Raw genomic sequence first — 282174 nt, 5'->3', positions numbered from 1 at the left:
CTTTGATATTCCCAGATAAGGACTTTACTCAAGACTCTGATGGAATTTATGTTCACAGAGATGGCCTCCAGGGGCGTCTGTCTGACAGTCACGTCCCATGAAGGCTGGAGGCAGGAATCATCTGAGCAAGGCCATTGAGCCCAAAAACAGCCATTAACACAGGCCATGCTCTCAAGCTGAACTGTTTCATTGCCCTGGGCCCTCATTCGGTCTTGGAATTCTTTCCTGCACACAGCACTTACTAATTAACCTGTTTGTTTAATTCCTTCCTATGGCAGATTAGAAGCAATGACCTCAAAGTGTCCTCTTAGAAATAGGCATGATAACAGAAGGGTAAGGGACAGCTGTGTGGAACTCAGGAAAGAGATTTTTAAAAGAAGTAAATCTAATAAAATGAACGCCTATGGTGCTGGCCAGTTTCAAAAAATAGAAGTCTATAGAAAAGAGTTTGGAACTATGTATAATATCCTCTGCTAAATGTAAGGCAAAGTATAATATATTGTGGTAAATGTACTTCACATATATGAAGTATCTCCTCTATTCATCAGATAGTTTTGGTATTACTGAAAGATAGAGAATACATCCATATTACTATTTCGTTAATATTATCATGAAGGACTGATGCTGATGAAGGAGGAAACAGACAGACAGGCTCCATCTTGAAAGCAGGACTCCATCTTGGGCTGGACTGTGGACTTTGAGCTATATGCCCAGGATCTATGGAAACGACATACCAACTGGAAAACCAGACCCCCTGGATGGAAGAACCCCGGGCCTCATACCTGGACTCTCCATTGCCTAAAAAAATACCCTAATTATCTGTGTAACCAAATAGAATCATAAATTCTATTATGCTTATTTGGGTATGACCACAGGCCTATTGATAATTGTCCACTGTTAACTACCTAGGCTTAAGGCATATGAATCACAGGTTAACTTGTATTGTATCTTTCTCTTCCTTTATTCAGACTACTTTCAGAGAATTTTGGGAGGTGGGTTTGGACATGTACTCTTAGGGTATATAAGGTTTTCACAAAAACTAGCTGGGGTCCTTGGCTAAGAGGAGACTCTGCCTTGGGCCCACCAGTGTAATAAACTGCACTCCACTATCTGCATTGTCCTTCTGAGTGAGTTTGTTTCCTGGAAAGTGTGGCTACAACACTGAAGCTGAAGCTCCAATACTTTGGCCACCTGATGCTAAGAGCCGACTCATTGGAAAAGACCCTGATGCTGGGAAAGATTGTGGGCAGGAGAAGAGGGCAACAGAGGATGAGATGGTCGGATGGCATCATCAGCCTTATGGACATGACTTTGAGCAAACTCCAGGAGGTACTGAAGGACAGGGAAGCTTGGTGTGCTGCAGTCCATGGGGTCACAAAGAGTCAGACACCACTTAGCACCGAATGACAAAAATAAATCATGAATCAGTACTAGCTAATATACTTGTATTCGGTTCTAAGAATTACTAGAAGAAACATTGGTCTTCAGAAAAAAAAGAAAACAGCTGCTGAAGACAGAGCTTTTAGTCAGGAACTATTGCTAGATCTATATGCAGGTTAGGAAGCAACAGTTAGAACTGGACATGGAACAACAGACTGGTTCCAAATAGGAAAAGGAGTACATCAAGGCTGTATATTGTCCCTCTGCTTACTTAACTTCTATGCAGAGTACATCATGAGAAATGCTGGGCTGGAAGAAGCACAAGCTGGAATCAAGATTGCCAGGAGAAATATCAATAACCTCAGATATGCAGATGACACCACCCTATGGCAGAAAGTGAAGAGGAACTAAAAAGCCTCTTGATGAAAATGAAAGAGGAGAATGAAAAAGTTGGCTTAAAGCTCAACATTCAGCAAACGAAGATCATGGCATCTGGCCCCATCACTTCATGGGAAATAGATGGGGAAACAGTGGAAACAGTGGCTGACTTTATTTTTCTGGGCTCCAAAATCACTGCAGATGGTGATTGCAGCCATGAAATTAAAAGACGCTTACTCCTTGGAAGAAAAGTTATGACCAACCTAGATAGCATATTGAAAAGCAGAGACGTTACTTTGCCAACAAAGGTCCATCTAGTCAAGGCTATGGTTTTTCCAGTGGTCATGTATGGATGTGAGAGTTGGACTGTGAAGAAGGCTGAGCGCCGAAGAATTGATGCTTTTGAACTGTGGTGTTGGAGAAGACTCTTGAGAGTCCCTTGGACTGCAAGGAGATCCAACCAGTCCATCCTAAAGGAGATCAGCCCTGGGTGTTCATTGGAAAGAATGATGCTAAAGCTGAAACTCCAGTACTTTGGCTACCCCATGCGAAGAGTTGACTCACTCGAAAAGACTTTGATGCTGGGAGGGATTGGGGGCAGGAGGAGAAGGGGACGACAGAGGATGAGATGGCTGGATGGCATCACCGACTCGATGGACGTGAGTCTGAGTGAACTGCGGGAGTTGGTGATGAACAGGGGGGCCTAGCGTGCTGCAGTTCATGGGGTCGCAGAGTCAGACACGACTGAGTGACTGAACTGAACTGAATTGCTAGATCTCAACTATTGATGAGTTGCCTAAGGCCAATGTCCCAGAGCCCCTGCTTTGGGAATTCAAGATGACATCAGGGCTTTTCTTCCCCTAAGCAAGTGCAACTTTGGGCATTCCTAACTGTGCTAAGCTCTTCCCGTGAAAGCAAACTTCATCAAAAATCAGGGGCTATCATTAAGACCATCATGTACATCTCTGCCCCTGTGGCCAAGGCTCATCTGCCTTGTATCCATATGCTGTAGAGCAGCAGCTAGACCGCTGGAAGCTACAGCAGACATCTTCTTAGCCTCTCCCTGACCCTATGGATCCCCTAGGGGTAGAAACCTTACCACTTAAGAACAAAACCCAGCATTTGGCAGCTAGTCACATTGGCTCCTATGAAATTCTTCTAAGAATTTTGTGCTTCACACAAAACTGTTCAATGTTGCTCTAATCTAAATGGTGGTGTCCTACTTCCTCTTCAGAATGACTGAATCTCATGACTGTCTAGAATCCTTTTAAACTCAAAGTCTTCTTCATCCTGATCTGACTAGTGGTCCTTCACAGCACTGCCTCTCAAAGTGTGGTCCCCAGTATCATCCAGCACTATTTACAAATGCAGATTCTTGGACTCCACTCCAGATCTTCTGAATCAGAAACTCTAGGAGTGGCATTAACCAACCCATAGTTTACTAGGTCCTCCACATTATTCTGAGGCAAACTAAAGGTTGAGAACCACTTCCCTAGACAATCCTGATATGATGTTTATTGATGACTCATTTGTTGTTCAAGCACTCAGTTGTGTCCGACTGTTTGCAACCCCAAGGACTGCAGCACGCCAGGCTTCCCTGTCCTTCACCATCTCCTGGAGCTTGCTCAAACTCATGGCCATTGGTGATGACATCCAACCATCTCATCCTGTCTCGTCCCCTTCTCCTCCTGCCTTCAATTTATCCCAGCATCAGGGTCTTTTCTGATGCGTCGGCTCTTCCCATTAGGTAACCAAAGTATTGGAGCTTCAGCATCAGTCCTTCCAATGAATAGTCAGGACTGATTTCCGCTAGAATTGGCTGGTTTGATCTCTGTGCAGTCCAAGGGATTCTCAAGAGTCTTCTCCAAAACCACAGTTCAAAAGCATAAATTCTTTGGCTCTCAGCCTTCTTTATGGCCCAACACTCACATCCATACATGACTACTGGAAAAACCACAGCTTTGACTAGATGGACCTTTGTCAGTAAAATGATGTCTCTGCTTTTTAATACACTGTCTAGGTTTGTCATAGCTTCTCTTCTAAGGAGAAACCATCTTTTAATTGCATGGCTGCAGTCAACATCTACAGTGATTTTGGAGCCCAAGAAAATAAAGTCCGTCACTGTTTCCCTGGTTTCGCCATCTATATGCCATGAAATGATGGGACCAGATGCCATGATCTTAGTTTTATGAATGCTGAGTTTTAAGCCAGCTTTTTTCACTCTCCTCTTTCACCTTCATCAAGAGGCTCTTTGGTTCCTCTTCACTTTCTGCTCTAAGGGTGGTGTCATCTGCATATCTGAGGTTATTGATATTTTTCCTGGCAATCTTGATTCCAGTTTGTGATTCATCCAGCCTGGCATCTCTCATGATGTACTCTGCACAGAAGTTAAATAAGCAGGGTGACAATATACAGCTTGAGGCACTCCTTTCCCAATTTTGAACCAGTCTGTTCCATGTTTGGTTCTAACTGTTGCTTCTTGACCTACATACAGGTTTCTCAAGAGGCAGGTAGGGTGGTCTGGTATTCCCATCTCTTTCAGAACTTTCCACAGTTTGTTGTGATCCACATAGTCAAAGCCTTTCGCATAGTCAGTGAAGCAGAAGTAGATGTTTTTCTGGAATTCTCTTGCTTTCTCTGTGATCCAGCGGATGTTGACAATTTGATCTCTGGTTCCTCTGCCTTTTTTAAATCCAGCTTGAACATCTGGAATTTCTTGGTTCACATACTGTTGAAGCCTAGCTTGGAGGATTTTGAGCATGATGACCTTGCTAGCAGGTGAAATGAGTACAACTGTGCAGAAGTTTGAACATTCTTTGGCATTGCCTTTCTTGGGGATTGGAATGATAACTGACCTTATCCAGTCCTGTGGCCACTACTGAGTTTTCTGAATTTGCTGGCATACTGAGCACAGCACTTTCACAGCATCATCTTTTAGGATTTGAAATAGCTCAGCTAGAATTCCATCACCTCCCCTAGCTTTGTTCATAGTGATGCTTCCTAAGGCCCACTTGACTTCGCACTCCAGGATGTCTGACTCTAGGTGAGTTTTCACACCATCGTGGTTATCTGGGTAGTGAAGATCTTTTCTGTATAGTTCTTCTTTGTATTCTTGCTACCTCTTTTTAATATCTTCTGCTTCTGTTAGGTCCATACCGTTTCTGTCCCTTCTTGTGCCCATCTTTGCATGAAATGTTCCTTTGGTATCTCTAATTTTCTTAAAGAGATCTCTAGTCTTTCCCATTCTATTATTCTCTATTTCTTTGCATTAATCACTTAAGAAGGCTTTCTTATCTCTCCTTGCTGTTCTTTGGAACTCTGCATTCAGATGGGTTTATCTTTCCTATTCTCCTTTGACTTTCACTTGTCTTCTTTTCTCAGGTATTTGTAAGGTCTCCTCGGACAACCATTTTTCCTTTTGCATTTCTTTTTCTTAGGATGATTTTGATCACTGCCTCCTGTACAGTGTTATGAACCTCCATCCATAGTTCTTCAAGATATGGCTCATATCTTGAGGATAATCAGGGCATATTTTGTGCTGGGTATGCTATAACTTCTGAATATTCTGCTATTGAAGTTGGTCCATTACATACAGCTCACTCCACTCAAATAACTGAATGACAGCTACATCACTTGGGCTCGTGCTCAGTCACTTCAGTGCTGTCCGACTCTTTGCAATCCTATGGACCGTAGCCCGCCAGGCTCCTCTGGCCATGGGATTTTCCCAGCAAGAATACTGAAGTGGGTTGCCATGTCCTTCTCCAGGGGATCTTCCCCACCCAAGGATCAAACCCACATCTCCTACATTGCAGGCGGATTCTTTACTGCTGAGCCACTGGAGAGGCCCAAGATTTCACTCCACTCAAATAGCTGAATGACAGCTATATCACAAGCATGTCATTTTGCTAAAGAGTTAAGAGTACACATCTGTACTAATAAATACATCTTTGGAGATGTTCATGATTTTAGTACATTAAACAAAGAGGGAACAAAAAGGTTTTCTAACTTCTTCAGTCTCTGCATATAAAGTAGAAGAAATGTCATAATTTGTTGGAAACAGTACAACATCCAACTGAAGTATCAGTTGTAAACAGAAGTTCCTTTTAAAGATAATACTTACAAAGCAAAAGGGAATTTCCTAGCTGGCTATTATGTTAAACAAGCAGTCCTTTCTGGTTTTGCTACCATAGGTATTCTGAAGACGCTTGCTGAATCTGATTTCATGAATCCTGAAGGGTTCAATCAAATATGAAAATCTGCCCCCTCAGAAGAAAAGAAATGATGGCCATCTCAAAACTGTCAAATATATCATTGGCATCAGCATTGCCAAGATGGCTGCCTAACATCACCGAGGCCATCTTCAGACCCTTACTGCTTTCTCTGTGAAATCATTCACAATCTTAGTAGATCGGGTCAAACATTATAAAAATATTGGTGAGGAAATTTTGCTCAAGACAGGTAGACAAATCTGGTCTTATTTGTTGTTATCATAACCCAGGAAAAGCTATAAAGAACTCCTGCCTCAGAAACCATTTGAACATTTCCAAATGGATTTCTTTCAATTGCACAAATCATAAAATTTTGAATAATACTATAGGGGATTAAGATATGCAAAAATATACCCCTTTAACACAAGGATTATTTGGAACTGAAGGCAACTGAGAATCAACAGATGCAGAAAGAAACCTTCTCAGAGTTTCCCTTATCTATCTAAAAGCAGCAACCTCTGGGAGGCAAGGCTACCATAAATTCCCTCTTCAGGGTGCATCAACTCCCAGGAGAGCGATCAAGAGTAAACCCACCATGAATGCCCTCTCTCAGGAAGTTTCAGTCATGAAGAGAGAAAGACAACTCAAACCTGAGCCTGCGTGAACAAACATCACAAACTTATCTCCCATTTGTTCTCCTAAGAACCCATTTGTCTCTTTCCTAAGGAACTTGTTTGTTCTTCAAATTAGAACCTTTTCTCCCCTTCCCTGTGCCCTTTCCTACTAAAGCATATAAACCCCCAATTCTAACCACCCCTTTGAATGACTTATCACTCAGCATTCCCTCTTGTCTGCACATTGCACATGCAAATAAACTGTTTTTCCTCTTGCTAATCTTTTTGTCAGTTTCATTCACAAGCACCCTGGTACTGAACTAAGAAGATAGAGGAAAAGTTTTCCTCCCCTACAACACTTTAGTCTAGGTTTGTTAGTTTTATGCTCGGGTTGAAGTCTTCCCTTGCAAAAAGGCTAATATCATGCCACAAAAACAAAAAAGAGAATAAACTTTGTTTTTCCCACCTGGATAGTATGTTATTACTCTCTAGTGATAGATAATCTCACTTTACAGGTGAAATTCTTAGGCAGCTGTGTAAAACATAAACTTTCTTGTCTACAATGACTGATAAAATTTTGGCCAAATCTTTTAAAATCAAAAGCATCCCAATTTTCAGAAGAGTTTAATCTCCCTGACTTAAAATCTAACCATTAGCTCTAATGATAATGCACTCTTCACCTCAGACTCCTCAGAGGCTCTCCTCATAGGAAATGATTCCAGGCCCTGCAGGACTGTTGTGACCTCTCCTCTATCAGGCTCCACCTTGTTAATACTTCAGGTTTGTCAATTATTGTCCAGAATGACATCATATGTTCAACAGGTATACAGTGTGACCAAATATACCTTTACATGATTTGCAGTCAGGAGACTAGGCTACTAGGAAGAGACACCAATGAAAGTCTGCTTTAGAACTACACTGGAAAGGACCATTTCAGGTCCTTTTAACTACAAGTACTACATTAAACTTCAGGATGTTGCTGGGTAGGAAGAAATTTCCCTCAACACTTCTAGGTTCTTCTGGCTGGTCTAAGAATTAAATTGACATGAGGCACACTAACAGGAAAAAAAATCAAACAAAAATTTAATAACATATACACAAGGGAAAGATCCAAGAAAACTAACTTATGAAAATGACCAGAACTGTCACCTTAAATACCATCTTCAGCTTTAAAAAATAAAGAGAATGTTAGGGGTAATGGTTTGGGACTTCAAAGGGGAGGAAGGCAATTCATAGGAAGCTAGAAAAGGAAGTGTTTGACAAACAAATGTTTGCCAGACCATATTTGGGCTTCCCTGGTGGCTTAGCTGATAAAGAATCCACCTGCAATAGGGGAGACCTGGGTTCAATCTCTGGGTTGGGAAGATCCCCTGGAAAAGGGAAAGGCTACTCCAGTATTCTGGCCTGGAGAATTCCATGGACTATATAGTCCATTCGAAGAAGTCGATGGCACCCCACTCCAGTACTCTTGCCTGGAAAATCCCATGGATGGAGGAGCCTGGTAGGCTGCAGTCCATGGGATCTCGAAGAGTTGGACACGACTGAGCGACTTCACTTTCACTTTTCACTCTCATGCATTGGAGAAGGAAATGGCAACCCACTCCAGTGTTCTTGCCTGGAGAATCCCAGGGATGGGGGAGCCTGGTGGGCTGCCGTCTATGGGGTTACACAGAGTCGGACACGACTGAAGCAACTTAGCAGCAGCAGCAGCATATAGTCCATGGGGTCGCAGAGTCGGACACGACTGAGTGACTTTCACTTTCACAGAGATAGTGGAACACAGAGAGGACTCATCTCTAGGCCCTGCCTTGAGTCTACCCCTACACACACACACCCGGCTGGTATTCATTACAGGCATGTTTGTTGTTACTGTGTCCGACTCTTTGAAACCCCATGGACTGCAGCATGCCAGGCTCCTCTGTCCTCCACCGTCTCCTGCGGTTTGCTCAAATTCATGTCCATTGAGTTGGTGATGCTTTATTCCGGAAAACAGGCCCTTTATTTAAATTCTTTAAGCAGCTAAGGGAGAGGTAAAAATAAAGACTTCCTAAATCTATTTCTTAAAAACAATCAGCCTAAATTAATCCTCATGCCAAAGAGACACTTGGGGATGGATGGCAGATTTTGCTGCCCTATAGTATGCATCCAGGGGTACATGCAAGCTGGTGTCAATGACACCATAAACAACACAACTGTGCCTGTTCCATGTACATTCCTGGGATTTTCTTTGGTATAACAGATGGATCCCCTACACTTGTCACATTAAAACATGCAGTACACTTTGGTTACACTGATTCAGCCTTTCCAAGCATTCTAAATAGTACTTCCCAGTGCTTTCATTTTATTAACATTTTGACATTTTATCTTATCAGGAGATATCCAAGACACTATCTCACTGATTTGTACAGGGATTTATACTCTGGTTGAAAGTGAAAGTGAAGTTGCTCAGTCGTGTCCGACTCTTTGCGACCCCATGGACTGTAGCCTATCAGGCTCCTCTGTCCATGGTATTTTCCAGGCAAGAGTGCTGGAGTGGATTGCCATTTCCTTCTCCAGGGGATCTTCCCGACCCAGGAATCGAACCCGGGTCTCCCACATTGCAGGCAGACGCTTTACCTCTGAGCCACTAGGGAAGCCCCACTGGTTATACTCTGGTTAGGAGTTGCTGAACTAGATCATGTTATCCATGTTACCAGACTCTGGCTCAAATAGCAAAAGGAACAGCTCAAGCATAAATTTATCCAAAGTTTTGTTTGCTCACCAGCCAAGGTAGAGTCTGAGAGATTGGTAACACATCTTTTTGTACTTGAATAAATACCTTAGGAGACATGGAAAAATCAGTCAGTTAATTCAAAAGCCACTTCCTTACCTAATATTAACCAAATTAATCCTTGTGAATAGCATTCTTGGTTGGACTTAGGCAAACTAAGTCATTGGACATAAAGTAGATCGAAATATTTGTTCTTCTTATCATCCTTAGGCTTTTTGCCCCCCACCCTCCACTATCTAACATCTAGGTTCTTAAAATGTTCTTTCACAACCATGATCCCAAAACAACAGTTAACTCACAATCAGCATCAGAAGGAACCTGCTATCCCCATGGTCAACCTACCCTGGTTGCTGAGTGACTTAGAGGGCTCGTTGAGAAATCCTGGGAAAGTTGCAGCTGAGATGGGGGTGCTAAGTGAAGACAGTGAAAGATTTAGTATACATTGCTTAGAGTTAAATTCCCAAGGTCTTCTGGGGAATCCATAAACAACCAAATTGCTTTTTTTGAGGACCCAGTCTGCTGCCCATGGGCAGAACATTCCATGTGGCCCTTTGCTGGTGGCCAGCTCACTCAACAAGAGGAAAACAAAGTTGACTATTTCAAAATATATTTGTGGTTTTCCTTCTTTCCTCTCTCATTTTTCTTGTAGATAAATCCTTTGTTAGATCAAATCAATCTTAGTTTTTTTGTAGTCAAGTCAATCAGTGTGATAATAATAAACGATGTCTTTGGATTCTTCTTTGACATACGTTACCTATTTTCTATGAGCCTCGGTTTCCTCATCTTGTAAAATATACAGTACACACCTAGAGGAAATTAAGTGAAATCACCAAAGTGCCAGTGCCTTCCTTCCCAGATACACTTGATGATGAAGGCATTTACTCAGGCAGTCAACAAACATGACAGGTAGAAAAGTGCTTATTAAGCAAAATGCTTGGTAGATTCCTAATCAATTAATGAACCTTCATGTGTGTTAAGCTACCTGTTCTGGGGAAGGTACAAGAGGACAGACAAAATCCCTTCCTTCAAAGAGACAGAAGATGAGCTGGGGAGATAAAATACACACACAAATCAATAGTTTGAGAATGTGGCCATAGTGGAATTTAACAATTTGAATAAGCTGTGGAAAGACAAAGGAACATGAGGGTACTTACTCCAAGACTGCATGAAAAGTTTCAGTTATATAAGTTCGCTGTGCCTCAGTTCCCTCAACTGTATAATAGGAATAGCAATGTCTACTTCAGAGAGTTCTGTGCTTTAAATGTGAGAATAGGTGAAAAGCACTTAGCAAAGTGCCAGTATAAACCAGGCAATATATAGTAGTTGTTGGCACTGTGATTTCAGTTATCTATTGTTAACCTTTATGTGCTTCATTCTCTCACATTCCCCTCCTGCAACCATGCTGCATAATACCTCTATGCCCCATTTCAAAAACACTCCCTGCATTTTCTGGCTTCTACCTTGTTTTTTCTGAATATGCCATCACTCCCTCCCCAGACTCAGATCCCTCCCAAATATATGCAGAACTCATCTACCTATCACAGCCCTTCTGAGCTTTCAATATTAAATCAGTTTTTTATGAATTTCATGTAACCGTTAGAACATCTGTATTAGTAATACCTACCATGCACTGTGAAACAATAGTTATTCACTTAGCCAAAGCAACAATAAAAAATTTCAAAGGCACTTCAATATCTTAAGAAAACTTATATCATGTACAAAATTCTTTTCTCGGGTTTCACTTTCCATAGGCCTTGGTTTTGTTTTTTTTTTACTTTCCGTATCCATCACCTTTCCCATTCAGAAACAGTCACCTGTAAGCCAAACCTACTTTCTTTTTCTTAATAAAATGTAATTTCATTCCTCTATCTTCTTTACTGAAAACACACACCCTACTTTTCTTAAGTAACCAAGAACTGACCTTTATATTAGCATTTTATAGATCGGTGGGCATTAACTATTAACCCAAAGCTGAAGTTTCAGGCAAGGTGGGCTGTGTATCTCAAGGACATAAGAGTTAACTTCAAGTCTCTTTTTAGGCTTTTTTTTTTAATGAGCTAGCTGTTTTTAATTGCATATGCAAAAAGAACCAGTTTTGCAATTTTAAAAGAAATTTTGTCTTAGCCAATTTTCTCCAGAACCTAAAGAATATTGTGGCCACGTTGTCTCTCTTTCTGTGGTCTTACTTTTGATATTACTTCTTAGAAGTAGAGATATGTCATATATAATGTGTACACAGACATAGATAGGCAGACTAGAGATGTCATGGCTTCATTTAAAAGCTTAGTTATGAATCAGGTATTACAATATTAACTTACTAGTTTATAAGCAGTTGTTATACACTGAGGTTGCTTGTTCAGATGCCCAAGGCCTGTTGTCTGTAAGTTTCAATTAGGAAACTTTCTAAGTGTCACCTTTTTTTCCCTTGCCTGCAGGTCCTTGAAGCCTGTATTTACATTTTGGTTCAGATATTTGCAAAACAAAGACAGCTGCTTAGTTTTTCAAAGAAAGTTCTGTTACCGAAAGTTACTAAAATCAGTGACAAGATTTTTTAGTCAAACTGAAATTTACTTTATGAAGTTCTGTGTTCTATACCTTTAGAGTTAAATTATTATACCTTCAGAGCTTTGTATAAAGCATTCAGCAAAGTCCATTTGAATTTATAAATTGAGCCAAAGTAAAATTACTATTTTTATATAAAAGGCTCTGAGATCCCTGGAGTTGGATAGAGCCTAGGAAGTCAAGCCTTTTTTACTTGTCTTAAAATAATTGCTGGACAGATATCTCAGTGTAAATTTTTCTAGGCCCTTAAATATATGTAACTTAAAACTGAGGTAAGTAGAACAGACTTGTTTGACTATGAATGTTAGGGCCCAGTCTAGAGATCTCTTTCAGAAAATTAGAGACCAAGGGAACATTCCATGCAAGTTCAGTTCAGTCAATCAGTCGTGTCTGACTCTGCAACCCCATGGACTGCAGCACGCCAGGCTTCCCTGTCCATCACCAACATCCGGAGCTTGCTCAAACTCACGTCCATCGAGCCGGTGATACCATCCAAGCATCTCATCCTCTGTCATCTCATTCTTCTCCTGCCTTCAGTCTCTCCCAGCATCAGGGTCTTTTCCAATAAGTCAGTTCTTCTTCACATCAGGCGGCCAAAGTATTGGAGCTTCAGCTTCAGCATCAGTCTTTCCAATGAATATTCAGGACCAGTTTTCTTTAGGATTGACTAGTTTGATCTCCTTACATTCTAAGGGACTCTCAAGAGTCTTCTCCAACACCACAGTTCAAAAGCATTAATTCTTCGGCACTCAGATTTCTTTATAGTCCAACTCTCACATTCATACATGACTACTGGACAAACCATACCTTAGACCAGACAGACCTTTGTCAGCAAAGTAATGTCTCTGCTTTTTACTATGATGTCTAGGTTTGTCATAGTTTTTCTTCCAAGGAGCAAGCATCTTGTTAATTTCATGGCTGCAGTCACCATGTGCAGTGCTTCTGGAGCCCCCAAAAATAAAGTCTATCACTGTTTCCATTGTTTCCCCATCTATTTGCCATGAAGTGATCAGACCAAATGCCATGATCTTTGTTTTTTGAATATTGAGTTTTAAGCCAGCTTTTTCACTCTCCTCTTTCACTTTCATCAAGAGGCTTTTTAGTTCCTCTTAGCTTTCTGCCATAAGGGTGGTATCATCTGCACATCAAACTTATTGATATTTCTCCTGGCAATCTTGATTCCAGCTTGCGCTTCATCCAGCCAGGCATTTCTCATGATGTACTCTGCGTATAAGTTAAATAAACAGGATGACAACATTCAGCCTTGACATACTCCTTTCCCAATTTGGAAACAGTCCTTTGTTCCATGTCTGGTTATAGCTGCTGCCTCTTGGCCTGCATAAAGATTTCTCAGGAGGCAGGTAGGGTGGTCTGGTATTCCCATCTCTAAGAATTGTCCAGTTTGTTGTGATCTACATAGTCAAAGGCTTTGGCGTAGTCAATAAAGCAGAAGTAGATGTTTTTCTGGAACTGTCTTGCTTTTTCTATGATCCAACAGATGTTGACAATTTGATCTCTGGTTCCTCTGCCTTTTCTAAATCCACTTTGAACATCTGGAAGTTCTTGGCTTACATACTATTGAGGCCTCGTTTGGAGAATTTTGAGCATTACTTTGCTAGCATGTGAGATGAGTACAATTATGTGGTAGCTTGAACATTCTTTGGCATTACCTTTCTTTGGGATTGGAATGACAACTGATATTTTCCAGTCCTATGACCATGCTGCGTTTTCCGAATTTGCTGGCATATTGAGTGCAGCACTTTCACAGTATCATGTTTTAGGATTTGAAATAGCTCAGCTAGAATCCCATTACCTCCACTAGCTTTGTTCATAACCGATGCTTCCTAAGGCCTACCTGACTTTGCATTCCAGGATGTCTGGCTCTAGGTGAGTGATCGCGCCATCAAGGTTATCTGGGTCATTAAGATCTTTTTTTGTATATTTCTTCTTTGTATGTATTCTTGCCAGCTCTTCTTAATATCTTCTGCTTCTGTTAGGTCCATACCATTTCTGTCCTTTATTGTGCCCATCTTTACATGAAATGTACCCTTTGTATCTTTAATCTTCTTGAAGAGATTTCTAGTCTTTCCCATTCTATTTATTCCCTCTATTTCTTTGCATTGATAACTGAAGAAGGCTTTCTTATCTCTCCTTGCTATACTTTGGAACTCGACATTCAGATGTGTATATATTTCCTATTCTCCTTGCCTTCCACTTCTCTTCTTTTCTCAGCTACCTGTAAGGCCTTCTCAAACAACCATTTTGCCTTTTTGCATTTGTTTTTCTTGGGGATGGTCTTGATTCCTGTTTCCTGTACAATGTTATGAACCTCTGTCCATAGTTCTTCAGGCACTCTGTCTATCAGATCTAATCCCTTGAATCTAATTGTCACTTCCACTGTATAATTGTAAGGGATTTGATTTAGGTCATACCTGAATGGCCTAGTGGTTTTCCCTACTTTGTTCAATTTAAGTCTGGCAATAAGGAGTTCATGATCTGAGCCATAGTCAGCTCCCAGTCTGGTTTTTGCTGACTATATAGAGCTTCTCCATTTTCATCTGTGTTGACTGAAAAAGAGGTACAACTTGAAAGTTGTGAGTTAAATTTATTTGGGGCAAAATGAGGACTGCAGCCCAGGAGGCAGCATCTCAGATAGCTCTGAGAGACTGCTCCAAAGCGGCAGTGGGGGAAAGTCAATATATGAGGTTTTGGTGAAGAGGGCATTCAATGCCATGAAGCACTCATTTCACAAAAGGTTTTTGTTAGTCATGAGGATCTGATGTCACCATGAAGGGATTTTAGTGCTTCTCTAGATATGAGGAGATACAAGCATTGAAATCATAAAATCTGTTCCTAAAAACATCCAAATATCTAAAGACCTGTCCCAACAGATTCCCTGGAGCACAGAGTGCCTCACTCCACCTTGAACTCCCTCAGGGATTGTTGAAGGTCAACCCTAAGCTATAGCAGCATGGGGTTCAATCTCCGAAGAGGCAAATGGCAAATGGCTTTGTTGTTCAGTCATTGGCAATGCTCTTGGTAAGTGCCAGTTTGTAGTTGACAGCTGCAAAGAATATAATCAATCTGATTTTGGAGTATTCCATGCAAAGATGAGCACAATAAAGGACAGAAATGGAATGGGCCCAGCATTAGCAGAAGATATTAAGAAGAGGTGGCAAGGATACATAGAATAACTGTATCAAAAAAAAGATCTTAATGACCCAGATAACCCCAATGGTGTGATCACTCACCTAGAGCCAGACATCCTGGAGTGTGAAGTCAAGTGGGTCTTAGGAGGTATTACAAGAACAAGCTAGTGGAGGTATGGAATTTTAGCTGTTTCAAATCCTAAAAGATGATGTTGTTAGTGTTGTACAAACTATGCCAGCAAATCTGGAAAACTCAACAGTGGCCACAAGACTGGAAAAGGTCAGTTTTCATTCCAATCCCAAGGAAGGGCAATGCCAAAAAATGTTTAAACTACTGTACAATTGCACTCATTTCATATGGTACCAAGGTAATGCTCAAAATCCTTCAAGCTAGGCTTCAACAATATGTGAACTGAGAACTTCCAGATGTACAAAACAGATTTAGAAAAGGCAGAGGGACCAGAGATCAAATTGCCAACATTTGTTGGATCACTGAAAAAAAGAGGTTTCCAGAAAGACATCTACTTTTGCTTCATTGACTATGCTAAAGCCTTTGACTGTGCGGATCACAGCAAACTGTGGAACATTCTTAAACAGATGGAACATTCTTACATTTTCTTAAACAGGCAGGCAGACCACCCTACCTGCCTCCTGAGAAACCTATATGCAGGTCAAGAAGCAACAGTTAGAACCAGACATGGAACAACAGACTGGTTCAAAATTGAGAAAGCAGTACCTCAAGGCTATATATTGTTATCTTGCTTTCTTGCAAGGCTGAATGAAGCCCAAGTTGAAATCAAGATTGCTGGGAGAAAAATCAATAACCTCAGATATGCAGATGATACCACCCTAATGGCAGAAAGCAAAGAGGAACTAAAGAGCCTCTTGATGAAAGTGAAAGAGGAGAGTGAAAAAGCTGGCTTAAAACTCAACATTCAAAAAACTAAGATTATGGCATCTGGTCCCATCACTTCATGGCAAATAGATGGGGGAAAAAATGGAAACAGTGAGATACTTTATTTTCTTGGGCTCCAAAATCACTATGGAAGGCAGCTACAGCCATTGAGATTAAAAGACATTTGCTCCTTGGAAGAAAAGCTATGAAGAACCTAGACAGCGTATTGAAAAGAAGAGATATCACTTTGCTGACAAAAGTCCAAAGCAAGTAAAGCAAACCAGTCAATCCTAAAGGAAATCAACCCTGAATGTTCATTGGAAGGACTGATGCTGAAGCTGAAGCTTCAATACTTTGGCCACCTGATGTGAAGGGCCAGCTCATTGGGAAAGACCCTGATGCTGGGAAAGATTGAGGGTAGGAGGAGAAGGGGATGACAGAGGATGAAATGGTTGAATGGCATCACTGATTCAATGTACCTGAGTTTGAGCAAGCTCGCAGAGATAGTGAAGGACAGGGAAGCCTGGAGTGCTGCAGTCGGTGGGGTTGGAAAGAGTTGGACACAGCCACTGAAAACAAAGGGAATCCCTCTTGGCTCATTAACTTGTCAAATCTGATTTTAATCATGTAAATATCCATTCTGTTTACTCCATTTTAAATAATAATCCCCAATTTTTTTTATTTGAGGCAAATCCTTTTTTAAAAAAAATAATTACCTCCTTGAAATAACAGCTAGAATTCTTCCAAGTTTTTTTCTGTTGATATTTTTAATTGTTCTTAGACATTGAGGGGAAGGTCACAATGAGGCTTCCAAAACCAGTTTTTCTCATTCTCAGGCTAATTTGACTTTTGTTTTATAGGTACCCAGAAAACAGTTGCTTACAGTGAGAGCACTCTACATTTAAAAATTTGTTAGTTTCTCTGATTTTAGAAGGATCCATCATTTGGCCACCAATAAATTATAAAAAGACCTCTTATAAGCCTAACACAAACAAACACACAATAGAAAAACTTAGGAAGATCAGATAGAATATTTACATATGAAAAACACATAGAAATGTAAGTTTCCCCCAGGATGCCTTTTCTTTTAAGTTACAAGCCAGCTTTTTTTCCTTCTCATCACCTTAATTAATCAATTACATATGCAACAAAATGCAAAGAAACAGAGGAAAACAATAGAATGGGAAAAACTAGAGATCACTTCAAGAAAATTCGAGATACAAAGGGAACATTTCATGCAAAGATGGGCACAAGAAAGGACAGAAACAGTATGGACCTAACAGAAGTTGCAGATATTAAGAAAAGGTGGAAAGAATACAAAGAAGAACTATACAAAAAGATCTTCATGACCCAGATAATCACAATGGTGTGATCACTCACCTAAAGCCAGACGTCCTGGAGTGTGAAGTCAAGTGGGCCTTAGGAAGCATTACTATGAACAAAGCTAGTGGAGGTGATAGAGTTCCAGCTGAGCTTTTTCAAGTCCTAAAAATGATGCTGTGAAAGTGCTCCACTCAACATGCCAGCAAATTTGGAAAATTCAGCAGTGGCCACAGGACTGGAAAATGTCAGTTGTCATTCCAATCCCAAAGAAGGGCAGTGCCAAAAATGTTCAAACTATTGCACACTTGAGCTCATTTCACATCCTAGCAAGGTAATGCTCAAAATCCTTCAAGCTAGGCTTCAATAGTACGTGAACTGAGAACTTCCAGATGTTCAAGCTGGATTTAGAAAAGGCAGAAGAACCAGAGATCAAATTGCCAACATCTGTTGGATCATAGAAAAAGGAAAAGAATTCCAGAAAAACATCTATTTCTGCTTCATTGACACACCAAAGCCTTTGACTGTGTGAATCACAACAAATGGAAAATTCTTAAAGATGTGGGAATATTAGACCATCTTACCTGCCTCCTGAGAAACCTGTGTGCAGGTCAAGAAGCAACAGTTAGAATTGGATGTGAAACAACTGACTGGTTCCAAATTGGGAAAGGAGTGTGTCAAGGCTGAATGTTGTCACCTTGCTTATTTAACTTATATGCAGAGTAAGGTAAGGTAAAGTGAAGTCGCTCAGTCATGTCCAACTCTTTGCGACCCCATGGACTGTAACCTACTAGGCTTCTCCGTCCATGGGATTCTCCAGGCAAGAATACTGGAGTGGATTGCCATTTCCTTCTCCAGGGGATCTTCCCGACCCAGGGATCCAACCCAGGTCTCCCGCATTGGAGGCAGACGCTTTAACCTCTGAGCCACCATATGCAGAGTACATCATGTGAAATGCCGGGCTGGATGAAGCACAAGCTGGAATCAAGATTGCCGGGAGAAATATCAATAACCTCAGATATGCAGATGACACCACCCTTATGGCAGATAGTAAAGATGAACTAAAGAGCCTCTTGATGAAGGTGAAAGAGGAGAATGAAAAAGCTGGCTTAATACTCAATATTCAAAAAGCAAAGATCATGGCATCCAGTCTCATCACTTCATGGCAAAAAGATGGGGGGGAAAATGGAAACAGTGGCAGACTTTGTTTTCTTGGGCTCCCAAATCACTGCAGATGGTGACTGCAGCCATGAAATTAAAAGATGCTTGCTCCTTGGAAGAAAAGCTATGACAAACCTAGATAGCATATTAAAAACCTGAGACATCACTTTGCCGACAAAGGTCCATCTAGTCAAAGCTATAGTTTCTCCAGTAGTCATGGATGGATGTGAGAGTTGGACCACAAAGAAGGCTGAGTGCTGAAGAATTGATGCTTTTGAGCTATGGTGTTGGAGAAGACTCTTGAGAGTCCCTTGGACAGCAAGGAGATCAAACCAGTCATTTCTAAAGGAAAGCAGTCCTAAATATTCATTGGTGGGATTGATGCTGAAGCTGAAGCTCCAATACTTTGACCACCTGGTGGGAAGAGATGACTCATTCGAAAAGACCCTGATGCCGGGAAAGTTGGAAGTCAGGAAAAGGGGATGACAGAGAATGAGATGGTTGGATGGCATCACCAACTTGATGGACATGAATTTGAACAAGCTCTGGATGTTGGCAATGGACAGGGAAGCCTGGCATGCTGCAGTCCATGGGGTCGCAAAGAGTCAGACATAACTGAGCGACTGAACAACAAGGCCAAAGGGGCCTTGACAGCTGTGAAGGGCAACCTCTCTCCGGTTCTCCACCACAGTTCCAGAGTTCCCCATCCAAGTCGGCAGGTGAGTCGGGTGTGATTCTGGGCAGGGCCCTGTGGCAGGAGTCCCTGGCTGTCCATTAGCCAAGGGCCCTATGGGGCCGCCTGCCCGTGACCAGATCCCAGACGAACCACCCAAGTTGTTGGAGGCCAAAATCTTGGCTTTCTCTGGCCACAGAAGCCAAATGAAAAATATGGGGACAGAGTTTGGGAGGGACTAGAAAGATGGCTTTTATTCTCACTCAGTGGAGAGGGGAACACAGTCGACTCATGCTGCAAGAACTGTGCTCCCTCCCCATGAGCAGCCTAGGGGCTCATACAAGGCAAGGACTCACAGTCAGGAGTCAGTGATGAGGAACAAAGGTGATAGGATCTTGATTTATTCCTCTTGCATTGTTTCAAAGATAGTCATAAACTGGCATCAGTAACCCAGTAATTGAGTTTGGCAGTTCGGTGGCTCTGAGGCCTTCTTTCTGATGTGTAACTAAAAGGGGAAGGGTATTGTAAGAGTAAACACCAGATGGGAGATGTATTTAGCATAGAGTCTAAGGAAAATAGGTACTAAGTGTAGTTTCCGCAGAGTTAGGGGGCAGAAAAGCAAACTTAGTTACACACATTCAGAGTTAGGAGCAGTTAAAGTAAAAAGCTGGGAATGTTCAGGCCTGCTCACTGTTCTCTTTATATTCTTTGTTCCCAGGAAAGGGAAAGAGGAAAACTCATTCCTCCTTTTTCCTTTTCACTGCAACAGGAAGAGCTGGGATATATAGGAGTTTTTGCAACAAAGACCAGGTATTAATAATTGGAACTTTAAAAGATTACTGTTAATTAAAACCAGATATCTCAAGTTCAGAAATTTAGTGTTTTTCTGTGTAAGGGATGTAAGAGTCCAGGCTCACTGAACTCACTCCTTTGATATGCACTTCAGCTATCTGGGGCCCAAAAGTACCCTGTGCTTTCTCATCCTGAGTCTCTTTAGGGTGCATCCTTGGGTGGTGGCTGCAGGAACTGAGGGCTTGGCAGCAGGCAGGGAAGCCAGTGTGTCTCCATCCTGAATTCCCTCTGGGCTCAGTATCTGGGGTACCTGTAGTGGCTTGATGGCAGCAACATCCTTTGTTTACTGATAAGGCAGGCACCATTATTCATAGGCTAGCTTGACCCCAGAAGTCAGAAATTTTTGATTTGGCTTCTCCAAGATAAAAGACAAGTAACTCCCCCTGCTTTTAGAGGCCATTTGGATTCTGCATTGCAAGGGTAGGCCATCAGAGGAACTAATCTAGGAATGAGAACCAACAATCTAACAATCTTCATTAATCTGGCCTTCCCAGGTGGAGCTAGTGGTAAAGAACCTACTTGCCAATTCAGGAAACGTAAGAGACACAGGTTCAATCCCTGGGTTAGGAAGATCCCCTGGAGAAGGAAATGGCAATTCACTCTAGTATTCTTACCTGGAGAATCCCATGTAGCCTGGCAGACTACAGTCCCTGGGATCACAAAGAGTCAGACACAACTGAAGCGACTTAGCACACAAGGCATTTTGAACAATAAACCTTTCTGGTGAATGAAACCAGTGACAATGGTAACTCATAATTCCTGGTTGTATGTGTTCTGGTGCACATGTCAAAAACCAAGTGCTGCAGATCTGTGCTGGGTGACTTCCTGCATGTTCTTCAAGGTTTCAAAACCTACAGGCACCAGAGCACATTAAGCTCTAGCCTAGGCTAAGATAAGAGATTTCATTGTATAGGAACATGTGAGGATTCTTTTTAAACAAAAGCTAAGTGTTCCCTTTGGATGAATTGAATTCCTCAGTCTCACAGTGAAATACTGCATTTGTCAGTTTTGATTTATTATTTCTTTAAACATCACATCTTTGTGTGTTTATTAGTTTTATTAGAGATATTCTGCTTATATTTTTGAAAGACAAAGAAGGGCTCAGGGAGGGATTTTGGAGCCCCCTTAAGGGTACCCTTTCTCTCTGGTGAGTCCTTCCAGCTGTTTCTCTTCCCCTGGCTGCATCAAAAAACAAACCGGCAATCTTCTTCCAGCTTTTGCTATGGAGTTTATGAAAAGATATAGTAAATCTAATAACTTTGGTTGTGGTGTTCAAGCAGCAGTGGTGGTGAATGACATCTTGCTGACAAATGTGCTTCATGAAGACCAACTCTTACCTAGGGCTTTGGGGAAAATAAACAGGATAATCCAAAAAGACTTCTATGCAGTCATAGAAACCTGGAGCCATCTGGACAGGACAAAAATAAATCAGCAATGAAGCCTGCATGTATCTCCAAAAATTTGGGTGAGTGAATTAACTTTACTCAGATTGAAGAGCAGAAGAAACTGGCAGCAGGGACCATTGAAACGACTGTAATTAACACTCAGGGAGCAAAATGCTTTTAGAATAAAATGCTGTATATTGTCTGGGGCTAAAACCCAGATAATAAGTTGAAAGTTCCCCAGCTTGATAAAAGGCAAATCAAAGCATGCATTGATTGGAGGACAAACTCTTTTCTGGTACAGAAACACAACACAACAAAACAGAAAACAGAAATGTCATTTAATTGGTACTAAAAAAAAACCAGAGGGCTCAGCTGAGCAGAGTTATTCAGCTGCCTTATATTCAGAAAGCCAGTATCTGCTACCGCTCTCTGAGTCACTATGGACTTACATTTTTACATATGCTTAGGACTCTAGATTTAGAATGGGTGAATTTAACTCAGATGACCATTATATCTACTACTGTGGGCAAGAATCCCTTAGAAGAAATGGAGTAGCCATCATAGGCAACAAAAGAGTCCGACATGTAGTACTTGAATGCAGTCTCAAAGTCGACAGAATGATCTGTGTTCGTTTCCAAGGCAAACTATTCAATATCATGGCAGTCCAAGTCTATGCCCCGACCAGTAATGCTGAAGAAGCTGAAGTTGAACAGTTCTATGAAGACCTACAAGAGAGAGAAGGGAAGAAGGGGAAATGACTGCTAATGGGCACTGAGTTTCTTTGGAGGATGAAAATGTTCTAGATGATAGTACAACTTTGTGACTACACTAAAAAAACCCCACTAAATTGTACAGTTTCAAAAAATAATATAATTCACTTTAGGAGTGCATTTTCTAGTTACCTCCTAAGATGAGTAATGTATGTCTTTTAACTTTTGCAGGCTTCCTGAATGCACATCCTTCTGGATACCTGTACAAAATGAACCTTCTGGTTCCTTGTCAACGTCCCATGTTCTTCTGCAGACACAGCTTCAATGTCTTCTATCTTGGTACCTGAGCCATTAGTTATCACCCTACTAAATGCTAATAGAGGCCCAAATAGAGGAGTTGAGATTGTATCACAGGCCATTTTGTATATAACCTATTTCAGGTCATACTGTAAGGACTACAAAATACCCTAAATTTAGGAATTATGTTTTCTTCTTTCCTCCTCTTCTGCTTTCCTCTATGAACCAGGAAACCAGTTGTCATGCTATGCTATGTCGCTTCAGTCATGTCCGACTATTTGTGACCCTATGGACTGTAGCTCTTTGTTCAAGGGATTCTCCAGGTAAGAATACTGGAGTGGGTTGCCAGGTGCTCCTCCAGGGGATCTTCCTGACCCAGGAATCGAACCCACATCTCTTTACATCTTTACCACTAGCACCACCTGGGAAGCCTCCGGTTAGTTTTAATCACATAAAGTAAACCCAGAAGGCCCAAGATTGCAGTTCTAATGCCCTTTAGCTCTCTCTGCTTCACTTTCTACAAATATCTAGCTTGTGTTTAGGGCTTCCCCGGTGGCCCAGTCAGTAAAGAATCTACCTGCAGTACAGGAGACCCAGGTTCGATCTCTGGTATGAGAAGATCCCCTGGAGAAGGGAATGGCAACCCCCTCCAGTATTCTTGCCTGGAAAATCCCCATGGACAAAGGAACCTACAGTCTGTGGGATGGCAAGAGTTGGACACAACTTATGACTAAACCTCCACAGCTTGTGTTTAATTTCTCTCAAGTAAGGCTTCCCCAAAATGTCTGATGTACCAGTACCCAATAAACGGGCTGACCTGAAGATGGTAAAAGCCTCATGTTTTACCTTTCTCACTGCCATTAGCATTTTACCAAAGGTATACAGGTAATATATGTTCTAAATCAGCCCTCTTCAACCCTAGATATGCATTTAAATAAATTGGGAAATGATTTTTGACTACTGATGTCTGAACTCCAGGTGCAATTAATTGGTATTGGGTAGGGCCTGAAATTGATTTTTTTTTTTTAAAGTTCCCCTAGGCAGGACCTCTCTTATATGTATACATGTATGTATGTGTACTTTTCTAAGTTCTAGTATTAAATACATTAAAATGAAGGAAAAATAAAGCTCCCCTAGGCAACTCCAACAGGCAGCCAGAGTTGATGAAAACTGACTAAAAAAGGCTTGATTATTTTTAAAATTTAAATTTACTAATTGCATTTGGGTTTCCCTGGTGGCTCAGTAGTAAAGAACCCGCCTGCCAATACTCCTGGAGAAGGAAAATGGCAACCCACTCCAGTATTCTTGCCTGGAGAATCCTGTGGACAGAGGAGCCTGGTGGGCTACTGTCCATGGGGTCACAAAAAGTCAGACACAACAGCGACTAAACAACAATTACATTTTTTTTACTGACATGAATAGCCACGGGTGTACGTGTGTCCACCATCCCGAACCCCTCTCCCACCTCCCTCCCCATCCCATCCCTCAGTGGTCCCAGTGCACCAGCGTTAAGTACCCTGTTTCATGCATCTAACCTGGATTGGTCATCTATTTCACATATGATAATATACATGTTTCAATGCTATTCTCTCAAATCATCCCACCCTTGGCTTCTCCCACAGAGTTCAAAAGCCTGTTCTTTATATCTGTGTCTCTTTTGTTGTCTCACATATAAGGTCGTTATTACCATCTTTCTAAATTCCATATATATGTGTTAATATACTGTATTGGTGTTTTTCTTTCTGACTTCACTCTGTATAACAGGCTTCAGTTTCATCCACCTCATTAGAACTGATTCAAATGTGTTTTTTTCAGTAGCTGAGTAATATTCCATTGTGTATATGTACCACAATTTTCTTATCCATTCGTCTGCCAACGGACATCTAGGTTGCTTCCATGTCCTATCTCTTGTAAATAGTAACAGTTACATTTTTATCAAGCAATATAGATATAAAGTTTTAAAAGTCAAATGGTACTTACTACAAAGCTTTTTATAAAAGTAATTTCGGGACTTCCCTGGCAGTCCAGTGGTCAAGAATTCCCCTCTGAATGCAGCGGGTGCAGGTTTGATTCCTGGTTGTGGGGCTAAGGTCCCACATGCCTCACTGCCAAGAAGCCAAAACACAAAAAACAAAAGCAATATTGTAACAAATTCAATCAAGACTTTAAAAAAAAAAAAGGACCTGGGCTTAAAAATTCGTTTTGAAAAAGCACACTCTTGCTCTATCCCTCCCCATCCCTGATTCTCATTTCCCAGAAGTAATCACATTCAACCCTTTGAACTATTCCCTTAAATTACCTACATCTTTTATCAGTGATATTACTATACTGATATTTTTTATTTTCAATTTTGTTTATTCTGAGTTGACTTCCTACTATGGAAGATGACAGTCTACCTCTCTTCTTCTAGCATTATGCATGCAAAAGTTTCTCTTTCATCTTCCCAGCATACTTATATCATAGCTTGGGATTAAAGCAGTATTCAGTGTTAACATATTTATGACTATGTAAATATAGTAAGATGGTAGACTTAAGCCCTAATGGATCAATAATTACCTTAAATATAAATAGTTTAAATTCATTGAATAAAAGGTTAGCAAAGTAGGTTTTAAATAATTAATCAAACCATATTCTGTCTCTAAGAAAGTCACTTCAAACACAACCACATAGGTAGGTGGAAAGTAAAGGAATAGAAAAACATATACAATATATAGCCTGTTTTTCAAAAGCAGAAGTGACTGTATTAAATTAAAGTAGATTCCAGAGCGAACAAAATTACTAGAAATGAGAAAGAACATTCAATTCAGTTCAGTCGCTCAGTCATGTCCAACTCTGCGACCCCATGAACTACAGCACGCCAGGCCTCCCTGTCCATCACCAACTCCCGGAGTCTACCCAAACCCGTGTCCATTGAGTCGGTGATGACATCCAACCATCTCATCCTCTGTCATCCCCTTCTCCTCCTGCCCTCAATCTTTCCCAGCATCAGGGTCTTTTCAAATGAGTCAACTCTTTGCATCAGGTGGCCAAAGTACTGGAGTTTCAGGTTCAACATCAGTCCTTCCAATAAACACCCAGGACTGATCTCCTTTAGGATGGACTGGTTGGATCTCCTTGCAGTCCAAGGGACTCTCAAGAGTCTTCTCCAGCACCACAGTTCAAAAGCATCAATTCTTCGGCGCTCAGCCGTCTTCACAGTCCAACTCTCACATCCATACATGACCACAGGAAAAACCATAGCCTTGACTAGACAGACCTTTCTTGACAGTAATGTCTCTGCTTTTTAATATGCTGTCTAGGTTGGTCATAACTTTCCTTCCAAGGAGTAAGTGTGTTTTAATTTCATGGCTGCAATCACCATCTGCAGTGATTTTGGAGCCCCCAAAAATAAAGTCTGACACTGTTTCCACTGTTTCCACTGTTTCCCCATCTATTTCCCATGAAGTGAAGGGACCAGATGCCATGATCTTCGTTTTCTGAATGTTGAGCTTTAAGCCAACTTTTTCACTCTCCTCTTTCACTTTCATCAAGAGGCTTTTTAGTTCCTCTTCACTTTCTGCCATAAGGGTGGTGTCATCTGCATATCTGAGGTTATTGATATTTCTCCCGGCAATCTTGATTCCAGCCTGTGCTTCATCCCACCCAGTATTTCTCATGATGTACTCTGCATATAAGTTAAATATGCAGGGTGACAATATACAGCCTTGACGGACTCTTTTTCCTATTTGGAACCAGTCTGTTGTTCCATGTCCAGTTCTAACTGTTGCTTCCTGACCTGCATACAGAATTCTCAAGAGGCAGGTCAGGTGGTCTGGTATTCCCATCTCTTTCAGAACTTTCCACAGTTTATTGTGATCCACACATTCAAGGCTTTGGCATAGTCAATAAAGTAGAAATAGATGTTTTTCTGGAACTCTCTTGCTTTTTGTATGATCCAGCAGATGTTGGCAATTTGATCTCTGATTCCTCTGCCTTTTCTAAATCCAGCTTGAACATCTGGAAGTTCACGGTTCATGTATTGTTGAAGCCTGGCTTGGAGAATTTTGAGCATTACTTTGCTAGCGTGTGAGATGAGTGCAATTGTGTGGCAGTTTGAGCATTCTTTGGCATTGCCTTTCTTTGGGACTGGAATGAAAACTGACCTTTTCCAGTCCTGTGGCAACTACTGAGTTTTCCAAATTTGCTGGCATATTGAGTGTAGCACTTTCACAGCATCATCTTTCAGGATTTGAAATAGCTCAACTGGAATTCCATCACCTCCACTAGCTTTGTTTGTAGTGACGCTTTCTAAGGCCCACTTGAATTCACATTCCAGGATGTCTGGCTCTGGATGAGTGATCACATCATTGTGATTGTCTGGGTCGTGAAGATCTTTTCTGTACGGTACTTCTGTGTATTCTTGCCATCTCTTCTTACTATCTTCTGCCTCTGTTAGGTCCATGTCATTTCTGTCCTTTATTGAGCCCATCTTTGCATGAAATGTTCCCTTGGTATCTCTAATTTTCTTGAAGAGATCTCTAGTCTTTCCCATTCTATTGTTTTCCTCTATTTCTTTGCACTGATCACTGAGGAAGGCTTTCTTATCTCTCCTTGCTATTCTTTGGAACTCTGCATTCAGATGCTTATGTCTTTCCTTTTCTCCTTTGCTTTTCACTTCCCTTCTTTTCACACCCATTTGTAAGGCCTCCTCAGACAGCCATTTTGCTTTTTTGCATTTCTTTTTCTTGGGGATGGTCTTGCTCCCTGTCTCCTCTACAGTGTCATGAACCTCCGTCCATAGTTTATCAGGCACTCTATCTATCAGATCTAGTCCCTTAAATCTATTTCTCACGTCCACTGTGTAATCATAAGGGATTTGATTTAGGTCATACCTGAATGGTCTAGTGGTTTTCCTTACTTTCTTCAATTTAAATCTGAATTTGGCAATAAGAAGTTCATGATCTGAGCCACAGTCAGCTCCTGGTCTTGTTTTTGCTGACTATATTGAGCTTCTCCATCTTTGGCTGCAAAGAATATAATCAATCTGATTTTGGTGTTGGCCATCTGGTGATGTCCATGTGTAGAGTCTTCTCTTGTGTTGTTGGAAGAGCATGTTTGCTATGACCAGTGTGTTCTCTTGTCAGAACTCTATTAGCCATTGCCCTGCTTCATTCCATACTCCAAGGCCAAATTTGCTTGTTATTCCAGGTGTTTCTTGACTTCCTACTTTTGCATTCCATTTCCCTATAATGAAAAGGACATCTTTTTTGGGTGTTAGTTCTAGAAGGTCTTGTAGATCTTCATAGAACTGTTCAACTTCAGCTTCTTCAGCGTTACTGGTCGGGGCATAGACTTATATAGCTGTGATACTGAATGCTTTGCTTTGGAAACGAACAAAGATCATTCTGTCCGTTTTGAGATTGCATCCAAGTAGTGCATGTCGGACTCTTTTGTTGACTATGATGGCTACTCCATTTCTTCTAAGGGATTCCTGCCCACAGTAGTAGATATAATGGTCGTCTGAGTTAAATTCACCTGTTCCAGTCCATCTTAGTTCACTGATTCCTAGAACGTCGATGTTCACTCTTGCCATCTCCTGTTTGACCACTTCCAATTTGCCTTGATTCTTGGACCTAATATTCCAGGTTCCTATGCAATATTGCTCTTTACAGCATTGAACCTTGCTTCTATCACCAATCCCATCCACAACTGGGTGTTGGTTTTGCTTTGGCTCCATCCCTTCATTCTTTCTGGAGTTATTTCTCCACTGATCTCCAGTAGCGTATAGTGCTCCTACCGACCTGGGGAATTCATCTTTCAGTGTCCTATCTTTTTGCCTTTTCATATTGTTCACAGAGTTCTCAAGGCAAGAATACTGAAGTGGTTTGCCATTCCCTTCTTCAGTGGACCATTACATAATAATAAAAGGATCAGTTCACCAAGAAGAGACATTCAGGCTGAAGAAGCATATGTAGTCCAACACTAATTCACGATTAAAAAAAAAAAAAAAAAAAACCTCTCAGAAAACTAGAAATAGAGGGAAATTTCCTCAACTTGATAAAGAGTATTTACAAAAATTTACAGTTAATATCATACTTAATTGTGAAAGACCAAAATCTATTTGCTCAGTCGTGTCCAGCTCTTTGCAACCCCATGGACTGTAGCCTGCCAGGCTCCTCTGTCCATGGAAATTTCCAGGCAAGAATACTGGAACGGGTTGCCATTTTCTTCTCCAGGAGATCTTCCTGACCCAGGGATTGAACCCACATCTCACGCATCTCCTGTATTGGCAGGCGAATTCTGTACCAGCTGAGCCAACAAGGAAGCCCCACATAGCTACAGTAACCTAGGTAATTATTGTCTTAGCAGAGAGATGGACATAGATTAATGAAGCAGAATTAAAAACTCATACAGACTCACACAAATACACCCAACTGATTTTTGCCAAAGATGTAAAGGCAATCCAACAGAGGAAGGATAGCCTTTTTAACAAATTGTGCTGGAACAATTGGATATTCATAAGCAAAAATATGAACCTTGGAACTTCCCTGGTGGTCCAATGGCTAAGACTCCATGCTTCCACTGCAGGGGGTTCAGGTTTTATCCCCAATCAGGAAACTAAGATCTCATGTGCCACGTTGCCAAGAAATAAATAATAAACCTTGACCCAAACTTCAGACCTTACAAAAATTAACTCAAAATGGATCTTGGAGTTAATGTAAAACTCTAAAACTTTTAGAAACAAAATATAGGAAAAAAATCTTTGGGACCTCAGAGGACAAGATGAAAAGTTCTTAGACTTGACACCAAAAGCACAATCCTTTAAAAAATGATGAATTGGACTTTATCAAAATTAAGCACATTTGTTTCATTGAAAGATCCTGTTGAGAAGATGAAATGACAAATTACAGACAGAGAAAATATTTGCCAACCACATACCCAGTAAAGGCCTTATATCTAGAATATATAAAGAATTCTCAGAACTCAACAATAAAAAAAGCAAACAATCCAACTAGAAACTGGGCAAAAGACATGACCATTCATTTCACCAAAGTGGAAATATGGATGGCAAATAAGTATCTGAAAAGATACTCAACATCACTAGCCTTTAAGAAAATGTAAATTAGGGTCACAATGAGATCTCAGTAGGCACCTATTTTAAAATTTTTTTTGAAATTTTTAAAAAATAGTGATAAATATCAAATTCTGGTGAGAACACAGAGAAATTGGATCTCTATATGTTGCTGGTGGGAATACAAAATGGTGCAGCCACGCTGGAGAAGAGTTGGGGGTAGAGTGGATATGTACAAAGAAGTAATATGAAAGGATTATTTTGTGGTGATGGGAATCAGTTCTGTAACTTGATTGTGGTAGTGGCTTAGAATACACATATACAAAGAGAGAGAGAGAGATGCAGGGTGGTTTTAATAGTAAAAACTGAATGTAGCCTGTAGTCTAAGAATAATGGGCCAATGTCAGTTTCCTAGTTTTGATGTTATACTACAGCTATATAAGATGTCAACCACTGGGAGAAGCTGGGTGAAGGATGAATTTACTGTTTTTGCAGTTTTCTCTAAGTATGTAATCATTTAAAAATAATTTTTTTAACTTTAAGAAATATATCCCCCCAAAGTCTTTTTGATCTTCTAGAGTCTACTGTTAAAATGCAAATATCCCTGAGTAGGAAAAATCCTTAAGCAATTGCTTTCCAGCAGGTCAGGAAGCAACGGTTAAAACTGGACATGGAACAACAGACTGGTTCCAAACAGGAAAAGGAGTATGTCAAGGCTGTATGTTGTCACCCTGCTTATTTAACTTATATGCAGAATACATCATGAGAAACGCCGGGCTGGAAGAAGCACAAGCTGGAATCAAGATTGCCAGGAGAAATATCAATAACCTCAGATATGCAGATGACACCACCCTTATGGCAGAAAGTGAAGAGGAACTAAAGAGCCTCTTGATGAAAATGAAAGAGGAGAGTGAAAAAGTTGGCTTCAAGCTCAACATTCAGAAAACTGAAATCATGGCATCTGGCCCCATCACTTCATGGGAAATAGATGGGGAAACAGTGGAAACAGTGGCTGACTTTATTTTTCTGGGCTCCAAAATCACGGCAGATGGTGATTGCAGCCATGAAATTAAAACATGCTTACTCCTTGGAAGGAAAGTTATGACCAACCTAGACAGCATATTAAAAAGTAGAGATATTACTTTGCCCACAAAGGTCTGTCTAGTCAAGGCCATGGTTTTCCCAGTGGTCATGTATGGATGTGAGAGTTGGACTGTGAAGAAAGCTGAGCACCGAAGAATTGATGCTTTTGAACTGTGGTGCTAGAGAAGACTCTTTGGACTGCAAGGAGATCCAACCAGTCCATCCTAAAGGAGATCAGTCCTGGGTGTTCATTGGAAGGACTGATGCTAAAGCTGAAACTCCAGTACTTTGGCCACCTCATGCGAAGAGTTGACTCACTGGAAAAGACCCTGATACTGGGAGGGATTGGGGGCAGGAGGAGAAGGGGATGACAGAGGATGAGATGGCTGGATGGCATCACCGACTCAATGGACGTGAGTTAGAGTGAACTCCGAGAGTTGGTGATGGACAGGGAGGCCTCAGTTCAGTTCAGTTCAGTTCAGTCGCTCAGTTGTATCCGACTCTTTGCGACCCCATGAATTGCAGCACACCAGGCCTCCCTGTCCATCACCAACTCCCGGAGTTCACTCAGACTCACGTCCATTGAGTCAATGATGCCATCCAGCCATCTCATCCTCTGTCGTCCCCTTCTTCTCCTGCCCCCAATCCCTCCCAGCATCAGAGTCTTTCCCAATGAGTCAACTCTTCACATGAGGAGGCCTGGCGTGGTGCAATTCATGGGGTCGCAGAGAGTCGGACACGACTGAGCGACTGAACTGAACTGAACTGATAGCTTTATCCAGCTCAGCTTGTTAGGTCATTTCCTGCCCCGAGGGCATGTTGGGTTGTATCGGGGTACTTCAGGAGACAGAAGGAGGGAGCCCCAGGAGAATGGGGAAGGACCTCACAAGGAGGGTTGCATGTGCCAACCACCACAATGTTTGTCCAACATTAGCCAGCCCTGTCTCAGTATCTCTGCCAAAGCCCATTGGCCTCATCTATGCACAGAAGCAGCAAGACAGAAGTTAGCCTGCACCTGGATGGGAGGGGAGTTGGGAAAGAATGGATACATGTATATGTATGGCTGTGTCCCTTTGGTGTTCACCTGAACCTCTCACAACATTCTTAATTAGGCTATACCCCAGTACAAAATAAAAAGTTTTTTAAAAATAAAAAAAGTTAGCCTGCAACTTAAAGTTTGCTTTGCTCTCACATCTGCCTTATGCTTGCTGTGTGCCTAGATTTCTCCTGTGAAGAATAGGAGTCATGCCATTGTGCTGTGGTAGCTTGAAATAAATGACTAAAGAAGAATTTGGGGCTCCCCAGATGGTGCTTGTGGTAAAGAACCTGCCTGCCAGTGCAGGAAATATAAGAGACTCAGGTTCGATCCCTGGATTGGAAAGATCCTCTGGAGAAGGGAATGGCAACCCATTCTACTATTCTTCCCTGGAGAATCCCATGGACAGAGGAGCCTGGTGGTCTACAGTCCATGGGGTCGCAAGGAGTCAGACACAGCTGACTCCTTGCAAGCGACTTAGCATAGCACAGCACAGGAAAGAATTTTAAAGTACCATAATTGTAGTGATGCCAAAAGAATATTTTCTCACTGTGTGTGTCCCCCTGTCCTAACCTTTCCAGGTTCAGTTCCTAGGAGACTCACAATTTTAGCAAGTACTTTGCATAGTTATTAATACTTGAATTGCAACTGTTGTTGTTCAGTTGCAGTCATGTTCGACTCTTTAAGATCCCGTGGACTGCAGTACACCAGGCTTTCCTGTCCTTTACTATCTCCCAGAGTTTGCTCAAGTTCATGTCCATTGAGTTGGTGATGCCATCCAACCATCTCATTCTCTGCTGCCCTCTTCTTTTGCCCTCAGTCTTTCCCAGCATCAGGGCCTTTTCCAATGAGTTGGCTCTTCACATCAGGTGACCAAAGTCTAGGAGTTTCAGCTTCAGCATCAGTCCTTCCAATGACTATTCAGGGTTGATTTCCTAATACCTGAATTGTAACTATACCAAAACATTAAATAAAATGCTTCATGCATAATATAATATTCCTTATTCACAGTTGGAGGAAGATATGATAGTTGGCATATGGAGGCTTGAAACACAGATCATTTTTATTGCCAGAATTTATTTTTGTTATACTATCCCATGGAGCCTAAAAATAAAAGTATGGTTGTAAAATTATAATAAACTAGAATTAAGAGGATAAAATACTATTTGTGAGTCCTTGTTTTGCAAATATTCATCAGTGTTTAATTTGTACAATGAATTCACAAAAACAAAAAATAAAAGTATCATAATTACAACTTGGATAATTAGAGCAGCTTGGGATTTCTGACAAGTTTAGGGTCTGAGCTTCTTTTTCAATTTTTATTGAAGTATAATTGATTTGCTATGTTGTGTGAATTTCTGCTGTACAACATAGCAATTCAGTTATACATATATATATATATATTGTTTTTCGTGTTCTTTTTCATTATGGGTTATCACAGGATATTGAATATCATTCCCTGTGCTATACAATCGAACCTTGTTGTTTATCCAACTTGCATCTGCTAATCCCAAACTCCCAATCCTTCCCTCCCCTATCACTCTCCTCCTTGGCAACCACAAATATGTTCTCTAAGTTCATGAGTCTGTTTCTGTCTCATAGATAAGTTCATTTGTGTCATATTTTAGATTGCATGTATAAGCGATATCATATGGTATTTGTCTTTCTCTTTCTGACTTACTTCAGTAAGTATGATAAATGCTTGTTGCATCCATGTCGCTGCAAATAGCATTATTTATTCTTTTTTTATGGCTGAGTAATATTCCCTTGGGGTCTGAACTTCTGACAGAAAAGCATCTGAAGTGGAGACAGGATCTCCAAATTCTTCAGCACTCAACAGGCTCCTCCTATCAGTCTAGATTTTTGCTCCAAAAACACCAGGCTTTAGGAGTCACTGAAAAGCCGTCCCCTTGCCAAACAGACAGAAACACATAGGCAACATCATCCCATTTTCCTTGAGAGGTTCATGTGAATGGCCCAACATCAAGGGAGAAGAAACCGCACTGTTCAGAGGAATTCTGGTTCTGACAATAGCAGGCCATTAATTTGGAGACAGAGATCACTGTTACAACTGAATGCCAGATGGGGAAATGTCAGTCTAACTGCTGACACAGTCTCAGCTGCTGGTATCTAAAACCAGGCCACACAGAGTTTGAGGAGGGAACAAGAGCTTGTCCGGGAAGATCGAGGGTGACAGGCTGAGGAAAGGAAATATGTGCTTTGTGACCAGAAAAAACTTTCTGGTGAGCAGTATTTCTTACATCAAACTGCTCTGTGTTATGGAGCCTGGCCATGGATGGAACTAGTGCATGAAAAAGCAGAGAAGCACCTGTAAAAGCAAGAAGATCCAGAATCTAGAAAAATGGTACTGAGGAACCTATTTGCAGGATAGGAATAGAGATGCAGGCACAGAGAACGGACTTATGGACACCATGGGGGAAGGAGAGAGTGGGATGAATTGAGAAAGTAACATTGACATACATACACCACCATGTGTAAAATAGATAGCTAGTGGGAAGCTGCTATATAACACAGGGAGCGCAGCCTGATGCTCTGTGATGACCTATAAGGGTGGGAAAGAGGTTCTAGAAGGAGGGGATATGTGCATACTTAACAACTGATTCACATTGCTGTAGAGCAGAAACCAACACAACACTGTAAGGCAATTATCCTCCAATTAAAATGCTTTTAAATAAATTTAAAAGAGAAAAAAAAAATCAGTTCTGAGAGACCAGAGATAAATTCATGCACCTCTTGTTGTTGTTTAGTCACTCAGTCCTGTCCAATTATTTGCAGCCCCATGGACTGCAGCAAACCAGGCTTCCCTGTCCTTCACTATCTCCTGGAGTTTGCTCCAACTTATGTCCATTGAGTCAGTGATGCCATCCAACCATCTCATCCTCTGTCACCCCCTTCTCCTATTGCCCTCCATCTTTCCCGGTGTCAGGGTCTTTTCCATTGAGTCAGCTTTTCCCATGAGGTGGCCAAAGTATTGGAGCTTCAGCTTCAGCATCAGTCCGTCCAATGAATATTCAGGGTTGATTTCCTTTAGGATTGACTGGTTTGATTTTATTGCTGTCCAAGGGACTCTCAAGAGTCTTCTCCAACGCGACAGCTCAAAAGCACCAGTTCTTCAGGGCTCAGCCTTCTTTGTGGTCCAACTCTCACATCCATACATGACTACTGGAAAAACCACAGCTTTGACTATATGGACTTTTGTTGGTAAAGTAATATCTCTGCTTTTCAATAAGCTGTCTAGTTTTGTCATAGCTCTTCTTCCAAGGAGCAAGCATCTTTTAATTTCATGGCTGCAGTCACTGTTACCATTGATTTTGGAGCCCAAGAAAATGAAGTCTTCCACTGTTTCCATTTTTCCCCCATCCGTTTGCCATGAAGTGATGGGACTAGATGCCATGATCATAGTTTTTGAATGTTGCATTTTAAGCCAGCTTTTTCACTCTCCTCTTTCACCTTCATCAAGAGGCTCATTAGTTCCTCTTTGCTTTCCTTCATTAGGGTGGTATCATCTGCATATCCAAGTTGTTGCTATTTCTCCCAGAAATTTTCAGTCCAGCTTCATCCAGCCTGGCATTTCACATAATGTATTCTGCATAGACGTTAAATAAGCAGGGTGACAATATACAGCTTTGTCGTACTCCTTTCCCAATTTGGAACCAGTCTGTTGTTCCACCTCTGGTTCTAACTGTTGCTTCTTGACCTGAATACAGGTTTCTCAGGAGGCAGGTAAGGTGGTCTGGTATTCCCATCCCTTTAAGAATTTTCCACAGTTTGTTGTGGTCCACACAGTAAAAGGCTTTGGCATAATCAATAAAGAAGAAGTAGATGTTTTTCTGGAATTTTCTTGTTTTCTCTATGATCCAACAGATGTTGGCAATTTGATCTCTGGTTCCTCTGCCTTTTCTAAATCCAGTTTATACATCTGGAATTTCTTGGTTCACATACTGTTGAAGCCTAGCTTGAAGGATTTTGAGTGCTTCCTTGCTAGCATGTGAAATGAGAGCAATTGTGCAGTAGTTTGAACATTCTTTATCACTGCCCTTCTTTGGGATTGGAATGCGATCCACTCCTGTGGCCACCACTGAATTTTCCAAATTTGCTGGCATACTGAGTGCAGCACTTTAACAGTATCATCTTTTAGGATTTGAAATAGCTCAGCTGGAATTCCATCACGTCCACTAGCTGTGTTTGTAGTAATATTTCCTAAGACCCACTTGACTTCACACTCCAGGATGTCTGGCTCTAGGTGAATGACTACACCATCATGATTATCTGAGTCATTAAGACCTTTTTTGTATAGTTCTTCTGTGTATTCTTGCCACTTCTTCTTAATCTCTTAATATAGCCCCTTTATTCACCTAATCTCTACAATGGACATCTGACTGTGATTGTTGTAGCTCCGACCCTCTTTTCCCTGCTCTGATAAGAGAACTCCCTTATCCTGCAGGGAACTCATCATCCTTGCTATTTGGTTGGAGCTGAAACCATCTGCTCCTCCTGGTCATAGGGCTGGGGCCTCCTATGTCCTAAGCAGGTCAGCATCCACCTTCCTCTGAGACATAGTGCTTGGATGAAGCGAGGGCAAAAGAGGAGCAAGACCATGGATACTGAACTAGTTATGGAAGCCAAAACTTGGCCCTGTGGGTAATCAGATTAGGGAAAGATGTTAGGATATACTAGAAAGAGACAAACATGGAGTTCTAATCTGAGAGCTTCCAGAGGAGAAGACTTATTACCATGGCAGGTATCCAGGCTGATGAAACAAGACACAATTTTACTTTTGTGAAATGGACTAGAGAGACCCAGAACCAATTTAGAAGCAAGCAGAGTCCAATACTAAGCCCAGAATGTTAAAGCAGGGCTCCAGAAGTTTTCACTGCAAACAGACAGTGTTTGTTACAGAGAATGAGGCAAGATTTAACCTTGAGATGGGAACTGAGGGGTCTTTTCAGGAGAAAAGACTAACAGTGACTAGAAATCCAGCTGGAAATGGCACTGCTACCATCTTGAAACCTCCTTCAGTTTATGTATGCCACTATTAGAACTGGATTTTGTTTTTAGCAAAGGGCTATTTCATTCCTTGTAAGAAAAATTCCTATTTGTATTGGGCCATCATTTAAATGGTTATTAGCCATTTATACCTTAGTATAAATTTGTTTACATATTTCCTTCTTGAGAGCAGGTTTTGACAGAAGTTGGAAGAAATTATTCATATAGCATGAGAGGCTAAGGGCTAGGCACTGTGCTATGCCCCAGAGGTAAAAAGATTAAACAAAGCACATGTGCTTCATCCCTGAAGAATGTGCAACCTTCTAGATTCAAGATGGAAAGGAAGCCACTAAAAGGAAAAAGATGTGCAACAGGGAACCTGGATAGATTATAGAGAAATATTTTCTTATTTTCTAGTGTTTCCAAATGACTCATTTCTCCATGGAAATGTCCTCACTTCTTTCCTTAGCCATTAGCCTTAACTCTTCAAATAACATCAGGGCTTCTCGACCCATGCTTGCAGTCAGAAATAGAGATGCTAGGAAGATCATTTTGTCCAAGGAAAATGGTCTCACAAGGAAAACCAAGAATAGAGAGATAAAGCAACTGGAAGAAAACATGATGGGAGTTCATGACAGAAGTTCATGGGTTCCTCCAAACTTCTCAACAAAACCTTTTCACTCTACCACAGCATATCCTAACAATAGGCAGGGGGTGGGGCTACAATAACTGAGAAACCCCAGGGCACTTGTTCTTCAATGTGCACAACATGAAATTCAAACCCATCTGTCTGGCTCTCAAAGCCTTCCATTCTCTTTGGTCTTTGTAACTGTACTACTTGATTTTGCATTGCTCATCTACTTCAATTATTTGACTCATGATTCCCAGGATAGAATCTGTACTTTCCTATTTCCATGCCCTCGCTCATGCCATCCTCTCTACTAGATATCCCGTTGGCACCATCTCTATATAAAGTATTTCTATCAATTCTGTAGCACTGACTCATTTACTATTTCATCCCCAATTTCACCCTCCAGGAAAGATCACTAGCTATTTTTGTGCTTCTACCATTCCAATGGTTTTTACCACATACCACCTTCTCAGATGGGTGTTTTGTAACTGTCTTATCTATCCTAATGAAAGACAGGGACTCTAATGTGTATTAGAGAACTCTTCCAGCACTCCTAGCACAGTACATTCTGAACATCATAATATCTGATGAGGGACTAACCTGTTGGTTCAGTGGCTAAGACTCCATCTCCCAGTACAAGGGGCTTGGATTTGATCCCTGGTCAGGGAACGAGTCCCACATGCCACAACTAAGACCTACCACAGTTAAATAACATTTTTTAAAAATCTGATGAATGAATTAATTTGAATTTATGTCGTTGGCAGAAAGGTGAAGACCAAATCAAAGCAATTCCAAAGCTTAGCCTGGCAGAGGCGGGCAAATAGGCCAGAGAAGGAGAAACTGGAAGAAGGCAACAAAGGAGCCAAATAAGTAACTTGTAAGTATCATGGAGTGAGGAGACAAAAGTAGAGATCCACACAGTAGAACTGGACCTGAATAGGAAAGAACAAACTAGAAAGGCATTTCAAGCCAAGATGTGGGGCATGTAGGAGATGAAGGATAGGGTTTCATCTTGAGTGATTAAACATGGAGGTACGCTGGACATAATAAGCAGAGAACAATTGCCAAACTGTCTGTGCCTTTTTTCCTTCTTGATTCAAAGTCTAAACTTTGTTGATAATCACTCATTTTAAAAAAAAAAAATTTGTTGAAAGGTCTTGGAAACCTTTAAGGCACAGATATGGAAGCTATGTTCCTGGTAACTCTGCTCCCTACATCCTCTCTTCCCATCTATGCTCTGTGTAGACATCTCTAGGCCACTGGGCTGTCAAGTGTCAGTACAGGCAGGGTTCTGGAACTCCACATAACCTCACTTGGTACTAAATGCTGATTTATCTTCCATTTTGGGGGTTCCCATAAAATGTTTCTTGAAAAGAAGATCTGCTATTTAAAAAGTGTTTCATAATACCCAGAAATTCCATTCCTTTTACAAGGAAATGAAAATATATGTCCATGTCTTGTATGTGAATGTTCATAGCAGCACTGTCAATAATAGCCGAAGAGTAGATGCAAGCCCAATGCCCATCAACAGATGAATAGATAAACAAAATGTAATCTATCCATACAATGGAATATTATTCAGCCTTAAAAAGTAATGAACTACTGAGAATTCCCTGGACTGGGAGTCCAGTGATTAGGACTCAGCACTTTCACTGCAGTAGCCCAGGTTCAATCACTGGTCAGGGAACTAAGATCCTGCAAGGTGCATGGCAAGGTGAAAAAAAGGTGGGGCAGGGGGGAATGAAAAACTGGTCCCTGCTAAAAATGAGTGAACTTTGAAAACATTATGCTACATGAGAGAATTCAGTCACAAAAGGCGCATATTGTAAAATTCCATTCACATAAAATGTCCAGAATAGGCAAATCCACAGAAATAGTTGATCAGTTACCTTGGTGCAGTGGAGATGGTGAGGTGGGGGGTGGGAACAGAGACTGACTTCTAACAGGCATAAAGTTTCTTTGGGGGAGGACAAAATTGTTCTAAACTTGGATTGTGATGATGTTTGGTTGACCTTATAAATATATTTTAAAAACCACTTTTAAAGATGAATTGTAGAGGATTGGTTCAAGATGGCAGAGTAGAAGAACATGTGCTCATCTCCTCCTGTGAGAGCACTGAAATCACAACTAGCTGTTGCACAACCATTGACAGGAGGACACTGGAACCCACCAAAATCAGATCTGCATCCTGTCCTGATTTGCTAAGTAAGGTTGTGCAAATGATCAAATTGGTACTCAAGGAGGAAGAATGAGAAAAAGTGTCCTCTCTCCTCCAAACTATAGGACAAATTATAATAAGTAACAATAATAAAAGAATTCTGTTTCCTAGGGAAAAAAGATACCCCATGTTTAATGATAAAGGAGAAGCCACAGTGAGATGGTAGAAGGGGCACAATCATGATAAAATCAAATCTCATACCCACCAGGTAGATGACCCAAAAACTGGAGAACAATAATACCAGAGAAGTTATCTACTATTGTGAAGGTTCTGAAACTCACATCAGGCTTCCCAGCCTGGGGATCCAGCAAACAGACTAGGAATTCCCAGGGAATCTGACTTTGAAAACCAATGGAATTTGACTGCAGGACTTCCACAGGACTGGGGAAAACAGACTCCACTCTTGAAGGGCACAGACAAAATCTTGTGTGCACCAGGACCCAGGGGAAAGGCAGAGTGACCCCGCAGGAGACTGAACCAGACCTGCTAGTGTGGGAGGGTCTCCTGCAGAGGTGTGTGTTCACAGTGGCTCATCGCAGGGGTGGTGGCACTGTCAGCAGCAGTCCTGGGAGTTGCCCTTTGGTGTGTGCCCTCTTGAAGGTCACCATTAGCCCTACCATAGAGCCTGTAGATTCCAGGGCTGGGTCACCTTGGGCCAAACAACTAACAGGAGGGAAGCACAGCTCCACCCATTAGCAGACAATTGGATTAAAGTGTTACTGAGCACAGCTCTGCCCACCAGAGCAAGACCCAGTTTTTCCCATCACCAGCCCCTCCCATCAGGAAGCTTACACAGCCTCTTAGCCTCATCCACCAGAGGGCAGACAGAAGAAGCAAGGACAACTATAGTCCTGCAACCTCCAGAACAAAAATCACAATCACAGAAAGTTAATTAATATGAAAATGCAAAGGGTCATGTCTCAGATGAAGGCAAAAGATAAAACCCCAGAAAAACAACTAAATGAAGTGGAGATAGACAACCTTCCAGAAAAAGGATTCAAGATAATGATAGTGAAGGTGATCCAGAATTTTGGAAAAAGAATGGAGAAGATGCAAGAAATGTTTACCAAAGACCTAGAAGAACTAAAGAACAAAAAGAGATGAACAAAACACTAGAAGGAATCAATAGCAGAATAACTGAGGCAGAGGAATGGGTAAGTGACCAGGAAGACAAAAGGTGGAAATCATTGCCACAAAACAGAATATAGAAAAAAGAATGAAAAAAAAAATGAAGACAACCTAAGAGACCTCTGGGACAACATTAAATGCACCAACATTCACATTATAGGGGTCCCAGAAGGAGAAGAAAGGACCCGAGAAAATATTTGATGAGATAATAGCTGTAAACTTCCCTAACATGGGAAAGGAAATAGTAAACCAAGTCCCAGGCGGGATAAACCCAAGGAGAAACATACTGAGACACATAGTAATCAAACTGACAAAAATTAAATACAAAGATAAAATATTAAAAGCAAAAAAGGAAAAATGATAAATAACATACGAGGAAACTTCCATAAAGATATCAGGTGGCTTCTCAACAGAAACACTTCAAGAGGGGATTGGCACCATATGTTTAAAGTGATGAAAAGGAAGAACCTACAACCAAGAATATTCTGCCCGGTAAGACTCTTGTTCAGATTTAATGGAGATATCAAAAGCTTTACAAACAAGCAGAAGTTAAGAGAATTCAGCACCACCAAACCAGCTTCACAAAAAATGCTAAAGGAAATTCTCTAGGCAAGAAATACAAGAGAAGGAAAAGAACCCAAAACAATTAAGAAATGATAAGATCATACATATTGATAAATATCTTAAATGTAAATGAATTAAATGCACCAACTAAAAGACATAGACTGGCTGGGTGGATACAAAAACAAGACCCATATATATTGCTGTCTACAAGAGACCCACTTCAGACCTACAGACACTTACAGACTGAAAATAAAGGAACAGGAAAAGGTATTCTGCACAAATTGAAATCAAAAGAAAGCTGGAGTAGCCGTACTCATATCAGACAAAATAGACTTTAAAACAAAGACTGTTATAAGAGGCAAAGAAGGATGCTACATAATGATCAAGGGTTCAGTCCAAGAAGATATAACAATTATAAATATATATGCACATATATATGCACCCAACACCCTCAGTACCTAAGGCAACTACTAACAGCCATAAAGGGAGAAATCAACAGTAACACAATAAGAGTGGGGTACTTTAACACCCCCACTTTCACCAGTGGACAGATCAGCTAGACAAAAAATTAATAAGGAAATGCAGGCCTTAAATGACACTTTAGATCAGATAGTCTTGACTGATTTATAGAGTATTCCATCCAAAAGCAGCAGACTACACATTCTTCTCAACTGCATATGGAACATTCTCCAGGATTGACCATATGCTGGGCCACAAGGTGAGCCTTGGCAAATTTAAGAAAATTGAAATCATATCAAGCATCTTGTCTGATCACAATGTTATGAGATTAGAAAGAAACTACAAAAAATACAAACTCGTGGGGACAAAGCAATATGCTACTAAACAACCAACTGATCACTGAAGAAATAAAAAAAAGAAAATCAAAAACTACCTAGAGACAAACGAAAATGAAAGTACAATGGTCTAAAACCTATGCGATGCAGCAAAAGCAGTTCCCAGAAGCTTATAGGATTACTGTCTTACCTCAAGAAACAAGAAAAATCTCAAATAAAAAGCCTAACCTTATGCCTAAAACAACTAGAGAAATAAGAGCAAACAAAACCTAGAGTTAGTAGAAGGAAAGAAATCAGAAAGACCAGAGCAGAAGTAAAATAGAGACAAAGAAAACAATTGCAAAGATCAATGAAACTAAAGCTGGTTATTTAAAAAGATTTTTTTAAAAATTGACAAACTTTTAGTTAGACTCATCAAGACAAAAAAAGGGAGAGGACTACTCAAACCAATAAAATTAGAAATGAGAAAGGAGAAGTTATGACTAACTCCACAGAAATACAAAGGATCACAAGAGACTACTATGAGCAACTGTGCCAATAAAATGGACAACCTGGAAGAAATGGACAAATTCTTAGAAAGGTACAATCTCCCAAGACTGAACCAGGAATGAATAGAAAATATGAACAAACACATCATAAGCACTGAAATTGAAACTGAGATTTTAAAAAACTCCCAGTAAACAAAAGTCTAGGACCTGATGACTTCACAGGAAAATTCTATCAAACACTTAGATAGATAAGAGTTAACACCTAAGTGAATCACCTTTCTGTGCACCTGAAACACTGTAAGTCAACTATACTTCAATAAAATATATATATTGAGGAAAGAAAATACTTAACACCTATTCTTCTGAAACTGTTCCCAAAAAATTGCAGAGGAAAGAAAACTTCCAAACACATTCTATGAGGCCACCAATCACCCTGATACCAAAACCAGACAAAGATACCATCAAAAAAAGAAATTTACAGGGCAGTATCACTGATGAACATGAATGCAAAAATCCTCAACAAAATACTAGCAATCTGAACCCAACAATACATTAAAAAGATCATACACCATGATCAAGTGGGATTCACCCCAGAGATGCAAGAATTTTTCAATATCCACAAATCAATCAATGTGATACACCACATCAACCAATTGAAGAATAAAAACTATATGATCATCTCAAAAGATGCAAGAAAAGCTTTTGACAAAATTCAGCACCCATTTATGATAAAAACTTTCCAGAAAGTAGGCATAAAAGGAACATACCTCAATATAATAAAGCCTATACATGACAAATCTACAGCTAAAATCATACTCAGTGGTGAAAAGCTAAAAGCATTTCCTCTAAGATCAGGAACAAGACAAGTATGTCCACTCTCGCCATTTTTATTCAACATAGATTTGGAAGTCCTAGCTATAGCAGTCAGCGAAGAAAAAGAAGTAAAGGGAATTCAAATTGGAAAAGAAGTTAAATTGTCACTGTTGCAGATGGTATGATACCATACATAGAAGGTCCTAAAGATAATACCAGAAAACTACTATAATTCATCAATGAACTTGGTAAAGTTTCAGGTTACAAAATTAATAGTCAGAAATCTGTTGCATTTCTATACATTAACAATGAAAGATCAGGAAGAGAAATTCAAGAAATAATTCCATTTACCATCACATCAAAAAGAATGAAATAACTAGAAATAAACGACCTAAGGAAACAAAAGACCTGTACTTCAAAAACTATAAGATGCTGATGAAAGAAACCAAAGAAAACACAAATGGAACTACATACCATGTTTGTGAATTGGAAGAATCAATATTGTTAAAATGACTATACTATCCAAGACAATCTACAGATTCAATCCAATCCCTATCAAATTACCAATGGCATTTTTTCCCAGAACCAGAACAACAAAATCTTAACATTTCTATGGAGACACAAAAGACCCCAAGTAGCCAAAGCAATCTTGAGAAAGAAAAATGGAGCTGGAGAAATCAGGCTCCCTGACTTCAGATTATACTATAAAGCTACAGTCATTAAAACAGTATGGTACTGGCACAAAAATAGAAATATAAATCAATGGAACAGGATAGAAAACCCAGGAATAAACCTACGCACCTATGGTCAATTAATCTATGGCCATAGGCAAGGAGGCAAGCCTACACAATGTTGCAAAGACAGTCTCTTCAACAAATGGTGTTGGGAAAACTGGACAACTACAATGTAAAAAATGAAATTAGATCATTCTTTCTTTAATACCACACACAAAAATTAGCTCAAAATGGATTAAATACCTTAATGTAAGACCAGACACTATAAAACTCCTAGAGACAGAACACTCTCTGCCATGAATCACAGCAGTATCTTCTTCAATCTGTCTCCCAGAATAATGGAAATAAAAACGAAAATAAATGGTATCTACTTAAACTCAAAAGCCTTTGCACAGCAAAGGAAATTATGAACAAAACAAAAAGACAACCCACAAATTGGAAAATATCTGCAAATGATGTGACCAACAAAGGATTAGTCTCCAAAATATACCAACAGATAATGTTGCTTAACAGCATCAAAACAAACAACCCACACAAAAAATTGGGAAGAAAACCTAAAAAAGATGTTTCTCCAAAGACAAACAGATGGCCAAGATGTTCAACATCACTAATTATTAGAGAAATGCAAATCAAAACTACAATGAGATATCACCACACTAGCCAAAATCGCTATCATCAAAAAATCCACCAACAATAAATGCTGGAGCAGGTATGGAGAGAAGGGGACCCTCCCACACTGTTGGTGAGAACATATATTGTTACAGCCACTATGGAGAGCAGTATGGAGGTTCCTTAGAAAACTAAAAATAGAGCTACCATATGTCTCTTCAACCCCATTCCTGGGCATATATCTGGAGAAAAGCATGATCCCAAAGGATACATGCACCCCAGTGTTCATTGCAGCATTGTTTACAATAGCCAAGACATGGAAACAACCTAAGTGCAACAGAGGAATGGGTAAAGATATGGTACATATATTTGTTGTTGTTACTGTTTAGTCACCAAGTTGTGTCCGACTCTGATTCAGCCTTTAAAAAGAATGAAATAATGTCCTTTGAGGTAACATGGATGGACCTAGAGACTGTCATACTGAGTGAAGTCAGAGAAGGAGAAATGCCGTATTACATCCCTCATATGTGGAATCTAAAAAGAAATTATATAAATGAACCTACAAAATAGAAGAGACTCATAGACTTCAAGAATGAACTTATGGTTGCCGGGATGAAGTATGGGGGAAAGGATAGTTAGGGAGTTTGAGATGGACATATAAGCACTGTTATATTTAAATAGATAACCAACAAGGACCTGCTGTGTAGCACAGGGAACTCTACTCAATGTTTTTGTGGCAGCCTGGATGGGAGGGGAGTTTGGGGGAGAATAGGTATCTGTATATGTATGGCTGAGTCCCTTTGCTGTTCACCTGAAACTATCACAACATTGTTTGCTAATCGACTATACCCCAAAACAAAATAAAAAGTTTTTTAAAAGATATATAAAGTGTTTTTTTTTTTTACTTAAAAATTTTAGAACCTTTTACTCTAGGGCAGTGGGCAGCAAGGAGATGATTTTGCCCCCCAGGAGACACTTGGCAATATCTAGATAAAAATTTTAATTGTCACAAGCAGGGAGGTGCCTCTGGCATCTAGTAGGTAGAGGCCAGTGATGCTGCTAAACATCCTACAATGCACAGAACAGCCCCCACAACAAAGAATTATCTGGTCCAAAATGTCAGTAGACCTGAAGCTGAGAGACCCCGATCTAGGGTATAAGGGCTTTAAAAATAAAGATGATTGTCCCTAATACTCTCATCAGAGTTTGTTGTTGTTGCTCTTTTATGACATTTGCACCTGCACCGCCTATACACCCATCAGACTCTGGAGTTGTTTCACATCTTTTGTAACTAACCTCTCAGGCTAAAGTGGACACTGAGATGCATAAATTCCTGTGTTTATAGCAGTGATCAGCTCCTCTCTTTTCACAATGGTTAGAAAATACTTTAGGATTACAGTCAGAGATACTGAAAATATTTATGCAACAAACAATTTTTTAAGATAGCTATGGCTCTACAAAATGGGCAGGGGCTATCTTAGCATTCTAAATAAAGCATTATATTATAGAAAGTAAAGGAGAAGGCAGTGGCAACCTACTCCAGTACTCTTGCCTGGAAAATCCCGTGGATGGAGGAACCTGGGTGGCTGCAGTCCATGAGGTTGCACAGAGTCGGACACGACTAAAGTGACTTAGCAGCAGCAGCATAGAAAGTAAAGAAACATCCCTATTTTATAATCTATAAAATGCAAATTTATGCTTAAAAAGAGACCTTATATGAAGTGCATACACAAGCTAGTAAGTTTATTTATCAGTATACAGTTGACCCTTGGACAATGTGGAGGATTAGAGGCTCTGACCACCCCAAGCATAGTTGAAAATCTGCATATAACTTTAACTCCACTCTCCCCTACACCCTCAGTTCCAGCAGTACTGTAGTGTATAGTTATTTGTCCCCCAAAATTGCATAAATGTAATGGTGGACCCAGGCAGTTCTAACTCCTGTTGTTCAAGGATCAGTGGACTATTTATACAAAAGATGTATTGTGAAGCTAGGTAATCTGGTGAGACTATAGACCAGCTCCAAAAGAAGGCAAATGGGTGTGTGCTCAGTTGTGTCAGGCTCTTTGTGACCCCATGGACTGTAGCCCACCAGGCTCCTCTGTCCATGAGATTTCCCAGGCAAGAATACTGGAGTGAGTTGCCATTTCCTACTCCAGGGGATCTTCCCAACCCAGGAATCAAACCTGCATCCCCTGCATCACAGGTGGATTCTTTACCGCTGAGCTATGGGGGCAGCCCTTATGAAGGCAAATGCCTGTGGAAAAATTTTGCGACAGGCAAGTTGAACTTCATGGAGATAAACTCTGTACAGGGGCAACTCTATAACACTGAGAAACCAGAAATACCTGTCTTCATTTGTCAGAGCCTCCCTTGCCTGCTTTAATGGTTTCCCTCAGGAACAGCTCTCACATGTTAGAAGCCTTATTCTTTCTACCTTAGCCCCATCACACTTCTAACAAAATCAATTCCAAGAAAAAAATTCTGACAAGGTCTTCACCTGGAAGTGTACATCCTATTGTGAATATGAGCTGGGGGGGTGCACACTTCTGTGGGATTTGTCAGCAAGAGCAATATTTGACCAGCAATCTGCAACACTGTAGGTCTTGTTCTACTTCATATAAGCAGAATCATGCAGTATTTGTCTTTTTGTGACTGCTTTATTTCACTTAGTTTACTGTCCTCGAGCTTTATTCATGTTGTATTGGTAGCATGTGTCAGGATTTCCAGGATCTGTATTTTTTTAAGGTATAAGTCTCCACTGAATATGTCACAGACTTGCTCCAGAACACTTGGAGTCTGAATTGGGATTCTCCCACTGGGGCTTGCTATAAACTCTGCACCATCTTTTCCCATCACTGGATATTTGCAACATCCTAATGTCACTCATCTCACTCATTCTAGTATCACTCATCCAAATGTCACTCATCTCACATGCTAGTAGAGTAATGCTCAAAATTCTCCAAGCCAGGCTTCAACAATATGTGAACCGTGAACTTCCAGATGTTCAAGCTGGTTTTAGAAAAGACAGAGGAACCAGAGATCAAATTGCCAACATCTGCTGGATCATACAAAAAGCAAGAGAGTTCCAGAAAACATCTATTTCTACTTTATTGACTATGCCAAAGCCTTTGACTGCATAGATCACAATAAACTGTGGAAAATTCTGAAAGCGATGGGAATACCAGACCACCTGACCTGCCTCTTGAGAATTCTGTATGCAGGTCAGGAAGCAACAGTTAGAACTGGACATGGAACAACAGACTGGTTCCAAATAGGAAAAGGAGTACGTCAAGGCTGTATATTGTCACCCTGCTTATTTAACTTATATGCAGAGTACATCATAAGAAATACTGGGTGGGATGAAGCACAGGCTGGAATCAAGATTGCCAGGAGAAATATCAATAACCTCAGATATACAGATGACACCACCCTTATGGCAGAAAGTGAAGAGGAACTAAAAAGCCTCTTGATGAAAGTGAAAGTGGAGAGTGAGAAAGTTGGCTTAAAGCTCAGCATTCAGAAAACTATGATCATGGCATCCGGTCCCATTACTTCATGGCAAATAGATGGGAAAACAGTGGCTGACTTTATTTTGGGGGCCTCCAAAATCACTGCAGGTGGTAACTGCACCCATGAAATTGAAAGACATTCCTTGGAAGGAAAGTTATGACCAACCTAGACAGCATATTAAAAAGCAGAGACATTACTTTGTCAACAAAGGTTCATCTAGTCAAGGCTATGGTTTTTCCAGTGGTCATGTATGGATGTGAGAGTTGGACTATAAAGAAAGCTGAGCACCAAAGAATTGATGCTTTTGAACTGTGGTGTTGAAGAAGACTCTTTTTTTTTAATTTTTATTTTTACTTTATTTTGCTTTACAATACTGTATTGGTTTTGCCACCCATTGACATGAATCCACCACGAGTGTACATGAGTTCTCAATCCTGAGCCCCCCTCCCACCTCCCACCCCATATCATCTCTCTGGATCTTCCCCGTGCACCAGCCCCAAGCATCCTGTATCCTGTATTGAACATAGACTGGCAATTAGTTTCTTATGTGATGGTATACATGTTTCACTGCCATTCTCCCAAATCATCCCACCCTTGGGAGAAGACTCTTGAGAGTCCCTTGGACTGCAAGGAAATCCAACCAGTCCATCCTAAAGGAGATCAGTCCTGAGTATTCATTGGAAGGACTGATGTTGAAGCTGAAACTCCAATACTTTGGCCATCTGATGCAAAGAGCTGACTCATTGGAAAAGACCTTGATGCTGGGAAAAATCGACAGCAGGAGGAGAAAGGGGCAACAGAGGATAAGATGCTTGGATGGCATCACGGACTTGATGGACATGAGTTTGAGCAAGCTCCAGGAGTTGGTGAGGGACAGGGAAGCCTGGTGTGCTGCAGTCCATAGGGTTGCAAAGAGTCGGACACAACTGAGTGACTGAACTGACTGACAATGAGGATCACCATTTCTACATCCTTTAGATGCTTAGAGGTGGCACTAATCTCAGCTATACCCCCAGGATGTAATATTTCTTCAGATTTAGTATCTTTGATTAGTGAAGGGAAGTGTTATGAGTTGACCTAAGTCCACTTGAAGTTCATATGTTGAAGTCCTAACCCTCAATACCTCAGAATGTGACCTTATCTGGAAATAGGGTTGTTGCAGATGTAATTGGGTAAGATGATGTCATACTGGAGCAAGATGGGCCCCTAATATAAAATAATTGGTGCCCTTATGAAAGGGGAAATTTGGAGATACACACACAAAGGGAAAATGAGATATAAAGATAAAAGCAGAGATTAGGATGATGCTGCAGAAGCCAAAGGGCACCAAAGATTGCCAGCAAACCACCAGAAGCTAGGAAGAGGCACAAACAGATTCTCTCTCACAACGTTAGAAGGAACCTACCCTGCCAACACCTTGATTTTGGAATTCTGGCTTTCAGAACTGTGAGCTGATAAATTCCTATTATTTAAACCAGCCAGTTTGTGGTACAGGCTAACAGGTTTCCAGTTAGCCTTCCACACTATCACAGCTCTTACCCTACAGCCCAAGGGACCAATATAGGAGTTGCACCAACTGCCTATGTCAGTCTCAATTATACATTCAAAGTCTGGCAAAATGACCACAGGTTGGGACCATGGACTCAGTGTCCCCACTGTAAACTAGACAAAGTCTCACTGGACTTGGGTCAGAACTCTGTTTATTACCTGGTCCTTATACACCCCCACTCTGACAGTGAGGCCATGATGACACGAAGTTTCCAGGTATCAATGTCAACTCAGACCGTATGTCCAACAGTCCTTAAGAAATATGGATATTTCCCTTCCCCAGTGTAGCTGTCCAAGACCAGTTGCAGTTGCAGGGGTTCTAGTTCATCCCACTAATCTCCTTCTTCTAAGTTACCCCTCAGGAACATAGGTCCACCAGAACTTTGGAGGAGTGGCACCTGATCATATGTGCAGAAGTAGATCCATGTGACACAAGGGGTGGTCTGTGCAGACACAAGCATGAGCCTCCCAGGCCTACTTCCAGCTCCTTCAAGCTTCAGAAAACCACTTGGGGTACAGCCCTCCCAGGACTGTGCACAAGCAGTGACGGAGGGAGGCAGGAGGGATAAAGGCCCGGCCAGCTCTGCCCACCACAGGACACTCTGATGAGCAATGTTTACTGCAATGGATTGAATGTTTGTGTCCCCTCCCCCGCCCGCGCCCGCCACACACAAATTCATGTATTGAAACATCCCAATGTGATAGTATTTGGAAGTGAGCCTAGGGGAGGTAAATAGTCATGAAGGTGGAACCCTCAAGTGGAATTAGTGCTTTTGTAAAAGAGACCAGATACCTATTGGTTCTTTTTCTTCCAGGTAAGGATACAATGAGAAGTCAGCATCATGTGACCCAGAGGAGGGTTTTCACGAGAACCTGATCATTCTGGCACCCTGATCTCAGACTTTAAGCCTCCAGAACTGTGAGATACAAACATCATTGCTGAAGCCCCCTGGCCTATGGTAATTTGTTGTAGCAGCCCAAATAGATAAAGATGCTTACTCTAGGGTTCCCTCCCAGATTGGCTGGCCAAGGCTTTGTCAGGCTCTCAGTCATATTTCTACTTCTCCCTCTGCCCATTTCCATTTCTATCTCTCTTTTACAGGTGTTGGTCCTTAATAAATGTCTTGCTCCCAACTGTCTGGGGAGAACACAACATGTGACATCTGTGTTCATTCTATATTTGTATCAGAGTCATGTTTGTAAGTTTTTGAAAATTGTACTTTAACAGAGATTTCACAGGCAGTATACTGTGGTGTTGGAGAAGACTCTTGAGAGTCCCTTGGACTGCAAGGAGATCCAATCAGTCCATTCTGAAGGAGATCAGCCCTGGGATTTCTTTGGAAGGAATGATGCTAAAGCTGAAACTCCAGTACTTTGGCCACCTCATGCGAAGAGTTGACTCATTGGAAAAGACTCTGATGCTGGGAGGGATTGGGGGCAGGAGGAGAAGGGGACGATAGAGGATGAGATGGCTGGATGGCATCACTGACGCGATGGACGTGAGTCTGAGTGAACTCCGGGAGATGGTGATGGACAGGGAGGCCTGGCGTGCTGTGATTCATGGGGTCGCAAAGAGTCAGACATGACTGAGCGACTGAACTGAACTGAACTAAACTGATAGGAGTGTTACAAGTGCAAACTCCTGGATGGAGCAAAGAAGTAGTTCTTTATTAAGAGCTGTGTGAGGTCAATTAATGTTTTTAATATCATCTCAAGCAAAACTTATTTGCTGGGTTCCTCTCCTTGCGAACACATGGAGACCGGTGTAGAGAGGGAGCTACACTAAAGAAAATAAAGGGAAGGACTTCCCTGGTGGCCCAGTGGCTAAGACTCCATGCTCCTAATGTAGGGAACCCGGGTTCAATCCCTGGTCAGGGAACTAGATACCACATGCTGTAATTAAGTGTATGCATGCCACAACTAAGACCCAGAACAGACAAATTAATTAATTAATTAAGATAAATTCTTTTAAAACAGGAAAGGGAAAGGAACACTTCTCGTAACATTGTAAAACATGTTATGTTCCTTCGTGGTCTTCACTTTTCTCTTTGAGAACCCTCTATGCACCCCTCATTCTCCCCTGAACGCTCACTGTGACCTGGGTTCCAAGCAAACCTCCAGGAACTTGTCCTTCATCAAACTCTTCTGCCCACTTCTGCCCACTGTGATGATGATTTCATCATCTTTGTGGGAAAGTGAAAGGCAAAGGAGAGAAGAAAAGATATATCCATCTGAATGCAAAGTTTCAGAGAATAGCAAGGAGAGATCAGAAAGTCTAAGTGAACAATGCAAAGAAATAGAGGAAAACAATAGAATGGGAAAGACTAGCAAGAAAATTAGAGATACCAAGGGAACATTTCATGCAAAGATGGGCTCAATAAAGGACAGAAATGGCATGGACCTAACAATAGCAGAAGATATTAAGAAGAGGTGGCAAGAATACGCAGAAGAACTATACAAAAAAGGATCTTAATGACCCAGATAACCACGATGGTGTGATCACTCACCTAGAGCTAAACATCCTAGAGTGTGAAGTCAAGTGGGCCTTAAGAAGTATCACTATGAACAAAGCTAGTGGGGGTGATGGAATTTCAGCTGAGCTGTTTCAAATCCTAAAAGATGATCCTGTGAAAGTGCTGCACTCAATATGTCAGCAAATTTGGAAAACTCAGCAGTGGCCACAGGACTGGAAAAGGTCAGTTTTCATTCCAATCCCAAAGAAAGGCAATGCCAAAGAATGTTCAAACTACCACACAATTGCACTCATTTCGCATGCTAGCAAAGTAATGCTCAAAATTCTCCAAGCCAGGCTTCAACAGTACGTGAACCAAGAACTTCCAGATGTTCAAAGTGGATTTAGAAAAGGCAGAAGAATCAGAGATCAAATTGCCAATGTCCATTGGATCATAGAAAAAGCAAGAGAATTCCAGAAAAAAAAAAATCTGCTTCATTGATTACACTAAAGCCTTTGACTATGTAGATCACAACAAACTGTGGAAAATTCTTAAAGAGATGGGAATATCAGACCACCTTACCTGCCTCCTGAGAAATCTGTATGCAGGTCAAGAAGCAACAGTTAGAACGGGACATGGAACAACAAACTGGTTCCAAATTGGGAAAGGAGTGCATCGAGGCTGTGTATTGTCACCCTGCTTATTTAACTTATATGCAGAGAACATCATGTGAAATGCCAGGCAGGAAAGCACAAGCTGGAGTCAAGATTGCTGGGAGAAATATCAATAACCTCTGATATGCAGATGAAAATACCCTAATGGAAGAAAGCTAAAAGGAACTAAAGAGCTTCTTGATGAAGGTGAAAGAGGAGAGCCAAAACGCTGGCTTAAAACTCTACATTCAAAAACCTAGGATCATGGCATCTGGTCCCGTCATGTCATGGCAAATAGATGGGAAACAATAGAAACAGTGACAGACTTTATTTTGGGGGACTCCAAAATCACTGTAGATGGTGACTGCAGCCATGAAATTAAAAGACGCTTGTTCCTTGGAAGAAAAACTATGACAAACCTAGGGACAGCGTATTAAAAAGCAAAGACATTACTTTGCCTGCAAAGGTCCATCTAGTCAAAGCTATGGTTTTTCCAGTAGTCATGTATGGATGTGAGAGTTGGACCATAAAGAAAGCTGAGCACCGAGGAATTGATGCCTTCAAACTGTGTTGGAGAAGACCCTTGAGAGCCCTTGCACAGCACAGAGATCAAACCATTTGATTCTAAAGGAAATCAGCCCTGAATATTCATTGGAAGGACTGATGCTGAAGCTGAAACTCCAGTCACTTTGGCCACCTGATGCGAAGAACTGACTCATTGGAAAAGACCCTGATGCTGGGAAAGATTGAAGGCAGGAGGAGAAGGGGACGATAGAGACAAGATGGTTGGATGGCATCACCAAGTCCTGGACATGAGCTTGAGTAAGCTCCGGGAGATGGTGAAGGACAGGGAGGCCTGGCGTGCTACAGTCCTTGGGGTCACAAAGAGTCAGACATGACTAAGTGACTGAACAACAACAACATCCCCATATACAAGTGCGAAGTAAATAAGTCATTAATCTGGATAAACAGTCCCCTCCTTGCTTTTTCCAGAAGAGGAGTATAATGCAGGGATTTTAAAGCCATATTTGGCCCAGTAATGCAGACTGTCATAAGTAGAGGCAACCACCAATTGTGGCTTCTCAGCAGCTGCTTTGACATGGAAAGACAGAGAAAGATCAGAGTGGGATTCTAAGAAAGGGTTAATAATAAGCACCATGCTGGGTTATGGCCCTTGGCAGCTAGAGTGACCTGGGATACTCCAGGGGCTGGAGAAATGGTGAAGGGATCAAGGAGGAAAGTGAGACTACTCAAGTCACCTGCTTACCCAGTCTGAATCTTGTATTCCTAGGCAATTCCAGACAAGTAACTGATTTAAACAGGCTGTTGGGACTTCCCTAGTGGTCTAGTGGTTAACAATCTGCCTGCCAATGTGCAGGACATAGGTTCAATCCCTGGTCCAGAAAGATCCCCATGCCGTGCAGCAACTAAGCCCACGCACCACAACTACTGAAGCCCTGTGCTCCAAAACAAGAGAGAAACCACTGCAATGAGAAGACCACGCATCACAACAAAGAGGAGCCCCTGCTCACTGCAACTAGAGAAAGCCCACGCTCAGAAACAAAGACCCAACATAACTGAAAAATAAATAAATAAATATTTTTTAAACAGGCTGTTTATCCAGTCTGCCTTTGTCTTGGAGAAACTGGCTTCAGACAAATGACACCATTCTGATTAAAACAAATAGAAATCATTCAGAAATCTTGACAAAGGTTGAAAAGACAATCAACTGAATACTGAAGACGGTATTGAATTGAATACTAGAGCCCTACTGACACAGTCAGTGAGAGTTATCTGGAAGACTACTTTTCTCTATGTGTTATCAATCAGATCAAGTGTGAAGTTCATTTATCCTCCTACAGTGTTGGTGGGAATGTAAATTGGTGCAGCCACTATGGAAAACAGTATGGAGGCTTCTCAACAAACTAAAAATAGAACTACCACATGATCCATTAATCCCACTCTTGGGCATATATCTGGAGGAAACTATAATTCAAAAAAATACATAGACCTCTATGTTCACAGCAGCACAATTCACAATAGCCAAGATATGGAAACAACCTAAATGTCCATTGACAGAAGAATGGATAAAGAAGATGTGGTATGTATATACAGTGAAATACTACTCAGCCATAAAAACCAACAAAATAATGCCATTTGCAATAACATGGATGCAACTAGAAGTCAGTCAGAAAGAGAAAGACAAATACCATATGATATCACTTATATATAAAATCTTTTTAAAATATGACACTAATGAACCAATCTACAAAACAGAAACAGACTCACAAACACAGAGAACATACTTGTGGTTGCCAAGACAGAGGGGGTTGGGGGAAGAATGGAGTGAGATTGGAGTTAGGTGTAAGCTATTATATATAAAATGAATCAACAACAAGGTCCCACTGCATAGCCCAGGGAACTATATTCAATGGTGGTGGTGGTTTAGTTGCTAAGTCGTCTGACTCTTTGTAAGCCCAGGGATTGTAACCCATCACACTCCCCCATTCATGGGATTTCCCAGGCAAGAATACTGAAGTGGGTGCCATTTCCTTCTCCAGGGGATCTTTTCAAACTAGGGATCAAACCCGCATCTCCTGCTTGGCAGGCAGATACTTTACCAATGAGCCACCTTGGAAGTCCCAATACAAAATAAGAGTTAAAAAAATAGCTGTTTTTTTTTTAAGAGTGAGGTTCATTTCTGTATGCTTGTATTCATTTTTAGAGCTTGTTTTTCCTCCCATACTATCACAGTTCTACTTTTTGACTATGTAGCTTTCCCCACTTTAATATGCATCAGAAGAGAAAATCTTGGGAATATATGCAGCAAACACAAATGTGTGTTGTTGCCTTTAGATAAAGATTTCTGTTGTGTTTTAAAATTAAGTTGCAGTACGGTTTCAAGATAAACCTGGTTCGAGGCTTACTGTATTTCTTGAATTAACAGCAAAAACAAAACCCACATGGGAAAACATTTCACTGCCAAAGCACCAACTGCTGGAAAGTGCGTTCTCTAAGCAGCCCTGCTCTGTGGTCCTGGGCTCATGGACCCTCCACCAGGGCAGGATTTTGTGAAATTTCCCTAAATCTCAAATCCGACGATGCAATTTTAGCAATGGAGAGAATGAATGATGAGTGCAAGGAGGTAAAATAAAGGTGCCCGCTGGACTTGTGACTGGCTTAGGGGCAAACGGGGAATAAGAGACTGCAGTTGTTCACTCGAGGTCAACCCCCATCACCCTGCACTCAAAGATACAGTTTTAAATTGTGCTACAGGAGAAGCTTCACCACCTTTGACAAGTGAAGAAACTGGCAAGCAGACAAGATTTGAACGCGCCCGCTATCCGGAAAGCCCCGCCTCCACAGCCCAGAACTCTGCCCAAGCAACCACCGCGCCTGCGCCAAATCAGCAACCAATTGGAGTTTGGCGCTCGCCGCGGGGCGGGGGCCCTATGCGCTCAGAAAAAGCTCCGGATTGGTAAAAACCCGCATTGACCAATCAGATCCCAAAAAGAGCTTTGAAACCCGCCCCGCGCCCCCCTCAGTTCACTTTAATCGCTCAGTCGTGCCCGGCTCTTGCGCCCCGGTGGACTGCAGCATGCCAGGCCTCCCTGTCCATCACCAACTCCTGGAGTTTACTCAAACTCATGTCCATTGAGTCGGTGATGCCATCCAACCATCTCATCCTCTGTCTTCCCCTTCTCCTCCCGCCTTCAATCTTTCCCAGCATCAGGGTCTTTTCAAATGCCTCTCCGTAGATCCAGTCTCTCTCCATCATGTTCAAACCACTGATTCAAAGGTAAAACACTTGAAGGGCGGAGACCGAGAAGCTGCGAGGGAAGCCTCGGCAATGTGAAAGTCTCGGTCCAATAGAGGGTGTCTGCCAGGGACTCGGATAGGAATAGGGAAGATGGGTACGGTGTGCGGACGGTCAAGGTACATTCCTGCCTCCATCCGGAGCTTCTGTGGAAACCCCCTACCTGGGGGTGGTAGCGGCCCTTAGTGTCCTTCGCAGTGGTTTGTTCCAAAATAGATGCCACCTACCCAGTGATACCTCTCAGAACTGACTATTCCGTCTGTGCCTCACGCAGTGGTATAACCTGAGTGCGTGCGTGTGTGCTCAGTCGTGTCTGACTCATTGCGATCCCATGTACTGCAGCCCGCCAGGCTCCTCTGCCCATGGAATTTCCCAGGCAAGAATACTGGAGTGGGTTGTCATTTCCTCCTCCAGGGAATCTTCCTAACTCTGGGATGGAACCCGCATCTCTTGTGTCTCCTGCATTAGCAGGCAAATGCCTCACCTGAGGCTCACTTCCCTCATAGCTCAGTTGGTAAGGAATCCGCCTGCAATGTAGGAGACCCTGGTTCGATCCTTGGGTTGAGAAGATCCTCTGGAGAAGGGAAAGGCTACCCACTTCACTATTCTGGTACTGGCCTGGAGAATTCCATGGACTGTATAGAGTCGGACACGACTGAGCGACTTTCACTTTAACTTACCTGAGGGTACTGGTCTCTTACCAACTTCTCATCCCTGTGTCCCTTACGCCCTCTAGTGGTGTGATGAAGGAGGTTTCCACACAGATGCCCTGTGAACTGTTCCTTCCTTAGCCTCCTTCCACCCACTCCCTGGACCCTTCCATCCCTGTCTCTAACCCATGTCCCCAAATGGACCGTCCCAGGCCCTGACCCTAAAGGCCTTGCAGAAAGCGAAGGCAAAGGAGTACACCCATCCTCCTTAAAGCTGCTGCCCTGGAAGTAGGCTGAGGATGTCAGTAATTTGGATAGCAGTGTGGCAGCATCTATTTTAAAATAAAAACTGGAAATATCCTCCACTGTAATGTCAACTCCACGAAAGTAAGAACATGTGGCTTTCTAGTTCCTCGAGTCTCCCCAACACCTTGAGCACTATCTGGCACAAAGTAGGCACTCAGGTTGTTGACTGACTGACCCCTTTGACTAAGTAGTTCACTTCTAAGACTGCTGAAGAAACACACACATGTGCACATAGCTGTGTGCACAAGGCTGATAAAGGGAACTAAGGGAGAGGGTGGGGTAGACCCTAAATAACCATTTATAGCCAATAGCTTACAGAGTAAAATTAATGACTAGGGTTCATGTTATACCACACAGCACCTGCTGGGTATGATACAAAATGAGTGGGACCTGTGTGTGCCTACAGGAACAAGGGGTAGTGCCTTCTCCAGAACATGCAGTTAACAAAGAACAGCAAGTGGAATACATGTGTTGCAGAGAAAAGTGTCTGACCCCATGAGGCTAGTGTGCCCGATCGCTGGAGGAGGAACAGGGACCAGGCTTTGTTCACCACAGGGCTTTCTCAGAAGCAGGGCTTGGGGAGGGCTGGCTTAGGAGCCTGGGAGTGAGCCATTCTGAATGTCATTTGTTTATTCACAAATGCAGTGGGCTGCCAGTAATCTTTAGGACTTGGATGAAGCAAGAAGCTTGTCCAGACTGACAATGGAAGGACAGGAATCCCCAGATCCTAACTGTCTCTGGGTAGTCAGGCCCCTGGAGTGACCTTCAACAGGGCCCAGAATAAGGCCCTAACACCCAATTGAGCCCTTGCATTGCAGCGAAAGGGGGTTCCATGTTGCTTTGGGAAGGGACCTTTGGGAGCCACCCGGAAATCTTGGAGCCACTGTAACAGGAGTGTGGTCCATCCAGCTAAGGAATGGAGACTTAGCCCTAGGACTAAGGCTAGGGCTTTCTTAAAGTGACATGAACGCTTTAAGAAAGATGTAACAAAATAGGCACAATAAACTTGGGAGAATAGTGCTGTTATCACCTCCACTTTACATGTGAGAAGACCTTTATGCCTTCTTCCTCTGTGTCCCTTCTTGAACTTCCATGGGCTGCACTTCTAATTCAATGTTTTAAAAGGGTTTCATTAGCAAGCACTTATGAAATAGTTACTGTATACCAGAAAGTCTTTGAAATTCTTCTGAAATATTAACTCACATAATACTTCTCACAACAACCTAATGAGGTCGGAAGTTTTGTTTTCCCCTTTTTTACAAATGAAGCACCTGGGAAACAGGTTTAGAAACCTGCCAGAGGTCACACAGCTGGGAAATCAAGGAGCCAGAATTTGAACCAAGGCCACTGGATCTAGAGTTCCATCCTTGTAACCACATACCGCAGTGCCTTATCATTTTCTTTTTGTGCTTGTGTGTGTGAGAAAGAGAGAGAGAGAGCACGTGTGAGCCTGCTTCACCAGACTATGTGACTCCTGAGGGTTTGCATGATGCCTATGGGGCTGCCGGCTTCCCAGCAGCCAGGATGTACTTGACATTGTGTGGGCATCCCTCAGCAGATGCTGACTTAATGGGTTAACCCCTCCCCCTTCCATCCTGGAGCAGGCAGCTGGAGTGCCCTCAGTGTGGGCATCTAGCGGAGTGAGCTTCTGTGCACCTCACCCCAGGAAGATCCTTCTGGGCAGCTGGGAGTGGCCGAAGGGCCATGAGCCCATTCTGACTAGTACAGTTGTCTCAAATTTTCTGTAAGATTGAATCATTTTTTTGTTTTAAATGAAATGGAAAAGGCTATATCACTACACAAAATGAGAAGCAATGTATTACCACAGAAGGTAACTGTAAAAATAAACAACAAAAAACACCATATCTTATTATTCTAAATGCCTTTTTAAAAATATTTCAACATATCAGAAATCAAGAATGCATCTTACCGTCACTGGGATGAGAAGGCTGTGGGGCATAGTTTAATTCACCACACACTTTCTTTCTCGTGTGTTAGTCTGTGTTGGTCGCTCAGTCATGTCCGACTCTTTGCAACCCCATGGAAGTCCACCAGATTCCTCTATCCATGGAATTCTCCAGGCAAGAATACTGGTTATTTAAAATAATGATGTAACACACTGTCTATAGCATCTGAGATTTAATGAGCTATGGTTAAAAAACATTCCAAAACTTTAAATTTTAAATTTAAATAATAATTTTGTTTTCAGTAATCATTGATCTGTCTGATTTGTAGTGTTCTAAGCACTTCTTTTTCCCAACTTTAGTGAGATACAATTGTTATATTCCATTGTATAAGTTTCAGGTGTGTAATATAATGATTTGATATGTGCATATATGATCACCACAATCAGTTTAGTTAACATCCATCACTTCACATAGTTACAATTTGTTTTCTTGTGATCATAACTTTTAAGATCTATTCTCTTAGTGACTTTCAAATACACAGTACAGTATTGTTAGCTATAGATAGTCACCATGCTGTACACTGGATCCCCAGGGTTTATTTATCTTATAACTGGTAGTTTGTACCTTCTGACTCAGCCATTCCCCAGCCCCCACCCCACCCACTCTACCCTCACCCTTACCTCTGACAACCACCAATCTGTGTCTGTTTCTATTAATTTGTTTTTTTAGATTCCACCTATTTAAAAATGAGATTATTCAGTCTTTGCCTTTCTCTGTCTGACTTATTTCACTTAGCATAATGCACTCCAAGGTCATCCATGTTGTTGCAAATGGCAAAATTTCATTCTTTTTTATGGCTGATCCCAAGAATCTGTTAAGTGCCACCTCACTTCATCCTCACTAGGGCCCTTGAAGAAAACCCTGTCTCCCCTGTCAGTGAAGACATTCAGGCCCAGAGAAGGCACTTAACAGACTCTGTTGTCCAGCTCCAGTGGCACAGAGCCTGGACGGGTGCCAAAGCCCATGAGGACAGCAGTTGGGGCCATCCTCACATTCGCACTGCCCCAGGTCCTCCCAGGGCTGTTCCCTGTCCTCATAGACCCAGCCCTGCCCTGTGTCATCCCACCTCCCACGGGACACTGAGCCCAGCTCCTCTCAGAGACCCCCTCCCTTTCCCCCCAGCCCTGAGGGAAGTGCCTTGGACGCCTGGTCTGGGTCTGGATTTTCTCTGGATCCTGGAGAGATTTTCAGTTCAGCCCTCACCAGGACTTTATGACAGACCCCTGTGTGTGGGCAGGAGAGAGGTGGCCTGCAGAATGTAGGGAGTAGGCAGGGTCCTGAGGGGATCCTCTGAGGCAGCACGGGTGCTGGGTGAGAGGCCACAAACGGGCTGAGAGTGTAATTGAGGCCTGGGAGTAGGGCTGGGGGAGGGGCTAAAGAGGCCCCTGGGTGGGATGGGAGGCCTGGTGGCAGGCAAAGGGAGGTTTAGGAACAGATGTGTTGAAGTGTCCTTAAGTCCTGGTCTAGATCGCTGTACCGACCTCCCTCCAGGTGCCCACAGGAGACGGTCATTCTCCCTGGCTGCCTCCCCCTCATTCTCAACAACGAAGCCATTTTAATGGGGGACGGGGCTGCAGAGCTTTGTGTAAGGCATGCCCCATGTGTGCTGAGGATCATCATCCCCTGAGTTTTATAGATACATAACTGCATAATTCTGTAGATTAAGCCACAAGTATAGCATACCATGCTCTCTGTGTGCATGTGTAAGAGACAGACAGAGACATAGAGAATCAGAGAGTCAGAGACACAGAGAAAGGTGGAACCAAATAGCTTCTCTGTAGATTCATAAAAGGTAGTGATTTAGCCACTGCCTGCAGGCATGCTAAGTCGCTTCAGTCACAGCCGACTCTTTTGCACCCTCATGGACTGTAGCCTGCCAGGCTTCTTTGTCCAAGGGATTCTCCAAGCAAGAATACTGGAATGGGTTGTCATGCCCTCCTCTAGAGGGTCTTCCGGACCTAGAGACTGAACCCACATCTCTTAGTCTCCTGCATTGGCAGGTGGGTTCTTTACCACTAGTGCTACCTGGGAAGCCCTGATCTGGCCACTAGCAAACCCTAAAATTCATCCTAAAATTCTAGGTCCATTAACGATCCATTCTAAGGAGGCCTCCCCTGACCTCTGGTGGTCATAGTCATAACTTGAGGCAGTGGCTAAGGGCACAGGCTGTGGAGAAAGCTGGTGTTCTAACCCTGGCTCCTCCACTATTCCTGTCTGCATGACACTGGGCAGATCATAGAACTTTGCTGGACCTCAGACTCTCACTTGTAAAATGGAGACAGTGGCAGGTATTATTCATGGAAAGCACTGGCACATGGCAAGCCCAGTGCAAACAATGACTCTTAAGATCAACATTGTCACTATTATTATTCCTAGGGCCATCTACTGTTGCTGTATTTTTCTCCTTTGTGGGATGGGGACCTGGCTACTCTCAGAGGTAAGCCCCATCTCTCTACCTCTACGGACCCATCTGGAGACAGTGACAGTCACCATAAGGGCTTGGGGATGGGAAAGGAGGGTGTGATACACAGAATAATGGCCCCCCGAAAAGGTGTCCACATTCTAATTCCCAGAACCTATGAATGTGTCACCTTACATGACAAAAGGGACTTGGCAGGTGTGATTAAGTTAAGAATCTTAAACTGGGGAAGATTATCCTGGATTATCTGGGTGGCCCCTACGTAATCACACAGATCCTTATAAATGAAAGAAGGAGGCAGGAGAATCAATGTCCATATGACCAAATGCTGACTCATAACAAAATCTTAACAAATTTAAAAGAACTGAAACAATGCACAGTATGTTCTTTGGCTGTGAAAGTGAAGTGAAAGTGAAGTCGCTCAGTCGTGTCTGACTCTTTGCGACCTCATGGACTGTAGCCTATCAGGCTCCTCTGTTCATGGGATTTTCCAGGCAAGAGTGCTGGAGTGGATTGCCATTTCCTTCTCCAGGGGCTCTTCCCGACCCAGGAATCGAACCTGGGTCTCCCGCATTGCAGGCAGATGCCTTACCGTCTGAGCCACCAGGGAAGCTAAACTAGAAATCAATGACAAAAATATCTGGTAAATTTCCAAAGGTTTGAAAATTAAAGACATATAAATAATCCATGGGTACCTCAAAGCAAATTAGAAAATATTAATTAAATGACAATGAAAACACAACATAATAGAATTTGTGGTATGCACCTAAAGCAATGCTTAGAGGAAAAATTATGACATTAAATGCTTATGTTAGAAAAGACAGTTATAGGAGAGGAAAAAGTTTCTCTTGACCCTCTTAGGGGGAAGATTAGCTCATTGATGGGAGGCTTTGATGAGGTTCCAGACATGCTACTTCCAAATACGGCACCTTGGATTTTGAATACTTTAAGCTGAAGGACTCTGAGAAAACAGCAGAAGTAAGGAAGTAACTCTGACCTTCCCCTAACCCTTCTCAGACTCCCCTGGCTGGGTCTGAAAATTAAAATGACAAAGACATTCACAGGAGAAAAGTATGCAAATTTATTTAATATGAATTTTACATGACATGGGAGCCTTCATAAGGAAATGAAGACCTGAGGAAACAGACCTGAGTAGTTTTATTCTAGGTCTGATGAAGCGAAGACAGAAATATGATAGGATCAGAGAGCATGTGATACGTGTAGTAAACTGGGGAAAGTTAGCAAGACCTGTTTGTTCAGATGCTCCCTTCTTGTGGGTATAGGGAAGGAACTTCTTATATGAGGGTATATGATCTGTTTCAGGGAAGAAGGGCAGTGGGGAGGTCAGGGTTATTTCCATACTTCTGCTGTTTTCTCAAAGTCCTTCAGCTTAAAGTATTCAATATGGCAAGATGCCATATTTGGAAGTAGCATGTCGTGAACCTCATTAAAGCCTCCCATCAATGATCTAAGCTTCCACCTCATGAAATTAGAAATAGGCAAACTTAAGCCAAGGTGACGTAAGGCAATAATACAGGAAATGAATCAAGAAAACAGAATAATAAGAGGGAAAAAATCAATGAGGGACTTCCCTGGTGGCACAGTGGATAGGAATCTACCTGCCAATGAAGGAGACACGAGTTCCATCCCTGGTCCAAAATTCCACAAGCTGAGGAGCAACTAAGCCCATGCACCACAACTACTGAGCCCTCGCCTGAGCCCTCGCCCCACAACTACCAAGCCCACAGGCTGCAGCTACTAAAGCCCACGCACCCAGAGCCTGTGCTCTGCAACGAGAAGCCACCGCAACCAGACGGCGCACTGCCACAAAGAGCAGCCCTGATGGCCGCAGCTAGAGAGAGCCCTCCCAAAGCAATGAAGACCCAGCACATCCAAAAATAAATAAATAAAAGAAATGCAGATTCCTGGCCTCTTCCCATCCTAGACCTGTGAATCAGAGATTCAAAAGAAAAAAGAAAAAGAAAAAAACTGCCTGCCAACGCCAGGGAAACATAGTCTTCAATCCCTGGTCTGGGAAGATTCCACAAGCAACTAAGCCCATGAGCCACAACTACCGTGAGCCCTTGTGCTGTAACTCCTGAACCCCATGCACCCTAGAGCCTGTGCTCCATAAGAAAAGCCACCGCAATGAGAAGCCCTCACACTGCAACAAAGAGTAGACCTCGCTCACCACAGCTAGAGAAAGTCTGTGCACAGCAATGAAGACCCAGCACAGCCAAAAATAAATAAATAAATAATCTTTAAAAAACTGGTTCCTTGGAAAGATCAATGAAATTGATAGAATTCTAGCCAGACTGACCTAAAACACAAACAAACAAAAATCAAAGAGAAGACAAATTACCAGTATCAGGAGTGAAAGAGAGACAGAGGGGGAAATAGGAAGTTCATGTGTAATGGGTACAGGGTTTCAGTTTTGTGAAATGAAGACTTCTGGAGATGGATGATAGTGATTGTTCACAGTAATGTAAATGTACTTAATGCCACGGAACTGTACACTTAAAAGTGGTCTAAAGGGCAAAATTTGTGTTACTGTATCTTTAAATGCAGTTTTAAAATAAATAATTGTTTAAATGAAGCAATGGCTGTTACCAGGACCCCAAAGCAGAATGTTGCGTGCAGGAGGGGGAAGCTGCTTATCCACAACTGCTACAAATGCTTGTCCTGCAGCTATTGGAATTCCAGGTGCCCATGACCCTGACCGACCTGAACTGAGCATCCTGGAGGGGCTGATGCCTCTTAGGGGGAATTCATCCCGTGATCCTCAGCCTCACGATGCCCAGCAGACATACCCGGTGATCTCCGGTCATCCTAAAGCCTTTGTTCCTGTGACATAGACAAGTCTGTGCAACTCTAAGCCTTACCCGGGACCTAGATAAGTATCTCTTCTCCAAGGTGCCCTGGCTGAGGGGGGTTGACACCAGTCTTCAGCAAGGCTTCTGACCCAGATACACAGCTCCTGACAAATGTCTGTGATCCAAAGCCAGAGCAATAAAAAGAGATTTCCAAACACTTTTAATGGGTAGACTTGAGTCAAAACAGACCAGATGTCAAGGATTTATCTTCTTCCATAAAAATAAAACCTCCCTACATCCCCTCATACCCTGCATCTTCTGTCCTTTGAGTGCCTCTTCACCTATATTTCTGAATCAGAGTTATTGGGTGACTTGGGGGGAAGAGCAAGCATCAGCCAGTTTTCCCTGGCTTTTGGCTCATTGAAAATACTCCAAAGTTGATACAGCTTAAGAACTTCTGCTCCCATGGGCCATCTTTTGTCCTTTACAAAAGGTTGTCAAGGCTAGGGAATGTCAGGGTTTGTAAATCTATGGACAACACACAACTCCAGTGCTCTGTAAACTCTTCCACTGGGGAGGGAAAAAATAAATTTTCAAGATTTTGTAGGAATTTGCCATAATATTGGTATCAGAACTCAACAAAGAGATCTTAATTGGATTAGGTGTATGTTTATATTTTAAGCATCCATTCATTAAGAAAAAGTAGAGAAATAGATCTTTTTATTATTTTTTTTATTTTTATTTTTGGCCACACCTCAAGGCTTGTAGAATCTTAGTTCCCCAACCAGGGATTGAACCCATGCCCCCTGCAGTGGTATCTCAGAATCCTAACTAGTGGACTTCCAAGGGATTTCCAAAAAGTAGATTTTTCTTTTTGCTCTTTGTATGTTTAAATTTTTTATTGGAGTGAAAAAACAGACTTCAAAAAGATCTCTTGGAAATCAGGTAGCTAATATAAAGCATGTAATGGAAGACTTGAAAAAACAAGTTGAGCAAATCTTCCAGAAAGTTGAATAAACAGATAAAAGGAGTGAAACAATTTTTAAATCTTAGTAAAGGTGATCTAGAACTAGATTTTTTTAACTTTTCAGATACCGAAAACAGAGGAAAAGGCAGAGGAAATTCTCAAAGAAATAATCCAAGAATGCTCCTTAGAAATGAAGGTCATGTGTATCTAACACAAATGAATAAAGACTTAAACAAAGAGATGTTACTTAAAATTTCAAAATACTAAGTAAAAATAAATAGTAAATCCTTAAGAAAAAGAGAACAACCCAATAAAATATGTACAAGAAATGTGAACAAACAAGAATACATATGGACAGACTTCCCTGGTAGTCCAGTGACTAAGAATCTGTCTGCCTGCCAATGCAGGGGACATGGGTTTGATCCCTGGTCTGGAAAGATTCCACATGGTGTGGGACAACTTAGCCCATGCACCACAACTACTGAAGCCTGTGCACCACAAGTAGAGAAATCCCACATGCAGAAACAAACAGAGACCCAGTGCAGCCAAAAATAAAAGAATACATCTGGATGAAAAGTTAGCACACGAAAATAGGTGCAACATACTAAAATGCAAATTCAAACCCCAAGGAGATGCCACTCTAACCCTGCTTTTGTTGTTGTTTAGTCACTAAGTTGTATAGACTCTTTTGCGACCCCATGGACTGTAGCCCATCTTCTGTCCATGGGATTTCTCAGGCAAGAATACTGGAGTGGGTTGTCATTTCCTCCTCCAAGGGATTTTCCTGACCCAGGGATCTAATCTGTGTCTCCTACTTGGCAAGTGGATTCTTTACCACTGAGGCACCAAGGAAGCCCCACCCCTTTTAGAATGGCTAAAATAAAAAAGACTGGCCATCCCAAGAATTAGTGAGGATATGAAGCAACCCTCATATATTATTACTGATGAGAATGCAAAATTGTATAGCCACTTTGAAAAATATTTCAGCAGTTTGGCACTAAAGCTGTAATTTATAAATAAACTCCAGACGAATTAAAGAGAAAGAGTTTATGGCATAAGCAGAAAAAAGAAACATGTGTGATGAGTGCAAATTAAGACTGAAGACAATATTTAAAACAAACAGATGGCTATAATGAGAAGTACACGGGCTTCCACGGTGGCTCAGTGATAAAGAATCCACCTGTCAATGCAGGTTTGATCTCTGGGTTGGAAAGATTCCCTGGAGGAAGAAATGCAACCCAATCCAGTAATCTTGCTTGGAAAATCCCATGGATACAAGAGCCTGGTGCGCTACAATCCATGGGGTTGCAAAGAGTCAGACACGACTGAACACACACAATGAGAAGTACACAGGGGTTCTAAGAGTCCTGGGTTCAAAACTAGCTGCACTGGGACTAGTGATTTGACTCTGAATAAGATATTTCTCTTATCCTCATTTATTTGACCTATAAAATGAGGATAATAGAACAGTGAGATTTTTTTAATGAAAGAGGGATAGTAACAGAGAGATGGAAATGTACTTACAGTCAAACAGTACCTAAAGCACACACATCATCCCCTGGGAGAACCCATTCCTGACCACCTGGGCTACAGAGCTCTCCTCTGTGTTCTGAGCCTTCCCTGGCTCTCCCCTGCCCTGGCTCTCACCATACTTGTTCTATCACAATCTTCTGGATGGTTCTCTACTCATTAACTCTGAACTCTTTTAGAATTTATATCCTGCATTAATCAATCGTTCCTATGTCCCCAGAACCTGCTTCGCCTAAAGCAAGGAGCTTGATTCCCAGCAGGTGCTCAAACAAGATTGTTTTTGGCTTTGGGTTTGGTTTGGTTCGGTTGGTTGGTTTTGTTTGTTGTATGGGTTTTTGTCTGAGTGATGACGACACTAGATACCCAATCAAGTATATTGGATGATGGGGTTCAGGACACACTACCCCAAAATATGGCATCTTGGCATATTGAATATTTCAAGTGGAAGGAATTTAAGAAACAGCAGGTACAGGCAGGATTTTCTGAACTTTCTCTGAAACAGGTCATAAATTGTCATGTGAGAGGTGCCCTCCCTCTACCCAGAGGAAAGGAGCATCCTTATCTCCAAAGACACAGAGACACTGACAAGAATCTGAACAGACAGGCCTTGATGTTTCCCCTAGTTTATTACACTCGGCTCACATTCTTTTTTATCTTATCACATTTTCCCAGGACTCTTCATCAAATCTAGCATAAAACGCTCAGGTTTATCCACTTGAGACCTTGTAAAACTTATTAAATGAATTAATATGTTTTTCTCTTGTTATCTTTTGTTACAGCAGCCCCAGCCAAGAATTTTTAAGGGTAGAGAAAAAAGATATTTTCCCTCCCTACACCATTATTAAACCAGCATTTGGTTACTGGAAATAACATATTATATCCAAGATATTGTAGGAAATATCTCTGTAAATTTCTGTTCTTTTAAAGGGGGGTGTGGGGGAAAAGGTGACCTCAGCAGGCCTGGGTTGCTCAATTCCTACACATACCAAAGAAAAGCCTGCCTCTGGGATTGGCACATGGATGGCTCCTAAGAGATAACTTCTGAGCCCCTGAAATATTTTGCCTGATAAGACTTTTTGTGTGTTTAAGATCTCAGCCCATGCTCTACCAGCAGGATCAAATAAGTTTATCCTAACAATGTGATTTATGGTAAATGTCTGGTTTTGCTCTGGGGAAATATGGTCTGAGTAGCCCAAGATCAGCCACATAAACTCTTGTGTTCTATGTGACTGACTCCCAAGAAAAAAACATGGACACCAAGGCTCAGAGAGTGCCTTGATTGGCAAAACTTCACATGTATTGTCCCACATCTTTGCTAGGAGAATATATAAGGAATATGTCCCCATGCAACTCCTCTAGGAAGGGACCCCTGGGAATCTCACATCTGGTTTCTCCTGGATTAAATCCCATACACCTTTTCCCTTTGCTGATTCTGATCTGTATCCTTTCACTGTAATAAACCAAACCATGTGTATAACAGCTTCTGAGTCCTGTGTGTCCTTCTAGCAGATCATCAAGCCTGAGTGGTCTTGCACAGGGAGCTTGTGCTCTTTACCCCACACTTTTGACAGAAGTATGTAGTACCTGTGTATTGCCCACTTTTATATTTATAATGAATCTTTGTCACTGCTATTTTCTCAGATCAGCCCTAAGTTAGGCACTGCATCAGCTAATTCACTAGTCTTTCTATATAAAAAGAGGCCAAGGAACAGACTAGGCTCTCAATGAACACTTCTTGGATAAACACAACACTGCCAATCTTATTAATTTGGCTCTGCCAGGTCTTAGTTGTGGCATGAAGACTCCAGCATGTGGGATCTAGTTCCCTGACCAGGAATTGAACCCTGCATTGGGAGTGCAGGCCCCCTGCACTGAGACTGCAGTGTCTTAAGTCACTGGACCACCAGGGAAGTCCTTGGTTATTTTAATTCTAAATGTAAGGCATAGATGTCACTCAGCCTTGTATCAACAGAATCAAGTACGTGAACCCATACTCGAAGTGTGAGAAGCCCAGTTGACCTTTTTCACCCTTATGAGTCTTCTCTCCTTGTTTTCCTCTTGCTTCGTGACCACCCTACTTATCACTTTTTTTCTAGGTCCTTCCCCTGTGTTCCTCCTTTGCACTTCAACTACTCCTGTGTCTGTCTGCCCCATCAGTGTCATATCCCCTATGGCAAACACCATATCTATCCATCCTCACTTACTTCACCATAGCAATCATTTAGTGTCAATATTTTAATTCCTATTTTAGAAATGGAGAGACCCAAAGATATAAATACCTTTCCTACCATCACACAGTGCGTGCCAGAGCCAGGGTCAAAACCAATGGCTAGTTCATGTCACAGCCTATAAGGAGACAGAGTAGGTAGGACCGAAGTCCTTTGGCCTCAGCAAGATGCCCTGCTCCCTTTCCCTCTCCCCCCTGTTCTAATCCTTTCATCCAACTCTACAGCCTGGGGACTTGTCACATTGTGCAGCAAATTTGGATACCCTACATTTAGTCTTTTTATTTAAACCATAGATTTTCAGTCTTTTGGGGTCAGGAAGTATCTTTAACTCTGTATTAAGAGGGAGAAATAATTACTTTTCTCACTCCTTAAGCAGGGTGGATTCTCCTTAAGCAGAATCTTTAAAAAAAAGCAGTAGTGTCTTTTTCAGAACTGTTTTTGGGGGTGTGAAAATACAAATGGAAGCTTGGAGATGTAACCTGCTCTTCTTGTATATAGTTGGGGGTTTCTGAGTGAGATCTGTGACTGGTTAAGGCAATGGAGAATTTCGCAGAGACTCGTGGCTGCTCCCACCCTACCTCTGAATAACTGAAGAATACACACGTTTACAGGAGATGCTATGGCATTTTGCCAGGAGGCTTGTGGCATAAGTTTTTTCTGTCTCCCCATAAATTGTCCCCAAGAGGTTTACTGTTCTATTTTATGTAGCACTGTAAGATAAGCATATTATTTTTAAAGGTTTTTATATCAATGATTTCATCTACACCACCATCTGGGTCAACATTTCATCTGTAATAGGTAGTCTGTGCTCCACATATTGGGAAATCCTTCAAGAGAACAAAGCCTTTTAACTATTTTATATAATTTTTAAATTTTATAAAAAACATCAGATTATAACTGAAGTAGCTCAGATGGTAAAGCGTCTGCCTGCAATGCGGGAGACCCAAGTTTGATCCCCAGGTCAGGAAGATCCCCTGGAGAAGAAAATGGCAACCCACTCCAGTACTCTTGCCTGGAGAATCCCATTGGATGGAGGAGCCTGGTGGGCTACAGTCCACGGGGTCGCAGAGTCGGACATGACTGAGCGACTTCACTCACTCACTCACATCAAATTATACCTGACACCATCAGTTCTGTACTCAACACTTTCAGAGCTACTCTGAGAAAAGAGCAAGGGTTTCGAACTTCGAACTTGAACCTCCAAATCTGCCTGTTACTGCAGTCAAGATAACTGTTTTGTGAAAAACTCTTTGTGAGGCTGAGGTCATACATGTAGAGAACTTAACACACATACACACTCTGTAAATGTGAGTTTTTATAGTAATTCCTATTATCATTAAATAAGAACAACTCAATAAATGAAGCTGTGGTCATAATTGTTCCCAGCTCCAGGGCAGCTCAGCTGGTAAAGAATCCACCTGGAATGTAGGAAACCCTGGATCAATTCCTGGGTTGGAAAGATCCGCTGCAGAAGGGATAGGCTACCCACTCTAGTTTTCTTGGGCTTCCCTGGTGGCTCAGCTGGTAAAGAATCTGCTCGCAGTTCAGGAGACCTGGGATCAATCCCTGGGTTGGGAAGATCTCTTGGAGAAAGAAATCGCTACCCACTCCAGTATTCTGACCTGCAGAATTCCATGGACTGTATAGTCCATGGGGTCGCATTAGAGTCGGACATGACTGAGCCAACTTTCACTTTCCAGGGTTGGTCAGCCATTTGTGACCAGACAGCACAAATCAAAATCAAGAACAGTGACTTTTAATTTTCTGTGTACTGAAGATTGATATCAGCATAGAAACAGGAGCAGGTAGTTTTCAGAGCAACATCATTCAAGGTATTTGGCAGGGAAGATGGGCACCTCACAAAATTTGAAGGGATGGGTTACTCAGTCTTGCAGCTCTAGAGAATTTCGAGGTTTTACATCCCAACTCATTGTATGAAGCTAGCGTAACTTTGATATCAAAGTCTAAGAAAAATACATGAAATAAAAGCATATGCTAGGTCACTCATGAGGACACACATAATCCTAAACAAATTATTAGGACATAGATTACTCATGACAAAATTGGTTTATCTTAGGAATATAAAATTGGCTTAAACATAGAAACCTATCAATGTAATTCAACCTATTAATAGAGGGAAGTGATCATCTCAATAGATGCACTTTAAGTGTTTGATGAAATTCAACAGATAATCAAGATGACTACTCTAAGCAAAATAATTATAAAATAGAATGATAATGATAAAGTATCTACCCAAAAAAAGCAGTTATACATCATGGGGAAATACTGAAAAATTTCCATTTCTCATCAGAGATAAAACAAGGATGTACACTATCACCAGTTCTATACAACATCATTTTACTAGGCGAGTCTACCTAATGCCATGAGAAATGGAAATAAAAGCTATAATCCTTAAAATGACAGGAACAAAATTATTATTATTCAAAGATGATATGATTGTGTATGTTGAAAATTGAAAATGACCTAAAGGTAAACTTTCGAACTTAATAAGCATATTCAGCAAGGTTGCTGGGTAGAAAAAAATGACACATAAAAATTATGTCTCTATATACCAGATCAAACAAAATACAAAATTTCTCAAAAAGGGGTAATTTTCAGTAGCATCAAATACCTAGAAATAAATTTAACAAAAGATGTATAAGACTTCTTTGGACAAAACTGCAAGGCTTTATTGAATTTTTTGTTTCAAACTTTGTCAATGTTATAGTCATTTCAGATGCAATATTGAGAGAGTTTTAACAGCCACGTTTCCAACACAAGAACAGCCTGCATGGTTACAGTTTGTCTTCATTCAAATCTGCGGTTGCCCTTCACCTGTAAGTTAATAAACATTTGGGATTATTAGTTCGAACTTTATTGAGATGACACTAAAGGGATACAGAGAACAGTACAGTTTTAGTTTTATAAAATGGACTAAAACCAGAACCCTAAGGATGACCAACCCTTGGCTTATCTACAGGTAAACCTCTGTAGAGACTTTGAAGGTAGACTTTCAGGCACATTAAGAGCATTTGCTAAACACATCACTCTTTCTGGCAGTACAGAGAAACAAAGAGACTATTCAAGTTCAGAAGTGATTAAACCCAATGCTTCTATTCAGAAGTAGTTTTAAGTAGAAAGTACAATTTTTTATATTTTTAGTAAAAATCCAACCAAACAACAACAAAAAAAAACCCAAGAAACAAAAGGAACTTTTTAAAAGTTCATTTAAATGTTTTGACTTGAAAAAATATTCTTAATATAGGGTATCTAAAACAATAATGTCACACTTAGAACTGCTTAAATGAAAAACAGAAAGGTTGGTACTGCATTTGTTTTGGCTATAATGTAGAAAAGTACAAAACTCTCTATGAGCCAGTTTAGCCCTTACCTAGTAGTAGGTTAACCATTTGTCCCTGTTTGCATCCATACTCCTGCTGTAACTATGAGTAGTGACTCTTTATACACACTCAAAAGCATTCCAGTTTGCATAATAAATTATGTGGTTACGCTAGTTTTAAGCCATTACCATCAAAGGTAACATCACATTGTGAAGGAAAACAGTACCATTTCTCAGTCTAGAAGGAGAAAAAAACCTGGAAAGCCAAATATCTAGATAGATAATATAGTCAATATTTGTCTTTTTCATAATCCTTATTATGGACACTTGGCATTTTGTATTTTCATTTAAATTAGTGGGTCTTCTACTCACAAATATTTTTTTAAAGAGCAATCTTGATTTATTGGTTTTATTACTTTTCCTTCTCCTAATGATTCATACCTGTCTTAAGAATCCCCTTCCTTTCCCCTTAGGTTTATTTTGTTACCTTTTATTATTATTTTTTATATTGAATGTTCATGTAGTTTATTACCTTTTCTTTTTTTAATAGCATATGTATTTAAGGCTATGATCTTCCTATGAGTACATCTTAGCCATGTTCAACAGGTTCCTGAAAGTAGTCTGAAAACTGTCTTGTAATGCAGAATGTCTTGTAATGTAAAATGGACCAGGACTGCAGGGTAACTTCTTCCCTAAACAAGTGCTTCACTTCAGTTATGATCTTTGAATCTTACCAGTTTGATGCCTCAAGGCACAAAATTTTCATGCCACATGTGACATGGTTAGAGATGGTTATATCAGTGTCCACATTTTATTAGGAACAATAGCTTAGTAAGACTGATAGTGGAGACAGCATACTCAGTTATGTTACCAACACTAACCTTGAGCATACCTGACTACATGCACTCTCTCTCTTGATATTTTATTAGTCATTTGAGGCTTCCTTCAAGAAAGGATTTAAAATGCAACTGTTTATAATTTTGTCAATTATACATAAATAGAACTGGAAAAAAATGCAATTGTCATTAAGAGCCAGAGAATTCAGAATTCAACAGAATCTGAGAGGCATCAGAACTTGAACAGAAAAACAAACATCAAGCAAAGTGTTTTTGTTCATTTTCTTAGTAGTGATGAAACTTCAAATGTAATTTGACTCAGGTCAGGATTTGATGATTTATAATAAAAAATCTCATAAATCAGCTTATCTTTGTATTATATGCAACAGAACCAGAATAAGCAAAAATGAGAACTAAAAATAATTTTTCAATATCTGATCTGAAGTCACTATTTTTAGAAGAGCAAAGATGAGTTTAGAAGTTAAGGGGTTTGCCCAAGAGTCATACAAATTATGTTAAGAGTTGGTACTAGAACCTACTTCAGGATTTCAGTTTATTTCATACAAATTGATGTGTGTTACAAATGCATTACATATTTGTTAAATGCAGAGCTCTATAAAAATATCTGAAAATTATTAACTGTTAGTTGAAAGGCTTATGCTTAAAATGCTTTTATTTTATAATTCAGTATGGCTTTGACCCAATTTGTTTCTATATCTGATGTTCCATAAGTCAGGCATTTAAGCTCTTAACTACATTTCAAATCATCTATATTTATGTGAACTGTTATTAAAATAACAGTGTTATCTCTATATTATTAGAAATATAATATTGTGGAAAACAAACACTCTGTAATTCACATGCTTAATAAGATAACATACCTGCTTCCAGCATTTTCATGGGCTCTGGATTTGGCAGTCCCTTCCCCTCGATATCAGGACCATCTCCATGCTCAGGACCATCTCCATGCTCAGGATCATCTCCATGCTCAGGACCATCTCCATGCTCAGGACCATCTCCATGCTCAGGACCAGTCTTTGGCTCAGCCAGTTCCTGTTGAGCAGCTTCCAGGGAAGGCCCTTGCAAATAAATAGTTTATCAATTAAAGAAATAAAACATGAGATATGAATAAGGGAATGGTAATATGCATTCCTTCAGGGTTATGAAATAAAAGCCTTAGGCTACTGCAGTAATAAATGTGATGCATGAGAATCACAAGAGCATTATTTCAGGAGTCTGTTACCAAACACCAGGAAAACAGGGTTTTATTACCCCTCTTCCTTTTGCAAGACTGCCCTCAAACAAATTAGGTACTCCTTTTGTACTTATGCATACTGTAATTGTGACTGTACTTACCAATGATCTGTTGGATCTCTCTGACTAGACTGTGAGCTCTCTTACATGGCATGAGCAGATAACAATAAATATTGAGTCGGGGGAAGAAGTCTTTAGAAAATACCTCAAATTGATCAACGTTCTGCAAACTGTTACATTCCTCTTCAAAAATGTAGTGTTATGAATGACAGAAAACCAAAAGAACTATTCCAGATTAAAGATGATTAAATAGACATGACAACTAAAATACATTACATGATCCTGGACTGGACTCTGGATCAAAACAAATTCTATAAAGGGAATTAGCAGGACAACTGGAGATACTTGAATATACACTGTGTATTTGATGACTGCATATTCTCATTAATTTCTTGATTTTGATAACCATACAGTAATCAGCCAAAGAATGACTTTTTCTTTGTTCTTGGGCTATATATACATCACTGTACTTACAGTAAAAGGTCATAATATGTGAACCTTTATCTAAATGACTCAGTATTAAAAAGAGCCAACACATCAGTAAGTGTGTATATGTGTGTGTGTACATATATACAGGGGAAGGGAAGAGGATATGAAACCAATGTGGTAAAAACTATTAACAATTGGTAAATCTAGATGAAAAGTATCAGTTAATTGTTCTAGGCTTGCAAATTCTATGTAAATTTTATGTTTTAGAAATATAAAGTAAAAATTAAAGAGAAGATATGACATCTACATTGTACTTCAGGAAGACAAGAATTATGTTTAATTGTGGTTTAAAAACATATTAACAGGAAATTCCCTGGAGGTCCAGTGGTTAGGACTCCGCACTTTCATTGACAAGTGCCCAGGTTCAATCTATGGTCAGGGAATTAAGATCCCACTAAGTCATGTGGCATGCTCAAAAAAATTTTTTTTAGACAACAACAACAACAAAATTACCACCTTAACCATTTTTTAAGTGTATAGTTCAGTAATGCATCATGAACAGAAACTAGGAATAGACTTTACATACTTGTTTTCCTGTATTTTGAAACATTTCAAATGTCAGTCTAAGAATAATTATTTCTGTATTTTGCTGTAGTGTACTAACAACAGTGAGCCTCAGCTATCTACAAAGCCTGAAGTCTACACCACACACAGGATTTCAATTACAATTAAAATGTAATTTTCTGAAGGGTTATCCGAGTGGATTTGTGGGTCCATAACAAATCTTACAGTTGTGATGCCCACCCTCTATTGTGGTAACCAGAAACTTACTTCATTAAAATAAATAATATTTAAGTCCAAAGGTCCAGTATGTAACTCTCCATAAATGAATCCCATTTTTGGTACCAAAAGTAACAGTGAAATTATGAATAACAGTCATTATATACAGTGAGAATAAAGGAAGTATGATAGAAGGAAATGAATGGGCATAGTTGCCCATCAAATTCTAGAAACTTTTAATAGTGGCCTGAGTTATGTAAATGCTTTGCTTCAAAATACTGTATATATGCAGGAGAAATAATTTGTCTTTATGTTAATCTTAGAATAAGATCAACAGTCCTCCTTCTGAGGACTTTCCTGGTGGCACAGTAGAAAGGAATTCACCTGCTTTGCATAGGATATGGGTTCAATCCCTGGTCTGGGACGATTCCACATGCTGCGCAGCAGCTAAATCCATGTGCCACAACTACTAAGCCCCCTCGAGGCACAATTACTGAGTCTGTATACCACAACTACTGAGCACACATACTACAACTATTGAAGCCTGTGCCCTCTAGGGCCCATGAATCACAATTACTAAGCCTGTATGCCACAACTACTGAAGCCCGTGGGGCTAGAGCCTGTCCTCCACAAATAAAAGCCACCACAATGAGAAGCCTGCACACTGCAACAAAGAGTAGCCCCTGCTCACTGAAACAAGAGAGCGCCCACGTGCTGCAATGAAGACAGAACAAAACCAAAACTATTTTTAAAAAATCATACTAAACCAGTATGCCAGTACCCTGAAGTATTCAGCTTTTATCAAACTTTCATGTAAAAATATCAATTACATAAACAATGGCCATCATTCATGACTAATTTCTCGAGTCTCTGTCTTATTACATTGAACTGGGCCAATTCTGAGAAACATTACAGTACAGACATTTGAGTTTTAAGCAAAATCATTCACCTTTTTTACAGCCACATTCACAATAAGGAGACTCAAACTTAGGAGTGAAATACAGATTTTGTATTCAATAGTCAAATGCTCTTTGACAATCCTTGAGCCTCAATTTTCTCATTTAAAAAATGGAGGAAATTGATTATAGTGAGGAATTACTAAGCTGCGAACTATACTCTCTTCACTTTTCCAGCCAATTTTCAGGCCATGTTTGAGATCCCTTTCTACTGCTTTCTTTCCATTACTAGTATATGATAATACAAGGGACATAAAAGTGCATGCATGCATGCGTGTACACACACACACACACAGAGGCATATCCTCTTCCCTTTCCCTTCACCTGGAAATGCAGATGCTCCTTCATCCTTTCTCTCTTGACCAGGTGTAACGTTCTTTCTTTCAATTGATGGCCCCTCTTTAGGCTCCTCAACCTCGATCTACAGATGTGTGTGGCACAAATGAAAAGCTGTGTTACTAATACATGTCAACAATATAAATATACAAAATATAAACATTTGATCATAAATAAATCTAAAGACATTTTTCCAATACTACTCACACTTACTCTTAATAAACTTACTCTTCCCACAGTGAGGCTATTCTAAGAACCATTACCCACAGACTTCAGAAGCTATTTAAATCAACGTTGGGATGGATGTGTGCAGTTTTGTTGTTAATAAGCTTGAGAAGAATGTCATCAGTCACATTCCCCAGGAACATAACAGCATACATCCAGGCAACATCAAAATGTAATCCTCCTGGATCAATGTTCCTTATTACATGGAATACCGTTGTCATTATATTGTTCAACAATACTTACAGGAATTAATGTCTAATAATAAAAAACAAACATCAAATGTTAAAATACTTAAAGCCACACTTACAAGTGCCTGGGGATATGCACGACCAAAACCTCTTCCTTTAGGCCTGTACGTTGACTTTATTCTCCGACTCATATTTCCCACTGAAAACAGAATATTGTCATTTGGAAAATGCACTTAAGAGAAAAATTATATTTGAACACTTCCCTGGCCAAATCATGATGTATACTGTTTTTGTAAAATTGAAAATATTTTCAAAGTAACTCTGAAGGTAATTTAATTATGTGTGTGCTTTCCAGTTACAGCAAATCTGGCAACTTGCAAAAGCAACTGTTTATGTTATGGCTAAGCAGACAGAAAAATCATCTTAAAACACACAGTAAAAGAACATATATATATACACATATTTAATCACGCCACGTGGCTTTTGGGATCTTAGTTCCCAGACCACGGTTTGAACCCAGGCCCACCACAGTAAAGCATGGAGTCCTAACCACGGGACGATCAGATAATTACCAAGAATACATTTCTGATGAGTTTTGATTTCACAACTTGATTCACCATCATGGAGACATTTAGTGAAACACTGCTGGAAATTTAAAACTTGAGTGACTATTGATAAAGAGTGTCACGCTCTCATTTGCCCAGCCCTTTCTCCTCCCTCCCCCACCATAAAATTTTATTGGAACACAAAACCACACTCACTCGTTTCCATTTTGTCTATAGCTATTTTTGCATTAAAATGGCAGAGGCGAGCTATGGAAATGAAGATTCTACGAGACACTCGCCTTCCTTCGCACCCCTTTCGAGACACTCGCCTTCCTTCGCACCCTTTTCGAGGCATTACAAATCTCGCAATGCAGTCACAATCCCCACAGTGGTCAGTTTCTAGACCTTTCCGTTACCTCCTGCCCCGCCCCCAGGTCCCGAGGCCCGCAACAGCCTCAGGATTCTGTGCTGTGGTCAGTTCCAGAACCTCCAAAACCCAGACACAGCAAATAACCTACCCATGACGCGCCCCACCTTCATCTGACTCCCTGACCTCCTCCGCTCACCACCCTCCCTCTCCACCACCAGGACAAGAGCTATGGCGACCGCGACACCTGTGAGGAGAAAGACAATTCGAGGACCTTTCCCCTCAGGGGCTAAAGACCGCACTGCCCGACTCGCCAGAAACCCGCTGGCTCACCCTCACACGCACGCACACTTAAACTCCAGGCAAGGAAGATCTGTGGCCCTACCGGGGGAATCTCAGCCAGGTATAAAGAACCCAGACCTTAAGACGCAACCGGAACAGCTCGGCACCCAGAGCACGTTACACACGCTGCGTGCCAACGGCCGGCGGGAAGGCACGCAACCCCGGGCATGCGCACTATGTCTCTCGCGTGCCACGTGGGCCGGTTTCTCCGCCCCTCCCCCCTCTCCGTACGGATCACTCCCCCCCGCCCCCTCCCCTCAATGGGTAACTCCCGTTTCTGTGCTCTGTCGGCAGTTCTAGGGCCTCCAGGACCGATACCTCCAATAGCACAACAAGACTCTCTCCACCTTCACCTGACTCCCTGACCTCCGCCGCCCACTGCCCTAACTCTCCCGCCACCACAACAAGAGCTATGGCGGCTGACCTCGAGGGCCTTCCTCTTCAAAAGTTAAAGATGGCACCGCCTGACCCGCCCAAAGCCTACTGGCTCACCCTGACACACATGCACACTTAAACTCCAGACAGGAAATATCGGTGGACCTACCTGGTTAGTCTTAGCCAGATAGAAAGCAAAAGCTAAGATGCGATCTGCACAGCTCGGCACCGAAACCACGTTACACACGCTGCACCGCAAGGGCCAACGGGAAAGTGCGCAACCCTGCGCATGCGCAGTATGTCTCTCATGCGCTGCGTGGGCTGGTTTCCCCGCCCCACCCCCTTCTCCTCACACATGACTCTCCCCCCGCCCCCTCCCCTCAATGGGTAACTCCCGTTTCTGTGCTCTGTCGGCAGTTCTAAGGCCACCAGGACCCAGATACCTCCAATAGCACCCCAAGACTCCACCTTCATCTGACTCCCTGACCTCCGCCGCCCACTGCCCTAACTCTCCCGCCACCACAACAAGAGCTATGGCGGCTGACCTCGAGGGCCTTCCTCTTCAAAAGTTAAAGATGGCACCGCCTGACCCGCCCAAAGCCTACTGGCTCACCCTGACACACATGCACACTTAAAACTCCAGACAGGAAATATCTGTGGCCCTACCTGGTGAATCTCAGCCAGGTAGAAAGAACCCAGACCTTAAGACGCAACCGGAACAGCTCGCACCCAGAGCACGTTACACACGCTGCGTGCCAACGGCCGGCGGGAAGGCACGCAACCCCGGGCATGCGCACTATGTCTCTCGCGTGCCACGTGGGCCGGTTTCTCCGCCCCTCCCCCCTCTCCGAAGGGATCACTCCCCCGCGGCCCGGCCCCTCCCCTCAATGGGTAACTCCCGTTTCTGTGCTCTGTCCTATCAGTTCCAGGGCCTCCAGGACCGATACCTCCAATAGCACAAGACTCTCCAACTTCACCTGACTCCCTGACCTCCGCCGCCCACTGCCCTAACTCTCCCGCCACCACAACAAGAGCTATGGCGGCTGACCTCGAGGGCCTTCCTCTTCAAAAGTTAAAGATGGCACCGCCTGACCCGCCCAAAGCCTACTGGCCCACCCTGACACACATGCACACTTAAACTCCAGACAGGAAATATCGGTGGACCTACCTGGTTAGTCTTAGCCAGATAGAAGCAAACGCTAAGATGCGATCTGCACAGCTCGGCACCGAAACCACGTTACACACGCTGCACCGCAAGGGCCAACGGGAAAGTGCGCAACCCTGCGCATGCGCAGTATGTCTCTCATGCGCTGCGTGGGCTGGTTTCCCCGCCCCACCCCCTTCTCCTCACACATGACTCTCCCCCCGCCCCCTCCCCTCAATGGGTAACTCCCGTTTCTGTGCTCTGTCGGCAGTTCTAAGGCCACCAGGACCCAGATACCTCCAATAGCACCCCAAGACTGCACCTTCATCTGACTCCCTGACCTCCGCCGCCCACTGCCCTAACTCTCCCGCCACCACAACAAGAGCTATGGCGGCTGACCTCGAGGGCCTTCCTCTTCAAAAGTTAAAGATGGCACCACCTGACCTGCCCAAAGCCTACTGGCTCACCCTGACACACATGCACACTTAAAACTCCAGACAGGAAATATCTGTGGCCCTACCTGGTGAATCTCAGCCAGGTAGAAAGAACCCAGACCTTAAGACGCAACCGGAACAGCTCGGCACCCAGAGCACGTTACACACGCTGCGTGCCAATGGCCGGCGGGAAGGCACGCAACCCCGGGCATGCGCACTATGTCTCTCGCGTGCCACGTGGGCCGGTTCCTCGCCCCTCCCCCCTCTCCGCATGGATCACTCCCCCCCCCGCCCTCTCCCCTCAATGGGTAACTCCCGTTTCTGTGCTCTGTCGGCAGTTCTAGGGCCTCCAGGACCGATACCTCCAATAGCACAACAAGACTCTCTCCACCTTCACCTGACTCCCTGACCTCCGCCGCCCACTGCCCTAACTCTCCCGCCACCACAACAAGAGCTATGGCGGCTGACCTCGAGGGCCTTCCTCTTCAAAAGTTAAAGATGGCACCGCCTGACCCGCCCAAAGCCTACTGGCCCACCCTGACACACATGCACACTTAAAACTCCAGACAGGAAATATCTGTGGCCCTACCTGGTGAATCTCAGCCAGGTATAAAGAACCCAGACCTTAAGACGCAACCGGAACAGCTCGGCACCCAGAGCACGTTACACACGCTGCGTGCCAACGGCCGGCGGGAAGGCACGCAACCCCGGGCATGCGCACTATGTCTCTCGCGTGCCACGTGGGCCGGTTTCTCCGCCCCTCCCCCCTCTCCGTACGGATCACTCACCCCCGCCCCCTCCCCTCAATGGGTAACTCCCGTTTCTGTGCTCTGTCGGCAGTTCTAGGGCCTCCAGGACCGATACCTCCAATAGCACAACAAGACTCTCTCCACCTTCACCTGACTCCCTGACCTCCGCCGCCCACTGCCCTAACTCTCCCGCCACCACAACAAGAGCTATGGCGGCTGACCTCGAGGGCCTTCCTCTTCAAAAGTTAAAGATGGCACCGCCTGACCCGCCCAAAGCCTACTGGCTCACCCTGACACACATGCACACTTAAACTCCAGACAGGAAATATCGGTGGACCCACCTGGTTAGTCTTAGCCAGATAGAAAGAAGCAAAAGCTAAGATGCGATCTGCACAGCTCGGCACCGAAACCACGTTACACACGCTGCACCGCAAGGGCCAACGGGAAAGTGCGCAACCCTGCGCATGCGCAGTATGTCTCTCATGCGCTGCGTGGGCTGGTTTCCCCGCCCCACCCCCTTCTCCTCACACATGACTCTCCCCCCGCCCCCTCCCCTCAATGGGTAACTCCCGTTTCTGTGCTCTGTCGGCAGTTCTAGGGCCTCCAGGACCGATACCTCCAATAGCACAACAAGACTCTCTCCACCTTCATCTGACTCCCTGACCTCCGCCGCCCACTGCCCTAACTCTCCCGCCACCACAACAAGAGCTATGGCGGCTGACCTCGAGGGCCTTCCTCTTCAAAAGTTAAAGATGGCACCGCCTGACCCGCCCAAAGCCTACTGGCCCACCCTGACACACATGCACACTTAAACTCCAGACAGGAAATATCGGTGGCCCTACCTGGTGAATCTCAGCCAGGTAGAAAGAACCCAGACCTTAAGACGCAACCGGAACAGCTCGGCACCCAGAGCACGTTACACACGCTGCGTGCCAACGGCCGGCGGGAAGGCACGCAACCCCGGGCATGCGCACTATGTCTCTCGCGTGCCACGTGGGCCGGTTTCTCCGCCCCTCCCCCCTCTCCGCATGGATCACTACCCCCCCCCCCCGGCCCGGCCCCTCCCCTCAATGGGTAACTCCCGTTTCTGTGCTCTGTCGGCAGTTCTAGGGCCTCCAGGACCGATACCTCCAATAGCACAAGACTCTCTCCACCTTCACCTGACTCCCTGACCTCCGCCGCCCACTGCCCTAACTCTCCCGCCACCACAACAAGAGCTATGGCGGCTGACCTCGAGGGCCTTCCTCTTCAAAAGTTAAAGATGGCACCGCCTGACCCGCCCAAAGCCTACTGGCTCACCCTGACACACATGCACACTTAAACTCCAGACAGGAAATATCGGTGGACCTACCTGGTTAGTCTTAGCCAGATAGAAAGAAGCAAACGCTAAGATGCGATCTGCACAGCTCGGCACCGAAACCACGTTACACACGCTGCACCGCAAGGGCCAACGGGAAGGTGGGCAACCCTGCGCATGCGCAGTATGTCTCTCATGCGCTGCGTGGGCTGGTTTCCCCGCCCCACCCCCTTCTCCTCACACATGACTCCCCCCCCGCCCCCTCCCCTCAATGGGTAACTCCCGTTTCTGTTCTCTGTCGGCAGTTCTAAGGCCACCAGGACCCAGATACCTCCAATAGCACCCCAAGACTCCACCTTCATCTGACTCCCTGACCTCCGCCGCCCACTGCCCTAACTCTCCCGCCACCACAACAAGAGCTATGGCGGCTGACCTCGAGGGCCTTCCTCTTCAAAAGTTAAAGATGGCACCGCCTGACCCGCCCAAACCCTACTGGCTCACCCTGACACACATGCACACTTAAAACTCCAGACAGGAAATATCTGTGGCCCTACCTGGTGAATCTCAGCCAGGTAGAAAGAACCCAGACCTTAAGACGCAACCGGAACAGCTCGGCACCCAGAGCACGTTACACACGCTGCGTGCCAACGGCCGGCGGGAAGGCACGCAACCCCGGGCATGCGCACTATGTCTCTCGCGTGCCACGTGGGCCGGTTTCTCCGCCCCTCCCCCCTCTCCGCATGGATCACTACCCCCCCCCCCCCCCGGCCCGGCCCCTCCCCTCAATGGGTAACTCCCGTTTCTGTGCTCTGTCGGCAGTTCTAGGGCCTCCAGGACCGATACCTCCAATAGCACAACAAGACTCTCTCCACCTTCACCTGACTCCCTGACCTCCGCCGCCCACTGCCCTAACTCTCCCGCCACCACAACAAGAGCTATGGCGGCTGACCTCGAGGGCCTTCCTCTTCAAAAGTTAAAGATGGCACCGCCTGACCCGCCCAAAGCCTACTGGCTTACCCTGACACACATGCACACTTAAACTCCAGACAGGAAATATCGGTGGACCTACCTGGTTAGTCTTAGCCAGATAGAAAGAAGCAAAAGCTAAGATGCGATCTGCACAGCTCGGCACCGAAACCACGTTACACACGCTGCACTGCAAGGGCCAACGGGAAAGTGCGCAACCCTGGGCATGCGCAGTATGTCTCTCGAGCCCCACGTGGGCTAGTTTCCTCGCCCAACTCCCCCAACCGATTACCACCCCCCTGCAACCACGGATGACTTCCATATCTGTGCTCTGTCAGCAGCTCCAGTTCTTCCAGGGCACAGGTGCCTCAAGTAACACCTCCAAGACTCGCCCTACTCTCTACTGTCCCTTTCCACTCTGGTGTACTGTTTTCCATTATCCCAGCCCTGCCACTAGGACGAAGGCTGTGGTGGCTGCCTGCGAAGTGAGATATAATGCCTGCTAAAACCAAAGTACAATATACTCCATAGAATTTACACATTCCCTGGTAGCTCAGCTGGCAAACAATCCACCTGCAGTGCAGGAGACCCGGGCTGTATTCCTGGGTCAGGAAGATTCCCTGGAGAAGGGTTAGGCTACCCACTCCAGTATTCTTGGGCTTCCCTGGTGGCTCAGACAGTGAAGAATCCACCTGCAATGCAGGAGACCTGGGTTCCATCTCTGAGTTGGGAAGATTTCCTGGAGGAGGGCATGGCAACCCACTCCAGTGTTCTTGTCTGGAGAATCCCCATAGACAGGAGCCAGGCAGGCTACAGTCCATGGGATTGCAAAGAATCAGACGTGGCTAAGCACAAGCCTCAGAACCTAATATTCAAAATGTCCAACGTATGATTCAAAATTGATCAGAAATACTCAAGAAATAAAAATAGAACTACCATGTGACCCAGCAATCCCACTCCTGGGTATATATATCCAAAAGAAACAAAAACACTAATTGGGAAAGATGCATGTGCCCCAATGTTCATAGCAGCATTATGTATAGTTGTGAAGATATTGGAAACAGCCAAAGTGTACCTGAAGAGATGAATGGATAAAGATGCGTGATAGATACATACAAGGGAATAATACTCAACCATAAAAAAGAATGAAGCAACCTGGAGGGATTTGGAGGGCATTATGCTAAGTGAAATGTCAGAGAAAGACAAATATTGTATGATATCACTTAGATGTAGAATCTAAAAAATACAACAAACTAGTGAATAAAACAAAAAAGCAGACTCACATATATAGAGAACAAACTACTGCATACCAGTGGGGGGAGGGGCAATATAGGGGTAGAGGCATTGAAAGTACACACTATAGGGTGCAAGATAGGCTTAATGTATTATACAACAGAGGGAATATAACCAATATTCTATAATAACTGTAAATGGAAAGTAACTTCTAAAATTGTATTAAATTTTTAAAGTGGAAAAAAAATTGCTCAAAATGTGAGAAACCAGGAAAGTCTGAGCTTCCATGGGAAAGACAATCAACTGACACCAATGTAGAAAAGACTAAGATGCCAAGTATTATCTGACATTGTCTTATTTTAAACATATTTATTTATGGCTGTGCTGGGTCTTTATTGCTGCTCATGGGCGTTCTCTAGTTGCAGAGATCGGGGGCTACTCTCTAGTTGTGGTGCACAGGTTTCTCACTGAAGTGGTTTCTCTTGTGGAGCACCGGCTCTAGGCGCCTGCTCAGTAGTCACAGCTCACTGGCCCTAGAGCGCTGACTCAGTAGTTTTTGACCCAGGCTTAGTTGTCCCTTGGCATGTGGGATCTTCCTGAACCAGGGATCAAACCTGTGTCCCCTGCCTTGGCAGTCGGATTCTTTACCACTAAGCCACCAGGGAAACCCTGATATCATCCTGAAAGTTTCTTTTTGTGCTTTGGCTGTGCTGGGTCTTGGTTGTGGCACACAGGCTTTCTCTAGTTGTGGGGTGTGGGCTTAGTTGGCCCCGAGGCATGTGGGATCTTAGTTCCTGGACCAGGAACCAAACCTGCCTCTGCTGCTTTGAAAATTGGTTTATGAACCACTGGTCCACCAGGGGCACCTATTTTTTTAATGCTTCAACAGATTAATCATGAGCATTTTTGAAACAAATGGAGAAACAGGAAATCTTGGCACAGAGAGAGAATAGTTCAAGAAATAAATGGAAATTTTAGAAGTGAAAAATATGATAGCCAAATAAAAATCTCAGTGCATGGGTTCAGTGGCAGAATGGGGGTGAGAAAATAGTGTTCAACACACAAAAACTAAGCTTATTTCTATATACTATCAAGACACAAAACCAAAACTTAAACAGACACACACAATACTCTTACAACAGCTCCTCGAAAAATCTAACAAAACATGTACAGGATCTGTGGATGTTGAAAACTACAAGAAGCTGATGAAAGAAATAGAAGGCCTAAGCAAACGAATGTAGTGTTTATGGACTGACAGATTCGATGTAGTTAGGATGTCAATTTTCCCTGAATTGATCTTTAGATTTAATGCAATTCCATTCAAAATCTCAGCAGGAATTTTTTTTAATACAGAATAATTGGTTCTAAAATGTATGTGGAGGACGTTCCCTGGCTTTCCAGTGGTTAGGACTCTCTGCTTTCACTGCCAAGGGCCTGGGGTTCAATCCCTGTTTGGGGAACTAAGATTGCATAAGCTGTGTGGCATAGCCAAAAAACTTTTTTAATTAAAAAAAAAAGAATAAAATATATGTGAAAAAACAAAGAACTACAACTGTCAAAATAATTTTGAAAAGGAGGAACAAAATTGGAGGACTAATATGGTTTTTCGGGCAAAGTTGCTTCAGTTGTGTCCAACTCTATGGGACCCTGTGGACTGTAGCCTGCCAGGCTCCTCAACCCGTGGGATTTCCCAGGCAAGAATACTGGAGTGGATTGCCACGCTCTCCTTCGGGGGATCTTCCCAACCCGGGGATCAAGCCCATGTCTTTTACTGTCTCCCGGATTGGCAGGCAGATTCTTTACCATAGTGTCACTTGGGAAGCCCCAACATGGCTTTTAAGAATTACTATAAAGTTACAATAATCAAGACAGTGTAGTATTGGCAAAGAGTTATAGACACACCTTTGTAAAATATCAGTTAGTCATATTTGTGTGTGAAGGTGTGGCTATGAAGGGACAGCACAAGGAAGTTCTTTAGGGTGATAGGACAGTCATGTATCCTGAATGTGGTGGTAGTTGCATGAATCCACACATGTTAAAACTCACAGAACTCCCAAGGTCAATTTTACTGTATTATTTTTTTCATTTTTAATTTTTTTTGTATTTATTTATTTGGCTGTGCCAGATCTAAGTTGCAGCATGCTTGATTTCCTATCTTCGTTGCAGCACGTGAGATCTAGTTACTTGACAGGGAATCAAATCCATGCTGCCCCCTCCAAATTTGGATGGCTATCTGCAAAAGACCCTGACCTTAGACCAGAGTCTTCCAGGGTCCCCCAGTAGCAAGAGGCAGAGCTGACCTTAGGCTGCCCCCAGCTGTCCACTCACAGAGAAGGAGGCTCCAAGGGACACCCAGGCCTGGGGCTCACACACCCAGAGGCCTGTGACCTTCTCAGGTGTGAATGTTTCTGCCTCTGTCCCTCCTCTGTGTTCTCAGACACTTTCCCAGTATTGGAGATGAGACACCCCTGCTGGCAAAGGCAGGTATCGATGTAATGTGGACAGTTGGTGGCTGAGCTGTGCCTGGTGATGCCAAGACCTCCTGTGGGGCCAAGGCTTCAGGAAGGCTTCTATGGATGAAAACAAAAGGCTGATTTAACTTAGCAGCATCCTCGGGTTTGGACCTGGACTCACCCTGCATCACAGACATCCAGAATGGGAAGTGGGGAGGTTATAGGAGGTGGTCCAGTAACAGCCAGGCTGAGGGCTGAGAGCTCAGGACAGAGAGAGAGGCCACTGTGAGATCAAGATACTGAGCCTAGTAATGAGGAGAAAGAGGGAGATCAGGAAGGCAAAGAACTGTACTCAGGGCTGATGAGAACATGGAAGGCACTCAGAGCCTCAGTTTGCCCATCTGTATAGTGGTGATAAAAGTTGAATTTACATCATGCAGTTGGTGTGAGAAAAGCATGATTCATGTAATGTGATCCACTAACGTCTGGTACAGAGTAACTGTGAGATTAATGGTGATGGTATTGTTATTTTTATTATTACAAGAATCAATCAGTCTTAAATAATTGTTGACATGCTCTTCTCCCCCACGGGGTGGGCACCTTGTCTCCTTCAGTGGTAAACCCCATTGGTCCACCTCTGTGGCTCCAGTGTGGGGACACTGGCGGTCACCAGAGAGGTCTGGTGAAGGAGGGGGTATTTGATAAGGCAGAATAATGCCCCCTCAAAAGATGTCCATGTCCCAAACCACAGGACCTGGAATATGTCACCTTACATGGCAACAGAGACTTTGTGGATGTGATTAAATTTAAGTATTTTGAGATGCGGAGATCATCCTGGATTATCTGGGTGAGCCCAGTGTAATCATGAGGGTCCTTATAAGTGAAAGAAGAAGGCAAAAAAGAGAGTGATTTGATGTGAGAAAGACTCAACTGGTTATTGCTGGCTTTGAAGATGGAAGAAAGGGGCCAAGGACTGCAGGCCACCTCTAGAAATTTGAAAAGGCAGGGGAATGGTTTCTCCCCGAGAGCCCCCAGAAGGCCCAGAAGGAATGCAGCCCTGAGGACACCTTGTGAGGCTTCTGACCTCCAGAACTAAAAGATAATACATTTGTGTTGTTTTAAGCCACTGAGTTTGTTGTAAATTTACTAATAGGAAACCACTAGATGGGGGAAACACATATCCTCTCCACTCCCTTCCTTCCTCCTTCTCAGGCCCCCACTCTATCAGAAATGTCCAGTCCTGTGGCCCCCGGCCCTCGGATGAGATGGTGGCTCTGTCCCTTCCATCAGTCTCTGAGACAGGGGGAGACAGGAGGGTGCAGGTCCCCTGAGGAGGGTATATTGGGACCCAGTGCTTCTCAAGGAGGCAGAGAGCGAAGGGGCCTGGGATACAAAGGAGGCCCCCAACCTGCCCATTATCCACAACTATAATAATACACATACTTGAGGGCAGACACAAAGTGTCATGAGCCAGTGATTGTGAGATCTAGAAGGGGCTGATAACGACTGATGTTTACTTGCTCAGGCCAAACACTGCCCCAGGTGAATGTGTTATCTCATTTAACCTTCACCACAACCCTGTGAGGAGGGAAAGTTATCACTCCTGATGACAGAGGAGCAAAGGGAGGCACAGAGAGATTGTGTAACTTGCCCATCATGTGACATTGTGGAAATTTAGTCCTGGACTGTGTCATTCCAGAGGCCCACCTCTTGCTCACCCTACTCCACTGCCTGGATTACTAGATTAATCAAATATGGTCATAGGAAATCCCCTAAAGGTCCAGTGGTTAGGACTTGGTGCTTTCACTATCAAGGGCCCAGGTTCAATCCCTTATTGGGGAACTAAGATCCCACAAGCTGTACGGTGCTATGAAAAAAAAAATGTGGTCATAAATAAGGCCATTACACATGTTTTCTCCAAAGCCCAGTGGGCACTAACCCCCTTTTATGAATGAGAAACAAAGGCCAGGAGAGGACAGATGATTTGCCCGAGGTCACACAACCAGGACTTGAGGTTCTGGCCTTTATAGCAGATTTACCAGACTCTAAAACCACATTTCCTCAGTTATTATGAAAGTGAATGAGGTCCAAGGGAAGATGGATTCCAGAGTCTGAGGACGAAATTAGCAGATTCTATCCATCCCCTCAAACCTGTCAGTCCTAAAGGAAATCAGTCCTGGGTGTTCATTGGAAGGACTGATGCTGAAGCTGAAGCTCCAATACTTTGGCCACCTGATGCGAAGAACTAACTCATTGAAAAAGACCCTGATTCTGGGAAAGATTGAGGGCAGGAGGAGAAGGAGATGACAGACGATGAGATGGTTGGATGGCATCACCAACTCCCATGGACATGAGTTTGAGCAAACTCCAGGAGATGGTGAAGTACGGGGAAACCCGGTGTGCTGCAATCCTTGGGGTCGCAAAGAGTCGGACACAACTGGGCGAATAAAGTGAACTGAACTGATCCATCCCCTCAGAGAGGTATCCCCACATCACCACTGGTGTCAGGAGATAAAGAATAAACAATTCCCGCAAATATGACTTCCACAGACAGGGCTGAGGGAACGTCAGTAACTTCCAGGACTGAAGGTAAGAGGACTCTGATTCCAGAGGAGGTTCTGACGGAAGTAGTCTACACTTCGTGGTCTAGACAAGGAGATTGGGGTGGCTCAGAGCCTGTGTGGAGGAGTCCCAGAGAGTCATATTACTCCTGCTTCTCACTGCATTTTTAGTTGTTTCTTTGGTGTTTTTTTTTTACTTGAGAAATGTACATCTTAGTGAATATTAATGAATTTCATATCCATGAACAACCACCCAGATCGCAGTAGACCATTATCCACATTCCAGAAGTCCCCTGGATCCCTTCCCAATCATATTCTTCCCTCCTCCAGAAGTAAACACTATTATGACTTGATTATTATTCCCTTGATTCTCTTTATAATTTTACCAGTAGTAATGGATTCGCTTTACCTGTTTTCGAATTTTGTGTAAGTGGGTCATACAGTGTGTAAGCATTTATTGTTTGACTTCTTTTGCTCAACAGCATATCTGTGCAGTTCATCCAGGCTGTTCCATGTATTCATAGATCTTTCATTCTCATTGCACAATATTCCATTCTACAAATAAACTATTTACACACTTCATGGCACTTTTGGTTTTTCTACTTGTAGTTTTTAATGTATTCTACATTTGAGTCTTTCATCAGTTAAATGTGTTTCAGTTATCTTCTCCCAATTTGTGGTTTTCATTCTCTTTATGGTAGTTTTGATTAATAGGCAGTCTTAATGTAATTGAATGTTTTATACTTGTCATTTATGGTTAGTGTGTTTTCTGTCTCTATACTATATTAAAGTCTTCAAGCTCTTTTGTCTTTCACATTTAGGTCTTCAATCCATCTAGCATTATTTTTATTTGTGTTGTGAGGTAGGGATCCAATTTCATTTTTTTCAATATGGAAAACAGATTGTTCCATCTATTAGAAATCTAACCATGTTGGAAGTCTGATCCCACAGGACTTCCTTGGCCACATATAGCCTGTCAACACACAAGTGGGTCTGTTTCTGAGACTACTGTCTGTCATTGGTCTATTTGTCTACCCTTAAAGCAGTACCACACCATCTCAACCGCTATACCTTAGAATAAGTATAGGTGCCCCGGCTTGTTGGAACTTCCACATAAATTTAAGAATTATCTTGTTATGATACACAGACAAAAATCTATTGAAATCATGACTTTATTTGTATTGAACCTATAAAACAGTTTAGAGGGAACTGAGAGCTTTATGACATTGAGTCTTCCATTCGATAAATACGTATATCTATTCAGTATTTTAAAATTTCTTTCTATAAAGTTTTATATTTTTTCCAAAAATGTTGGATTCTTTTAATTCCTAAGAAGTTCATAAATGGTATCTTTATTAAAATTTTCTTTGTTGTTAGCATATAAAAGCAGTAGATTTTTAAATATGGATTTTGTATCAGAAATCTTGAAATTCTTTTTCTTTTGGCCTCACTATACAGCATGCTGGATCTTAGTTCCCCCACCAGGGATCAAATCCGTGGCCCCTGCAGTGGAAGCACAGAGTCTTAACCACTGGACCACTGAGGAAGTCCCAGAAATCTTAAACTCTTAATAATTCTTATAATTTATCCATGGACTATTTTGAATTTTCTAAATATACAGTGGTATCATCTACAAATGGGGCTTCCCTGGTGGCTCAGTGATAAAGAATCCGCCTATAATGCGGAAGACCCAGGTTCCACCCCTGGGTCAAGAAGATCCCCTGGAGGAGGGCATGACAACCCACTCCAGTATCCTTACCTGGGGAATCCCATGGACTGAGGAGCCTAGTGGGCTACAGAGTCCATGGGGTCTCAGAGTTGGACACGACTGAAGCAACTGTGCATGCACGCACGCATCATCTACAAATAACGGCAATTCTGTACTTCTCTTCCTTGTCTTACTGTGCTTGCTAGGCCCTCCAGCATGATGCTGAGCAGAAATGGTGATAGCAGGCATCCTGTGTGTGTGTGTTAGTCGTTCAGTATAACTATAGACTGTGTTTGTGTCCCCTCAAAATTCAGAAGTTGAAACCTAATCCTCAATGCGAGGGTATTAGGAGGTCTTGTCTTTGGAAGGTGACTAGGTCATGAAAGTGGAACCCTCCTGAATGGGATTGAAAAAGAGAGAATGAAAGTCGCTCAGTCATGTCTGACTCTTTGAGACCCCATGGACTATAACAGTCCATGGAATTCTCCAGGCCAGAATACTGGAGTGGGTAGCTGTTCCCTTCTCCAGGGGATCTTCCCAACCTAGGGATTGAATCCAGGTGTTTCGCATTGCAGGCGGATTCTTTACCAGCTGATCCACCAGGGAAGCCCGTGATGAATGGGATTAGTACTTTAATAAAAGACCCCAGAGAGTATCCTTATCCCATCACTGTGTGGGGACACAGCAAGAAGAGAGCCGCCCATGAACCAGGAAGTTGGCCCTCACCAGACACCAAACCTGCCAGCACCTTGATCTTGGATTTCCCAGCCTCCATAACTGTGAGATATAAATGTTTTTGTCTATTAGCCACCTAGTCTACACTATTTTGTTATAGTAGCCTGAACAAAGACAGGAAGTTTTCATTTAGTTTAAAACATTTACATCTACTTTCTTTTTAAATATTTATTTATTTGTCTGCTTCAGGTCTTAGTTGCGGCATGTGGGATCCAGTTACTTGGGGCCCTGCATTGGGAGTGCAGAGTCTTAGCCACTGAACCACCAGGGAAGTCCCACATCTATTTTCTAATTAATATCTCATTAATATTTCTTTCACTCAGAAGGTTTTAGTATCAAGGTTATATAAGTCTCATAAAGTGAATTAGAAATGCTCCCTCTTTTTCTACAATCTAGAATTGCTTTTATAAAATTGGAATTATTATAATTATTATACATTATTATTATTCCTCAGAGTGTTTCACCACTGAAGCCATCTGAGACAGTGTTGGCAAGTTATATGTTTGCAAGTGATTTGTCCATTTTACCTAATTTTTCAACCCAATTGGCATAAAGTTTCTTTTTTGGACACTGAGCAAATTATCACATCAGTGGAAGGCCAAGGGCACACATCTAAACTTTGATACTTAACAAAGTCAGAGTATCCTCATTAAAAGGTGAAATATGGGTGTGTTGAAAGAATCCTCCTGCCAACACAAGAGACACAGGTTTGATCCCTGGGTCGGGAAGATCCCCTGGTGAAGGAAATGGCAACCCACTGCAGTTTTCTTGCCTGGAAAATCTCATAGACAGAGGAGCCTGGCAGGCTACAGTCAATGGGGTCACAAAGAGTCAGACATGACTGAAGTGACTTAGCACACACAGCTGTTTTCTTGACAGAGAAACTTGGGTAAACTCCGAGAGATGGTGAGGGACAGGTAATCCTGGTGTGCTGCTGTCCATGGGGTCACAGAGTCGGACACAACTTACCAACTGAACAACAACAACAAGCTGTTTTCTACTTCTAGACCTCAGCAATGCTATTCCCTCTGACGGGACGACACTCTCTTCCCTTCATCACCTGGTGGATTCCTTCTTGTTTTGTAGGGGAGAAGGAGGGTTGTTAGTTTTGCTTGTTTTTTTGTGCGCCAAGTGGGTTACAGGATCTTAGTTCCCTGACCAGGGATGGAACCTGGGCTGTGGCAGTGAAAGCACCAAACCACTGAACTGGCAGGGACTTCCCATTTCTTGTTTTTCAAAATGCAGCTCAGGCACCACATCCTCCAAGAAGGCTTTCAGAGTCCCCACACTGGACTGAGCACCTGTCCTAGGGCCCCACAGCTCACTGGATCCATTGCTGCTAATGCTCTAACCACACTGTGGTACTAACCCCCTCTGTGTCTGTCTCCCCCAGTAGACCATGGGCCCATTCCTCTATGCCCTAGAGCAGAGCACACATCAACACTTGTGGAGCTGAAATGAGCTGTAAACACTGAATCATCAGCTAAGTTCTCTAGTCACGTCTCTGTATTTCCCCACACACATTTGTTTGTTCACTTATTTCTCTCAAAAGGTATTTATTGAACACTTACTATGTGCCAGGTACTGTTCTGGAAGAGCGGCCAGTGGGGAAAGAGGAAAACTTACAAGAGTGTGGTATCCTGGAAACCAAGTGAAGAAAGGATTTCAAGGTTGAGTTGATGGTCCACTGTGTCAAATACTGCCAATCAATCAAGTAAGATTGGGTCTGAGATGACTGTCAATAGCATAATGTGAGTATCATCAGTGTCTTCAGCACTTTTGCTGAAGTGGCTAGGCAAAAAAATCCAATTGGGGCTGTTTCAGAAAAGCATTGGAGCCCTGGAGGAGAAGGACTGAAGAAAGATGACGAAGTTTTGCTGTGAAGGCAAGTAAATAAATATATGGTGTTCTATTTTGCTATATAGTTTTTCATTTGCATGCAGTGTATACATCTATCTTTTCTTTCAAAGGTTCTGGGTTTCCAGTTTTGAGTTAGAATGCAATGTCTTGGACAGCAACTCAACTATGACACATTAAGTCCTCTGTCCTTTCTGAGGTCATCCCAATCTTGAGGGCAGAGGGCTCTCCCTGTGTGTCAAAGGCTGTTTTTGTTTTTCACTAACCTCAAAACCTTGTGGCTGATTCACAACCAATTTCCCCTCATCCACAGCTGGCCACATGTCATAGAGTCATATGTGTGACATTAAACACTCATGTGGCCACCATTCTTCCTCCACCCCTTGCAGAAGGTGGAAAAGACCAAAGGATCCGCCCCCACTCCCGCAAGACCACCAGACTACATATTAGTACCACAGGTGAGATGACAAAGATCCTCAAGGACATATTGAAGCAGCAGCAGCAGGTATGACCACATCCCACCCCACCCATCCACCCCCACCCACTCTCCACCGTGGTCCTTCCACAGAACGTGGCCACCCTGCACATTTAGGCCCAAAGAGGAAAACACTGCACAAGACACATTGTTTCTCATAGAGTTCTATTGTGGCATATAATAATAGGTACTCTATATAAATTAAATTAAAAATAAAGCTCCAGCAGGTTGCACAGGTTGGCTGTTAATAAATACATCTCTGGGTAATTGTGCCCCAAGACCAGCTCATGACCACTCTCCCTCAACCAGAGAATTATACAAAAATAAATACAGGCTTGAGGGTGGGGTGGGAGGGGAGGACATGCCCAATTCCATTCTGCAAGTTCTTACACCATCCCCCCGTGCCACTTTTCTCCACTGGTATTGCCACAGGGAACCCCATGCTCACTGGAGAGCTGAGGGACAGAGAGGCCTCTCTCTAGTCGAGCATTCTCAGAAGCAAAGGACTGTTCACTGAACAGACCACACATCCCATCTGAACCCTCTGGGGAGGGGGGCGGGTGATGCAGGGGCTGCCCCTCCCCAGAGAGGGGAAACCTGTTATTGCTCATCTCACAAGCAGCTCCTACAAGAACCAGACCAGAGAGAGGCACAGTGCAAGCACCAGGAGGGACATACCATTGTTCAGAGCCACAGGGACCACCACCAGCACAGCTAGGACCCCCAGAGTCTGGGTCAGGGGTCCCCAGAGCTGAGGAGGCAATACACACACGCTCTCTGCAGGGTCTGCTAGGGTAGGAGACCTCTTCGGGGGCTCAAGGCTTGGGCCTGAACCCCCTTCATCCTGGGGGCTTACAGGGGGCCTGGCCAGGCTGGATGGACAGACTTCAGTCCCTAAGGGACCAAGGAGGGAGAGATCTTGCCCCTGTGGGACCAGAGTGGTTGGCTCCTGGCCAGATATAGAAATCCACCTGTCTGCCAACTCAGTGGTAAACTCCATCTGGGCTTCTGTGGCCCCTGAGGACCCAGTCACCCCAGATATCATCCTACTCACATGCAAAGAGTCAGAGTCCTTGCTTGTCCCCTTCTCTGGAGCCCCACTGAATTGACCCTCTATACCCAGAGCCACAGGGCTGTTACATCCAGAACCCTCTGCCCATGGGAGCCACACATCTCCCATAGTGGCTACCACAGAAGGGGCCCCTGAGAGGATTTCTGGAGGTGATTCCTTAGGGGTGTCCCCTTCTGGGCTGGAGGGTATGATGGAGAGCCCCTCTTCCCCCTCCCCCTCCTCATCAGGGTCCTCGGTGTCCTTGATGAGCTCCACACCGCGCCCCAGCCGGGCATAGTGCAGCGTGATCTCCTCAGCCAGGGCACTGTTCAGGGCCCGCTCAGGGCCAGGCCATTTCAAGATCAGGTCGCGGTCTGTGAGTATGCCCAGGGGATGGCTGGGGGACACCCCTCCATCTATGGAACCCTCCCCACCACCTCCTGCCCCACCAGCAGCCACAGCAGCCCGCAGGCGGCTCAGGTGGGACAGGTAGAGCTGCTCCAGCTCCTGGTCGATGGTGTCCTCTCCAAGCAGCTCCTCCAACCCACTCACGACCTCCAGCCCCCCAGGAGGCTTGTCCATGATAGCTCCCACTATGGGCTCCTTTCGGCCCCTTCCATTCTCGCTGGATACTTCCCACGTGGCCTCCATCTGTCGCTGGCTCGGTTCCAGGAGAGACCCAGCTGCCCCCTCACTTGCATCAGGCCCCGAGGCCTGGTCCCGGGGAGAGCGACCCAGGCCACAGAGAGAAGAAGAGAGGGGAATCCTGATGGCCGGTGCCTGGGGAACCTCTGTGAAAGTCACAGGCAGGCTGCTTCTGGTGACATCACCTTCCTCTGGGGGTCTGCCAGTCATTGTAACTTCAGAAACCTGGAAACCATGTGGGGAGGAGGTGGGAGGGGAGAGAAAGAGAAGGGAAGAGGCAGGGAAAAAAGCAGAGGCAGTAAGAACTGGTGACAGCCTGCATCCAGCCCCACAAGTGTTTCCAGATGAAATCTCCTTAAAGAACTATAATTTCCTTAACTCCAAAGACCATGCCTATATTAAAATAGATGGAATAAAAGAGGACTTCCTGCAGATCATAAAGCTGAGGAATTCAGTGGGCACCAGTATCTGGTGAACAACTATCAGTAAAAACTATTGGTTGACCTCCAAAACATATCCAGGACATCCATATGAATTCATGTTATTTTCTCTTTAAAAAAATTGTATTTCCTAGCATTGTCTTTTGACAAGGCCTAGGAACAATGACCAGTCTAGTAGCAACAAGCATTCCTAGCTCCCAGATCTTGGTTTCTAAATACCATTCTCCACTAAAAGGAATCAGGGATCCTGAAATAAATGACTGTTTTTCAAGTCTGGGGCAGGAAAAGTACAAGATGAGGTTGTGACATAATGACATACCAGAATGTGAGAAAGTGCTCAAAGAATGTCGGGGATGTGTCAAAACAAGTCTGGAGCCAATGAAAATAAACTCCCACTGGCCAGAGACAGTTCAAGTTAAGCAGTTAAATTTATTATCAAAATAAATAGGTGCAATGGTTGAAACTCATCAAATATGTTTAAAATTCATGAGTTAATAATTGGTCACCTTTGGTGTTCATTTCTTCTGAAAACTGGTAAATGAAAGGGAAAATTTTAAATATTTATCCAGCTTTTTCTATACAAACTATATATATCCTCAGTGTATATATGCTCAAGGTAGCCAAATAGTTGATATGAGAAAGCTTTTCTTTAGAGAAGAATTCCAGCTAATAAATAAAATGGAAATAGAAGTAAACAGAATTGATTCTATTTAAATTACTTTAATAACAGATTTAATAAATTTATTTAATAAAAATTAAGTTTAATAAATTAATTAAATCTAATATTAGATCAAATAAAATAGAATAAATTAATAAAAATTAAGTAGAAATGTGTTTCCACGTGGATGCAATCAGCCAAATCCAGTCTGTGGGAAACTCTATAGGACAAACAAGTCTTCATCAACAAACAAATTGTAAAATAGATTTAAAATTCTAAAAAGACTCATCAACCAAATACAATGTGTTAACCTTGTTTGGACCCTAAAACACTTACAATATAAGGAAATTTGAACACTGACAAAATATTTGGTAATACTAAGGAATTACCATTAATCTTCTGAGGGGGAATGATGCATTGTGGGGTTTTTTTTTTGAGTGCTTAATTTTCTGAAATATAAACTGAAGTATTCGTGGATGACATAATGTCTAAATCTTCTCAAAAATAATTTCATAGGGAAGGCGAGAAGAAAGGGTGGGTGGAGTATAGAAAAAGTAGGAATGGATGTGCTAAAATTTGTTGAAGCTGGGTGATAAGTATATGTGGGTTCCTTATACTAGTTTCCTTATTATTATTATTATTTTGGCTGCTCCTATGGCATGCAGAATCTTAATTTCCCTGACCAGGGATCAAACCTATACCCTGTGCAGTGGAAGCATGGAATCTTAACCACTGGACTGCCAGGGAATTCCTGGTTTCTTTACTTTGATATGTTTGAAAATCTTTGCAATAAAAAGTTAACACACACACACACACACTTACATCTCTAGAATCTCTCTCTCTCCCTGCCAGCACCAGCATCATTCACCTGGACCACTGCAGTAACCTCCTCTTCCTAAGGGTCCCCCAGCTTCTGCCCTCAACCCCACGGTCTATTTTCCTCAAAGCAGCCAGAGGGAACCTGCTAAACCCTGTCAGATCACAGCCCTACTCTGTTCCCCTGACATATAGAGTAAAAGCCAGAGTCCTCTCCTCAGCCCATGAGGTCCCACACAATCTGTCCTCCCCAACCTCTCCCACCTCCCTCCTGCCGCTCCCCTGCACTCACTCTGCCCCTCTGCACTGACCTCCTCGCTGCTCCTCACACATATTAGCCACAGCCCCGGTGGGGGACTTTGCACTAGCCTGGGATGTTCTTCCCTTAGTTATCCACATGCCTCACTATTTCACTTTCTTCAGCTCTTCACTCAAATCTCACTGACCACTAAGGCCTTCCCTGGCCACCCAGTCTGAAGTTGCAAACATCTCCCCTCCTCTAAACCCCCCTCCCACACACACATCCACATACTCTCTCCTTATCTCTTTATTTCCTTCCCTTAGCACTATCATCTAAAATACCATATTTTTAAAATTTGTTTTTTAATTGGTAAAATACCATATATTTTAACTACTACTTTGTTTTATTATGTCTCACTCCACTAAAATTTAAGTAAGCCCCATGAAGACAGTATTTTTGGTCATTACTGTGTTACCAGTGTCCATAACAGTGCTTGGCACAGAGCAAGCACTCAATAAATATTTGCTAAACAAATGACATTTCTATAAGCCCAGGCAAATAACTGCATTCTACCCTTCTGCCACCAAGTTCTGACTTGGGGTCTCCCTCGACTCAGTGGACATGAGTTTGAGCAAACTCCGAGAGATAGTGAAGGACAGGGAAGCCCGGTGTGCTGCAGTCCATGGGGTCACAAAGAGTCGGACACAACTTAGCGACTAAACAGCAACAAACTTCTACCTAGGGTTGACCCAGAGCAAGTCAGTCCCCACCACCCAGCCTCTCATCGGGCCACACATCCAGAGGCTGCCAGGTCTGCTTACCTGAAGTGTCATCTGGGGCCACGGACGGAGAGGTGTAGGGGCCACCAAGGGACCCACTGTCTCCTGGACATCAGGACGCTCTGCTGGAAAGAGGAGGACAGCGTTGGGGCCAGGCAAGTATATGAACTGGCCTGGTTTGATTAAGAAAATATATGCTTCTAGCCAGTAGTCAGATTTGCCTCTGAAGCTTTCTGTGACAATCTAAGGCAGAGGGTGCCTCTTAATTTATGGAGAAAGAAGAGGAAGATAGAAATGGTAAATATAAGCTAAAACTCCCACAGCCTGCCAATTGCTTACCCACAGCAGGGGTATTATCGTCCGCACTCTTCATCTTCAGCTCTTCGTTAGGCCTGTGGGGCGGAGGAGAGAATGCATGGATCTGATGCCCTGAAAGGCCAGTTCTGCCACCTACCGGCACTTTCTGAGCCTCTCTGCTGGCCCACCCTCACCTGATAGCTGCAGTTTCTCTTCTGCTGCCTCTCTCTATCCTCTGGTCATAAAGTCTACACACTCACTGTAGAAAACTGACGAAATACAGGAACGTGTAAAGAAGCAGGAGAAAAGTCATGCATCAGCCAGAGGCAACCACCATTACTGTTCTGGAAAATTTCATTCCACACATTCTACGAATCATTTAGATTCTACAGGCATAATTTTGCAGCTGGTTTTGTCCATTTAACAGTAAGAAGCAGAATTATATACTTTTGTAACCATCTGAAATGGCTGCTTACTGCTCCTATCACATGGGCTGACCTTAATGTACATAGCCATTCCCTTCCTACTGGGCAGCTAGGTTATTTCTTTCATCTTGCTCTGGCAAAGCAGACTTCAGCAGACATCACTGGACATAGCTTAATGAACATTTTGGATTATTTCTCTAGGGTATATTTCTGGCTGTGGAGGAAACCATCTTTTCCAAGAAATGGTAAGTGAGGACTGTGGGACACAGGAAACAGCAACAGGAAGGAAAGAAGCAAATGGAAAATGGGAAGGTCAGAAGAAAAGGCAGTTATTTGAGGTCACAGAAGCCTAGGTCCCTCCGCCAACCCTCCACCCATTGCTGTATCAGCCTGGCAGGATACTTAACCTTCCTGAACCTCACCCTCCTCATCTTAAAAAGGAGCACAGAGGAGCCAGGATGTGTACACCAAGCACAGGGCAGTCGTGGGAAATGAGGACTTCAAGCCAGACACCAGGGCCTGGCACAGAGCAGGGGCTGAAGAGATATTTGTTGGTCTTTTCCTCCTTTGCCAGGCAAGTCTGACCCCAAGGTCTGAGTAGCAGAAACCAAGTGTACTTCACCCAGTCCCTACCACAGGTGAGGGCATGAGGATCATGCGGAAATCATTGTTCTCATGAGTATCAGCTGTTTCCAATGAGGGAACCATTAACTAAAATCATGTGGAGATCTGAGAAGAGCTGAGGCAATAGCTCAGAGCTTTTCTCTTTCTAAGAAGTAACAGTATGATATTGGTACTTCCGGAAGTGGTTGCAACTTTTTTGAAAACATATAATCAATTATCTTCACAATTACCTATAGAAACAGAATTATCACTAGCTGACCTGAATATAGTGCTTACTATGGTACTTCGTAGCATAGCTTCACATAGCTTCACATGTATTCACTTAATTCTCATGAGAACCCTATGAGATACTTTTATTCCTTTGAAGTAGACAGTATTATCCTTATCTTGCAGATGATGAAACAGAACCCAAGTAAACAGCTCAGTCATGCAGTGAAGATAGAAATGTAGGCCTTTCAGCTCCTAAGTCTGTGCTCTCAACCAACAAACTGATGAGGGAGGCTGGGATCTTACCATAGCCCCATCTCCAATCCTTTCCAGAGTAGACAGGAAGCAGCAATAATGGACAAGATCCCTCCCTCCATCTTCGTTCAAGCTTTGCTTTCGATCTGCCTTTTGCCCACACTGTCATTCCCAGTTTCCCTGCCTGTGTGGGACATGTGGCTAGGAGACCACCAGACACAGAAATGGCTGAAAGAACTGCTTTTTATTAGCACCCTTGGGGAGGAAGCTTGAACAATGCACATGGATCTAGAGTCTGGAAGATCCAGAAAGGACCATCTGTCCTTCTCCACAGACTGGGGCTCACATCTCCCAGAATCAGAGACTACAGGGCATGGAGTGGGTGACTTTAGGAGCTCAGCCATCATCTCCTGCACTTCATGGATGAGAAAGGGAGATTTGGAGCAAACTGGCTTGGTCCTGCACCAGTCCCCTGAGTAGGTTGAAAATCCAGGTCTTTGGATTGTGGCCCAACACAATTCCCGCTGACTTCTTTGGCTAATGTAGTCCTTCATTAAAGAAAATGTCATCTTCCTAGGGTTTTCTCAAGCATCCTTAAGAAGACCCACAAACAGAGAGGCAACTCTCCTTCCAGGGCAGGACTAAGCCAGCCTTCCCCTGCCATCTGGCCCAGTGCATGTACACATCAGACTTCTAAAAGCCACTCCAGAGCCCTGGGTGTACATGAGATAAGAGGGGAAACTCAGGATGCAGCAACCAGCAGGGAAAGAACTCCATGGTCCATTTGAAGGAAGAGAGAGAAGAAAAACAAAGACATAACAATCCTTCTGCCCCTAGAACATCTCTTCCACAGCCGGAGAGGGTGAGAAGAGGCGGAACATCCAAAAACTGGGTCAAGCAATTCAGCCAATCCCAAGATCCACGAAGTCAGCAGAAGTACACAGGTCACTCTCCCTTCCTCCGACGTCAGAGAAATGAAAGCAGGAGGCACAAATATCTATCGTTCTCCTCCTCCACCGTGGACCCTTTTCACTGATACACCTAAGTCATCTGAAAGCCTTCATATCTATCCTTCAAAGCAATACCCTTCCTTTTGCAGAAACTGTTCACAAATGCAGAAACTGAGGCTAAAAGAACTGTCTATACACACTAACTACACACCTCTCTGGTAACATCCAAACAGAGTTCCATTTTGAAGACAGTTTGAAACTTTAGGCCTTAAAAAAAAACAAAACAAAACAAAAACCCACTAACTATCCTTGGACTGTCATGCACAGTAAATATTTGGAGGCAGCTAGGATTTTAATCAAAAGGAGGATAGTAAAAGAAATGGGAGTACAAATGTATACTGACTCACTAATCGGTAACAGAGCAGAGGGGTTCTTAGAAAACTGGGGAGGGAGATTAAGAACAAAACTGTACCTCCAGTGCGCTTGCTAATTTTTGAGAAGGAAACCTGCCCTTTTGGCACCAACCCCACACATGCCACATGGTATCACCTTAAGGGTTATGAGCAGTCACAAGCTGGAGCACACAGATCAGGGGGCATCTTGGGCATGCATCTTCTGGGTGCTCTCCTGACAGCTAGTCAAGACAGTGTGGCCTAGAAGGGGCCATGTCAGGCCTGCACGCCTGTCTTGTGGGCCTGAGAAGTCTTCCTGCCATCAGGAGACTCAGTGGCCTCTGACCTGATGGCAGCTGAGACTGGGGGTGGGGTTTCTGAAAGAGCTGCTGGGGCCCCCAGCCTAGGCCAGCCAAGACAGAACAAAAAAGTGCATCATCACACAGTGAGTGAGCAAGTGATGGCTGACAACCCCCGTGAAGAGCAAAGCAGACTTTTAGGGATGTCACATCACTGCTACCACCACCCAAGTCCTCTGAGAGCACCCCCAACACTCGTGTTTTCAAAGAACCTGGCCAGCCCAAAGTGGGTCATGCACTGAAACCCAAAGGGAAACTCAGCAGACCCTACCTCCCATGTAGTCAGCCCAAAGATAATGCTGACTCTCCAAGGGGACAGGTGGCTTTGCAAACTTGCCCAAGATACTTGGAATCCCAGTTTCCCTGAGCCATATGCTTTCTGAAAAGAATGGGGTTTGAAGGAGGCTGTGAAAGCCAAGTTATGTGGGGCACTGCTTTGCTTTCCCCAGCTGTGTGTGTCAGTTCTGGAACTTACACGACAACCCAGTAGGGTGGAGGGAGGAAGCCGAGCAGTTTATTGTGCTAAGAGTTTCTGTTAAAGCAATGCCTCTGTTCACTTCACAGTGACCCACAGTAAGAGATACATTTTACATCATAACCCAGCACACGCTCATACATGTGTAAATATATAGACATATATCTGAAAACCAGTTGTTCTTTGAACAACACTTACCTTTACTACATGTTGTGATGCACTCATTATTTTCTATGCTGTTTTTTAATGTTTGTTGGAATCGAGTAAACTGATCTCACATCTCAATAAAGGGTCATGACATGTAGTTTTGAATAACCCCAGCTCTGCCACCTACCAGCTGTGTGACCTAGAGCAAGTTACTTAACCTCTCTGTGCCTCAGTTTCCTCATTGTGAAGAGGGTGTAATAGTAATACCTACGTCAGAGAGCTGTTTGGTAGATTGAGGAAATATTTGGAAATTGCCTTTAAAGTGCTTAACCAACAGTTGCTGCTGCTGCTAAGTCGCTTCAGTCATGTCCAACTCTGTGCGACCCCATAAACGGCAGCCAACCAGGCTCCGCCGTCCCTGGGATTCTCCAGGCAAGAACACTGGAGTGGGTTGCCATTTTCTTCTCCAATGCATGAAAGTGAAAAGTGAAAGTGAAGTCACTGAGTCACAGTGACTCCCCTCCAAATTCCCACTGAAAGAAACTGAGGCTCTGAGGAGGAAGGAAACTTGCCCAGCTGGTAAGACCCATCACCCAGCCTGGCACAGCAGTTGAGAACTGGGGTGCCAGAACAAGAGCTCCCAGCTCAGATCCCAGCTGTACCATTTTCATAAAATGTGGCCTCAGGCCCACATTCTCGACCATGATGCCCTACTAGTTTCCATGGAATAAAAGAGGATCACTTTCCCACTAAAATCCTCACTCTCCAGACAACTAAGATGACCCCTGGCCTGTCCTGTTTCAACTTTGATTGTTCTGATGTCCCAACTGCTAACTCGGATAGCAAGTCAGGTCCCCATTCATTCGCCTACAGATACACCTAAAAATCATGGAGGCCTTACTGTGCATCAGCCCAGGGACAGATCCTGGAGACAAAATGGTGAGTAAATCCAACTAGGAGGCTTACAATTCAGTGTGCAGGAAGATATCAAAAAAAGATACTCACACTCATTCTTTCAACAAACATTTATTGAGCACCTGTTAAGTGCCAGGCACCGTGACAGGCCCTGTGGGAATACAGTGGTGAACAAAAGCAGACCATGTCCCTACCCCTCACGGAGCTTACAGTCTAGCAGGGCAGAAAGGGTCATCCAATAATCCCCTAATGAACGTCTCACTACAAACTGAGGCCAGGGCCTTCAGAAAAGGAAAGAATGTCCTAGAACAAGGGGCCTTGGCCCAGACTACAGGGTCAGAGAGGGCTTAGGATGCTTAGAAGAAAAATGAGCAATGGAAGGGTTAGGGAGTGAGGGGCTGCTCAGGACTCTATGGAAGAGGTGATGGAGTCAATCTTGAATGAGAAGGATTTGAGGCATCTTTGGGACATCAGCCAAGTAGAGGTTAATACATATGAGGCTGAAGAAAAAAGCAGAGAGAAAGAGAAGGGCCAGAGAGTTCAGAGGAAATGCAGCAGAGGGTGGTCCCAAGGCAAGGAAAGAAAGTATTTTAAATAGGAGTGCTCAACCACTTCAAGAAAACAAAAATACCCCTATGGAATCTGGTAGATGCAGAGGCAGAAGTGAGTGGAGAGGTGTAGGTACCTCTTCAGAGAGGGGTCAACAGTGAAGGGGAGAAGAGTGATTGGGTGCTAGCCAGGAGCAGCATGGACAGAGGTGAGGTCAAATGACATATTGTTAAGACAGGAGAGACGCTGGCATATATAAAGGCCAACAGAGAGGCTCAGCCAAGGAGGGCAGTGAAAAGCTGCCAGAAGAGAGAGTGTAACTGATTATGTCAGGTTCTGGAGCAAGGTGCAGAAAAATGGAACCCAGAGTGTAAGTAGGGGACTGGCCTAAGGGAGGAAACACAACGGCGGGAAATCAGTTTGCAAGCTTGGGGGCTACAAGTCGTAGGGAGTTCCATTCTTATGGTTTTTACTTGTTTTTTTGAAGCAGGAAGTCTGAAGGTAAAGAACATTCAAAAGAGTCACTTTAGGGACAAGACAAGAGTGGCTCAGAATAAAGTAGGACTGCCAGGCAGGGTGGAAAGTGATCCTGGATCTGTGGAAATGCTCATCTGCTCTGCTATATGACAGTCTCTATCAGGGCTTGCCTGCTTGGCTGATCAGTGCTATAAAAAGACCTGGGCCTGAGGTCATTGGGACGGACAGGCTTCCAGGAGGGGAACTGAAGGATCAAAATGAGGAGCTGCACGGGGCACAGGACCAACATTCTTGGTGAGGGAAACAGCAGGGACAAAGGCTCTGAGGCAGGAGAGGGCAAAGCACCTTGGAAAGACCCCAGTGACAGAAGCTCAGAAGGCAAAGGATGGCGTGAGGTGACACAAGTAGACCTGGAGGCCAGACTGGGGGAGAAGGCAGGAGGTGCTCAAAGGACATGCTGAGGCCTTCCTGGTCTTTATTTTTAAGAGGAATAGGACAATTCCCAAGGGTGTAAGCCGAGGCAGACCTGGAAGACTCTCCTCCCCACACCGGCCCTGGGATTCTGGACTCTGGGAGCCTCAGTTCGCTCATCCAGAAAAGAAGGATCAAAACAGTCTTTCTCATAGAGAACGTTGAAAGGGTTAGATAAGATTGTGCACACAAATACTCCGCAGGGTCTCTGCCAGGTCTTGTTCAACAAGCCCTCCATCCCTGCCCCTCCCACCCAGTTCCACCACCAACTCTTTGACAACTTAGCACCAGTGTGCAGTTTTTGCCCTATTTGAACCTAGCACTGTGCCCAGCACACGGCAGGCCTTCAATAAATGCTTGTTGATGGGTCATCTCTAAGCCTGAGGGTTATCAAAAGCTTAGTCCAGCAACTTGAGGAATGCAGCCATTTCAGTTTCTGAGCTGTATCCTAAGGGCTAGCACAGACTTCTCCCATGCCCCAACACGATGTGGCTGTGCTGGTGCACAACAGGCCTGCAGCCAACACTTTCTGAATGGGAAGCCTTCTATGACAGGGCTCCCGCAGAAGGCTAGCCCCTAAGATCCTCTACCATCTCCTAAGAGGGCTGGGTCGCAGGGAGTGGCTGTTCTTCAACAGCGCTCCATGTCACCGGCAGCACCCAGCTTTTCAAACAATAATAAGTTGAAATGTACTCGCCAAGAAAGCCACCGACCTACAAAGAAAATCTTATCACTGATCATCGCTGATCTTGCAGTGAGCACCAACCTCCCCTTTGCAAGAGCTGAGATCAAGATAAAGAAGCTATCAAAAGCCATCTGCCCACTTAAAATAATATCACAAGTCATGTTAGGAACCACAGACCTGGGGCCAGATACCAAAACAATTGTCTGAACGGGCCGCTTCAATTTCTCCTTAAAACCACCCATGTATTTTAAAAGAAAAACACCCTCTCCACCCACCTTGGCCCTGCAAGCTTTTGATTTCTCTGTTCCCTTCCTTTCACACTCTAAAATGACCAAACTCTGCTACCCAAACTGTTGCGTCTTAGACAGAGCTCCCACAACAGCTGCCTGGGATGACGACTTGGGAAAACTGACAGAAATGAGGGTGATTCTGGGGCACTGGAACAACTCAATTATCTTGACCTAGGTGATGGTTTCACAAAGGCGTACATATGTAAAAATCTACTGAGCTTTACACTTAAGATCAATAAAGAAAAAAAAAAAGATAAAAGGAAAGCAAGACATGCTGGAAACATAGAAACACCAGGAGTAAAATGTAGAATTTGCCCTGAATCCTATCAGGCCTTCAAGAGGAACAGTAGTCTTTTTAAAAAAGTCCCTACCTCTCTTCCCTGGTCCTGTCACTCACTAGCTGAGTATACCTGAACAAGTTGGCTCACTTCTCTGAGCTACCTCAGTTTTCCTCTCTATTAAATGGCCATTATCATAGCGTCTACAGCATACAGCATGCACAGCAGGACTCAAGAGAGAACAAACTCGAAGCTCTCACAGAGATCAGTAAATGTTGGCCACTGTCAATCTTTCGAAGCTGCCACTATGCTTCAGTTGCCTTGCCCATGCTTGCTGCATCCAATCCAAGCACCAAAGTGACTGTCACATCCCTTTAGCAGATGGGAAAACTGAGGCTCACAGATGAAGAAACTGACGCAAGGCTACACAGCTGATGACGGGCAGAGAGGAGATGGGGAACAGAATCCAAGAAACCATCTGTGATTCCCTAAGTATTAGTATTGACATCTATATGGCCCCACTAAAAGCCAGGCTCAGTTCCAAATGCTCTTGTCTCCTGTGAAGCAGGTGCAATAATTATGTTTTACAGATGAGAGTACTGAGGCACAGTGCAGTGAGATGAGTTGCCCAAGGTCATGAGGCTAATAGACAGGACCAGGATTTGAACTCAGGCACTGATGTCAGAATCCACTCACCGCTGCAAGGACAGCCTTGCTGCCTGCCCCGTTCAGGTTACTGTGGGGCTCACTGGTTGCTAAGTGGGTACTTGTCTGCTTGCTCACTTACCCAGGCACATCTGCACACCAGACCCAAGCTAGACCTTTTGAACCACTCACAGCCTAAGACTTTGCCAGAATCACATCTTGCTGCAGCCAGAATCACATCTTGCTGCAGCCAGAGGCTTCTGATCAAGCATATACAAGATCCAAAAAGCATTTCCCATTCCAATTTCCAGTTCTCCAAAGAGCGGGGAAATGTATGCATTTCCCTCAAGTGCACAAAGAATCTACTTATCCCAGGTTAGACTTAGGTGGTTCCCCTCAAAATCAGGCCTAGCTGCTACTCTTGAAGAACTCGTGACTTGATAGGAGAATCTTATATCAAGACCTTCTGGGATTAACGGGTTCATTCTCCCAGGACCTGAATGGTCCGTCATAGGTGGTACAGCAAAAACAAAGATCAAGAGCTTCCAGTCCAGGCCCATCTGGTTCTGCCTCTGCCAGAGGCACTGCTTGCCTGTGAAAGCAGGGGCTCAGCCCAACTCCACAGAAGATATCAGACTATATTAGAGCAAAGCAGGAAAGAGTACACAGGCTTCAAGGTCAGACATGGCTGAACTGGAAAAGCCAGGTGCCATCACTTCCTCAACCAGTTAATCCCTCTGTAACCCTGGCCTCCTGCTCCATCAAATGGGGATCAGATTCCCCGCCTCCCACTGGCAACGCCCTTGGTCCACACTACCATATCACTGCAGTTCTCTTCACTCCAGCACATTATTCTTCATTCACACCAGATTCATTCCCACCTCAGGACCTTTGCACTTGCTGTTCTCGCTCCCTAGAACACCCTTGCTCCCATATGTGCATAGCTATTCTTCTTTATCATTTAGGGCCCAGTTTAAACAGCACCTCCTCAGAAAGTCCTCCCTGTTCCCTTTTCTACAACCCCCCATATCTGTACATAACTCTTTATCAGCATCCAGGATTCCCTCCCTCAAAGGCCCTCCCCAAACATCCTGCCTAAAGCAGCTATTCCCTCCCAAACTATCCCCTTACTCTATTTTACTTTTCTCTCAGCAGTTAATCTTATCCTAAGTATCTTATATACCTGTGGGCTTTTTCAAACCACGCTTATAAAAGCTTGCATGAACCTTGAGGGCAGGGAAGATGTCTGTCTTGTTCAGGGCTTTACAGTGGACCTCAATAAATCAATGAAACCCCAGTAATTAAAACACAGCCTAGCACATGTTTGGTCTCCATTACTCTTTGACTAACTGACTGAACATGCCCTCCTCCCTGTTCTGGACAGCAGGCCTGAGGGTTGTTGGAATGCTTGTCCTCCATCCTAAACACAGCCCTGCGTTGGCGGAGGTGGCGCTGGCAGACATTACCTGCGCCTCATCGGCTTCATGCAGCTCTTCAGCTGCCTGGCCTCAGCCTCCACGGGGCCCTGGCACTCGGGCTGTGGCTCCAGCTGCTGCTGCTGGAGCAGCCCTTCAGCATCAGTGGGTATGGGAGCGGGTGCAATCCGGAGCAGAACTGTGTAGTTGCGGCCGTGGTTGTTGGCCCAGAAAGTGCCCTCGGGGGTCTCATAGCGCACCACGAAGTCCAGGCGCGCCCCATCGCCCGCGCCCTCAGCAAAGGGCAGCTGGAAGGCAAAGCGGTCGGTGCGGCCACCGTCGTCGGGGGAGGAGGCGGACACCTGGCCAGGGCCCAGGCCAAGGCCCAGATCCAAGATGGGATCTCCTGCTCCTGGTCCTCCCACTCCTGCCCCCGGCGGGCTGCGCGGGACGTAGCGTGCTGGGTGGTCGCAGAAGGAAGCCCAGCCGTCGTGTGAGGCCCGCACGTGCACCACCTTCTCGAAAGAGCGGTTCAGCACGCGGACCAACCCTCGCAGCACTGGCGGGCGCCCCCCAGGCACCCACACCCCGGCACCCCCGGGGACCGCTCCGGGAGGCGGCAGCAGCGCCTCCAGCTCCACCATGACGCGCCCCAAGCGCTCCAGACGGCCCGGCGCGGGCGGCAGCGAAAATGTGGGCACCAGGTAAAACCCCCCGCCAGCGGGAACGGGGCACAACGGCGAGGGCTCGGGGCAAGCCTCCTCTTCCTCCTCCCCTTCATCCCCATCCTCGCCATCGTCGTCCTCAGCCCCGCCGCCGTCACCATCTTGCCCGGCCGCCGCCGCCATCTTGCCCGCCCCGGGCCCGCCCCACGGCCGGTAGCGGCGCAGCTGCGCCAGCGGCAGCCCCAGGGCCTCGTCGGCGAACAGCACCCTCCGCGGGGCCACCGCTGCCTCTACTGAGGTGCGGGGCTCGCCCGAGGCCAGCGAGGGGGGCGCGGGATGCCGCAGCGGGGGCTCCACAGGGGCCGTGCGCGCCATATTGGCGGCGGCGGCGGCACCGACGGCACCGGCGGCGGGACCGGCGGGGGCAGGGCCTGAAGGGGCGGGCAGCCAATGGGAAGGCCAGCGCGGGGGCGGGTTACGACTCACGGGGGACGTAGGCGGTGAGACGAAGACAGGTATAGCAGAGAACCAATAGGGATCCGCGCATGCGTGACGTAGGCGATGAAGCGCGTGCAGGGTAAGCACACAACCAATGGGGATGCCCGAAAGTGGGCGGTGTAGGAGGCGGGATGATCGAGGAATCAATGGAGAGGCCTGGATGCTTCGGGGGTGCGGGCCCGGGATGAAGAGAGCAGACGTAGGATAGCTAATGGGGAAGTGTGAGCGGGGGTGGCGGGGAAAATGGAATGGCTACAGAAGATGGGAGCAGCAGGGAGCGAACAGAAAGGCCAGAAAAGTAGGAGATCCGTAGGTTGCGTAGGTAGTGGGACGGAAGAGAGAGACAGCAAGGAGCCAATGGGGAGCCGCGCGCCCGTGATGTAAGGAAGGATGACGCTAATAGCTTCAGTGAGCCAATGGAGAGTCTTGTAAGTGTGCACTACGCCTTTAAGGGGCGGTGCCAGGGCAGACGTAACCAATAAGGAGGCTAAAAAAGATGAACAGGAAGTGGTGTCAGCAGCTTCAGCGGGGAGGGGAGAGGACGAGCCAATGGGGTGGGCGATGAAGTAGCAAGGAAGAGCTGCCGGGTAGCCAATGGGGGAGCCAGAGTGAAAGCAGTTGAGACCGCAAAGGGCAGTGCTAGAACTGGGTGAACCAGTGCCGAAGCCAGAAAGTGTAGAAGGACCCGGAGGCGGGACTGCAAAGAGCAGAACCAACTGGGATGTTTTAGGTGTTGTGAAGGAGATGAACAGCCAATAAGGAGGCCAGAGAAGAGGACAGTGCGTAGGCCGCCTGAGCTGTAGGGTGATCAGGCCACTGATCTGTAGAATGTAGGCAGCCTTTAGGAAGAGTACACCTCTGACGGATGAATTTACGTTCTCCTTAATCCTCTGTGACTCCCTGTTACCCCAGGAGTGTGAATGCCCAGAGCCCCTGAAGACCTAGATTGCATCCTCGTGTGAAACCTAAGAAGGCAAAACGGACCTCTCCTGTCGCAGTTAGTGGCCTGCCCGACCCAGCTCCAAGCCTTGAGCGGTACCACTCACTAACCAAGAATGCCCCTGATTATCATCTTCAGTATTCTCCAGACTTGGCATCATTCTTGAGTGAATGGCCAAATGAAAGTCAGAGCTTTGTGGGAAAGATTAGCTTTTTCTAACTCCAGCTCAGAAACACTGATGACTGTGTGCATTCAGGAGTTGGTTGGGCATGTTGGCAGACATTGACTAATGTAATCACAAATCAGAGCCCTGTCTTTCTTGCCTGACTCCACACCCCACAGTGGCCTCACCTCCCTTCTTTCTGTCTTGGGTCTCTACTCCTACTGTTCCCTTCAAGAGTAACGCTCCTTCTTGTCATCTAATGAACTCCTCTCACTCCCCTTCCACTCTTATTTTGAAACCCTGCCTCCTGTGGGAACGGAATTGTAGCTTATGTCCATTGAACATGACCATTCATACATTCTCCCTCCATCCTGGGAGGATTTTTCTGAACACCCACTGTATGGAAGGTTCTGACTCACAACATCCCTAGGAGAAAGGCAGTTCTCCTGGCGGGCTCCCCTCCTCAGGTCTGTGTCCAGGATAGGGTCGTGGGCCAGGAACTAATATGTTTAGTTGCAAATAACAGGGAAACCCACACAAAATAATACGGGCTTAAACAAGATAGAACTTTTTTTTCTCACCTAAAATTTCAAGATGTTAAGTAGTCCAGGAACTCCTTCGTCTGTGTCCTGGTCTGGTCTAAGACTGCCATCCTTCAACAAATCCTGTCAGCTCTCCATTTGCTATATTTCCCAAATATGCCCTCTCCCATTCCCTCCACTGCCAGCACCATCATCAGTCACATGGATTACTGCAGTAGCCTTCCTCTCACCGATGCCTCTGCTTCCACCCTCACTCCTACAGTCCATTCTACATTCAGCAATCAAAGGGATCCTGTTAAATCCTATGACAGTTCACATCTGTCCCCTGCTCACAACCCTCCCATGGCCTTCTGCTCATTCAGTAAAAGCCAAAGTCCTTACCATGGGCTATAAGGTCCTGTATGGTTCAGTGCCCCTCCCCCTGTCCCCTCTCTTACCTCACCTCCTACCCGTTTCTCTCACTTGCACCACTCTAACCACACGGACCTCCTTGGTATATTTGGAGCAGATCAGGCATATTCCCACATCAGGATCTTAGCACTGGCTATTTCCTCTGGAATTGCTCAGATATCATCTACATGACTCCCCCCTCACTTCCTTCAAATCTTTGTCAAAGGCCCACTTTGCAGACTTTCACCAACCTCTCTATTTAATCCTGTCCCCTCTCCCACCGAAGCCTCCTCTGCAAGAGGATGTAGTCCAGTGTAGAGAGGCGGTGACCCCGGCCTCTGCCCACTTGACTCCTTGGTCCTCGCTGTGCACGAGTCCTGGCCCCCAACAGCAGCAGCATCACCCCTCACTCAGCCTTCTCCCTCCTTTTCTGGTGCTCCTCTCACGGAGTGAGAGGATGGGTAGGGGCCCTGTGGGGAGGATGCAACCCACACCTTGGACTCTGAAAGGGAAAAAAGAGCCCCCTCTCTCAGGAGGGAGGCAAAGGTACTGGGGCAGGGAATGGGGCCTCAGCTTCTAGAACTGACCTGGTTTATAGTTATATAGTTCAGAACCCCCAAGTCCACAAGGAGCAAGGGGACATCCGTAAAGTCAGACTCCTTCCTTACAAGCACATTCCTCACCCCATCACTTGCTCTTAACCACATGCCACATCTTTTAAGCTCCTGCTGTATGCAGGATCCCTGACGGCCTCCAGCCTGAGACCTTACCCCACTTGGTGCCTCCCCTGGCTGCTCAGCACACATGGGCCATCTTTGGGTCTCAGACATATCCTACCACCTCAAACGCCTCAACCAGTGAAATTGTTTTGAACTAATGGTAGGGAGAGTTGGTTTTTTTTTTTTCTTTATTGTTGTTGTTGGCTGGTTTTTTTTTTTTTTTAGGTCTTTTTTCTCTATTCACTTTTTTTTTCTTGTCTTACAAAGCCAGGCCACCAGGCCCCTCTGCGCTTTTCCAGAAAGGTAAGTCTGAGTGGAGGAAAGACACTCTCCTTCTTTTGAAAACTTGGGAGGTGATGGGGAGAAAAAGAAGTAAAGGGGTGGGTCTTAGACAGGAGGCTTATACCATGTGAATAAGCTCTTCCCAATTTCTTTTCCCCAGGCCTGAAGCCGGTCTTGCAGATGGGTTGGAGTAGACGTTGGATGGCAGAACCCTAGGCTCTGCAGGGCACTGGAGTGCCAAGGGCAGAGTCTCAGCCATGGCTTATCTGGAGAAGCCCCTGGGAGGCTGCTCACGGCTGTTGACCATTGATTGGAGGAAATGCTCACTGAGGTGAGGAAATGCAGCCACCAAGTCTTGGACAACCTGAAACCTTCAAGCCCACCGAAGAATCTCCAAATCTCAGAACCTCCCTGTCATTGCAGCCTAGAATTTAAAATGTGAGACCATTGTGCTCAAGGAAACATGGGGGTTTCAAACTCCACCACCAATGGGACACAGGGCCCCTATTCACCAGCTCTGTTGTCCCAGGCACATTGCCGGACTACCTCATGTCTCTGTTTTCCGGATATGTGTAACAGCAGTGATGACAGATGGATCTCCAAGGGCTGTGGTGAGGATTGAACATGATCAGTTGTGAGAAGTGTTCAGTGCTGTGCCTAGCACATGGAAAATCTGAGATAACTGTTAGCTATGGGGATGATGGTGGATATTTGGAATTCTAAATCCTTAGAAACTGGGATTTGTCAGAGTAGAAAATTACAAAGGCTGAGGGCCTCAGAAGCATCAGAACATGATGTACCTGACCATGAGAAGTTTGGTGTCCCAACGGGCCTCTCCAGGCTTTGCGAGGATGGATATATTAATACTGGGGCCTGGTTGGGACCTTCCTGGTAGGGTAGCCTCTGGGTCAGAGTTCTCAGGCCCTGAGATATAATGAGGCAAGACTTTTCTCCCTTTCCTCATTCAGTGATGTTCAGTAGATTCTGGGAGTGATTCCCAGACTCTTGGATTCTGTGACTTGTGAGGGGGTAGGGAGGGACTCCCTGCATTTTTTCTCGGTGAATTAACTGCTATGACCCTCACCCTCGGTGAGAAGATGGGTTGCAAGAACGTCCAGATCTCCTCATCCTTGGGCAGTAAAAGCGTGATGACCATGTCAGTTCCACTTAAGGGTAAACAGGCCTGAGAGCAAGGCCTCTGGAAATGCAACCCTATTTCATTTCTTTCCCTGGCATTTACCATCCACACATAGTCTGTAGTTCGTCTCTCCCTTTCCTCGGAGACCCTCACATATGCCTTCACTCACAGAGTGGCATCTCTACTTGCCTGAGAAGCCCCTGTGATTTATTTGAGTTCTTTCCCCTTTTTTTTTCTAACTCTACACAATTGTTTTAAAAACTGTGGTTTCTCATGAGCCTTGTTATCTCATTGATACCTCTCACCTCTGTAGTGAGGGGAAGAAATCATATTTTCAGATGACTCGTAAAGGGCAAAGAAAAAACCCAAAATTTCAAAATTTCCGTTTAAGTCTCATAATCAAGAAGAGAAGAAACAGCAAGCGAGTGAGAGAGAGAGAGAGGAGAAAAAAACTATGAGAACCCCCCCCACCCCGTGATTATCAGCGTACACACTCATCAAAAAAAATTGGATTATTAGAAGAGAGAGGTCTGTGGCTTCCACACCGTGGTTTTTCTTCTCGGTATAAAAGCAAAGTTGTTTTTGATATGTGACAGTTTCCCACAAGCCAAGCTGATCCTTTTCTGTCAGTCCAGTTCACCAAGGTGAGTGTCCCCACTCTCCCCCACCAGATGTGGGTACAACGGAAGAGACGACAGTGAGGTAGGCATTGAGGGGATCAGGGGCCCTTGGGGACTGTCAAGACGCACACAGCTCCTGTGGTCCTGGTCAGGTAAGGTATTATTTACAGTAATAATAGTAATAACAAACGCCAGAAGACTGATCGATCAAGCACCTAATCAGTGCTGAGGCAGAGGCAAAGATAAATAAATGGATCAATGTGTGGATGGGTAAGATATTTTAAATATATCAACTGCCAATCTTTATGAATTGCAGAGCTTTGAACAACTTGAAATATTATCCGGGTAAAACTGGAAATTTTAACTACGTCTGTGGCATCTCTTCAGCTCTTCTCTCTTGATACCTCCCATCCCTCTCTGTCTCATGCTTTTTATGTTTCTCTGCCCGACTCTTTTTCTGTCTTTCCCTGGAATACACAATCTCCATCCCTCTGTCTCGCTCTGGCTCTGACCATCTCCCCTGTTGCTGTCTCCTCCATCTTGACCACACTCCGTCTGTCTCCTTTCCTCCATCTCTCCCACCACCTTTCCTATTCACTTGTCTTGCCTTCTCCCTGCCTGCCTCCCCACACCCCAACATCTAGCACATAACTTTGTACAGTTGGCGGTTAATAACAGTGTGTTAAGTAATGTTGAGAAGGACATGTACATTTTACAAGAATGAGCTTCAATTCTGTTTGCCCCGATCAAAAGAGGAGTTGGGTTGGGCTGCGCCCTTAACATGAACTTGTGCTTGCACCGCATGATGAGAGCCTCCTGGGGGGCACTTCACACCATTGTCAACCATGGTTTAGCTGTGGGGTCATACCCTTAGGACCTGGTGTGTGTGTGTGTGGCCAGGATCCATGTCCAGTAACAGTAGATCATTCAGGGTCAGTGTGATTTCGTCTCTGCAGGCTAACAAGTGCCCACTGAGTGTTAACTGTTAGTATTTTTTTTAACCAAATTAGAATCATGCTATCTGGCTACCTGTTAATTTTGTTTCTGCTTTATTCAATTAATAGGAGCATTTTTTTAGGTCACTGAAAAATGTTTCAACATAAAATGATCTTTTATAACTGTCCAGACTATCCTCACATTGGTGTGAACCACAGCTGATTTGACCAAGTGCTGATTTTTGGACATTCGGGTTGTTTCTAGTTTTTTTCCATAAGCATCCCTGATTAATCCCTCGGATTCCTACAAGTCGAGTGGCTAGGGCAAAGGGTTTGTGCATTTTTAAGGTTTCTGACCCTTTCTACAAATTGTTCTCCCAAAAGGTTGTCCTGTTTTATGTTCCCTCTACTTGAGCTAACCATGGGTGGGTATTATCATTTTTTTAGTCTTTTCTCAACATAACAGGTAAGAAAAATATTACCATGTTGTTGAAATTTGCACCTTTTGATATAGTGTTTGTTGACCATTCGTGCTTTTCCCCCCCCAGTTGTCTGGTCATGTCCTTACTCCTAATAGGGTGTTCATTATTTTAATTTATTGATGTGTCACAGCTCTTTTATATAAAAGAATATTAACCTTTCCTCAGCCATACATATACAGCAAATATTCTCTCTCAATCATATGCTGAAGTTGTTTTTCTATTTCTGCTGTTTTGTGATGCTTATGATGTTTTTATATTGTCAACGAGGTTAGTCTTTTCTTCTGTGGTTACTGTCTCTGGTTTTATGCTTAGAAAGTCCTTTCCCACTTGAAAATGAGATAAATGTTCACCTGTGTTGGCTTCTATTCTCTTTTATGGCTTCATTTTTTCCATTTACTTTAGAGGTTAAGAGTGTGGGTATTGGAGCCAAACTGTCTGGGACAAACCCAACCTCAGCCCAAGCAATCTGTGTGATTTTTAGCCAGGCATCTAACTTCTCTATACCTTCATTTCCTCATTGGTACTGTGATGGTACCAACCTCAAAGGGTGATTGCAAGGATTAAATCTCTCATCCTTCTTAAATGCTTAGCATAGGGCCTGGCATACAATAAACCTAAGATCAATATAAGATATTATTATTTATCCCTTTAATGAATCTGGAATTTATTTTAGGGTAGATGATGAGGGTGACATTTCACACTGGGCAGGGAGGGGTTGGTGGGAAAATGGACTGGTCAGTCATTAACTTTATTGTCCCCTTAATTATCCCAGAAACATTTGTTAAACAGTCTCTTTCAAATGTCTCCTGATTTGAAATGCCACATGCCACATTCATCACAACTCCATTCCTTGTAGATGTTGGTCTGTATTTGAGCTTTTCCCCTTCTGTTCTGTTCCTCAGTGTCTCTTCTGGTGCCAGGGCCACAGCATTTTGTGATTGTTGCTCTTCGCTACAATGTAGCACCCACTGAAAGCCCTGGCACCTTGCCCTTTGTTATTCCTTTGTTATTGTGGAATAACAAAGGATCAGTTCCTCCAGCCAGAGACCAACAACTGTTCTTACTTGGAGCATCTCTTTCTCTGTCTCTCTTATCTGTCTCTTTGTCTCTCCCCATCTCTGTGTTGTTTCTGTCTCTCTTGTTCTCTGTCTTTGACGTTCTGCTCCTGTGGGTTCCTTGCTTGTCCTCACTGTCTCTCCTTTCTCATTATCTTTCTCATTCTCTTTGTTTCTCTTTCCGAGTGTCTCTGTCCCACCCCATGTCTCTCGCATCTCTCTCTGTAGCTCTTGTCCTCTGGGTCTCTCTTTGTCTCTCTCTATCCTTGTCTCCAGCCATTCCCCTGGATAGAAGGGCAGTTATCAAATCAAAGGCCTGCAGACACTTAGCCGCTCACCCACAGAGCACAAGGCCACTGGCCCTCATCCACTCCACACCCCTCCCCTTCGCAGCATACAGAGGGGTCAGACTGAGGCCGGGACATGGGCAGGACGACTCCATGAAGCCCTCACAGAGACATAGTGGCAGAGTTGAGACCCGAGCTCAGATTCCGAGACTCTTAGAGGGGCCGTGGCTCTGTCTCTTTCCCCAACTGTAGGCCTCAGACTACTCCTCAGCACCCATCACAGGCACAGGGGGACCCTGGGCTGCCTCCCATCTGCTGCCGTTCCCCCTTCAGCCCTCTCACGAGTTGGACCCTTAGGGTCACAGTGTGGGGCCAGCCTCACAAGAGCTAGGCTGGGTGGGGTCCCAGGGCCCCATGAGTCAGGAAGCCTCATGGCCAGAGGGTGGTGATACTAGAGGGACATCAGTTGGTCTGTCTGTGAGTCTGGCTGTGGACAGGGCTCAGCCACGTCCCCAGAGTTGGCATTGGTCCCTGGGACTCTATCCCGGAGCCCCTCCAGAGAGCCTGATGGTGCACTCTCTACTGGCAAAAACCAGGGCCTTTCCTGCTCCCATGAGGTCCTAGCCAAAGGTGTGCTGGCCTCAACGTCCCCTTTCTTCCCTCCCCCATCTCTGGCAGAGTGGCTGTGAGTCTGGGAGCTTTGTCCCAGAATGGACCAGAAGACAGACCCTTCACGGGTCCATCTACTGATCACTGACATTTCATTAAGCATTTAGCAGGCATTAAATTTGGAAGATGGGTACTATTACTGTTTCAATTTACATATGAGCCTGAAGACAGTTACAGCTGGTTAGTGTCAGAGCCTGGTTCCAGGCTGGGGGAAGCAGAGAGGATGATTCTGACCTTCCTGCTTTCCCAGAACTTAGGAGGGAGGCCGAGGGGAGGCTTGCTGCAATTCCAGGCCTGGTAGGCAGGAGGCACTGTGAACTTCAGGAAGTTCCAGTGAATTTGGGCACCAGGGACGTTGGCCTTCACATACTGAGAAGTTGAGCCCATGGACTCCACAGAGTCTGTGGGTTCGAGATTCTGGGATCCTTTGAATCTAAGAAATAACGTTCTATGATTCTAAGGTTCTGGCATAGCACCATTTGAAGACTCCGAGGGCCCCAGTCTCTGTGGGGTCTGCATGGCACTCCCCAAGCGTCAAACCTTGGGCCTCTCCATGGCCCAAGAAGGGCCAGGTCTACAGGGCCCAGGGTTCGTCATGGTGGCCAGATGGATGTCACTCACCACATCCGCCAGCACCCACATCACCCCACCTGGGCCAAACCAGCTGCAGGACGGGATGGCCAATTCTCGGAATGAAACCCGTGGGGTGGGGTACCTGCCCCCTTCTTTTCCTCCTTGGTACTGATGAAGCCCAGTGCATCCGGCCGCCATGACGTCAATGGCAGAAATATCTGGGGAAGTCGGGGGCCGTGACAGCAGGGCTCAGATGCAGACCCCGATACGAAAATACAATCTGTGTCCCAGAAACATCCTCCATGTGGCTTCTGAGAAATAGTCAGAAAGGGACGCCCCAACAGACAGTGCAGGAAGCCGGCTGCCCAGTCTGGCCCTCCAGGTACCCCACCACCAGACAGACCATATCCACGGCCCCTTTCTGAGAATGTATCTATGCTGCCCTGACTCAGGTGGTTCCAGATATATCTGGGGAAGTGGTTTCTTATATGCTCTGGACAAGGGTCCAGGCGACTGGAGAACCGACCACAAGCTAGCCTTGTGGAGTAGGCCAGAGTGCTGGGAAACATTCATGCATCCACCAAAATCGGTACTGGTTTGCTCAGGTCTTCTGTGACAAAGTACTACAAACTAGGTGGCTTACAACAATAGAAATGGTTTGTCGCACAGTTCTGAAGGCCGAAGTCCAAGATCAAGGTGTTAGCAGGGGTGGTTCCTCGTAGGGGTATGAGAATCTGTTCATGCATCTTTCATAGCTTTGGATGGTTTGCTGGCAGCCTGATGTCCCTTGGCTCGTTCAAGCCTCACCGTGATCTCTGCCTGCCTTCATCCACTCATTCATTCACTCACGTCTTCAGGGTCTTCAACACTCTCTGGCCCTTGTTCTGAGCCTCCATAGACCCAGGCTCTTAATTCTCAGGCAGTAATGTCCAAGCCCCTGAAAGACTAGGGGTTTAAATACCTGGATTCTTACCCCTACTTCCTTCAGCACCATAGCTCTGACACCCACTGTGAGCTGACAGCAAAGGAAAAAAGGGGTTACTGCCCCCTCAGAACCCTCCCTTCTACTCCTCAGGTCTGCTCTCAGCAGCTCTGTGCCCATCCCAGTGCTGTGGGGTGGGATTGGGACATGAACACACACACATACGCACACACTTTCTGGAGAAAGTAGAGTTCTCAAGTCACCATGGGGCTGTGGGACACTGTACCTGGTTAGCCACTTTCACAGCATGGAAGTTGGACTTGGCAGTCCCTTCCAGTTCTGGCTTCCTCTCAGACTGGGATTACATGAATCTGAGAAACCAAGGCCCTGCCCATCAAAGAGTGTAAGGTTCTGGAGCCATTTAGGAGGACTTTCTGGACAGGGCTTGCATACAGGAAGAGGAGCAAGCATTCTGGGTAGGTCGAATAGCATGAGCAATGGCTGGGAGGCAGGCCTGCAAAGCAGAGATTGGGGTAAACTCTGGTGGGAGCCAAGTCAAAGAGCTTATACCAGCCCTGGCTCAAGAGAATCTGTATTTCCTCCTCTCTGGTGCCTGCCCTGCCAGCTCCGTGCAGGGTGGGAGTGTGGAGATGATCTTAGAGATGCCCGCCTAAGCTCCAGACTTCACTCAGCTCCTACCCGGCCTTGCCACTTGCACATCTAATGCCAGACTTTCCATGTCCCTCCACGCCTGGATCATGACCCCCAACCCTGCTCCCCTATGTCTCTCCCATCTCAGGTCATGTCAGCTCTGTCCTTCCAGCTGCCCAGCTAACACCCATAAGTCACCATGACCCGCCCTCTCTCACTTCCCACATCCAAGCTGCCATCCAGTTCTCCTGACTCCACCTTCAAAACATAACTAGAATCCACCCACTTCTCACCATCTCCACTGCCATCAGCCTGGTCTGGATTGTTGCTTGCCCTGGACTATTGTAGTAGCCTCCTCACTATTCCCCCTACTTCTGCCCTCACCTCCCTGGAGCATCCCCCTCTTACAGCAGCCAGAGGGATTTTTTGAGTCCATGCCCCCCTCTTACTCCCAAATATGCCCAAGTCACTGGGGTAACAATGCTCCCAGGAGAAAATCAGATCCCAGTCCTAGCAGGGTCAGCAAAGGTTGTGTGGCTTGTACCCAGTTCTGGGAGGACAGGAGGGCAGAGGCTTGAAGTCCACTACTCAAGTGCTGATATCTACCCTGACTGAAGCCCCCAAAACCAGCCTGAAATCCCCAGCAGGGTTGTGCCAGTGTGTGCGGGCAAGCTGTGTACTCGGTCTATGTATGTCTGCATGGGGGGGTGTGCTTGGAGACACAGTAGGCACACCTGTGTCCCTGACACCAAGTATGTGCGTGCACATGCACACACATGTGACCAGAGCTGGGGTCCCTTTGGGACAGTCCCTGGCCAATGCCTGCTCTGACCAGAGGGGGTGTCCGCATGGTTCAAACAGTTAAGTATTTCGTACACGCACAGCCCAGCACACATGTAACTTCCTTCTTCTTGTGTCCCTGCAGCCTGCCCTTGAACAAGGACCCAATGCCCAACCCCAGGCCAGCCAAGCCCTTGGCCCCTTCCTTGGTACTCAGCCCATCCCCAGGAGCCTCACCCAGCTGGAGGGCTGCACCCAAGGCCTCAGACCAGCTGGGCACCAAGAGCCCGGGGACAATTTTCCAAGGCCGGGATCTCCGAAGCGGGGCCCACACCTCCTCTTCCTCCTTGAACCCCATGCCACCATCACAGCTGCAGGTAAGGCCTAGGGTCCAGGATAGGGCAGGCAGGGTGGGGCACCTGGGCCTACAGGTGCCGACCTTTACTGTGGCACTGGGAGGGGGGGCCCAGCCGGGGCACAGGAAGTGGTTTTCTGGGTCCCAGGCAAGTCTGTGACTTATGCAGATGTCATGGGGCCAAGAAAGTCCCCACATAGCAGGTCTCAGAGATTCGAGGCTCTCGCCGACCTCCCAACCCATGTCTCAGGAGAGGAGACCCCATCATCATCCCACAGGCATAGCTGTGTGTGTCTCCACCCCCATGTAACAAAGGGCTGGGGGCCCACAGAGGTAAGGTGACAGGATGGAAGCCAGCTCCGAAACTTACTAGCTGGCTTGACCTTGAAATAGTCACCCAATCTCCCTGAGCTTCAGTTTCCACATATGTGAAATGGGGATGGTCATAGTACCTAGTAGGCAGGGTTGCAGTGAGGAGTATAGGGATTAGACGTGTAGAACGAGCATAAGGATAGCATGTCACCCACCTGCCTTCCCCCAGATGCCCACAGTACCCCTTGTCATGGTGGCACCCTCTGGAGCTCGGCTGGGTCCCTCGCCCCATTTGCAGGCGCTCCTCCAGGACAGGCCACACTTCGTGCACCAGGTACCAGCTCAGCACGGGTAGGGAGGGTGGAGCAGGCGGGAGAACTGGGGAGGGGACCAGGCTGAACCACAGCCCTCATGTGCCCCCAGCTCTCAACGGTGGATGCCCATGCCCGGACCCCTGTGCTGCAGGTGCGCCCACTGGACAGCCCAGCTATGATCAGCCTCCCGCCACCCACTGCTGCTACGGGGCTCTTCTCTCTCAAGGCCCGGCCCGGCCTGCCACCTGGTAACACTGTACCCCGCAGCTCCACAGAACCCCAGAGCCCCCAATCCTTGAACTAAAGCAGTGTGGGCTGCTGAATCACGGCCCTCGGGGGGCCAGAGGGGTCAGGTCTTATCATCTTGGAAACTCCAACCTCTCAAAAATGTCAGAATCTTAAAGATGTAGAATGTCAAAATCCCAGAACCACAGATCTTTTGCAAAGTTAGTCGAAATGTCAGCACAGTCTTTGAGCTGCTCTACAGAAGCTTTGGAGGTTAGGGACCACAGAGCCCCCGGGAGTCTGGGCCTGCTAAACTCAGAGGGGGTCGGAAGCTCAAAACGAGAGGCCTGGTCGGGGCAAAGCTTCAGAGCCTGGCACCCAGAGGTGCCCTGTCCCCCCTGCAGGAATCAACGTGGCCAGCCTGGAGTGGGTGTCCAGGGAGCCAGCACTGCTCTGCACCTTCCCAAGCCCTGGCATGCCTAGGAAAGACAGGTCAGTGTGCAGGGCTGGGAAAGCTCCCTGCCCTGCCACCCCCGCCCCTGACACTCTTTGTCCCCCCAGCACCCTTTTGACTGTGCCCCAGGGCTCCTACTCACTGCTGGCAAATGGTGTCTGCAAGTGGCCCGGATGTGAGAAGGTCTTCAAGGAGCCAGAAGACTTCCTCAAGTGAGTGAGCCAGGCCCACTAGGCCCATTCTGGTCCGGGGGTAGGGGGCAGTTTGTGGGAGAAGGTCTGGGGGTGCTGGTTTCAGCTCAGGCCTTATCCTGATAGGGAGTAACATGAAAGAGGCAAAAGCTGAGACTGTGGGTTCACAGCCTGACTCCATCACTCACGGGCTCTGATCTTGGGCAAATTACTTAGTTTCTCTGAGCCTATTTCCTCATCTGTATAATGGGGCATCACAATAGACGTGTGTGCTATGATTGCCTCCATTTTACAAAGAAATTGAGGCCAGCGACGTTAAGTGTCTTGATCAAGATCACCCAGCTTCTGAGCAATAGCCAGGCCCCAGAATCCACACTCCTAACTGCTTTGCCCTGCTACCCTGTCATGCCAACACACCAGCCTGATTTTATTGATCCCCAAAGTCCCAGATCCTCACAGTGGCTGTTGCTGCCTCCTCTCAGCCCCATCACACACACACACACATACACATACACATTCTGTTTCTATCTCACACCCACCCCCTTCTCCAACCATACCCAACTATCAGTGGCAACTCAGTGCATCCTGTCTTCATGACCAGGCCTTTGCACAGGCTGTCCTCTCCATCTGGAATGCCTTTCCCACTCTCACTTACCTGACCCGCTCTCAGCTCACTACCCATCCATCATCATCTCCGGCACCCTGGCCATAGATGCCAAGTGGCATGCGTTGAAGGAATGACAGGGAGACTGAGGTCAACAGAGGGGAGGGAGGCTGAGACTCTGAAGAGACCTTCCTCCCAGAGTCTGAGCCCTTTCCCCTCAGAATGTTGAGCCAGAAGGCTGGGCCCACCATGGTCACCCGCGTGGACTCTTCCCCCTACCCAGGCACTGCCAGGCAGACCATCTCCTGGATGAGAAGGGCAGGGCGCAGTGTCTGCTCCAGAGGGAGGTGGTGCAATCTCTGGAGCAACAGGTGATGTGGGGGCGTGGTAAATGGTCAGTCCACCCCATGCCAGGAGCCAAGCTCACCCAGGAAGGGGCCTGGCCTAAAGGAAGGGGGCAGGGCACTCCCAGGGAAGACCACAGCCCGGGCAAAGAAGTGGAGGAGAAAGAGCGGGTCGAGGCCTCACTCTGTGCCTGTCCTCACAGCTGGTGCTGGAGAAGGAGAAGCTGGGTGCTATGCAGGCCCATCTGGCTGGGAAGATGGCCCAAACCAAGGCTCCATCTGCGGTGAGCCACCCCAGACCCACAGGTGGCATGGATGGCTGGGCAGTGGGAGAGGCTCCTGCAGGGGGCAGGGGACCTATCCTTGCACCCAGGTCCTGGGATCTCTGGGCCCCTGTCCTCAGCTCCAAACATACCCAGACCTGGGAATCTGTCGCTTTCTGCTTACAAATTCTCTGATCTTAAGATCCCTAGACATCATGATCTTGAGTTAGCAAAGCAACAGCAAATCACCCAACACTGAACACAGACCACGTGCTGCTGGCAGAACCACCTATATAACTCACAGGGCCTGGTGCAAAATGAAATCACAGGGCTCAGATTTCAAAATAATGATTGCAGAACATTAAACAAAGTGCCAGGCCCTGGGCACCTGCAGCGATCATATAGAAGCCAGCCCTCGGCATTAGGCATTGTTTCTGAGCACTTTGGTGATGTTACCTTATTTAATTCCTCATGATGCCTGTGTGAGGTAGGTATTGCTATCATCCCCACTTCACAGATGAGGAAAACTGAGGCCAGGGAGGCTTGGGTGACTTCCCCAAGGTCCCAGTTGGGTGGCAGAAGAGCCCAATTCAACCCTAGCTTGTGGCCCCATCACTGGTGCTCTACACCCATTTGTCCACCTCCACTCTAATAAATATGATTTGTGCTGCTTCGTCGGATTCTACATCAGAGTGGAACTGAGGACACTCTTGCCTTTGTTAATAAAAACACTTATTTAAAACTAAAGTGCAAAGTTTAAGCTTCTGGGTCACCAGCCCCTCCCTCTTCCCCCAGGCATCATCTGACAAGGGTTCCTGCTGTATCGTAGCCACTGGCTCCCCAGGCACCACCGTCCCGGCCTGGCCAGGACCCCAGGAGGCCCCCGATGGCCTGTTTGCCGTGCGGAGGCACCTCTGGGGCAGCCATGGAAACAGCACATTCCCAGGTAAGGGTGGTGCGTGTCCTACACTGTGCCCCCGACCCCTCATCTCCCTAACTGGTACAAGGTAGGGGACCACTCTTCCCTACCACTGCCACCCAGCCTTTAGGAAATGGCAACTGCTTGCAAAAGCTTCCTTTCTGGAATTCCATGGCCTCTAAGCCCCCGTTGTGGTCTCAGATGTCTAGCCCTGTCTTCCCTGGAGGTTGGGACTCACTCACTCTGAGCTTCAGCTACTCACTGCATTTGGTCATCAGGAGGGAGAGAGCTAGCTTAGTAATTCCCAGGGACTCTGTCTCCCCACCACCAAGAAAGCAGGGTGACTTGCCGAGCTCACCTTGCCCTGCCATCCACAAGGTCTGGGCTATGGGTTTAACAGGGATCAGGACCTTTGAGTGCCCTCCTGGCCCCGCCACTTAACCAGTTACATCCCTTTGGTGTGGAAGTTACTACTTTTAAACCTTGGGAAGAATAAGCCCTATAGTGGTGGGAGCAGTGTAAAGAGGAAATGGTATCATTTACGTAGAGTGCTTAGCCAACAGTGGTTGTGATCCTGGAAAGCGGTGTACACGGTGGGATTTCAGGCATGCAGACTCGACAGCTGGTGGAGAGCAGAGGGTGGGAGAGGGAGTGAGGAGTTCCCAGATGGCACCTGATCCCTCCCCACCTCTTGACAGAGTTCTTCCACAACATGGACTACTTCAAGTTCCACAACATGCGGCCCCCTTTCACCTATGCCACCCTCATCCGCTGGGTAAGCCGGGTGCCAGGCGGAGGAGAAGGAAGAGAGGGCTGGGGTGGAGGACCTTCCCCTCACCGAACACCCCCAGGGGGGCTCCTGTGTGAATAAACCCATGCCTTAGATGTGATCCCCCATCTACACCCCAAACCCACACCTCAACTGCTATCCAAGCCATGGCAAGCCAAGAGCCGGCCTTAAATCCACCCCTTTCCTAACGACCACCTCAACCCCATGCCTAACTGCCTCCTGGGCCCCCAAACTAATCTGATCTCTGCCCCTTCCCCTATGCCCACCTCAGGTTCACCCTAACTCCTTCCTCAGCCCTGACGTACCCCAGTCTGTCAAGACATCCCCCTGCTAGACCCCATCCCTAACCCCTTCCTTGTAATACCTGACCCTTCACCTCACCCCATCCCAACCCCTTCATCTTAATCTCCCTAATGCTTTCCCCAAGGCTTCACCAGATCCCACCTGGACCTTCATCCCAGGCCCACACCTAACCCTACACAACGCCACTCGTTCACCTGCTTCACCCCATCCAAACCCGGAGGCTCACTGCAGCCATGATCACCGACCCCTGATGCAATTCCATTCCTAAATCCAAGCGGATCAAATTCCCAGACCCTCAGCCTCACTCCACACCCAATCCCATCCCTGATCCGTAGATGACCACACACAGTCAAGACCTAAGTACAATCTAGACACAAAATAACGAGGCCCATCTCTGCCTCCTGACCTAATGCTACACGTCACCCCACCCCTCACCTTGACTCACCCCAGCTCATCCCCAGCCTGACCCTTAACCAGTCACTTCTCTGACCTCTAACTCTGCCGGGCCCTTTACTCCTTCCAAACCCCTACCTGTACCCCACCCCTGGCCCTTAAACTTCCTAAACCCTGAAATCTCATCCCACCCCCATCCCGAGAGCTCCACCGGGAAACTCCACCCCAGAAATTTAACTTCACTCCAGCCCTGACCCTGAACCTGACGCCACTCCAACCCCAGCCCTGATCCTTCACCTAACCCCATCCCAGCCCCACCCCCACCCCACTTCTAACCCTGTCTCTGACCCGTCTCCCCTCACCATCTCCCTCCCTTCCCCTGTCCCCACAATTCCACTCAGGTCAGAGGCCAGCCCAAGGTGGGCCAGTGCCCCTGTCAGGCTGCATTTGGGGGAGCAGCTCCCCTCACCCACACACCCCCTAACCTCCAGGCCATCCTGGAGGCTCCTGAGAAGCAGCGGACACTCAACGAGATCTACCACTGGTTTACACGCATGTTTGCCTTCTTCAGAAACCACCCGGCCACCTGGAAGGTGAGTTCCTCTGGATGGGGCAGTGGCTGGGAGGGCCTCAAATGCCACCACAGGTGGGCCTGGGAGGGGGCTTGGAGGCGTGTTGTGAAAGGGCAGGAGGTCAGTTTGGGGTGGGCACTGTTGGCATCAGTGCATGACTGCCTGATCCCCCCACCCCCCTGGCCCTGGCCCGGCTGGCTGGCTGGTCCTCCTTGCACAGAATGCCATCCGCCACAACCTGAGCCTGCACAAGTGCTTTGTACGCGTGGAGAGCGAGAAGGGGGCTGTGTGGACCGTGGATGAGTTTGAGTTCCGCAAGAAGAGGAGCCAGAGGCCCAGCAGGTGTTCCAACCCCACACCTGGCCCCTGATCTCAGAGCCAAGAAGAGGAAGGAGGACAGGGGAGGGGATCAAAGTGGCTGGGGGCAGGGGTGACCAGCCCTGGACGTGCCCGCAGGGACCAAGAAGTAAGGTGTGCACTGTCCTGCCAGTCAGGGACCCCACTCCCCAGCTGACCACCCTCTTGGATCACATGCTCTGCACCAAGGATGCTCAGAGGGACCCCAGGCCCAGCCCTGCACCCACTCCCCAGCCCCCTGTGACGGGCTCCTCAGCCAAACTGAGACTTCACAACCAGTCACACACAGAGCCTGCCTCAGTCACTCACAGTTGACCTTGGAACTGGAAAAGGACACATAAGAGTCATAATCCTGTCCCCTGGACTCCATACAAACCCCCAAAACATGAAGAGCCTGCCTCAGTACACTCACACCACCTCAAGTTTGCAGTCACACAGTCACACCCACACAGAGTCAACCCACGTCCCCCAAAGCACATACCCACAGCCGGCTTCCAGGCCCACAGGTGCAGTGTCACATGAGGCAGGCCCTGACAACAGCACAGAAGCAGCCTCAGGACCTTCAGGAAGTCAGGCTCCAGAAAGCCACCCAGACGCATGCACGCAGGTCACACACGGTAATGCATGGCTCCCGACAAACATGCTTGGTCACACAGACTCTGAACTCACCAGCATATCTCATGTGCACATGCACACCCACACAGCACCCTGAGGGGCCTCCGGAGTCCCAGGCAGATGCCCAGGGCTACACACACCAACTCACCAAATGTATCCAGTGTCTCACCTGCCACCCACCCCTCCCCCACCCTGAGCCCTGCACCCTGTTCCATGCCTCAGCTTTGACTGCAGACAGAGCCCCTCATTTATTTGAGATCCAAGACCCCAACCCCCGCCCCATGCCCTCCACAATAAACTGAAGCCAAGCTCCCACACTCTGGATGATTGCCCCAGATAAGGGTCAGGGTGAGGTGGGCGAGGGTCTGGGGCCAAGGCTGCAGCAGGAGGAACTGGATGGTAATCAGAGGGCATAGCGAGGGCCAGTGCCACCAGCACTCCATATCCCTGCCTGAGGCCGGGGGCAGACCTCTGGTGGGGCTGCTCAGGCCTCGCGGACCTGGCCCAGGAGCCCAGCGTTCTCCTGGCGAAGGGCTCGGTAGTCCTCGCGGATCTTGTCCAAGTTGCTGAGGGTCTTCTTGCCCATCTCCGTCTCAATCTAAGGCAATGTGAACCGCAGCCCTTCAGCACGCAGGGCCCCCTTCCCAGTTCCTGCTTGCTGCCAACACCCCACTGCAGCCACTCAGGGCCCCACTGTGCTCCTCCCACCCCCTGCCCCAATAACAGCCTACTCTGTTCCACCACCGGTCCTTAGCAGATGTCACCCATCCACCTGAAGCATCCTTGGCTGTGTGGCAGGATCACCCAGCCCATACTTAAGCTGAAGCCTCTGCCGATGGCCCTGGAGGCAGGTATGAGGACCCTCAGGACGGAAGGCGGGGGTCAGAGCAGGCCACTGGGTGGTTCCAGGTCACACAACCAGTTACTAACAGGCAGGGCTAAGACCCAAGCCATTGGCTAGGTCTGGTCCCACAGCTTCTCTGTCCCCTGGCCTGCCTTGCTGAGCCCTCCCACCCCCTGGCCTTACCTGCTCCTCCAGGTCTCGAACTTCCCGCATGATCGTGCCTGTGTCCTCGATGGTCTGGATAAGCTGGCTGCAGTTCTGGGGACAGCAGGAGTGGAAGGCTTATACCCAAATTTGTCTCCTCCCCAGCCAGCCCCCAGGCACTTTTCCCCTCACCTCGTGCAAGGCAGCTAGATACTTGTAGGCCTTCCGAACAGCATCGTCCTTTTTGGCATCCTGATGAAACGGGATCTTGAAGGTGTCAGTGGGCTGTTCCTGCCCCGCTCCCACCCCACCCCCACCTTCTCCCCACAAGGCCACCCCTTCCCACTCCTCTGACTTCACCTTCCATGGGGCGAAGCCAGGCGCAAACGTCAGTGTAACTACAAGACTCACACCTGGCCCAAGCCCACCCACCCCACCCCTGCACCCAGCCCAGCCTGCCCCAAACCTTGAACACAAGTTCATCAGTCACTGCAAACGTCCGGTCCAGCTTCCCAGACAGAGAGTTGATTTCCTTCTGAAGCTCCTTTGTGTCAGACAAGATCTGGCAGAGACCAGGGTACCCGTGAGCCCATGTCTGGGACAGGCAGCCAGCCAGCTGAGGCCATATTCATGCTGTCACATCTAGACAGGCTCAGGGGTGGCTGGAATGGACTATGTGGGGCTGTGCTGTGCCAAGTATGGCCAGATAGCTCTGGCTTCCATAGGGTGTGAGGTCCCTGTGTCACCCTCAACACACATCCTGCCCTTGGGCATGTCTGCCTGCGTGACCCACCTTCCACAGCCACAGTGGTGTACCTTAGTGATCTCTTCCTTCTGCTTCCGGATGTTGCCCACAATCTCCAGGATGCGCTGGGTATAGGCCAACCGGGACACATCTTTGGGCAAGGTCTCAAGCTCTGACACCTACACAGAGACAGCGGGTGCTCCTCTTGGACCCACACCTCCCCCACTCCGAGCCACCCAAGGCCCCCACACAGGTCTTTGGTTGTTGGTTGGTCAGTTGCTTCAGTCATGTCTGACTCTGCGACCCCATGGACTGTAACCCGCCAGGCTACTCTGTCCATGGGGAGTCTCCAGGCAAGAATACTGGAGTGGGTTGCCATTTCCTCCTCCAGGGGATCTTCCCAGATCAGGGATCAAACCCATGTCTCCTGCATTGGTGGGTGGATTCTTTACTGTCTGAGCCATCAGGGAAGCTCCACGGGTCTTACCAGCTGCTTGTAGACCTCCTCCTTCCGGCGGGCTTCTTCGGCAGCTGCCCGAACACTCTGGTGCAGCTCCTGGATCTCTGCCAGCCGTCGAGAAGATTCCAGCTGCCAGGGTCCCACAGAGAGAGGGTAGTGAGGCAGAGCACAGGACTAGCCCCCTAGGGAGGGACTGAACCTGCCCCACCCGTGGTCTGGGACCCCACCACCTACCTCTCTGCAGTCCTGGAGCTTTCGGAGGTGGCGGTACTCAGCAAGGAGCGGGACCCGGTGCTTTTCCCACTGACCCGCCAAGTGGATGACCCGCTGGGCACTGCTCTCTACCACAAGCTAGAGGGTGATGGTGGGAGGGGGCTGCAGATAACAGAGGCTGGGCCCGCTCAACTCCAACCCTCCCAGTCCAGCCTCAGCACCAGCCCCACCTGCAGCTTGGCGAGGTTGGCAGCCCCATCGGGCAGCAGCTCCACCGCCTGGCTCTTCAGACGCAGGGCTTGCTCACGCTCCACGATGCTGAGCTCACTCTGCCGACACTCGGTCTCCACCTGGCACCCCAGAAACCCTTACTCCCAGTCAGTGGGGGAGCCCAGCAGTGGGCCTAGAAAGCCCTGGCCCAACCCCCACAGATGATAATACATCCCTCTAACCCTTATGGCTTCCCAGGTGGCGCTTGTGGTAAAGAGCCCGCCTGCTAATGCAGGAGATGCAAGAGATGGGGGTTCGATCCCTCGGTCAGGAAGATCCTCTGGAGGAGGGCATGGCAACCCACTCCAGTATTTCTGCCTGGAAAATCCCATGGACAGAGGAGCTATGGTCCATGGGGTTACGAAGATTCAGATACAACTGAAGTGACTTAGCATGCCCCTATAGGCCCCTCAGACCCCTCCCAATAGCAACAGAGACATACAAGCAGAGACAGGCACCCACAGAAGAGCCCTCTGACTCCTTGACCTCAACACTGACTCCCCTGGAAGCCCCGAGGAGGCCCACAGGCCCCTCCAGCGCCCATGGACAGTCACACCCCTCCCGACTCTCACAGACAGCAAGGCACCTCTAACTCCTACAGGTTCCGCACCCCGCTCCCACTCCCCGCAATTCTCCTGAACCCTCAAGAGTCCCACAGGTCCCCAATGGCTTCCATGAACCTTTCTGACATCTGCAGACCTCTACAGAGTACCCTCAGCCCCCACAAGTCGCTCTAAGCACCCTAGGCCCGACCTCAGTGGGCAGCCCCTCCCCCACCCTCACCTGCACAAGGTTGATTCCCAGCGTCTTCATGTTAGCTTCAGCCTCTTCAATGTTGTGGTTCACCCCCTCCAGCTGCTCCCGAAGAGACTCCAGCTCCTGCTCCTGGGCTGCCCACGTGTCCTGGTAGACAAAGGCCAGGCAGGGTGGGGGTGTCAGGCCCAGTAGACAGCCAAGGGCCCAGGATACCGCCCCACCCACCATTACTCTGCTCACCTGTTCAGGCCGCTGGGAGGTGGCTGGCACATCTGACACCTGGGCTGCCTGGGCCTCAGGCTCCTGGGGAGGGAGGAAGGAGCATCTTGGCTGTGGGAAGGCCCGGGCCCTTAGCCAACCTCAACCTCCTGTCGGTGCCCTCCCAGCAGTACTCATGTACAGTGCACTGATGGCTGTCAGAATACGTGTGAGGATCAAGGCACTCTCTGTGACCCTAGACTGGAGTGTTTGCTTATAAAAAATCTCCATGACCCTGACACAGCTCCTGCCCACCTGCCCATGAGAGGGGTGAGGGCCCCTCCGGGTGACCATCCAAGAAGAGATGTCCAGAATAAACTCTCCAGAGAAAGCTGAGCTTTGCACAAAGAGCAGTCCTACACATTTACACGGCTCCCACCCCTGGACCCTTTCTCCACAGAAGTTCCCAAGAAGCCAGGGGACTCCTCTGGGTACCCACCCCAGAGGGGAGCAGGCAGGTCTGGTGGGAACAGGGGCCTCGTGTGGAGAGTGTGGTGTGTATACCTACAGCAACCCTGGTGCCAGCAGCATGCCCTAGCCCCACCTACCAGATGGAAGGTAAACTTCTTGGAATGTGTGAAGCGGGAGCCTTTGGGAGCACCAGGCCTGGTCCCAGCACCCCAAGCCTGCAGCAGTTCTCCCAGGTCTCGGGTTTGTTGGGGGGGCCCTGGCCGGCCCCAGGTCTGGCGCAGATGCTCAGCCAGGTGCTTCTGTAGCCGCTGCCGCTGAGCCCGTGTGTCCTCCTGGAAACAGTGGAAGGGGGTGGAGGTCTGCTGGGTACCCAAGGCCATGCCTCCACCAGGGAGCTGCCTGACAAAGGGCCACCCCCAAGTCGCACCCACCCTCCAGCCTCTCCAACAAGAGGACCCGGCCCCACTGTCTGGGCCCACCAGCCTGGGAGCTCCCTGAGGACAGCCCCATTTTTCTCCACCCACTCGGCTCTCCACGCTGGAGGAGGCTATGGGAAGGGAGAGAAGCCTGCAGCCCCCAAATTAGAGACCAACACTGAAAGGACATGTGGGGACAGAGTGGAGACTAAGTCAGATGAGCTGGGAAAAGAAGGGGGCGGAGGCAGAGTGGAGCAGAGATATGAGAACAGAGGCAGTTTTGAGACAACTGGAGAAATCTGATTATGAACTCAATGTTGGGTAGTATTAAGAGGTCACTGTTCATTTTCTTAACTGTGAAGATGGCCTGCTGGTTGCATTAAAAAGTGAACGTCCTGGGGCTTCTCTGGTGGCTCAGTGGTAAAGAATCCGCCTGCCAATGCAGGAGACACAGGTTTGGTCCCTGATCTGGGACACTCCCACGTGCTATGGAGCAACTAAGCCTGTGAGCCACAACTGCTGAAGCCCACATGCCTAGAGCCTATTCTCTGCAATAAGAGAAGGCACCTCAATTAGAAGCTTGCGTACTACAACTATAAAGTAGCCCTTGCTTGCCACAACTAGAGAAAAGCCCACGCAACAACAAAGACCCAGCATAGCCAAAAATAAACAAACTTTAAAAATTTATTTTTAAAAAGTGAATGCCCTTTTGAATTACAAGATGTCTACCTAAGTATTCAGAGTTAAAATGACATGATATGTCCCCCCATCCTGAACGCCCCTCCCACCTCCCTCCCCACCCCATCCCTCTGAGTTGTCCCAGAGCACCAGCTGGGACACATGTACACCCGTGGCTGACTCAAGTCAATGTATGGCAAAAACCACTAAAATATTGTAAAGTAATTAGCCTCCAATTAAAATAAATTAATTTTTTAAAATGACATGATATCTTGGATTTGCTTTAAAATAATACACACAAAAAATAAAGAAGAGATGAGGAAAGATTGGAAAAATGCTTGGATTTTTTTCTCTTTTTTTGGTTGCACCACACAGCTTGCAGGATCTTAATTCCCTGACCAGGGATTGAACCCGGGCCTGGCAGTGAAAGCATGGAGTCCTAACCACTAGGCTGCCAGGGAAGTCCTGCAAAATGCTGTAATTGAAGGTGAATGACAGGGCCATAGGGCTCATGAAACTACTCTCTCTAGTTCTGTGTTTGAAGTGCCTGTAAGTTTTAAAATGAGAGAAAAAGATAAAGACAAAACAAATGGCAGTGGGGGAGGCAGAAGGGGACAGTTATAGAGGTAGACAAAGTGGGGAGGGGATGGAGACAGACACTGAGGTGGACAGAGGGGATATAGGGACAGATAGAGGTAGACAGAGGTGGGGGGACAGTACAGAAATGAGACAGTGGGGGGGGCGGTGCAGCAAAACCACAGAACGAGAAGGTCAGTGGTGGGAAGAGATGGTCAGAGATCTGGAGGCTGTAACTGGTGATGACGACAGAGAGAAAGAGGAAGCGAATTGGGGGCAGGAGGGAGGTAACAGAAGCAGGGAGAAAGGGAGGAGATCCTGATGGCTCTGGCTGCCCGTGCACAACCTTCGGTGGAACATCACCCTCGGAGGAGAGCAGCATTACCACTCATGTCTCAGGGCAGGACACCGAAGCTCCGAGGGGCCATGCTGACTTGTGTGAAGACTGACTCTCTGGCTCCAGTGTTCTTTCAGGCAGGGAACCAGGTAGTTGTACACAGAGAGGAAACAATGGAAGAAAGGGACAAAGTGGGGAAAGGAGAGGGCAGAGGACTAAAGGGAAATGAAATGGGAGCTGCGGGGAGGAGTGGTCTCATCAGCAGGGGCCAAGCACCAAGCAGTACCTGGGCGGGGAGGCGGGATGTCCGGTGGCCCCAGGCCTCGTCCCCAGCACGGTCCCGGCCTGTGTGCTGGCAAAGCTGGATGGCATGGTGTTCGAGGAGCGAGGCCGCCCTGGCAGCCAGCTGGGGCACCTGGGTGGGAACTGGTAGCAGCAGGGGACCTGCCTGGAACTCCCGGGACTCTAGAGGAGCAACAGAGTCAGCCAGCCCTCCAGCCTCACCACACGGGCAGGCCACCTCTGCCCCCTCCCTTCAGCCCCTCTCCACAGCCTCCTGCTCACCTCCTCTGGAGCTCAACTCAGGCATGACCAGCCTGCTGGCATGGAAAGGCTTCTGGTGGGCTGAGCCCTGGTGGGAGAGCAGAATCAGAGAGCCTCTAGGGTGAATTGTGTTTCGGTTGCGGGGGGCAGAGGGAAGGGGCCAAAAACCTGAGCAAACAACTGGGGACATGGCAGGCAAGGCAGTGACAAGCAATATTAACATGAGTTGAGGGGTCCCACCTGGAGGTACTGTAGTTTAGGAGTGCGAAGGAGGGGTGGGACCCAGGGCAGGGCCAGGTGGTCCCGGATTCGGCTCCCGATGGCCCGGAGGATAGCAGATTCACCTAGGGGAGAGGGGAGGGGATGTCAATCAGGTGACAATGCCACAACTCCAAAAATGCATATACCCTGGGAGAGCAGCCTGACCCCTCACAGAGATACATATCTATGTAGCTATCATTTTCACAATCATTCAAGGAACACTTATTAAACGCCTACTCTGTACCAGTCCCCATTCTAGACCCTTAGGCTACCTCAGGGAACAAACTGATAAACATCCTCCTGCCCTCCCAGGGCAGCAGGCTGATAGAGGCATGACCGAGGTCATAGGTACAATGTAGAAAACTGGCAGGTGGTTGTCAGGAAAGGAGGCTAAGGACCAGGGAGAGGAAGATATCGTTTGGAACAAGGCAATCCAGGGAAAGCCTCCCTGAGGTGACACATGAACAGGAAACTCCAAGGGGTAAGGGAGTGAACCATGAGGTTACCTGGGACAGTAAGCCAGCAGATGCAAAGGCCCTAAGGCTGGAGTGGCCTGATGTGTCTGAGGAGCATCACTGAGGCCAGTGTGGTTAGAGTGGGGGCAGGCAAGGCAGGAGCTAAGGCCACAGGACCGTTCCAGCACCAACTCCCCACCTGGGTCAGCCCAAGCCCCAGTTCCCTCCCCCTGACCTGTATCCCCCTCCCCACCCTAGTCCTCCCGCTTAGCTTTCCCTAAGACACATACTCCACCCCCACCAGTCAAACTTTTCACCCCTTCCTCTTCTCTCAAGCCCCACAACACTCTCTCCCTCACTTCCACCACACCCCAGGCACCCCATACCAGCAGACTGGTCTGCATCCTCAGAGGCATCAGTGGGCAGACGCTCAGCCAAGAACAGAAGCAGGTCTCGGAGGTCAGGCTCACTGGGGTAGAGGAAGTTCTGATAGCCAAGCTCCAAGGGGTAGCCCAGGTCCTGGGGGTTGGAAAGGGTGACACCTGTGAGTCTGGCAGGCAGGATCGTCCTGACCTGAGAGCCGAGGGCAGAGACTGCAAAGGCTACCGTGCTTTCACCAGCCACCACCCCCTGAACTTTCCCTTGGCTCCCCACGGCCTCCAGAACTTTAAAGTTAAAGCTCTGGCCTTGCTAAGTATGATCAAAATCCAGAGGCCATAAAAGAGAAGATGAGTGTTTCTGAATACACAAAAAAAATTTTAAAGAAAAAATATAATGAGCAAAGTCAAAAGCATAATAACAAGATGGGAAAAATAGTATTTGGAGTTGATTTTTTTTTTTTAAATTTAAGATGTTGCAACTGGCTGTCACATATCCAGCCTCTTGTCTGCATTCTTTTTTAAAACATTTATTTATGTTTAATTGAAGGATAACTGCTTTACCATATTGTGTTGGTTTCTCCCATACATCAACATATCAAAGGCAAAGAGTGAATCTACCTAGTATATAGCATACATGCTAAGTTGCTTCAGTCGTATCCGACTCTTTGTGACCCTATGGACTGTAGCCCACCAGGCTACTCTGTCCATGAGATTCTCCAGGCAAGAATACTGGGTGGGTTACCATTTCTTTCTCCAGGGGATCTTCCCATCCCAGAGATCAAACCTCCGACTCTTGTCTTCTGCACTGGCTTTACCACTGGTGCTAGGTTCTTTACCACTAGTGCCACTTGGGAAGCCCACCTAGTATATAAAGAGTGCCTAAAACCACACAAGCCGAAAGACCAGTAGTGCAACAGCAAAGGAGGCAAAAGATAGGAACAGATAGACAATTCCCAGAAAAAGAATGAAAAAATGGTCCTTAAACATACGCAAACATGTCCAACCTCACTTACAAGGGAGACTTGAATTGAAAGCACACTGAGCCCCAATGTGAGTATCACTGATCTGGGACAAACTGACATTATGTTCTCCTGAAGTTCCACTTGGGTAGAGAGATACTATCACTGGCACAGAGGTACTGCCCCAGTCCTGAATCTCGTCATGAACAAACAATCAGATCAGATTGTGCGCATTCCATCAAACGACCAGCCTCCTCGCTTCAAAGACATGGGTCATCGCAAAAAGAAATAAAGAAAAACTAAGAAGGACTGCTGCTGGATACAGAAGATTAGAGATATAACAGTGAAATAAAATGTATGATCCTTGATTGGATTCTGTAATTGGAAAAAACCAGCTGTAAAGGATATCTTTGTAACTACTGAGGAAATCTGACCATGTACTAAATATTAGATACTATTATTCTATCAATATTCAATTTCATGGGTGTGATCATGGTACTACGGTTATACTGGTGATTGTCCTTTTATCAATACTTAGGAGAGGTGCACTGAAAGTTTTAGGTATGAAGTATCACAATGTCTGCTGCTTTCAAATGGTTTAGAAAAGAAATGTGTGTGTGTGTACCCAGATAGAAAAGAATGAAGTAAAATGTTAACAGTACAGAAAGTAGGAGAAAGATGTTATGTTTCTATTTTCATTTTTCCTTAAATTCAAAAGTTTTTCAAAGTGCAAAACTAGCAGGAAAACTATATGGAGACACTATTCCTCACCTATTGAACAGGCATCACTCTGACACTACACTTACTCAGTGCAAGACGCTGTGGGGAAACAGATACTCTCTCATACACTACTGTCAGGAATACAGAAATTAAACAATCCCAATGAAGGTGATTTGGCAAAACTTAACAAAATGACACATGCATTTACTCTTTCACCTAGCAATCCTACTTCTAGGAGTTTACCATGAAGATATGCCTCCAACAATTGATGAATATAGATGTGCAAGATTATTCATTATAGCATTATTTGCAAAATATTGGAAACTCCCTAAATGTTCAAGCATAGGAGAGTAGTTGAATAAACTACAGTGCATACATATAATGAACTACTCTGCCACTGCAAAAAGGAAAAAATGAGGAAGAGCTCTATTGTCTGATATGAAATGATTTCCAGGATATGCTGCAAGAGGGGAGAAAGGATAAGAATTTAGGTATATGTTCTCTTTTATGTAAGAAAGGGGGGAAATAATATATATTTATATTTGCTTATATCTTCATTTTTTCTGAAAAACTGGAAAGATACACAAGAAACTAATCAAAGTAATCCCCCTCTCAGCAGCCAGGTAAGGGTAACCAGGTGAATGGTTTGGAGTGCACATGAGACTTCTCAAGGTATCGCATCACTTCTGTCACACCTTGGAGATTTCTTTTACTCTTTCAGTAATTAACCATCTTTCACCTAGTTAACAATTCTTGTTCTTTTTTAAGAAACTGTTTATTTTCTCTCAACTGAATTTCCATTTTAAGAGTTTGTAGAACACCTTAAGACCCCTCGGTAGTTGTCCCTCCCCGTTCAGCAGGCTGGGCAGTGAGAGCTGCAGACAAGTCTTCAGTGGCAGGCTGCTGAATAAGCACAGAAGGCACATGGGCACCTTCAGACCAGTCCACCACCTCAGGCTGAGCTGCAGCTGGAGTGGTCCATTCACCCTGAAATTCCTCCTTGGTCACAGCTTCTCAGTTGCCACCTGCTCTTCCTTTTCAATCTCTTCAAGATTTCTGTAGAAGTAGAGATCAGGCTACACCTCTCATGGGTATTCACGTGAGGTCGTGCCACACAGGCACAGAGCATCCACCACATCTGACCCACTGAGTGAGCTCCCCTGTTATTGCATGGGATAGCACTGTCCACATCCTGCCGAGAAGAGTCTGTGTTGCATCGAGCAACAGTAGGCAGGTTAACGTAAGAGGCTTCTGTGAGAGGCTTGTGGTCAGCCCTGGGATCAGTAACCACCAGGAGTCTTGGCTCCTAGAAGGCTGCCTGGATCTGGTTAGTAAAGTTTCCAGGAGTGAAGTGGCCAGCAACAGGAGTGGCTCCAGGGGCAGCAGCAGCAAACTTTAGCCCAGCTCACTGGCCAGTATTCCTGGAGAATGTGACACTGACATCAGCTGGGTTTTCAATGGCAACAATGGCATGAGCTGCCAACAGAAGCTTCTCCTAGGTTCTCTTCAGATTTATGATGTAGCTGTCATCACTTTTCCTTCTGTAGATATAGTGTTCCATCTGGAAGTCAAGGTTGGTGCCACCTAAGTGGGTTCCTGCTGCAAGGAATTCAAGGACCTCCTCCTTCATCTGTAGGGTATCAAGGGCTCCGGACACTGTGAAAGTTCCCCTTTAAGTTACGATGGGAACCCAGAGCAATGCCATATGGACCCGTGTCTAGGTAGTGTCAAAAGGCAACAGTTCTTCATATTAAATTTTCCCTATTCAAATTACTGCTAGGGTTTCTGTGTCTGGACTGGACTCTGATAAAAAGTGACCTCCATAAAACAGTAAATAATTGTTTTAAAACAGACTATGGGCTTTGGAGTCAAAAAGGTTGCAGCTGAAATCTAGCCTGTGCTACTTGACTCGCTATAAAGCTTTGAACTCGTTACTTAACCACCCAGTTCAGTTTCTAGCTGTAAAACGGGGCTGACAGTACTGTTTCTATGTGGATGCTTTAAGGGGTTAAAAGAAAAAAAAAGGCTTCCCTAGTGGCTCAGATGGTAAATAATCTACCTGCAATGTGGGAGACCTGGGTTTGATCCCTGGATTAGGATCCCCTGGAGGAGGAAATGACAACTCACTCCAGTGAGTTGTCTCCAGCCTGGAGAATCCCCTGGACAGAGGAGCCTGGCAGCCTATAGCCCATGGGGTCAAACACGACTGAGTGACTAACACTTTCATTTTCACTTAAGTGGTAAAAAGGCCCATCAAGATTCTGGTCTGGAGCTGCATGGATTCTGAAAGCAGACTTTCTGGATTCAAATCTAAGCTTTGCTTCTTACCAACTGTGTGACCACAGGCAAATCACTTAACCTCTCTGAGCTTTACTATCCTCACCTGAGTAAAAGGATACCAACAGTGCCTACTTCAGAAAGCTGTCTCAAGAATTCAATGGCTTAATGCCAAGTTGCCACAACAGCCAGCACAGAGCAACACTCAGAAAACATCATGATTATATATAACATCGTTATTATACAGACATATGTGTATTTGGTCACAATGTAGGACATATTTATTTCAGAGGGTCACAGACAAAAAGTGTGAAAACCACTGTCTTTTAAGCTACTTTACTTTGGGTTTTTCCCGACACCTGCAATCAAAGAGTTGTGACTGATACAGAAACTCATTCCAGGAGTGGGGTGTGTGAAATGAAAGACACCAAAATATGGAGGTGGCTGAGTTGCAGAAAGCGGTGTCAGCAGTAGGGCACATGATAAGGCAGACACCAGAAGGTGGCAGTGCTAAGCCAAGGTGGGCTACAGAAGCAGCACCCAGCTGAGTTAAGAAACTTTCTCTACTTGCTTTTGCATCCCCTGAAGAAGGAAATGGCAACCCACCCCAGTATTCTTGCCCAGAAAATCCCATGGACAGAGGAGCCTGGCGGGCTACAGTCCATGGCGTCACAAAGAGTCAGTCACAAAGAGTCGGACACATGGCAGGCTTTCTAGCTGCTCAAGCCAAAGCAAGACTTTGGGGCCAGACAATTATGTGAACTTCTCCATCATTGAAAAAGCCACTCTCTCTTCCCCACACTAAAGGTAGTGTGCAGAAAAGTAGATCACCATCAAATCCAGTGGGAAACAACACTGAGAGAAGCGGGTAACAGAAAACTGGGGGAAGCCTAAGCCCCAGCCCCTCCTCAACATGTCCCACTGTGCCCCCATCTAGACAAACAGAGGACCCACGTTCCCCCTTATAAAGTGCCATTCTCAAGAAGACAGCCCCAGGCCAGAGGACAGACTGCTTGTCTCGAAAGCCACCAAAAGCCCCAGACAGAAGAACCCAAGAACACCTAAGAGCTAGGTGAACCTGAGAGCCGAAGGCTGGGTAGAGGCCTATTTCTAAGAGACAGAAACTGCACAAGCAAGGCACAAATTCAAGAAACCTGACCACCCTGTCCCTTGGGGCTAGGTGGAAAGTTTCACTGTAGTTAACACTATTGGCCCTCTACCACCAAATACTGGGTATGTTGGGTATGCTGACATTCACTACATAGCCACAGGCTGTTGGAATGCAAGAAGCCAGATCAAGCCTATCTGGCTAACAGGGCAGAGAGAAGTTTTAGTGCAGACACTGTTTAAATTAACCAGCATATCTTCCTTTGGATAACCCTCCCTCCCCCAACTCCATGTGATTCTGAAAGAGCAGCTAATTACAGTGCCCTATACGGATGACCATAGGATCCAGGCTGGGCCAATCAGAGTAAAGGTGGTTAATTTCAGCCTGAGCATTTAATCAAACAGGGCTGTTTCAGAACTGGTAAATGGATATTATAGGGTTTAGAAAAGCACTTGGTGCTAAGCTCAAAATATGGAAGCCAGGAGTCACCCAGGTGCAAACTGGATCAACTCATTTGATGATCCTAACAACCCTACTTTTATCATCCCAATTTCACAGAGAAGAAAACTGAGGGCTACAGGGTTTAGGGTCACACACAGCAAGTGCTGTAGCCAGGGTCTCATTACTTAGGCAGTTTGACCACAGAGCCAGCAGCCTTAACCACTAAGTCACAAGGGGAGGTAGCAGAGAGGAAAGTCAAGAGTTTCAAAGGAGTCTGGCGACTGTAAAGGAGGAAGGAAGAGGCTGTGTATATCGGGAGGAAGGCACTCACCATGCAGGCCTGAGCAAGGCTCATGGCCAAACGGAAACGGGCAGACATGGCAAGAGGCAGCAGGGGGCTGAGGCCAGAGCCCACAGCGGGGTTGATCACACGCAGGCAGCGGACCACAGCTTCTACCACCAGCTCAGTGGTGAAGGCTCGCAGGGTCTGCACATCTGGAGGAACTGCCCTGAAGAAGAAGGGGGCAGGCTCAATGAGGGGGATGGGAGCAGTCAGGAAACAGGGATGAGGCATAGCCATGCAGTCTCCTGGAAGCCCTAATACTGGGATGGGGTGGTGAGGATGGACACAGTTCAGAAAGGTCCTCAGTGTTGCTGGCTGGCTTCCATTTGTAAAACTAAAAATGGTGGTGGTAGTGGGAGGTAGTCCTCAGGTCCTAAGACCTCAGTGTAGAATGGTGGATGGAAGAGATCCAAATTCAAAAAATCTCAAATTTCCCTATGCCTAAAAGTCCCAAATGCCTGGGGTCTGGGAAGGCCTAAGAGATGGAATGGTCTCCAGGTTTCTGCGTCCCCAGATATCATGTTCCCTGCATGTCAGGGGCTCCAGATATTGAACTGCTAGGGTTTTGAGACTTGACGTCAGGAAGCTGGGATTTTCAGGAGTTCCAAATGTCAGAGTCCCTGGATATCAAGAACACCTAGTCTCAAGCAATCTGGAAGTCAAGCTCCCTACATGTTGTCATCCTGGGTTTTTAGGACCCTCAAATGCAGGAGTCCCAGTGTGTCAGGGTCACCAGGCATTAAGAACACCAGATTTTAAAGTCCTGGAATTTTAAAAGCCTTAGGTGTTGGGAAAAGAGGTTTGAAGGTTCCCAAGCATCTAGTCCCAGAGGGCTTTGGAGTGCCAGGACCCCAGGGTTTTAAGTTCCTTGGTTCTCAGGACACAGGTGTTTTAGAATCTCCAGATATCAGGGTTCCAGGGTACTGATGTTAAGATCCACAGATTTTAGGAGCCCAGGCCTTGAGATTGCAAGGTTTTAAGGTCTCGAGGTGCCTAGGTCCTGGAGTTTGGGGTTTACCAAGTGTAGGGGTCAAAGGTTTGGGAGTGTGTGTGTGTGTGTGTGTGTGTGTGTGTGTGTGTCTGTGTCTGTGTGTGTGTCTGTGTGTGTCTGTGTGTGTGTGTGTGTGTGTGTGTGTGTGTGTGTGTGTATGGAGGAGGGAGGGTCTTAGGGTCCTGGAGGTTGGATCCCTAGATGTTAAGGTCTGGGGTTTTAAGGTTCCCGGGTGACTGGATCCGGAGTTTTGGAGTCCCGGATGTGGGCATTCCGAGGTAGGCGGGGGCTGTGTCCTTACGTGCCGGCCTGGCGCAGGGAATGGATGAGGATTCGGTCCGCCTCCTCCATGGTGGAGCCGTTTTGGAGTCCGAGGTTGGGTCCAGGGCCGGGTCCGAGGAAGAGAGGCGCAGCTGAGGAAAGCCCGCTCCCCGCTCGCGGTCCAAGGAGTGTCACGGGCTCCGCGAGGAGAGTCGGGAAGTGTAGTCCCGAGAGCGCGTTTGACGCAAGCCGGATGCCTGTCGTACTGGTGTGAATGAGCGCGTGCACGCTTGAGCGCGCAATGGCTTCTGGGAGTTGTAGGTTTTGTTTTGTTTTGCCTACAGCCCAGTGCGTTCTTCCAAGTGCGCAAGGGATTGTGCTGAGCACGCGAGAGAGGGAGAGGCTTCTTGACCCATTCCTTTTAAGGCATTCAACTTCTAGATTGTAAAAGTGTACAAGTTAATTAGGCAGGGGCTTTCGCACAAAGCAACCAGGTTTGAGTCTCAGTTCCGCAGCCTGCTAAATGTGCAACAGTGGGCAAGTTACATAGCTTCCTTTGTCTTAGTTTCCTCATCTGTAAAATGGGACTATTAATAGTACCTGTTTCCTAGGATTAAAGCAGAATTAATTCATGCAAAGCAGCTGTTAAACTGTGTGTGATACATAATACAGTAAGAAAGCACCATGTAAGCTACAGTCACTAGTATTCATGCATTCAATAACTGCTTTATTTTAATGCCTGGAGAATCCCAGGGACGGAGGAGCCTGTTGGGTGCCGTCTATGGGGTCGCACAGAGTCGGATACGACTTACGCGACTTGGCAGCAGCAATGTTATACATATGTGTACACTCCAGAGAATAATTACCTAGTAAACATTCATATAACCACCAGTCATTGAAAAGACCACCCTGTCTTCACTGATCAGTAGTGCCACGTTTGTCATTAAATCATGTGGGACAAAATAGAGTTTGTCCTTAATTACTCTAGCTCTATTACAAGTTTTGATATCTAATATGGCAAGTCCTTCCATCTTGTTATTTTTCAAAGATTTTGCTTTTCTAGGTCTTTTGTATATCAACATACATTTTAGAATTAGTTTGTCAAATGTCAAGGAAAAATCTTTAGAAATTTATTTGGGGCTGCATTAAATCTCTGGATCACTTTGGGAGGAATTGATATCTTCATACTATTGACTATTTCAATTAGTAAATTTAATCTCTCTCTCTATTTATTTAGATCCCTTTTAATCATTTGATAATATTTGATAATTTTTTCCCATGGAGATCTTGCACATATGTTATCTTACGTCTATTCCTGCATACTTCAAATTTCAGATACTTTTGGCAAACGATTATCATTTTTCTTATTTTAGTTTCTGCCTCTGGTGCTGGTATATATTTTGTAAAATAAATATACGTATATGTATATATATATTTTTTTAATCAGTGCCTTTTCTGTTGCCAGGCTCTGGCCCACAAGTGTCCCATCTTCACCCCTCCTCACCCTCCCATCCGACCCTGTTATGGCCCCGCCCTGTGACCTTAATCCCTCCAAAGCTGGGGGAAGAGACGGGGGCTGTGTGCAGATGGCTCTTCAATCTCGAAAGGAGGATGTCGGCATCTGAAGGCGGGAAAGGTGAGAGCAACCTTCCACCCCTACAGACCCTTGGAGCAAGCCTGGGCTCTGCTCTATCCTCTGCCCCTCTGACCCACCCACTGCCCACCAGGATCCTACCCCTGGAGAGCCTTTTGGGGACTGGAATCATATTACCCTGTTCCCATCCCAGACAGCCCCAACACAGCCCACAGCCTTAGATCCCAATTTGAAACCCAGCCCCAAACCTGGCCCTGATCTCTATCCTAGCACCCACCCCAACTTCAACTCCAATGTCAGCCCCAAGCTTAATCCTAACACAAACTTTACCAACCAGAGGGCAATCCACTGTTAGAGTCCAAATCCCAACATGGATACAGACCTTACCATGAGCTCTAAAGTCACCTAAACTCAACCCCAACCCCTGGATATCAGCACTGTTGGTGAATGGGTCTCTGACTTTCCAGAAAGAGCACAGACCCATTTTTAAGGATCAGAGAGAAAGACAGAATGCATACTTGATGGTGGTAATAAGTCGTGAAGGTTTAGAGTCAGAGACTCCCTGGGTTTAACTCCCAATTCAGCCGCTTCTTCAAATAACTTAACCTCTCTTTTTGCATCAATTTCTCCACCTGAAAAATGGGAATAATACTATGTGTCAGACATTCTTCTGAATGCTGAACTCATTTAATCCTCACAACAACCCTATGTTGTAGGTACTCTTATTGTCATCTCATTATACAAATAAGAAAATTGAGGCTCAGAGAGATTACATAATTTGCTCAAGGCCACAGAAAGCTACCAAGTGGTAGAATCAGGATTTAAATTCAAATAGCTTTTTTCCTCCAAAGCTGATGGTATCTTAACCAGGCCAACCCACTGCCCCTTAGAGGCTGAAATAAGGTCGTGGGAATTGGGAATGGATTTAGCTGAAAACCCCAATGTAAAACTCAGATCCCACCTGAACTCAAACTCAACTTTAACACTAACCTTGATGCTGATTCAAATCCCAACTCATTCAATTGTCTAGGCCTAACCCTAAATCATATTTCAAGCACACTTTACTCCCACCTGAATTTAAACCCAACCCAAAATCTACCACTCAAGTTTAACCCTAAATTTGCTTCCAGCTATAAACTCAGTCCTATCCCATGCAAATTTAAGCTCCCCACCCCCTGCAAATCTAACACAAACTCTGCTTCAGTTAGAAATATAATCTCACCCTCACTCACCTATAAACTTGCACTTTACCCTCAGTCAATTCTAATACCAACTCATCCCCAAATCCTTAACTCAGGTACCCTCAGTTCAGTTCAGTTCAGTTTAATCGCTCAGTCGTGTCCGACTCTCTGCGACCCCATGAATCACAGCACACCAGGCCTCCCTGTCCACCACCAACTCCCAGGTACCCTCAACTCCCCCTAATTTTACATGCTTTTCTCTCCTTCCCTCAGATAGAAGAATAGCATCAGGTAGGAGGCAACCAATACCTTGTCCTCACCCTGACTTGGTTTCTTCACACAGACACCACCCCAGAGCCCGGTCCAGCCAATGGGACAGGCCCTGGGCCCGAATGGGGGCTGTGCCCTGGGCCCCCAGCATCAGATGGTGAAATCAGCGGGGCATCGGGCCTAGAGACCCCTAAGCGAAAGACTCAGCACAGTAAGCACAAGACAGTGGCAGTAGCCAGTGCCCAGCGGTCACCCCGGGCACTCTTCTGCCTCACCCTGGCAAACCCCCTGCGGCGGTCCTGCATCAGCATTGTGGAATGGAAGCATCCTTGAAGGCCAGGGGCAGGGCTCAGGGGTGAAGGTCATCAGGGTACCAAGAGTCAAGGATCAAGCCAGGGCTGGAATGAAAGAGGGCTGAGATCACCAGGGATCAAGGGTTAAGACTGAATTCAAAGGAGAGTTGAGAAAGGTGAAGGTCTGGAGGAGGGAGTGGTGTCAAGAGTCAAAGACTAAATCGCAGCCAGACTTGAGGATGCTAAGGTTTCCCGGGGAGTCAGAGTCAAGGCCTTGGTCAGAGCAGGGGCCGGGAATGTCAAGGTTGGTCATCTTCGGGTCGAGTCAGCACTGGGTGGGGAGGGCCCCAAGGGAATGTCATATTCTGAGGCCACTCTGCCTGGGTCCTTAACTGTGTCCACCTGAGGCCCTTCGACATCCTCATCTTGCTGACCATCTTTGCCAATTGCGTGGCCCTGGGAGTCTACATCCCCTTCCCAGAGGACGACTCCAACACTGCCAACCACAACCTGGTGAGGCTTGCCCTCCCCGCCTCCAGCTAGATACAGCTCCAGCAGAACCACACTTCAAGCCTTCCAGCCAGGCCCCGCCCCTGCTGACCCAGATGACCCTCTCCTGCCCAGCCCCACCCTCTGTCCTGCTTTGCTGGCCTCCCCCTGAAGTGAAAGTTGCTCAGTTGTGTTGGATTCTTTGCAATCCCATGGACTGTAGCCCGCCAGGCTCCTCTGTCCATGTAATTCTCCAGGCCAGAATACTGGAGTGGGTAGCTGTTCCCTTCTCCAGGGGTTCTTCCCAATCCAGGGATCGAACTCAGGTCTCCCACATTGCAGGCGGATTCTTTATCTTCTGAGCCACCAGGGAAGACCCGCCTCCCCCTACCCCCTATCAAACAAACCCCACTCCCAAATAACTTCCCAATCTCCCGCCTCGCCCCCGGCTCTGCCCCCAGGAGCAGGTGGAATACGTATTTTTGGTGATTTTCACTGTGGAGACGGTGCTCAAGATCGTGGCCTATGGGCTGGTGCTTCACCCCAGCGCCTACATCCGCAACGGCTGGAACCTGCTCGACTTCATCATTGTCGTGGTCGGGTGCGCATCTGCAGGGGACACACCCCACCCTAGTTCAACTTCCCACCACAGACCTGTTAAATTCGGGGCTCAGGGAAGTGACTGCTTCAGACTGCCCCCATTTGGCAGCCAGAATCAGGAATATTAACATATTTAAACCTATTTGCATTTCCAGTTACAGGGATTTGTACTTCTCAGAGGAGAAGGAAAAGAAGGGAAGGGGGGATCCCAAGGCCTGACCCCATACTTCCTTTTCCCATGCTCCCCCATCAGGCTGTTCAGCGTGCTGCTGGAGCAGGGTCCCGGACGCCCAGGGGACACCCCGCATATGGGAGGGAAGCCAGGGGGCTTCGATGTGAAGGCATTGCGGGCATTTCGGGTGCTGCGGCCACTGAGGCTGGTGTCTGGGGTCCCAAGTGAGTGGCACATCCCCCAGGCTTGGAGGTGATGGACGGGAGTGGGAGGGGTGGGGGCCTGAGCTGACCCCGCCCCTACTTTGACCACCCCTCGCTCCCTACAGGCCTGCACATAGTGCTTAATTCCATCATGAAGGCTCTGGTGCCACTGTTGCATATCGCACTTCTTGTGCTCTTTGTCATCATCATTTACGCCATCATCGGACTGGAGCTGTTCCTCGGACGCATGCACAAAACATGCTACTTCCTGGGATCTGGTCAGCAAGCCCACCTGTCCTGGGACAGGACTTGCCCCCTCCATTGGCTCCTAAGCCCCACCCTGTTCCCAAGGAAACACACTCAAATACACGAGATTCTGCTCCCCGGTTCAGGCTCTGCCACCAGATCAACAAGCCCTACCCCAATATATTTGGGCTTCCCAGTGGTGCTAGTGGTAAAGAACCCACCTGCTAATGCAGGACACATAAGAGACGGGTTCAGTCCCTGGGTTGGGAAGATCCCCTGGAGGAGGAAATGGCAATGCACTCCAGTAATCTTGCCTGGAGAACCCCATGGACAGAGGGGCCTGGCGGGCTATAGTCCATGAAGCCACTTAGCACACACACACAGCACACCCCATGTATTCAAGACTCTACCCTTAATCTCAGACCTTTCTGTGACCCCATGGACTGTAGCCCACCAGGCTCCTCTGTCCTTGGGATTTCCCAGGCAAGAATACTGGAGTGGGTTTCCATTTCCTTCTCCAGTGGATCTTCCAAACCAGGGATCCAACCGATGTTTACCGCATCTCCTGCATTAGCATTCTTTACCACTGAGCCACCAGAGAAGTGAAGACTCCTAGGCAGGCCTTTTTTATCCAGACCCAAACCCAAGGCTTGCCCCCACCCTTCTTTCAAATGACCCTCTGAAATTCACAAGACTCTGCTCCTAGGCTCATGGCTCACTGTTACTCACAAGACTCTGCCTCAAAATTTACAGTCCCACTCCCCAGATCTCTGTGGTTGGGCTTCACAGCTTCCCAGCGGTTCAGAGTCCTGACCCAGCAGTCAGAGGCTAAGGGTTGTCTATTTTTTAAATTTCGTATATTTATTTATGGCTGTACTGGGTCTTTATTGCAGTGTGCAGGCTTCTCTTGTTGTGGCTCAAAGGCTCTAGAGTGTGGACTTCAGTAGTTGTAGTTCATGGGCTCAGTAGTTGTGGTTCTCAGTCTCTAGAGCACAGGCTCAATAGTTGCTCTGAAGTTTGTGGGATCTTTCTGGACCAGGGATCAAACCCTGGTCTCCTGCATTGGCAGGCATATTCTTTATCACTGAGCCACCAGGGAAGCCCTAAGGGTTGTCTGATTTAGAAAAATCTAGAACCCTGAGGCAAACTTCCCAGGTAGGCGGGCTTCCAAGGTGCCCATGACTGTGGCTGGGTGCACTTCGGATTCCAGAGCTCCAGTGTTCCCACAGACATAGAGGCGGAGGAGGACCCGTCACCCTGTGCGTCCTCAGGATCAGGGCGTGCTTGCACACTGAACCAGACGGAGTGCCGTGGGCGCTGGGCAGGGCCCAACGGAGGCATCACCAACTTTGACAACTTTTTCTTCGCCATGCTGACAGTCTTCCAGTGCATCACCATGGAAGGCTGGACCGACGTCCTCTACTGGGTGAGATGGAATGACAGACACTCAGTGCAGAAGCTGAACCTGCCTTTCCTCCCCGAGCTCAGGCAGGAGGGTCTGCATACACTGAGAGATGCATGTCCTCCTCCCTCCCTAGATGCAGGATGCCATGGGGTATGAGCTGCCCTGGGTGTATTTCGTGAGTCTCGTCATCTTTGGATCCTTCTTCGTCCTCAACCTTGTACTTGGTGTCCTGAGTGGGTGAGGAGCCTAGACACTTACCCAACCCCTCAGCCCCTGTCCCTTTTCTTTGTTCCTAGCAAACTTCTAGGCATCCTTCAAAACCCATCTAAAATACCCCTTCATTCATTCAGTCAACACTGAGCATCTACTGTGTGTGAGGCACTCTTTTAGGAATGGAACAAAAGACAAAAGTCTCTGCCTTATTGGATATTACATACATACATACACACATATGTGTTTTGTCTCATATGAACTATGTACTATGGAAAGAAAGGAATGGGGAGATATTGTAATTACAAACAAGGACAAGCAGGGACAGGCCTCCCTGAGAAGGTGTTATCTGAGTAAAAATGGGAAAGATACTGAGCCATGTGAATATCTGAGGAAAGAGTGTTCCAAGCAAAGTCTCCAAAGCTAAAATGTTCCTAGAATATTCAAAGAACAGCAAGGAGGTCAGTGTGGCTGGGATAGTGATGGCAGGGGGCCCAGGGTGGTTCCTCTGTCTAGCCCTCTATTCTCCTTCCTCAGGGAGTTCTCCAAAGAGAGGGAGAAGGCAAAAGCACGAGGGGATTTCCAGAAGCTTCGGGAGAAGCAGCAGCTGGAGGAGGACCTCCAGGGCTACCTGGACTGGATCACACAGGCGGAGGAGCTGGACGGGGAGGACCCCTCAGCTGCTGGCAAATTTGGTTCCGTGGCTGAAGAGGGCCTGGGCGGCCACCGTAGGCAATCTCAACCCAGCCCACTCCCTGCCTCACGCATCCCTCAGATGTGGGCTGCCCTCCGATCTAGCCCCAGCCCTCAGCAACTCTAGGCCCAGCTTCTGGTTATGGTCTATGACACAGAACCCAGGCTCAGATACCCTTCCCAGACTGTACCCAGAACAAAGACTCCAAATAACACCCCTCACCCCAGAGCCCTAACCTCACTCTAGACCCTGTTCCCCAAATGCCCTCCCTGTGCTTACAGGGCCACAACTGGCAGAGCTGACCAATAGGAGACGAGGACGTCTGCGCTGGTTCAGTCACTCCACCCACTCCACCAGCAGCCATGGTGAGGATCCAACCAGGTTGAGGAGGGGGTGGGATGAGTAGGCAGAGGGGAAGGCCAAGAGCAGAACCCTGGCATCTTCATGTGCTGACTTCTTCTCCCACCCTGCCCACAGCCAGCCTCCCAGCCAGTGACACCGGTTCAATGGCAGAGACCCAAGGAGACGAGGAAGAGGAAGAGGGCACTCTAGCCAGCTGTACACGCTGCCTGTGAGGCCCCCAGAACCTTGACCCCTGACCCAGCCCAGAACCCGGAACAGATCCTGGCCCCAGTCCTGACTTAAGCCTCCAACTTCCTAGCCCTGACCTCCAACCCCTGCTGGTGAGTGCCCCTCAGCCCCCAATGATGCCTACCTCCCATCTTCCCCTTTTCCAGAAATAAGATCATGAAAACCAGCGTTTGGTGAGTTGGGAAAGCTGTGTGACTCCCAGACCCTATGACTTTGTGAACCCCACCTCCAAGCCCCCCATGACCAACAGGCTCCCCTACCTGAGCCCCCAGGACAGGTTCAGGTAAGTGATCTCTGTCAGTGGGCTCCCTGTCCCCACAGCCGCTGTCTCCGCCGAGCCAACCGGGGCCTTCGGGCGCGCTGCCGGAGGGCTGTGAAGTCCAATGCCTGCTACTGGGCTGTGTTGCTGCTTGTCTTCCTCAACACTCTGACAATCGCCTCGGAGCACCATGGGCAGCCCTTCTGGCTCACCCAGATCCAGGGTGCACCCTCCCAGCCTGCCAGCCTTCTCCCCAGCCCCTAATTCCTTCCACCCCAGAAGCTCAGATGCAGGATCTCTTGGGTGCCCCAGATCCCCAGATACGGCCCTCCCACCCAAGTAAATGCAGAAAGCCTGTCCCGTCCTACCTTGCAGCTTACACTTATGTAGTGCTTGCTGTGTATGTCAGGCTCTGTTCTCGGCGGTTTACATGCACTCACTCAATTTCTCTTCACTACAACTTTATCTGAATTAAGTACTAAGGCACAGAGGCCTAGCACCAAGGTCCTGAAGAGTTAAATGACTAACCCCAGGATTCAGCTACTGAGTGGCAAACCCAGGCAGCCTGGCTCTAGAGTTCAGGCTCTTAACACCCCACTGTCTGGACAAGTTAAACTCTCTGTGCCTCAATTTCCCCATCTACAAAATGGAGGTAGTGATAGTATCCACTTCATGGGATGCTAAAAGCAAAAATGAAACTATTAGTTGCTCAGTTCTGTCTGATTCTTTGAGACCCCATGAACTGTAGCTTGCCAGGCTCCTCTGTCCATGGAATTCTCCAGACAAGAATAGTGGAGTGGGTAGCCATTCCCCATCTTCCCAACCCAAGGATTGAGCCCACGTCTTGTGCATTGCAGACAGATTCTTTACCATCTGAGCCACCAGGGATGGCGGGGAGGATTAAATGAGTTAAAGTGAAAAATGCTTAGAACGTTGCCTGACCCACATGGAGTTAATACTGTATAAGTGTTATTAATAGCCCTTACTATTATTCATTTTAATCACAGCCCCAACCTGAATACTGAGCAAACTTCTAACCCCAGCCCTCAAACCGGCCCCAGTCCCAGCTAAACTCTAGGCTCTAAGTCTACCCATGAATCAGAGTTTTTCTGTATTCACAGAGGCTAACCCAGGCCCACACCCCAGGTCTGCCCTTGCCCCGGCTCCAAAACTCTCAAAAACTCATGCACCCTGACCTACAAACTCACCCTATCCTCAATCCTAACCACATCACCAGCTTGTGCCTGGTCCGATACCAGCTGCCCCAGATCGCTCCATGGCCCCTACCTCCCCACATGTCACCACAAAACCTGGCTAGCCCACTCACCCCTGCCTCTCTCTCCACAGAGTATGCCAACAAAGTGTTGCTCTGTCTATTCACGGTGGAGATGCTTCTCAAGTTGTATGGTCTGGGGCCCTCTGTCTACGTGTCCTCCTTCTTCAACCGCTTTGACTGCTTCGTGGTCTGTGGGGGCATCCTGGAGACTACCCTGGTGGAGGTGGGTGCCATGCAGCCCCTGGGCATCTCGGTACTCCGCTGTGTGCGCCTCCTCAGGATCTTTAAGGTCACCAGGTATGTGGGGGGTGAGGGGTAGAGGGGGGTGTGTTTGTATGTGGCGAAGGGTGAAGACTGAGACCCCAAACACAGCTGCAACAGCCACCACCCAAGCTCCAATGATGACTATATTTGCATCACCATTCATTTATCAAATATCCATTGAGTGCCTACTGCATACAAGGTGTCCTTCCAGGCCCTAGGGAAACACCAGGAATCAAAGCAGACAATAGCTCCTGCCTTCCTAGAGATTAAAGTCAGTTGGGGAGGGTGTCTACTCCACTTCCCTCCCCTTCCTCAGCCTCAACTTCAGCTAGAATATGATTCTCAACCCCATCTCTAAATTCAACCCTGTACTCATCACCAACCCAAACCCCATCCCTCACCCCCAACCATAACACTATCTCTAACTCCAACCACCAGCCACTCATCATCCACAAGGTCATTTACAGCCCCAATATCCAAGCCCAAGCCTAGCCGCACCTCCAACCTCATTTCTAACTTCCAGATACATCCCCATCACTAACCACAACCCCCACATCCCAAACTCATAACCATTAGCCTATCTCCAACTGCAAACTCGTCCCCAGTCCCAGCCCTAATCTCATCCCCATCCATCCGCTCCTCTATCCCAACCCTCAACCACAACCTTATCCCCAATTCAGTCATCTACAACTCCAAATATTCCCTAAGCCCATCCCCAGCTACCATCCCTTACCCCAACCCCAGTCCCAGGCCCAACCTGAAACCCAATTCTAGCTTCACCAACTTCCATATACCCACCACACTAATCTCATCTTCCCTAACGCCACCCTAACCTCAAAAAACCCCTTCCCCTTCCTTATTATTCTCACCTCACTCTAACTCCAAAATCACATCCAACATTGACATCAAAGTTCACCTTAACCCAGTCCGCCCCAGTACATCCCAAGCTGAAGCCCTGCCCTGGCTCCTGACTCACCACTGGACATGTCAACCCTTCTCCCTCCATCTCTGCTGCAGGCACTGGGCATCTCTGAGCAATTTAGTGGCGTCTCTGCTCAATTCAATGAAATCCATTGCATCCTTGCTGCTTCTCCTCTTCCTCTTTATCATCATCTTCTCCCTGCTTGGCATGCAGCTGTTTGGGGGCAAGTTCAACTTTGACCAGACCCACACCAAGCGAAGCACCTTTGACACCTTTCCCCAGGCCCTCCTCACTGTCTTTCAGGTGGGACCTGGAGATCATGGGATGGGTGGGCAAGTGGGGAGGGACCCAACGTTGGGGAGAGGGTCCCAAGGACTTCATGGTGACTTCCCACCCCTAGATACTGACGGGTGAGGACTGGAATGTGGTCATGTATGATGGTATCATGGCCTATGGCGGCCCCTTCTTCCCAGGGATGCTGGTGTGCGTGTATTTCATCATCCTCTTCATCTGCGGCAATTGTATCCTCAGAGCCTTGGGAGGCTGGGTCATGGCAGGGTTGGGGGAGGATGATGAGGACCTGGGCACTCTGTAGGCAGTCTGCTTCTCCATCCTCTCTAGCCTGAGCTCACCCCAGACATCCTATTGAATGTGTTTCTTGCCATCGCTGTGGACAACCTGGCCAGTGGAGACGCAGGCACTGACAAAGATAAGGGCAGGTGAGGTCTGACTCTGCCTCCAAGACACTCTTTCCCTGGAATCCCTGACTGGGACCCTCATACACACATCCCATACCACCAAAGATGCCTTGGTCTCCCTGTAAATCTCTATCTGCAGATCCAACTTGCCAGTCCTCATTCATTTGGCATGCATTTACTGAGCACCTACTTTTAACCTGGTGGCTCAGGGCTTCCCTGGTGGCTCAGATGGTAAAGAATCTTCCTGCAACGCAGGAGACTCATTGTTACCCAGTTCAATCCCTGGGTAAGGAAGGTCCCCTGGAGAAGGGAATGGGGAGGAATACCCACTCCCGTATTCTTGCCTGGGGAAATCCCATAGAGGAGCCTGGCAGGCTATAGTCTATGGGGTCCCAAAGAGTCGAACACAACTGAGTGACTAATACATACGTGCACACTTTTTGCCAGGCCCTGTTCTATATGCTAAGGAGACAGCAGTGGTCAAAGTAAACAGAGTTCTTGCTTTCATGGAGCTGACATTCTAGCTGGGAAAGGCAAGCAAAACACAAACAAATGAATATATAATAATATAATTTAATTAAATATATGTTTACAATATGTAATGAAGGAAAAGAAAGCAGAATAAGAGAATAGAGAGATATGATGCTTGCTGTTTTGGTTAGAGTAATCAAGGAAGGTGACTATTGAACAGAGGCCTGAAAGAAGTAGGGGAGTGAGCCCTGCCGATATCTGGAGTAAGAGTGTTCAAGGCAAGGCGACAGCAAATGCAGAGGTCTTGAGGTGATAATATTCTTAGCACATTTTAAAAACACCATGGAGGGGTTTCCCTGGTGATCCAGGGATTAGACCCCATGCTTCCACCGCAGAGGGGCAGGGGGCACGAGTTCAGTCCTTAGTCAGAGAACTAAGATGCCACATGCTGCTGGGAGTGGCAAAAAAAAAAAAACAAAACAATACCATGGAGACACCATGGATGCCATGGAGTGGCATGAACAAGGAGAGTGATAGGGCATGAGCTCAAATAGGGGGAAATAGAGAAGCCAGATCAAGGGTATCCTGGGCCATGGTGAGGACTTTCTGTTTTGCTCTGAGTAAGGGAGGAGCCATGGGAGGGGTGTGAGCAAAGGAGGAATGTCCCAGACTTAGAACTTAATAGGATCTCTTCTGCTGCTGTGAGAATAGACCAAGGAGATGAGAAAGGAAGCAGGGAGGTTCTATGGGACCTAAGAAAGGTCTGTTCTGACTACAGTGACCCCCTCCTCCACCAGCCTTGCCTATGTGCTTCAATCTTTAACAGTCACCGCCCACCCCACCCCCCATATTTCTTTGCCCAGGGAGAAGATCACTGAGGAAACTCCACAGGAGAATGGAGCACTGGTGAGTTAAAAGCCTGGGCACTGTCTACACCTCCCACTACCACCAGTATCTGTCTGTGTGCGTGTCTTTAACCCCCATCCTCTGCCTATTCATTCCTTCTTTATTGCATCCCTTCTGTGCCTCCCCCGTGTCCATCCTCTGGTGAATCCCCCATCATCGATGACCCCCATCTTCCTGTCCCCAGGTGTCTGGTGGGGAGAATGAGGAAGAGGAATCTGCAAAAAATGAAGGAGCAGGCAAGTGGGCAGGGTCAGGTGGAAGAGGCGTGGGACCTTGGGGAAACCACCCAGGCAGACCTTGTGACCCCTGAGACCCTCTTCTCTGGGGAGCAGCCTTCTCTGAGATGGTCTTGAAAAAAATGGACTTGGTGTGTGGCCAGGAAGTTTCAAGACACTGAGATTAAAGATGTACTTAGTCGCTCAGTCGTGTCCAACTCTTTGCGACCCCATGGACTGCAGCCCGCCAAGCTCCTCTTTCCATGAAGATTCTCCAGGCAAGAATACTGGAGTGGGTTGCCATGCCCTCCTCCAGGGGATCTTCCCAACCCAGGGATCAAACCCAGGTCTCCCACATTGCAGACGGATTCTTTACTGACTGAACCATCAGGGAAGCCCAAGAAGAGAAACCAATATTTTGCTTTATTACAGAACATCTCAGAGCCTTTATTATAAAATAGTGTGTAAATGCCTGAAGAGGGGCTTCCCCAGTGGTTCTGATGGTAGAGAATCTAACTGTAGTGCGGGAGACCTAGATTCAATCCCTGGGTACAGAAGATCTCCTGAAGAAGGGAATGGCAACCTGCACCAGTATTCTTGGCTGGGAAATCCCATGGGCAGAAGAGCCTGGTGGGCTACAGTCCCGAAAATGGCGATGTTCACTCAGCACACATTTACTGAGCCCCTACTGTGTCCCAGGGCTTCCCTTGTGGCTCAGCTGGTAAAGAATCTGCCTGCAATGTAGGAGACCTGGGTTCAATCCTGTGTTCTAAGTGCTGAGGACACAGAAGTAAACAAAATGAGCTGAAATCCCTTCTCTGAGGAGCTGCCATTCTAGCAGGGAGATGAGAATTTTACCATGGGAAAGCACTGTTCTAGGTGCTCTACATACATCTTCTAAATTCATTCTCTCTCTTTTGATATTCTTCTGGTGCCAGGCATGGAGGAAGAGGAGGAGGAGGAAGAAGAGGAGGAAGAGGAAGAGGGGGCTGGGCATGTGGAGCTCCTGCAAGAAGTTGTACCCAAGGAGAAGGTGGTACCCATCCCTGAGGGCAGCGCTTTCTTCTGCCTCAGCCAAACCAACCAGTGAGTGCTGCGAATGTGCAGGTGGTGGGGGCTGGGGTGGGGGGGCAAAGGAGGGGAGGGAAACAGGAGGGCCTGGGATAGGGAGAGAGGGAGGACCAGGGAGCAGCCAAGGCTCAGGTGGGGTGCACAGCCTGATGCAACAGGGCCCAGGCTGTCTCTCTTGGGCTCCCTCAGTCACTTCTGTGGTCCTGGGTTCTGACCACGGCCATTTCTCCACTCCCCAGGCTGAGGAAGGCCTGCCACACCCTCATCCACCATCACATCTTCACCAATCTCATCCTGGTGTTTATCATCCTCAGCAGCGTGTCCCTGGCCGCTGAGGATCCCATCCGAGCCCACTCCTTCCGCAACCACGTGAGCCTTGGGCTGGGGGCTCAAGGGGACACTCCCGGGACTGTCCTACTGGATACAAGCTATGGCCAGGGTGCAGACAGGGACAAGACCCCCTAGTTAGGCAGAGAGAGACGAGAAATAATGGTAGGTGCGGCAGTACTAGCCTTTATTACGTGTGCAACACCCTTGGGGAAGCGCCGGGGAGGTGATCAGTATTTGGAAGAGGAGGAAGCTGTACTCAGAGGCTGAGCAGACCAAGGGTGCCCATGAAGCTGGGTAGCAGGAGAGGAGGCTAGATCCGAAGCCTTGTCTCTCTGATGGCCAAGGTTTTTGCCTTGTAGAGAAGTCTTTGATGGTGATGAGAGAGGGGAAGGAGAGGGAGGGAAGGAAGAAAAAGAGTGAGGAAGAGAGGGAAGGAAGGAAGAGGAACAGCAAAACCTACAGAGAGGGACACACAGCTAGGAGCCCCCTCAGCCATGACTTGGTGCCCCCATCTTTCTCGCCCCCCCAGATTCTGGGGTACTTCGATTATGCCTTCACCTCCATTTTCACTGTGGAGATTCTACTAAAGGTATGAATGGGCCTCTGAAGTTCATGGGGTCACAAAGAGTCAGCGAACATGACTCGGCAACTGAGCAACAGTTGATATGCCCCCATCATGCCCCCAGTTGCCCCAATCTACTCCCCACCCACCCTTGTAGCCCACCACTCCTGTTTCCATCCCCAACTGTCCTCCCTATCTCCAGATCTGTGGTCTAACTAGCCTTATATCCCCCTACTCCCAAGATGACAGTGTTTGGGGCTTTCCTGCACCGCGGCTCCTTCTGCCGTAGCTGGTTCAATCTGCTGGATCTGCTAGTGGTCAGCGTGTCCCTCATCTCCTTTGGTATCCAGTGAGTGACACCTTGCCCACTCCATCCCTCCAAGAGCCAAGGCCAGGCCCCGGCCATGGTCTGAGGACTGCCCTCTCCTCAGCTCCAGCGCCATCTCAGTGGTGAAGATTCTGCGTGTGCTCCGAGTACTGCGGCCCCTTCGAGCCATCAACAGGGCCAAAGGACTCAAGGTATCCACATCCCACCCAAATTCATGGGACCCAGACTCTGTCCCACCCCTGGGGCCAAAGATCATGGTCAGAGTGGCCATTTGCAGTAATGCCTGACCCTCGTAGTTCAGTCGGTAAAGAATCTGCCTTCAATTCAGGGACTCAGGTTCATTTCCTGGGTGGGGAAGATATCCTGGAGAAGGAAATGGCAACCCATTCCAGTATTCTTGTCTGGATAATCCCATGGACAGAGGAGCCTGGCAGGCTACAGTCCATGGGGTCACAAGAGCCAGACACGACTTAGCGACTACAACCACAATCTGACCACATAGCCTGGACCTGATGTTGTAACCACCCATCCCTGAACACTGGGCACAGTTACAAGTAACTGTCCATTCCTTACCAAAGGCCACATTTCTATGACCCAAGTTTCTGATGTGCGGACTCATACCCATCTGGCAAACACTTATTTCCAGTTGGTGCCCACATGTCCTTCACCCAAGACCGCATGTTCTCAACCCAAGTCCCTGAGCTCCACACATACCAAGAGTTTGTGCCCCCTGGCTGTCATGGCCTGTGGTGTCCATGAGCCATATTTGTGGGTGCCTGCAGCACGTGGTGCAATGTGTGTTCGTGGCCATCCGGACCATCGGAAATATCATGATCGTGACCACGCTCCTGCAGTTCATGTTCGCCTGCATTGGTGTGCAGCTCTTCAAGGTGAGAGGAAACACTGGAAAGGCTCAGATGTGAGTCAGGGTGGGAAGGGGGGGATGAAGGGTGGATCTGTTTGACAAATATCATCCCTGCAGGGGAAATTCTACAGTTGCACTGATGAGGCCAAACACACACCCCAAGAATGCAAGTGAGTGCCCAAATCCTGCCCTCCATGCAGCCCAGGACCCCTCCGAGTCCAAAGAGGTCCCTGGATCTTACCCAGGCCTCTGAAACCCCTAGATCTTCCTCCAAAGAACTGTAGAGACCCCTAGAGTTTTAAAAATATTTATTTGGCTGGGCTTCCCGATAGCTCAGTGGATAAAGAAGCCACGTGCCAATGCAGGAGACACAGGAGATGCTGGTTCGTTTCCTGGGTTGGGAAGATCCCCTGGAGGAGGGCATGGCAACCCACTCCAGTATTCTTGCCTGGAGAATCCCATGGACAGAGGAGCCTAGCGGGCTACAGTCCATGGGGTCACAAAGAGTTGGACTTGACTGAGCGACTACACACACACACACACACACACATTTATTTGGCTAAGTCGGGTCCTAGTTGCAGCACACAGATCTTTGTTGCATCACGCAGGATCTTCTGCTGCAGCTGCAGTGCACAAACTCTCTTGTTATGGCACATAGGCTCAATAGTTATAGCCCATTGGCTCCAGAGCACATGGGCTTAGTTGCTCTGTGGCATGTGGGATCTTAGTTTCCCAACCAGAAATCAAATCCACATCCCCTGCATCGCAAAGCAGATTCTTAACCATTGGACCACAAGGTAAGTGCCACCCCCAGATTTTATAAAGGCCCCCAAGACCCCAGAATTCCTCAAGGCCCTGATATACCCTGAGAATTCTAAGAACTGCAAAGACTCTCAGAACTCACTAATCCTTAAGATACCCCCAGTAACTGCCCCAAACCCCTCTTCACATTCCCCACAGTTACCTCCACTCCACTCCAACCCCCCCAGCAATTCCCAAACACCCACCACTGCCACCACCAAGTCCCCAGCTTCCACCTTCAGTCTCCTATAGAGGGTAGTTGATGTTTAGCCACTAAGCCATGTCTGACTCTTTTGCACCACCATGACACTAGCCTGTCAGGCTCCTCTGTCCATGGGGTTTCCCAGGCAAGAATACTGGAGTGGGTCCCCCTACTTCAGGGGATCTTCCCAATCCAGGGATCAAATCTGCATCTCCTACGTCTCCTGCATCGCAGGCAAATTCTTCACCACTAGGGCACCTGGGAAGCCTGTAGAGGGTAGTAGTTAACTGAAATTAGACATTCCTGCTTCAAATTCATCTCATGAGACTTGAGTATGTTTCTTAACCTCAATGAGTCCCATTTTCCTTAACTGAAAAATGAGGATCAAAAGAGTATGGATTTCACAAGGTTGTTGTGAAGAATAAATGAGTTACTACATGGAGCGTGTACTACAATGTAAAAGTAGTACATGTAAAGCCTGGCACAAAGCCTGGCATATACTTAGTGCTGATAAATGTTGGTTATTATCAGTATTGCTTTTTCCTGGATGACAATGATGATGATAATAATGGTGATGATAGCTAACGTATATGGTCCCAACAATGCACCAGACACTGTTCTCACTGATTGACAAAATTAATCCTTGTAACAAGCCAAGAAATATGTTCTGTCATTATCCTTATTCATAAATGGGGAAAACTGAAGCACAGAGAGGCTAACTGCCCAAGGTCACCCAGTCAGTAAATGGAAGTTCAGGATTTGAACCCAGGCTATTCACCCCCACCACTATGCCCTGCTGCCTCCATGCTGGAGACACCAGTCACCTTCCCATAGCTCCCCACCCCTCCTCACCCATCCAGCATGTCTGCAACATCCACAGGGGCTCCTTCCTGGTCTACCCCGATGGAGATGTGTCAAGGCCTCTGGTCCGGGAGCGGCTCTGGGTCAACAGTGATTTCAACTTTGACAATGTCCTTTCAGCCATGATGGCCCTGTTCACTGTCTCCACCTTCGAAGGCTGGCCTGCGTGAGGGACGGGCCCTAGGGATGGGCAGGGGACTGGGCGAGAGTCTCTAGTGGACTGGCTTGGGATATTCTGGGGATGAGTGGAAGGGTATCTTGAGATGTGATGAAGGTCTCTGGAGAATGGATAGAGTTTTCTGGGGACTGGTGGGTGTATCAGATGACTAAGTGGGGATCTCCTAGAAGTTGGTTGAGGGTGCTTTGGGGACCTGGGTGAGGGGGCTTCTAGGAATTGAGTAGACGTCTCTGAGGCACTAGGTGGAAGTCTAGAGAGGACTGGAAACAATTTAGAGGGTACCTGGGTAGGGGTCTGGGGGACTGGGTGGAGGTCTTGGAGGAGATGGAGCTGGAGATTCAGTGGTTTCCAGATACCTGCACAAGTCTTCAGGGGTATTAGTCAAAGATGTTTGGGGGAGATGGAACAAGGAATTCAAGCTGATGGGACAGAGGACTTAGAGGTCTTTGGGGGCTTGTGGGGGAGTTCTGGGGAGCTGCATAGGGACCCCAAGATGACTGGAAGAGAATTGGGCATCTGTGGGAACTTAAGGGATTTGAGGGTCTCAGAGAGCCTGATTGGGGAATTTTCTGGAGGGTTGGATGGGGATCTCTGGGTCTCTGGAGGGCTGGGCTTTGGGAGTCTTTGATGACCTGATATGGAGGTCTCAGGTGATTAGGTTGGGGGGGTGGATATTTGAGAAGGATATTCTGGGGTATCTAAGGTGTCTATGGGTAGGTTGGAGGAGTCTGGGATATCCCCCCACTTGCCCCCACTGGCTCCCCAGGCTGCTATACAAGGCCATTGATGCAAACGCAGAGGACAAGGGCCCCATCTACAATTACCACGTGGAGATCTCAGTGTTCTTCATTGTCTACATCATCATCATTGCATTCTTCATGATGAACATCTTTGTGGGCTTTGTCATCATCACCTTCCGAGCCCAGGGCGAGCAGGAGTACCAAGACTGTGAGCTGGATAAGAACCAGGTGACCTCTAACCCCTGATTCACCAACTCCCCTCCCCAACTCCTTGCCTTGGGACACCACCGCTCACTCATGCTTTGCACCCATATGCAGCGCCAGTGTGTAGAATACGCCCTCAAGGCCCAACCACTCCGTCGCTATATCCCCAAGAACCCACATCAGTATCGTGTGTGGGCCACTGTGAACTCTGCTGCCTTCGAGTATCTCATGTTCCTGCTCATCCTGCTCAACACAGTTGCTCTAGCCATGCAGGTCTGAACTCCCCACCCTGACCCCCACCAGACACCTGACCCTATTCTGTCCATACAAATCCTTGAGAACCATCAGAAATGCTTTAGGCTGCAAGTAAACAAAACCCCCAACTGAGAGAAACTTAAGCTTTGAAGATATGTGTCACATTTTTTTCAAATTACAGACCTATTCACCCTAATTTCAGGAATGTGAGAATGTGAAAAAATATGGCAGATGGCAAATATAAGTTGCCATTGACTGTGAAATGCACCCAAATTTCAGAGATTCTAAAATGTGAAAAGATGTATATCCTGGAATCAATAAAATGTGAGTTAGCTCACATAGCAAGCAGAGGTAGGCTATTTGCTTATTGCCCACCAGGGACCCAGGCTCTTTCTGTTCCACTATTCTCAGCAAATTGGTTTTCATTCTCATGATTGTTGCTTCATGGTCACAAAATGGCTGCCATAGCTCCAGGCATCAAAACCACATTCAAAGCAGGAAAAAGGAAGGAAGGTTGCAGTAAAGGACTTTCCTCATTAGTTGTTTAGTCTCTGAGTCATGTTCAATTCTTTGTGACCCCATGGACTGTAGCCTGCCAGGCTCCTCTGTCCATGGGATTTTTCCAGACAAGAATACTGGAGTGGGTTGCCATTTCCTTCTTTGATCCTTTTATTGGAAATCAAAAATATTCTTCACAGAAGCTGTCCAAGCAGCAGCAAGCTTATGTTTCAGTCTCATTAGTCAGAACTAGCTGCAAGGAAAGCTAAGAAATCAAGAGCTGGGCTTTCCAATATCCATAATGGGAAGTGGACAGTGTGAGAGTTTTGGCCAACTCATCATGCTTCCACATCCCCAGACTCACCTCAGTCCAAGCCAGAAAATATTTGACTGTTATGGGAGTTTTCTGCCTCATGCTATATCCCCACATCTGATTTTCTCCCACAGCACTATGAGCAGACTGCTCCCTTCAACTATGCCATGGACATCCTCAACATGGTCTTCACTGGCCTCTTCACTGTCGAGATGGTGCTCAAAATCATTGCCTTCAAACCCAAGGTATCCCCCTCCCAGACCTAATCCATTCCTTAGGGTAGAGCTCATTGCATACCTCTCAGGGGGTACTTCCCTCATAGCTCAGCCGGTAAAGAATCTGCCTGCAACGCAGAAGATCTGGGTTTGATTCCTGGGTTGGGAAGATCCCCTGGAGAAGGAAATGGCAATCCACTCCAGTATTCTTGCCTGGAAAATCCCATGGACAGAGGAGCCTGGTGGACTACAGTCCCTGGGGTCACAAGAGTTGGACACAACTTAGCAACTAAATCACCACCACCAGGGGGCAGCAACCAATGAGTCATGAGACTAAGGAGGAAGAGGGATCTAGATGCAGCCCTATCATGGCCCAACCCAGGCCCTGCCTCCCCAATGTCCCCAACCACTGCTAGCCCCATACCCTAGCTTGCTAGCTCTGAGAAGACAGGACACTGCTTTCCTCTTGTCTACAGCATTACTTTACTGATGCCTGGAACACATTTGATGCTCTTATTGTGGTGGGCAGCGTAGTGGACATTGCCGTCACTGAAGTCAACGTGAGGACTGGCCTCTCTACTAACCCACTCTACTCCTACCAACCTTCTCTCACCTCAATCCCAGGGCTTTCTCTCATGGGGAGGTGGTTCCCACTCACATCCTACTCACTCCCAGAGACTCAGAACTCCTTCCTCTAGCACTATCTCTCTGAGTCTGTGTTGGGTTCAGCCAAAGCCCTCTTCTCCCAGCCCTCCCCCCTCCCATTTATTTGCAAGTTATGTCCTGTCTCCAGCAGCTCCTAAAATAACTCTCTTGTTTTTACCATTATTTTCTTCATTGCCTCTACATCCCCCTCCGTTGGCCCCATCATCTCCACCAACTCCTGCTTTGACTGCATCATCTCTTCTGATTCCTTTATTGGCTCCATTTCCTCCACCAATACCATCGTCTCTGACACTGGGTCTTTCACGGCTCTGTTATCACCACTGATTGCACCGTTGGCTCCATCATCATCTTCATTGGGTACTGCGTGGTCCTCCGTTGACAATGCTGCTGGATCCATATCTCCATCACTGGCTTCTCCATTGGATCTTCCATCGGATCTCTCATGTCCATGAAACCACTGGCTCCACCGTTTCCTCCATTGGCTGCAATATCTCTCCTCCATCACCTTCTGTACCTTCTCCCTTCCCTTTCACCCTTATTACCAACTTTTCCTTCAACCATCCTGATCCATCACTTCATAACCTTCCTCATCATCCCTGGATAATAACTCTGCCATCTTCTATCCCTCATATCTGCTCCATCATTTCTCCTCTTGTTCACTGGCCCTGTGATCTCATCACCTCTGTTTCGGTAATATCTCCATCCAGAATGGTGGCCACCTGGGCGAGGTAAACCCCCACCTCACAGCAGGGACTCTCTACCTTTCTCTTCACCTACCATCCTTTCCTTTCTGCCTGAAAGTCCTTAGAAATGTTCCCTAACCACTCTGGGGCCTGGGTTCTGAGGGATTTGATGGCTTCGGGAGGTCAAAGTATGAGACTGGGAGGTGGCTGAAGCAAATGTGAACTGAGCATACTCACCACACACTCAATCCCAGAGCTCTGAGGACAGTTCCCGCATTTCGATCACCTTCTTTCGCCTCTTCCGAGTCATGAGATTGGTCAAGCTTCTTAGTAAGGGTGAGGGGATTCGCACATTACTTTGGACATTCATCAAGTCTTTTCAGGTAACTCCCCCACTGCTTTGTCCACTCCTCATCCCTACCTCACACCTCTCAGCTTGTCCTTTTACCATTCCCAGAACTACCCCTTCCAGCATGTCATACCCATCAGCAGCTTACTATTTCCAGTTTTCTGTCTTCTGTGGGCTTCCAATTCCCAACGTGTCTTGGCCTCACACACCTTACTCTATTGTACTTAATACTGTGTTGTAGGCACCTTGGGGATGGACCACATCTCTCATATGTCCCAGGCTTGAGGGAGCAGTGCATTCTGGGGCTTACAGTTCTCTGCCTGGACCTGAGTATCTATCGTCCTCTCTCCCCCACAGGCCTTACCCTATGTGGCTCTTCTCATTGCAATGATATTCTTCATTTATGCAGTCATTGGGATGCAGGTACGTGGAAACACTAGGGAGCATCCCTCAGGCACTCTTCTGTTGACAGGGGTTAGACAGGAATGAGCCCAAAGTGGGGGTATAAAGACAGACAAGCCGCATAACCCTGAGTCAGTCCACACATCTGTGTAATGGGGTCAGCAGTGCCTGCTTGTCAGCATGGTGAGGATCCTTCAGGTATTAGGTGTTGTGAAATGGGTGGGATCCTGTAAAGAGCACAGAGTCACCCCTCTGACACAGCCCTTGTGTGCCCACAGATGTTCGGCAAGGTGGCTCTTCAGGATGGCACACAGATCAACCGAAACAACAACTTCCAGACCTTTCCACAGGCTGTACTGCTTTTGTTCAGGTGACACAAACACCCCTTCCCTGCTGCTTTGATCTCCAGCATGCTTTTGGGGGGTGGCCACATAGCCTCTCTGGGCCCCAGACTGCCTGAGTTATGGAAATAACAGGGCAGCATGGGACTCCACGGGGTGTCCTTGGTGGCTCAGATGGTAAAGAATCTGCCGGCAATGCAGAAGACCCAGATTCGATCCCTGGGTTGGGAAGATCTCCTGCAGAAGGAAATGGCTACCCGCTCCAGTATTCTTACCTGGAGAATCCCATGGACAGAGGAGCCTGGCAGGCTACAGTCCATGGGTTTGCAAAGAGTCACACATGACTGAGCAACTAACACTAATGCTGGTGCTGTGAGACTCCATATTCCTGAAGACCTTTTCTGGTTGTGTTCTAAAGAATCTTTTAGAATAGTCTACCCTCAGCCATCCTTTTCCTGGCTGCAAGACATATACCTTTCATAGACCTTGCATCTATAAAATGAAAACATGACTGTCATCAACATAGCCACACCAGCTTTTAAAATATTGAAATGCTATCTTTACCAGATGTTGCGCCTGGCAAGAAGTAGGTCATCTCCTTACCCCTCTGGCCCCTACAGCCCCTTGTCATGATGTCACAGCCTCCCCTCCAAGATGGCATCCCTGTGTGACCCCCCCAGGTGTGCTACTGGTGAGGCATGGCAGGAGATAATGCTTGCCAGCCTTCCCGGAAGCCGGTGTGACCCTGAGTCTGACTTCGGCCCTGGTGAGGAGTTTAGCTGTGGTAGCAATTTTGCCATCGCCTATTTTATCAGCTTCTTCATGCTCTGTGCATTCCTGGTAAGGACCATTTCCCCACCACTATTACCACTGTCTCAGGGGCTGGCTCTGAGGAAGTCTGGGGATGAGGTGGGGAGCCCAGATCTTCAGAGCAGATGAAAGGGCTGGCCTGACAAGATCAAACCAAGGACTCCTGAGTCAGTGACCATATAAGCTTACCTCAGCCTCCCACCAAACCCACATACCCTGCTCTGCCCTTCACCTAACTTCTCCTACTCACTGGCCCACAGATCATAAATCTCTTTGTGGCTGTGATCATGGACAACTTTGATTATCTAACCAGAGATTGGTCCATCCTGGGCCCCCATCACCTCGATGAATTCAAGAGGATTTGGTCTGAATATGACCCTGGGGCCAAGTATGCCCTCTAACCCCATACCTGGGATCCCAGAGGACAGTGTACTGCCCCACACAGTCCTCCAACCCCAGAACCACTCACCTGTGCTTCCCATTACCCAGGCAGTAGATGCTGCAAGGTTCCCACTGCTGCTGTCCTCTGCCTCTTCCTCTCCCAACTCTTCCCTGGCAGGCAATGGGGTGTTGGTGCCGGGAGGGAGTGATGAGCTGGTAGGCCCTTGAGTAAGGACTAGAGGGGTTATCTCCAACCCAGTAGTGCTTCCTATCCACCCCTACCTTGCCCAGAGGCCGCATCAAGCACCTGGATGTGGTTGCCCTGCTGAGACGCATCCAGCCCCCCCTGGGATTCGGGAAGCTGTGCCCGCACCGAGTGGCCTGCAAGGTCTGTGCACCTGCCCACCATTGCCTCGGAGAGGATTGTCCACCATATGACCGGGGTGGCCAAGGACCCTGCCTTGGGTGGGGAAGGGGTGTTTGGTGGCATCCTCAAAGGCTTCTGCCCTTGAGCATCACATGCCTGCATCCCTGGCATTTGCCCAAAGTGGCTTCCATATCCCTGCTGTGCACAGAGACTTGTGGCGATGAACATGCCCCTCAACTCAGATGGGACAGTGACATTCAATGCCACACTCTTTGCCCTGGTCCGGACATCCCTGAAGATCAAGACAGAAGGTGTGTGGGGAAGAGGGGGAGGGGCAGGAGGGAGAGGGTTCCTGGGGAAGGTGCCAGGAGCAAACTAATTGGAGAATGGGCCCCACTCCTAGCTCTGAACCTCAAAATAGGTGAGTTTGTCTTCTCCAAGTCTGTTTTCCCACCTGTCCAACCAGAGCAGTGTGTGGCTGCAGTAGAAGCTTGTGACGCCCCCTCCAACAGTGAGGGAGCAGCTGTGAAGTGTTCTTCCCATTGGCTTATGCCCATATCCTCTCCCGATGCAGGGAACCTGGAGCAAGCCAATCAGGAGCTGCGGATTGTCATCAAAAAGATCTGGAAGCGGATGAAGCAGAAGCTGCTAGATGAGGTCATCCCGCCCGCTGACGGTGAGCTGGCTCCACCCCAATTTCTTAAGCCCGCCTCTGAATGTCGAGGATTTGCTCACTACCACCAAACCATCCCTGGCTACAGATGGAGGGTTGCAGGGAAAGAGTCCAAGCCTTGGTGGGAGAAGCGGGGAGAGCAGAGGACTTCTGTGTGACCTTGCTTCTTCTCCCTTGCTCCCAGAGGAAGAAGTTACCGTGGGCAAATTCTACGCCACATTTCTGATCCAGGACTATTTTCGCAAATTCCGGCGGAGGAAAGAAAAGGGGCTACTAGGCACTGAGGCGCCCCCAAGCACCTCCTCTGCCCTTCAGGTCTTGAGAGCAGGGGCTGAGCTGGGTGGGGATATGTGGAAGCATTGTAGCTGAGGCTGACTGCCTTCCTGATCTCACGGAAGCCATGTCACAGATGAAGAAACTGAGGCCCCAGGACCCATAGAGGGTCAGGGGTGGCTGTGGGGCTCCTTTCCCACGCCACACTCGTACCCAAGGGCAGGGAAGTTTAGACCCTGAGCTGCCTGCTTCCCTACTCTTCTACCCCCACAGGCTGGCCTGAGGAGCCTGCAAGACTTGGGTCCAGAGATGCGGCAGGCCCTCACTTGTGACACAGAGGAAGAGGAAGGGGAAGAGGGGCAGGAGGGAGAGGAGGAGGAACACGAGGACCTGGAAACGTACACAGTAAGGACAATAAGCTTTCACTCCCCCAGACACTCTTGAGCGTAAAATATTGGGTTGGCCAAAAAGTTCGTTTGGGTTTTTCAGTACCCTGTTATGGAAAAACCTGAACGAACTTTTTGGCCAACTGCATCATCGACTCAATGGACATGAGTTTGAGTAAACTCTGGGAGTTGGTGATGGACAGGGAGGCCTGGTGTGCTGCAATCCATGGGGTCACAAAGAGTCGGACATGACTGAGTGACTGAACTGAACTGAACTGAATACTCCCTCAACCCTTTGAGTGACTTCCATACTGCCTCTGGGAGGAAGCCCCCCAGAGAAGACACCCTACAGTAGACAAACGTTTATTTGGTACCTACCACCCACTGTTGGGCTGGGGGCAAGACTCAGTTTCAGCCCCCGGGGTAGTTCCTGGATACACACTATTTGACCAAGTGACTTGGTTATAACCTGGATGCAATCCTCAATCCTGTGATTTCCATAGGCCCTAATGGGCTCCCAGCCCACATCTCGCCGGAGCTCTGTGATTTCTGTGTCTCTGCCTGTTGGAGACAAACCTCCGGATTCACTTTCCCCTGGACCCAGTGATGACGATGGGGGGGCTCCCAACTCCAGACAGTCCAATGTTCCCCAGTCTGGGTCCCATGCCCACAGGTATGGCCAAAGCTCTGTGGGAGGCTTGTGAGGGAAGACAGGGACTAGGCACTATATGGGGACTTCAGGGCGCAGAGGTGGTTAGTATAAGAGGGCCTTCAAATGGAAATGTGGGGAGAATTGGAGGGGATTCAAGAGCTCTGGTGGGAACAGAGGGTAATAAGAGATTCATATGAGAGAGGCAATAGAGGTTTAATATACAAAAACACATGATGTGGAGCAAAATGGGTTTAAGTTCAAATCCTGGCTCTGCCATTTGCTAAGTGACCTTGAGCTAGTCACTTAGTTTCTTGGTCCTCAATTTCCTCACTTGTGAATGAGGAGTGATGGTAGCACTTACCTCATGGGAATGATGGATGAAATGAGGTCACACCTAGCTTTTACAGCCTCCCTCTCACCACCTCCCCAACACACCCCCAGTTCTTGTGTTGAAGCTCTCTCTTCAACAGGCCAAAGAGAGAGCCTGCTTTGATTTTTTGGAAACTTCGGGTGCTTCCAATGAGACAGACAACTGTTAAAGAAAGCCTGTGTTTGCCTTAAAATGATGACATGTTAACTATGTTTTGTGAATTTTCTCAATTAGGAAAAAATTAAAAGTCCAGTGTTTCTGTAGAAGGTAGGGCATGGAATGAGAGGGAATCAGGGGCTCAGGACCACATTGAGAGGATCTGGTCTGCCTAACTTGCCTCACTTTCGCCAGGAGAAGCTCTGGGGTTCTCATTTTCACCATTCCAGAAGAAGGAAGTTCTCAGACCAAGGCAACCAAAGGGCAAGAGAAGCAGGATGAGCAAGAGGAAGTCCTGAGCCAGCACTCTGGCCACGACACGTAGGATGAGCCCATGAGCCCATGTGTGGGAGGAATGGTAACCCACTGCACATGCCCAGGCCTGAGCTCACCCCAGCCATTCCTCATGAACAGGCTCTCCTACCTAGATGAACAGGCAGGGACTCCCCCACGCCCCATCCTTTTGCCGTCTCACAGACCCCAGAGATACGTGGATGGCCACCAAGCACCACGCCGCCGTCTGTTGCCCCCAACACCTGCAGGTGAGAGTGGACATGGGCCTGGGCCCCCTCCCTGGGCCATCAGGGCAGAGGGCTGGGGAGGCACTGACATTCCTCTTTGCCCATGGTGCCCCCCACACTCCCAGGTCGGAAGCCATCCTTCACCATCCAGTGTCTGCGGCGCCAGGGCAGCTGTGAAGATTTACCCATCCCAGGCACCTATCATCGTGGACGCAACTCAGGGCCCAGTAGGGCACAGGTGAGGTGGGGGAGGGAGGCTGAGGTCTGGAGGGGCGGGGGCAGCCGAGGCTGAATTTATCAAATACACTACATATTAGGTTCTTCTGAAGAAGGGGGCACATGTGAATTCACACAATCCTCACTGTGCCTATAAGGTGGGTACTATTAGCCTCAGTTTACAGATGAAGAGACTGAGGCCCAGAGAGGCTTACCCAAGATCACATAGCTAGTAGGTGGCAAACCCAGGCCTCTGTGCTCTTAAATAAACTCAAGTCTGATTTATACCCTTTAAGTTTGACCTCAGTTGTGGTTTGGGATAAGAGGTAGGCACGGGAGTGATTCCTAGATCTTCATACCCCATCCATCCATCACTATGCCCCTGATGTTCATTCTGGTCCAGGGTTCCTGGGCAACCCCTCCTCAACGGGGCCGACTCTTATATGCCCCACTGCTATTGGTGGAGGAGGGTGCAGCAGGGGAGGGATACCTCGGCAAATCCAGCAGTCCACTGCGCACCTTCACCTGTCTGCATGTGCCTGGAACCCACTCGGACCCCAGCCATGGCAAAAGGGGCAGTGCTGACAGCCTGGTGGAAGCTGTGAGTCCCAAAGGGGAGGGGGCAGGAGGGACGGGAGAGAAGGGGAGGAGGTGGGAGCTTGGGAAGGAGGGGAAAGGGGTCCCCAGTCTCTGTGTTGTGCATGTAGCTCTCTCTTTGCTCTGCAACTTCTGCTCAGCAAGATGTGTGCCCCACTGTCCCCCACAGACATCCCCGTGTGCCTTCATGGGTTCATCACTAATTCACAGCAGCCCTTCTGTGCATACTGCCTTGTTTCCATGCTGCACCCACTGTCAACACAGATCCCATCTGTGCCCCCAGGTGCTCATCTCTGAGGGCCTGGGCCTCTTTGCTCGAGACCCACGCTTCGTGGCCCTGGCCAAGCAGGAGATTGCAGATGCATGTCGCCTGACCCTGGACGAGATGGACAGTGCTGCCAGTGACCTGCTGGCACAGGGGACCAGCTCACTGTATAGTGACGAAGAGTCCATCCTCTCCCGTTTTGATGAGGAGGACCTAGGAGATGAGATGGCCTGCGTCCATGCCCTCTGAAGTCCTGCCCTTCCCCCACTGCTCAATAAACTTCTCTCCCTCCCTTCCTCAGAAAGAGACAGCCGTGGACCACACTCCTGGATTTTGGTGTCTTTGCACTGGAGGCCTGGGGCTGCCCAGCAGCTCCCATCTATCCATCCCCTGTATCAGGCCTGAGCCACTGCCCACACATGGGTATTTCCAGAAACCAGGACAACCAGGCCTGATTATTCAGCGTCAGGGAAGGAGGGAGGAGGAGGAGGAAGAGACAGCAGCCAAAAAAAGCTGGAGACAAAGTGGAGGTGCTGGGGGAGGGAGGGTACTAGACAGATGGAGGGAAGTGGAGAGAGAGAGAGGATATGTGGGGGTTTGGATGAGGGGTGGGGGAAAGTCAGAGATTCCACAAGGGGTCAGGCAGATCAGACTGAGGCAGGACAGATGGGTGGAAAGATACAGAAACCTCTAGGCGAGGCCTGCCAGTAGTCAGGCCTGGAGATTAGAATTAGCCTGGCATGTGATGTGTCTTAGGCAGAGGGGCTCTCTGACAGTGTCAGAGAGGGAGACTAAATTGGGATCACCCTGTCTCCTACTTTGCCTTTTCTGCTGGAACAAAAGGAAATCTAGGACTTCCCTGGTGGTATGGTGGTTAAGATTGCACTTCCACTGCATGGGCATGGGGTCCGATCCTCGGTGGGGAAATAAGATCCTGCATGCTACACAGCATGGCCAGAAAGAGAGAGAGACAATCTAACTCCATTTGTAAAAGACATGGGTGACAGCTTAGGGTGAGGTTTCTAGCCTGGGAGAACCCACTCAGGGCCAACCTGGCTTTCCTGAGACCAACTTAGAGTACCTGATTCCCAGATCTCACAGATACTCTTTCTGCCTCTTTTCCTATCTTGAGTCGTTGCCCAAACTTTGGGGTCTCATTCATTCAGTGAAGGTTTAACAGGCATTTGTTTTGTGCCAGGCACTGTTCTGGGTTTCCCTTAGCACAAACTGAACTGGCTTAGACATGTGTCAAGACTTGTCCAAAGTGTTAGTCATCCCCATGCCGAAGGAATTGAAGTAGTGTTGGAAGTGGCACAGGATGGGGCCACCTGCGGGGAGAGTCTGACCTAAGGTCTCCCCCCAGCTCTCAGAGCAGGGGTGTCTCATTTGTATAATTTGTGTCAATTGAACCAAGACTGAAATTTGAGAGAAACCAAAATTGGAGATCTGGGACTCAGAATATAGAGTTGCACTAGGTCTGGAAACAAAGGCTTAGGGTGGTTGGGCTTGTGTATGGTGGGAAAGTAAGTTATGGGTAGGGTAAAGAGAGGGATGGGAGTTGTTGAGGGATGAGGTGGGACAAGCCACCTGAGGCCAGATGATGCAGACCCTTGAATGCCAGGCCCCAACCCCTGGGGATTTTCCTGAACGCAGTGGGGAGCCATGAGAGGAATTTGAGCAGGGTAGTGATATAGTTAACTTTGCATTTTAAATAGATGCTCTGACGTTTGTGCTGAAAACAGAAGGGAGGGGGAAGAGACTGGAGATGCTAAATTTGGCAGGAATGATGGTTGCCTTAGCCAGGGGAGGTGGCAGAGGAAATGGAGAGAAGGGAGTAGGTTCCAGAGATGTGTAGAGGTAAAATGAACCATTTACTGGGCCCCAAACTAGGTGTGTTACAGTGATTATCTTGTTTAACAGTGCAGCTATCCTGTAAGTACCATTTTAAATTATCTTACCTGTCCAAAGTCATACAGGAACAGGTATTAGAGGTGGGATGCAAATTCCAGCAATTGGATGCCAAAGCCCAAGCTCTTCATACATACATTTGAACTATACATTCAGGTAGTTCAAAATTCAAAAGCACAGAGAAGTATAAAGTGAAACTTTCCCTTCCCTCTGGAGGCAACCAGTGTTATCAGATATCCTTTATACAGTTACAGAATGCTGTACTGATATGTTAGCACAATGGCTAACAGTAACAGGCGCTGGAGCCAAACTTCCTAGGTTCAAATCCTAGCTCCATCACTTACCAGCTGTTCAAAGTTCTACCACTTACCAGCTGTTCAAATCCTAGTTCTATCACTTTCCAACTGTATTACTTTAGAAAATTCCTTCAGCTTAGTTTGGGATAATAGTAGTACCTGACTCATAGACTTGTGAGGATTTAAATGAGTGATATATGAGAAGCTCACAGAATCACCATAATTTAAAATGTTAGTTATACTATTATTATGATGCAATCCCTTCATTCTGTTTGTACACAATTCCCACATAGTTTGGCCTCTTGCACTTCTTAAGTATCTTGGATATCATTACACAGCTCCATATCATTAGTAATGACAGCTACATCATACTCCATTTTGTGGCTCTAGCTGAGTTTTTTGTTAAACTGGCCACCAGTAATGAGCACTTGGGAAGTGTCCACACTTCCTTATTTTTATAATAAAAAATAAAGAGCACTGCAGTGTATCATCTTATACATACCTCCTTTAGCACATGTATGAATCTCCCTGCAAGACAAATTCCTACAAGTGTAAGTGCTGAGCCACATATGTAGACTTGCTAGTTTGCTATGTCCTGCAAAATTATTCTCTACAGAAGTTATACCAATTTAACTTCCATGGGCAATTTATGAGAATGCCTGTTTCTGGCCAACCTGCTAATATAGAGCATTATCAAACTGTTTTATATTCCCCACCCTCAAAGGTGAAAAACAATGTTTTGGTAGCTTTTATAGGCATTTCTTTTAGTATGAGTGAGGCTTAGCATTTTAAATTCCAACTGTATTTATCCATTGGCTTCTGCAAGGTGGCAATTGCCATTGACCTCGGTGAGCCTAGTTTTGGCAGCGGGAAGGAGGTGTAATCCAATTAAGAGAGGACTGAGGAATAAACAGGTTGTAACAAGTGTAGAAAGGGGAGAGTGAAAAAGTTGGCTTAAAGCTCAACATTCAGAAAACTAAGATCATGGCATCTGGTCCCATCACTTCATGGGAAATAGATGGGGAAACAGTGGAAACAGTGTCAGACTTTATTTTGGGGGGTTCCCAAATCACTGCAGATGGTGACTGCAGCCATGAAATTAAAAGACACTTACTCCTTGGAAGGAAAGTTATGACCAACCTAGACAGCATATTGAAAAGCAGAGATATTACTTTGCCAACAAAGGTCCATCTAGTCAAGGCTATGGTTTTTCCAGTGGTCATGTATGGATGTGAGAATTGGACTGTAAAGAAAGCTGAGTGCCGAAAAATTGATGCTTTTGAACTGTGGTGTTGGAGAAGACTCTTGAGAGACCCTTGGACTGCAAGCAGATCCACCCAATCCATCCTAAAGGAGATCAGTCCTGGGTGTTCATTAGAAAGACTGATACTAAAGCTGAAACTCCAAAACTTTGGCCACCTCATGCGAAGAGTTGACTCATTGGAAAAGACCCTGATGCTGGGAGGGATTGGGGGCAGGAGAGGAAGGGGATGACAGAGGATGAGATGGCTGGATGGCATCACCGACTCAATGGACATGAGTTTGAGTGAACTACAGGAGTTGGTGATGGACAGGGAGGCCTGGCATGTTGTGATTCACGGGGTCGCAAAGAGTTGGACACGACTGAGCGACTGAACTGAACTGAACTGAACAAGTGTAGAGTTGGAGTAGGGAGTTGACTAAGTTATTCCTTAGTCAAAGCAACACTTTGACTAAGGAAGAGAGAAACAAGGGAGATAGTTGGAGTGGGAGGGTGGTGGTTTTTTTTTTTAATGTGTTGAAAATGCAGAAAAGAAGAAACTCTCAAGAAATTGCAGGGACTTTGGGCACTGTCAGTAACTAGCTGGGTAACCTTATACAAGTCGCTTAACCTCTCTGGGGACTAATTTTCCTCACCTGTAAAAATGGGGACAATGGTCCCTACCACACAGGGATGTTCTAAGGATTAAATAAATGAACACATTCAACAAATTCAGTAAAGGGCTGGCAAACTGTCCTACTGTAGGACGGAACGGTCCACCTCCCCAAATCTCTAGCCGTGTTTTCAGAGATCACGACCTTCCCAGAGAATTCTCACGGTTCCAACCTCCCGGCTGGAATGGCGACCAGTGAGATTTAGACACGGCCGCTGTGCGCAGGCTCCCTTGGCGAGTGAGGCGGGGGTGCGAGGGGCGGAGCTGCGGCCGCCTGGGCTGTTCCGACGATCGCGCGCCGCCCCCGCCGCGCCCTGCGCCCGCCCTTGCCAGCAGGCGCCTCCCGCCCCCCGCATTGCTGATGCCGCTGCTGGCCGACATGGACGTGGTGAATCAGGTACGCGTTCCAGCACCGCGGACAGAGCCCGCCGCTGCCCGGCCTCCTAGCCCGGGTCGCAGTGAATCTGCCTACTCTTAGAGGTGGTGGCCAGAATTCTAGCAGCGGACGCCTGGTCCCCGGCTCTGGGGCTGGGGTCTGCGGCAGACGAGGGGAGGGAAGGGGAGGTGGAGAAAAGGAGTGCGCCCTTTGCCGCAGCGAGGGCTGTCCTCACTGCCGCAGCGGGAGCCGCCAGAAGCCATTTCTTTACAGGCGAGAGAGGAAGAAGAGGGGTCTTAGAGCTAGGGTATAGGCAAGGAGGGATGGGAAGGGAGAATGGAAGGAAGATTGGGGGGTGCTGCGGATGAGCTAGGAAATAGAGCGACAGAAGGAGTGGGGGCGGGGGTGCAAGGGAGGGCTGACACCTGCCCCTCCCAGACCCTTCCAGATGGTACCCTGGTAGACGACCACCTCTTCCCCCAGAGCAGACCAAGGGGGACGATCGGTTTCGCTTCTTCCAAACCCCTAGTCTCCCTTCCCCCAGCACATATACAGTGAAGCCATGTCCCAGCTCTCCTCCACCTTAATCAGTCCAGACCTTCTGCCATCGCACTCTTCTTCACCACCTCAGAACCTCGCCCACCTCTAACCAGGACTAACCTTTCCCCATCCTCATCATCTCAGACACCCCACCACCATCATCTGACTCACCTTTACCGCTGCAGACCCCTCCCCCACCCTAGCCAACCCAACTCCCTCCCTGTTGACTCACCTTCACCATCCAAGACCATTTCCCCCACCTTAATGAACCCCAACTCCTTCCTCACTCTCTCCACCTGATCCCCTTTGCCATCTGACTCATCTTTACGATTTCAAACCTTCTCTCCTTCCTTAATTAGTCCTGACTCCATCCCCACCTTCCTCATCCTTGAACCCCTCTACCATCTCTCTCCCCATCTCCCTGAACCCCAGGGATCTTCTTCAGAGACCCTGAACTCACACCTTCCTGAAAGTGTCACTTTCTCCTTTTCACCTTCTCTCCAAACATTACTCTCTCCCTGAGATCACATGCCTTATCCCCAGGGGTTATTGCCTGGTGGCCTTGTCCCTCACCTCCCTCTCCATCCCCAACAACCCCACCCTTCCCCACTACTTCTCTCCTCAGCTGGTGGCTGGGGGTCAGTTCCGGGTGGTCAAGGAGCCCCTCGGCTTCGTGAAGGTGCTGCAATGGGTGAGTGTGGTCTGAGCTGTGGGGAGAAAGAGGGAGGTACTGGGATTCGGAAGAGCAGAGGTGGAGTATGGATGGGGAGGGAGGAATAGATGGGTGGGTGGGGGGCAAAGGGTATGGGGAAATTGGGCTCCAGGGTGAAGTCCCAGGGCATTGGGGCCAGAGAATGGATGGGCCGTGATGTAACATCACATAAGGTCAAGGGTACCCACATCATGAAGTGGAATATTGTGATGTGCTACTTCCTCTCCTGAGGTGAGAGAGGGGCAAGGGGGGTGAAGCCTGAAGCTGGTTCTCCAGGGAGAGACACAAAGCCAGAGAAACCCAGAGACAGTGAAGGAGACAGAGAGAATGGGAGATCAGGAATGATGGAGACAGAGATGGAACTACCCAGAAAAAAGATAGAGATACACACAAAGAAATGGGAGACAGAGAAAGATGAACAGAGATGCAAAGAGAAACAGACACAGGAAGAGAGGAAGAAAAGTGGGGTGGGGAGAGAAAGAGATAGAAGAAGAAGAGACCCACTGCAAAAAGAGAAAGAGATAAATTGATAAACAGAAAGGCAGGAGGGAGACAGAAAGAGCACCACAGAGACAATGAGTCAGAGACAAAGCGGGGAGTTAGAGACAAACCAAGAAAGAGAAAGGCACACACACAGAGAGACATACATTCAGAGAGAGAAAGAGAGAAGAGGCAGAAAGAGCCTTACATAGATACTAAAGAAGTAGAGAGAGAAACAGACAGAGATATTTGAGAAAGACAAAGACAGAGAGAGAGAGACAGAGAGAGAAATAGAGACTGAGACAGAACAAGGGGAATCAGAGCATTGTTGAGATGTAGAGCCCAAGAGAGACAGTGGAAGACTGGAAGAGATAGTCACACCCCTCTAATCAGCTTGTCCTTGGGCCCCATGAGCCCTGATTAGGGGGTGGGGGTGGGGACTAGTCCATCTGCTGCTGCCTATACTGGGTCCTGATCTGTCCAGAGGAGGGCAGCCCCATCCCACGTGCACACAGGCTCACTGTGGCCATCCCCACCCCTACTGCCCAAGGTCTTTGCCATCTTCGCCTTTGCCACATGCGGCAGTTACAGTGGGGAGTTCCAGCTGAGTGTGGACTGTGCCAACAAGACCAAGAGTGACCTCAACATCGAGGTCGAATTCGAGTACCCCTTCAGGTGTGCCCCCACTCTAGCCCACCCCTGGGATCCTGACAGGCCTGGGATGGGGGTGGGGGGTTGGGACTGGCCAACACCTCCACCCCAGAGGCTCCTGCCCAGCCTCCACCTCGGGAGACCACACCCACTCAGGTCACTGTGCATGCACTGAGCACCTACCTTGTGCCTGGCACTGCTCTGGACATCCAGGACACGTGGTGACCAAGACAGGCATAGGCTGTTGCCCTCTGGCTATGTTCTAGTGAAGGGGAGGGACAGGAGACTAGCAATAAATAAGATTCAAAATTATATATATATATATACACACACACACACACACACACACACACACACACATATGTATCCTTAATGCCATAGGATAATAATGTTAGCCAATATTATTATTTAATTCCCATTCATTCATTCCATATAAATACCTTGAGGACCTGTTGTATGTCAGGTACTGCTCAAAGTGCTGGGGATAAAACAGACCAAGCTCCCTACCCTCGTGGAGCCAACATTATAACAAATAAACAAATTAATAAAGATAATTGCAGATTTGGAGAAATCCGAGGAGAGATCCTTCTTCAGGGTCTTATGATAGAGAATAATGAGGGGGTGCTGCTTAGCCATAGAGAAGGATTAAACCCAATTAAGTAGTTCTGAGAATTATTGAGCTCTTACCATATGCTGGGTGCTAGGTACATGAGAGTGAGCACAAGCAGGCAAAGTGGCTGCCCTAATGGAGAGGCTTCCCTCCTAGCCATGGAAAGACAGAGACTTACAGGAACAATTTCAATGGAGGCTCCTGAGGCTTTTCCACTCCTAGGACAAGTCACATACCTGCTCCATGTCTCCATTTCTTCACCCATAAAAGGGGGTAATAATACTCATCCTACAGGGTTATGATACATACTAAGTGAATTAATACTTGTAAAATGCTTAGCACAGTGCCAGACACACAATAAGCACTCCATAAGTGTTTGTTAAAATAAGGGAAATAAAGAAGTTTAAAGGACTCAGGAAAGAGGTCAGGGATTGAGTTGGAAATTAGGGATTTTTGAGCATTAAGGGTAAATGTAGGCTCAGGAGATCATCCAAGGTGAGAGGGAAGACTGAAGAGAGGATAGTCCAGCAGTGGCCCTGAGCAATAATCAAAAGAAAAGCGCCAGGGAGGCACGGTCTGAGAGGCTGGGGAGGGGGCATGGGAACCAGGGATCCACCAGCTCACAGAAGCTAAGGGAGTTTGGGGAACGAGTAGGGGTTGCAGCATGAGATATTTTGGAATCTGCTGCTGCTAAGTCGCTTCAGTCGTGTCCGACTCTGTGCGACCCCATAGACGGCAGCCCACCAGGCTCCCCTGTCCCTGGGATTCTCCAGGCAAGAACACTGGAGTGGGTTGCCATTTCCTTCTCCAATGCGTGAAAGTGAAGTTGCTCAGTCGTGTCCGACTCTTAGCAACTTCATGGACCGAAGCCTACCAGGTTCCTCCGTCCATGGGATTTTCCAGGCAAGAGTACTGGAGTGGGGGTTGCCATTGCCTTCTCCACTTTGGAATCTAGAAGGTCACAAAAATGTATGGCCCCCAACACCTACCATGCCTAGAGCCTCAGGTCCTGAGGATCTGCCCTTTACCCACAAGTCTGCCAGGGAAAAAATCTTTAGCCTATGTTCCCCTTGACCATCCCTGCCACTGCCCCAATAACCCCCCTTAAGGACTCCACATTCCCCCTAGAAACCCAAAAACTCAAACCAGACCCAACTCCTAGCTCCATCATTTAGCAGCCTTGCAGCCCCAGATAAGTAACTTAGTCTTGCAGAGCCTTGGTTTGTTCTTCTGTAAAACAGGTATAATAATGCCTCCTTTAGAGAATTGTTGGGGAGAGTCCTTAAAAGAGGCAATTATGTAAAATGCTTAGAGCTGATCAATACGTTTAAGCCCTTCCCTTAGGGCCTTTGCTATACAAGGGCACCGACACCATTTGCTTATCTCAGGATCCTGCCCCCCTGCCCCCCAACCTGAGGTCGGAGCTCAGGGACGTCACTCCAGTCTTTCTCCCCACACACATTCTTCCTTATGACCCCTCTTCCCTCACACCACATGTCTTCTCAGTCTGCCCCTACCCGCCCTACCCACACCTCACATACACCCATCCTGTTCTTGCATCCCTTCTACCCTCCTGTCTTTCTGTCCGTCTCCTCCTGTCTTGTAGTCTCTGGGCTCTCCTCTGCTATGTACACATTTGTTTTTCTTTTGAGGACCTGAAGTGAGGTGGAAAGAAGAGTCAACATGACATAGGGAAAAAACACAGGATTCAGATCCCAATTCTGTCATTCCCATGCCAGCTGTGTGACTTTAGGCAAGTCAGTGCGTTTCTTGGAGCCTCTGTTTCTGCCTCCACATATTTCATTTAATACTTACTGAGCACCTACTATGTGGTAGCACTGTTCTGGGACTTAAGGGCACAACAATGAACAAAACCAAGGAAAAAGCCCTGCCCTCTTGTACTTACAGCAAAAATCAAGGAAAAAAGTAACATACATGGTATGTCCAGGGGTATCACAGTTACAGAGAAAATGGAGTAAAGAAGGGGCTAAGGAGTGCTGGGAGGGAATGGTTAGATTTAATTTTAAATAGATCAGGGAAGACCTCACTGAGAAGATGACCAGTGTAGCAAAGCTTGAAGGAGATGGAGTGGGTAAGATATGAGATATCTAGGAGAGCATTCTAGTGCAAATATCCTAGGGTGGGAGGGTGCCTGGTGTGTTCTATGAATAACCAAGGGGCTGAATAACACCTATTTCACCAGGATGTTCTCAGCAATCACTGAAATGTGACTGCAGGACTTTCCTGGTGGTCTAGTGGTTAGGACTCTAGCTTTCACTGCTGAAGGCACGGATTCAATCCCTGGTCAGGGAACTAGGATCCCACAAGCCCTGTAGTGCAACCATAAAAGCCAAACAACAACAAATAATGAAATGTGACTGGTACACAGTAGGTGCTCATGAATGGTTATCTCCTCCTCTTCCTGGGACCCTGTCAGAATCTGGGAGGCCCCATGACTGGGGAGGGGGGAGGGGAAGGGAGTTCTTAGGGCCTAGGCCACACCTACCCACCTCTCTCCACAGGCTGCACGAAGTGTACTTTGAGGCACCCACCTGCCAAGGGGACCCTAAAAAAATCTTCCTGGTGGGGAACTACTCCTCATCAGCTGAATTCTTTGTCACCGTGGCTGTGTTTGCCTTCCTCTACTCCATGGGGGCTCTGGCTACCTACATCTTCCTGCAGAACAAGTACCGAGAGAACAACAAAGGGCCCATGCTGGTGAGCTCCCACGGCCACTCACATGCATGCAGGGGCCAGGGGACATGGAGCCTTGGGGACACAGCCATTTTCAGAGGCCACACCAAATTCCAGACAGGCTCACACGCAAGCACTGCTGCTACGAGCATCAGAGACACTGACTCATAGAGTGACAGGGACACTCTACAGCCCACACGGAATCCCAGACACCTGGAAACTTACCACCTCTCACCAAACCCCACAGTCTAGATGAAAGAAAGGAGCACACAGAGGTTCATTACATCAGTCATGCTTGTCATCCATCACACCACACAGACACACTGGTTCCTATACAGCGGTACTCATACACCCTCATTCCAGATACAAAATGACACAAATCTCCACATTCAGACAAACGTGGAAAGACACACTACTTGCCACAGATTAGACAACCAACTCACAGAACCCTCCTCATACACACACACACCTCAGATACCACAATCACACTCTCACACCCTCTGTGTCATACATACACACACACACACATACACGTCCAAGCAAGAAGGGCCACCTTCAAGTGAGTGTTGGGGGCTTCAAGAGCTGGAAAGGCAAGGGAGAGACAAGCCTCTTCTGGGGGACCTGCCCTCCCAAGAAAGCCTGTGATCTGAGGAGGCTCCAACAGCCCAGCATGAAGCAGCCCACTCATGGTGCTGTATCCCTCTCCCCTGCCTGTCCTAGGACTTTCTGGCCACGGCAGTGTTTGCCTTCATGTGGCTGGTTAGCTCATCGGCCTGGGCCAAGGGGCTGTCAGACGTGAAGATGGCCACAGACCCAGAGAACATTATTAAGGGGATGCATGTCTGCCACCAGCCAGGGAATACATGCAAGGAGCTGAGGGACCCTGTGACCTCTGGCCTCAACACCTCAGTGGTAAGTCCTGGGAAGCTGGCTGAGACAGCTGGGGAGGGTGGCTGAGAAACTTAATCTGGCATGGGGAGGAAGAGTGTTGGAAAGAAAAAAATGAGAGGAGAATTCCAAAGAAATCTGAGAGGGCTCCTTGGAGGAGGCATGCAAGCAACAGAGCCTTGAAGGATGAGATAGTAATTGTAATCACTGTGACACCACAAACTGTTCCCAAAAGGGGGGCATGAAATTTTCTGTCCAGTTAGGTCCTGGATCCCAGGCTCAGCCTAGTCATGTAGAATCTCTGGCAACTCAGTGAGTACCCTCTAGGGACCTGTTTCCCTACAAGCAGAATGAAAGAATAACTTGAAATGTTTCTCATCTGGACGCCCCCTACTGGCCAGACTCAGGCTGAGCTAAAATCCCGGTTCTGCCACTTGCAAGTTTTATAACCTGTAACTATCAATAGATAGCCTCTCAGACCTCAGTTTGAGCATATAAATGGAAAACAAGAGTTGATTAGTGGAATAATAACATACAAAATGCTTAGAAAAGGACCTGGCACATGGTAAGTCGTATACAAGTGTTACAGATGCTAAGGTTCCAATTTTTTTCTGTCAATTGCTGGCTATCAGACCTCCAGCCACTTAGTTTCTCTGGGCCTCAGTTTCCTCAACTGTAAAGTAGAAATATTACTTTCTGGCCCCAAACTGAATTACATTTACATATTTATACAAATTCCATGTCTTTGTTTTAGTATAAATCATATATTTATATACTTTACACATATGTGTTTATAATAAGCCCCTGGTGACTTAGTGGTAAAGAAACTGCCTGCAATGCAGGAGACACAGGAGACGCGGGTTTGATCCCTGGGTCAAGAAGATCTCCTGGAGAAGGAAATGGCAACCCACTCCAGTATTCTTGCCTGGAAAATCCCATTTATGTACTTTATACATATATGTATATACATATGTGTGTATATGTGTTTATTAGTGTTATGCCCACATATTTAATAAAAATTTATGCTTAACATTTTACTATATCTTACAAAATTAGATTCATTTACTATATTCTGTACATGTACAAATGTGTATATATGCAAATACATAAGCATGTACATCCCTGGGAATGTGAATTCTAATCACCCCACCAAGGTGATTTTTTTGCACATAGACATTCATGTGCTGGGACTCGGAGGGTCAGGGTCTCAGAAACCACCACCCTCTGGGCGCCTGGGAATCCAAGCTCGATGCAAACAGTCTCAATGTTCCCCGGGACCACTAGGGCAATGGGCGCTAGATGACAGCAGAGCTTTGTCTCCCCGCAGGTGTTTGGCTTCCTGAACCTAGTGCTCTGGGTCGGCAACCTGTGGTTCGTGTTCAAGGAGACAGGCTGGGCCGCCCCATTCCTGCGCGCTCCTCCTGGTGCCCCCGAGAAGCAACCAGCGCCCGGGGACGCCTATGGCGAGGCAGGCTACGGGCAGGGCCCCGGCGGGTACGGGCCCCAGGACTCCTACGGGCCCCAGGGCGGCTATCAGCCAGACTACGGGCAGCCGGCCAGCAGCGGCGGCGGTGGCTATGGGCCTCAGGGCGACTACGGGCAGCAAGGCTACGGCCCTCAGGGTGCACCCACATCCTTCTCCAATCAGATGTAGTCTGGTGAGTGACAGATGGGTGAGATAGCCAATGAGGGCTCATGAAAGGAGATGGGCGGGTCAATGAACCAATAAGAGGCAGGAATATATGGTCCATAGGACGCTAGCCGGACAAGTAAGGACGGCCGTTCGAAGGCCCCAATAGAGAGGCGGAGCTACATGTTAAGGGCGACTAACTAGCCAATGGTGGAGAGGAGAAGAGTGGCTTTTGAAAATAGGCAGAATGAAGAGCCAATGGGAGAGAGGTGGAAGTGCTGCTCTGATAGAAGGGAGGGGAGAGAAACGGACAGAGCAACCAATGAAAGGAGTAATAACAGGAGGATTTGCGTATTGGAAAGTCGGCTGGGCGCAGGCGCCGAGGAGGGAAGAGGAGGTGGGTCTTAGCCAATGTGTTATGATAAGGCCGGTGGATGATGAGGGTAAATGGGCTTGAATTATGAAGGTCAGCGATTACTAATCTGGAAGGAGGTGACAGATCAGCCACCTCTCCGCAACCGTGGAGATGAGGGGGATGGTGTGGAATCTCCAAGAGGGAAAGGGGCGGGGCGGAGCGAAGCAGAGGGCATTGGAAAGTCTTGCTTGCCTTGTTGGTACCCTAAAGAGAAGCGAGATGTCCCTCGCATATGAGAGGGGAAGATGGGAAATAGAGGCAGGCTGATGGCGTTAGAGGGAAAGGCAAGGAAATGGCAACACAGGTGGAGGTAGCTTCTGGCACTTGGCCAGGATGGAAAGGGCAGGGAGGAGTTTATTAGGTATCTCATACACAATTCATTAAAAATTCCTGTTGGCTCTACCTTCAAAATATATCTATAATCTTCATACTGTCCCCCTGGACCTCTTCACTGATTTCCACTCCCATTCCCATTATATTCTGCTCACAGCTTGGGGAACGACCCTGTTAAATCCTAAGTCAAGCCACAGCCTTCCTGTGCTCAGAACTCAGATCTCTGCTGGGGTTCACTCAGATTAAAAGCCAAAACCTTCATTATGGCCCACGAGGCCCTACACAATCTAGCCCCACCGCTCACTTCTCTGACCTCTCATCCCCAACCACTCCCCCTGACTCTGTTCCAGCCGCACTGGCCATCTCGATGTGTCAGGCCCAGTCCAACTTCATGGTCTTGGTACTTGCTTTCTCCTTGGAGTTTCAAACCCACACACACTGATAACCTTACCTGGCCAACTCCTTAGAAGTCCCTTTTCTTACCTTTCCCTATGTTTTCTTTATCACAGTCTGTAATTATTTATATATTTATTTACTATCTCTTCTACTAGATTAGGGGACGTCCCCATGACTAATTCATGCCGTAGATAAATCAGAGCATTACTAATGTTAAGAAACATTTACTGAAACAACATAGCATGAAACATTTTACTATCATTTTAAAATATCCAGGGTCAAAGCTGAAGTCCTCACAACTTTGACCACAAGGTCCTATGTGACCCCATTACCTATCTCTCTGACATCACCTTCTATCACTCTCCCTTGCTCACTCCACTGAAGCCCCATGGATCTCCTTGCTGTTCCTCAAACACACTAGATGTGGTCTCACCCCAGGGCCCTTGCACTGGCGGCTGTGCTCCCTGCCCAGAATGTCATTCTCCTTGGTTATCTGCATGGTTCATTCCCTCACCTCCTTAAGTCTTTATTCCAATGTCACTTCTTCAATGAGGTCTTCTCTGACTACCTACTTACTAGAGCAACCTTTCTTTCCCTACTGGCACTCCTAATCCCCCTCATTCCAGTCTAATTTTGTTTTTCCATTTCACTTATTATCACCCTATGTCATACTAGATAACTTATTTACACATCATGGTCATTGTTTGAAGTCTCTCTGTCTCCCCTGCTACAATGTAAGCTCCACAAAGATATGGATCTTCACTCTACTCAATGTAGTTTATCAGCAATGAGGAGAACAGTACCTGTTAACAGATATTTTTGGATTAGGGGAAACCAGTCCAAAAGGAAACCATAATTTCTTTGGTACCTAATCTAGTGGAGGTAAGGTATATCTTCCCGACAGGAGCAGCTGGGATGAAGCTGATCCCAAGACTATAAGTGAAGGAAGAAGGGCGTGGCAGATAGAGGGTAAAGCCTGGGCAGAGGCATAGCAGCCCAGCCCTTCCCTAAAGGCACTACCTGTGTCTAGACCACCTCTCCTTTTTATATCTTTTGTCTCCACAGGTCAGTGCAGCCTGGGAGGACCCCATGGGTAGGCAAGAGCTCAGGAGAAGGCCTGCCCCCACTTACCACCCCTACACCCCAGGTCTCCACCCCTCAAGCCAGGAGACCCTTAACTGTCTTTGCTGTTTATATATATATATTATATATAAATATCTATTTATCTGTCTAAGCCCTGCCCCCGCTCCACTCCCCTTGTGCATTAAGGACCTGATCTTGAGTGGGCCCTTCTCTTACCCCTACCCATTCCCCTTCATCCTTTGGCCCCTCTCTGTTCCCTGGCCCTGTGTGCCCTGAGGTTGGGGGGACTCTTTAAGGGGCACAGGGAGGAGACAGAAGGCTGCATGGGGAGGGTGGGTGTGAGTTCAGACTATCTCTCCTTTCTCTCTCTCCTCCTCCTGACTCTGGCCTTGATTTCCTCCAGTAATTCCTGAACAGGGGCCATTAGGGAAAATCCAACACTGAAGAGGGGAGAAAGGCAGAGACTGGGTGAGCCTGGGACCCAAGGTGGTCTTGGAGAGGAGTTCTAGAGTAGAGGAGACTAATAAGCAGATAGGTTGGGTTCCAGACATACTGGATTTGGAGTCTCAAGAAGAAGGGTGCCCTACAGCATTCTAGAATGGGGCTTGGAAGGAAGATGAGGGTGGGGGTCTAGAAGGGGTGGAGCTTTGAGTGAGGCAGTGGTAGGGCCTACAGTGAGCAGGGGTTAGAGTAGGACAGAGTTCTAAGGAAGGCGTGTGACTTGAGACCTAGGAACCAGGTAGAGAAAAACGCTGAGGACTGGTTTTAGAGAGGGTGGGGCTTGAACTAGACAGTGGGTGAGGCTCCAGAGTGGGCGGGTCTCGGATTGGGACCAGAATCTATGAAAGGGGTGTGACTTGGAACATTCCATAGACTGAGTTTGATTCTAAAGGGGGCAGACCTTGGGCAAGCCTAGAAGTGGGGTTCAGGAATGAGCCAAACTTGGAGTGAGGTCATGGTCGGGATTCTAGACAGTTGGGGGCCCATAGTGGGGCCTACCTGGTGGTTTCAAAAAGGGCAGCCCTGCCCCCGCAATGGAGCAGTGAAGAAAATATATTTTAAAGTGGATGGGCTTGGCAGTGGGGAGGGTAGGATGAGAGGCTTGGCTGGGGCTGAGGGATGGGTTTTGTTAGGGGTGGGGGGAATATCTTTGGCCAAGGCTGGGGACTGAGGTGGCCCAGGAAGAGCTGAGAAATAAGACTTGGAGGTTAAGGGGTGGGATCCAGAGAGAGGCATCCCACACACACCTTTGCCCACCCTGAGATGGGCCAGCTAGGCAATCAGTGGACAGAGCCAAAGGGTCTGTGGGGCCAACCCACCCTCTCTCCCCCCTTCCCTTGCCTCCTCCCTCCCTCCACACCCGCTTCCTTCCCGGGGTGGTTGGAGGCCCGGTCTGGAGCCCCTATCCTGCGCCCTCTGCTGTGTCTGTGGCGTCTGTAGTGCCTGTGATCGTGTGTTGCCATTTTGTCTGGCTGTTGCCCCTCCCCCACCCCTCCAGACCTTCTCCCTTTCCCGTGCCCTCGGATATTGTTTGAAGACTCCCTCCCCGAGGAAAAACAAATATGATTAATTCTCCCCTAAATAAATTCCTCAACCACCTCCACACGGCTCTGACTTCTCAGTGTCTTTTGCTGGGGGGGGGGGGGGGGGGTTGCAGAGGCGGGGGGAAAAAGGGAAAAGAAGGTGAGAGAAAGCTCCACCTCTGACCTGCTGGACACCGTTCAAGAAACCCCATTTTCAGCCCCTCCAACAGTGTTTTGCTGAGCTGCATCCTCTGTGAAGCCTCGCTTGCCGATTGTTCTAAGTCACACTCAGAGTAGCCCTGCCCACTGCCCTACTACTGGCCACTGAATGCCCAGTCGCATCCGACTCTTTGCAGTCTCATGGACAGTAGCCCACCAGGCTCCTCTGTCCATAGAATTTTCCAGGCAAGAATACTGGAGTGGGTTGCCATTTCCTCCTCCAGGGTATCTTCCTGACCCAGGGATCGAACCCAAGCTTCCTGTGTCTCCAGCATTGCAGGCGGATTCTTTACCACTGAATCTCTCTACAGTTCGGTTCTAATTTGGGTTCCTTAGACAGGCCCTTTCCCAGACTCTGGGGAGCCCTGTCCTTGAATCCCCAAAGGATTCAAATAGGATCCCCATGCTTCACAAGGAGACTTCTCTCTAGTCACCTGCCTCGCATTCTTCAGACCCTGCTGTCTCTCCGTTTCCTTGTCTGCGCTCCTGCTGGAGAACCGGGAGACCGACTAGGCAGCAAGGCGAGGGCGGGGCGCCAAGGAGACTAGTTAGTTCCTTCATTCATTTCATAACCTTTCCTGGCTCCTCCCTGGGGCAGGGAGGGGCGGGAAATGACCGGGTTTGCGTAATGGGCCCTGGGCGGGGTGGGGTAGGGTCGGGTAGGGTAGGGGGGTGGGGGGTGAGGGATGGGGTCCCCAGCACCCACCGTGAAGGGCCGGTGGACCGCTGCCCGTTGCGGTGCCTACCTTGGCCGATCATCAGAGTTCTGACTGTGTGCCAGGGACCCCCTCCTCCCACCCTGAGGCATAGCGAAGCCTGAAAGGGCGAAGGAGAGACTCCTAGCTCAGGGAAAGAATACCTGGAGAGAGAAAAGTGGGAGCAGGGGAGAGAAGCCTTTAAAATATATTTCTAAGGACTTACAGGGCCTCGCAGTTGGAACTATAAGGATGGGAAGAGGGCCGCGGAACCTGGCCAGTCAGTTTAAGCCCTTTCCCATAAATCTTTAACCCTGGCTTTCTCTGAAAGAGGCTGTGAGCAAGGACGTGGGGAGCGGGGGTGTACAAGGTCTAGCTTTCAGACGGGCCTGCAATCGGGTTGGAGACCGTTCGTGCAGCATTAATCGGAGGGAAAGAGACCCTCAGATCATCACCAGTGAGGGGAGGACCAAGAGGTGGCTTTAACCCATCCCCCAAATAAACATCCAAGATAAACTGACACAAAGTGCCAATACAAGTACTGCAGCGCACACTCCTTGCAGTCCTGTCACCACTTCCAAGTTCCCCTCCTCCACAATGGAGCCCTCCAGCCCTAGAACATCTAGTGAGTGATCATATGGAACCTGGGGCTCTGGGGGCTGTGATTTCTGAGGCCCAGCTCCCGCCCAAGCAGGAGTGCCGGGAAGCTGTGGCGCACGGCGCTCCTGGGCTGCGCGCCCCTCACCTCTAGGCAGGGGGCGCCTTGGCCCGGGAGAGACAACAGACCCAGGGGCGGAACCCGCTGGGCGCGCTCCTCCTACGCCGGTGTCAGGTTTACGGAACCGAGAGCTCCCCTGCCGGACGCACGGTGGCCAGACGGCCACAAGGATTCAGTTCGCCTGACCTGGCCCGGCTGGACCCTGCCTGGGCGCGCCATGTTCGCGCGTGGGTCCCGGAGGCGCCGCTCCGGGCGTGCGGTGAGCGAGACTCGGGGCAGTGATGGGGGTCGGGGTAAACTGAGACCCAGGAGAGGAAGCAAGGGATAGAGAGGAGGTGTTCCACAGAGGATCTGGGAATCCCCATCCCCAGGATTCCCAGACCGGAGGGCTGCTGGAAGCATGTGGATGAAGGAACGTAGAAATCTGGTGGCCCTTGCTCCCTAATCACCTTTCCGCACACCTTTATCAGTACGCAGGGGACTTGGTGCACTCCCCTCTTGGGTGAATTATGGGAGGGGACTCTGAGAGCCAAAAGATTGGGTCCTGAAGTCCTAGATTGAGCAGAGGCCTCCTGAACTTCTGAAGAAAGGGACCTCCCCCTGTACCTGGGTGGAAGGTGAACTGAGGGGTGAGGCCTTACACTCCTGGGGTGCCCGAATATTGAGAGTCAAGTGGTTGGGATATGGGGGTAAGAGAGCTTCCAGGCTTCCACTTAAGTCACGAAGCTTTTGACTTCCTAGATAGGAAGGTCTCTGTCTTCCTTTGGAGGGGCTGTCTGGGTGGGGTCTGGTCCAGAAGAGTGAATAGCCCTAGGATATGAGGGATAAGGGCCAAGGCTTCTTGGGGTGTGAGTTTCTGAATGGCTCAAGGGCCTCCTGAGATCCCAGAGAAGGCTCTCATTTCCTTGGGTTTGAAAAGGTGAAGCCAGGGTTTGGGGAAGAGCTCTTGCTGCTGCTGCTGCTAAGTCGCTTCAGTCCTGTCCGACTCTGCGACCCCATAGACGGCAGCCCACCAGACTCTGCCATCCCTGGGATTCTCCAGGCAAGAACACTGGAGTGGGTTGCCATTTCCTTCTCCAATGCATGAAAGTGAAAAGTGAAAGTGAAGTCGCTCAGTCATGTCCGGCTCCCGACCCCATGGACTGTAGCCTACCAGGCTGCTCCGTCCATGGGATTTTCCAGGCAAGAGTACTGGAGTGGGGTGCCATTGCCTTCTCCAGAAGAGCTCTTGAGCTTCTGAAAATAGGAACAGGGTTCACATGGGGATACCAAGTAAGGATGGGGTCTCAGACTCCCAACCTGTGGAACTGGAGTGCTGCTGGTTCCTGAGTGGAGAAGGGGCCCAGTGAGATGAGGCCTGGGAAGAGACACCCAGATTAGGGTCTCTGCTCTGGTGGGGAGAGTACTCTGAGTTCAGGCGTTTTGAGGCCTGAAGGATTCGGAGGCTGGTGGGAGGTGTCCAGGCTGGGTGAGGGGAGTCCGAGGCTGGCCCAGGGAGGGGAAACTCCCCTGAAAGGGGGACATGTAGGGAGGTATCCTCAGCTGCCCCGCCTCTACCTCGGTGGTGTCCCCCTCTGCTCTGGGCTCTGTCCCAGCCTGCCTGGCTTTGCCCTGGTGGGACAGGCCCTGGCCTGTGGTTGCTGTCCTTGGAATGGAGAGGCGGGCGTTGATTTCTCTCTCCCTCCCCGCCCTCGCGCACCTCGCCCGGTCCCGCGACTGTCCCCGCCCACTACAGCCTCCAGAGGCAGAGGACCCAGACCGCGGCCAGCCCTGCAACTCCTGCAGGGAGCAGTGCCCCGGCTTCCTGCTACACGGCTGGAGGTAGGTGACCTTGCCTTCGTCAGGGTCCTGCCCTTAGGGGAACCCACCGAGACTTAGGCCACTCCCCTTGCCTGGAGCCCGGTCTTCGAGAAAGCTCAGGTCCAGAGCCCCTCCCTCGCCAGACTCGGTCCTAATTGTTGCGTTCCCAGGAGATCTCCGCCTACTACATGTCCCCGCCCCCAAAAGTATCCTCCTAGTTTCCGAGCCTTGTCTCTAGGGTGAGCCTGGGTCCCGGGTTCTGAGCACCGCCCACTGACCTCCAGCCCCCTTCTTGGGCTCTGAACTCCTCTCGCACACCCAGGTGCTATCTTCCTAGTGAACCTTCCTGTACCCAAAACCTCCTATAGAATACAACAGACAGAGCCCTACTCACGGGCTCAGACCCCGACCTCCTCACGAGTTCAGAGCCTCAGCACAAGCTAGAGCCCGCCTCTAGGAAAAGTTCCCCCAACAACTTCCAAAGTCCTGAGGGGAAACCCCTAGATTTATAACTCCAGTCTCAGATTCAGCCCCGCCCCTACTCAGGTCCGCTGCCAGGAGAGTGTGACCCAAGTCCCAGTGCTGAAAGTCAGGGCCTTGAGACCTCCCACAGCCCCACCACTCGCTTCACATCCTCTGGCCAGGCCCACAGCCCCGCTCGCAGCTCCCAGCCCAGGTGGCCGCTCCGCCCTTCACAGCCGCCGCCCATTCCCCCACAGTGGTTTGGCTCACAGCCTCACGTCCGCTCTGCACCGCCTCCAAGCCCAGAGCCTTCTCAGGCTCCAAGTCTTTTGCTGGCGATAATCTGCGTATCTCTGGCCCTCCGGTTAGACTTCCTTGGGCCGCCAAGGGGGGGTCCCAGTGGGCTATCCCTTAGGAACTGACCCCCATCCCTGCCCCCTCAGAAAGATCTGCCAGCACTGCAAATGCCCGCGGGAGGAGCACGCCGTGCACGCAGTGCCTGTGGACCTGGAACGCATCATGTGTCGGCTAATCTCAGACTTTCAGCGCCACTCTATCTCCGATGATGACTCAGGCTGTGCCTCAGAGGAGTATGCCTGGGTGCCCCCTGGTCTCAAGCCTGAGCAGGTGACCAAACACCACCACCCACTCTTAATCACCAGTGGGCACGCACACACACATACTCACACACACACTCAGGTGGGAACCTATTTCCAAAGAAACACTAGAATATGTGGTCAGACTGTGCATGTCCTTCTGACCCCTCTGTGATCTAGCAGGGAACCCTGATTGATGGCTGGGCCAGTTCCTCAGGACCTGATCACCCCACTCTTGTTCTCGCCTTACCTCAGGCCTTATCCCAGCACTTTTCATTCACCATATTTCCATTGATTCATATGTCAAATGGTAGCAGAGCTATGGAATAAATAGAGCAGGGAAGTGGGGGAGAGACAGAGATGTTGGAATTGTAAATAAGGTGCCCAGGTCAGCCTCTGTGACAGTATGATGTTTGAGCTTCCTGAATAAGGTGAGGATGTGAGCTATGCAGATATCAGAGATTAGAACAATCCAGGCAAAGGGAAAAGCTGATGCAAAGGCCCTGATGCAGGAGTGTGCTTGGCATGTGTGAGAAACAGTGAGGATGCCAGTGTATGTGGAGCACAGTGAGCAATGGGGCCAGTGGTTGGAGATGAGGTCAGAGATGGTGGGGGCCTGGACACAACTTTGACTTCCACTTTGAATGAACGAGAGGACACCAGAGGCTTGTGAGCAGAGAAGGGATGTGATTTGTCTTAGATTTAACAGGATCCCTCTGGCTGCTGAGTGGAGAATGGACTGTGAGAGTGAGAATGGAAGCGGGGGATTAGCGAAGAGGAGGCAACTGCAGTGGTCCAGGTGACTGATCCTGATCATGACATTGGCAGTGGAAGTAGTGAGAGGTAGTCAAGAGTCTAGTTATATTTTGAAACTAGAGCTTAGAAGATTTTCTTGTGGGTATGAGAGAGGAGTCAAAGATGACACAAAGGATGGATGGACTGACTGATATGGGGCAGGCCAAGGCAGGAGCAAGTTTGAAGGCTAAGAGCATACATTTGGTTTTGGCTGTCTGGAGTTTGAGATGCCTGTTGGACATCTGAGTGGTCACATGAAAATGGAACTCAACAAGAAGTCACAGGGCTAGAGATATGCATTTGTGAGGCATTAGCCAGGAGATGGTATTTATAGCCATGAAGTTGGATGTGATTCCCAAAGAACTGAAGGTAGACAGAGGGAAGAGGACCAAGGACTGAGACTAAGGACCCTTCCACATTTAGGGATCAACTAGCTGAGGAGGAACCAAAAGAGGGACAGAGAAGGAGCAGTCAATAAGGTAGGAGGAAGCAAACCCAGGGCTGCGTGGTCTTGTGGAAGCTAACAGAACAGAGTGTTTTCAGGAACAGGGAGTGACTGGCTGTGTCCAGTGTTGCTGATGGGTCAAACTGGATGAAGACTGAGACCTGAGAAATGAGTTTAGCAATCTGGATATCATCGATGACTATGACAGGAATAGCTTTGGAGGAGGGACAGAGACAGAGGATGCGGAGAAGCCCGACTGGAGTGGGGTCTAGAGAGAATGGGAGGAGACAAAATGGAAATAGCAAACGCATATATTTTTGAGGAAATTTGCTATAAATGGGGAAAGAAAAGTGAAGCATCAGATGAAGGGTCAAGACATTAAGGAACTCTCAGTATGTTTGAGAGATGGCAGGAAGGATCTGGCCTCTAGGAATGAGAAATGGAGAGGGGTCAGTAGAAGTTCCCTCCTGATGACTTTAATTTTCTCAGAAAAGTAGGGATCCACCAACACTGACTCAATGGACATGAGTTTGAGCAAAGTCTGGGAGATAGTGAAGGACAGGGGAGCCTGGTGTGCTGCAGTCTATGGGGTCACAAAGAGTCAGACACAACTGAGCCACTGAACAACAACCACCCCAGTGCATCGCCTCTATTCTCAATTATTTTCAGCCATCCCCTGTGTCCCTCCAGGTATACCAATTTTTCAGCTGCCTCCCAGAAGACAAGGTCCCCTATGTCAACAGTCCTGGGGAGAAATACAGGATCAAGCAGCTGCTGCACCAGCTGCCCCCACATGACAGTGAGGTGAGGAGGCAGAAGACAGGAAGGGCATGCCGGGTAGGGGGCATGGCCTGAACAAATGCTGGGAGCTGGAAAGCAGTGGGCAGGCTCAGAGGAGGAAAGGTGAACTGATGTGAGGGGATAGGCCTAGACAGGCAGGGGCGATCAGGGGACATTCCTTGGTAAAAACCGCAGCTGGGCCTTGGGAGAAGAAGTAAGGGGTGGGTGTTTGAGGTACCTATACAAAAGCCTAGAAGTAAACTTTCTGAGCAAGGATGAAATCTGGGGGAAGGTCGGGGTGGGGCAGGCCTCAGGGGAAGAGCCTGGAAGACCCCTGCTACTCCAGGCACAGTACTGTACGGCACTGGAAGAGGAGGAGAAGAAAGAGCTCAGAGCCTTCAGCCAGCAGCGGAAGCGGGAGAATCTGGGGCGTGGCACCGTGCGCATCTTCCCCGTGACCATCACTGGTGCCATCTGCGAGGAGGTAAGCCATGGAGGGTCTCAGTGAGTAAGCAGTGCCTTTGCTCCAAGCCTGTGGGTGCAGACCCATCTCCCAGGCCCTGGGAAGATGAGGCTGGCCACCTAAGCCCTAGTGGTCTGTCTAGTGTCCCCTCTGGTGGGTGGGGTCTTTTCCTCACATTCTGCTGTTGGGCAGGGACCATATCTAAGGCCTCCCTGACCAGCCAGGTCTGTCTGTAGGGCCCCCTGGTGGACTGGGGCCTGTTTCTCAGATCCCATGTCAGGTATGGTCTGCCTCTAAGGAGAGCCTAGTAGACCTCTATTCATTTTCTCCCTTCCATGCTGTGGACATGGGATGTGGGCTATCTCTTTGGCCCTCTTATGATCGAGACTTGTTCTTAAGAACCAACCCACAGTGGCAGGGCAACCCACAGAGCTGGGCGATGGGTGGAATTTGTCTCTGAGGCCCCCCCTGGTGGGTGGACTCTAACCTTAGGTCTTATTGTTAGGTGAGGTCTGTTGCCCAGAGGTCCCCCAACTGGGCTTGACCTGTCTCTTTGGTTTTCCCAACCCCCTAAAAGCGAGACTTGCCTTTGAGGCCACCCACAAGAGATAGGGCCTGTCTCTGTGGTTTTCCCCAGGAGCAGGGTTGTTCTCTAAAGGCTCCTGCTCCCACCTTCACCCCCAGCCATGTAGGCAGGGCCTATGTTGAAGTTACCCCCTGGATGGGGCTGGTCACATAGGCCATGGAGAAGGCCCAGGTGTGACACACCTTGGCTAACCCCCATGCATCTGACCATCTTAGTGATGGTGACAGTGTTCACCTGTCATTTCACAGTGTGGGAAGCAGATTGGAGGTGGGGACATTGCCGTGTTTGCCAGCCGTGCAGGCCTAGGTGCATGCTGGCACCCACAGTGCTTTGTGTGTTCCACGTGCCGGGAGCTGCTGGTGGACCTCATCTACTTCTACCATGCTGGCAAGGTCTACTGTGGTCGCCACCATGCCGAACGCCTGCGCCCACGCTGCCAAGCCTGTGATGAGGTTTGTGCCTTTCTGCCCAATGGTGGGAATGGAGGGTGGGCAGGGCCAGGGGCAGACCCTTCTGATGGCCACAGATGGCCTTTGCCCGCCAGATCATCTTCTCCCCTGAATGCACGGAAGCCGAGGGCCGGCACTGGCACATGGGTCACTTCTGCTGCTTTGAGTGTGAAGCATCGCTCGGGGGGCAGCGCTATGTCATGCGTCAGAGTCGCCCCCACTGCTGTGCCTGCTATGAGGCCCGCCACGCGGAGTACTGTGATGGCTGCGGGGAGCACATTGGTGGGTGAACATGGGACTGGCTGGGTGATGGATGGACAGCTGGGTCATAGCCCCACCCCCAGGATTCCTCTGTCTTCCAGGCCCCATCTCCCATTATACCCCATACTTTAATTCTAGCCCCAGCACTGTAGCCCTATACCCTTCACTGCAATTCCATTACTGATGTCCCCCATCATGCCATCTTTTCTAAACTCAGCTACCCTAGGCACCACTACATATCTAGGCCCACCTCCAGAGTGCCCTCTAATTTCTAGCACCCCCCTCCAAGTTACTCTCCTACCCTCTCAACCTAGCCCCTACCCTAAGCTATGCCCTGTTCTCTCACACTCTCCTCCATCAGCCTAGATAAACCCTACCTTCTAAGCCAGACCCAGCCTTCTAAGATCTACTCCCTTCCCACCAAAGCCACGCCCTACCTTTTCTGTCCTGCTGCCACCACCCAAGTCTCTTCAGGTCTACCTTCCATTCTCCTTCCACCTGAAGCCACCTCTTATTGTCTAAGCCTGACCCACATCTTAGAGTCTAATACCCACCTCTACTCTGGGAGGGGCTACCTGGGGAAAGAAAGGGAGGCAAAGGAGACATTTATCAACCAGTTTCCAGGAGAGGAGGGTGAGGAAGGGCCCCAATCTGGAGAGGTAGGGGAAAAGGGTATCTTCAGGAACCCTGCCCCAGATTCCCAAGAAGGGCTCCCATTCAGTAGGGATAGGGATATGCCTGAGGGCTCTGCCTCAGTTTTCCCCCTCCTGTCCATCCCTGCAGGCCTGGACCAAGGCCAGATGGCTTATGAGGGCCAGCACTGGCACGCCTCAGAGCGCTGCTTCTGTTGTAGTCGCTGCGGGCGAGCTCTCCTGGGTCGCCCCTTCCTGCCACGCCGTGGCCTAATCTTCTGCTCAAGAGCCTGCAGCCTGGGGTCTGAGCCCATGGCTCCAGGACACAGCCGCCGCAGCTGGAGTGCAAGCACGGTCTCCACACCTCTCACAGCCTCTACAGCCTCCTTTTCTGCTGTGGAGGGGGCATCTGAGACTACCACCAAAGGCACCAACACCGAGGCAGCGCCTGGTGAGCCACCCCACCTCCCCCAACCCTGTCCCGTCCCCTTGACCAGCCCGGGCCCTTCATCCTGGCATCTCTGGCCCTACCCCCATCTCAGTCCTGGCTCCATCCCCAAACCATTCCAGGCCTAATCTCCAGCCCAAACCACACCCCGGGTGAATCCTGGTTCCGCCCCACTTTTGTGCAGGGCTCTTCTCCTACCTCAACTTGTCCCAGCTTGAGCCCAAGTTCCTCCTCCAAACCCTCGACCCCTCACCCTCTGCTCCCTTACCCCCTCACCCTCTGCTCCCTTACCCTGCCCGGATTCTGCTCCATCCAAACCACGCCCCTTCCACCAGAGGCCACACCCCCACCCCTGGCCACACCCCATACGCCAATCCAGTCCTGTTACTCCTGCTTTCACCTCCACCCAGAACCTGCCTAAGGCCTCATATTTCCTGGACTCCCCACCTTTCTGCCTCACCCCGATGCCTGCCCCCATTTTCCCAGTCTTGATCGGGGAGAGAGAAGGTCCTTCCCAGTGGCCTCTCCTGGGTGGGGTGGGAGTGGGGCAGGAGGTATAGAGCGACTCCATCTTTTTTCAGCTGCAGGCCCTGAGGAGCCCACCCACTTTCTGAGAGGGGCTCCCCACCGCCACTCCATGCCTGAGCTGGGGCTCCGCAGTGTCCCCGAACCACCCCTGGGGCCTCCCAGCCAGCCGGATCCACGACCAGAAGATGGTGCCTTTGGTCGCCAGAGCGCTCCTCGTGTCAGCTTCCGTGACCCTCTGGTGTCTGAGGGAGGCCCTCGGCGGACCCTGAGTGCGCCCCCAGCCCAGCGCCGCAGACCACGCAGCCCCCCGCCCAGGGGCCCCTCGCGTCGCCGCCACCGCCACCACCACCATCATCACCACCACCATCACCACCACCGCTGCCACTTTGGCAGACGTCGCCACCATCAGTGTGACTTGGGATCAGGGTCAGACTCAGGATCTTGCTCCAGCTCACCCTCCAGTTCCAGTTCCGAGTCCTCAGAGGAGGACGGCTACTTCCTAGGGGAACGCATCCCGCTGTCCCCGCACCTGTGCAGGCCAGTGCTTGCTCAAGACACTGTAGCTGAGACCACCAACTCCCCATCTCCACAGCTCCCTGGGAACTCTCGCCCAGGAATGTCTCGACAGGCCAGAGATAAGAACTGCATCGTGGCTTGAAGGAGTGACAGTTCTGGGGGGGCTTCATTCTCAAGCCAGTGTAGATGAAGACCTACACCCCAACTTAAGTCATTGATCCCCTTCCTTCCTCCCTCCTTGTCTGTTTGTATTACTAATTTAATATTTGTTGTAAAACAGGCTTGTCTTCTTTACCTCCTTGCTCCAGCATCCCCCCTCCCCAATTTTCCCCCTACTGATGTTTGAGATTTATCTACATTTAATCAAAGGATTAATTTATTCAGTATCATACGTTCTAATAATCTGCATAGTATTTATTTATTGCTCCACAGAACACCACCACCCCCTACACATACTGAAGAGGTTATTTAGAGTGGGTTACAACATGGGGCCTGGAGTCTGAAATCTGAGGTACCCTCTTTCGTCATTTTGTGACTTAGGTGGGGCACTGTCCAGGCAGAACTGATGTCTCTGTTTGGATACTGCAGAAGGGGGCCCTAGGCACACGCATAAAGGCAACCATACCCAGGAGGGTTGATTGGCAGGCTGGAAGACAAATTCCATGACAAAGGCACTTTTACCTCAATAGGGAGCTGGGAGTTGACTGGGAGTGTTGTAGGGGTGGGGAGGAGTTATTTCAATAGAGGTGTTATTTGCAGATTGCTGAGAGAAATGAAGAGAGTTCACCTACACCGGGCCATCTGCAGGGTCTGCAAGAGGAAAAGAGAGAAAACATTGGCTGGATCCATATGCCTGTTTTACAGATAAGAATACTGAAGCTTATGGTACTTATTGGCACTAAAGCCTTAAGTACCAACAAGAGACAGAGTTGGCATTCATGCCCCTTGGGAAGCCCATCTTCTTCTCAGCCCCCTTAGCAACACCCCCAGCACACACACACACTTACCAGTAGGGGCTGCTGTATGTCTCTGCTGCCGCAAGGGGAAGGTAATGTAGGCATCATAGCCAAAGAGGCCTGCAGCACATAGGCCCAGTACCTGGGGATGGGAGTGAGGGCGGGTAGATTAGACTGGTCAGCCTACCCAGCCTCCTATCTCCTTGTATCCACCACCTCCAGTGACTAGCCCGTGCAGGGATGATGGTTAAAGCCGCAGGTGGGGATCCCAGAGAGCCCTGGGGAAAGACCAGAGACTGGATTCTACCCCACCCTCCTCCTTCCTAGTACATCTCAACACAGTACAGCGACACAGTGGCCCAATATACATTGTTATTGTTTAGTCCCTCAGTCATGTCCGACTCTATCCATGGGATTTTCCAGGCAAGAATAACTGGAGTGGGTTGCCATTCCCTTCTCCAGGGGATCTTCCCGACCCAGTGATTGAACATAGGTCTTCTGCATTGCAGGCAGATTCTTTACTACTGAGCCACCAGGGAAGCCAGGCCCCACATATAGGGGATGCCATTCATACTGTGCATTGAAACAAAGGTCTAGCAGATGGTTTAGTCTAATGTATTGACACTGATAGTGTTTTGTGCTTCCACCTCTATGTGCTTCGCACAAAAGTCCTTGTGTCAGACAAGGGATGGCTCTTTACAGCAAATGATGATTTGGGGAGGAAAACCAGGGCCTCAGTTTGACTTCCCTGCAGGCCCTGAGGACAAGTGTGACCTACTGTGAGTCACACACTTTCTGGCAGAAGCAGGGGCAGAAATGGCCCCAGGATCCTCAAACCCTTCTCTCTGTGCTTAGAAGCTGACTCCACAGCCTTTACCCCCGCAGCGATTTTGGAGTTGTTTCCTCTCTCAACGAGCACCACAATGGAGGTGATCAGGTAGAGAATGACCGCTACAAGGGTTCGGAAGAAATCCTGTGAGGTGTAGGGAGAAGAGGGAAGTCAGCATTCAGAATTGCCCCCCACAATCACAACTTCCGGTATCCCTCCCTAGCCCTGCCATTGTGGCCCCTTTCTCACACTCCAAGGCCAGTTGATGATCTGTATCTTGGTGTGCAGGTCACACATGTAGACAACAAAGAAGACGGCGGCAAAGATCATCTCTATCACCGACAAGAAGGAGTACCCTGATGTCGAGGTGCTAAAGCAGATCAGAATCACCAGGCATAGTATCTGGAAGGACATGTGAAAGGGGGCCTCAGTCAACTCCCAGGGCTGAGGGGAATGGTTTCAATTGGTGCAGGCGATCATCTCAAACTCAGGACTGGGAAAATGACAAATAGCAATAGCTAAACTCTTAGTGTGTGCACACTGTGTTCCAAATGTTGTTCTAAGAGCTGCACAAGTATTAATTCACTCAGTCATCACAATAACCTAGTGAACTGGGTACTATTATTAGTACCTTTATTTTTTATATCTGAGGAAAGTGAGGCACAGAGATGTGAAGTGACTTATCCACAAACACCCAGCTAATAGGTAAAGTCGGGTGCTTCGGTTTCCCATCTTTTTCCTTCTAGGATGCCCTGTGGAGAGTATTGCCTCCAGCACTCGGGGCACCAGCTTCAGGGCTTTGACAGGGCACGACATGCAGTTCCCCCAGCAACCTCTCTGAGAATCGGTGAGAGTAACACCCGAGGGGCAGGGCTCCGTTAAAGGCGCTGCACCTTTTACAAAGGACTCAAAGGAGGCGCCCACTTTGAGAAGTACGGGAAACCGAGGCTCCTGAGCGGCCCAGATAGCTAAAGACCTTGCCCCACCACAGAGGGGCTAGGAAGAACTGGGGGAGAGCTAGTCACCCTACCCTGCGGGACTAGCGCGCGGGGCCCCACCCCAACAGGTCCCGCCCCTGGGCGCTCTGCCAGCCCGCCCGCCTGTGCCCAGGCCGCGCCACGCCCTGCCACAGGATGTCCCCCCAACACCCAGGACCTGGGGACACCTTCCAGGAGTCCACCGATGAGTCTACTGGGTCTCTCTCCACCGAGCCCACCATACGCCCTGTGGGCCTCTTGCCTGACCGCGTGGGCCAGCAGCTCCTGACCACCTTCTCTAAGACCTCACTGATTTGGCCCTCCGTGCGCCCCTGGTTTCGGGCCTCTGCCATCAACCCACCCATTTGGCGCCCCACTGCCGAGAGCCCCCGGCCGCGCGCCTGCCTCCCTCGGAGCTGCCCCGCTCCGCGTGCTGCTGCCACCACACCCCGCCTTTGCCCACCCGCCAGTCCCGGGACGCTCACAATCTCAGCAAACAGAAGAAATCCCTTTCGGGTGCGCGAGAAGCTGGTGCAGGCGGCCCAGCAGCCGGGGGCGGTGAGGCGCTCGGAATCCGCCATGGTGTGGACCCGAGTCCCAAGAGGCGCAGAAGACCTGCTCGCTGGCTAGTGTTTACGAGGACGCTGCACACCCAGCCGTCTTGCCAGCCGTCTGGCCGGGAAGGGGGCCCCCGGGGCGAAGGAGGGAGTGAATCACCGCGCAGAGCAGAAGCGGGCGGGGCTTAAGCGAGTCGGGCCAGGTGGCCACCGCCCCGGAAGCCCCCTCGCCCCGCCCGCCAAGGATTCTCCCCGCTGGGCTCTCACCCCCAAGGCGCCCAGTTTTCAGGGGCGCCAGTTTGGCAGTTCTGCGAACCAGAACTGTGTTATAATGGAGAGACTCTTCACGCTTTTAGAATACCAATGCGCCTGGGACTGCCTCAGAACCGTGGAGATCTGGCTTTGGGAGGGAATGCCTCAGTTTCCTTAGCTGTAAAAACTGCCCAGGCCAAGGTTAAACTCAAGTATGTTTACAGAATTCAGAATAATTCAGAGTTTGGAAAATTTTCCCAATGCATACAAGGTATTATTGAACACTCTCAGGGGGATCTGAGACTGCCTCGTTTAAAAAAAAACAAAAAACAAAAAACAACACACACATGTTAATATTTCCTCAAGGAATGATGTGGACCTTCACAGTAAGTGGGATAAGACAGGACCAAAAAATTGTTCCTGGTTAAGTCAGGTCAAGTTTTGTAACCAAATGGTGCCCAACTTGTGGGAAATCCGTTGGTTTCCAAAGCTTTTTGGATTTCAGGATTGTGGATAAAATGTGGTGGATCGTGGAATAAACTTCTTAGATGGGGATGAGACCTTGCCAGGCTGAGAGAGAACAAAGCCTGCTGAGCATCACGCTGCTCCCTAAATGAAGAGTGGACGTTATTAACAGTGTCAGAGCCCAGGGTCTGTTTCTCTGTTCTGCAATTCTAGGGAAGTCCTGGCCCCAAGTGTTGGGCTTCTGTTTCCTGGTTCTAAGTAGAGGGTCTGTCAGCCCGGTCTTAGATGAAGAATGCGGAAGGAGCACAGTTTTGTTTATTGCCGTCAGCTTGGCACAAGGAGGGGAAGGCTCCTGGGTGTCAGACTGGGTGAAAAGGCTGATGACATTTGAAGAGTGAGTTATCCTGAGCAAGTAATTTCTCCTGACTCAGCCTCAATTTCTGCGTCTGAGACCTGCACCTGATAATGGAATCAGGATCTCCCCCAAGGTGTGCTCCTCTGGCACACTCTCTCCAGAGTGGGTGTTGGTTTCATTCTCATTTGAGGTGAGGAGAGCCATGGCTGGAAGGCCAGGATGGTTCAACTCAAGGGCCTGCCTGCTTTCCCCCCTGAACCTTGGGTCCCACAAAACCAAGTAAGGGGCTGTCCTCAGTCCAGGTGGCTGAAAGAGATTGGATAGTGGAAGGCATGAAGCATACCCTTCCCAGGGCTGAGTGTGTGCTTTCCAACTATGTGAGGCCATGCCTGAGTTTCTAGAACAGAACAAACTCTCTTCCACATCAGAGCCTTTGAATTTGTTTCTCCCACTGCTGTCAATGCCCTTCTCCCCACCCCCACTCCCACCCCACCCCTTCAGACATCTAGCTTCCAGTCACTCAGGTCCCAGATGAAACACTATGTCTTCAAAGAGGTCAGCAGCCCACCATCATTACCTCCCCCACCATAACCTTTTGCTATCTTCATAACTCTCACTTCTCTCTGAAATTATTTTATTCATCTTCTTTTGTCTTTTTTGACATCAGTCTACCCCCCTCTACTACATCAGCTACACAAGGATAGAAATCTATATTTCATCTCTCCAACATTTCATCAGTGCCTATCACAGTGCAAGGTAAACAGTTGGGGTTCAGTTAATACTTGTCAAATGCAGGTGAGATTAAGAGGACAGGCTTGGGAATTGGGCAAGATTAAATCTTGCTTCAATCCTCAATTTCGTCAAGCTATTTATACTCACTGGGCTTCATTTCTCTGCTCTGTGAAATGGACACATCAGGATTGTTGAGTCAATGTGTAACTAGGTGGAAATAGCGCCAGTAAAGCCGGTAGCCAGGATAAGACCAAGTAAATGTTGGTTGGGGTTACTATTGTTAGACTCCTGGGTGTGACTAAGGCTCTGAAGTCCTTCCCTGACTTCCCTAGAGCCACACCTTCTATCAAGCTGAGTAAGGGTCAGCTAGAAGCCCCAGTGCACTCTCCCACAGTTGCTACAGCGCTAATCATTCAAGGGTTCACCTCTTCACCTCTTTATACCCCAACTCCCAGCCTAGTTTTACAGTCCCTCTCTCCTCTACAGAGCCTCCCTGGACACTCCCATGAGGGTCCTTTACTTTCTCCCACCTCTCCAGCCCCTCCCCATAGAGGTGAGAGTTGCTCATTCCTTCCAGACCACAGCTTCCTTCGTTGGGGGGATAGGGCCAAGTGTCGTTGAGTGTGGCGACCACGGAGGTGACTGGACATTGCTGACCTCAGTCAGCGCCGGCACTGGGGCTACACCGGAGCCCAGCTCGCCATATAAGACCGGGCTTTGGGGCTCTGTTCCCAGGACAGAGGAAACTCTGGCCTCTCCCAGGACTGGGAACGCCCAGCTAGTAGCGTGTGCACACAAGCCCGGTTGCAGTTCGTCACCATCTGTGGAAGAGGGGGGCGCGGCCCAAAGGTTCTAACAGCCGTTTTTAGCCCAGCCTGCTGACTCACACCTTCCTGGCTCCGCCCCGAAGAGGGGCTCCGGGGCCCCAGCCAGTGCCTTGAGGGTGGCAGTCTACAGCCAGCGAAAGCTGGCCGACCAGGCCGGAAGTGAGTGACCGCAGGCTCTCGGCGAAGGAAGCCGCCAAGCTCTAACTTTGCTATCCAGTTCACTTGAGGGTCTGGACGATTCCCGGCCGGCCGGGGTTGTGGGTAAACTGGTGCACTCTCCCCACAACAGGCCCACCTCTGCATCCCCCACGCCATGCGCAATAATTAGCTGCGAGCCCTGTAGACCTCCAAAAAAAGTGAAATGAATGAATGGGGAAAGAAGCAGGAGTTGGCAAAGTGGGAACGGAGTGGGTCCAAAGCGCGCCGGCAGAAGAAAAGAGCTCTTTAGAGTCATGAAAGAAACAGCGCGCGCGAAGTAAAAAGGTTGCTTGAAGAGGCCCTCCTCGAAACCAGATCGACCCTCCCCCTCCTTCACGTGTGGGACTCGGGATCCCCACCTGGCCTGCAGCACCTGGCAAGTCAAGACTGGATTGAACCATTTTATTACCTCCCCGGCCCCGAAACAAGAAGCGCCGGGCTGGCCGGTTGGGAAGGGCCATACCACTGACGCCGCGAGGGGAGCGCGGGCGGGTCGACTGCGAAGCAGGATGGCGGGGGGGCGGGAACAAGACCAAGGAAGTTCTCCCAGTGATGCTAAGTGAGCGGCAGGGGGAGCACGCCAGATGTAGGTTGGGAAATGCCAAGTGAGCCTTCCGCTGCAAGCTCAGTGCCTCCGCCTTCCGGCTGCCATCTCCAGGGCGAGCTGCTCGGCCCCCGGGACCCCTAGGGCCCGCGAGAGCCGTTCCTCGCTGGGCGTCAGCCAGGGTCCGGGAGAATCCGGAGTTTGGTCGTTGGGGTCCTCCGTGCGGCGCTCTGCAGCAGGAACCGCGGGGCCGTCGGCCGCCCCTTCTGGGCGAGGCTCCTGGCTGCCCCGGTTTGGGGGGGTCATACGGGGTCGTGGGTGCTGAAGTGGGGAAGAAGTGCTGGCGCTGCGAGTCTTCGTCATCTCTGGTTCCCCAGGATCTGGAATGCGATCTGGGGATGGCAGGACTGCGGATAAAATTGGGCGATAAGGTTGGGCAATGGGGATGGAGCTCTTTGGCCGAGGGTGGCCTGCAGACTCTAAGGGATGCAAAAGACAAAGACCCTGATACTTAGACAAAGGCATGGACACGCACTCCGGGAATTGGGGCCACACCTCAAGACCCGATGCTTCCTTTCCCCTCCTTTCCTGGATCCAGAACACTCCTCTCAGAAATCAATTCCAACAACCCCTAAATGCAGTCAAACCCTCCCATCTAGGATCCCAGACTCTCCTTGCTCATCCCATCATCCTCAACTCCCAGCCCTTACCCTAGTGGATCTCTCATCTTTCAGGACTAGTCTCCCTACCCTCTGGTTCCCTATCCCATCCCCTCTCCACTTAGACCTACTCTGTCTTCCCATCTGAGGACCACAACTCTTCCTTCTGAACACCCATTTTCACCCCAAACACCATCTTTTCTCTTCTCTCCCAGTACCTCAAAACCCTTCCCTCTGAAATCCACCCTTACTCCTACCCTGGGGCCCCTGTCTTCCCCTCCCCTTTTGAAAATACCATGACCCTCAGACACCGAGCCCCGATCCTCCCGGTTGAGACTACCAAGCCCTTCTAACGAGGTCCCCAGCCACTCCACTCTGTGACCCTCTTCTTCCCCTCACAGATCCCTGACCCTTCTCCCCTAGGAAACCCACCATCTTCTTTCTGGGGCCTTCCCACCACCTCAGGCTTGCCAGGGTGGGTTTCAGGAGGCCTGCTAAGCACAAGGCAAAGCCGGGGGCCACCTCTACGAATGCGATCCACGACCTCAACGTGAGTGAGGCCCTGAGTTGACTCTCCATTGATGTGAAGCACGAGGTCGCCGGCCTGCAAGAGTGCAAGGCAAGGGGTGTTGTAGGAAGGTCAAAATGGAGAGCACACCAACGGGAGAGGACAGGGCTGGCACCATTAAATGGAGGGTGCCTTATGGTTCACCTGCAAGCGACCACAGCGCTGAGCTGGTCCATCCTTCAGCAGCCGGCGCACTGCCAGCGGAGCATCCCCACCTGCATCTCGGCCTCCACTTAATGTGAAGCCAAAGCCAGCGGAACTGCGAATGAGTTCAACAGAGAACTGACCAGAGGCCTGGGGTGACTTCAAAGGAGGACGAGCTTTACCCTGGGTCACTTGGGGTGGTGCAGTACGTATACCCATGGTCTCTGACCGACGATGCTGGAGTAAAGACACAAGTGTACATACATTGCCAGTCCTGAGGCAGGTGGCCTTGATTAGGAGGACAAGGTGGTACCTGGGGACGCTGCTCCACGAAACTGGCATTAGGAAGGCGATTGTCTGTGACCTCTATCTCGGCAGAATACAGCATGCCAATGGCTGGGGGATGAAAAAGGCAGTCGGAAGGATACTATAAAGAAACGAGGACCTGTCTATTGAATTAATATTCTAGCCTCATCTCATTTCCGTCCCTTTAGGATGCACAGACTTGCTCATTCATTAAACTAGGCTCCGCCCACATGAATAACTATCTTGATTGCACCTTCTTAACTAATAACCCTGGCAACAGCTATTCTAGTATTCCCCAAACTTTCCTACTAATAACATGCAGATCCTACCTCTCATATTAAATCCTTAGGCCCACCCTACATGGTGCTTCTCCAGGATTCCAGCTGGTGAAGATATCAGGCCTTGCTCTCTAATTAGCCTGTAAAACCTCAACCTATTTCTGACAATTCGAGCCGCTCCCCCGGTGCGTTTATAGACTCCACCCCCTCGACTGACATTCCAGGCCCGCCGCTTAGCTAAATGCCCGCCCCCAAACCTCTCCAGGCCTGGCCTCCTCAAAAATACCACTTGAAACCCTTCTGAAGAAAGTAAAGATCAAACTCCGCACCAACAGCTAAATCTTGCAGCGTTCACCTTCTGAAATAACCCTCTCTATGTAACTCCAGGAGCTGGTGATGGACAGGGAGGCCTGGCGTGCTGTGATTCATGGGGTCGCAAAGAGTCGGACATGACCGAGCGACTGGACTGACTGATGTAACCTAGAGGAATATTCTAGTCTAACCCCAGCACTCTCAAATCACAGACGAGCCCGGGCCTCCCTACTCACACTCATTGGTCCCACCAAGGGGAGTAACTAACAATCCTGGGCCCGCCCCCTCAGAACCACGCTCCACTCCGACCACGCCCCCGGAAGGCCACGCTCCATCACTCACCCTCTTTGGGGCGCAGGCGCAAGGTGGCGCCGGCCCTGCGTACCAGCGCCGCCACGTCGGCCGCAGCTCGGGCCGCCAGGGGGCGAGCTTGCAGCCGCGCCAGGAACTGTCTGGCGCGGGGGCCCTCGGGCTGGGGACCGCCACCGCCTGCGCGAGTGAAAAGAACAGATCAGGTCCCACCCTGAGTCTCAGCGAACCCTCATGGCCCCCTACGATCAAAGACCTAGAATTCCCCTCAAGATCCCCGAGACCACTCCTTTTCAGAGTCCCGAAGGTCGCCGACTGTGCCTTTCACCTCCCTGGACCCCCGACTATCACGGGAATGCCCGTGGACCCCCGCCTGCTCCCGCGATATCCCTGGCGAGCTATTTAACTCCAGCACTCCTGGACACCTCCGCACACCCTGTGAATATCTCTGGAGGTTTCTGACGGGCCCCCCCCCCCCACAACCCCGGATTCCAAACTCTTCCCCCCAATATCCAGAAGGACTGCGATTCTCCCAGATGTCCCAACAGAACACGGTCTGCTCCCTGTGGCCCAGGCACCCCCGATGCCCCTCTAGATGTCCTAGGTAACCCTGCTGGTCCATGTAGCCCCGGATGGCCCCTCCACCTATCCCCAGAGGCTCCAGCCTAACCTCCCACAAGCCACCAGACACCCCCCCCCCGATTCCAACAGCCCCCCCCCCCCCGCCCAGTGCCCAGGTGTCCCCAGTGACCCTGGGCAGAACCCCCCAGCACATCTCCCCGGAGACTCCTGGGAGTCCCGGGGTCTGGTGCGCCGCCCCGCGGCGCAGGTGTGGGTGGGGGTGCGGCTCCTCGAGCCCAGCTGGGGTCGCTGGGCCGCTGCCCTCCGCCGCCGCCGCCGCCGCCGCCGCTCGCCGCCGCCGCCGCGGCCGCGGCTCGGGCGCCAGGGCGGCTTTGTTTACCACCTGTCAGAAGGAGAAGGTGAGGAGCAGACAGGAAGTGCGAGGGCTGGCAGGGACGTGCCCACTACCCTCCCACCCCGAGCCCGGTACCTCCTTTGCTTCCCCTAGGGTCCGTGCCGCCCCCCGGGCGCCGCTCCATGACCTGTACTTGGCCTGGTGGACGCACGGCCGCCCGCAAACGCGCTGGGAGCGCTCGGGAGCGCTCACCTGGTGGCCAGCTCGGGCCTGGACGTGGCTGAAGCCGGCCGGTCCCGTGCTCAGCGCCCCAACCAGCGCGGTGACCTACCTGGCAGCCGCCAAGGAGTCCTGGCCCTGGGAGCCAGCGCGCACTCTTGGCCTCGCCCTGCCTCAGCCGCTGCCTCTCTTTCCCATCACCAAGGGAAAACTCTTTCCACCTCGGGGATGTTGTTATTCCAGTGTCAGAGGGGAAAGTCGAGGCCCAGAGAAGTTAAAGGCCCCACCTGAGCTCTCACAACTAAAAATGGGGTGCAAAATGGGAATCCAAGTTTACCGAGGTGTACTGCAGCCTCCAACAGAGCTTTCCACATCTTACGTGGAAAGTCGCTCAGTCGTGTCTGACTCTTTGTGATCCCATGGACTGTAGCCTGTCAGGCTCCTCTGTCCATGGGTTCTCCAGGCAAGAATACTGGAATGGGTTGCCATGGCCTCCTCCAGGGGATCTTCCCCACCCAGGAATCGAACCCGTGTCTCCTGAGACTCCTACATTGGCAGGCGGATTCTTGACCACTGAGCCACCTGGGAAGTCCCTTCCACATCGTAGACACTCAGTCAATCAGCACTGAATGTTTCCCTACTGGGGAACTGGAAGAGTATGGTGGCCTGAGGAGTGGGGGCACCCTGAGAGTCGTTGGGAGCCCTGGGAGGTATCAGGGCCCTGAGCATGATAGGGTTGGTGGACCCCCAAAGTAGGGAAGGGCAGGTCTCCTGGAGAGTGGAGGGGCAGTAGGAGCCTGGACTTGAGGAAGCTTTGAAGGCATAGGGTGTGTGTTGGGGGTGGGGACACTAGCCAATGAGAGGGGAGTAATGAGGCTCCTCCTAGGTTTGCAATGGGGTGAGAGTGTCTGGAGACAAAGCCCCCAAGATGGAAGCCCATGGGCAGAGTGCTACTCTAGTGACAGGAGGAATGGGGAGGGGTGAGAGAAGGCCTGTGGCCACCACTTTGTGGAGGAAGAAACAGGCAAAAGATGTGAACACAAACTTTACCAAAGAACATATACAGATGGCAAATAAGCATGTGAACCTCGCTTAATATGATTAGTCTTTAGGTAATACAAGTTAAAATCATGGCAAAATGCCACTACACACATATTAGCATGGCCAAAGTTAATTAAACGTCTGACCATACCAACTGTATGTGAAGTTGTCCAGGAAATGGAACTCTCCTTTACTGCCAACTTTTTTTTCCTCTGGCTGTACCTCAAAATTTGTAGGATGTTAGTTTCCTGACAGGGAATCTAACTTAGGCCCTGGTCTGTAAAATCCCTGAGTCTTAACCAGGAAATTACCCCATATACTGTTGATGGAAATGTAAAATGGTACATAGCATCTTTAGGAATCAGTTTGGCAGTATCTTTAAAAAATTAAACTTACACATAGAATCTAGTCATTCTACTCCTAATGTATTTATGTATGAGAAATGAAAGCATATGTCTCTACAATATTTGTATACAAATGCTCATAGCAGCTTTATTTTTTGTCTTATTTATCTCAGGCTTCATAACAAAATACCATGTGACTTAAAAATTATTTCTCAGAGTTCTTAAGACTGGAAAATCAAAGATCTAGCTGCTTTCCAATTTGATTCCTGGTCAGGGCTCTCTTCTCAACTTGCAAATGATCGTGTTCACTCTGTATCCTCACGTGAAACAAAAACAGAGAGAGAGATCTTCCTCTTTTTTTATAATTTTATTTATTTACTTATTTTTGGCTGTGGTGGCCCTTTGTTGCTGTGCGAGCTTTTCTCTAGTTCTGGAGAGCGAGCAGGTACCACTCTCTAGTTAAGGTGCATGGGTTTCTCATTGTGGTGGCTTCTCTTGTTGCAGAGCCCGTGCTCTAGGACGTGCAAGCATCAGTAGTTGTGGCACATGGGCTCAGTATTTGTGGCTCCCAGGCTCTAGAGCACAGATCATTAGTTTGGTGCATGGGCTTAGTTGCTCTACAGTATGTGGGGTCTTCCTGGATCAGGGATTGAACCCGTGTCTCCTGCAATGGCAGGTGGATTCTTTACCAGGGAGCCACCTGGGAAGCCCCTCTTCCTCTTCTTATCAGGCCATATCCTATCAGATCAGGATGCCAGTCTTATGACATCATCTAAGAAAATTTTTAGCCATGCCCTGTGGCTTCTGGGATCTCAGTTCCCTGACCAGAGATTGAACTCGGTCCACAGCATTAAAAGTGCCAAATCCTAACTACTACAGGACCAGGGAATTCCCATCTTATGACATCATTTTACCTTATTTTCCTTCTAAAGATTCTATCTCCAGCTACAGTCACATTGGGGGTTGTTGCTGAGTCCTTAAGTTGTGTCCGACTCTTCAATGCTATGGACTGCAGCACACTAGGATTCACTGTCTTTCACTATCTCCCAGAGCCTCATGTCCATTGTGTCTATTCAACTATCAACATTGTGATACTATTCAACTATCTCATCCTCTGTCATCCCCTTCTCATCCTGCCTTCAATCTTTCCCAGTGTCAGGGTCTCTTCCAATGAGTTGGCTGCTTGCATCAGGCGGCCAAAGTATTGGAGCTTCAGCATCAGTCCTTCCAATGAATATTCAGGGTTGATTTCCTTTAGGATTGACTGGTTTGATCTCTTTGCAGTCCAAGGGACTCTAAAGAGTCTTCTCCAGCACCACAGTTCGAAAGCACCAAATTGGGGGTTGGGGCTTTAATATATGAGTTTTGGGGAGATACAAGTCAGTCCATAGAATATGTTAATAGCCAAAAAGTGAAAACAACCCAAGTGTCCATCAATAGGTGAATGGATCAACAAACTGGAATATTTATGCAGTAGAATAACACACTGCAATGAAAATGAATGTAGAATTTGGATGGATCTCAAAATATATTAAGTGAAATATAATCTGTACTCCCTACAGAGTACATTGTGTATAAAAATGTCCTCTTATCCTCATCCATCAGAGGGGAGACAGAATGAAAATCACCATCAGAGAAAGCTAACCATATCACACTAACTCAGGTATCCATGTGATTAGTTTGGTTAGTTTTCTGTTATTGTGGTTTTCTTTCTGTCTCCCCTCTGATAGATGAGGATAAGAGGCTTGTGCAAGCTTCCTGATAGGAGGGACTGGCTGTGGGGAGAACTGGGTCTTGCTCTGGTGTGCAGGGCCATGCTCAGTAAATCTTTAATCTGACTTTCTGCTGGTGGGTGGGACTGTGTTCCCTCCCTGTAGTTTGGCCTGAGGCAAAACTATGTAAGGGTAATGGTGACCTCCTCCAAAAGGACATATGTCAGTATGCAGCACCTCCAAGGACTGCTGCAGTCAGTGTCCCTGACCCGGTGGCAGGCCACTGTGGACCCACATCTCTACTAGAGACTGAAAACACTCACAGACAAGTCTGGCTAAGTCTCTTGTGAGGTCACTGCTATTTTCTCCTGGGTCCTTGTGCACACAAGATTTTCTTTGTGCCCTCCAAGAGTTTCTGTTTCACCAGTCCTGTAGAAGTTCTGTAATCAAATCCCACTGGCCTTCTAAGTCAAATTCCCTGGGGTTCTCAGTCCCTTTGCAGGATACCCAGGTTGGGAAATCTGTTGTGAGCCCTAGAACTTTCCTAACAGTGCAAGGCATAATTGTTTGGCATAATTGTTTTCCAGTTTGTGGGTCGCCTGTTGTGTAGCTCTATAGTGGGCTAATGGTGACCTCTTCCAAGAGGACTTACGCCACATGCTGCACCTCCTAGGACTGGTGCTGCCAGAGGCCCTGTCCCCACCGCAGGCCACTGCTGACCTGTGCCTCAGTAGGAGACACTCAAACATTCAAAGGCAGGTCTGGCTCCATCTCTTGTGAAGGTCATTGCTCCTTTCCCTGGGTCTTGGGGCACACAAGGTTTTGTTTGTGCCCTGGAAAAGGTCAGTTTTCATTCCAATCCCAAAGAACGGCAATGCCAAAGAATGTTCAAACTACTCACAATTGCATTTATTTCACATACTAGCAAGGTCATGCTCAAAAATCCTCCAAGCTAGGCTTCAATAGTATGTGAACCAAGAACTTCCAAATGTACAAGCTGGATTTAGAAAAGGCAGAGGAACCAGAGATCAAATTTCCAATATCCATTGGATCATAGAAAAGGCAAAATAATTCCAGAAAAATATCTACTTCTGCTTCTCTGACTATGCTAAAGCCTTGACTGTGTGGATCACAACAAATTATGGAAAATTCCTAAAGAGATGGGAATATCAGACAACCTTACCTGCCTCCAGAGAAACCTGTATACAGGAAAAGAAGCAACAGTTAGAACGAGACATGGAACAATGGACTGGTTCAAAATTGGGAAAGGAGTACGACAAGGCTGTATATTGTCCCCCTGCTTATTTAACTTATATAAAGAGTACATCATGCAAGATGCTGGGCTGGATGAAGCACAAACTGGAATAAAGATTGCTGGCTGCTGCTGCTGCTGCTGCTAAGTAGCTTCAGTCGTGTTCGACTCTGTGCGACCCCATAGACAGCAGCCCACCAGGCTCCCCTGTCCCTGGGATTCTCCAGGCAAGAATACTGGAGTGGGTTGCCATTTCCTTCTCCAATGCATGAAAGTGAAAAGCGAAAGTGAAGTTGCTCAGTCGTGTCCTATTCTTAGCGACCCCATGGACTGCAGCCTACCAGGCTCCTCCATCCATGGGATTTTCCAGGCAGGAGTACTGGAGTGGAGTGCCATTGCCTTCTCCGAAAGATTGCTGGGAGTAATATCAATAACTTTGGATATGCAGGTGATACCACCCTTATGGTAGAAGGCAAAGAGCTTTAGATGAAGGTGAAAGACGAGAGTGAAAAAGCTGGCTTATAACTCAACATTCAAAAAACTAAGATCATGGCATCTGGTTCCATCACTTCATGGCAAATAGGTGGGTAAACAGTGACTACAGACTTTATTTTCTTGTGCTCCAGAATCACTGTGGACGGTGACTGCAGACAGGAAATTAAAAGACACTTGCTCCTTGGAAGAAAAGCTATAACAAACCTAGAAGGCATATTAAAAAGCAGAGACGTTATTTGCCAACAAACATCTGTATTGTCAAACCTATGGTTTTTCCAGTAGTCATGTATGGATGTGAGAACTGGACCATAAAAAAGGCTGAGCGCCAAAGAATTGATGATTTTAAACTGTAGTTTTGGAGAAGACTCTTGAGAATCCCTCGGACTGCAAGATCAAACCAGTCAATCCTAAAGGAAATCAACCCTGCATATTCCTTGGAAGGACTGATGCTGAAGCTGAAGCTCCAATACTTTGGCCACTTGATGAGAGCGGCCAATTTATTGGAAAAGACCCTGATGCTGGGAAAGATAGAAGGCAGGAGGAGGAGGGGATGACAGAGGATGAAATAGGTGGATGGCATCACTAACTCAATGGACATGTGTTTGAGCAAGCTCTGGGAGATGGTAAAGGACAGGGAAGCCTGGCCTGCTGCAGTCCATGGGGTCACAAAGAGTTGGACATGACTGAACAACTGAACAAGTAAAGTGCAAACTGATACACAGTGGAAGAAAGTATATCAGTGTCAGGGGTGGGGAGGACAGCAGTAAGGAAAGAAGACTCACACGGGGCAGGAGAAAACATTTGGCAGTGAGGATTATGTTCCCTGTCTTGAGTGTAGTGATAATCTCACAGATGTAAACACTTTGAAACTGTGCCCCATAGGGTCAATGTTTCTGTTCTGGTGACAGAGATTCTTGAGCTTGTCTTATAGAACGGCAGATTTGGGAACAGCTTGTTAAAGATCACTCTGCTTTGTAACCTGCCTTCACTGACTTATATAAAGAGTACATATAAGAGTACTTATATAAAGAGTACCTATATAAAGAGTACATGCCTTAATTATTTTTTGACTCCTTCACCACTCCCTATTATCTATAGGTGTTATCACACCTCTGACATATAGGTTGCTATAATAATGAGGGCTTTGTGTTGTTTTTCAGGAACTTGGAATTAGATCTTGTCCAGTTCAAACTGGCTAAGATTGGTTGGGACCACCGACCCCAAACTGGGCCTGCACAGGAGTATGATGAATAACCTTTTCACATCACATGGTCCACCTTCAGATCATGGTGCACCTCCATTTTTGCACATGCATCCCCTGAAGCAGCATAAAACTCATATACACCCGCACAGAACACCTGTTAGGTCACCTTTTCCCTACCTCTAATCACTTTTTCCTGGGTCAAAGACAACCCTGCTTCTTTATCTCATAAATATCTCAAGCCGTGTGCCTTTTGGGAGGCACTTTCCTTTCTCTGCTGCAGATCTTGGTGTCTCATCCTTTGACTTGCTGCATGTTGAGCAAATGAAACTGGTTTTGTCACAGGTTCAAAACCTATCAAATTTTATGTCAATTAACCCGCAATCTCCTAAAGAAAAGAAAGATTTGCTTAAATTAATCAGAATTGGATGGGGTTGTTAGAGGGGCTGACCCACATCTATGAACCAAGTGATGCTAAAAGGGGCAAAAGGATTATTTTCAGGAATGGCTACAACTAAGAGGGGCGTTCGATTTTTTTCTTGCCTCACGGGGCATCTTAGTTCCCTGAACAAGTATTGAACCTGGAAGCAGTATATGAGAGTTCCATTTCCTGGACAACTTCACATACAGTTGGTATGGTCAGACGTTTAATTAACTTTGGCCATGCTAATATGTGTGTAGTGGCATTTTGCCATGATTTTAACTTGTATTACCTAAAGACTAATCATATTAAGCGAGGTTCACATGCTTATTTGCCATCTGTATATGTTCTTTGGTAAAGTTTGTGTTCACATCTTTTGCCTGTTTCTTCCTCCACAAAGTGGTGGCCACAGGCCTTCTCTCACCCCTCCCCATTCCTCCTGTCACTAGAGTAGCACTCTGCCCATGGGCTTCCATCTTGGGGGCTTTGTCTCCAGACACTCTCACCCCATTGCAAACCTAGGAGGAGCCTCATTACTCCCCTCTCATTGGCTAGTGTCCCCACCCCCAACACACACCCTATGCCTTCAAAGCTTCCTCAAGTCCAGGCTCCTACTGCCCCTCCACTCTCCAGGAGACCTGCCCTTCCCTACTTTGGGGGTCCACCAACCCTATCATGCTCAGGGCCCTGATACCTCCCAGGGCTCCCAACGACTCTCAGGGTGCCCCCACTCCTCAGGCCACCATACTCTTCCAGTTCCCCAGTAGGGAAACATTCAGTGCTGATTGACTGAGTGTCTACGATGTGGAAGGGACTTCCCAGGTGGCTCAGTGGTCAAGAATCCGCCTGCCAATGTAGGAGTCTCAGGAGACACGGGTTCGATTCCTGGGTGGGGAAGATCCCCTGGAGGAGGCCATGGCAACCCATTCCAGTATTCTTGCCTGGAGAACCCATGGACAGAGGAGCCTGACAGGCTACAGTCCATGGGATCACAAAGAGTCAGACACGACTGAGCGACTTTCCACGTAAGATGTGGAAAGCTCTGTTGGAGGCTGCAGTACACCTCGGTAAACTTGGATTCCCATTTTGCACCCCATTTTTAGTTGTGAGAGCTCAGGTGGGGCCTTTAACTTCTCTGGGCCTCGACTTTCCCCTCTGACACTGGAATAACAACATCCCCGAGGTGGAAAGAGTTTTCCCTTGGTGATGGGAAAGAGAGGCAGCGGCTGAGGCAGGGCGAGGCCAAGAGTGCGCGCTGGCTCCCAGGGCCAGGACTCCTTGGCGGCTGCCAGGTAGGTCACCGCGCTGGTTGGGGCGCTGAGCACGGGACCGGCCGGCTTCAGCCACGTCCAGGCCCGAGCTGGCCACCAGGTGAGCGCTCCCGAGCGCTCCCAGCGCGTTTGCGGGCGGCCGTGCGTCCACCAGGCCAAGTACAGGTCATGGAGCGGCGCCCGGGGGGCGGCACGGACCCTAGGGGAAGCAAAGGAGGTACCGGGCTCGGGGTGGGAGGGTAGTGGGCACGTCCCTGCCAGCCCTCGCACTTCCTGTCTGCTCCTCACCTTCTCCTTCTGACAGGTGGTAAACAAAGCCGCCCTGGCGCCCGAGCCGCGGCCGCGGCGGCGGCGGCGAGCGGCGGCGGCGGCGGCGGCGGCGGAGGGCAGCGGCCCAGCGACCCCAGCTGGGCTCGAGGAGCCGCACCCCCACCCACACCTGCGCCGCGGGGCGGCGCACCAGACCCCGGGACTCCCAGGAGTCTCCGGGGAGATGTGCTGGGGGGTTCTGCCCAGGGTCACTGGGGACACCTGGGCACTGGGCGGGGGGGGGGGGCTGTTGGAATCGGGGGGGGGGGGTGTCTGGTGGCTTGTGGGAGGTTAGGCTGGAGCCTCTGGGGATAGGTGGAGGGGCCATCCGGGGCTACATGGACCAGCAGGGTTACCTAGGACATCTAGAGGGGCATCGGGGGTGCCTGGGCCACAGGGAGCAGACCGTGTTCTGTTGGGACATCTGGGAGAATCGCAGTCCTTCTGGATATTGGGGGGAAGAGTTTGGAATCCGGGGTTGTGGGGGGGGGGGGGGGGCCCGTCAGAAACCTCCAGAGATATTCACAGGGTGTGCGGAGGTGTCCAGGAGTGCTGGAGTTAAATAGCTCGCCAGGGATATCGCGGGAGCAGGCGGGGGTCCACGGGCATTCCCGTGATAGTCGGGGGTCCAGGGAGGTGAAAGGCACAGTCGGCGACCTTCGGGACTCTGAAAAGGAGTGGTCTCGGGGATCTTGAGGGGAATTCTAGGTCTTTGATCGTAGGGGGCCATGAGGGTTCGCTGAGACTCAGGGTGGGACCTGATCTGTTCTTTTCACTCGCGCAGGCGGTGGCGGTCCCCAGCCCGAGGGCCCCCGCGCCAGACAGTTCCTGGCGCGGCTGCAAGCTCGCCCCCTGGCGGCCCGAGCTGCGGCCGACGTGGCGGCGCTGGTACGCAGGGCCGGCGCCACCTTGCGCCTGCGCCCCAAAGAGGGTGAGTGATGGAGCGTGGCCTTCCGGGGGCGTGGTCGGAGTGGAGCGTGGTTCTGAGGGGGCGGGCCCAGGATTGTTAGTTACTCCCCTTGGTGGGAGGGCTTCCCTGGTGCCTCAGAGAGTAAAGCGTCTACCTGCAATGCGGGAGACACAGGTTCGATCCCGGGTCGGGACGATTCCCTGGAGAAGCAAATGGCTAACCCACTCCAGTACTCTTTCATGGAAAGTTCCACGGTCGGAGGGGCCTGGTAGGCTACAGTCCATGGGATCGCAAAGAATCGTACACGAGTGAGCAACTTCACTTCTCTTGGTGGGACCAATGAGTGTGAATATGGAGGCCCGCGCTCGGCTGTGATTGGAGGGTCCTGGTTTTAGCCTAGAATATTCCTCTAGGAGGTGACATAGAGAGGGTTGTTGGAGTAGTTGAACGCTGCAAGATTAGCTGTGGGTGCGGAGCTTGATATTTACTTTCGTCAGCGGGGTTTCAAGTGGTATTTCTGAGGAGGCCGTGCCTGGAGAGGGTTGGGGCCGGCACTGGCTGAGGGGCAGGCCTGGAATGTTAGTCAAGGGGGCGGAGTCTATAAACGCACTGGGAGTGTGGCTGGGACTGTCAGGAATAATAGGTTGAGGTTTTATAGGTTTTACTGGTCTTCTCTCGTAGCTCAGTGGGTAAAGAATCTGCCTGTAATTCAATTCAGGAGACCCGGGTTTGATTCCTGGGTGGGATGATCTCCTAGAGTAGGAAATGGCAACCCATCTAGTATTCTTGCCAAATCCCATGGACAGAGGAAGTCTGGCGGGCTATATAGTGCATGGGGTAGCTATAGTGCATGAATCGGACACGACTCAGTGACTGCTGCTGCTGCTAAGTCGCTTCAGTCGTGTCCGACTCTGTGCGACCCCATCGACGGCAGCCCACCAGGCTCCCCCGTCCCTGGGATTCTCCAGCCAAGAACAATGGAGTGGGTTGCCATTTCCTTCTCCAATGCATGAAAGTGAAAATTGAAAGTGAAGTCGCTCAGTCGTGTCCGACTCTTAGCGACCCCACAGACTGCAGCCCACCAGCCTCCTCCATCCATGGGATTTTCCAGGCAGACTTAGTGACTAAAACCCGGCTAATTAGAGAGCAGGACCTGGAATCCTGGAGAAGCACGGCGTAGGGTGGGCCTAAGGGTTTAAAATGAGGGGCAAAAATCTATGTTTTATTTGAGGGATGTAGGAAATTTGGAGGATTGCTTGAATATTTATTGCCAGGGTTGTTAGCTAAGAAGGTGGGATCAGGATGGTTATTCGGGTGGGTGGAGCCTGGATGATTACTAGGGTCTCTTACGAGTGGTGAAACCCGGATGTGAATTCAAAGAGAAGCGGCTAGAATGTTTATATAGGGAAGAGCCCTATCCAGTTTCACAGGACCATCATTAAAATTTTTCTTTAGCAATGTGGGAGACCTGGGTTTGATTCCAGGAAGATCCCCTGGAGAAGGGAATGGCTATCCATTGCAGTATTCTTGCCTAGAAAATCCCGGACAGAGGAGCCTGGCCAGCTACAGTCCATGGGGTTGCAAAGAGTCAGATAGGACTGCAGGACTAACACTAGTCTCTTTTATTCTTTAGCCCTTAGAATACCAGAAGGACAATGACATCGTGGATTTGTCCCAAGATGCCCTTGCCTCCTAGGAAGAGTTACTGGCATGTCAAGTACAGTTGGTTTTAAAAGTCTTGCGTTGCACTTCCCTGGTTGTGCAGTGGCTAACGTTCAAGGCTCCCAATATAGGGGGCCAGGTTCAATTACCTTGGGGAATTGGATCCTAAGTAACTAAGACCTTGCACAGCCAAATAAATAAGTATTTAAAAAAAAAAACTTGTGTAATTTTGGGAAGCTTGAACTATTCATCTTGCCAATATTTCTTCCATGAATCTTGGGTTATTGGATTGTGAGAGAGGGTGGAAGAGAAGGATGGGAGCTGCAGGAGAGCACTGAACAGGGCCATGCTGAGAATCCAGCACAAGCTTTGAGTCAGTATTGGATGTCTCTCCATTTATTTAGGTCTTCTTTAATTTCTTTCAACAATGCTTTGCATTTCCTAGAGTACAATTTTTATGCTTCTTTTGTTAAATTTGTTCCAAAGTATTTTTATTATTTTCAGGCTGTTGTGAATGAAGTTATTTATTTCATTCTTGTCTACAGAAATACAATTTATTTTTGTATATTGATTTTCAATCCTGTAACCTCGTGAAACTTATTAGTTCTAATTGTTTTTCAGTTGGTTCCTTAGGATTTTCTATGTAATGACATTTGCAAATAGGGATGGTTTTATTTGTTAAAAAGGAAACAATCAATGCAAAATGGAGTGACTTGTGCTAAGCTCCACTGATATTTAATATCTAACCTAATTGTACTTGCAGGCTATCCTAGGAATTGAATTTTAAGCCAATTAGTCTGTGAGGTTTTTTTTTTCTCCTGGTCAGCACTAGTGAGGTAATCTGCTTAAGACATCCTCCCTTCCCTTCCCCTGAAGGGAAGGTGACCTTCCCAGAAATAATTCACTGTTTAAATTGTGGTTTAGTCACTAAGTCCTGTCTGACTGTTGGGATCCCATGGACTGTAGCCCACAGTCTGCTCTGTCCATGGGATTTCCCAGGCAAGAATGCTGGAGTGGGTTGCCATTTCCTTCTCCAGGGAATCTTCCTGACCCAGGGATTGAACATGCATCTTTGGCATTGCAGTCTCCTGCATTGCAAGTGAATTCTTTGCCACTGAACCACTTACTTGTCCTTTCTTTTGTCAACATTTTCCAATATGGATGCCTTTTATTTTTCTTGCCTACTTTTCCCAACTAGAATTTCAGGTACAATATTGAATAGAAGTAGCAAGAGCAGACATTGTTTTATTCCACATCATGGGTACAAAGTATACAGAGTTTCATGATTGAGTAAAATTTTAGCTGTTTTCTGGACCCACTGTTTATGATAAGAAGCCTGCTTGGGACTTTCCTGGTGGCCTAGTGGATAAGAATCCACCTGCCAGTGCAGAGGACAAGGGTTTGATCCCTGGTGCGGGAAGATTCCACATGTGTTGATGTCCTTTAATGGACCGGAACCTGGTGGTCTGGAATCGACGATGAGAAAGTCAAAGGAGAGAGGCTAATATTTCCTGGGTTGCAGCCGGCTTTTGCGTTCCAGGAAATCAGCCAGAAATAGAGAGAGAGAGAGAGAGAGAGAGAGAGAAAGAAAGAAAGACACGGGACCAAAGCTCTGATGGAACAAAGGTGTTTTAATCAACATGGTGTGGGGATATATACTGTAGTTATTCTCAGCAAAGATAAAGATTAAAATTCCAGACTTAACAAAACATAGGCGATCCATATTAAAGAGAGAGTTGTAAACAATCACTTTTACCCTGTGGTTCATAAGAAGGAAGAGGGTACTTATCACCATATTGAAAAACTAACGAAGGAAATGCCTGGATCCCTGAGCCCCGGGAGAGGCTTGCCTATAAGGAACAGAGGATTCCTGACAGATCCAGAACAGCACACAGGAAGCCTCCTGTTAAATGCTTCCTGACACACATGCCAAGGAGCAACTAAAGCCCTTGAGCCACAACTACTGAGCCCGAGTGCTGCAACTACTGAAGCCCCTGTGTCCAGAGCCTGTGTACCGCAATGAAAGAAGCTATCCCAGTAAGAAGTATGTGTACCGCAAGGAAAAGTAGCCCCCGCTCACTGCAACTAGACAAAGTCAGTGAGTAGCGATGGAGACCCAGTGGAACCAAAAAAAGAAGACTGCTTGTAATATTAGTTACCTTGGGGTTACCTTGTAGATTAGTCATTTTTCTCTTTGTTCTTTCAAGGTTTTCTCTTTGGAGTTTAACATTTTTGACTATGATGTGCCTAGGTATCTATTTCTTTGCATTTATCCTGCTTGGAGTTGGTTAAGCTTCTTGGACATGTAGATTTTAGCTATTACTTCTTTGAATCTTTTTGGCTCTTCTCTCTGTCTCCACTTCTGCTTCCCCATTACACATATGCTGGTGCACCTAGTCGTGTCCCATATTTGTCTGATGCTCTATTCATTTTTTTCTTCATTCCTTTCACAATCTGTTCTTCAAATTGCATAATTTGCATTGAACTCTCTTCTAGTTCACTGCTCCTTTCTTCTGCTAGCCCCAAAGAGCTACTTTTAGTCCTTCCGCTTATTTTTTTTTTCATTTTGGTTATTGTCCTGTAGATGAAAAACTAATTGGTTGATCCAAAAAAGAAATGAAACATTTTATTCAAGTCAAATTTGAGGATTATAACCTGGGAAGAGCATCTCAGAAAGCTCTGAGAACTGTTCTGGCCCTTAGAAGTCAAGATACAGTTATATGTTTTTTGAGACAGAGGGCTATACATCAAGTGATGTATGATGGTTTACATAATCCAGATCTAAGCATCATCATGGTAGGTCATGTTACAAGATCAAGAAAGAATATTGTCTTTTAAGGAGTTGTCTTGTTGATGCTTGAACCCACTGTCTTTTAATTAAGATTTTTGCAGGAAGGGGGACCCCTTCCAGGGCCTCAGAGTGGACTCTTGTCTAATACTCTGTTAGACAGTTCACTCAGAAAGGAATTGTCTGAGGAGAACCCTGTGCTGACAAAGCAAGAGACTGTATTGGGAAAGGGCATCTGGGTGGAGAGCAGGAGGGTAAGGGAACCCAGGAGAACTACTCTGCTATGTGGCTCACAGTCTCGGGTTTTAGTTAATTTTGGGGTTATCTCTGGACCATGACTCTGACTCAGAGTCCCTCTTCCATGGCATGCACACTGCTCAGCCAAGATAGATTCCAGCAAGAAGGTTTCTGGGAGGTTGGTAGGATATATGGACTGGCGTCCCCCTCTCTCCTTTCCTGAATTATTTCGGTTGTTGGTAGCTTGTTAGTTCTCTGTTCTTTACCAGGACCTCCTGTTGTTAAGATAGTTCATGCAAGTTGTTACTGTGTGCCTGGCCAGGGCAGGCAGTTTCAGTTAGTGCTTCCCTAACAAAATCACTCACCTGGCATCAGGACTTACTGAAGCTCAGGTTCTTTATGTCTCAGCACAGAAGGAATTCAGAAAGAGACAAAGCAATGGGCAAGAAGTAGGCATATTAATGTAGGACTCTTATGAGGGAGACAAGCGTGCAGGCAAGGGGCACTGCCCCAGGAACTAAGTGGGAAAGTAGGTTTATTTAGGGAGATACACACTCCATAGATGGGCTTCTCATTGCTGTGGCTTCTCTTGTTGTGGAGCATAGGCTCTAGGGTGCACAGGCTTCAGCAGTTGTAGCATGAGGGCTCAGTAGTTGTGGCTTATGGGCTTAGTTGTCCCATGGCATCTGGAATCTTCCCAGACCAGGGATCAAATCTGTGTCCCCTGCATTGGTAGGTGGAATCTTTACCACCGAGTCAGCTGGGAAGCCTTGTAACTTTATTTCTTTACTGATATCCCCTATTTGATGAGATATTGTTTTCATACTTTCCCTTACATCTTTATACATGATTTCTTACTTCTTTCAGCAAATTTAATAGCTGATTTTGAAACTGCACATCTCAGATTTGGACTCAAACCCAGCTGAGACCCAGACTGGGCCTTAAACCCATTGCCTTCTCATTGAAATCACACACCTGGTCTCAGGACTTAATGGAGTTCAGGTTCTTTATGTCTCATCACAGAAAGAATTGAGTGAGAGACAAAGTGATAGGTAAAAAGTGGGTGTATTTAGAGATATACATTCCATAGACAGAATGGAGTCCATCTCAAAAGGCAAGAGTGGCCTTGGGAGAAACACACTCCACAGACAGAGTGTGGACCATCTCAGAAGGTGAGAGGCCCTGAAATAAGGTGTAGTTAGTTTTCATGGGCTGAGTATTTCATAGACAAATGACTGGGAGGATTATTCCAACTATTTTGGAGAAGGGGCAAGGATGTCCAGGATTTGGGCCACAACCCACTTTTTTGCTTTTTTATGGTTGGTCTGAGAACTGTCATGGTGCCTGTAGGTGTGCCATTTAGCATGCTAATATATTAAAATGAGCATATAATGAGGCTCAAAGTCTACTGGAAGTCAAATCTTCTGCCATCTTGGACCTAGTTGGTTCTAGTCATTTTATGTCATATCCTCAACTGGTATGTAATTCTTTTAAAGGTCGTGCCCTGCCCTCTTCCCTCCTGTTTCACTTTGAAGTTTATCTGCTAGGTCTAACATTTGAGTCCTCTAATAGTTTCTGTTTCCTGCTGTTCCTGCCACTTTTCTTGTTTCTTTGCATGTTTCATAATTTTCTGTTGAAAACTAAACATTTTGTATAATATATCATAACAACTCTATATATAGAGCTATCCATTTTTGTTATAATTTCCTTGTTTACTGTTTAGTGGCTTGACTGGACTAATTTAGTTAAATCTGTTTCCACCTTATAAACTTCTTCAAAGGGTTCAGCTTTGGGCATGAACATAGTCCCTTTCATGGATCACAGCTTTGTCATGGTAAAGGGGCTTATGTAACTCAGTGAAGCTAGGAGCCATGCAGGGCCACCCAAGACAGATGGGTCATAGGGAGGAGTTCTGACAAACCCTGGTCCACTGGAGAAGGAAATGGCAACCCACTCCAGTGTTCTTGCCTGGAGAACCCCATGGACAGTATGAAAAGGGAAAAAGATATGACACCAGAAGATAATGCCCCTAGGTCAGAAAGTGTCCAATATGCTACTGGGGAAGAGTGAAGAGCAATTACTAATAGCTCTAGTAAGAATGAAGTGGCTGGACCAAGGTGGGAATGATGCTCAGCTGTGGATGTGTCTGGTAGTGAAGGTAAAAGTTGATACTATAAAGATCAATATTGCATAAGAACCTGGAATGTTAGGTCCAAGTGTTAGTTGCTCAGTTGTGTCTGACTCTTTGTGACCCCATGGGGTGTAGACCACCAGGCTACATTGCTGAGTCTTAGTCAGATAAAATGTTTTTTTTTTTTTTTTCTTTAAGCCCAGAGCTGATGATTACACAACAAGACAACTCAGCTTAAACTCCGTACTAAGGTACTAAGGATTATATCGGCTTCCCTTGTGGCTCATTGTTTACCACAAAAACATGTGGTAGAGAATCCACCTGCAATGCAAGAGACCTGGGTTTGATCCCTGGGTTGGGAAGATCCGCTGGAGAAGGGAAAGGCTACCCACTCCAGTATTCTGGCCTGGAGAATTCCATGGACTGTACAATCCAGGGGTCACAAAGAGTCTGACAAGACTGAGTGATTTCACTTTCACTTTCAAGGATTAGATAACAATGTATCCTGCTTGAGGATAGTTTCTCCTTGAAAACCTTCTGACTAACCCTGTTATCTTAAAATGTACATTATGATAGTGGGTCTGGTAAGATCTTTCTATTGTTAGTTCTAATCCTGTCATCTTAAAATGTAAATTGTGGGAGTGGGTCTAGGAAGATTTTTATAATCTTGAGATATTCTTTTGATTTATTGTAATAGCCAATTTAAAAAGTATATAGCTCCCTAGCTAAGACTAGCAAGTGGGGCACTCTCCACCCCTTTCTGATGTCTGTGTCAGAAGCTTTCTCTGTCCCTTTTCATTGTAACAAAACTTCTGCCACACAAGAGCCCTGAGTGGTAAAGCCTGGTCTCTGGTCCCAAATCTAAATCTTTTTCTTTAGAGATCATGAATCTGACATCGTTCACCGTAAGCTATCAATACTATACCTAACTTAACTGCCACTGAAGTTTTACAATACTCTGGGGCATAACTTGTTCTAATTAGCCAATTAAAATCTTATTCCATTAAAGTCAGGCCCCTTATTCAACTAAAATATTGGGTAGTCTTTTTAATCTTTTTTTTTAAGTGTAGTTGGTTTACAATGTTTAAGGTGTAAGCATGGTGTAGTCTTTGAGAACAGCTTTTTTTTTTTTCCTTGAGAGGAGTCTTTGTAGCTTGCTCTGCCCCTAGAAGGACTCGTCAGCTGTTTCTCCCTGTTTTGCCTGTTGCTATCTTAATGGCTTCTAAAGCTCTTGTTCTTCAACTTCTTGACTTTCTGTTTCAAATAAAGTCAGTCCTCTAAGGGAAAGCTGTTAAACTCTCTGTTCTTTATATTCTCCCTCAAGAGTTGCGGGTCTATCAGAAGCCCACCTCTCTTAGAGTGACCAACACTCCTCTTCTATGAGCAGGGAGCTGGGGAGGTTATATCCTTTGGTATTATCTGCTTGTCTTTCCCAGTGTGGAACCTCCACTCTAACAGTAAGCTATGGAGTGGACAATTGGGGCCCAATATTCTTGGTCTGCCATACTGGGGTACAGTTTCATCCTTATGAACAGGGTCTGGGTGGTGGAAGAGAGCCCCAGGCCTCTTAGTCATGCCTTCCCAGAATAGTTTCTGTAATATGGGGCTGAGCAGATGAGACATGTTGGTTACCTGCCCCTCCTGAGGAGAAATCACTGTCCTAGACCAGGAGCTGGCAGGGGGAGAGCCCCATGTTCTTGTCCACACTCTTGGAGTAGAGCTTCTATCACACTGAGCTGGCATGTAGGGAGGGAGCAAGTCATAATTAAAGTGCCAGACTCTTGGTGTTCTTATAGTGATTTATTGGATTTTCTTGAACAAATGTTTCTCCATTTCCTATATGCCCTTATGCAATTCCCAAAGACTTTATGGAGTTGGTTAAACTCAACATAGCTCATTATTAGAGAAATGCAAATCAAAACTACAATGAGGTATTACCTCACACCAATCAGAATGGCCATCATAAAAAAAAAAAAAAACAAAAAAACTACAAACAATAAATCTTGGACAGGATGTGGAAAAGGAAAACCCACTGCACGGTTTGTGGGAATGTAAATTGATATAGCCACTATGGAGAACAGTATGGAGATTCCTTAACGAACTAGGAATAACACTACCATGCGTGTGCTTAGTCACTCAGTCGTGTCCGACTCTTTGTGACCCCATGGACTGTAGCCCACCAGGCTCCTCTGTCCCTGGGGATTCTCCAGGCAAGAATACTGGAGTGGGTTGCCATACCCTTCTCCAGGGGATCTTCTTGACCTGGGAATCAAACTGGGGTCTCCTGCATTGCAAGCGGATTCTTTACCAGTTGAGCTACCAGGAAAGCCCAATCCCACTACTGGGCATATACCCTGAGAAAACCATAATTCAGAAAAATACATGTATCCCAATGTTCATAGCACCACTGTTTTCATATTTACAATAGCCAGAACATGGAAGCAACCTAGATGTCCATCAACAGATGAATGGATAAAGATATAGTACATACATATAATGGAATACTACTCAGCCATAAAAAGAAATGAATTTGAGTCACTTGTAGTGAGCTGGATAAACCTAGAGTCTGTCATACAGAGTGAAGTAAGTCAGAAAGACAAAAACAAGCATCATATACTAATGTATTTATATGGAATCTAGAAAAATAGTACTGATGAACCTATTTACCAAGAAGTCATGGAGACACAGACAGAGAGAACGGACTTGTGGACACAGCAAGGGAAGAGAGGGTGGTACGAATTGAGAAAGTAGCAGTGGTTTATATACACTATCATGTGTAAATTAGAGAGCTTGTGGGAAGCTGCTATATAACAGGGAGCCCAGCCTGATGCTGTGTGACCACCTAAAGGGGTGGAATGTGGGCCGGTAACTGAAACTCAAAAGGGAGGGGAGATATATATAATTATGACTGATTTGCGTTGATGTATGGCAGAGACCACCACAACATTGTAAAGCATTTATCTTCTAATAAAAAATAAAAGAATAAAAAGAAGTAAAACAAAAAAACTTTCACTAGTGTTGGTTGCTTTGTTGAGGATAAGGCCCACCAAGCTCCTAGTACTACTATTCTGAATTCTCTATTTTTAAAAAATAGTGAAATAGAGAACATACATACTACATACACAAACAGTTTGACAAACTGTAAAATCAATACCTGTGTAACTCTCACTAGGTTAAATAACATTATTAATTTTCTAGAAATTCCTACATACTCCTCAGATTGCTTTTTCCATTTAACACAATACTGTAACTATTGTTCCTTGTCAAACCACGAAGAATTTTTAAACCATTTTAGTCAGGGTATAATGTAGATTCACTCATTAGCATACAGAATATCCTGCTCCAATTTTCCATTCTTTCCTTCAGATCTAGTCTTAGAAATGTAGTCACTGAGTCAGGGAAGGCATGTATATTATTATACTGCCCTGCATAAATGTCGAATCAATTTGTGCCCTTATTAACAATGTATGAACGTGCCCGTTTTCTTCTATCTTTAGTAGCTCTAGGATTCATCCATAGTACTTACTATTTTGTGATCTTGGCCAACTCAGCCTCTCTGGGCTGCAGTTCTCTTACCTGTAAAATGGATTTTTAAACTAGTTCCTACCTCACAGAATCCTTGGGAGACTAAGTGAGTGCTTAGATGGGCAATTGGCATAGAGAACCCACAGTAGAAGTGTTTGTCTTTTTAATTTTACCAGTGAGTTAAGAGAAGAACAGCACTTTATTATTTATTTGTTTGCATTGCTTTGAGTGTTTATTTATTTATTTGGCTGTGCTGGATCTTAGTTGCAGCATGTGGGATCTTTAGCTACAAGACCAGGGATTGAACCTGGGTCCCTCATATTGGGAGCCCAGAGTCTTAGCCACTGGACCACCAGGGAAGTCTCTGCTTTGAGTATTAGTGAGGTTGAGAATCTTTACATGTGCTTCATGACTATTTGTATTTCTCATTTCGTGAACCATCTAATTCTGTCTGCTCCCACTTTTTAGTTGGGAATTGCTTTCCTTTTATAGTTATTGAACTACAGGAGTGCTTTGTGTATTGAGCACGTTGTCTCTATACCTTTGATATACATTATTTTTCTAAAATACAAATTTTGTCATGCCACATAACCTTCGCATGGCACCCTTATCACATGCAGCAGAAAGTCTTTGAGGATTTGAGTCAGTTGTAGTGAGGTGGCCAAACTCCAGCCCATCACTCCAGCTTCATTTCCTGCCATCTTTCAGAATGCTTTCTGAATCTTCATCCCATCTTAGAAGTGGTATCATGTAAACCTATCCCCTCTGTCTTCTCAGCCACCCCTTCCCACAGTCCTTTATGTCTGCAGTCATAACCACGCTTGGAACCATGGATTGTCCCATTATCCCATAAGAGTACCTGGAGGGAAGAGTATATAATAGGGTAGGTGCTCAATTCATGTTATTCAATGAACAAAAGAATAAATGGTTGAATGTGCAAAAGTTTCCTATAGTCTTCTTACACTGCATGGTAAGCAAGTACTTTTCTTAATGCTTGCAAATAGAAAAAAAATTCCTGATTTTGTTTTCAGAATAAAGGAAAAACAGAAAAAAAGTGTCTTTTCTCCCACTATATTTTCACCATGAAGACTAGGGTAGCTTGGCATGATCTCTGTGGTACATGTCAAGAGTTAGTCACAAATCAAGTGTGAACCAAGTGAGACGGTAAGATTCTCAGGGACCTCTGGCCCCAGCCTGTGTAAGCCTGTATTGTGCACACTATCTCAGGTGGCTGCTTCAGGAAGTGGGTATCACTTCAGCCATGGACAGTTAGCCTCCCAGGCAATGTTCACATCATTAATAATAAAATAGAATGTTGTTGGGACTTCCCTGGGGGTCCAATGGCTAAGACTCCTTGCTCCCAATGCAGAGGGCCTGGGTTCCATCCCTGATCAGGGGACTGGATCCCATATACCATAACTTAAAAAAAGATTTTTTTGTTGTTGTTGTATATTTTGAAAACCACAATGGCTTCTCTCTTGAGATTTCAGGGCCCATCCCAGGATGCCTAGGGCTTATAAGCCTGAAAGCATAGCCACAAAATTTATTGAATATTGGGCTACCTATTTTCAAGAGCTTCCTATAATCCACTAAATCATTATTTACTTTCCAAACACTGTGACTATGTCCTCATTTCATTTAATTATAGCTTCACATTTAAAAGCTCTGTATTGGTTCCATCCAAACCATGTGCTCTAATTCATTTAGCCCATCCCCTTTTGTTGTTCATTTTAGTGGTCTTCAAGCTTTGCTACAATAAATAAGATATAAAATACTTTTTAACATCTTAGATGGTTTCCTTGGGATGAATTTTTAGATTTGTAGTTTTCTTTCTTATGACTATTTAAGTATCGGTCTTCTACTTTACAAACTCTAAAGTCCTACTCAGAGGACTGTCTCATTAATCTTCTGAGGCCTTAGGAGGTGGCTCTCACAACATTTAAAGTTGGTAGGAACATTTTTTTTATCCGTTTTGAGTGTCATTGTTTCCCACTAGACTTGGAGTCTCAAGAGAGGAAGCCAGACTATTTTATTAATACCGCTGGCCTTTGAACAATGTAGGGATTAGGGGCAACAATGCAGGGCAGTCTAAAATCTTCCAGATTCTGCATCTTCGGATTCAACCAACCTTGCATCCAACCGACCTCACATCATGTAGTAATGTAGTAGGTTATTTAGTGAAAGATCCACGTATAAATGGACCCTCACAGTTCAAACCCATGTAATCCAAAGGTCATCTGTATTTGAATCTAGAGTTTGTCCACTATTACATCTATCATCTTGAAGGCACCACTTACATGTCTATTATTTATTATTGTACACAATTGGCACTCACAGATTTTTTTTCTTAATTATTTACTTTACCTACTTTCCCACACCAGTAGGGCAAAGCAGGCGATTAATAATGCCCACACATAAGAATGAATACTTAGCAAGAACGAACCCATCTTCTATCACGCCTACCTTCCCCAAGAACCCACCTGCCAACGCAGGAGATGTAAGAGACGTGGGTTTCATCCCTGGGTCAGGAAGATCCCCTGGAAGAGGGAATGGCAACTCATGCCAGTATTCTTGCCTGGAGAATCCCACGGACAGAGGAATCTGGCCTATGGGCTATGGTCCATAGGGTCGCAGAATCGGACACGACTGAAGCGACTTAGCACGCATACAGCTTCCCTAAGAACTACATTTCCCTCTATGCTTGGCGTCACGCGCTCCTGTGAAGTAAAAAGAACGGCAGTTACTTCCTACGGTCCCTATCCGCCTTCGCCGGCCAGTGCCGCAATGCTTCATGGGAAGGGTAGTTCTACCGATCGTGCTCAAGGCCCCGGCAAAGTGAGCGTAAACTAAGCTTCCCAGAGAGCAGCACGACGGCCTGGGAAGAGGGGCAAGATGGCGGACGCCGAAGATGGTGTTTTGCGGCCGACGGGATCCTCCACTGCCCCTATTTCCTTCAGCTTCAATCGCACGTCCGCCCGAAGATGGCTAGCGGGAGACACGGCTCCGGAGGAGAAGGATTTCTTGAAGACCGTGGAAGGCAGGGAGCTGCAGAGGTGAAGTGCTGGGTCTTTCATCCCTTGGAAACCGGTGCGGTGGGTGCCTGCGGGAGGGTGGAATCAGTTCATGTCTTGGTGACAGTGGCCTGGGAAGTCTGAAGGACAGCCGGAGAAAATCTGTGAAGGAGAAAAGTCGGGAATCAGTAAGAGAGGTAGGGAAATTGGATCTGTTGGCCAGAGGGATTGAGAGGAGAGGATGTACTCCTGAGAGAGGGTGTGTTTAGGAGTCGAGGGGCCCTGCGGAGCGTGTGTTTGTGTTCTGAAAAAAGAAAAGGAATGAGAATGACAGGACTCCTAGTAGCCCAGGTGAAGCGGTGAGGCTTCTTCGATATGGGGACCGGAATTGAGCGCCAGATTCAGGTTGGGGGGAGGCCATCATCAGCTTAATTCGGAATGGACAGTTTGAGGGGAGGTGCTTCCAGAAGAGAATCAACCACCCAGGAGGCTGGTATGGAGCCTGGAACTTGGGGGAGAGTCTGGGCTGAAGACGGTGATTTCTAGGTCCTTGTGGAAGCCACAGAAGTGGGTCTTGGGATGAACAGAAGGTCCAGAACTGAGGACTGATTCCACGAAGGCACTGACATTTAAGAGGTGGGCAGAGAGGGTTCTCTGGTGGTCCAGTGGTTAGGACTCCGTGTTTTCATTGCAGGGGGCCCAGGTTTGACCCCTGGTCAGGGAACTACTATCTCGCAAGTCACCAGGTGCAGCCAAAAAAAAAAAAAAAAAGTTTGTGGTGGGGGAGAGAATCCAAAGAAAGCACCACTAGGGTATAACACGAGAACAGAGGGTGTGATCTATGGGGCTGGGGGTGAGTGTGGCTCTTGTGTTTCTTCTGAGTGAAGGGTTGTGGCTCAGGACTCACTGCTTGTGCTACTCTCCCAATTTCACTCCTCTGTGTCCACATCAGTGTGAAGCCCTCAGAAGCCCCCAAGGAACTTGTCATCCCTTTGATCCAGAATGGCCATCGAAGGCAGCCACCGACCCAGGCCCCTGGGCCATCCATACATACTGAGGTCTTGATGGATGGGATGCTGTCCCAGGCTGTGAAGGAGCTCATTGAGGGTGGGTAATCCCTCCTTTGCCTTGCCCTAGTGAAGGAAGAACGGGAGGAAAATGGAAGGAGAGGGTGGGACCTCATTGCTCCCTACCATTCTTCTTCAGAATCCAAGAAGTCTCTGGAGGAGAGAGAGAATGTGGGTGTTGACCCCACACTCACTATCCCCATGATCCAGAAAGGATGCATCCCCAACGGAGAAGGGAGAGACAGCGAACCCCAGGCTGAGACAGTGAGCTGGCCCCTCACCTCCCCGCTTCCCCAGTCTCTCATTGTCCTGTCTGCCAGCCTTGTCTCCCTGCACCAGCAGGAAAAGTCTGTGTGTATACTACAGGTCTGCCACCTCTCCCTTCCTTCTGTCCTTTTTGGAAGCATTGACAAATGAATCCAAATACTGAGATGTGAAAAGGTTTGGACTCTGGGATTATCTGAAGGAGGTGAGGAGCAAAGGGAACAGGAAATGTAAAGATCCTAAGGGTAGACTCTGCTTGGAGCATTTGAGGAACACCAGGGAGACCAGTGTAGCTGGAGTGGAATGAATGAGAGGGAAGGGTAGCAGATGAGGTCACAAGTGGGCCATCGTGAGGACTTGGGCTTTTGCTCTGAGTGGGATGAGAGCAATGAGAGGGCTCTGAGCAGAGAAGGGACAATACTTATGACTTGACAGGCTCTCTCTGGCTGCTGTGAGCAGAACAGACTAGTAAGCAAAGGTGGAGGCAAGGAGAGCAGCAGTCCATGCTAGAGGTGATGGTGACCCAGACCAGAGTGGTAAGAGTGAGGCCAGGAGGATAGATAGGGTTTAGTGAGAGAAGGAAGAGGAGGTTGAGTGCTCCTAATGGCAGCAACCACCCAGACAATGGCATAGTGACAGGAAATCAGCATGGTATGTGTCCATCAGTGACACCTTGATGTGTCTAGAGTGAATATAAAGAATTAAGGGAGTGATGATTCTGATAACAGGAGAGATGAGGGGTGTGTCCACAGAAGTAACCAAGTCTGCCTTTCATACTCATGGACCCTGCTTTCCACCTCTTCCTTCACAATTTTTTGGCAATGCTTATTTGGGTTCTAGTTCTCCTACAGCCCCAAAGCAGAGAGACTCTTTCAACTGAACCATTCTCCTCAGTCTTCAGACAACCTCTGGGTTTCTTTCATCTTAAAAAAGACCTTCACTTCACTCTCCATCCTGTTCCAGTTTTGGCCTCCTTTCCCTGATTTTCCCTCCTCTCAGAGCCTTCCACATCTCAGTCCCAAACCTTAGAGTCATCCTTGAATCCCTTCATTTCATACTCTATATACTGTCAGCAAAATCCCATCATCTCTCTTTTCCACGTATATCCAGAATCTGACCACTTCCCTCCATTACCACTACCACTCCTCTGGTCTGAGCCACCAGCATTTCTCATTTGGACTATTTCAGTAACTTTTTCACTGGTCCCGTTGCAGCTGCCATCCTGTCATGGCTTCTGGCCAGCTCTCCTGATTAATCTCTTACCACCCCTCTTTGCCTCCACATCTGTTTCAATCACATTGGCTTTCACGATGCTCTTCACACACAACAGATCTTGTCCTGCCTTGGGGCCTTTGCTTTTACTGTCCTCTCTGGAGCACTCTTCCTGTATCTTCAGGATTCCCTCTGTCATCTCCTTCGGTCTCTACTCAAATATCAACTTGGTGACACTCCCTTCTCCATCCCTCTGCATCCCCTTAACCTGCTTTATTTTCCTTCATCTGACTTATCCCTACCTGACATATCATGTTTTAGGCATTTCATTTATTCTGTCTCCACAACTAGAATGTAAGCCACACAAGGGCAGGAGTTTCTGTCTGTTTTGTTCACTGCTTTATCCTCGGCACCTGGAACAGTAGCTGGCACAGAATAGATGCTTTATAAATATTTGTCCAAGGACTGAACATGGAGGAATAAAGTGAGGGATGATGAGAGGAAAGAAAAACTCACCCTTGAGCTCACTGGAAAAGAAGCCTCAAGTGTCACTCAGTGGGTGATAGCAAGTACACTTCAGTGGGCCCATGGTAAGCCAAGCCTGACCATCCTTCCTCTGCCTAAACCCATAGGTGCCGGAGGAGGCTGATTACGAGGCAGTCCCTGTAGAGGCCTACGGGCTGGCTATGCTGCGGGGCATGGGCTGGAAACCTGGCGAGGGCATCGGCCGGACCTTCAGTCAGTGAGTTTCTCGGGTAGGGACAGGGGACAGCAGACAGGCCAGGGGACAACTGATGGGCCAGGGAACAGACCCCGCATGGTTACTGCCCACCCAGAACCATCCAGGCAGGGAGAGGGCACGTTACCACCCTAAGTATTTCAATAGTCTCTTCCACTGCTGTTATAACCTCCTGTTTGCCCATTGAAACTCCATTAAGAGATCCTGTTTATGTAAACATTGCCTCCCTGGGCATCAGCTTCCTCATCTGAAAAATGGGGATAATAACTTTGTTTTCAAAGTTAAGTGAAATGATACACATAAAGCCCTTATAGTAGCCCTTGGCCACAGATAAGCATAGGCTAAACCCTTGATATTGTCATGATCATACAGACCTGTAATCCCTTCTCTACCTTCCAAACTCTAAAGAATTCTGAAAACAAGACTTTTTTTTTCATGAAATATTTGGCAGCCAAATATGACCTGAATTGACAGTGAGCATTTTACAGTCTATCTTGTTTGGTGTGAATAGTTTCCCATGTAGAAATATTGGTATATTTGGCTACTGGGACCTGTCTCAGAATCCACTCTAGATACCATGTCATAGATGGTATACGCAGCATGTTATTCGATTGAACCAAATGAAATTGCCATTTCTGTAGGTCATAAATAGTCCTAATATGAGATTGGGAAGGATGTTCTTGAACATGTTGATAGGATGGGAGTTAAGTAGTGGTTGGGGATAGGGGTGGGGAACAAGACATTGAAGACTGATGCATCCCCCCAACAAGTCCATATTCTGTGCTCCCTGCAGAGTAGTGAAGCCCTGTGTCAATTCACTGAGGCCCAAGGGGTTAGGACTGGGCGCCAACCTGACCGAGGTCCAGGCCCTGGCCCCTACCAACCCCTGCCGCCTGCCGAGGCCAGATGAGGAGCAAGAGAAGGATAAGGAAGACAAGCCTAAAGGACTGGTGCCTGGAGGAGCTGTGGTGGTTCTTTCTGGCCCCCACCGAGGCCTCTATGGGAAGGTAAGGAACCTTGATGTGCCTGGAGCCAAAAAACAGGCAGCAGGGAAGATTGATGTGAGGGTCAGAAGGAGGCAGAATTGGGTGTGGAGTATAAAGGCTGGAAGTCCTTGTCTTTTAGGGCTGCCAGACCCACTATGTCATTCCGTAACTAAGGGCTACTTGCCAGGCCTTTCTGAGCCTCAGTTTTCAACTAAAAGGGAGAGAATGCCTTTTGCCACAAGTCCCTGAGGATTAGATACTTAAAATGTATCCAAGCCTCATAGTCTGCTGGGAGAGACGCATAGAGATAAGATGCTTATTAGAGATAAGGGTGGACAACTTGGTCCTAGGAACATGGGTCAAGTCCACTCAACCCCTGCCTCATTTCCCCCCGCCCCACCCCCCCCACACACACTTTAGGTGGAAGGCCTTGATCCTGACAATGTTCGAGCCATGGTCCGTCTGGCTGTGGGGAGCCGCATGGTGACTGTTAGTGAGTATTGCCTGCGGCCTGTCTCCCAGAAGGAGTTTGACAAGAACTTGAATCTGAGTAAGTGAGCCTGTTACTCATCTGGGGGAGTTGGAGCAGTGTTCCTGGGGGTGAGAGTTAGATCTGTAGAGGGATGGGACAGTGGTCTGCATGGCAAGGGTGACTTCTGATCAGAATTAAGAGGTGAGAGTGAACATAGTGGTTTATGCAGTTTGACTGAAGAGAAGTTTCTCTAGTAACCCTGGGTCTTTAGCCTCCTTCTAGGGAGGAAGCAACAGGAATGGAAACCAGTTCCTACCCTTGGAAAGTTTTTGTCTCTCGGGTGGTGGACTGCTCCATTGCTAGGGATGGAGAACAGCTAGGACTAGGGCATGATGGGGAGGAAGGCATTCTAGGCATGGATGGGCCAGTTTGGCACATGGGAGTTGGGTCGAGCAAGGCCTCCTGAAGGAAGCCGAGACAGCTGAGAGGAAGCAGGCAGTGTTCTAATAGCTAAGGCAAAGGCTGGATGGTGAGCCGGGGTACTCTGGCAGATGAGAGGTGGCCTGAGGCTGAGGTGTGGCCTGGCAGGGAAGCGAGTGAGATACCAAGGCTGTTTCTGGGTTCCCTTCACCCCCTGTTGAACAGGTCAGGTGAGCAGAACTTCCCCTGGGGGACAGCACAGAACAACCTCATCACGGAAGACCCTCCAGGATCAGGACAGCCACATATGCTGGGAGGACTCAGAGAGGAAGCGGAAACACCATCCAGACCGGTGGGATACTGAGCATCTCAGGTGTAGGGGTAGGGGCAGAACTGTGGGGAGGCTCCAGCAGAGAAGGTTTCCAGGGCAAGGCAGGTGCCTAGAAAGAACTAGGAATGGCATTATGGGTGGGTTTCAAAACATCGGCAAAGGTGGGGTGACTGGAACATGCCCCCCATAAAGAGCTATGCCTGGTGTTGACCCCTCTCCACAGACAGGATGGGCCTGCAGCCAAGAATGAGAAGGCAGCCCCCTGGAGTCAGCACTGGCTGCACAGGGATCTGCGAGTGCGGTTTGTGGACAAGCTGCACAAGGGCGGCCAGTATTACAACACCAAGGTGGGAACCCCACACCTGGGTCTGCTTCTTCCCCCGGGGAATGGGTCCCCTTAGCTAACATTCTCATATCTGCTGACCCTTTCCCCAGATGACAATTGAAGACGTCCTGAGCCCAGACACCTGTGTGTGTCGGACAGATGAAGGCCAGGTCTTGGAAGGTGAGTCTGAGGGATGGTTGCTGGGTCTTCATCATCCCGGAGGCAGGTGAGAAGACTATCTTGGGTCAAGAGCCTGACCCAGGCAGAGGCTGGGAGTTTGGGCAGAATTGGGTTTTTTTGTAAGGCCCAACACCCTCTGACATATCATTAGACACTTCTGTGATGGTGAATATCTGAGCCCCACTTGCCTCTTCTAAAAAATTATCATGAAGATAACCTATTTCTCCCTCTTGGGACTGGTACCTTGCAGGGATGTGTGTAAGCTCCCCATGCAGGGCAGGGCATACGATGTGCCCACAATAAATGGTGTCTGTTATCACCCCCCACTCATCATTGTTGTACATAAATGGTCCCTTTATTACAACTATTGCCAGGAATGGCTCCTTAGGTTTCCTCCTGTGGGAAATGAATATGGGAGACCACCATCTGTCAACAGGTATAGAGTGGCTCCAGGGAATACAGGAAAGGCCCTTCTGACAGGACCCTGGCTGGGCTGGCATTTGCTGCAGGTCTCACTCCCCTTTCCTTGTCCACAGGCGTGAGGGAAGACATGCTGGAGACCCTGGTCCCCAAGGTCCCAGGTGACCAGGTGATGGTGGTGCTGGGGCAATGGGCTGGAAGGGTGAGTTGCAGACCTAGGAAACGGGGGCAGGGGCCCATGGGAACGTCTCTGGTCTGGCTTGGCCTTGCTGACTCGACCCACCCCTGCTATAGGTGGGCCGTCTGCTGGACCGGGACAGAGCACGGAGCCGGGCTCTGGTACAGCTGCAGAGAGAAGACAGGGTGGTGGAGCTGCACTATGATGCCATCTGCCAGTTTGTGGGCCTCTGGGAGGTGGAGGAAGACTGACCTGTGGATACGCTCCCATCCCCCAGGCTGTTTCCAGTCCTGTACAATGTGAAAAGCCTGCCTTTGTGAAGGTGGGGGGAGGGGGTCATGGTTTGCCCTCCACTTGGCAGTGCATCCCTGGGACAGGATGGGTCAGAAGGGAGGCTAGAAACAAACCCAGTTTATCAGAAGTTAGTATATAATAAAAAGTTCAAATCGTTGGTGAAACAAAGAGATCATAAATGGTGTGCTAAGCTGTGAGTGGAGATGGGAACCATTCCTGTTTTCAGCCCCACCTCCAAGCTTGGGCTGCCAGCCAAGTGGAAGGATCCATTTGCTCCTGAGCACACTATCAGAATCCCAAAGCTATGAACCCTGTCCCTGAGCAGAGACTAGGGATTTGGGTATGCTGCATCTCTGGAGAACATCCTAAGGAAGAATCTTGCAGGCTCTGCTTTTACTTGTGATCCACAGAAGATGCCCACAGGTTATCTTGAGCCTATGACAGGATTCAGGCTGAAGGGAGGCTTCTCCCCACCAATGGGACGTGTTAGCACTACTTTCCAGAGGAGCTAGTTAATCTCGGGGCCCCTGTTTTAGTCCCAAAACTTTGAAGGTAAAAAAGTTTTGTCTATCTTGGGTAGAATTTCTCTGGTTTCTCTGAGTAACTAGATTCTCAAAAGGTTATCTTTTTCCTACTAAAGGATTCCAGAGAATCCTTTTCCCTGTTTAATGTCCTAAGATAGAAAATCAACAGGGAAGAAAAAAAATCCACAAGGGAAGTCAGAGTTTAGGCACAACTGTTTGTAAATCATCCTCAGTCATTAAATCATTGATATAATTAGTGGTGTTTGCATTAGATCTAGGCTTCTGGTATAAACTCCTGATGCTTCAGAACAGGGCACTGCTGTGGAGAATTTGAATACTTTCCCCTCAAGAAGAATAATACAGGTAAGCTGCTGTCTACACCAAGCAGAAGCAGATTATTGTTCTGAGCCAAAACGAGCAGGTATAGAAAGACAATGAGTTGGCCATGGGCCCAGTAAGCCAAGGGATTAGAAAACCTTCTAGTATTGTCACCCCAGTATGAGGGACACTTGCACAGACTGGCTTAATTTTTTTTTTAATCATCCCTAATTAATTCCAGAACTCATCTGTTTTCAAGATTAGCCAAACAGGGTTATTAAGGCAGATACCAGAGAATAACCCCACCCTCAACCCCTCCAGTTCTTGCATCATCACTGTGATTGTACACAGTGCCCTGGAATTACAGGCTGACTTGTATTTTTAATCTTGGAAAGGGTTGGGAGTTCTGTGCTTAGTCGCTCAGTTGTGACTGACTCTACCACCCTATGGACTAGCCCACCAGGCTTCTCTGTCCATGGGGATTCTCCAGGCAAGAATACTGAAGTGGGTTGCCATGTCCTCCTTCAGGGGATCCTCCCAACCCAGGGATTACAGGCGAATTCTGCCATCTGAGCCACTAGGGAAGCCCCCATCCAGAAATCAGTTTCCTATGTTGTTAAATGCTTCACCCAGTCGAGAAGGTCTCCTCTTTTCTCCAAATCATAGTAAATCTGTCTTGGTAATGCCCTGGAGAACATAAAGCTCCCCAGGGAATGGCCCTGGTGCTGTATCTGCCCTGTAATGATACATGACCTGGCAGTTTCAGACAATTCCTCCATCTCCTCTGTGCTCCTTGACCCTTAAAATAGATCTTTTATCAGATCCAGTTTCCTGGAGTTAATGTTTCTCCTGAGCCCACCTTTGGAAATGGGGCCTGAGGTTCTTGAATACAACCCTGCGTTCAGAAGGCCTAGCCCCTGGCAGATGGCCTGGTGCCGCTGGGCAGATCACTGGGGCTTTTCATGCTTCTCCAAGAGGATCCCTCCTGATCCCTCAGTATGAGGACAGGCCTCCTTACATTCCAGGAAGCACAGACAGTACGAGGAAGCCCTCCCAACCTGCCCCTTGTTCACTGTGCACAAACACCTTCGGAGTCTACATGGTGTTCTCAGCTGCTGCACGTGCTGCCAGTGTTGCCTGCTTGGCAGCGGTTACTGCAGCAACAGCTTCCATGAGCTCATGAATACTCCACAGACCACTCACAAGCAGGGGACCATGACCTGTACAATTTGTCCAGACTGGCTTTTTCCCCATCACAGGGTCTGAGCAAGATGTGGGTGAAAAAGCATCTGCCTCTTTTGCCAAATCTCCAGAGTTTTCCTTGCAGGGTGCTACCCTGTTAGGAAGCTGTCCAGACACTGAGCCAGCCTTTGTGACAGACTCTGGAAGAAGCTTCTCTGCCTTTCTGAGAGAAGTCAGTTATTTGGGTGACTGGGACTGCTGCCTGGGGCTGAGCTTGAGGGCAGATATATACAGGTAGGCTCCTCTTTTCTGACATGGCTTCCTCAGCTCCTCAGCCTCTACTCCCACAATGGGGCCTCTTAACTTCCCTGTTTGTCACATCCAGCAGAGAGAGTAAGTAACAACTTGAAAAACTACTTCCTTACCAAGGAAGTAGTTGGTATTGCTACTTCCTATTGCTCCAATTGCTATTGCTATTGCTCCAATTCATTCAATGGGCATCTATAAGTTATGACCAACCTAGACAGCATATTAAAAAGCAGAGACATTACTTTGCCAACAAAGGTCCGTCTAGTTAAGGCTATGGTTTTTCCAGTGGTCATGTATGGATGTGAAAGTTGGACTGTGAAGAAAGCTGAGTACTGAAGAATTGATGGTTTTGAACTGTGGTGTTGGAGAAGACTCTTGAGAGTCCCTTGGACTGCAAGGAGATCCAACCAGTCCATCCTCGAGGAGATCAGTCCTGGGTGTTCATTGGAGGGACTGATGTTGAAACTGAAACTCCAATACTTTGGCCATCTGATGCGAAGAGCCTGGCTCATTTGAAAAGACATTGATGCTGGGAAAGATTGAGGGCAGGAGGAGAAGGGGAAAACAGAGGATGAGATGGTTGGATGGCATCACCGACTCGATGGACATGGGTTTGGGTGGACTCCGGGAGTTGGTGATGGACAGGGAGGCCTGGCGTGCTGCGATTCATGGGGTCGCAAAGAGTTGGACATGACTGAGCGACTGAATGAACTGATTGAACCCCTACTGTATGCCAGGTACTGTTCTGCATGCTAGGGATACATAAAAGGTACATCATTCATTCAACAAACATCAAGTCCCTATTCTATGCCAGGCTTGATACTAGTTACTGAAGATCATGAGCAAAACAAGACAGATTCTTGCCCTTGCGGAGCTGACATTCCAGTGGGGCTGAGAGGCGATAAGCATGAGAATTATCCAGTACGTTAAAGGTGTGAACAACCATGGAAAGGGGTGCAGGGAGAAAGTACAGCAGGGTAAAGGGGATCCAGAGTGGGCAGTATTCATAGGATGATCAGGGAAGGTTTTATTATGAAGGTGGCATTTGAGCAAAGATATGAAGTGGTGCTAGTGGTAAAAGAATCCACCTGCCAATGCAGGAGACCCAGGTTGGTTTAATTTTTTTTTTTATTGGCATATAGTTGCTTTACAATGTTGTTTTAGTCTGATGTACAGCAAAGTGAATCAGTTGCACGTATACATATATCCCACCCCCTTTTTTTTTTGGATTTCCTTCCATTTTGGTCACCACAGAGTATTGAGTAGAGTTCCCTGTGCTGTACAGTAGGTTTGCATTAGTTATCTATTTTACACACAGTATTGTAAATATCTATTATTTATTTTACTCATAGTAGTGTAAATATGTCAATCCCAAGCTTCCAGTTCGTCCCACCCTCTTTCCCCCTTGTTATCCAAACATCATTTGTTCTCTACATCTGTGTCTCTATTTCTTCTTTGCAAATTATTCATCTCTTCCATTTTTTCTAGCTTTAAGAATCTTTATAAAGATTAAAGATACACCACCCCTTTTGCCATATCCTATTAATAGACCTTTCAAAAAGCAGTTCTTATATCTTCTGGATACAGATACTTTATCAGATATATGCTTTGCAAGTATTTTTCTTGGCAGTCTGTGGCTTGTCTGTTCTCTTAACAATGTCTTTTTTTTTTTTTTTTCTGAAAAGGTTTATTGTGCACAGAGGGGACGGGCTCAGTTGTTCTTGGCTGCCACTTTCCTCATGGTGGCCAGGACATTGCTCAGCTCCTCTCTCTTCCTCTTGGCACGGATGTATGTCCTCACCCTTTTCTTGATGAACTTGCGGGCCTGCTTGTCCTTGAAGACCTTGAGCAGCTCCATGGCCTGCCGCTCATAAGGGGTGAAGCTGCACACCTCCCGGATCATGTCCCGCATGAACTTGGTGTGCTTGGTGAGGCGCCCGAGGAGGTGGCTGTGCCTCAGTTTGCTCATGTTCTTGGTCATCCTGTGGCCCTTGTTAAGGCCCATGGCCATGGGGAAGAGCAGAGCCACAGCCACCGCTCTGCAGTGGCTGGTGAGGCAGAAAGTTAGCAATGGCTTTTGAAAAGCAGAAATGTTCAGTGTTGATGTAGTCAAATTTATCAGTTTGTTCTTTGTGGATTGTCCTTTTGATGTCTTATCTAAGAAATCTTCGCCTAATCCAAGATCACAAAGGTTTTCTAGAAGTTTTATAGTTTCAGATAATATATTTAGGTCTTTAATCCATTTTGGATTACTTTTTGCAGTACAAGAGACCCAGGTTTTATCCCTGAGTCAGGAAGATCCCCTGGAGAAGGGAATGGCCACCCAATCCAATATTCTTGCCTGGAGAATCCCTATGGACGGAGGAGCCTGGTGATCTCCACTCCATGGGGTCGCAAGGAGTCAGACACAACTGAGCAACCAACACATTGTATATAATAGAAGGTATGAATCCAGGCTGCTTCCTTTGGGTATGAATATCCAACTGTTCTAGCACCATTTGTTAAAAAGACCATCCTTCCTCCACTGCATGGCTTTGTGCCTTTTAAAAGAAATCGGTTATCCAGGACTTCACTGGTGGTCCAGTGGCTGATACTCCACACTCCCAATGCAGGGGTCCTGGGTTTGATCCACATGCCACAACTAAGGCCCAGTGCAGCCAAATAAATAATTTTTGAAAATCAGTTCTCCACATTCTTTTTTTTGGCTGTGTTATGCAGCATGTGGGATCTTAGTTGCCCTGCAATGGGAGCACCAAGTCTTAACCACTGAAGTGCCAGAGAAAGTACAGTTGATTTTCGTACACTGATCTTGTATCCTCCAATCATGCTAAAATAACAATTTTATACCTTTTTTATAGATTCCATTGGGTTTTCTACTAGATAATCACGTTTCTGCAAATAAAGACAGGTTTATTTCTTTCCAATCCAGATGCCTTTTATTTCTTCTTGCTTTTATGCATTGACTAGAATCTTCAGTACAATGTAAAAGAACAGTAGTGAGAGTAGATATGTGTCTCATTCTGGGTTTTAAGGGGAAAGTAGTCAGTCTTATGCCATTAAGTACACCATTAGTTGTAGGGATTTTTTTCCCCTCTCTCCAACATACTTGTCATTTATTAAACAAACATTTAGTACCAAGCAGGTTCAATTCCTGCTAATCCTAAACCTGTTTGTAAACTCAGCAAAGTCCTAGCTTCCTGTCATTCTAGGAACTCTGGCCATATCTTGAACCAAGGGTTCCCATGAGGAGGTTAGGACAGTTCTCCAGGGGCAGAGTTTTATTACTTTGTGGTATCAGGTAAGCAGTGATTCTCAAAGTATGGACCCTAGACCAGCAGCAGCAGCAGCACCTGTAAACAGGGCAGAAATACAAATTCTCCGGTCCTGTCTGGACCTAATGAATTTGACATTCTGTAGTTGGGAACCAGTACTCTGTTATAATGAACCCCCCAGGGGCTTATGGTACAAGCACCAGTTACAAACTACTCTTCAAAAGAAAACTGCAGGACTTCCCTTGTGGCACAGTGGATGAGAATCCACCCTGCGAATGCAGGGGACATGGGTTCCCTGGTCCAGGAAGATCCCACATGCCGCAGGCCCACCAAGCCTGTGTGCCACAACTACTGAGCCCCTGCTCTGGAACCTGTGAGTCGAAACTACTGAACCCACTTGCCTCACCTACTAAAGCCTGCATGCCCTAGGGCCCATGAACCACAAGTGCTGAGCCCATGTGCCCAGACCCTGTGCTCTGCAACAAGCGAAGCCATCTCAATGAGAAGCCCATGTACCACAACTAGAGAGTAGCCCCCTACTCTGCAATTAGAGAAAGCCCACTAGCAACAATGAAGACCCAGTGCAAACAAAAATAAAAATAATTAATTTTGAAAAGCATTTAAAAGAAAATGGCAGACCCGTTTCAGTGTCAAACCTTGGGCAATGTCTCTAGGACAAAGGCCATAGTGACAGCTAGACTCTCATTAATGCAAAATGGAGAAGGCTTCCAAAATAGATTAACCAATCCATATATTTTTTTCTTGCAAAGAGCTTTATTTTTTAGATCTTATTGTGATGAAAATACTCAACATAAGATCTCTGCTTTTAACAAATTTTAAGTATATAATACATTATTGTTTATTACAGGTACAATGTACAGCAAATCTCCAGAGCTTATTAATCTTACCTAACTGAAACTTTATGCCTGTTGATTATTAACTTCCCATTTCCCCCTCTACCCAGAACCTGTTAACCACCATTCTAGTCTTTAATTGTATGAATTTGATTATTTTATTTTTAATATCTGTTTATTTGGCTGTGTTGGGTCTTAGTTGTGGCACATGAGATCTTCATTGCATTATGCAGGATCTTTAGTTGCGGCACCCAGACTCCCTAGTTGTGGCACATGGGCTTCAGTAGTGCGATGCAGACTGTCTTGTGTCTCACAGGCTCTAGAGCTCAAAGGCTTAGTGGCCCTGTGGCATGTGGGATCTTAGTTCCCTGACCAGGGATTAAACCCATGTCCTCTGCATTGCAAGGTGGATTCTTAACCACTGAACCACCAGGGAAGTCCCAAATCTATTTTACATACCTCATAAGTGGAATCAGGTAGTACTTGTCTTTCTGTGTCTGGCTTATTTCACTTAGCAAAATGTCCTTGAAGTCCATTAATGTTGTTGCATATGGCAGTGAAAGTGTTAGTCTTTCAGTCGTGTCCAACTCTTTAGTGACCTCATGGACTGTAGCCCGCCAGGCTCCTCTGTCCATGGAATTTTCCAGGCAAGAATACTGGAGCAGGTTACTATTTTCTACTCCACGGGGTCTTCCTGACCCAGAGATCAAATCTCCATTCTCTGCGTCTCCTAGATTGGCAGGCAGATTCTTTACCACTGCGCCATGTGGGAAACTTGCTATCACTTACATGTGACTCTTACAAGTGAAATCTAAAATATGATACAGAGACTTCCCTGATGGCCTAGTGGTTCAAAATCTGCCTTCCACTGCAGGTGGATGCGGGTTCAATTTAACCTATGGGAACTAAGATCCCACATGCCCTGGGGGAATTAAGCCTGCAGATAACTAGAGAGGCCTGCATGCTGCAACAAAGACCCAGCACAGCCAAAAAATAAAATATGATACGATTGAACTTATTTCCAAAATAGCAACAGACTCACAGACATAGAAAACAAATTTATGGTTAACAAAGGGGAAAGGGGATGGAGGAGGGATAAATTATGAGTTTGGGATTAGCAGATATATATATACACACTTTTTTTTTTTGGTTGCACTGGGTCTTAATTGTGGCATGCAGGATTTTTAGTTGCAGTATGTGAACTCGTAGTTGTGGCATGTGGCACCAGGGATCAAACCTAGGCTCCCTGCATTGGGAGTGCAGAGACTTAGCCACTGGACCACCAGGGAAACCCCAGAATGTATATATTCTTAATCACTTATGCTGTACACCAGAAACTAACACAACACTGTAAATCAACTGTACTTAAAAAAAAATCTAAAATGTAGTACATCCAATGTTTGGGCTTCCTTAGGGATGGTTTCCAGAGAAGGCAATGGCACCCCACTCCAGTACTCTTGCCTGGAAAATCCCATGGACGGAGGAGCCTGGTAGGCTGCAGCCCATGGGGTCGCTAAGAGTCGGACACGACTGAGCGACTTCACTTTCACTTTTCACTTTCATGCATTGGAGAAGGAAATGGCAACCCACTCCAGTGTTCTTGCCTGGAGAATCCCAGGGATGGGGGAGCCTAGTGGGCTGCCGTCGATGGGGTCGCACAGAGTGGGACACGACTGAAGTGACTTAGCAGCTTAGCAGCAGCAGGGATGGTTTCTATTTAGTGACTTTCCCCCTGTGTATGGTTTATACTTTATTTTTATTTTATGTATTTATTTTTGGCTGTGCTGGGTTACTCTGTTACTGTGGGCGGGCTTTCTCTAGTTGTGGTGAGTGAGGACTACTCTCTAGTTGCAGTGTGTGGGCTTCTCACTGTGGTGGCTTCTCTTGTTGCAGAGCAGAGGCTCTAGATTGTGGACTCAGTAGCTGTGGCACATGGGCTTAGTTGCCCTGCAGCATGTGGGATCTTCCTGGACCAGGGATCAAACCCATGTCCCCTCCATTGACAGGTGGATTCTGAACCACTGAACCACCAGGGAAATCTGGTTTATACTTTCTGTTTTCATTGTAATTTAAAATGTGGACATTTGAAATAATGTGGCAGCTCTGAAATTCAGATTCTCTCCTCCCCAGGGTTTGTTGTTGCTGCTGTTTAGTGACTTTTCTTACCTAATTTTGTAAAGTCCTTTGTTGTGTGTGCTCACCAAAGTGACCTTCATTAACTTAGTAGCCAGCCAATAGAGATTTCCGTAAGTTCTTTGAACCAGGTCTTCAACCTTTGCCTAGGGTTTCTGTGTGTGTCACTGAATGCTTTGAAAACTCCAGCAAGGTAGTTTACAGCTCTGCCTTAGCAGAGTTTTCCACAGGGCATCAAGATCACGCAGAAGTGGAAATAATGCCATTTGTAGCAACACAGATGGACCTAGAGGTTATCATACTAAGTGAAGTAAGTCAGGCGAGGAAGGACAAATACCACATGATACCACTTATATGTGGAATCTAAAAAAGAATGATACAAATGAACTTAAACCGATTCACAGATCTCAAAGTCAAATTTATGGTTTACCAAAAGGGAAACATGGGGGAAAGTGATTCATTAGGAGACTGTATTGGTCATATACACACTACTATATATAAAATAGATAACTAATAAGGACCTACTGTACAGCACAGCGAATTCTACTCAATGTTCTGTAATAACCAGTATGGGAAAACAATTTGAAAATGAGTGGAAATATGTGTATATATATATATATATATATATATATATATATATGGATAACTGACTCACTTTGCTGTACACTTGACACTATCACACATTGTAAATCAGCTATACTCCAATAAAAAAAAGTCACCCAGAGGTGAAAGCATACGGTCTCCTCAGCTCTTTCCTGGGCATGCTTGCAGTCCTGCAGTTGCACATGCATGTGGCCTTCCAGATTCCCAGAAATATGTCAAGAGTTTTTCAAAGGTCCCTCTGGACATCTCACTCCCAGTTTTTCATGATTTTTTGGTCAACTTCTTGTTGATTCCAGCTGTTATCACCACCTCAGCAGATGTGATTCAGAGAGAGCTCTGTATCAGGTCAAATAAAGACAAGCCCTGTAAGTGAAGGTTTCCAGGGAACTGCCATACAGATCAAGAATGATAATTCTCTGGGCCTCACACTCATTAGGGTGGTTACTATGAAAAAGAAAAGAAGTGTTGGTTCAGATGTGGAGAAAATTAGAACCCTTGTGCACTCTTGGTAGGAATATAAAATGGTACAGCCACTATGGAAAAAAATATATATGGCAGTTCCCCCAAAATTAAAAAAAAAAAAAAAACAGAATTACCATATGATCCAACAATTCCACTTCTGCAAAAATATCCAGAATAATTGAAAGCACAGTATGATGTAGAGGTTGGGCCACTGGACCAGCTGAGGCTTGGGATACTGCTGGGAGGCCTGGGCTGTTTTTTTCTTAAATATATTTTGTAATACTGTACAACCAAATCTACCCTCCAAGGCCCTGACGCCTCATTGGTTCCACTGATTGAAAGCTCTTTCTCTTCCATGGACTTTAAGCCCAGCAGGAAAGAGAAATAAAGAGGTGAATCTTCCAGGCCCTTGACTGCTCCTTTGCGTGGGACCAAGGTTTGTACTTCCCTGGTGGCTCACTGGTTAAAGCGTCTGCCTCCAATGCGGGAGACCTGGGTTCGATCCCTGGGTCCGGAAGATCCCCTGGAGAAGGAAATAGCAACCCATTCCAGTATTCTTGCCTCAAGAATCCCATGGATGGAGGAGCCTGGTAGGCTACAGTCCATGGGGTCACAAAGAGTCAGACACGACTGAGCGACTTCACCTTCAAGGTTTGTACTTACTATACCATGCATGACTCAGAGGCCCTCAGGTCCTTTTCATTACAGTATGTATCCTGTGTTTGGGTTGAAACATTACCTGACATTAAAGGAAGGATCTGGAGAGATACTGCGTTGGTTGTGTCCATCTTTTGAGTTGTGACCACCCAGTATCCCCCACAGGTATAGAATTCCTATTCATTTCAAGGTATATGAGCTTTTGTAAACAGGTTCCTGCCTTTATAGGAGGAAGCTTCTTCCCTAGGGAGCTTCTTGTTCCCTTTAGAAACACTTAACCTCTTAAAGCCAGTCCATCCTATAACTTGCATGCTTGCCCCCTAGAGGCTTGTTTTTAAGCCTCCTACGTACCTTACCTGCAACATGGGAAACTGCCGCCCGGTGGATGATGTCTTGAATAGAACACAAATCAGATTGGATTTGTGTTCAGATCAGACCCATGGCAGTGACGGAACATTGCTTTTTCAAAAAAACGAAATTGGTAATGTTTTAGTTACCGTCAGAGCCAGCTTTATAAACAGTCATTTATTTGGATTCATAGTTTTACAAAGGGAGTTCTCTCCCACCTTGTAGTAGAAGAATGATACAGTCACGTTTAGATCATTATAAGTCAGCCCTTTTCAGGGAGATGTTTAAACATATATAACCTTAAAATACTGTAAAGTTACCACAAAAATAAAATAACAAAACTACCTAAAAAAAAAGAATGCACAGTATGAAATAGACTTCACATACCTATGTTCATTGCGGCATTAGTCACAAAAGCCAAAAGGTGGAAGCAATCCAAGTGTCCATCAATAAATGAATGGATAAGCAAAAAGTGGGATATTCATACAATAGAATATTATTCAGCCTCTAAAGGGAAGAAAATTCTGACACATGCTGCAACACGAATGAACCTTGAGAACATTATGTTGTGTGAAATAAGCCAGTCATACAAATACAAATACTGTATGTTTCCACTTCTGTGAGGTATCTAAAGGAGTCAAATTCATAGAAATGTAAGGTAGAAAGGTAGTTGCCAGGGACTGGGGAGGGGCAGGAGGTTTAGTGGAGAGATGTTTAATGAGTCTAGAGTTTCAGTTTTGCAAGATAAAAAAGTTCTGAAGATTTGTTTCACAACAATGTAAATATTCTTAACACTCATGCACTGTATACTTTAAAATGGTTGAGGTAGTAAATTTTATGTTATGTATAAAAAAGTGAAAGTGTTAGTCACTCAGTTGATCCCATGGGCTGTAGCCCACCAGGCTTCTCTGTCCATGGGATTTTCCAGCCAAGAATCCTGGATTGGGTAGCCAGCTATTCCCTTCTCCACAGAATCTTCCCCACCTAGGGATCAAACTCGGGTTTCCTGCTTTGAAGGCAGATTCTTTACCTTCTGAGCCCCCAGTGAAGCACTTTGTTGTGTATATTTTGTTACAATTAAAAGTACATGGACACCTACTATGTGCCTGGCATTCTGGTTCATCTTTGTACACCCAGTGCCTGCATATCATGAGTGCTCCTTATCATTCCCTCTCAGCAACATTTGACTCCCTTCTTGAAATGCTTTTTCTCTTGACTTCCAGAAATCCTTCTGGAAAGGATTTGGTTCTGTTCCTGCCACACTAGCTGCTCCTACTCAGTCTTTTGCCAGTTCCTCCTCATTACACTGACTTTTATACCTTGGAAATGCCCCAGGGCTTAGGCTTCTAACCTCACCTACTTTCACTTCCTAGGTAATTTCCTCTGGCTGTAAATGAGTTTGATATTCTGATGCGTCCTAAATGTGTTGTCTCCAGCCTGTACCTCACTCCTAAGCTTTAGTCATATCCAATCACCTACTTAACATCTCTAAATGATATTTCAGAAGCATTTCACAGTTCACAAGGACAGTACAAAACTCCTAATCTGCTTCTCCAGCTGACTCTCAGCTTAACTAAAACCTTCCACACACCCTGTATCTAATCCATCAACATAGTCCTTCAGCTCTACCTTCAAAATAATTCCAGAAAACATCTCCTCCACTGCCCAGTGTCCAAGGCACCACTGTGTGATTTACTGAAATAGCCTCTTAACTGTCTTTCTTGCTGCCTCTTCCCCTACTTCCTGCCTTCTGTGTGGTCCACACACAGAAACCAGTCTGGTTATGTTTCTCTTCTCTGCCCCAAACCCTCCAAATGGCTCCCTATCTCACTCAGAATAGGAGCCAAAGCATTTAAAATGGCAATGAGGCCCTGCATATTCTGCCCCCACAACATACTTCTGTGACTCACTTGCTCAGGCTGCTGTTCCTTCTCCCAGAATGCTCTTTCCCCAAACTTCCACAGACTTCATTCCCTCAGGTTTCTGCTCCAATGTCACCTTATCATAGAAGTTTCTCTGATCATCCCAAATAAGGTAGCAACCCTTCCTATCTCCTAATCCATTTTATCTCTAATTTATATATAAATATATGTTTACTCATCCATTTATTCACCACCTTTTTCTTCCAAGGACATTGTTCTGTTTATTGTTCCATTCTCCAACACTTAGTACAGGTACCTGGTGTGTTGTAGGCACTCAATATACATTGGATAAATAAACAAATACATGTTAATAATTAGCTATTAATTAAGGGGATTAGTATGTTACTTTTCAGAACATCAGAGCAAAACCTAATTTCTCACTTGCCAAACAATCAATTTTCCAGGATGTGTTAAGAGAAAATTAATTCATTGAGTCATATCCACAAAAGAAGGTGAAATGTTCCAAGGAGAAATTCTGATATTAAAGTTGACCCAACTGGGTTTGAGCAGAGCCATGTTTAACTTCAAGATTTCTGTTTTAAGAAAGATTTTGACTGAGATATAGATACTTGAAACTCATTCCCACAAACCTGGAATGCCTAAACATTCATCCTAGTTTGGATTTCTTCCACAGGTTACTCAATCATGACAGGTGGGTCCTTTTTGATCCTAACGCCCTTCTTGTGACAACTTGGCATGACAGGCGTGTGCATCATTCTTCATTCTCTGGTGACTGTCCTGTTAAGTAAGTAAATAATCAGACTGCTAGTTTGAAAAGCAAACTAAAAAGGATTAAAGACTTAGGAATACATCTTAATTCAAATAAGATGCTAAGTCCTATTTGCTCCAGGAAAAAAGGTGAGGTGAAGGGGCGCGGTGGTACTCCTACTATCAGAAGTTTTAACAGCACCAGGCAGGTTGTTGAAAGTCAACCTTGTGTTGAAGGACAATTCAGTTCAGTCCTCAGTCATGTCCAACTCTTTGTGACCCCATGGACTGCAGCATGCCAGGCTTCCCTGTGCATCACCAAATCCCGGAGCTTACTCAAACTCATGTCCATCAAGTTGATGATGTCATCCAACCATTTCATCGTCTGTTGTCCCCTTTTCTTCCCACCTTCAATCTTTTCCAGCATCAGGGTCTTTTCCAGTGAGTCAGTTCTTCCTATCAGGTGGCCAAAGTATTGGAGTTTCAGCTTTAGCATCAGTCCTTCCCATGAATATTCAGGACTGATTTCCTTTAGGATGGACTGGTTTGATGTCCTTGTAAAAGCATCAATTCTTTGGCGCTCAGCTTTCTTTATAGTCCAACTCTCACATCCATACATGACTACTGGAAAAACCATAGCCTTGACTAGACGGACCTTTGTTGGCAAAATAATGTCTCTGCTTTTTAATATGTTGTCTAGGTGGGTCATAGGTTTTCTTCCAAGGAGCAAACGTCTTTTAATTTCATGGCTGCAGTCACCATATGCAGTGATTTTGGAGCCCAGCAACATCAAGTCTCTCACTGTTTCCATTGTTTCCCCATTATTTCCCATGAAGTGATGGGATAAGCAAAGTGAAAGTGAAGTCACTCAGTCATGTCTGACTCTTTGCGACCCGTGGACTGTAGCCCACCAAGCTCCTCTGTCCGTGGGATTCTCCAGGCAAGAATACTGGAGTGGGTTGCCATTTCCTTCTCTAGGGGATCTTCCTGACCCAGGGATCAAACCCAGGTCTCCCACATTGCAGGCAGACGCTTTAACCTCTGCACCACCCGGGAAGCATGCCATGATCTTAGTTTTCTGAATGTTGAGTTTTAAGCCAACTTTTCTACTCTCCTCTTTCACTTTCATCAAGAGGCTCTTTAGGTCTTCTGATTGCTTTGTCCCATAAGGCACCAAAAACCACCAATTTACTGAAATAGCCTCCTAACTGTCTTTCTTGCTGCCCCTTCCTCAATCCCCACCTTCAAAAACAAACAAACAAACTCATAAAGATCAGATTTGTGTTTTTCAGAGGTGGGGGTGGGAAAGGGGGAATAAGATGAAGAAGGTTTAAAAGGTACAAACTTCCAGATATTTGATAAATAAGTACTAGGGATGTAATGTACAACATGATAAATATAATGAACACTGCTGTATGATATATATAAAAGAGTAAATTATAAGAGGATCACAGGGAAAAATTTTTTCTATTTCCTTAATTTTATATGGAAAGATGGATGTTCACTAAACTTGTGATAATCATTTCACAGTGTATGTAAATCAAATCATTATCTGCACACTTCAAACATATAGTGCTGTCAGTTCAGTTCAGTTGCTCAGTTGTGTCCAACTCTTTGCGACCCCATGAACTGCAGCACACCAGGCCTCCCTGTCCGTCACCAACTCCTGGAGTCCACCCAAACCCATGTCCATTGAGTCAGTGATGCCATCCAACCATCTCATCCTCTGTCGTTCCCTTCTCCTCCTGCCCTCAATCTTTCCCAGCATCAGGGTCTTTTCCAATCAGTCAGTTCTTTGCATCAGGTGGCCAAAGTTATTGGAGTTTCAGCTTCAACATCAGTCCTTCCAGTGAACACCCAGGACTGATCTCCTTTAGAATGGACTGGTTGGATCTCCTTGCAGTCCAAGGGACTCTCAAGAGTCTTCTCCAGCACCACAGTTCAAAAGCATCAATTCTTCGGCACTCAGCTTTCTTCACAGTCCAATTCTCACATCCATACATGACCACTGGAAAAACCATAGCCTTGACTAGATAGACCTTCGTTGGCAAGGTAATGTCTCTGCTTTTCAATATGCTGTCTAGGTTGGTCATAACTTTCCTTCCAAGGAGTAAGTATCTTTTAATTTCATGGCTGCAGTCACCATCTGCAGTGATTTTGGAGCCCCCAAAAATAAAGTCAGCCACTGTTTCCCCATTTATTTCCCATGAAGTGATGGGACCGGATGCCATGATCTTAGTTTTCTGAATGTTGAGCTTTAAACCAACTTTTTCACTCTCCTCTTTTACTTTCATCAAGAGGCTTTTTAGTTCCTCTTCACTTTCTGCCATAAGGGTGGTATCATCTGCATATCTGAGGTTATTGATATTTCTCCCGGCAATCTTGATTCCAGCTTGTGCTTCTTCCAGCCCAGCGTTTCTCATGATGTACTCTGCATAGAAGTTAAATAAGCAGGGTGACAATATACAGCCTTGATGTACTCCTTTTCCTATTTGGAACCAGTCTGTTCCATATCCAGTTCTAACTGTTGCTCCCTGACCTGCATATAGGTTTCTCAAGAGGCAGGTCAGGTGGTCTGGTATTCCCATCTCTTTCAGAATTTTCCACATATAGTGCTGTAAGTCAATTTTATCTCAATAAAACTGGAAGAAAAAAATAAAGATTTTCTCTTCATTGGTTTGGAGCAATTTTATTACAATGTGCCTTTGTGTAGTATTTTTCATGCATCTTTTGCTGGTGTTTATTGAATTTCTTGGATCTGTAAGCTTATATTTTTTATTAATTTTGGAAAATTTTAGGACTTTATTCTTTACATACTTTTTCTGTCCCCTCTGCTCTTCTTTAGGGTTTCAATTTCCTGCATGTTAGGTCACACAAAATTGTTCTACAGCTCATATATGCTCTTTTTATTTTTGGAGATTCCTTTTCCCTTTTTCATTTTCTTAGTTTCTATTGCTAGGACTTCTGTCATTAACGTTTTTCTTCTGCAATGTCTAGTCATTAATCCCATCGGGTGTATTTTTCATCTTTAGAAATTTACTTTGGGTGAATGTTCCATGTCTCTGATCAACTTTTTTTTAACATATGGAGTGCAGCTTTTAATAACTTTTTTAAGAATTATTCTCTCCTAATTCTAACATGTATGTCCATTCTGGGTCAATTTCCATTGATTGATTATTATGGGTCCTGTTTTCCTGCTTAAAAAAAAAACAACATTGAGATATAATTCACACACCACACAATACACAATTTAAAGTGTACAGTTAAATGTTCTTTTTAAAGGATACTTACAGGCTTGTGCAACCATCATCACAATCAGTTTTAGAACATTTTCAGCACCCCAAAACCCCATACTCCTTTGCAGTCATTGCCTTTTTTCCCCCAGTCATATCCCCCACCCACCAGCCCTAGGCAACCACTAATCTACTTTGTATTTCACTTGCCTATTATGGACATTATCTACAAAGGAGAGCATACAACATGTGGTCCTTTGTGACTGGCTCTTTTCACTTAGCATGTTTTTCAGGGTTCTTCCTTCTTTTTATGCCTAGTCATTTTTTTTTTTTTTTTTGGTAACAGACATTGTGAATTTTACCCTATTAGGTACTAGGGTTTTATTATTATTATTATTCCTATGAATCTTCCTTATCTTTGTACTGAAATACAGTTACTTGGAAGCAATTTGATTTTTCAGTATCTTCCTTTAATGATTAATTGGGTATGGAGTGGTACTAAGTCCAGGGCTAATTATTCCCCACCACCTTCCTGTGTATTTCATGCCCTGTGAATTATGAGTTTTTCCAATTGACCTATGTGCCAGGTCTTTTCGGGTTTTTTTGACGTGTACACACTGCTATATTTATTTATTATCTATTTATTTTTGGCTGCACTGGGTCTTCGTTGCTGTGTGGGCTTTCTCTAGTTGTGGAGAGCAGGGGCTACTCTCTAGTTGTGGTGCACAGGCTTCTCATTGTGGAGGCTTCTCGTTCCAGGTGCACAGACTTCAGTAGTTGCAGCACTTGGGAGTTGTGGTGCACGGGCTTAGTTGCTCCACAGCATGTGGAATCTTCCCAGACCAGAAATAGAACCCATGTCCCTTGCATTGGCAGGTGGATTCTTACCCACTGGACGAACCAGGGAAATCCCAGGGGTTGTATCTGTGATACCATTTTGACAGTAGTATCAACACAATTTTCCAGTGACAAAGGAGAATCAAGCATGATATATCTGCTCTTTGGCTTGCATGACAGACTTGGTGTAATGGTGCCATTGGTTGAGATGAGGGTGACAGGAGGGTGTTTGAGTTAGGGAAATTCAAGAAATTTGTTTGGATGGGTTAAATCTCAGATGGCTTATGAGACATCCATGTGAAAATGTGCAACAAGCCATAGCATATATGAGTCTGGTGACTTCTAGGCCAGAGGCCTAAATTAGTGCATCTTACAAATATTTGTAATAATTAAGGCTAGGAGACAAGATGAAGTCACCTAGGGACAAAATATCAGCTATAAAAGTAAGGGGGCCAGGATCATGGCCAAGGATACACCAATATTTGGAAATGATGAAAGGGGAGCAGTAGTCAGAGATACAGGAGAAAACCAAGAGTGAGGGCAAGAAACTGGAATACGCTGAGTGGCCACAGGAAGGGGTAGAGAAGTAACTGCTGGTTTGGGAAGATTGTTAATCATCAGTAATCTGGTTAAGAGATGTCTCAGAGACAGGGAGTCTTGGAGACAGATAGAAGCCAAAGTGAATTAAGTCAAATATGCCTTAGGAAGTCCCTGATGGCCCACTGGCTAGGACTTGAAGCTTTCACTGCTGGTGCCTAGGTTCAATCCTTGGTCAGGGAACTAAGATCCTGCAATATGCCGATGGCACAGCAAATTAAAAAAAAAAAGTTACATATGCGCCGGGTTGTGAGAAAGTGGAGACTGAAGAGAGCCAGAAGATTGGCTTTGTGGAGGAGCATAACAATGGAGTAATGCCTAGAGTAGTAGAAAGAAAGAAAGTGAAGTCACTCAGTCCTGTCCAACTCTTTGCAACCCCATGGACTATACCCTACCAGGGTCCTCCATCCATGGGATTTTCCAGGCAAGAGTACTGGAGTGGGTTGCCATTTCCTCCTCCAAAGGATCTTCCCGACCCAGGGATCGGACCCAGGTCTCCCGCATTGCAGGCAGACGCTTTACTGTCTGAGCCACCAGGGAAGCTATACAGTAGTATATGGGGCCAAAATTCACAAGTAAACATGCCTGTGGATGTTGTCAACACAGTCCATCAAACCACCTAGATGGCTATCAGTAGGGGAAAAAAAAGTGAAGTCGCTCAGTCCTGTCCGACTCTTTGCGACCCCATGGACTGTAGCCTACCAGGCTCATCCGTCCATGGGATTTTCCAGGCAAGAATACTGGAGTGGGTTGCCTTTCCTTCTCCAATCAGTAGGGGAACAGCTGAACAATTAGACATTTATTCCACGGAATACCATGAATCAATTAAAAAGGATACATTAAACCATTGTCCATTATATATTAGCAACTTTTGAAAGTATAAAAACAATACTTGAAAAAAAGTAAATGATGGGTGGATTGTATCAATATCAAATATATCAATATTCTCATTGTAACATTTTACTCTAGTTTACTATAGTACATGTTACTATACATAACATGTTACCTTTAGGGGGAAGTGTTTAAGTACATGGGAATTCTCTATTATTTCTCAAAACTACACGTGAGTCCAAATCTCAAAATTTAAAAGTTGAATAAAAAAATATTTCCACTACGTACATAATTGGAGGTTTCTTCCCCCCACAGAGAACATTTATCTTGCCATCAAAAAAAAATTTTTTTTCCACTTTGTGAATAAAACTTAGCGAGGGTGGGATGGGGAATCTCAACCTGGTTTTCCCTGGCTATTGTGATAGACAGCTTTCAAGGTTTCCAGGACCACCCCCGCCTCAAGGGTCCTGGGTCGCCCCTCCCTAGGAGTGTGCGGGAACTACAAATTGCTAACGGGGGCGGCCCCTCTCCCCACCTCGGTCCACGTCTTATTAGCCCAGAAGATAACGCCTTTAGCTGTCGGAGCTGGACCGAATTGAAGAATTCTCTCCCTTTTCCGCTCAGCGAGGGAAAGACTCTCTCTCGCCCACCCGTCCGCGGTTCCCTCAGACAGTCATGCCTTGGCTGAGCATCCTCTGCTTCCCGCGCCCTCCTGGGAGGACGCCACGCTCTCTCTCATTGCTCCAATGACCCAGAAGCTGAGCTAGCAGGACTGGCCGTGTTTTCTGGGCAGGGTGAATCATTTCCGGTCACAGGCTCCCTCCCCCGGAAGTGAGGCCTGATGTAAACACCGGAGCAGGGCGTCAAGGCCCGGGAGGTCAGAAAGCCGTGCCGCGGGCGGCACCGAGAACTGGAGCTGGGATCGGGGACGCACAGAGGTCAGGTCAGTGCAGAAGCAGGGATCTGGGGCATGGTCCCAAAATTGGTTGCGGTCTAGGGGACAAAGGGGTCTTTTGAGCAGGAGTTTTGGTTGATGGAAGGTATCTAGGACAAGCATCTTAAGTAGGTGCTGGCATTGGGAGGAGTATGAGGGTGGTCTTGGACGTAAGGGGTGGGAGAGCTATGTGTGAGGAATCCCTGGGCAGGGTTCTTGGGTGGGGGAATCTCCAACGAATGGGTCTTTGTGGGGAGGGGAGGTGAAGGCAGTCCAGTGGAGGTGGTGCGGACAGGTGAGGGGGACATTTGAAGGGTGGGAAGAGGGTGTGCCGGGGCAAAGATTTGGGGAAGATGGGTGTTTAAAGGGAGTATGAGGACTCTAGGGCAAGAATATTAGGGGAATCTGGGGCAGGCATCTTGCTGGGGGGATTGAGAAGTCCCAGGTAGGAGTTTTGGAATGTCTGTGTCCTGAGCAAGGGTCTTGAGGCAGTAGGGTCACCTGGGAAAGGGTCTTGGGGAGAAGATAGGGAGTCTGGAGGAGGGACCTTAGGGGGTATGCAATTCCTGAGGGTAGGTCCCAGCCAACCCATGTCAAAGTCAGGGATAGCTGAACACATGCAAGGGTATGTCCCAGGGGTGGGGCATCTGAGTGATAAGGGAATTCTGAAGAAGGGTCTTTAGGGCAAACAGGGATCTGGGGGAAGGTCCAGGTTGTCCATGATCAGGCAGAAGTTAGCATGTCATGAGAGGGGTTGTCTGGAGGTAGGAATGGGATCCTGAAGGTATTTCGGGAAGCCTGTGAGGAGGGAAGGTGTGAGAGCTCAGGAGTGATAGAATAGGTTGGAGTAGAAGGACATGGAAGGAGAGCTCCTCAGAATGGTGAACCAACTATAGCAGGTTTCAGGGCCAGGTCAGGGAGGTGCAGAAGGAGGTGGGTGGTTGAGCTCCCTTTCCCGTTTATTGACAGGCAGACTTAGGTGCTAGGTCCAGGTGTAAGAAGAGAAGTGGGTATGGGGTGGTTCCAGGCCATGTTGGGCACTAAGGTCAGGATTGGCTGGGGGTAAAGAGGAGACATCACTGAAATACCTCCTACCTCATTATTTCCTGAGAAACAGTCAGGGCCAGGGAGTAAGGAGGAGGGGCAGGGGTGGTCGAGGTCGGGGTAGACACACAGAGTTGGGGTCAACCAAGTGTGAGAAGATGGGAACGTTCCTGGCCATGCTTCTTGGGGTCTTGGGAGCTTAGACTGGAGACCCTAGGATTCTTCCCCTGATTTTGTCTTCTCTGCAATACTGCTGGGGTTAGGTAGCAGAGTGGAAGGAGGAGGAAGTAATCAGTTGAGGACAGGAGTTCTAGGACTCAGAGAACAGACCAAAGGACTCTTCCCAACCCTACCCTCATTTGTGTCCAGGGAAGTAATCCTGGACCATGACTCAGCAGCCACTTCGAGGCGTGACCAGTCTGCGTTTCAACCAAGACCAGAGTGAGAGAGGCTTGTGCCTATGCCCTTTTGGGAGCGTGGGGAGGGAGAGAATGGCCACAGGTGGATGTTAAGCCCCTAGCTTCCCACTTGGGCATCCTTTGAGGCAGCCCGGATTCCTCCCATCCCCAGGCTGCTTTTGCTGCGCTATGGAGACAGGTGTGCGCATCTACAACGTGGAGCCATTGATGGAGAAGGGGCATCTGGGTGAGCTGTCGGTGGGGGAGGTGCAATGGGCAGAAGGGATGGGTTGGGCATTGGCACCCACCCCTACTGACACCCTGGTCCTTGTCCAGACCATGAGCAGGTGGGCAGCATGGGCCTGGTGGAAATGCTGCACCGCTCCAACCTGCTGGCCCTGGTGGGCGGTGGTAGCAGCCCCAAGTTCTCAGAGATCTCAGGTAAGTGTCCTCATCCCATCCCACCCTTGGCCCAGATTCCCTAGAATCCTGGCCTCCCAGAGGCACGGGCATATGAAGAGTAACTCAGAGTCACACAGTGAGGCTTACAAGTCCTGGATCTCATTGCTTGAGAAGCTTGGTGTTTTGTCTTCATTTAACAAACACTTGTTGAATGCCTCCTGTATGACATGTCCTTACCTATAGAGAGCTTGCTGTGATCCTGGTGCTGTCCTAACCACTTTACATGTATTAACTCATTTAATACTCATAATAACTATGTGTGGTAGGAAGTATCATTATTCCCATTTTTACAGATGAAGAAACTGAGGCCCAGAGAGGTTAAGTGATTTATCCAAGGTCACACAATCAATAGGTTTTAAAATCTTGGGGCAGTCTCCCCATTGCCCTCTTGCTTTGAGTCTCAAGCACCATCTTGTTTTAAGGGTTTTTGTTTATCCCACTGGGGCATGGCAAAAGAAGGCCTAGGATTCCTCACAGAAGTCTTCTGGGGGTGTATGGACTGGGACCCTGGAGGCAGAAATGGTTACCGATGGGAAGTTCCAGGCCTGGATATGAGTCTCTGCTTGGTTGCTGATGGGTTGTGAGGTCCTTGGCCAGATAGCCAACCCCTTTGAGCCTCAGCTTCCTCATCTGTAAATGAGTATAACAGTTCTAGAACCTGTCTCCTGAGGAATCACAAGTAGTCATGCTGTGTGAGGATCACATGGGGTGCTAGCAAAAGGTTAAGCAAGTGGGTTGAGGTCCCATGGGGAGTAGGGGTAGGTCTTGTGTCACCAGGGCTGCCCCTCACCCTACACGTTGGCCCCGACAACACACCCACCTGCCAAGCAGTGCTGATCTGGGACGATGCCCGGGAGGGCAAGGACTCCAAGGACAAGCTGGTGCTGGAGTTCACCTTCACCAAGCCAGTGCTGGCTGTGCGCATGCGCCATGACAAGTGAGCCTGAGGTGGACTGGGGGTGGGGGAGGTAGGAAGTCCCCCCAGCAGGCGAGAGGGTTCATCCTGCATGGGTACCCTGCCCTCTCTCATGACCATCCTGTGTTGTGTGATGCCCACAGAATCGTGATCGTGCTGAAGAACCGCATCTATGTGTACTCCTTCCCTGACAATCCCCGAAAGCTGTTTGAATTTGACACCCGGGACAACCCCAAGGGTGAGAGGACCCTGAGATGCAGATGTAATGGCAGGAGGTAGTGGATGGGGAAGAGGGACATGCAGAAAGGAACTGGGAAAGAGAGGCAGGAAGAAAGTGCATAGAGATGCTCTGATGGGCTGAGACTCCCAGTGTATCCATTTTCCCATCCCTTAGCCAGTTCTCTCTCTCCACTCTTGGCCCTGTCCCCCCCCGGCTATCTGAGATCACAGAGCAAAAAGGCTCAGTAAGGACATTTGCAGGTATGCCAGGGATTCCTGGGCCTCCTGGAACTGCCACAAATGCATTGGGAGGCGGAGAATCTGCTTTGATGGTGGGGAGCACAGCTGAGGACAAGCCCCCTGTGGGTTCTGTGGGTAACATGTATCGTAGAAGGTTGAAGTCCAGCTCTGTCCATCTGAGACCCTGCCTGGCCCCATCGTCCTCTTTACCAGCCCACCCCCCCTCGCACCTTAGGGCTCTGTGACCTCTGCCCCAGCCTGGAGAAACAGTTGCTAGTGTTCCCAGGACACAAATGCGGGAGCCTGCAACTTGTGGTAAGCTGTCCAGTGGGCAGGGATGGGTAGGTGGGCTGGCTGTCCCTGTGGACTCTTCGCCACTGACCTCCTTACTACCTGCTCTAAGCCTGAACTGCTCCTTCTACCATAGGACCTGGCAAGCACAAAGCCTGGCACTTCCTCTGCTCCGTTTACCATCAATGCACATCAGAGCGACGTGGCCTGTGTGTCTCTGAACCAGCCAGGCACGGTAGTGGCCTCGGCCTCTCAGAAGGGCACACTTATTCGCCTTTTTGATACACAGTCCAAGGAGAAACTGGTGGAACTGCGTCGAGGCACCGATCCTGCCACCCTCTACTGGTAAGCACAGGGCATGGGTGGTGGGCTTTTGACCCCATGCCCAGCATGACATGTGGGCATCACTGCTGGTCTGTCTTTCAGCATCAACTTTAGCCATGATTCCTCCTTCCTGTGTGCATCCAGTGATAAGGGCACAGTCCATATCTTTGCTCTCAAGGATACCCGCCTCAACCGCCGTTCTGCGTGAGTACCTCCTGCCCTACCCTGCCTTACCCCCGTCATCCCCCTGCACATATACCACACCTGAGCTTAGCCAGTATTGCCTACAGGCTGGCTCGCGTGGGCAAGGTGGGGCCTATGATTGGGCAGTATGTGGACTCTCAGTGGAGCCTGGCGAGCTTCACCGTGCCTGCTGAGTCAGCCTGCATCTGTGCTTTTGGTCGAAATACTTCCAAGAATGTCAACTCTGTCATTGGTGAGTAGGAATAGCCCTTGATTGGGGGTACTGCATGGGCTGAGGCCTGCAAATTGGACCTGAAAGAATTTTAGGTCATGGGAGGCCTGAGGGAGCAAAATGGATGGGTCACTTCCATCATCAGTGAAGTGAAGTGAAGTTGCTCAGTCGTGTCCAACTCTGCAACGCCATGGACTGTAGCCTGCCAGGCTCCTCTGTCCATGGGATTTTCCAGGCAAGAATACTGGAGTGGGTTGCCATTTCCTTCTCCAGGGGATCTTCCCAACCCAGAAGAGATGTGGGCAAAGGCCTGGAGGTAGACACTAGGCTATGAGACACCTGAGAGGATTAGAGTGTGGCTTTGGCAGCCTCTAACCTTTTCCAATGCTCCCCTCTCTTCCAGCCATCTGTGTAGATGGGACCTTCCACAAATATGTCTTCACTCCCGATGGAAACTGCAACCGAGAGGCTTTCGATGTGTACCTTGACATCTGTGATGATGATGACTTTTAAGGACCCTGTGGGTTGTGCTAGGGACCTTCAGTGGCAGATTGCAAAGGCCAGGGGTGGGAGTGCTATGGAAGCCGCCACCCAGGAAGCATTAATGGAGCGGTTGCCCACTTTGCCCCAAGCACTTCCTGATGACTGTGTGGGTGTGCCTGCAGGGCCAAGCCAGGGACTCAGGGAGACAGTGGACCCCCTGGAGCTCCCAGCCTGAAGAAAACTGCTAAGGACCCAGAGTGGGTGCCCTAATCCAACCTGTAGGGATTTTTTAAAAACTTCCCAGAAAGAGACTCTGATGTGATGAATATAAATAATAAAAGGCCCTTAATAGTATTTATGACTGGACCTTGGGAGTGGGGCCTAGAGAAGATGAGGCTGAAAAGGCCCTGCAGGAGTTTCCTGGAAGGTGTGACCCTCTTGGACCTTGATGGGAAGGAAGTGGGATCTTGCTCAGGTCCTTCTGACAGTCTCTGCGTGTTCTTTAAGATCTGGCTACTGGGTGCCAGAACAGCCAGCATCTCCCACAACCGGCCCTGTGGCGCCCCCGCGTGGGGGTGGATGGGAATGTCTCGCCCCATGGCGAAGACTTAATTTCCCGGCAGCCCCCACTACCCTACAGTTCCGGTTTGTTGCCTGCACTTCCGGTCACGTGCATCGATGCACATGCGCAGTCACTGGGTCGTCCGGGTAGCGGCTGCAGGATCCAGACTTCATTTCCCGGTGTGCCTCGTGTTGGCGCGGGGTGGTACGGGTGTTGTAGTCCGACCGCTTCTCTGGTCCAGCTACATCGACAGGCAGGATGTCGGAGGTGCGGCTGCCGCCGCTACGCCCCTTGGACGACTTCGTTTTGGGGTCGGCGCGTCTGGTGGCCCCGGATCCTTGCGACCCACAGCGATGGTGCCACCGCGTCATCAACAACCTCCTCTACTACCAAACCAACTACCTTATCTGCTTCGGCCTTGGTCTCGCTTTGGCCGGGTGAGGGAGGGAGGGAGGCGCCGGTTGGCCGGGGATGCCCACTGGCATGGAGGGTGGGCCCGCTGGATTTTTAGAGGGATGCAAGACCTTGAAGGGCGAATTCAGTAGTATGAGGAACTGGGGGGGAAACTGGGTGACAGAAGCCCTCGAAGAGGGCTGGGCCTTTGCAAAGGTTTAGGGACAGGTTGGGATGGGAGGGTCGGCTGGAATAGGTCCTGCGGGGGCAGGGTTAAGTGTGGATCTGAAGATAAGGAGGGCCTGAAATTGGGACGTGACTGCCTGAGGGGTGATGGGACCAGCTTTAGGTGGCCTTGAACAATTTACTGCAGAGACAGGGGCTGGACTTGGTCAAGTTGAAGAGTGGACTTGTGGAGGATCTGGACTTGGAACCTGGCTATAATTGGAATGCTCCAGGAGCAGGTACTAGTTGGGAAACTTGAGTTATGAGGAAGGACCCCAGGATGGAAGGCCTGAGACGAGGGACAGATGGAGAACCCAGAGGAAGGACTTGGTCAGGATTGGAAGTTAACAGTGGTACTGAAAGCCTGGAAGGGGTTCTAGCAATGATGGAGGGAGGAATCTCTAGGAAATGGGAGCCTGGAGGGGGAATTTCAAAGACAGGAAGTCTGGAAGGGACTCTGGGCTTGGGGAGTGGGAAATGTATGGAAATAGGACTGGAAAGAGTGGGTTTGGGGTCAGGCTTGGAATGGGGAGGTGCGGCTGGAGTGGGTTCTGCGGCGGGGGTGGGCAGAGTCAGAAGGAAAGAGCAGAGAAAGGCTGCAGGAAGATGGGACTGTAGGATTGATTTAAAAAAAAAAAAAAGACCCACAGGGGAGCCCAGGGCTCCCAGAAGTGGGAACAGGGATGGCGGGAGTATTTGCTGAGCGGGAGGATCCAGAGCAGGGGTAGAGGTGGGAACAAACTAAAGCTCTTGGGGCCCATCCAGGCTTTGGTGGACGGTGGTCTGGGAGGCCCTCTCCCCGCCTGCCCGGGGGCTAGCTTAGTTCCATTGTCCCCACAGGTACGTGCGCCCGCTGCACACCCTCCTAAGCGCGCTGGTAGTGGCGGTGGCCCTTGGCATGCTGGTGTGCGCGGCTGAGAATCGAGCCGCCGTGCGCCGCTGCCGTCGCAGCCACCCAGCCGCCTGCCTGGCCGCAGTGCTTGCCGTCGGCTTCCTCGTTCTCTGGGCCGCGGGCGGCGCTGGCACCTTCCTGCTCAGCATCGCCGGGCCAGTGCTTCGTGAGTCTTCACTACCCTGAGATAACCGGAAAGACAGCCAGCGCTCGCGAACGGCGCCAGGCCCGTCTTACCCCGGTTCCTGGGCTGAGAGGGGGCTGGGATACCCGGCGGGCAAGGCCACACCCGTCCCTTACAAAGCGCCTTCCCTGGCTTTGAGCCCCTCTCTGGGAACGCCCCTCTTACTACCCGCCTTTCTGGGCGTCACTGCGGGTATGAAGTGCCTTCCGCCGGCCACGTCCCCATTGCTGTGCACCCTTCTGGCCACGCCCCTGTTGTGAAACGTATTACTCTGCCATATTAGCAGGGTTTGAAGGCGACCTGGCTACCGACCATTCCGTTGGTCTGCCAGTGTTCCAGTTCCTTTCTCTGGCCCCCCATTAGCTAAAGGCAGATGTCCCATCCCACTGACCCCACTTCCTCTCGGTATTGCCCACAGTGATCCTGGTGCATGCGTCACTGCGCCTGCGCAACCTCAAGAACAAGATTGAGAACAAGATCGAGAGCATTGGTCTCAAGCGGACACCAATGGGGCTGCTACTGGAGGCGCTGGGACAAGAACAGGAGGCTGGATCCTAGGGGCCTAGGATCTGTACCCAAAGGCATGGAGAATGCCATCCCCACCCCGGCCGGAACCCAGAGCCCTTGCCCAACCCTTAAAATAGGAGCCTCCCACCCAGTTCAAAAGACAACTGCAACCCTTTCCCCAGATCCCAAACTGGGATATTCCCTCATACCCACCCCCACCCCCCATTTTAGGAAACCAGAGTCTTCCCAGCCCTGAACTTGGACCCAGAGACACATCCAGCCCAAAACTGAGAGTTGGAGACCAGAGCATCCATAGCCAACCTCAAATTCTAGGCCCACACCCCCAACCCCAATCTGGGACCCATCTATCCTCCATGCTCAGTCCCAAAGCTGGGGTCTGGGACCAAGGCATTCTCAAATCCTGAACCCTGAACCAAGGCTTTTCCAGACCCCACCCCAGCTTTGAACCCAGGATCCAAGTGTTCTCAGCCCCCATCAGGGTAGAGGATTCAGGTATCCTGACCCCATTGAACCCTTGGTCCCAGGTGACCCCAACACTCACCAGTCCCACTTGCCTCCCTCCAGCTCTGCTTAGGAGTTCTGCCACTTCCCCGAGAAATTCCACAGTGACAAGGACTGTGGGGTGGGGTGGTGTGGGGGTAGCCCTGACCAAGAATAGGGCATATATAGCAGTATTGCTGCAACAATAAAGGCTGTTGCATTGCTCAAGTCAATTTGGGCCTCTTGGGTAGTCTGTGTGTTTCAATGGCCAGAAGTGACCTGCTTTTCAATTCTGCTGGAGACTTTTCTGACTGAGTCTGTCACATATGTGAGCTGAAAAGACTAGCTTTCAGTTCCTTTCTCAAATCTATTACCTCTGGAGTGGCGTTTTTTTTTTTTTTTTTTTTTTCAGTGCTGAGCAGCTTGTGGGATCTAAATTCCCTGACCAGGGGTTGAACTTGGCCCTCCAACAGTGAAAGTGCAGGGTCCTAACCACTGTTCCACCAGGGAATCCCTAGAGTGGCATTAACACACAGGGAGTTAAGGGCAAGGAGTGTTTGCTGCCATCATTTGTTTCTCTAAGGGCTCTTGCCTAGGAATCTGGGCATGGACAGGCAAAGAAGTTGCCCCACATCACAAAGCAAGTAAAACCAAAGCAGATTACATTATCAAAGGCTGTTTCCACAGTGCTATATATATATTTTTTCTTGTTAAAATGTCATCTTAGGTAAAGATGTGGGCCCCCAAGGCAAGGCAGATAGGGAAGCAATACATGGGTTCAGTTTACACATTTATTATAGAAATCCCCTTCCAATGTGGTAGTGTTTTGGGTCCAGATCCATTGGTACAAAAAGAAAAGTTTTCACACCAGGTAAAGGGGGTAGAGGAACCTCCAGCTTCAGAAAGTCACAGAAAGGTATCATAGAAAACACAGCTTGTGTGGAATTTTTTTTTAAAAGTGGTGGATGGAAGGAAAGCCAAGAAGATGCGATGGAGCCAGTGGCAAGACGTCACTTGAGGATTTCATTGGCATCTACCAGATGCTAGGTTCCACCACCGCAGCATTCCAGGACACAAAATACCCAATGGCTCTGCCCTTTGGTCCTCCTGTGGGGCTTCCTGATTGGGAAGAGGGCAGAGGCTGCCACCAAAGGCTGAGCCATCTGATTCTGTGGGCAGAGACAGCGGGCACAGACAGACAGGGTCTGGGGCACCTTCAGGCACCCCTGGGGAAGGGAAAATGAACCCAAGCCTCCCACCCAGACTTCAGTCCTTCCACATGTGGGCAGAGACTTCATTCCTTCCAAATGTGGGCACCTCTGCCAAGAAAAAATTGTCCCAGTGGATGGATGGCAGGGAGTTCTGTTCACATCAGTCTCCTGACTGCCCTAAATTGGGCCCCAAGACCCTATCTGGTCCATTTTGTGGAGGGGGTTCCTGAATGGAGCAGGCTGGGCACAGGGACAGGAATGAACCCAACCAGGATGAGATCACAGTTTCCCTTTTTATAAAATGTCTAGTGTTGGGGGAGGACAGTGAATACCTAAATCACAACTGTAAACAGAAATGGAGGAAGGGGCTTGGAGTCTCCATCACCTCCTCTCTTTTAACCTGGCAGAAGGCCCCCAGTCCCCAGCACAGCATGAAAGGAGATGCAGGGTGTCAGACACCTTTATGGGCCCACGGGGAGCCAGGGGCCTTGGATGATCAGGTTGGTGCCCACCACCAGGAGTGACAGCAACCCTATCCCAGGGCTCAGCGAGGTCAGCTGTGCACTCCCCAAACTGGAGTCTTGCCCAGGCCAATAAGGGGCATGTCAGAAGGGGTCAGACCAGTGTTCCCGGGGTCTGGGGGTCAGAACCGGAGGACTGCTCCCCCTCTAGCGTCAGGTCACTTAAACGAGCGCTCAGCTCCGGGGGGTACAGGAAATCCGCGTAGTATCTTTAGAAGGGGTAGCAGGAATCCAGAAGACAGGGTGGGAAGACCGGACAGAGGAAAAGACGGACAAGACACAGAAAGAGGAAAAGAGGCTCGTTAAAGAGGTGGAAACAGGCACAGGAGAGTACCTTTAGGCTCGCAGGTGCGGGGTGCGGTGAAAAGAGGAAGAGAAAGGCAAGGGGCACAGGACAGCCCTTCCTCCCAGCACCCTAGTTTCAAGGCTCATTTTTAGCTGACATGCACTGGCTGTTCAACTATTACAACTCTTGAATAGTTCGGTGAAGAACTGCTGCTACCGGGGCCCAAGATACCCCTCTGCCGAGGCCCCACGAATTAATGCGGGTCAGGCAGAGCCCAGGGACCACAGGCCAAGGCTGCAGCTACTTCTTTCGTGGTCCCTGTCATTAGCTACCATGACTAGCTGCTCCTTGGCCTGGACACCTTTGCCATCTGCCTCAAGAGACCCCTACCCATCAGTAAAAACACCCCCCATACCTGCCGGAGACAGGGGGCGCCGTGAAACTCCTCGAGTGTGGGAGCGGCGCCTGGCTGGGGGCCCCGTACAGTGCCTGGCCCACCTCATAGCAGCGGGCATGAAGGAAGGGCGGGTGCTGCGGGCCCATGTGAGGGAGCCCAGGCCGGCGCTGGGGCCCCGAGGCCAGTCCCGAGTTCCGGATGTACCAGTCCCGCAGCCCCTCCAGGGCAAGGTTCTTGTGGCCGCTGCGCTCACCGGCCGAGGGGATACGGGCGGGTGGGGGCATCCACAGCAGAGGGTTGGGATGCGCCTCCAGGCCCTCGGCAGCCTCCAGGGGCAGACCACAGGGCTTGGTGCGGGGGGCACGGCTATGGGGGTCCTTGCTGCGGAGGAGGGGGCTGCTGCCGTCAGCTGCATACACAGGCGGTGGGCCTGGAAGCATGGCGACGAGCCCATCGCGGCGGGAGAGGGGTCCTGGAACCTCAGCTGTCGGCAACAGCTCCCCCCAGCCTGTCCCGCTGCCCCCACGGGGCAGGCCCCGGTCCAGGGAATAGTCCAAGAGGAAGTCCCCACACACGGGTGGGAGCCGGGGGGGCCCGCGGGAGGCCGGTGCGGCTGAGCTGGGCCGGGCAGCCCGGGGAGGGTCTGGGAGGCCAGCCGTGCGGGAGGAGAAGGCAGGGGTTGGCTGGGGGCGCTCATATAGCACCTCACTGCTCTTGCAGACTGGGGGACCGGTGGCAGGGGGAACCAGAGGTGCGGGCGGGGACCCAGCTCCCCCACCCGCTGCCCGGTCAACCAGCAGGGCCTCGGAGCTATTGCTGCGGCGGGTGCGAGCTGCGAAGAGGGAGGTGCGGTCGGAGACAGGGTCCACCCGTGGGAAGCCCATCTGGGAGTCCTGGCTGCTGGACCACTGGCGAGAATGGAGGCCTTCAGGTCTAGGGGCACAGAGGTGGGGGTGATGGGAGAAGGGTCAGAAATATCAGGCAGACGGGATAAGCACGCTCCGCAACCCCTCCCCCAACACACGCCTTTCTCTGGGCCTTCATTTTCACACTCCAAAATGGGCCCCGGACTAGAAATGGGGTGTAAAGGCATTAGGGAGTGGCACATTAAGAGCAGCAGAGGCCCTAGCCAGGACTGGGGAGCAGAGGGGTTGAAAATGTATGGGGTGCCTGGGGCTGTTAAGCTCCGAGGGAGATGGAAGCAAGGGACTCCAGAGGAAATGCTAGCAGGGGAGGTCACTATTCATAGAATGCAAGCGTCACAAGGATGGGGACTTTTGTTCACAGCCTGGAAAAAGTAGGCACTTGGTAAGTACGAATTTGTTTAAGGACTAGGAGACTACCATGGTTAAAAGCACGGACTCTTGAGTCAAATTTGTCTGGGTTCAAATACCAGGTCTTTGGTTTACCAACAAGTTAGTTAACCTGTGTCTCGGGTTTCTTATCTCTAAAATGAGAATAACGGCATCTACCTCATAGGGATGTTGTGATAACTAAATGAGTTTGATACCAAGTAAAGGACTGATTCCTAGCAGATGGTAGGTATGCAGCACATGTTAACCAGAATTCATTTATGCCTACAGCCTCTTCCAGAGACAGATATTGATATGCCTGTTTTACAAATGAGGAGACCAAGATTCAGAGAAGGGAAATGACTTGCCCAAAATGCACAGAAAAGCCCATACTCAAACTTCAATGCTTCTGCCCCAAATCCCCACCCTCTTTCTCCAAGGCAGGGGTTGGCTGGGGGTGCTCATATAGCACCAAGACAACTCCTATTCAACTTTCAAAGCTCAGCCTTTCTTTTCTTTTTTTGGTCAATTAAAAAATTTATTTATAATGTGACATTACACATACATTATGTATGGCATATTCCAAAATATATTTTACCTATATTTCTTTATCATGTAATAGGATGCATTATGAACAAAAGTTCTGAAGCATAAATAAAATTCTTGCTTCTTCATACAACCTACACAGAAAATCAGAATAAAACTGATGGATTCAAAGCTCAGTCTTTCATGTCCTACACTCTTGGAACCCAAATACTCTCCCCGGTACCCCCTGTTAGAACTACCAGTTCCCTCCTCTGGTCCTCAAACTCACCCTTAGAGTCCACTTACTTGCAGAGCTGGGGGCCAGCGCCCCGGGTGAGGACGGGAGTAGCAGGCACACTTCGCCCCTCAAAACTGGAGGCACTCCTGGGCAGTGAGCGTGTAGGGCTAGACAGAGACATGCGGGCCCAGGGTGGGGGTGGGGGCCAGGTTAGAGACCGTACCTCCCAGCAGGTCCTCCTGCCCACCCAGGCTCAGCCCCCACTCCTGGCTGTGCGGAAGGAGTGGAGGGGCTCACCCTCACCTGGTGGGGCTGGCCACAGAGTTTCGCCGGCCCTTCAGATCCCCATAAAGATCTGATGGGGGTGGTTTCCACGGGGTTCGCCGCTCAGGGCTGCCCCCAGAGACTGCCCGCAGCTGGTCCCAGGCCTTGGGCGGTGAGGGGCGCTCAGCCAGAGGGAAGCAGCCACGGGGCTCCTCTGAGCAGAAGGGAGAAAATGGTGGAGGGGGGATTCAATGGGAGGGTTGTGGACAAAGCCAAGGGCAGGGGCTAGGGAGGTGCAGAGGGCTAAGCAGGGTAGGACAGGTAGAGGAGGAACCAAGGGAGGCAGGCAGGAACTGGGGCTGATAGGAGAGACAGGGGAGAGGGTGGTGAGGTGAAGGAGGTGGGAGCTCCGCCAGAGGATGGGGTGTGGCTAAAGAGGAGCTGAAGAGGGTGGGCAGGGGCGATGCGTCAGAGCACGGGAGAATTTACTGGACAAGGGTTCTCACCATTATCGTGGCTGGCCCCAGACTCTGAGAGGGAGCTGCTCTCCGAGTGCAGAACAACATCCTCTACAGGTGAAAAGCAGAGACCCAGGCTTATCAATGCAAGGCCTGGGTGCCACCCCCTTACACCACTGGACCGTCTCCTCCCCACCTGGCACACTTCCCAAGAATCCACCTTTACCTAAATCCAAGACCACCAGGGGCTGAGTCCCTCACTTTTTTTGTTGTTGTTGTTGGGCTGCACTGAGTGGCATGAGGGATCTTAGTTTTTATACCAGAGATCAAACTTGTGCCCCCTGCAGTGGAAGTGCAGAGCCTTGACCACTGGACCGCCAGGGAAGGCCCTGTCCCTCACTTGCCTGAGGCCTATTCCCAATGTCCCCACCCTTTCCTGGGAGTAGCCTACAATTCCTCTCACAGCTAGGGTCCCCTAAGTCCTGCCTACCTCCCCCAATCTTCACTGGCTGCTCATCAGCTCCACCCCTGCCAGGCCCCTTAGCCAGTGCCCACCTTCCCGCTCTCGTCGGTGGGATAACAGGGCCTGAGCTCACCATGGCTGAGCTGAGCGAGGCGCGTGCCCAGGCAGACTCCCTGGGCGGTGATAACGGCTCCTCCGGTGGACAGGGGCAGGGGCTGGGATGGCGGGACCCCCGAGAGGCCAAGGCGGGCCCGGACCTCCCCAAGCTGCTCCTCCAGCTCGTGCAACCTCCGAAGGGCATCTGCCTGGACTTGGCGCCGGCGCCGGCGCTGCTCAGCACTGAGCTCAGGGGCCAAGGCCAGGCGGCGGGCAGCTGCGGCGATCTGCTGTTGCACAGACACCTCTCGCTCCAGGGCCTCAAGCGCCAGCTCCTGCGGGGCCCACCCGAGAGAGTGCGACAGGACCAGATGTTGGAAATGGAAATGCCAGGCACCAGGACCAGGCGGTGTCAGAGTCTGGATAGGCTGGGGGTGGGGCCCGCTCCTCCTGGGGGCACCTACTGTTCCTCTGGGGGCAGGGTTTGTGTGCATTAGAGCTGCACCTGCTCATCTTCCTGGGGCAGGGGGAAAGGCTTATCCTGACAGTTAGGAACCAGCATCTTCTCTCAGACCTGGAAGCCACCTCCCTTAGGCTCCTTCCCTCCCCACCTTGAGAGTGAAAGTGAAAGGTGCTCAGTTGTGTCCCACTCTTTGTGACCCTATGGACTATAGCCCAGCAGGCTCCTCTGTCCATGAGATTCTCCAGGCAAGAATACTGGAGGGGGTAGCTGTTCCCTTCTCCAGGGGATCTTCCCCACCCAGGGATGGAAACCAGGTCTCCCATATTGCAGGTGGATTCTGAGCCACCAGGGAAGCCTTAGTCTCTCCTTTCCCTGGCCATAAGCCCCTCTCAGCTTCCTCTGGGATCCTGTCCCACCCCTGCCTTGTTCGGCGTGCCCATCAGCTCACCTCGGTGGGGCACGTGGAGTGGTGTGCTGGGTTGGGGTGCGGTGGAGGGTAGGCGCGGGCTGCAGGGGGACGCCGGCGGACCAACTGGGGTCGTTCACCAGGCTCCAGTGGGCACTCGGGAGGCAACTGGCCAGTCAGCTCCTGGGTGGGGTCAGGGATTGAAGACTACCAAGGGTTAGTTGGGGGGATGGGGCAAAGCAGTCATGACACGAAGGTACAGAAGTCCCACTAGCAGCCCAGCCCTGCTCAGCGCCCACACCTGTTATTTCTCTTCCTCTTCCTAATTCTCCACCAGGTGGGTGTGTGGCACACTCTCAGCCCCTCCGTGGCCCAAAGCCCAGGGCCAGTGGGCATGGGAGGCAGGGAAGCCTGCTTTGGAATCCAGAATCTCACGGTTTTTATAAAGGTGACACCGTCTGTATACTACATATTATATGACACTCCCTTCAGGGCCTGGGCTGCATGCTCTGAACCGCATTACCGTTTCTGGCAAACTGTGTGGACATTCGCAGCGAGAGAGGTGAATCGAAACTATAAATCAGCCCATGTCACTTCTGGTCAGGTTTTACTGCCACGTTTGGGAAATAACTTCTTTTGTCTTTGAGGCTTTTCTTCTTCTTCTTTTTTGGATTTCAAATTGTGGATAAGGGATTGTGGTAAAATATTACCGTATTCGAAGACATCCAAGCTGAGCTTTGGGGAATCTCCAGCTCAGACAAGCGCCTCAGTCTGCCTACCTCGTCCCTGCTCCTCACCTCCCTCCTCCCACCACAGACGCCCTTAGGTTCAGGCCCTCACCGCCTCCTGGAGACACACTTTCCTCAGCTCCTGAAGTTTCAGGCTCAGGGCCTCCTGCAGGGCCCGCTGCCGGTCGAGCAGACTCCGTAGACGTTCTGACTTCATCTGGGGGGCAGCCTCTCCAAACAGGGCAGCTGGACACAGAAGGAGTGAAGATCAGGGGGTGGGGGGCATCTTGGAGCAGCTGTGGGGCCAGGGCCCACTCCTTCCCACACAGGCGAGTGGTAACTCAGAGCAGGGGAGGAGGCAGCAGAAGGGGAACCAGACACCGACCTGAGGCGTTGAAGGTGGGAGAGCTGATCAGCTGACCTTTGACTTCCATCCTGAAGCTGTCAGGATGCCGTGACTGATGGCTGGACAAGGCCTAGCAGTGATGCAGGGGAGCCACTGGGGATCATCCAGCATGCGCCCCCACCCTCCACCCCTACCCAGGTGCCCGTGCCCCAGCTGGAATAAGGAGGACCCTGACCCCACCCACCTGCTTGGCCTGCCCTCTCAGAATCTGTGCCAATGTCAAGGCCCGGGTACCTTGGTTCCCTTCCCATTGAGTGGGAGCACAGCAAGTGGGGAGCTGGGCAGACTTACAACACCTCCTCAGAGGCCCATGGGCCACCGTCAGGAGTCTTGCCTGGGAAAGGAGAATTAACAGTACAGATGCAACCAACTAGAACAACAGTGGGCCTTTATTAAGCATCTGGTTACCTTATATGTCACATTTAATCCTCACAACCACCCTGCGATGGCAGTTTCTGTGACCATTATTACCTCCATTTTAGAGATACGAGTAAGACACAAAGAGATGAAATAATCTGCCTACAGCTAAGGATGTAGCCAGGCCCACCCTCTGGTCCAACACTCTCCCTCCCCAGAGGTGCTGAACCTCACGAATCCCTCATAACCTCTCAGCCCATCAGGGTTCCAGGCCTTTGCGCAGGCTGCGGCTGCTGTCTGGAGTGCACTTTCCCCTCCGGCCACTCCAGCCCCTGGTTCTCTTATATTCTGGGGCTTCAGTGTGATTTCCAGAGGTGGGCCCCACACTATGTCAAGACTATGCCTCCCTTGTACCTTTATGAGAACAGAAAATGTTATCAGTAACTCTGGCATTCAGAATACTTCCGGGCACACAGTAAGTGCTCAAGGGAGTGTCTGCTGGGTGAATAAAAGAATGACTGCAAACTCCTTGTCCCAACTCCGTCCTGTGGCCCTGGTGCAGGAGCAAAAGCGTTCACTTGGCCTCAGGACCCATCCAGCCCCACCCAGCATGCCAGCCTGTCCCGCAGAGGCATAGGGAAGTCACCCTGCCAGGACTGGGAGTGGCAAAGTCCACAGCTGCAGATAACAAGCGACTGCCTCCTTCTCGGCCCCAGACATCCTGGTTGACCATGGAGCTGGCCTTGGCTGGTTGCCAGCCCTGTCCTCATCCCTTCCTTTGGAGTTTGCTCCCTCCCTCCCACAGCCTGCTCAGTCCCCAGCTGGGTAGCTAGGTGACATCACCTCCCACCACCTGGTCTGACCTCGGCAGCAGGCGACTGGGGGGACCTCCTGAGGCTATAGAGGTTCCATCTCTACCTGCCTCCGCAATCCCCAGCTTGTCGTCACGTGGTGGCCAGGTGTGGAGAAGACCCAGGCACCCTTGGTGGGGTGGGTTCAAGCCCCTTCTGTATGTGTATCTTGGAGTACATGGCCAAGCTGCTAATAGGGTGCCAGCAGTTTCTCAGCAGGCCTCTCACCCACCTCTTGGGGTCTATGCCCCTCCAACAAAGCAGGGGTTCCTAATCCTCAAAATCAGGGGCGGGGTCAGTCCCTAAAGCTATTTTGCACCCCCAGGCAGCAGTCAGCTTCCAAGGGCTGACATTGCCTGGCATGGCAGGCTTTCCTTAAGTCCCAGCTTAGATTCCTCTGCTCCTTGGCTCCAGGGGTTCCTTCTTCCTCAGCTCCCATTTGGGTTTGAGGAAGGCTCCCCTAAACCTTCCTTAACCCCAACAGGAGCCTCAATTCCTCCCCAATGGGCCCATTCACCAGGATCACTCCTCCATCCCACACTGGGCTGCTTCATCTTCCTTCCATCTCCCTCAGCCTTCTTTCCCTGGGAGCTTGTAGAGCTTGTGGCATCCTGGAAGTCCACACGGGGTCCAGACAGGAACCCCGACTCCACACCCTGTCAGCCTGACCTCAGGGACATAGCTAGGGCCTGAGTCATGGGGTCATCAGGCAGGTTAGACACAGGTCAACGCCCCACACCCCCACACTCTCACACCCGCTCCCAAGCCTCTGCCTCCACTCGCCTACCCTCTCCACACTGGCCTGGGGGCCTGGGGCAGCCTGGTTCCCACCCAAGGATGGTGAGAAAGAGGGGATCCCAGCAGCTCCCTCCCCGACACACTCCCAACCAGCCCCTGGGTCTCCCCACTGGTGACCCTGTGTCCCTGTCCTATCTGAGGATGGGCTGCAGTGAGAGCTGCAAAGGGCCCCCACACACACCCAGAGGCGGCGGGCCCAGCAGGTTTTTCAGGTCTGCCCTTCTGACACCACAGCCGAGAAAGAAATTCCTGGCTGTAATGACTGTTTACAACCAAGACACCTCACCTGGGTGGCACCCCAACACCTCAGTGGGACCCCCATTTCTACATCCTGCCATCTCTGGAGCAAATAACAACTCCTGATGTATTGCACCGTTCCCCACACTGCCCAAGAGGTTCCCCCGGGGCCCCCTCTAGGGGGACAGATAGGGGTGGTGAGCAGACAGGTGTGGGAGGCAGTTCTCAATACCCCAGTCTACGCTTTCCTAGGGGGCTGAGCCCTGGGTTGAAGGAGGGCAGGGGCTACCCCGGCAGTGGAGGAAAGGGGACAGGAAGTAGGAGGCAGTGGAGAAGGGGCGCTCTTCTGCTAATAGGGTGCCAGCTTCTCTTCTCCCTCGTTCCTTCCCCTCATCCACTTCCAGCAAGGAACTGGCTGCATGCCAGGAAAGGAAATTGGACATTTTAGGCTTTGCCCCTTTAGCCAGGCCCTCCTTCTTGGTTGTGCCTCTCACACAAACCTCACTCCGGCAGGGAACTTCAGCATACCCATACCCTTCTCCCCTCACCCCTTGCCCCTGGCCCCACTGCTCCCGGGTGCTCACCCGTCAGAGAGGTGCTGTGGGGTGGCCTCAGGTACCTCAAAAAAAAAAGTTGCTTCGACAAGGCCCTGCTCCCGCTGGTAGTGGCAATAAGTGGTGAGCCCAGTGGCGGATGCCTAGGCCACCTCCCATTAGGTAATGGCCCAGCCTACCTGGCCAGGGACTGGGCCAGCCCATACCTTTTAACCCTTGCCTGCCTGACACCAGGGCTTGGGTCACCCTTAAGAGCTGTCTTGGAGTCATGTCTCCCCCGGGAGTCCAGCATGGCCAAGAAGAGAGCCTGGACCTCCCCCTTTACCCCATATACCTAGCAGAGGACCGAGGAGGAAGGGCTAATGGTCGTGGGAGTGGTAGCTGCCTCTGGTGCTGCCCAAGTGCCCAGATTCAATTCTGCCCACCCTAGGAGCCGAAGGCTGGAGGTCTGGGGAGAGGCTAAGCACACAGAAGGATTTGGGTGCGCAATGGGTGTGTGCCTCTTGTGGCAGCACCCATCACTTTCTGGATATCCTTTACCCTTTCCTCCCAAGGCGAGGCAGGTGTGGGAAAAGGTCAGAAGGCAATTCCCACCCTCGTTGAGGTAACAGTTTCCCAAAGTGGGACAAACGAGGTCCACTTTTCTAAGAGAGACCATGTCTCAGGACCCTACAACCTTCTGCAGCGCCACAAGAAATCATCCCAGCAAAGGGCAGAAACACACCAGTGGTTTAACCACCCCCCCAACCCCTACACACCTGAGAGGATGGCACAGACCCAGCTCCACAGAGCCAGCTTGGAGAGATGAAAGCGGGGGGCCTCCCCGCACAGGTGAAGAGGCCCAACTCTGATCACAGAGGCGTGAGAGCAGCTACAATCAGAACTGCAGGGGCGGGGTGCTGGATTGCAGGTTGACAGAGGCAACTCCTGCAGGGGAGGAGGAGTAGGGGCGGTTCACACTTCATATCCAGGCTGGGTCTCCCCCACCCCCTGGGGCATTTCTGGCCAGGAGTCAAGGAAATGGGAGGCTATCAGTCTCTGCGATGGATCAGACTGATGGACCGACTGTTTCCCCTACACCACCACCTGGGCTTTGGGCCTGCCCTGGCACACCCCACACACATCCTGAGTTCCATTAGGGACCATCTGCTCTGTGCCCTCAGGGCCCAAGCCCAGCCCAGGCCCCGACAGCAGCCCATGCCATGATGTGAAAGAGCAGAATGAGGAAAGCTCCCTCCCCACTTGACAGGTGGGCACAGGCTGGAAAGGAACTTGCTCTGTATCAGCAACGCCCCACGTGCACGCTACAGGCCTCCTGCTACCCTGCCCACCTTTCTTCCTGGCTGTGAGATTTCCGGCATGGGACACAAAGGCCACTTTCATCACCCCCCTTCTCCCTCCCTTTACTGCCTGGGGCTGATGGAGGCAGAAGCCACAAGCTGGGCAGCTGAGTGTTGGTGGGGAGTGTCCTCTCAGCCATGGCCCCCAAGCCCCTGTGTTGTGGGACACCAAGGATGCTCAGAAGGGGGATATTTATAAATTCAGGGCTGAGAGGGACAGGGTATCTGGCCAGCGATGCAGACTGAGTCTCAAGGCTTAGGTTTCCACATCTGGAAAACGGGTAAATGGCGCAAACACAGCCAACCAACGGAGGCCAAAGTAACTTCGGAAGACATTTCAAAATGCAAGGAAACTCACACCATGTCATTCACAATTGCTAATAACTACATAATAAACTCAGGCAGAGGTGGGTTGGGACGAGAGTCAGAAGGGAAGAGCAGGTAACTGGGGCTCTTGGGCAAGGCAGGGCGGAGTCACCCACACACATCATTGGCCTTGTCCATGACTTTTAACAGCCCCCACAAGACAAAGATGGGCACAGTAAAGGACAGAAATGGTATGGACCGAACAGAAGCAGAAGATATTAAGAAGAGGTGGCAAGAATACACAGAAGAACTATACAAAAAAGATCCTCATGACCCAGATAACCACGATGGTGTGATCACTCACCTAGAGCCAGACATCCTGGAATGGGAAGTCAAGTGGGCCTTAGGAAGCATCACTACGAACAAAGCTAGTGGAGGTGATGGAATTCCAGTTAAGCTATTTCAAATCCTGAAAGACGATGCTGTGAAAAATGCTGCACTCAACATGCCAGCAAATTTGGAAAACTCAGCAGTGGCCACAGGACTGGAAAAGGTCAGTTTTCATTCCAATCCCAAAGAAAGGCAATGCCAAAGAATGCTCAAACTACCGCACAAACTACCACACACTACCTCATCTCACATGCTAGCAAAGTAATGCTCAAAATTCTCCAAGCTGGGCTTCAACAGTATATGAACTGTGAACTTCCAGGTATTCAAGCTGGATTTAGAAGAGGCAGAGGAACCAGAGATCAAATTGCCACATCCGTTGGATCAAGAAAAAGCAAGAGAGTTCCAGAAAAACACCTACTTCTGCTTCATTGACTACGCCAAAGCCTTTGACTATGTGGATCACAACAAACTGTGGAAAATTCTTAAAAGAGATGGGAATACCAGACCACCTGACCTGCCTCCTGAGAAATCTGTATGCAGGTCAGGAAGCAACAGTTAGAACTGGATATGGAACAACAGACTGGTTCCAAATCAGGAAAGGATCTGTCAAGGCTGTATATTGTCACCCTGCTTATTTAACTTATATACAGAGTACATCATGAGAAATGCTGGACTGGATGAAGTACAAGCTGGAATCAAGATTGCCAGGAGAAATATCAATAACATCAGATATGCAGATGACACCAAAATTATGGCAAAAGCGAGGAAGAACTAAAGAGCCTCTTGATGAAAGTGAAAGAGGAGAGTGAAAAAGTTGGCTTAAACCTCAACATTCAGAAAACTAAGATCATGGCATCTGGTCCCATCACTTCATGGCAAATAGATGGGGAAACAATAGAAACAATGACAGACTTTATTTTTTGGGGCTCCAAAATCACTGCATATGGTGACTGCAGACATGAAATTAAAAGATGCTTGCTTCTTGGAAGAAAAGTTATGACCAACCTAGACAACATATTAAAAAGCAGAGACCTCACTTTGCCAACAAAGGTCCATCTAGTCAAAGGTTTGGTTTGTCCAGTAGTCATGTATGGATGTGAGAGTTGGACTATAAAGAAAGGTGAGCACCAAAAAATTGATGCTTTTGAACCATGGTGTTGCAGAAGACTCTTGAGAGTCCCCTGGACTGCAAGGAGATCCAACCAGTCAATCCTAAAGGAAATCAGTCCTAAATATTCATTGGAAGGACTGATACTGAAGCTGAAACTCCAATCCTTTGGCCACCTCATGCGAAGAGCTGACTCATTGGAAAAGACCCTGATGCTGGGAAAGAATGGAGGTGGGAGGAGAAGGGGACGACAGAGGATGAGATGGTTGGATGGCATCACTGACTCAATGGACATGAGTTTGAGTAAGTTCTGGGAGTTGGTGATGGACAGGGAAGCCTGGCGTGCTGCAGTCCATGGGGTTGCAAAGAGTCAGACACGACTGAGCAACTGAACTGAACTGAGAAGACAACCACCTCTAAGCCACACCCCAGTGGGGACCTGAGTCTCCTGGGGCCTCTTCCTGTAGGGCTAGCAAGTGGTGGGTCTGGGATTCAAAAGTGTGACTGCTTGGGCAAGTCACTCAACTTCTCTGTAACTCAACGTCTTCATCTGTAAAATGGGGGTGATGACAGCAGTATATAACTCACAGGGTGATTGTGAGCATGACATGAGCTAAGAGATCCAAAGCTTGCTTGGGACAGTTTAGGACAGGTTGGCCCATGGTAAGTGGTCAATATGCATATGTACTATGTTATACATAATTGTTTCTTCCCAGTCCAAACTCAGGAATCAAATCCACACACACACATATTTCAGCCTCAAAACCCTCCCTACTTGCCACCCAGATATAGAACCCTCTCTACTTGCCAAACAAGACATATTTGAAACAGAGCTGTTTTTCCTCATTATCCAGCCTCTCCCTACTCAACATCAAAAATGCAGGAACCAAATATATTCAGAAAAATTGTCTGAACTCTCACTATCCAAATACAGGAAGTGAATGGGCTTTGATACATTTCTGAGATAGGACTCAATCTCTGAACTGTCCTTTTCCTTTTTCACTTTCCCTTTTCCTTTTCCTCACTCTCTGAGCTTTCCTTACTCACCAGGCAAAATAACAGGAACCAAATATATTTCTATAACGAGATGCCCTTACTATCCCAATCCTTGCCACTGGAGCACAGGAAAATTAGTAGATCTGAACACATTTCTGAGTGAAAGCCATTATCCTTCACTACCTGAACTCTCCGTACTCACTCTGTAAAATGCTAAAACAAAATACCTTCAGATAACTTAGTATCTTTCACTGTGTGAACTATTCAAACTCTCTTCTCAGAACTTGGGTACCAAATACACTAGAATAGTGAGAGATGTTTGTGTTGTCATTAACAGGTTTGGATAAATGAAACAGGTCTGTTATTTCATTATTCAAACTCTCACTATTCTCTATGAGAAATACAAGAATAAAACAGAATTGAATGACATGTTACCTCCTCAGTACTCAAATTCTCCTTGTCTGTCTTCAAAGTCAAGGAGATTCAGACAGTGAGAGAACTTCATATTTTTTCTTGATATTACTGTCACTACTGGATGGGCCTGATTCTAACAGACCCCCACCACACACCTAATACACACAGACCTGCCCGCAGAGGTAGGATCGACTTAGCATCAAGATTTGTATTGCTTCCTGCTGAGAGGAAAAGGATAAACTCCTGCCTTCATCCTATCTCTACCAAGCCCTGAAGCCTCTGGCCTAGAATGGACTTTTTTCAGGCCAGGAAAGCAGGGATCATTGCACCCAGGATCAAGACCAGGAGATGGGGATAACATGACCTAGAGGACTCACATCAGCCCCCAATGTAGCAAGGCTGGAAACATGACCCAGACTTCACAGACTTCCAGAGAGTCACTGAATAATTTAGGGTGCTCCTTCACACTTGGGGAGTGGCGGGGGCGGGGGGGGGGGCAGGAACAGTTCCACGCCCTCCTGGGGCAGGGAGAGAAATGCAATTTCTGTGTGAGATCACTGGGTGGGGGATGAGAGAAATCACATGTGAAAACTCCCTCAGTCACAGGGGGCCCACAAGGTTGTTTGCTATTTATTTGCTCATGCTAAGAAAAGCTTCTGGGATGAATTTCAGAGATAATGGGT

The 282174-nt window shown here is 47.7% G+C and overlaps 13 protein-coding genes and 1 long non-coding RNA gene across 22 annotated transcripts; 8 read left to right on the top strand and 6 right to left on the bottom strand.

Annotated features, from left to right (window-relative positions):
* Positions 1–95197: 95197 nt before the first annotated feature.
* On the bottom strand, positions 95198–110545 carry PPP1R3F (protein phosphatase 1 regulatory subunit 3F). 2 transcript variants are annotated; one of them, XM_052663050.1, is made up of 4 exons: positions 109557–110545; positions 99989–100041; positions 99692–99774; positions 95198–96940 (listed from the first exon to the last, which is right to left on the bottom strand). In XM_052663050.1, the coding sequence occupies exons 1-4, from the start codon at positions 110543–110545 to the stop codon at positions 95645–95647; spliced, it is 2421 nt and encodes an 806-aa protein (XP_052519010.1). In that variant the 3' UTR covers positions 95198–95644. The 2 variants fall into 2 exon arrangements, with proteins under 2 accessions (XP_052519010.1, XP_052519012.1); XM_052663052.1 differs by having other exon boundaries at positions 99692–99771; positions 109557–110469.
* A 1064-nt stretch (positions 110546–111609) lies between these two features.
* LOC128069857 (uncharacterized) lies at positions 111610–113917 on the top strand. Its single transcript, XR_008201579.1, has 3 exons — positions 111610–111703; positions 113690–113725; positions 113865–113917. It is a non-coding gene; the product is annotated as an uncharacterized LOC128069857 (long non-coding RNA).
* An 8066-nt stretch (positions 113918–121983) lies between these two features.
* On the top strand, positions 121984–128225 carry FOXP3 (forkhead box P3). Its single transcript, XM_052663612.1, has 11 exons — positions 121984–122193; positions 122713–122817; positions 122907–123045; positions 123427–123514; positions 123584–123688; positions 124555–124642; positions 124819–124899; positions 125674–125824; positions 126496–126572; positions 127775–127876; positions 128076–128225. The coding sequence occupies exons 1-11, from the start codon at positions 121984–121986 to the stop codon at positions 128223–128225; spliced, it is 1296 nt and encodes a 431-aa protein (XP_052519572.1).
* An 831-nt stretch (positions 128226–129056) lies between these two features.
* CCDC22 (coiled-coil domain containing 22) lies at positions 129057–143864 on the bottom strand. Its single transcript, XM_052663172.1, has 17 exons — positions 143715–143864; positions 142411–142588; positions 136581–136713; positions 135719–135822; positions 135500–135566; positions 135222–135400; positions 133066–133260; positions 132500–132562; positions 132287–132406; positions 131464–131583; positions 131255–131371; positions 131048–131149; positions 130632–130739; positions 130282–130377; positions 130008–130067; positions 129855–129929; positions 129057–129425 (listed from the first exon to the last, which is right to left on the bottom strand). The coding sequence occupies exons 1-17, from the start codon at positions 143762–143764 to the stop codon at positions 129312–129314; spliced, it is 1881 nt and encodes a 626-aa protein (XP_052519132.1). The 5' UTR covers positions 143765–143864; the 3' UTR covers positions 129057–129311.
* Positions 143865–145285: 1421 nt separating this feature from the next.
* CACNA1F (calcium voltage-gated channel subunit alpha1 F) lies at positions 145286–172413 on the top strand. Its single transcript, XM_052663297.1, has 48 exons — positions 145286–145310; positions 146793–147042; positions 147420–147525; positions 147963–148102; positions 148355–148497; positions 148602–148754; positions 149952–150148; positions 150261–150364; positions 150875–151065; positions 151313–151396; positions 151509–151602; positions 151769–151795; positions 151944–152104; positions 153229–153454; positions 154439–154646; positions 154744–154864; positions 154981–155062; positions 156376–156418; positions 156603–156654; positions 157572–157719; positions 157944–158073; positions 158564–158623; positions 158839–158945; positions 159028–159115; positions 159707–159814; positions 159907–159959; positions 161673–161819; positions 162598–162799; positions 162890–163048; positions 163976–164086; positions 164533–164616; positions 165430–165450; positions 165660–165788; positions 166112–166177; positions 166435–166526; positions 167178–167337; positions 167568–167695; positions 167980–168076; positions 168264–168366; positions 168630–168731; positions 168913–169043; positions 169275–169406; positions 169891–170060; positions 170761–170868; positions 170980–171107; positions 171212–171324; positions 171706–171903; positions 172183–172413. The coding sequence occupies exons 1-48, from the start codon at positions 145286–145288 to the stop codon at positions 172411–172413; spliced, it is 5913 nt and encodes a 1970-aa protein (XP_052519257.1).
* A 4229-nt stretch (positions 172414–176642) lies between these two features.
* Positions 176643–184886, top strand: SYP (synaptophysin). Its single transcript, XM_052663655.1, has 6 exons — positions 176643–176678; positions 177823–177888; positions 178940–179064; positions 182173–182368; positions 183065–183256; positions 184560–184886. The coding sequence occupies exons 1-6, from the start codon at positions 176643–176645 to the stop codon at positions 184884–184886; spliced, it is 942 nt and encodes a 313-aa protein (XP_052519615.1).
* Positions 184887–190399: 5513 nt separating this feature from the next.
* On the top strand, positions 190400–199385 carry PRICKLE3 (prickle planar cell polarity protein 3). The gene is made up of 9 exons (XM_052662866.1): positions 190400–190503; positions 191980–192065; positions 192950–193133; positions 195033–195146; positions 195469–195606; positions 196420–196623; positions 196716–196902; positions 197665–197964; positions 198543–199385. The coding sequence occupies exons 1-9, from the start codon at positions 190462–190464 to the stop codon at positions 199145–199147; spliced, it is 1860 nt and encodes a 619-aa protein (XP_052518826.1). The 5' UTR covers positions 190400–190461; the 3' UTR covers positions 199148–199385.
* Positions 199386–199394: 9 nt separating this feature from the next.
* Positions 199395–202464, bottom strand: PLP2 (proteolipid protein 2). The gene is made up of 5 exons (XM_052662867.1): positions 202253–202464; positions 201040–201192; positions 200839–200934; positions 200013–200103; positions 199395–199815 (listed from the first exon to the last, which is right to left on the bottom strand). Exons 1-5 carry the CDS (start codon positions 202346–202348, stop codon positions 199793–199795), a joined length of 459 nt encoding a protein of 152 aa, XP_052518827.1. The 5' UTR covers positions 202349–202464; the 3' UTR covers positions 199395–199792.
* Positions 202465–205546: 3082 nt separating this feature from the next.
* On the bottom strand, positions 205547–209456 carry MAGIX (MAGI family member, X-linked). Of its 4 annotated transcripts, XM_052663326.1 has the most exons (6): positions 209325–209456; positions 208307–208453; positions 207382–207464; positions 207069–207305; positions 206789–206960; positions 205547–206104 (listed from the first exon to the last, which is right to left on the bottom strand). In XM_052663326.1, exons 1-6 carry the CDS (start codon positions 209371–209373, stop codon positions 205779–205781), a joined length of 1014 nt encoding a protein of 337 aa, XP_052519286.1. In that variant the 5' UTR covers positions 209374–209456; the 3' UTR covers positions 205547–205778. The 4 variants fall into 4 exon arrangements, with proteins under 4 accessions (XP_052519286.1, XP_052519290.1, XP_052519288.1 ...); XM_052663330.1 differs by lacking the exons at positions 208307–208453; positions 209325–209456 and adding an exon at positions 207704–207827; XM_052663328.1 differs by lacking the exons at positions 208307–208453; positions 209325–209456 and adding an exon at positions 207982–208107 and having other exon boundaries at positions 207069–207464.
* Positions 209457–231582: 22126 nt separating this feature from the next.
* On the top strand, positions 231583–239107 carry GPKOW (G-patch domain and KOW motifs). The gene is made up of 11 exons (XM_052663292.1): positions 231583–231760; positions 232671–232825; positions 232925–233049; positions 234894–235003; positions 235794–236007; positions 236407–236536; positions 237104–237230; positions 237433–237556; positions 237645–237714; positions 238251–238336; positions 238429–239107. The coding sequence occupies exons 1-11, from the start codon at positions 231600–231602 to the stop codon at positions 238561–238563; spliced, it is 1437 nt and encodes a 478-aa protein (XP_052519252.1). The 5' UTR covers positions 231583–231599; the 3' UTR covers positions 238564–239107.
* Positions 239108–242650: 3543 nt separating this feature from the next.
* LOC128069564 (60S ribosomal protein L36-like) lies at positions 242651–244897 on the bottom strand. The gene is made up of 2 exons (XM_052662708.1): positions 244868–244897; positions 242651–243013 (listed from the first exon to the last, which is right to left on the bottom strand). Exons 1-2 carry the CDS (start codon positions 244895–244897, stop codon positions 242651–242653), a joined length of 393 nt encoding a protein of 130 aa, XP_052518668.1.
* A 13323-nt stretch (positions 244898–258220) lies between these two features.
* WDR45 (WD repeat domain 45) lies at positions 258221–263476 on the top strand. 5 transcript variants are annotated; one of them, XM_052663155.1, is made up of 11 exons: positions 258221–258339; positions 259744–259815; positions 259945–260019; positions 260109–260213; positions 261066–261171; positions 261294–261388; positions 261845–261924; positions 262037–262245; positions 262327–262428; positions 262515–262660; positions 263043–263476. In XM_052663155.1, the coding sequence occupies exons 2-11, from the start codon at positions 259761–259763 to the stop codon at positions 263150–263152; spliced, it is 1083 nt and encodes a 360-aa protein (XP_052519115.1). In that variant the 5' UTR covers positions 258221–258339; positions 259744–259760; the 3' UTR covers positions 263153–263476. The 5 variants fall into 5 exon arrangements, with proteins under 5 accessions (XP_052519115.1, XP_052519114.1, XP_052519113.1 ...); XM_052663154.1 differs by having other exon boundaries at positions 261012–261171; XM_052663153.1 differs by having other exon boundaries at positions 260997–261171.
* Positions 263477–263693: 217 nt separating this feature from the next.
* Positions 263694–266120, top strand: PRAF2 (PRA1 domain family member 2). Its single transcript, XM_052663157.1, has 3 exons — positions 263694–264121; positions 265143–265360; positions 265797–266120. Exons 1-3 carry the CDS (start codon positions 263943–263945, stop codon positions 265934–265936), a joined length of 537 nt encoding a protein of 178 aa, XP_052519117.1. The 5' UTR covers positions 263694–263942; the 3' UTR covers positions 265937–266120.
* Positions 266121–267968: 1848 nt separating this feature from the next.
* CCDC120 (coiled-coil domain containing 120) lies at positions 267969–274391 on the bottom strand. Its single transcript, XM_052663548.1, has 10 exons — positions 274338–274391; positions 274120–274210; positions 273847–273980; positions 273049–273189; positions 272175–272472; positions 271627–271689; positions 271160–271334; positions 270925–271023; positions 268820–269734; positions 267969–268327 (listed from the first exon to the last, which is right to left on the bottom strand). The coding sequence occupies exons 1-10, from the start codon at positions 274389–274391 to the stop codon at positions 268213–268215; spliced, it is 2085 nt and encodes a 694-aa protein (XP_052519508.1). The 3' UTR covers positions 267969–268212.
* Between the last annotated feature and the right edge of the window lie 7783 nt (positions 274392–282174).

The sequence above is a fragment of the Budorcas taxicolor genome, chromosome X, assembly GCF_023091745.1.
Source record: "Budorcas taxicolor isolate Tak-1 chromosome X, Takin1.1, whole genome shotgun sequence".
In the NCBI taxonomy this organism is placed as follows: Eukaryota; Metazoa; Chordata; class Mammalia; order Artiodactyla; family Bovidae; genus Budorcas; species Budorcas taxicolor.
The sequence above is the reverse complement of the archived record's forward strand: the minus strand, read 5'-3'. Positions and strand labels throughout refer to the sequence as shown.

What these genes read in the sequence shown, in the direction of transcription:
- CACNA1F (XM_052663297.1), top strand. Translation starts at nt 145,286, where the DNA reads ATGTCGGCATCTGAAGGCGGGAAAG. An exon ending in CTGTGGAGATTCTACTAAAG is followed by an intron (nt 158,624 to 158,838) that starts GTATGAATGGGC and finishes CCTACTCCCAAG; the next exon opens with ATGACAGTGTTTGGGGCTTT. An exon ending in CATTCATCAAGTCTTTTCAG is followed by an intron (nt 165,789 to 166,111) that starts GTAACTCCCCCA and finishes TCTCCCCCACAG; the next exon opens with GCCTTACCCTATGTGGCTCT.
- CCDC120 (XM_052663548.1), bottom strand. Translation starts at nt 274,391, where the DNA reads ATGGGAAGGGAACCAAGGTACCCGGGCCTTGACATTGGCACAGATTCT. An exon ending in TCCCACCTTCAACGCCTCAG is followed by an intron (nt 273,981 to 274,119) that starts GTCGGTGTCTGG and finishes TTCTGTGTCCAG; the next exon opens with CTGCCCTGTTTGGAGAGGCT. An exon ending in CCTCGCTCAGCTCAGCCATG is followed by an intron (nt 271,690 to 272,174) that starts GTGAGCTCAGGC and finishes TTTCACCTGTAG; the next exon opens with AGGATGTTGTTCTGCACTCG.
- PPP1R3F (XM_052663050.1), bottom strand. Translation starts at nt 110,545, where the DNA reads ATGGCGCGCACGGCCCCTGTGGAGCCCCCGCTGCGGCATCCCGCGCCC. An exon ending in ATGAAGCCGATGAGGCGCAG is followed by an intron (nt 100,042 to 109,556) that starts GTAATGTCTGCC and finishes TCCGCCCCACAG; the next exon opens with GCCTAACGAAGAGCTGAAGA. An exon ending in GGCCCCAGATGACACTTCAG is followed by an intron (nt 96,941 to 99,691) that starts GTAAGCAGACCT and finishes CATGGTTTCCAG; the next exon opens with GTTTCTGAAGTTACAATGAC.
- FOXP3 (XM_052663612.1), top strand. Translation starts at nt 121,984, where the DNA reads ATGCCCAACCCCAGGCCAGCCAAGCCCTTGGCCCCTTCCTTGGTACTC. An exon ending in GGCATGCCTAGGAAAGACAG is followed by an intron (nt 123,515 to 123,583) that starts GTCAGTGTGCAG and finishes TTGTCCCCCCAG; the next exon opens with CACCCTTTTGACTGTGCCCC. An exon ending in ACCACCCGGCCACCTGGAAG is followed by an intron (nt 127,877 to 128,075) that starts GTGAGTTCCTCT and finishes CTCCTTGCACAG; the next exon opens with AATGCCATCCGCCACAACCT.
- LOC128069564 (XM_052662708.1), bottom strand. Translation starts at nt 244,897, where the DNA reads ATGGCCTTTGTCCTAGAGACATTGCCCAAG. An exon ending in TCCTAGAGACATTGCCCAAG is followed by an intron (nt 243,014 to 244,867) that starts GTTTGACACTGA and finishes GCTTTTCAAAAG; the next exon opens with CCATTGCTAACTTTCTGCCT.
- MAGIX (XM_052663326.1), bottom strand. Translation starts at nt 209,373, where the DNA reads ATGGAGCGGCGCCCGGGGGGCGGCACGGACCCTAGGGGAAGCAAAGGA. An exon ending in CCCTAGGGGAAGCAAAGGAG is followed by an intron (nt 208,454 to 209,324) that starts GTACCGGGCTCG and finishes TCACTCGCGCAG; the next exon opens with GCGGTGGCGGTCCCCAGCCC. An exon ending in AAGGCCCCAGAAAGAAGATG is followed by an intron (nt 206,105 to 206,788) that starts GTGGGTTTCCTA and finishes TTTTATCCGCAG; the next exon opens with TCCTGCCATCCCCAGATCGC.
- WDR45 (XM_052663152.1), top strand. Translation starts at nt 259,761, where the DNA reads ATGACTCAGCAGCCACTTCGAGGCGTGACCAGTCTGCGTTTCAACCAA. An exon ending in GATGGAGAAGGGGCATCTGG is followed by an intron (nt 260,020 to 260,108) that starts GTGAGCTGTCGG and finishes GTCCTTGTCCAG; the next exon opens with ACCATGAGCAGGTGGGCAGC. An exon ending in GCGGGAGCCTGCAACTTGTG is followed by an intron (nt 261,925 to 262,036) that starts GTAAGCTGTCCA and finishes CTTCTACCATAG; the next exon opens with GACCTGGCAAGCACAAAGCC.
- PLP2 (XM_052662867.1), bottom strand. Translation starts at nt 202,348, where the DNA reads ATGGCGGATTCCGAGCGCCTCACCGCCCCCGGCTGCTGGGCCGCCTGC. An exon ending in TTCTTCTGTTTGCTGAGATT is followed by an intron (nt 201,193 to 202,252) that starts GTGAGCGTCCCG and finishes ATGTCCTTCCAG; the next exon opens with ATACTATGCCTGGTGATTCT. An exon ending in TCATCAACTGGCCTTGGAGT is followed by an intron (nt 200,935 to 201,039) that starts GTGAGAAAGGGG and finishes TACACCTCACAG; the next exon opens with GATTTCTTCCGAACCCTTGT.
- GPKOW (XM_052663292.1), top strand. Translation starts at nt 231,600, where the DNA reads ATGGCGGACGCCGAAGATGGTGTTTTGCGGCCGACGGGATCCTCCACT. An exon ending in ACCGAGGCCTCTATGGGAAG is followed by an intron (nt 236,008 to 236,406) that starts GTAAGGAACCTT and finishes CACACACTTTAG; the next exon opens with GTGGAAGGCCTTGATCCTGA. An exon ending in GCCAGTATTACAACACCAAG is followed by an intron (nt 237,557 to 237,644) that starts GTGGGAACCCCA and finishes CCCTTTCCCCAG; the next exon opens with ATGACAATTGAAGACGTCCT.
- CCDC22 (XM_052663172.1), bottom strand. Translation starts at nt 143,764, where the DNA reads ATGGAGGAGGCGGACCGAATCCTCATCCATTCCCTGCGCCAGGCCGGC. An exon ending in AGAAGTTTACCTTCCATCTG is followed by an intron (nt 132,563 to 133,065) that starts GTAGGTGGGGCT and finishes CTCCCTCCCCAG; the next exon opens with GAGCCTGAGGCCCAGGCAGC. An exon ending in AGGAGGTCTACAAGCAGCTG is followed by an intron (nt 130,740 to 131,047) that starts GTAAGACCCGTG and finishes GTCTCTGTGTAG; the next exon opens with GTGTCAGAGCTTGAGACCTT.
- PRICKLE3 (XM_052662866.1), top strand. Translation starts at nt 190,462, where the DNA reads ATGTTCGCGCGTGGGTCCCGGAGGCGCCGCTCCGGGCGTGCG. An exon ending in GGCGCCGCTCCGGGCGTGCG is followed by an intron (nt 190,504 to 191,979) that starts GTGAGCGAGACT and finishes CGCCCACTACAG; the next exon opens with CCTCCAGAGGCAGAGGACCC. An exon ending in CTGGTCTCAAGCCTGAGCAG is followed by an intron (nt 193,134 to 195,032) that starts GTGACCAAACAC and finishes GTGTCCCTCCAG; the next exon opens with GTATACCAATTTTTCAGCTG.
- SYP (XM_052663655.1), top strand. Translation starts at nt 176,643, where the DNA reads ATGCCGCTGCTGGCCGACATGGACGTGGTGAATCAG. An exon ending in ACATGGACGTGGTGAATCAG is followed by an intron (nt 176,679 to 177,822) that starts GTACGCGTTCCA and finishes TTCTCTCCTCAG; the next exon opens with CTGGTGGCTGGGGGTCAGTT. An exon ending in GAATTCGAGTACCCCTTCAG is followed by an intron (nt 179,065 to 182,172) that starts GTGTGCCCCCAC and finishes CTCTCTCCACAG; the next exon opens with GCTGCACGAAGTGTACTTTG.
- PRAF2 (XM_052663157.1), top strand. Translation starts at nt 263,943, where the DNA reads ATGTCGGAGGTGCGGCTGCCGCCGCTACGCCCCTTGGACGACTTCGTT. An exon ending in CTTGGTCTCGCTTTGGCCGG is followed by an intron (nt 264,122 to 265,142) that starts GTGAGGGAGGGA and finishes TTGTCCCCACAG; the next exon opens with GTACGTGCGCCCGCTGCACA. An exon ending in CATCGCCGGGCCAGTGCTTC is followed by an intron (nt 265,361 to 265,796) that starts GTGAGTCTTCAC and finishes TATTGCCCACAG; the next exon opens with TGATCCTGGTGCATGCGTCA.